Below are 288,358 nucleotides of genomic sequence, written 5' to 3'. Positions count from 1 at the left end.
ACCCCTCGCTTTCTTTTTAATGAAGAAAACATTTTTAAAAATGATAAAATCAAGAGTTTTTTGACTCCATACAAATTCTAATATTAATGAAGTTTTACCATTTTAAATGAATAGGTTTTCTAGTAAAAAAGTTGGTTTTTATCTTTTATTACTTTAATTGGTTTTTATATTTTATCACTTTAATTTTATTTATTCATGCCAGCGAAAAATTTTAACTTATTATTTATGAATTTATTATTTAATCAAACAAGTTTGGTGGTTTACAATAAACAGTAAGGAAACTATTTTCATTTACCTATTTGCTGATTAACTTTACTCAAAATTAAATAAAAACAGGGTTCCCACGGTCCTTGAAAGTCCTTGAATTTTTTTTGATAAATTTAGGTCCTTGAAAGTGCTTGAAAAACGTCTTAGGTCCTTGAAAAACTTGATAGGTCCTTGAATTTGTCCTATACTGCCGGCGGCCCTTTTTATAAAACACCCGTGGATCTTTCTTGTTCTTTCTGTTTTGTTCCCAAGCTCCCTCACGTGGTTTTTAACGCCACCGTTTCTAACCGGGCCTAGCGGCTTGGTGTCTGCCAAGCGCGCGGAGCACAGCCGACAATCAATGCGTTCGGGGCGAGACTCCACTTCATCTTCTGTCGCATATGCTTAGATCTTCTTTTTTCTTATCGAAACTGGAATACTCTCGAATTTCGTAACAATATGTACCTTGTAGTTTTCAATAAATTTGCCATTTTACCATTATTATTGTAAAGCGTATTCGCAAAGGCACGGCTTCGTATTTGTGTTATGTAGTTTAGACTAGTTATGCCTGGGAAGTGCTATTTTAATCCCCAATGGATGGATAATCAAGCTTATAAAGAATGGATTTTATTGATGCCCGAAAAGAAGTTCAGAGCCAAGTGCCGATTATGCAGGAAGGAGATCGATATCGCGAAAATGGAAGAATCTGCTCTGAAATCACACATCAAAGAAAGGTAAAACAAAAAAAGTAGTCTCATGCCCTGAGTTCTCTTTTTCCAAAGACATCAACATCTAATTCATCTGGTGCAAATACTTCTTCAACATCGTCTGCCCCATGTGAAACAGAAACTTTAGTGGCCGAGGTAACATTGTCTTCTTATCTGGTCAAAAGGAATGTGCTTGATGCTGAAATTCTTTGGAGTCTGAAGTGCATCACTAGTAATTATTCATGCAACTCCTGTGAAGGGATTAGTAAATTGTTCTCCAAAATGTTTGCTGATAGCTGTATAGCGAGACAATTTTTTTGTAGTGCCACAAAGTGAGCCTATTTGGGTTCCTTTGGATTGGCACTATACTTCAAAGGGATTCTTATAAATGAGCTGAAGAATGTTGATTGCTACACTGTACTCTTTGATGAGACGTTAAGTCAGTCTCTACAATCTAAGCAGATGCACATTATGGTAAGGAATTGATAATAAAGTTTGCACTAAGTATCTTACCTCCCAATTTATGGGTCATGGAACTGCAGAAAATATTTTGTCCTCTTTTTACGAATGCATGGATGATGGTTAAAAGCTCTCTAAAATACTTTAATTATCCATGGATGGACCCTATGTCAATTGGAAATTCTATTAGAAGCTTCAGTGTGAATTAAAAGAGAAATATTCCCACTAAGTCATATTCATTGGCAGTTGTGGATTACACATAACGAATAATGCTTTAACACATGGTGAAAGTGGGATATGTTCCTTCTAATTTTTATTTTCAGAAAGAATTGTTGCTGCATAACATTTAGAGAAGGTTGTGTAAATTATGGATGAATAATTTCAGAAACGATGTTTAATAGAGGAGAGGAGGGGGTTATGGAATAATCATGGAATATGGAATACCTAAGATTTAGCTCTGTCTTTCATGCAGCCTTCACATGGAAATACACAGGATTAAAGGATTTCACCATTAACACCTCATTACCATTAGTTATAGATTGTGCTGAAAATGATTTTGTGAATTAATATGTAAAACCAGTAGGGTTGTTTTTAAAAAAATATAAATTTTAGTCTATAATACATATACTCTCTTCTCTCTATATAGGCAAAGCATTTAGGTATTATATTTGAAATTAATTATTGCCACAACAAGCATTGTTGCTTCTAGTAAAATAGAAGAGAATAGTTTTTAAAATTGGTCTTAGATTAAGGTCCTTGAAAATTTTGTTGAGGTCCTTGAAAAGTCCTGGAAAGTCCTTGAATTTCAATCTCATCATAGAGTGGGAACCCTGAAAAATAAATTAAACTAATAAAATAATTAACTTATAATAAGTTAGGCAAATATACAAAATTAATATTTGCCTTGTAATTTATTAAGTTTCAGCCGACAATAATTATGCTGGAAATGCTATAAGTTTTAAAATCACGTAACACGTGGTATTTGATATCAGTTCAAAATCATAAGGTGGCGCTTTGCTGTCCTCTGACGGAATTCCCGATTATGCCAGAGACTATCTATGAATATATGCTTCCAGAAACCTGAAATAAAGACATTATATACTGGATGCTTGAACTAATCACCCTTAGTATAGGGCTTTTCAGTACCCCTGTAGAAGCAAAATAATTCAACAAGTTGGGAGATGCAAAGTAATCTTAATTCGGAGATAGTTTAATATTTAGAGAATAAAGAAATGAATCATCAAACTTCGTCGAATTTCTTGCCAAAAGTGAAAAATAAAGACAACAAAACCAGTTTGATTGTCTTATAAAAGTAGGAAATATTCATAAAAATCAGGTTTCAACTACTCGCCCTTTTTATTTTGGCAATCAAACAGGTTTGGATTCTATTAACCTCGCTTTCCTTTTTAAAGTGATTCGCTGGGATAGTTTTTTGTTTCTTTCTTTACTAAAATATTAATTGACGAACACTAATTTGTTAATTTTTTTGCTTCAATTTTGACTAAAATTTCAAAAATATATACTGAAAGTGGTAATTACGGAACACCTTTCAAAATTAACTAGCTAACAAACAATTACGCATACAGATTATTTCATAACGATCGCCCTTTATATACATTTTTTTATCATTCTTATTTAAGCAAAATGGTACATAACCAGGGGTCTGTCCAGGCCGAATTTACTACCGTTTAGCGGTACCTTCACAAATTCAACTTTAGGAAAAACGGTAGTTTCACAAATTCAATTTTAGGAAAAAAGTACTTTTTCTTAAAATTTTACTTTCGTATCCCTTAAGAAACGATAAGTCCATATTTTTGTGTTGATTTTTTAACATAATTTTTAATTTTTCACAAATGATAATCTAAATTTTCACAAAATAGCTACCTCTCAGAAAACCCTAGACAGACCCCTGATAACATTAACATAACTAATATTTCAGAGAAGAGAAAAAATATCTATCAAACTGAAGATGGTACTTACTGAAAAATCAAAACATGTTTGAATGCCGTAAAGAAACGAAAGAGTAGTTTAAATGTCATTTAGAAACTCGTAATTTAATCAGCTACTGGTTTTGATGTTTTTCATCCCATCTTCCTTATTCGACAGTTTTTGATCGTATGTTTCCTTTCCTCCTCGCTTAAATAATAATGTGAGTGCACTAATATGCATTACTTCATTTTTGACAAAAATTTTGAAATCAATATTAAAGGTGGTGATTATGGAAAACTTTTTCGCAACAATCTTCCAAACTTTACAACTCTTTTGTAAAAAATGCTTTACAACGTTACTGTTTTAAAAAAATAATAATTAATTAATATATATAAATAATTAGTTTTGCTGAAAATAAGTTGTACACGTCAAGATGAAATTTTCAGACAGCAATATTGTACTTTAAGTAGAAAAACATGCTTACAGTTTTTCCAGTAAAACTTGGAGATATACAATGATTATATATATATATATATACACGCAGGGTGGTCCCGAATTCATGGTCGAAATTTTAAAGTTAGATGTTAGATACCGGACTTGCGATGAGGCTGAAACAGGAGAAATAAAAAAAAGAGAAATTTAGTTATCGGTTGGTTGTGTTACCGGTAGAGGGCAGTAGATGTCTAGCCACCGGTCTGAATTGTCAGACAATTTGTAGAATATTAAATTAAAATCGCTGACACCCCTTACATTTTCAGCGAGTACAAGCTTAGAATTCGGCAGATAATTCTCTCCGCCTGAGCTTTTCAGTGGGTGGTACAGCAATGGGCGCTGCAGCCGTACTTTATACTTCATGTACTATTATCAGATGAAGCGACGCTTACACGCGAAGGTGTGACTTTAATGCGCGCAATTCCCATGTGTAGAGTAACCGAGAATCCACATCCAACGCGACCACATGCGTATTAACAAAGATTCTATATGAATGTGTGGGCTGGTTTTGTTAACGACTTTTTGATTGGCCCATACTTACTACCGACGTGACTTAATGGCGAATGTTATCTTATTTTTCTAGAACATGTGTTGCCAGAACTACTGCAGGATGTTCCGATCGAGATTCGTCACCGCATGTGGTTTCAGCATGATGATGCCTCCAGCCCACTTCAGTTTCTCGAATATCCGAAAGGGCTGCATGTGTGCGTGAAATAACTGGCATCTTTGAACGTTCGCACCAATCGCTCCAGCGACGCAGTCAAGCAGGCATCGCTACTGGTGAACGCAATTTTGACATGTTATTGTAAACATTACTCTTGTCAACAACGCTTTCAATAAAAAAAAAACTTCGCTCCTTTCGTCTCGTACTTTTTGTGTTTGCGCCTGACTGCCTCACTTGCGTTCATAGAATAAATGATTGTTACAATGTCCTGCACCTACCCTTAAAATTTGTTCCAAGAATTTGGAACCACCCTGTATAAATATTAAGGATTTTATCTATAAAAATACCTTAAAATACTTAATTTCAAAAAAATTAAAAATTATAATCTTCAATTATTCAATAATATTATTCTAATAACTTCAGCTCAAAAATCTACAGATAATAGATTAATTTTGAAAAACGCACAGAATAATTTTTTTTTGGAGAATATTTTATCCTTCCGAGTACCAATCCACCTCCTGCATAAAATATAAAATTTGCTCTTTACTATATTAGTTGGAAAATGGTGAATTTTTCGAGTAGCCTTTCAAATTATTGATGCAATGAATAAGTTAAATACAAAAGTAAATGCTTTATGTTTTAACTAATATTAAAAGATTTGATAAATATTTAAAGCATATGATCTCAGTAAAATTTTCAGCTAATTAATAAAAAACAATTCTAGAATGTTCATTTCATTGCAACAAAAAATAAAAAATATGCACAAAAAAAAAATTTTAAAACGTAATTTTTTTTATTTACTCTTAGAAGGTTCACGTATGATTATTTATGCATAAGGATTAATTTAGGATTATTATTTACAATTAATTGGTGCTAGTATACGCATATCTTGCTAACGAAGCCAATTCCAGGCTCACAACTTTTTATTATTCAAAAATATTAAATATATCCTCCTATAAGGTTAAAAAATTTATTCCGAATGCTATTTACGGAATAAAAACACTAAAATGCATGTAACTGTTAACATAATTACAAGCTGAGAAGTAAGACAACATAAAAAGATTTAAATACAGGGTATCTGCGCACCTGGAAAGTCATGAGAAATCATAGAAAGTCATGAATTTCGGTATTGAACAAAATTTGTCACGAAATGTCATGATTTTAACTATTTTTTTTAAAAAAAAATCGTAGAAAGTCGCCAAAATATCTAATTTTTATAATGGAATTTAGTCCCTCACCATTTCCTGGTGTTCCGAATATCTGAATTTGGAACAAAATCCCGACTTAGTAATATTTTATTAAAATATAAAATGTTTTATCATGCTCTTTTAAAAATATGGTGTTCTTTCAAAAAATGAAAGAAAAGCATTTCTAGAGTGAATTATCTTTTAAACTTCTGTGATTTCAGAATTTTTGTTATACTTTTTTATTTTATCAATTTCAAATTCTTGCTGAAGCAAGCCAGTCATTGGCGAATTTTTTTTATTCCAAAATGAGAACAGAAAAATCAGGAGTATTTCTTTCCTTTCCGATCAACAGAAATCTTTAGAATATAATTCTGCAGAAAAAAGGAAAAAAATTATTTGTATTTTTCCCCAGCTATTTTATTGCTTAAGCTCTTTCAATTCTGTTTTTGCTAAAATTTAAAATCTAGAAATATGAAGATGCAGAGTATAACAGCTTTGGTTATGCCTATCATTTCAATTAATGTTATTATAATGCTATTTTAAATTTATTGTTGTGTTTTTGCTGGTGAAATCTTAACGTAACTTCGTGAAGTCATGAAAAATTCTTGGAATTAGTCCTGGAAAGTCATGAATTTAAAAATCTGAAATGTAGCAGATACCCTGTAAATAAACATTGTAGAAAAAGGACTGTACAGCCTAATTTTAATAATACGTTTATAATTACTTCATTTATATCAATTGTCAAAAAAATGAAAGAAACGAAATATTTTAAATACAGGCTCCTTTTTCTTCATTCATTTTATTATTAATCATAAATTAAGATCAAAGCACAATCATACATTGCACAATGCATTCATACGAAAAATTTCATAACCGAATTAGGTAAATATTTTACGACCACGTTAAGCAAAACTTTTTACATAATTAGATTTAATAATCACAGATATTAAAACAAAAGCAAACATTAAATTTGCATACAACCAAAAGAATACAAACAATACATTTGAATACTAACTATAGCTGTTCACATCCTTGAATTTTATTCTGTTAAAAATAGAACAAGCTTGGAATTCGATATCTAATTCTTGCAGTTAGGAAAATAATTTTTTAAAATCTTTTTATTTTTTATCTGAAGGTTCATATACTTTGTTTATAGTTGGTTATGTGAATTAAGTACTAATGCAAGTAATTGAAAATGAAAGAACATTTCTAACGAAGTATTATTTTAGTAAAATGTGCAGAATATATTATTTGTAAACTATTATATTAAAAAAACGCAAAAATTATTTACTTTCGTTTAGATCGATCATTTTTTTAGACCATCCTGTTCATGCAAGAATTATATATTTTCTAAAATTTTTGGTGACTTCTTCAGTCTCTAAATTTAATTGTAAAACCACCTAATAAAATTTTGTTTTTCACATCAAGCGAAAATATCTTTGTTATTAGAGGATCCTATTGCACGGTGATTTCATATCACATTTCCCGATAGTTTTACGTCATCAGATTAACAAAACAAGTTTTAACAATTCATTTAATGAAGCAAAATTCTGTTTAGAATCATTTGGCATGATGTTCTAGGTCAACTTATTGCTAGTCAAAATTTAACACCATCGAGAGATACTTATCCCTTTAAGGAGATTTATAAAAAAAAAAACTTTTTTTTTTCGCAGCATCTGTATTAAAGCTTTACCAGTATTGATGCCCTATATATTCCTACATTTAATAACTATCGAAATTGCATTAATTACCATATTTCCTGTCGTGTCTTTAATTAAGGGGGTGTACCGAGGGTGTGCGGTATTTGTCCTCGTTAAACTGTTCTACCGTCGGGGTACCGAATCGGAGGTGCCATATCCTCTACAGAGGATCAAAATTGTGATGGCACGCCTTCGGATCATCCTCAGGGATGTTTCCCAGACCGTCGCCAATAGCTCGCTGTGCAGCTCTAGTGCGACGTAAATGAACAACATAAAATATATAGCTTATTTTTTTAAAATTTCATTTAGTTCTTACGACCAAAATTTGTTATTTTAGTGCTCTGCTTATTTTTTTTCATTTAAATTTGTACAGATTACCGAAATTAAGCTTCGTTGGAGTCGATCATAGTATGGTGATTTTTCACCGTTCCCCTAAAAGAACAAGTACCTTTTCATAGGACATACTTTTCTTTTATTTCAATTAGAACCTATTATCAAGTGCGCCATGGCATCGTTGGCGTCAATAATTGTATGGCAATTCTTTATGCTTTTCCTATATAAATTAGTACCATTTCTCCAATAATTTTGCTTTTCAACACATTTTACATTTCAATTACTGTTGGTTTTAAATTATATTTAGTCTCATAGATTCATGTTTTAAAATCATAGCTATAAATAAAATAAACATGAAATAAATTTAAAACTTGTTGTATATTACTCAAGATTTAAGAAAAACTTACCTTTTTTTGAAACTATCATTTCATACTCTCGCTTGTAAAATTTACCCTTTTTTGGAAAAAAAGTAGGCTAAAAATTATTTTGACCGTTACTTTTTTTCTAGTTGGTTAGTCAAATATAAGTTAAATTATTTTTGGAGCTAAAACTTGTTTCGGCCCGTAAAACTTTTTGGAGAATTTACTAACGGAATTTTGGTCGAGCTATCATGGACTTACGATTTTGTACAAATGAGCTTACGTTTGGGGACGAAATTCAAATTTTCCTCGTCAAAAGTAAGCGGGAAAAAAACTCATTTTTTATAGGTTAAGAAACAAAAGTTTTTGTTTGGCTGTCGATACCTTACGTTTGGCCTACAATTCAAACTAGTGGTTACTTAGTCAAAAATTAGCTGAAACTTGTTTTGGCCATATCTTTCTTTAGGAATAATTTCTAACGAAACTTTAAATTTGGTAAAAATGTGCTAGCAATTTTATTACAGTGGGTTAACCTTTGAAGTTAAAATTTAAACTTGCTACTAGATAATAAAGTTGCTGGGCTGATGATTTACTGTAATCAACTAAAGTTTTGACTTGATAATAAAACTTTTAATTTCTAGGAAACGAATTAGTTAAAACACAATTCAGCCAGTTTTTTGGTTGTCGGACTAAAAAAGATTTTTGTTAAGCTTAAGATTTTCTTTCACGGGTACACTTTTCATACTTCAAGATAGTTTCATAGTACATAGTTTGCCCGAAACTTGTTATGATCAGAGCTGTTTTTGACATCTGGGCTATCTAAATATTTTGTCCAGCTAACGTGGACATAAAATTTCCTTTAATGATCTGTCATTTGGAAAAAAAATTTTCTTATTTTGCCTAATATTTGCAGGAAAACTTAGGCTAACGATTTTCCATAATGGTCTATAGTTAAGAAGCACAATTCAAAATTGTAGTTTTCATGTCAGAAATAGGTTGTTTTGGTGGTTTTGATCGCGAAAATTTTTTGAGGCTATCATTGACTTTTCACAAAAAAAATTTTATAGGCTAATAATACAGTAAAAAAAATTTTTTATTTCCTTTTAATGTACAGTGACATTTTTTTCAATAGATTTTTTTAAATTTTATATAAAAATAATGAAACTTTCGGTATTTTTTTCCATATTATTAAAAAAAATAGCAACAGCTTTTTTTTCAAAGATTTTTAAAGCTATTTAATTTAGGAAGTATTGCTTGTATATGATTTTTATTTACATTCTTGCTAGGATATGTTGCACAGTTAATATTTAAATGGTTGATTTTTCAACTAAATTTTGCAAGATTATTAAGATTCTTAATTTTCAGTCATCATAGTGATTATCATTAACTAAAATTTATATCCATCTTGAAAAATTTATGTCTGACACTGAAGTAAAGAATTTCAAATTAATTATGTATCATATTTTACAAGTTAAGAACTGCATAGAATTTCTTATTCAAGTGTCAGCTTCAAAATTCAGTCATATTTACATTTAAATTGTAAACAAATTCACAGAGTTCAGACAATCATCAGTCAATTAAATGAGTGATCGTTTTTTTCTTTTGTGCGATTTACATCAGACACCCACAATTGAATTCATTTATTTTGACATATTATAATCAGTTTTTATAAAATAAACTGTTTTTCGATTGGTTATGATGTAATAATATTTAATATAAAAATTTGATGATTATAACTTATGTTTTATAAGATAATTTTTCCAAGGAATTCATGTTAATTTTTTATGTATGACACCATGAAATTGCTTATTTGTAAGAAGAAAAACAATTAAATAATCTAGACAAAGAAAACCATTGGATTAGATAAGAATTTTTTAAATATTTTAACTTCTAATAAGAAAAAAATTTTAAAGAATTTTATCTAGTGTTTTTCTATAGAATATGCAACAAGAAATTTGACAATTTTGCCTTTGCAAATACTGAATATCTCTTAAAATAATAGGGCTAATTCAAAGTAAACAACATTATTTAAAAAAATTTCTTAAGATATTGGTTTAAATATATATCAATGAATTTTATAAAGAGCACTGTTTGGATAAAATAAAGTATAAAATGGCTCTATATTGAAATGTAAATAAATATAAAAATTTACTGATGTGTAATCACCTGGAGTCATTTTCTTTTGCTTAATGAAAATATATTAAACAGTACTTATCCAAGGTTTTTTTGGGTCACTCAGTATTTTTTTTTCTATTTGGTACTTCATGGTTGAAAAAGGCATAAATTCTATAAATTGAAAGTCAGTCCAACAGAGTTGGATATGTGGTTTGAAATTGATGTATGGTATTTTAGTGTGGAAAGGCGACGGTATACAAATATGACTTGTTAAAAGTACGGAATTTGTTTCTTCAATTGTTCTATCTTGCAATCATTAAAAGTTTTAAATATTTTTTTCATTGATTTTTTTATTGTTTTAAATTCTGAAGTTTTAGTTTTCAGATTGCTGTTCAGATGCTTAAAACTAATTCTAAAGGTTGACTCTACAAAATCTGTTGCTATAAATTCAATTTATATTAATAAATAAATTTCAAATTTTAAAGCAAAAAAGTATGGGATAAATTTATTCATAGGAAGAGTCATAAAAAATTGAATTTACACGTGGTTAACAAGCTAAAGTTATTTTAGTTTCCAAATAAACACGTGAGAGAGATTTAACATTGTGTAGTCTCAAGTAGTGTAAGTCTCATGTTTGTGGTTATCGTATGACTCAGTTGTCTCAGATCGTGATATTCTGAAGTCTTGGATATTCTAAATACTTGGAAGTCTAAAGGCTGTGGTAGTCTCAGACATTCTCTCTTGGTATTCTCAGGTTGTGTTCTCTGCTCGAATCAGTCTCAGTTTGTGTTAGTCTCAAGTTACGGTAGTTTCAGGTCGTCTGTGAGTCTCAAGTCATGAAAGTTTTAAGTGGCGGTAGTCGCAATGCATAGTAGTCTCAAAGCGTGGAAGTCTCTAGTCTTGTTACTCTCACATTTACCAATTTTTCAAAAAAAAATTATCAAAAGAGTGAGAAACTTTTTTGTCCCATTAAATATAGTCTATTTTACTCTTTGACAAATACTTTTTTTTTTAAAATTAAATGTTATTTTCCTATTTTTCATAAAATTCTCAATATGGATTTTACAATTCTTAATAAAATTTTAATTTAAGTCAAACATTTAATACTTTGTTTCTTAACTAGTTGAAAATATTGATGAATAAGTAAGAAAATATGAAAGACTTGCTTGCAAAATTGATCTTGATAGAAAGCTGAGAATTGAGGAATAAAAAATGGCTTCCTAGAACGAATTACCAACATATAAATGGTTACATTGGTGTTAAACTTCAAATAATCGTGTGTTGGCAACTAGTAATAATAAACGTAAAGTCATATTACAGGGACAGGCAAGTTCAAATGGGATATTTTGTTCCGTTTCCATGCTTTATGGAAATATTATTAGTTCAACTTAAAAGTCCGATCGGTACATAAAGGGTTATACAGTGTCAAAAATTTATAAATATAATTTTTCGAATGATTTGAACTGATATATTCATTGAAATCTTATTACTTTTGAGTTTCATCCTTCAGATTCTTGCCTTTATGATGAGGATGGCGTATAATTGGCAGGTATTTTGCGATGCCCCATAGTTCTGGTAATAATATGATTCGCTGATTCTTTTCTGATAAATGAGGAGAGTATAAGCAATGCTAACTTACGACATTGTAATAGGCTACGGAAGAAAAAAATCATACTTGAAGTATCTATGTCATAAATTGCAATTTCTAAGTAGAATTTAAGTAAAACTGGTTTTGGTGGAATAATTGACAAGTTGACTAGCGAAAACAAATTATGGGCCTGATGATTTCTTACAATGAGATTAAAATGCAAACTTTCTAATCATAAAGAAAACTAAGCATTGCTTTTTCCGCAACTCTTTTTTAGGTAAAGTAGCATATACTTGGGCTAACAATTTCATACAAAGGGCAAACGTCCGGTCTCAAAATTCAACTTGTTTCTAGTTCAGACATGAGATATAACTTGAGATAATTACATGACATATGTGTATAAAAGCGTAAATAATGTTTTGGTAGAATTTTTTTTTTATACTGTATTACTCAATGTTTAAAAATTTATTTTTTCTGTAACTTGGGATTGGTCCTGTAGAAGTCTTAAGTGTCCACGTTGAGAATCTTAATTGCTAAAGATTAGTAACAAGATTCAAACTGTTTTCTTAGTCATCAAGTCGTCAAATTTTTTGTTTTCTTTTTTAGTGGCTTCCCTTACAATACTTCTGGGCGAACTATTTGCAATAATTCGCTAACGCTTTGCTTTTTGGTTTCTTGGTTTTCTTCTCCATGTAACGCAAATGTGGGTTAGTTCCATCAAAAAATCCTTTACAGACACCAGTTTGCCCCAATGCTTGACTGGATATTGGAGCTGACATTGACTACGGATTCAACATTCTACACCAGCTATAAAATAAAATGAGCTAATGTTTAAATGTGAAATATTAACTTATGTTTTATTGGTCAAAAGTTATCTTAAACTTATTTTGACAAAAACCATTTTGGCACATATCTCGGATTAACCTTTGACGATAAAATACAAATTTCTTGTTTTGGGGTTCATCTTGAACATTTTATTAGCATTTTTAATTTATAGTACAATAATTTATTAACAAATTTAAAATAAGTTCATATTATTTTAAAAGTTAAAAAAAAGTAGAAGTACTGTTCCCTTTTATATATTATACGGCTTAACCGAATATTCGATTTGTACTTTGGATACCGAAAACTATCCCAACAATTTTTTTTATCCTTCTTAGAAAAATATATATATATTTGATTCTTTCCATTGCATGATTTCCATTATTTAAATGTTGAAATATGAAATGCAAGATTAAAATTGTCTGTAAAAAATTGAAAATTTCATCTAAAAGTAAAAATATGTTTAAACTCCATAACATTGGCATACATTACAAATAAGAAAAATACACTTCATATATTAAATATTTGTTTATTAAAGGAATAGATTTATAGACCTGTTAATAAAGTGTCATATTTTCAACCACAAGGTTGATAAATTTATTAAGAGTTACCAGTATTTATATGTTTATAATTTTATAAAGAAGAGATTTGGTACAGTATAGTAGTAATAAGTTACACTTTTTTTCTTTTTAATGTTATATTTTTACATCAAACTATTCCTGTTAATTGCTTCGAAAGATTCTTTCAACATGTTACCCGAAGTTCCATTAAATGACAACAAACGTCGAATATATCTTTTCACCTACACAAAAAATCCGCAAGCGTTACATAGAGAGAAAAACCACGAAAATCTTACATGATTAGCGCAACGGTAAAGGGATTTTAATCCATGACCCATTTACAGTGATGATTTTTTTATTTCAACTTTGCTCAAACCGGGAGTCAAACCCATATAGAACTGTCATCGAACTCGGGACACCTCATTTGGAAGAAAATTCTTTTTCCAATTTTGGATTTACAACTTCCAATGTTCAAGTACGTAGCCTTATAATTTTGTGCCCCAACCAGAAGACAAGGGAACAAGTATTGGGAGAAATTTGCCTTCATCGCGAACTTTTTTTGATAGAGCTAACCCGCATTTGCGTTAAATGAAGAGGAAAACCGCGAAAGCCTCCCACGGTTATCCTGTTGGCAAGGGGACTCTGATCCTTAATCCGTCTGTCACTGAGGATATTTTACCCCAGCACTCTGGTCTATGGTATCTGGGTGCTGAATTCGAATCGACTTTCCATCGCCGGGATTCGAACCCGGTTTACCTCATTGGAAGGCGAGGGCTCTATCCCCTGAACTATCCCGTCATTATAACTACGTCTTACATATTGCCTATAAATATACCAATTGTGCAATTTCATTTAAATTTTTTTACTAGTAACTTATTAAAATACACCTAGAATAACTGGAACTGTGAATGACAATTAAGTAATTTCGTGGATAATTGTTCCTTGCAATAAGGCTATAAATTTTAAACAAAAAATTGCACAAGAGTTGGTTCTTCAAAAAAGATAAAGGCGTTCACATTCAGAAATAAATCTTAATCAGTTTCGAAAAGGAAAAAAATATCATATTCAAAAAGATTTACAAAAACTGAAGTATTTGGGACATTCTCGTTTTTTATATACAGTCAAACCCAGCTATAGTGAACACGGTTTATAGTGAACTCCCGGATATAGTGAACTAAATGTTCGGTCCCGTGCCTTGCTATACACGGATAATGTTATTTTTTGTGGATATAGTGAACCAAAAAAGTGAGGAAGTTGGATATAATGAACTTTCTTCTGTCTTCGACTGATTTTTAAAAACATTGTTTTTTAATAATTTTGAAATTTCTACTTCAAATTAAATACATATACCGATTTTCAAAACCATCTATAGAGGGGAATGTAGCGATAAGCATTTTTTCTTGTTTGCTTCCTTTATCTCACTTTCCCATCCCTAAACAAACCAAGCAGATGTTTCCAGCTCTGGCAGATGATGCCCCTTTAAGGTGTCAGGGGGATCAATATGCATTTTCTGTCAGAGGGAATGAGTAATTATTCATTATTGGTCAAAGGGTTGGACACTAATATGTGTTGATAAGGCCCCTCATTTCAACTCCTTTTTGCTGTCAGTTCAATTAAAAAAATCCTGCAAACAAGTGTCTCAAATTTAAATATGACTAACAGTAAACGTAAAACGTTCTCCATTGATGATAAAATGGGCATAATCAGAAAATTTTAAAATAGATGCAATAAAGCTGATATTTGCATGGAATATAAACTATCCAAATCTGCGGTTTGTAACATATGGAAAAACAGGCAATTAATAATTTCTGCTCATGAAATAAATTTAGATGGCGGAAGGAAGTTGAGAAAAGCAGATCACAAGGATGTTGAACAAGCATTACTGAAGCATTATACCAATCGAAGAAGCCGCAATCTTCCAGTATCTGGACAAATGTCGATGAATTTGCTAAGCGATTTTATGAGACTACTTTTATGTGCTCGAATGGCAGGTTAAACAGGTTTAAAAAGCGGAATAACAGAAATTCAGGAAAAATTATCTGAGGGTTGGGAAGTGTTTCCATATCTGATGTTGAAGATTGCTCATCAGCTAAAGGTTACTAATTTTTTTTTTGTACGCAAGACGAAGAGTAATGAAAAATAACACAATTTTTGCTACTGCATAATATTTTCCAGTCATTTATTTGAATTATGTGTAATAAAAGGGAGGAGTTTGGGAACCATTAGTTAAATTGTCTACGTAACGGATATAGTGAACTTCCGGTTATAGTGAACCGTAACTTCGGTCCCTTGAAGGTTCACTATAGAGGGGTTTGACTATTTTCTTTTTAGGCCATATTGAGAAAATAAACAAATTTTAGTTTGAACTTTAATAAAGTGAATAAAAATTGCGATTTCTAACTCTTTTCAAGATATTATGGTTCAAGAAAATATTAAGCTACTTTTGATACTAATAAGGTGACCACAATTTAGTATTTTCAATGGGATGCCAAAGTCATAAACTCATCAAATAAGATAAAATGTATTAATTTTAAACTTTTTTAAATGATATCAAAATATTTACTTCAGGAACTAAAGCAACTAACCGAAGCAACTAAAATTTTATCATGGAGAATAATATTTAAAAGAAAATTTTAATATAATATAAGCTTGTTGAATCTAATATTTTTTAACTTTAAAAATTTTTACTAGGTATTTTGCATTGTTAGTGAAATCCATCTATTGAGATTCAACTCTCTTCATTTAAGAATGAACTGAAATTTATTAAGAATTTCTAATTTTATAAGATTTTAAAAATTCAGAATAAAATGCGTGTCATCTTCACAAATTTTTTTAATGAATTATCTTTAGCGGAAAAAAAGAGAAAATATTTTGATTTATATGGAGTCGCACAAATAAAGTTTTTTTTTCCTTCAATTTTCGACACCCCCTCTCGCGTTATCATAAAAAACGAGCAAATCTTATCCTATGATTACGTAAAAAAGAAACAACACACCACCTTTCTCTAATTTTGACTTTTCCTGAAGTAATTTAATTTTAGCTTAAATAAACAATTTAACTTTGCTAAAAATAAAATCAGTAGGTATTTTAATTGATTTTATAAAAGTTTGAGAAGAATATTCTTTAGTGATATTTGCTGATTTTTCTGAAACGGTTATAAATTGTAACATAAAAGCAATTTTTGTCCAACTTTTTCCTTATTCATACTTTTGTTTTAAATATGAAATTATTTCAATTGTAATTTTCCCCCAATCATTGTTTTTATTTTTATTTTAAAAAAACTTTAAAATGATGTGATTTAAATGCTGTACGTGGGTGTTGCTCGTATCCTGCATATTACTTGTCAGAAAAAATAAGTAAATCACAAATCTACAGCCCTCTTATGTCCTTACGTAAAGTTTGAAAGGTCCCTATAGTGTTGCATAAATATTTATATAATTTTAACCAATATGTCGTGCTTTTTCAGGTTTTGAACACTATATGGTATACAAATCCAACTAAGAGACGACGTCTTAGCTTTTTAAAGGTAAGTCATACAAAATAAGAATTTAATAATCTTCGTCTTCATATTATCCAGCATTTATATAAGTTTTCAAAGAAATAAAAAGAATACGCAATATAAATAAAGATATATATTAATACTAAACATAATTTCGTATACTAAATAGAAATTGCATTCAGGACTTGCAACATATTTGACTAGAAGTCGGCATATATTTGTCAAAATTTAAACCAAAAAAAAAAGCTGTAGTAAAACGTCCAGAAAATGTTTGAAGCTTTCTAATCATGTTAAAGCCTTTTTTTAAAAAAAAAAATAGGGAATTTCATTATGGAAAAAAAATTTACGATATAAGTAAATTAAAATAATTTTTGAGATGAAAGCATTTAAAATCGTGACGTAGACTTACGATAAAAAAGGTTTCACATTTTAAATCAATGATAAGTAACAATGTTTAACTGTGACGTCCTGATAGAGAATAGTGTTTTCTAGTTGTGATAATAAAACCATTTCAAGATTGATCCCCTGTAGTATTAAATAATTTGAAGTTATATTGCAATGTGTAGAAAAAAAATGATGCATTATCCGATTAAGATAAAGCATTTTCTAAATAAATCGCAGTGTTGCGAAGAATTAAATTTACTGAACTCTGTGTAAACCTTGCCCATTCTAACATAGTGCTAAAATGCCACAAAAAATAAAATAAAATATCGTTAAATGAACTAAATGTTTCTGTTTTTCTTATAAATAGGTAAATAAAATTCTTTTTGTCGTATCTTCGAATATGGTTAAATTTTGAGTGAAAAATGATTTAATTAATGAATTTTAAATGCAAATGTCTTACTGAAGCGTCCAATTAATAAATGATGCGGAATCAAAATGAAAAGTGAAGCATCAAATAAAATAAAACGTAAAATAAAAATTGCGTACAGTAAATGCATAGAGCTTTAAGTAAAGCAAAATATTTAATGAAGTAAAAAGAGTAAAAAGGAAAGCTTAATATGAAGTGAAACTTAATATATTAAGTAGAAATTTTAGCTGAGAATAAAGAGTAATAAAATGTGATGCGTCAGGAAAAGTTAAAGCGTAATATATGAAGTATAAGGTAAAGTGTTACATAAAGAATGAGATATAAAGTGAAGCAAAAAATAAATTTAAAAAAAAATCAAGCGTAAATAAATTATAGCGTGAAATATGAAAGTAAAACTTAAAGTAAAAAGGGGATGCTAAAAATCTGAAAGAATAAGAAGTGAAGTATAGAAAAAAAAGTATAGTGTAAAGTAGTATGTAAAATATAAAGAAACTCGCAAAACAAATAAAGTGTAAACTCAAGTAAAGCGTGTAATAAATAGTATAAGTGTAAAATAAAGCGTTAAATATAAAATAAAATAAAGAATAATATAAAGCAGAAGATATAAAAGAACTGTAACGTGTAAAGAATAAAATAAATCTTGAGGTGCAAATCGTAAAGTAGAAAGTATTATATTTTTAAAATAAATAAAAAGTAAAGTGTAAAGTAAAGAAGAAACTAAAATATAAAATAGTAAAAGGTACAGCTTAGCTTAAAACAAAGTATAAAGTAGAAACGTCAAGTAAACAAAGCATCAAGTAAAATATGAAGTAAAATAAAATGTGATGTATAAATTAAATCATAAAATGTAAAGTAAAGAAAACAGCTAATAAAGTAATAAAATTAACAGTGGAAAGCATAATATAAAAATTGTGTATGCTAAAAGTAAGCGTAGAGTTAAAGAAAAATAAATTGCGAGTTGAGAACATAGTACAGTAAACCATAGAATGTAAATTTTAGTGTAAATTAAAGTATAATGTAAGACTAAATTTTGACTGGTCTAGTCTAGTTTTGACTAAAAGTGATGTAAGACCAAGATTAAACTAAGTTTTAAATAACGTGTAAAATATAAAGTTGAAAGTAAAGAGTAAAATATAAAGAGAAAAGTAAAGTAAAATAAAGTGGAAGATTAAATAAACGTGAAGTATAATTTTCAAACTTTTTTCTTCAAACTTCTTTTTTAAACTTGAAGTTATTTCAATAGATATTTCTTAAGAAAAATTTAAAAAATGTGATTTAAATGTCTTACGTAGGCGTGATTCATATACCGCCATCCACTTGTCTGATAAAATTAGTAAATCACAAAACCCCATCCCCCTTATGTCCTTAAAGATTCCTATAATGTTGCATACGTATTTCTGTCATAATAATCAATATTTGATATTTTTCAGTCATTGAAAACTTCACGAAATAAATACAAATTCAACCAAGATTCCTCATCTTATCTTTTTGAAGGTAAGCAATATAAAGCAAGAGCTTAATAATTTTCGCGTTCATTTTAGCACACATTTATATAAATTTTAAAGAAAACAAAAGAAATCCGCAATATGAATAATGTAGCAAACATAATTCTGTATGGATTGTAAAAAAAATCGCATTTAAGTATGAAAGCAATGCGCAAAATACAATAAAATTTAAAATTGAACGTAACCTTTTTAAGCAGGGGAAAAATAAATGCTCGAAGAAAGGCGAAAAAATAACGCGAGAGAAAAATAAAATATAAAGTAGATTGTGTTAATTAAGTAAAAAAACAAATTTAGCGTGTAGAATTAATACGTAAAAAAGTTAACGTGAAAAATAAACGCTTAAGAAGAGAAGCGTAAATATAGGGTATAATGAAAAAAAAATTGTAAAATGTACGGTAAAGGATAGCGAAATAAATAAAAGCAATGCGTAAAATTAATAATAAGAAAAGGAAAAAAAAGTAATGCATAAAGAAAAAACAAAAATAAGTTAATTTAGTAAAAGAGTAAACGTAGAAAAGAGTAAATTAGGCGCATAGAAGTAAGCCATATATAAGAAAAAGAACGCTTTAAGTATAAAAGCAATGCGCAAAATACTTTAAAATTTGAACGTAACTTTTTTCAGCTGGGAAAAAATAACGCAAAAGAAAAATAAAATATCAAGTTGATAGTGTTCATTAAGTTTAAAAAAAAAAAATTAGCGTGTAAAATTAATACATAAAAAAGTTAACGTGAAAAATAAACGCTTAAGAAGAGAAGCATAAATATAGGGTATAAAGAAAAAAAAAATTTAAAATGTGCGGTAAACGATAGCGAAATAAATAAAAGCAATGCGTAAAATTAATGATAAGGAAAAGAAACAAAAGTAATGCATAAAAAAAAAACGTGAAATAAGTTAATTTAGTAATAAAGTAAACGTAGAAAACAGTACATTATGCGCATAGAAGTAAGCCATGTATAAGAAAAAGAACGCTTTAAGTATAAAAGCAATGCGCAAAATACAATAAAATTTAAAATTGAACGTAACTTTTTTCAGCAGGGGAAAAATAAATGCTCGAAGAAAGGCGAAAAAATAACGCGAGGGAAAAATAAAATATAAAGTAGATTGTGTTAATTAAGTAAAAAAAAATTTAGCGTGTAAAATTAATACATAAAAAAGTTAACGTGAAAAATAAACGCTTAAGAAGAGAAGCGCAAATATAGGGTATAAAGAAAAAAAAATTGCAAAATGTGCGGTAAACGATAGCGAAATAAATAAATGCAATGCGTAAAATTAATGATAAGGAAAAGAAACAAAAGTAATGCATAAAGAAAAAAACGTAAAATAAGTTAATTTAGTAATAAAGTAAACGTAGAAAAAAGTAAATTAGGCGCATAGAAGTAAGCCATGTATAAGAAAAAGAACGCTTTTAGTATAAAAGCAATGCGCAAAAATACAATAAAATTTAAAATTGAACGTAACTTTTTTAAGCAGGGGGAAAATAGCGCAAAAGAAAAATAAAATATAAAGTTGATAGTGTTAATTAAGTTTAAAAAAAAACAAAAACAAATTTAGCGTGTAAAATTAATACATAAAAAAGTTAACGTGAAAAATAAACGCCTAAGAAGAGAAGCGTAAATATAGGGTATAAGGAAAAAAAAAATTATAAAATGTGCGGTAAGCGATAGCGAAATAAATAAAAGCAATGCGTAAAAATAATAATAAGAAAAAGAAACAAAAGTAATGCATTAAGAAAAAAACAAAATAAGTTAATTTAGTAAAAAAGTAAACGCTTAGATTAAAGATTCCTATAATGTTGCATACGTGTTTCTGTCATAATAATCAATGTTTGATATTTTTCAGCCATTGAAAATTTCACAAAATAAATACAAATTCAACCAAGATTCGTCATCTTAGCTTTTTGAAGGTAAGCAATATAAAGCAAGAGCTTAATAATTTTCGCGTTCATTTTAGCACACTATAAATTTTAAAGAAAACAAAAGAAATCCGCAATATGAATATAGTAGCAAACATAATTCTGTATGGATTGTAAAAAAATCGCATTTAAGTATGAAAGCAATGCGCAAAATACAATAAAATTTAAAATTGAAAGTAAAATTTTTAAGCAGGGGAAAAATAAATGCTCGAAGAAGGCGAAAAAATAACGCGAGAGAAAAATAAAATATAAAGTAGATTGTGTTAATTAAGTAAAAAAACAAATTTAGCGCATTGAATTAATACATAAAAAAGTTAACGTGAAAAATAAACGCTTAAGAAGAGAAGCGCAAATATAGGGTATAAAGAAAAAAAAATTGCAAAATGTGCGGTAAACGATAGCGAAATAAATAAATGCAATGCGTAAAATTAATGATAAGGAAAAGAAACAAAAGTAATGCATAAAGAAAAAAACGTAAAATAAGTTAATTTAGTAATAAAGTAAACGTAGAAAAAAGTAATTAGGCGCATAGATGTAAGTCATGTATAAGAAAAGGAACGATTTAAGTATAAAAGCAATGCGCAAAATATAATAAAATTTAAAATTTGAATGTAACATTTTTCAGCAGGGAAAAAATAACGGAAAAGAAAAATTAAATATAAAGTTGATAGTGTTAATTAAGTTTTAATAAAACAAAAACAAATTTAGTGTGTAAAATTAATACATAAAAAAGTTAATGTTAAAAATAAACGCTTAAGAAGAGAAGCGCAAATATAGGGTATAATGAAAAAAAAATTGTAAAATGTACGGTAAAGGATAGCGAAATAAATAAAAGCAATGCGTAAAATTAATAATAAGAAAAAGAAACAAAAGTAATGCTTAAAGAAAAAAACAAAATAAGTTAATTTAGTACAAAAGTAAACGTAGAAAAGAGTAAATTAGGCGTATAGAAGTAAGCCATGTATAAGAAAAAGAACGCTTTAAGTATAAAAGCAATGCGCAAAATACAATAAAATTTAAAATTTGAACGTAACTTTTTTCAGCAGGGAAAAAATAACGCAAAAGAAAAATAAAATATAAAGTTGATAGTGTTAATTAAGTTTAAAAAAAACAAATACAAATTTAGCGTGTAAAATGAATACATAAAAAAGTTAACGTGAAAAATAAACACTTAAGAAGAGAAGCGTAAATATAGGGTATAAAGAAAAAAATATTGTAAAACGTGCGGTAAAAGATAGCGAAATAAATAAAAGCAATGTGTAAAATTAATGATAAGGAAAAGAAAAAGTAATGCATAAAGAAAAAAACGTAAAATAAGTTAATTTAGTAATAAAGTAAACGTAGAAAACAGTAAATTAGGCGCATAGAAGTAAGCCATGTATAAGAAAAAGAACGCTTTAAGTGTAAAAGCAATGCGCAAAATACAATAAAATTTAAAATTGAACGCAACTTTTTTAAACAGGGGAAAAATAAATGCTCGAAGAAGGCGAAAAAATAACGCGAGAGAAAAATAAAGTAGATTGTGTTAATTATGTAAAAAAACATATTTAGCGCGTAGAATTAATACATAAAAAAGTTAACTTGAAATATAAACGCTTAAGAAGAGGAGAAGCGTAAATATAGGGCAAAAAGAAAAAAAATTGTAAAATGTACCGTAAAGGATAGCGAAATAAATAAAAGCAATGCGTAAAATTAATAATAAGAAAAAGAAACAAAAGTAATGCATAAAGAAAAAAACAAAATAAGTAATTTAGTAAAAAAATAAACGTAGAAAAGAGTAAATTAGGCGCATAGAAGTAAGCCATGTATAAGAAAAAGAACGCTTTATGTATAAAAGCAATGCGCAAAATACAATAAGATTTAAAATTTGAACGTAACTTTTTTCAGCAGGGAAAAAATAGCGCAAAAGAAAAATAAAATATAAAGTTGATAGTGTTAATTAAGTTTAAAAAAAACAAACAAATTTAGCGAGTAAAATTAATACATAAAAAAGTTAACGTGAAAAATAAACGCCTAAGAAGAGAAGCGTAAATATAGGGTATAAGGAAAAAAAAAATTGCAAAATGTGCGGTAAAGGATAGCGAAATGAATAAAAGCAATGCGTAAAATTAATAATAAGAAAAAGAAACAAAAGTAATGCATAGAGAAAAAAACAAAATAAGTTAATTTAGTAAAAAAGTAAACGTAGAAAAGAGTAAATTACGCGCATAGAAGTAAGCCATGTATAAGAAAAAGAACGCTTTATGTATAAAAGCAATGCGCAAAATACAATAAAATTTAAAATTTGAACGTAACTTTTTTCAGCAGGGAAAAAATAGCGCAAAAGAAAAATAAAATATAAAGTTGATAGTGTTAATTAAGTTTAAAAAAAAACAAAAACAAATTTTGCGCGTAAAATTAATACATAAAAAAGTTAACGTGAAAAATAAACGCCTAAGAAGAGAAGCGTAAATATAGGGTATAAGGAAAAAAAAAATTATAAAATGTGCGGTAAGCGATAGCGAAATAAATAAAAGCAATGCGTAAAATTGATAATAAGAAAAAGAAACAAAAGTAATGCATTAAGAAAAAAACAAAATAAGTTAATATAGTGAAAAAGTAAACGCTTAGATTAAAGATTCCTATAATGTTGCATACGTGTTTCTGTCATAATAATCAATGTTTGATATTTTTCAGCCATTGAAAACTTCACGAAATAAATACAAATTCAACCAAGATTCGTCATCTTAGCTTTTTGAAGGTAAGCAATATAAAGCAAGAGCTTAATAATTTTCGCGTTCATTTTAGCACACTATAAATTTTAAAGAAAACAAAAGAAATCCGCAATATGAATAAAGTAGCAAACATAATTCTGTATGGATTGTAAAAAAATCGCATTTAAGTATGAAAGCAATGCGCAAAATACAATAAAATTTAAAATTGAAAGTAAAATTTTTAAGCAGGGGAAAAAAAATGCTCGAAGAAGGCGAAAAAATAACGCGAGAGAAAAATAAAATATAAAGTAGATTGTGTTAATTAAGTAAAAAAACAAATTTAGCGCATTGAATTAATACATAAAAAAGTTAACGTGAAAAATAAACGCTTAAGAAGAGAAGCGCAAATATAGGGTATAAAGAAAAAAAAAATTGCAAAATGTGCGGTAAACGATAGCGAAATAAATAAATGCAATGCGTAAAATTAATGATAAGGAAAAGAAACAAAAGTAATGCATAAAGAAAAAAGCGTAAAATAAGTTAATTTAGTAATAAAGTAAACGTAGAAAAAAGTAAATTAGGCGCATAGATGTAAGTCATGTATAAGAAAAGGAACGATTTAAGTATAAAAGCAATGCGCAAAATATAATAAAATTTAAAATTTGAATGTAACATTTTTCAGCAGGGAAAAAATAACGCAAAAGAAAAATAAAATATAAAGTTGATAGTGTTAATTAAGTTTAAAAAAAACAAACAAATTTAGAGAGTAAAATTAATACATAAAAAAGTTAACGTGAAAAATAAACGCCTAAGAAGAGAAGCGTAAATATAGGGTATAATGAAAAAAAAATTGTAAAATGTACGGTAAAGGATAGCGAAATAAATAAAAGCAATGCGTAAAATTAATAATAAGAAAAAGAAACAAAAGTAATGCTTAAAGAAAAAAACAAAATAAGTTAGTTTAGTAAAAAAGTAAACGTAGAAAAGAGTAAATTAGGCGTATAGAAGTAAGCCATGTATAAGAAAAAGAACGCTTTAAGTATAAAAGCAATGCGCAAAATACAATAAAATTTAAAATTTGAACGTAACTTTTTTCAGCAGGGAAAAAATAACGCAAAAGAAAAATAAAATATAAAGTTGATAGTGTTAATTAAGTTTAAAAAAAACAAAAACAAATTTAGCGTGTAAAATGAATACATAAAAAAGTTAACGTGAAAAATAAACGCTTAACAATAGAAGCGTAAATATAGGGTATAAAGAAAAAAAAATTGTAAAATGTGCGTTAAAAGATAGCGAAATAAATAAAAGCAATGCGTAAAATTAATAATAAGGAAAAGAAACAAAAGTAATGCATAAAGAAAAAAACGTAAAATAAGTTAATTTAGTAATAAAGTAAACGTAGAAAAAAGTAAATTAGGCGCATAGAAGTAAGCCATGTATAAGAAAAAGAACGCTTTAAGTGTAAAAGCAATGCGCAAAATTTAATAAAATTTAAAATTGAACATAACTTTTTTAAGCAGGGGAAAAATAAATGCTCGAAGAAGGCGAAAAAATAAATCGAGAGAAAAAGAAAATATAAAGTAGATTGTGTTAATTAAGTAAAAAAACAAATTTAGCGCGTAGAAAAATAAACGCTTAAGAAGAGAAGCGTAAATATAGGGTATAAGGGAAAAAAAATTATAAAATGTGCGGTAAGCGATAGCGAAATAAATAAAAGCAATGCGTACAATTAATAATAAAAAAGAGAAACAAAAGTAATGCATTAAGAAAAAAACAAAATAAGTTAATTTAGTAAAAAAGTAAACGCTTAGATTAAAGATTCCTATAATGTTGCATACGTGTTTCTGTCATAATAATCAATATTTGATATTTTTCAGCCATTGAAAACTTCACGAAATAAATACAAATTTAACCAAGATTCGTCATCTTAGCTTTTTGAAGGTAAGCAATATAAAGCAAGAGCATAATAATTTTCGCGTTCATTTTAGCACACTATAAATTTTAAAGAAAACGAAAGAAATCCGCAATATGAATAAAGTAGCAAACATAATTCTGTATGGATTGTAAAAAAATCGCATTTAAGTATGAAAGCAATGCGCAAAATACAATAAAATTTAAAATTGAACGTAACTTTTTTAAGCAGGGGAAAAATAAATGCTCGAAGAAAGGCGAAAAAATAACGCGAGAGAAAAATAAAATATAAAGTAGATTGTGTTAATTAAGTAAAAAAAACAAATTTAGCGCGTAGAATTGATACATAAAAAATTTAACGTGAAAAATAAACGCTTAAGTAGAGGAGAAGCGTAAATATAGGGCAAAAAGAAAAAAAAAATTGTAAAACGTACGGTAAAGGATAGCGAAATAAATAAAAGCAATGCGTAAAATTAATAAAAAGAAATAGAAACAAAAGTAATGCATAAAGAAAAAAAACGTAAAATTAGTTTATTTAGTAAAAAAGTAAACGTAGAAAAGAGTAAATTAGGCGCATAGAAGTAAGCCATGTATAAGAAAAAGAACGCTTTAAGTATAAAAGCAATGCGCAAAATACAATATAATTTAAAATTTGAACGTAACTTTTTTCAGCAGGGAAAAAATAACGCAAAAGAAAAATAAAATATAAAGTTGATAGTGTTAATTAAGTTTAAAAAAAAAATTTAGCGTGTAAAATTAATACATAAAAAAGTTAACGTGAAAAATAAACGCTTAAGATGAGAAGCATAAATATAGGGTATAAAGAAAAAAAAATTTTAAAATGTGTGGTAAACGATAGCGAAATAAATAAAAGCAATGCGTAAAATTAATGATAAGGAAAAAAAACAAAAGTAATGCATAAAGAAAAAAACGTAAAATAAGTTAATTTAGTAATAAAGTAAACGTAGAAAAAAGTAAATTAGGCGCATAGAAGTAAGGCATGTATAAGAAAAAGAACGCTTCAAGTATAAAAGCAATGCGCAAAATACAATAAAATTTAAAATTGAACGTAAATTTTATAAGCAGGGGAAAAATAAATGCTCGAAGAAGGCGAAAAAATAACGCGAGAGAAAAATAAAATATAAAGTAGATTGTGTTAATTAAGTAAAAAAAACAAATTTAGCGCGTAGAATTAATACATAAATAAGTTAACGTGAAAAATAAACGCTTATGAAGAGGAGAAGCGTAAATATAGGGCAAAAAGAAAAATTTTTTTAAAATGTACGGTAAAGGATAGCGAAATAAATAAAAGCAATGCGTAAAATTAATAATAAGAGAAAGAAACAAAAGTAATGCATAAAGAAAAAAACGTAAAATAAGTTAATTTAGTAAAAAAGTAAACGTAGAAAAGAGTAAATTAGGTGCATAGAAGTAAGCCATGTATAAGAAAAAGAACGCTTTATGTATAAAAGCAATGCGCAAAATACAATAAAATTTAATATTTGAACATAACTTTTTTCAGCAGGGAAAAAATAACGGAAAATAAAAATGAAATATAAAGTTGATAGTGTTAATTAAGTTTAAAAAACAAAAAATTTAGCGTGTAAAATGAATACATAAAAAAGTTAACGTGAAAAATAAACGCTTAAGAAGAGGAGAAGCGTAAATATAGGGGAAAAAAATGTAAAATGTACGGTAAAGGATAGCGAAATAAATAAAAGCAATGCGTAAAATTAATAATAAGAAAAAGAAACAAAAGTAATGCATGAAGAAAAAAACGTAAAATAAGTTAATTTAGTAAAAAAGTAAACGTAGAAAAGAGTAAATTAGGCGCATCGAAGTAAGCCATGTATAAGAACAAGAACGCTTTAAGTATAAAAGCAATGCGCAAAATACAATAAAATTTAAAATTGAACGTAACTTTTTTCAGCAGGGGAAAAAATAACGCAAAAGAAAAATAAAATATAAAGTAGATAATGTGTGTTAATTAAATAATATATATATATATATCTGGTAAAAATAGTGCATAAAAAAGTACAAGTATAAAATAAACGCTTGCGAAGAAATAGAAGCGTAAAATATACGGTAAAGGATATCATAAATTTTACACATTGCTTTTATTTATTTCGCTAAGAGAAAGGAAACAAAAGTAATGAATAACGTAAAATATAATAACGAGTTAATTTTGTAATAAATTGAACTTAGAAACGAGTAAATGTGGCGCATAAGAGCAACGCAGGTATAAAAGTTGTGCGTAAAAGAAAAACGCTAAGTATAAAAGCAGGGCGCAAAATATAATAAAGTGTAAAATTAAACGTAACTTTTAATGCGCAAGAAAAATATGCTTGAAGAATGGTGAAAAAATAGCGCAAAAGAAAAATAATATATAAAGTAGATAGTGTTAATTAAGTAAAAAAAAAACCAAATATATCTGTTAAAAATAGTGCTTAAAAAAGTATACGTGAAAATAGAGGCTTAAGAAGAGGAGAAGCGTTAAATGTTCGGAAAAGTACAGCGAAATAAATAAAGGCAATGCGTAAAATTAAAGATAAGAAAAGGAAACAGAAGTAATGCATAAAGGAAAACAGACGTAAAATATAATAACGAGTTAATTTAGTTACAAAATAAACGTAGAAACGATTTAATAAATAATGTACATAATAATGTTACATAAATTAAACTAGTAAAAATAATATATAGAAAAGTAAACGTAAAAAAGTTAAGCTTAAGAAGAGAAGTGTAAATATAGCGCAGAAAGATAAAAATCGAGTAAAATATATAGTAAAGGATAGAGCAAATAATTAAAAGCAGCACGTATTGAGAAAAGAGAACAATAGTAATGCATAAAGAAAGAAAAAAGCTTAAAATATATTAACGCTTAAATTTAAAAGTAACTTAGAGGAAAAGTAAACGTGTAAATTTACGAATTTAAAAAAAAAAATTAAGTCGTATTAAATGATAACGCGTAAAAGTATTGTGTAAAAGTCGGAGACACGTAAGGAAAGCAAAAGCGTAACTATTAACTATGAAGTAGAGTAACGTTTAAAATATTAATTAAAAGTAATGTGCAAAATAAGGAATCTTGTTAAAGTTACAAATATCAAAAAAAAAATAATAATAATAACGCATTATAAAATTTAAAGTAACTCTTAAGGTAAGTAAGGCGTACGGAAAAGTAATACATAAAAGTCAATAGCACATGAATGTAAGTATTGTGCGTTATAGTAATGTGTAAGGAAATCATACTCTAAAAGTAACACAGTAGAGAAATTAAATAGTTCTTAAAAAAAAGTAAACGCGAAAAATAAAAAGCTTAAAAGACAAGGTTTACAAAGTACCGCTAAATGAAAAGTAACACGTAAAATATAGAGCAAAAGAAAGCTTTAAGTATGGAAAAAAAAGCAATTCATAAAAGTGAAAATAAACGCGTAAAAGTAATGTGTAATAAAAATAAACGCTTAAATAAAATTCATAAAATAAGTAAAAGTAACGCATAAGAAATATAAACCAAAAAGAAAAAAACAAAGGGAAAACGTTTAAGAGCAACGCAGAAAGAAAATAGGGTAAACTAACCAGTGAAGGAACACTTAAGCTTCGCTTGCGTTTTAAAAAATCATATTAATTTCAAAATTCGTAATTTTAGTTAAATGACAGTGTCAACATATTTGTTACTAATTGCAAATTATGTAAAAAAATTGTAGAGAGCTTACATTATTGTTTTGGAGGTTCAAATAACAAGTAGTAAGAAGACCAAGTGAAGGAACAGCTCTTACCAGTGAATGAACACCCAGTAAAGGAACACTTAATTTTGGTTATTTTTTAATGCTCGTTATGAATTTATAAGCCATACAAATATTTAAAAACAAGCCTATTCTTGAAATTATAACAAATAAATACTTGGAAAATGTTAACTTTTTTTTGTAATCATGAATTGTAAATTAAAGTGTCAACATATTAACACATACTGTTCAATCACTGGGAAATCTATGCCCAGTAAAGGAACATGCCTGTTCCCTTACTGGTTAGAAGTTGTTTTTCGTATTTTTAACATACTTTTGATGCGGAACATCACTTAAGCTACAAGAAAATTAAAGTTTATCTTTTATTTTCATTAACTTAGAAAAAAAACCAGTAAAGGAACACTCGTTCCTTCACTGGTTTTTCATTGTTTGGTGATCCAGTGAATAAACATCCCCTTATCTCAGTACTTTATTATGCTATGATGCTTAAAAAAAATAAAACGTAACTTCAATAACTATATCTTGAATTCTCTTTTTCACAGTGAGAAAAATAAAACTATTACATGCAATTAATTCCACTTCAAACATATGAGTACAAACACTCACCTTATAATTTTTTCAAAGAAACAAGGTGTTGCAGAGATAATAATAAATTCAAAAATTTTTCCAGGGAAGTCTATTTGACCAGGTAATCCAAAACATTGCTAGATGACTTCCTATTGTTTGGCAGTAAGCTATTGTTACCAATCAATCTAAAGAAAAACTTTCAAATTCTTATTTTTAATCAATATATATGAAATGTTCCTTCACTGGTTGATTTACCCTAACTCGTAAAATTTAATTACTCGTAAAAGTAACAGAAAAAAAGTAAATGTAAAGCATAAAAAATAAATGCAAAAATGCGTATGTCACGGCAAGACCGAAATCGGTGATTGTTGACTTGACAATCACAGATATGCTTTGGTGAATGTCCAAAATATTTATTACATTCGATTTTATATGAATATATTCGTGGATATAATTACATTTCTTCGATATTTTAACCCTACACTGATGTTTTTTTAAGGTTAAGTGCCACTGCCCGGTATACATTTGCCCAGTATACCCTACACCAGGGGTCGCCAAACTTTTTTGATTATCGACCCCTGTATAATTTTTCGAAATCTCCATCGACCCCCGCAGAAGTAATTTTCTGTTAATTAAAATAAAACTCTATTAGATACTGTGTTTGTACATTTATTTTATGATTTTAAACATTTATTAAAGTAATAGTACATTATGTAACAATAGTTTTATGAAAAATATATTAATATTGAAATTTAAATACCTTATTATTAAATAATAAGTAATTATGCATAAGTAGATATAATAAGTAAAGTAACTAAAGATTTACTGCTTCTTGATCAATAAGATGGGTGGGCTTGGTGTTTTTTTGCAAGGTTCGCTATATTGGGTTCAAAATTGGGCAATTTTAATTTTCGTCAAAATTGGTCAATTTTGTAATTTTCGTAAAAAAATACAAAGTGTGCTATAGTTTTGTCGCGGGCTGTACTAATCCATTTCCTTAATGCTTACCTTCTTTTTTGTGCATTGATAATTAAAATTGATATCTAAACCAAACGAATGGTTTTATCGAAACAATAACTAATTATCCAAAACTAAAAAAGTCTTAATAATGACACTGCAAATACTCAACACATTTTGCAAAGATAGTTGAAACTACGTATGATATTTGCATTTGTAACGTCAATGCTCGTCACACATGACATTTGGACAAGCGCACATATGCATATGACTTATAAACTGCGCTGAGTTCGTGCCACTGCGCGGTGGTACATACATACTTGTTTCACCCCAATATATATATACGTTTATTAATTTATGTTTTATAAAGAAACTGATATTGAGTCAATTATAAAAAAAATTCACAAATTTTACACACTTAATTAGGTATGTGTGATTTGCGTATTGAGAACTGTTTCTTTTTTCGACCCACAATTGACCCTTCCGATTCGGATCGACTCCCATTCGCCCCCCTGTCTCAGATCGACCCCTGCTTTCGTTAAATAGACCCTTGGGGGTCTATATAGACCACTTTGGCGACCTCTGCCCTACACTGATGTTTTTTTTAAGGTCAAGTGCCATTGCCCGGTATATATTTGCCCGATACTCCAAACACTGATGTTTCTTCTAATCTATCGTCAGTAAGTATTAAAATATAGAATAAATATAAATATATCAAATAAATATAATAATATTAACGAATAAATTAATATAAAATTGGATATAACAAATATTTCGGACATTCGACATTCACCGGGGAATGTCGACATTCTCCAGATTTCGGTGTTTCACCGTAACATATATAATAGAGTATTAGAGAAGTAAAAGCTTAACAAAAGGAGCTATAAAAATGTTTAAGAGTAACACATAAGAAAAGTAATGTGACAAATTGAAGCATTTAAAGCGTCAAGGTAATGCACAAATAAAAGTAACACGTAAACTAAAATGCACATAAAGGGAATTACACGTAATATATATAATTATGTAACACAAAAAGGAAAGGCAAAGTATAACAGCGCGTAAAAGTAAAAGCAAAACTATGGGTCGCGTAAAAGTTAACGCGTATAATGCGTAAAAGTACGTATTAGAAAAGTAAAAGTAACGCATAAAGAATAGTACAAAATGTAAAGTAAAAAGTATATAAAAATATAAAGAAAAGTAACACGTAAAAATTTTAGATGTTTAAAGATGTTAGATGTAAAATGTTTAAAAACATGAAAATGCAACACATAAAGAAAAAATATATCGAATTTGGTGAATAATTAGTCAAACAAAAATTGTTAGTTCTTTGAACAAGCGTAATAATGCTCTTAGTAACAATCACTACATTCAGTCATTCAAAAAAATAATAATCAACTACGAATTTATATCTCTTTAATAAGAATTGTTTTAGTTTAAAAAAAAAACATTTCAAACTGATAGTTTAACAGTAAAATTTTTGCAATAATGATTTGATCTACATTTACATAATTGATATAATTTAAAAAATGGTTTTTAAATAGATCATTAACAAATTGATGATGCAGTTAAGAAGAAGAAAAAAATTTGCAATCATTATGAATTGTAAGAGCATGTTATAAAGAGGTAAAATAATGTACTTTTTATTACAGGATTTTAAAAGATATCGATTTGTAGAAGTGATTGTTAAAATTAATAGGTAGCAGAACTATTTGGAAGATTATGGTATGTTATGATTCAGCTTATATCATCCTCGTCGTGTTCGTTACAGTTTCCATCGTACTTTAAATGCGTTATTCCTATTTATGCAAGAACAATTTAAAATCTTCAAGAAACTGAAAGGATTTCCTCGTGTTATGATGGCGAACAATTCAAGTCACTGGACAGATTTGAGTAAGTTTCGTTGAAAGAAGACTATTTCCAATGCAGCAAACGAGAACTGTAAAGGCAGCCAGCTTTTTAAAATGTTTATTTATATTTTATTATACTTTATTTATATTTCATTATACTTTATTTATACTTATGTTTTTTTGATATTATAATTTTATTGTTATTATTTATACTTTATATTTGTTCTTGTGATTTTAATTAAAATGTATTACGTGTGTGTTTCTTACTTTACCCCTAAAACATGAAATAAGATATTGAAAACAACAATATCTTTAAACTTCGTTTTTTGAAATAAATGTCATGTCTTAATTTAACATTATCTTAATTTTATCGAAGTAATAGTTTAATTGCTAAAAAAAATCATCAGTAATAGTTAAAAGCAAAAAAAAATCACTTTTTTTTTCATTTATATGAACATATTAGTGAGATAGAATTAAATTGAAAAATACTTTCTCATTTTGTAGCTATATAAACCAGTAATCATTAGGGATGTAATGAATATTCGGCATAGCCGAATAATGAAGTATATGCTATTATTAATTATTTAGATTTGTGAAAGCCTTAGTGTTGGCATCAAGATATTTAAAATATTACAAAAAATACATCACGTTGTTAATTTGTTTTTAAAATATAGAAAGTTTAAAAAAGAAAATTTGTTAATTATTTCATTTTTAATTTAAAATTTGAAAATTATTTAATTACAAAATTGAAACTTTTTAAAAAGTTCTTAATTTTCTGAGTTTTAATAATCTTTCGGACAAAAAAGGAAGTTAAAAATACATTTAACAGTAGTAAGTAATGAGTTCTTATCTTAAATAAAATAGCATATAAATTACAAATATAACTAAAATATGCTTTTATTAATTAATTTAGATTTATAAAAGCCATATTGCCTTGTTATTGGCATCAAGATTATTACAAAAAATAAATCAAGTTGTTAAAAATTTTTTAAATATGCAAAGATTAAAAAGCAATTTTGTTAATATTTATTTCAATTTAAAATCAAAAGAGAAATTTTTAAAAAGTAAGTATTCGGCCCCATCACTCACTATTCGTTACATCACTAGTAATCATGCTTAGTTAGATAAGGGAGATATTATATCAGAATATAAAATGTCCAATTGTAGTATAAAAAGAGACTTGCACTCTAAACAGTCAATTAGTTTGGTAAATACTAAAAATCCAGCAAATACTTATAGAAACTATGTAATAAATATTTTTAAATTATTGTTTTTGTAAACGGGTAAATTGTAGTAGTAAACGCGAAGTTATTAGACATACAAAAAAAAGTTAAATGCTTAAAAACAGCGCATAAAGATAAGGATTAATTTAATAATGTCAGTAAAACCTTTACCTAGCTAAAAAAATTGCAACGCACAAATAAATACATAGTACAAAAAATTATTAAGCAATATACTATTCTTACAATATTTATATTTAATAAAAGGTTATGCAGGCTTAAATAATGTTTTAATAAAACTAAGAAAGCTGCTTTTACAATGTTTAAAAAAAAATATTAATTTTTAATGGGAATCCATTCTTTAGTCATCACGGCAGGTATTGAAACAAACTCCGCTGTATGGTATACGTCCAAGAAAATGATATTTTACTTGAGTTAGAGGAATTGCATAAATATTTATACCAGTGATTCTTAACCTTTTTTTTTTGTGGCGACACACAAAGAAAATGATAAGTTTAAAAGTTCTTTACTTACCTATAATACACAGTGTAAAATAGTTTATGATAATAATATGTACTACAAAAAACAACGATTATTAAGGGATTAATTACAAATTAATAATAAGAATACTATTAATGAGAAATTTGAGCTTGATGATTTTCAATAATTTAGTTTGTATTTGGTCGTAAAAATAACAATCTCGTATCGTCTTCTACATTTAACAGTGTCGATCCTTTTTCTCTTCTATGTTCGTTATTACTGAAAATCCGTATTCACACAAATAAAATTTAGAAAATTGTAATGATATTTTTAAAGCTGTTTTGGCTATCATTGGATAATCGCATCTAATGTTAATCCACATTGAATTAGTTGATTCTTCTGAATATTTTAAAATTAAATCTCGATTGTTAGAGAGCGAAATTAGTTTTTCCTCTTTATTCAAATACAGAAGTATACGTTATCACAAATGACTTACGAACCCAATCAAATTTTTTTTGTATCTAAATTTGGAAAATAATGAATTATCAGTTACAATATTCATATATATCTAAATACTTTTTTTTTTAATGTAAACTTTACTCGTAATAAACAAAAAGCATTACTATTTTTACTACATATATTTCTAAAATTTGACGGCACAGTAGTAATTAAAATCAACCTGAAGGAAAATCTTAAATACCGCATATACCTAAATATGTTTAAAAATTAAAATAACAAAACTTTTACATTTAAAAATAATTCCTTGCAAATGAATTACAGAAAGGAGCAGGAAATGATACTCTTATTAACGTCATCATACACATGCGGCAGAAGCAGAAAAATTGACTTAATTAGTTTAAATAACATCAAGTCCCCTAATTAAAATAAATGAAATACTTAGTAAAGGTTCACCAAATAAATACGTATTACTTCTTAATCTTTTGGTATTGAAGAAAAATACACCAAAATTTTAGAAATGCTCAGCTTTTTTCAATTATTCTTTTTTTTTTCAGTCAAAAAAAGCTGCAAAAAATAATAATTTTACTGCAATTAGTTTTACCTTTACACTGAAAAATTCAAGATACCGTCAATATAACCTATTTAATAGCTCGAACTAATCTAAAATTGAGACTAATTATTCATTTTATCAAACAATAATAGTGTTTAACTTCAAAACAATCGCAATTCTTCAGCTGACAATTTTCACTATACTGAATTACGCTACACAAAACAGCAATTTTCATCTTAATCATAAAACAACATTACATGAAAAAAAAATTACCTAAACATTTTTCTGTAAATGTGTAAAATTTCATATAAAAGTTTTTGAGTTATGACAGAGTAAGTCGCGCTTTATAAAAATTTTCTGAGACGATTGCGACGGCGGTAATAGTGTTATTTAATATAAACTAAACTTATTTTGCATGGGCAACGCAAATGCCTTACAAACACTTCAACATCCGAATTCAAAACTTAATTGAACTTATCTTTTAAGCCGCATAAAGCTTGTAGGTATAACGGGAAAAGTAGACTAGGTTAGAAAAAAAAAATCCATCTTAGTTCTAGAAGCTATCAGCTCTATGTTATATTAATCTATGAGCACTTAAGCGTGAGAGGTTCACTTAGACGAATTCCTGTTGCGATTATGAGCAGAAGCATTTCATCAACTATTATTAAAATAAAGTATTAAAACTGTTGTATTGAACAATAATCGAGCAAACGAAAGCAATATAAAATTCACAGCAAAAACATAGTTTCGGAGTTTGGCGAGTGAGACTTTCTATTTATCCGGTAAACTGAAAAAGCCTTATTTCGCTTACATTTTGGAACAATTATTTTATAGAAGCTGTATCTCCTGATTTCCGAGAAATTTTTTCTTTACTGTATTAACAAAATATTTAATATCATTACTTAATTTAACAAAGTTCAATTTTAAAGATTTTGTCCAACGTTTCATTAAAGTTAACGAAATAAATATTTCCTTTAAAAAAAATTTAGTGTTAGCACAGATAATGTTGCTTGCAGTCGCTTAATTCTTGCTTTTATTTCGCTATTGCTACCCAGAATTGTAATCAGAGGAAATATGATATTGTTGAGATTCTTGCATTTACGAACAAATATCTTCTTTCTTTCTTTTTTTTTTTTTTTTTGCTGCTTTGTAGGAAATTCGTCAGCACTACCGCGGTATGCTTGGAACGCTAGAACGATCGGCGCTGGAGCTTTTAACTATAATTAATAATATATTGGAAAGTAAAAGTTGAGGCATTAGTATTAAGCAATATCAATGGTAAGACAGTCCAGAAGCGGCGAGCAAGGGTCCTCCCGATTTAGTTTAGCGAAAACTATTAGCAGTAGAATTACATGTCTTTCGTCGATAAATTGACAATGAACACAGGGTGCGTAGCATTTTTAAAAGGTTCTCATTTTCGTTTTTTAAAAGTCATTAAAGGTGCTTTTTTCATTGGATGTTATTAAAAAGTGCTTAATTTTCCCTTTTTCAAAATGAGATTTTTCCTTCACCATGTTGATTTTCGCTGCAAATTATGCAAAAAGACACAGTTCGCATAATTCTATTTAACGTTTTCACAATTCATTCAACCCCAAACTATTTCGGCGTATTGTCAGTCCGTAGCGTATGAAAACTCCATTCGTTTTACATGATTCAAAACTTCATGATTTTTGACAATCGTCGAAAACAATACCAAATGTTTTTCTTTCTTTCTTCTTTTTTACACGACGGTTAAAACAAGATTAAACCACCAATTGTCAAAAACTTTCCAACCCTGCCCAATTATGATATTTTTTAGAAACTGCTTAAAAATATCTTTAGAGTGCGTAAAAGGTTCTTATTTCTTGTTGAATAATTTGGTTACGCACCCTGGAACAATTCGTATTTCTTTAAATTTCTAAATATTTTTTGAGCAATCCAATTGTGAAGTTGGGTTTTTTACGAACGAATATTAATTTCCTGATATTTTGCTATAATACAGGCAATCCATCCCAGATCGCGAAACATCTGAAATCAATTTCTTATGAAGTGATAGCAATCATTTTTTAAAAAATGCAATTAATTTATTATTACTGCCGCATGTTCCTAATGGACAAGATTTTATGATTACGCTGATCCACAAAAACTTGGTGGAAAAATTTATGCTTTTAATTTTAAAAAAATAGACAGTGAAACCTGTTTTTGTGCGGTCCTTTTTTATGCGGTATGTGAATCATAGCGGCGTTAGCACCAGCTTAATGTTTCCTATTAATGTGTATATACATGTTGTGGACGATCTCTGATTACGTGGCCTCCTTGACAACGATGTATTTGGAATTCGCGATGCTCTGTATATTTACTTTCATTAGTTCATTTATTTTCGTCCACTCTATTTTCTCATCTGTTTAAAATTTATTCTGCGCTAAACAAGTTGAAGTAAATCAGTAAAAAATCGCCTGCTGTGTTAAAATACTTATTATTTTAAAATTAAACCGTTATTTTTATTTTGTAAATTCTCGTCTGCGCGTATCACAAATACTATAGACGCTTCGTATTCAGAGTTTTATACACTATTCATGTGATTAAAGATTCTTTTTATAGTGAGATTAAAGGTAAATAAATTAATTACTTTTGTTTCTATTTATATGTAGTTATACTGTAATTATAATTTCATATCGCGTTCTTTTTTAAAACTACACTCTCGGACTAACTGGCGAAAAAGTATATTTTTGTCGTTTAATTTTATAATTTTCCTTCGTCAAGATTTTTTTTTCAAACTTCTAGAATTTAATTCATATCGGAAAATACTTGTCTATTTAAAATATCTTACAACTTTCGAATAGATAGCTAACCACTTTTTTCATAAATAAAACATAAGTAATTTTCCCTTTGTCTGAGATAGTAAAACAATTATTTAAAAGCGTTGGTGTTTTAACTTTCAGCAGAAAGCTGCCAAGCGTTTCGCTTTAGCCAAATCATAATTTATATAAAATAGTATGAAAATATTAAAACTGCTGTCATCTTGCGACTTGACCACTGGAATGGCTGTCATAAACTTTTAATGTATTAGACTAGTATATATTTATTCTCAAAAGTATTTACATTCTTAAAATGAATGTATTTTACAGCATAAAGTCTAAAAGCAAAGTAGAGCTCGATAATTCTAATATATATATTGCAATTATTTTAGTTGTGATACTCAAATTAAAAATTAGGAGAAGCTGATAATTTAAAATTTCTTCTAAACATATAACTCTTTACCTTTCTTTAAAAAATATAGAGTGATATTGCTTTAAGACAGTTTTAGCAGAATTTCTTTAATTATACATAGTATTAAAAAAAAACTTACAATTCAACTTATGTCGATAACATAATGTTAATAATTAAATGAATTGTAACATTTGATATTTAAAAAAATATATATATTTTAACTTACCAAAAAAAGAGACTAGGTGGCTCGAAGAGAATTTTTTAGTGTAGCGATTAAATAACTCGTTGAACAAACTCTGATAACTAAACTATATCTTGTGACAAAAAATATGTTTATCTTGGTAGACACATTTTAAGCCCAAAGTTGCTCTTCTGCGTGGTTTTTTATTTTTGTATCCGTCGTTAAACAGCCGACCCATTTTTGGATGTCCGATGTTCAATTCCGTAGCCTTGTAATTTTGAACACATTCCAGAAGACAAGGGAACTCCTTTATCAAGTATTTGAAGAAATTCGCCTTCGTGGAAGACTTTTTGATGAAACTAGCCCGCATTGTGTCAATGGTTAGCCTGATGGCAAATTATTAGCCCACAATGCGGCACAATATTTAAGTATGATTGTATATATTTCTGAGCGTGTATAATAACGTAAAAATGGTGAAAGTGTTGTTATATTTGAAAACTTCATCACATGATATCGCGTGATCCGGCAAGGAACGTATTTTACGGTAATTTATCTTATGCTTACATTAAATCTTAATATATTTCTAATTGGTTATGCGACATATCCAACAAAAATTACGACTACCTAATAAAAAATACAGGATTCGTTCTGAAAATTTCCCTTCGACTTCCGTTCCGATTCCTTCGATTTCCCTCCGTTTTTCGGTAGAAATATCATTCGCTAAAATAAAAATTTTTTTGCCGAATTTACGATTTGGCGAATACTTAAGACAGCCCTTAATAATTATATACTGAAGTAAATTAGATGTATGAATTTGCTTTAACCTGTTATTTATTGTAGAAGTCCATATGGAAACCTTCATTTACGTCCTTTCATAAGACTATGAAGAAAGCAGTCTTTTTTTTTTTTAATTATTTATAAATTTTTTCTTATTGTGTAGAGTTGATTTACATTTGAAATAATGTAGACTAATAACTAGATCGCAACTTTAAATTGCACAAATATCAAAATAGAAGATTTTTTTGAATGGACATTTTCTACAGAGGCGCTATCAAGGCACCTTTAATATCGCATGAAATGTTTTCATTAAAATATTGAGCCCATTTAAGAAACTATTCCTCTAACATCTGACAAGTTTTTTTAATGAATTAAAATTTCAATATCTGGAATTATTTTGTTTTAGATTTCAAAACCAATTGCACTCTATAAAGTTGATTTCAAAGTTTTAAGAAGTAAATTTAAAATTAATTCGTTAAACCTATAAGGATTGTTAGTTCGTGGTTCCAAAATAGAAATAAAAACTAACTATTATGACAGTACCGTTGAACTAAAATGAAAATGATGTTGAACAAACGTAGTAATGCATCATTTACGACCTTTAACCAGACATAAAAAATGTTTAAATTCGCTTTTAATGCCAGAATTTTCTTATAACTTTTGTTGTGACCTTTAAATGCTGAACAGAGCTCCATAACAACCCATGAACTGAATGAAAACAATTTAAAGTAACTCCTTCAATTATGCTAAACATCCTGATGGTCATTGTCTCTATAAAGTTTTTGCTTTTCTTTCCAGCAGTTATATCAACCCCTCTATGGTATTTACCAATTCACTAATCACCTCTTCTTAATATTTTTCTCTGTTATCATTAGAATTTTAATTAAAGTTAGTAATCATTTGTAGAAAATTAATCTATTTTAGTATAAAACACATTACAAAATCATGTTTCAAAAACTCCACAAATTCTTGCATAGAAATTACGTGTATGTTTACATACAAATATGAGTATGCTTTCACCGTTCTTTAGTATAGTATATTATAATACACCTGACCGAGTTAGAAAATTATAGGTTAATGCTAAGGGTAGATTTGGATACAGTACACAAGCAACATATTCTTCATTTTATCGCTTTCAGTAATATACGGGTGATTTTCACGAAACATGACAATTCGGACCGAAAAATTTCTTCAAATTTAAAGTCTTCAAAATAATCCAATTTTTTTTGTATACTTCTTTAGCTACACTTATTAATACCTTATAGACAGCAGTGTAGTTTATTAACATTTGCTCGAGAAAAAAAATAAAATAGAAATTCACCAAATCTTGAATGCCAGGAAAATTACATATTACCTTAGAAGTTTAAAAAACAGTCATTTTAAGTTAATAGTATGCAACTCAACTTAAGCCTTTATGTTAGATGGACCATAAATTGCTAAAATTAATTCTTTTCATCCACTGTAGAAAGAAACAAAAAAATTTTTGTTGCTGATATGTACAGAATAAAATTGGGTCTAATAATCAATCATTAAATAAATAAATAACTTTGATAAATAAATAACATCCAAGCATATTACAAATCAATCATACATAAACTTGGTATTAGGTTTCCCTCTTTACAGAATTAGCAGTTAAAAAGAATTTCTGGTAACACTTCAATGTCCTGGCATTCATAAGCCAGGATAATGACAAATTCGCCATTTTATAGCATATAACTTTACTTTAATTTAATATTTTGGCCGAGGACGTTTATATTCTGCAGAAAACAGCAGTATTTCTTAAAATAACTCGGATAAATCTATGTAGTTTTTGTTATTAATGATTTCAAGAAGCCAGGAAAATGACTATAAAAACCTACTCACCTTGAAAAATTTTTTGAAATAGATTTTGAGCCAGAAAATTGGTTCTTTATTCATGCAACAAGACATGTTCAGATAGGAGGGTATCTAATCAATCCATTAACATAAGATATTGATTCCTAGCGCTATCTAATTTGTTTATAAGTCACTATATAAAAGTAGACGGGAAATTGACAGATTTTCATGGGACAAACAAATTATTGACAAAAAAAAATTATTTTAAACGAAGTTTTAGTAAACAATACCCTCTGCGTATAATCTAGAAATGCTTACATAGGATAAGATAAAAAAAAATTAGATTTTGAAAAATGTATGAAGTATGTGTATGAACGAAGCTTGTTATTATTGGAAATATTGCTTGGGACATTCCAGGAAAATGACATTTTTATATTCAATTAAATTTTTTAAGTATACAAAACAGTCAATGCTAGTGCAAAGTCATTTTAAAATGCTAACAGCAATGGTATCTATTAATTTTTTTTTTAACAAAAATTTCCTTTAGTAGTATAGTATTAGATCGTGGAGCAAGGGACAGTGAATATCATGTTTCGTGAGTATCACCCATATGTACCTAGAAAAAGAGGAAAATTTAAGTAAAGGAATATTTTATTTACGATACGTGATTGTAAAAGAATTTATTTTAAATATTTTTACTAAATTTAATTTTTAAGTATTGATCATGTGCGGGGATCGTGCCCAGATATATTTGTCTATAATTACTAGAGGGGCCTCCCTGGCCGAGCGGTATCGCCGGTCCAAACGCTCTGTTAAGCGTGGAGGTAGCGGGTTCGAATCCTGCCGTAACCCTGGATGTATTCTTTGTGATGTCTTTCTCTGAATTGTTCTATCTGTATTTTCTTCTTGACAATGACTTATAAGCCTATACTGAGCACACAAGTCAGCAAATGTATGTAATTTCAATAAAATATAGATAAATAATTACTAGAGCCCGGATTTTGATGACCTAAAAAGTCTCAACTAATGCCCTTAAAAAGTGCAAAAAATGTCCTTAAAAAGGGCAAAAAATGCCCTTAAAAATCCAAAAAATGCCTTAAATAAAGTAAAAATATTGAATTTAAAAAATGTTTTGCTCTTTAAAATTATTATGAGTCATTTAAAAAATATAAAGCAGTGCAATACTTGTTCTACGTTCATTAAAGTTTGAAAAATTTGTTTTATATCCTAAAATAACAAAAAAAAGGAAAATATATTGACACCAAAATATTTTTATTTTGCATAGAAACTTTAATGGATATAACAACTTCCATCTCATAATATTACTAAATATCAGAATTACATTGGATTATTAAATGTTTTTTGATAATTTGAAATGTAAACGAGCGTCTCTTGTCTGAAAGTAAATTTTCAGTCCTGCAGAAGCTTCTTTCAACGTCTACTGATGTTTTAAGTGCGTACTTGAAAAAGACGGTCTCACTTACTGACAATTTTTCGTCAATTTGAAAAGATTTTGCTTCACCTGTTAATATTCTATAGATTTTCTTCATTGTTTGGAAGCCAGTGTAATAATGAATATTGATGAAAAATTGGAAAAACTTTAAGAAATGCATTAAAATGCAAAATACGCCCCAAAATTTAAAGAAAAATGCCCTATAAATCTAAAAAAATGCTCTAAAAGACAAAAATTGCAAATGTCATCAAAATCCGGGCCTTAATAATTACTTCCTTTAAAATAGTAGTATAGTATGTAATAATACAACACCTAACCGAGTTTGAAAATTATAGCTTAATAATAATTAGCGATATGGGCCTTATATATATACAGTATATGAGCAATAATTTCTCTATTTTAACACCATTATATGCACTTAAAAAATGTGAACTTGCATATTGTGCACTTTTTGGTCCCCCTAATTTGATTATAATTATTTCCTTTAGCACTGTAATATAGTATGTTATAATATAATACCTGGCTGAGTTTTAAAATTATAGGTTATTTTTAAGTGCATGAAATAAAATTACAGTCTTCATTCATTCAAAAGAAGAAAAAGATTACTACTTTAACGTGGCAAGTAATTTATAAATACCTCACTTAAAAAAATAAAAAAAACGCACTTAGAGTTTATAATCATTTAAACACTGTTACATTTCTCATTGAAAACTCAATTGAACTAATTGAAAAAAATTTATTAAATTTGATAAAAAGAATAAAATGGATTTAACAATAAATGTTTAGAAGAAAATGGTGCTGGTGTCTCTTATTGTTTCAAACACTTTTGATCAGATATAAGAAGTTATTTTTAATATTATTTGGACCACCAAAAAATAAGTAAAAAAATAGTGTTTAAATTTTTTCATCTCTAATTAGTGAATTTATACTGTAATATTGATATTTTTCGAACCTGATTTTTTTAAATAAAAAAAAAAATTAAAGCTAGTAAACATACTAAAAATTGTCTCGAATTCGCTTCCACTTTTAAAATGTTTTTCATGCATTTTCAGAATTAGGTCTTTAAGCAATACGTTTTCTTAATAAGTGTTGAAAGATTTTGATAGTAAGGCAAACAAACCATTCAATATAATTTTTTTTTTTAAAAATTTGAATTTTTAAAAATATGCATGTATAAATAGTTTGTTTTAATACTCAATATATTATCTGTTTTGCACTTAACTGAATAAATAACAAAAGGACAATTGTTTTGTAATTGTTTTTTATTAATCTCATACTTTAATTTTTTTTTCTTTCTCTGCATTTCATGAATTGCTGTAAAGGTTTCAAATCTTTATATTAAGTTTAAATTTTAAGATTAAATTAATTATAAAATTAAAAAATTTCTTCTCTGTTAAGATAGTTGGTTTCTTTAACACATTTTATAATTTTTTTAAAATAAACAAAGCATATTCCTATTTATAAAAGTATTTTCTTAAAATATCTTTTAAAACATATTTTATATTTTTTAAAAACCTCTTTTTTTTAGAATAGTATCATTCACCCACATTTAATAAATACTTTTATAACTAATGAAAAAAATAAGGTCCAAAATCGTCAGATAATTTGATTTTAGGAAAGCAAAAAAATCTGGGAATTGTCAGGGAATGATATAAATTTCTGCCAAAGCATAGAAAAATCTTTCCAAAACCCTGGAAAATAATCAGTTCTAAACAGTATGGTATAATAAGTAGCCAATGAGGTTCAAAGTAAATACGATAAACATCTATTTTTATAGTTCCATGTGAAAAATGTGCTACAACATGGTACAATTTTCTTAAATTAATTTAAATTAGAATATTACTTCAAACTTCTTAATAAGAATAATCTTATTTTCATTATAATAAACTTTTTTCTTAAAATAAAGCTTTTTGTATTTATTAATATTGATTCTTAATGAGAAATAAGATCTATAATGAGACTACTTTACTAATCCTATTTTCCCGTTTTTGTGCAAAATCTATTATTTATCTTTTTCTTAATTTATTATTTTGAGTTTCTATTTTTATATCATTGTTTATTCTAAAATATACCTGTTATGCCTTCACCTGTAGTGCCTGAAAGTGTATACATGACATATTTTCTATAAAAACTTTCATTGTTTAATGAATATATATATATATATATATATATATATATATATATATATGGGTCTGGTTCATTTCACCGACAGACGTAAAAATAGTCATTTGAAAAAAAGAATTCTTACATGACACTTTCCTTACTTTGTCAACAATATACCAACTTCGAAATTTAAACCTAAATGATAATTTGTAAAATTAACTAATCTCACTGCTCGAACAATATTCCAGCACCAACGTATGATGGCGCACAGCCGGCAACAAGAACAAACATTAATTAACAAGTAAAAAGAGACCAAATCGGGACTACCAAATAAGCGAGTTCTTCCTAAATCTAGCAACCATGTCACCTTTTTTTTTTTAAACAATACATCTATTAATAACTAAAACAAATTTTCACTTCAAACTCACCAGAATTACTTAATATTATAATATCTTATGAAATTCTGCAGATTTGAGCTCAAAAACTGTATAGTTAGGTTGTTTAAATAAAAACAAGTATCTGTTTGATCTGTACAATTATCTGTATCGCAGAATAAGCAGTGGTAAGCAGCTGTATACTTTTTAACCGGATGTAGAGCACGTCAAGAGCTCAAGATGTTTACATTTGTATTGAAAACACCATCCATTCTTCTTTATTAACTCAGCCTTTTGTTGGTCACGACCTACTTTAGAATATTTTACCATTCTGTTCCTCCAATTGTTTACTTTTAGTGTTTTGAAATCCCCAATAATGCCCACCTTAGTTTGGGACTGTCTCTGAATCCATTCTCCATTTGGTAGATTGTCCAATGAATTTGATGCCATTTACTTTAATGTGGTTTACAATATTAGCTTCTTTGTACAATCAGTGTTGTAACGTACCATTATGGTCACTGATATTCCTTTAATAATGGCCATTGATATTCTGATATTGATCCAAAATCCTTTTCAAAACTTTCAGTGCCAGCTAGTTAATTTTTATGAGATTTAGATATTGCAGAGGTCTCTGATCAATGTGTGGACAAAGGTCAAGCGATGATTTTCGTTTTAATAATTTTGATAAGAATGTTGAAAATGTCATGGTCTATCGCCATAGCAAGTGTTAGGAAATCAAAATGTCCAAAATAAAGAACAAAAGCACAGAAACAAAATCAACAATTAAATTTATTACTCATAAAATTTTTCAACACAATGATCAAACTTTCATTCAATCCATTAAATCTATTAAAAGATAAACATTCCACATATCAAATTAGTAAATGAATTGTGGCAGTGATTCAATGAAGAAAATAATACAAATTCAATTAGAAATGAACTACACTGTCTTTAACAAGACACATACAATGTGAATAAATTAATACTTTAAACAGTGTTCCTTGAATCATGATTTAACCATCTAATTTAGAAAGCAAAAAAATATTGATTTAAATCAAATATTTTTTAGATAAATAATATTTTTAAACTGCAATTGAAAAAAAATAGTTAAAAAATTTTTTATTGGTTTTTATTGTTTTAAAACATGCTGCTGAGTTAGATTCAATTAGCAAAATTTCATAAGAAAAAAAAAAAACATGGGAAATTTATTTTTTGATTTTTAATATGTTAATGATACATTTCTATTACATTTTAATGAATCAATTTTTAAAGTAGCAATATAGTTTGAGATGTTTTTTAACGATATATTTTTAGTTAAATTTCAATTACGATTATAGAAGTTTACTGATTAAAAACTAAGATTTTTGAAGCATCTTTGAAAAATTTGTGATTTAAATAAAAAAAAATTAAATAAGTTGTTCAAATCGAAAAAAAAGGACATTAAAGAAAGAGAAATTAAAATATACCCTTTAAAACAAATTTGTATTGTACATAAACATAAATAGGAATTCAGTGTCTTTCATAAAAACTTCTATGAAAAAACCCTCATATGGCAGATTAACACAAATGCTTAAGTGTGGTCCATAATGGACTGTTTCTATTAAAGGGTGACGTTTTTCTATACTGTGATCTTAAAAATATTGTAATAAACCGATATTGAGTCCAAGACAATTTGATTGAAACAAAAGTTATTATTTAAACCTTCATAAGGTCTTTGCAAACCCACCAACTTTATTAATATATTAAATGTGGATGGGAAGCTATATTCCCACTTCGGCCATCTGCTGATAACTTCAGAAAATGAAGGTCTATATTTACATAAATGTGGGTAATAGTAAGGATTAGCCAGAGGTTAGGAAAAAGAGACCAATAAAGGCGAAGTAGTTTTAAAAATGTATCAACTTTTTAACTGAATTATATTGTCCATGAAATTAAATTAACAAAATATAGTACAGAACCCGTTATCCGGAAATCAGAAAACCAAAAAACCGGAACGAAATTCGATACATTTTCCCGCAATTTTAAAAAAGAAAAAAATTTTCCTCTTAAGATTTTAGGATTTTTCTTTCTTTTTTGAAAGATTTTTTACCTTACCATCATTTTGGAAATAATTATTAGTGTATTACTTCATAATTTTTTCTTCTTTTTAAGATTATTTCCAAATATTTAATTTTTTTTAGTTGGGTTTAACAATAAAAAAACGGCTTTTTGTAGCGATTCAGAAAACCGGAAATATCAGTTATCCGGAATAGCGATGGTCCCGCTCGTTCCGGATAATCGGTTCCCTACTGTACTATTTTTTGGTACTGGTGCTTTTTTAACCGAAGAAAACATCGTGTGCTGCTTTATAAAAATGATAAAATGGAGCTTTTCAAGGTGTAATAAATATACGATTGATCCTTAAGAGAACGCCATACCTTTGAAGGAAATTCTCTTTCTCCTTCATTATTAATTTAAAAGAAAGAAAAAGTGAGTTCAGACAAACCTAGAGTAGGTCATGAAGTTTCAATTGTTGGAAAAAATACTTAAAAATATTAAAATGCAAACAAATTATTAGAAGAGAACTTCTCTATTGTGTAATCCTAAGTTATCATCTCATCATTTATTTTCATTTGTATATTTTAAAATTTTATTTTCAGTATTTGAAACTCCATGGCTTACTCCAGGTTAGTCTGAACTCACTTTTTCTGTACTTTATATTTCAAATTAGTAATGAAGGAGAAAGAGAATTTGCGAGGAAAACTTTTTTCGCAGTATGCAGGGCATCTGCTACATTTTAGATTTTCAAATTCATGACTTTTCATGATTTTCCATGACTAATTCCAAGAATTTTTTTGTGACTTAACGAAGTTGCTATTTTCTCCAATAAAAACGCAACAATAAATTAAAAAAAGCATTATAATAACATTATTCGAAATAGGCATAACCAAAACTATTATACTCTTCATCTTCATATTTAGAGATTTTAAACTTAAAAAACAGAGTAAGGAAAGAGTTGAAACAATGAAATAGCTGAAAAAAATACAAAAGCAAAAAAAAAAAAAATTTTCTGCAGAATTATATTCTAAAGATACTTTTCTTGTTCATCAGAAAAGAAAGAAATACTCCCGATTTCTGCTCAGTCCGGAATAAAAAAAAATTCGCCAATAACTGGTTTGCTTCAACTAGAATTTTAAATTTATAAAATTAAAAAAATAAAATAATAATAAAAACTCTTAAGTCGCAGAAGAGAGTTTAAGGGATAATTTGCTCTAGAAATGATATTTTTTCTTTCATTTTTTGAAAGAACACCATAATTTTTAAAGAACATGATAAAATCATTTTATATTCAAATAAAATATGACTGAGTGGTGATTTTGTTAGAAATTCAGATATTTGGAACAGGATGAAATTAGGGGGAGGGAGATTCCATTTTAAAAATTAGATTTTTCGGAGATCTAAATCCATGACTTTCCATGATTATTTTTAAAAAATAGTAAAAATTATGACATTTCATGACAAATGTTGTTCAATACCAAAATTCATGACTTTCCATGATTTTTCATGACTTTCCAGGCGCGCGGATACCCTGAGCATGGCATCCTTTAAAGTTTGTCTCTCATTGCTAATAAGGCATCCTGTGTGTTTGTAAAGTGAAATATTGTCTCATAAATTCAAGGAACACGGCTAAAGAAATTCAGTTAATGAATTAAAATAAGTGATTTTTTAAAGATACAAAAAAATACGCATTTCTTTAGTGAATGTACAAACGCAGGTTGAAAATCTTGCTAGCATTAATTCCTGAAAAAGAAAACAGTTCATTACTTAACTATAAGCAATTCAATACATCATTTTAAATCAAATACTTTAAAATAGAAAATGAAAAGAAGTTCAAAAAAAGTTAGAGTCAAAAGAATAAATGACCATGATTACTCCTTTAAAAGGTTAAAGCCTTTCATTCTGGCTCAATTGCGCGAATAGACATAAGCTTTATATCACATGTCAAAATCTCAGTTTTTTATTTTATATTTCATAACAGTCATTGAACAGCCGACCCAATTTTCGGGTTTACGACTACTAACGTTCAACTACGTAGCCTTGTCATTTTGAACCCAATCCAGAAGACAAGGTAACTCCTGGATCGAGTATTGGGAGAAATTTGCCTTCGTAGAGAACTTTTTTGATGGAACTAACCCGCATTTGCTTTAAATGGTAAGGAAGATCACAAGAACCTCCCATGGTCCGTCTGCAACTGAGGATATTTCACATCAGTACTGTGGTCGGTGCAAGCCAGATGCAGAATTCGTATCAACTGGGATTCAAACCCGGTTCACTTCATTAGAAGGTGAATGATCTATTTTCGAGCCATAGTGGCTCAAATTCACAGTTTAAGAAGCACATGTAACATAAGAAAACGTACATTCTCTTAATAAACACTGCTTTAAAAATAAAAAAGATTTGAAACTTCAAGCCATCAGTTAGAACATTTTTAAATTTTATGGAATGGAAAATAGCGTAACAGCTTTTTGATTAAAACAGATCACATTTTACTAAAATAAGAAAACTGGTGCAAGTTATACCAGTTTCTAGAGATTTAAAGAATCCTGCCTTAAGATACAGGTACAATATGCAATGATGAGTCTTTTGGTGGTTAAGTTATAGTTTTTTATTGTTATTTTTGCCACATCTCTGGAATCTATCAAAATCTGGCTCAAATCAAAATCTGCACACAATTATGAAACTCCTTCAAAGTTGATATAATAAAAAATTAATTTTTTAAAACACTACATTCCTATTATGTACTTAAACAATGAAAAGAATTTCTATACCGTGATAGCAGAGAAGTTGTACTAATCTTAAATTATTAATCTTATCTTCTTATTTGTAATTTTTACTTTTCATTCGCATTCTTACTTTACTTGAGGAGAAAAATGAATCCTTAGTTCTGACAAGGTCAGAAAGAGCTCAAGGAAAAAATTAACAATTCAATAATAATCAGTACTTTTTTTTTAGTGCGTGTTTCAACTTCTACAATCATTGACGCCTCTCTAAAAATATTTCAAGACTGATTTTATTGATACTTTTTTTTTTACCAATTAACGCAATCTAGAGTTGTTTACCAGAATTTTCGGAAATCTACAGCTCACTGCCTCCAAAAAAACAAATAATGCTATAATTAATGAACTAGTTTAATATAGCTGAAATATCTTCCTTAAATATCCCATAGATTGCACATTGAGTGGTCACAATTTTTTAAAAGGTAAAAATAAGAAACAAAATTCTCTGTAGTTTCCCACTTTCTAAAGAGAAACTCAAAATTCCCTGTATTCTCCCTATGATATTAGGTTATTTTTAAAACCCCTGTATTTACCAGGTTTACCCGTTTTCCCTGTGGAGGGGCAACACTGACAATACATATTTCACAACATTTAATTAAATCTTAACAAAGAAAGAAAAAAAACGTTAAATGAACTTTACTTAACATAACCTTACTGTAAAATGAAATTTATGCATACCTTTTAATGACAGTAGCTGCATTTTGGATGACACCTGACACCATTTACCATACATTTGCAACCTCCACTCGTATCTCCTTTTCCCTATTTATTATAATAAAAATGCTTTACACAGATACAGGAATACAGAATAAAAATAATAACAGAATACTTTACAGAAATAAATTCTACCCACAAATAAAAGATTTGTAGGTAGCAGAATTAACAAAACAAATCTAAAGCACTATCTTCATATCCCATTGCTTGATATCTTAAGGCAGTCTGACAAAGATAATTACCGTAAAAATTCAGCTTAATCTAACATACAAGCATCAAAACTTGAAAATATAAGGTCCTTAAAGTTCTTGGAGGTGTTCTCTCAAATTAGCTTTTTAATTTTTATTAGAAACAAGTTTGGATAAGTTTTTTTTAAAAAAGAAAGAGTCTCGACAATCAGTTTGATTACTTTTTAAAAATAAAACTTGAGATGAAAAATAAATCAGCAGGTGCTTTGTTGTATTTTTGCTAGCGTAATTAATAGTGTTGTGGTGACCCATAACTATTTTTCCTTTTCTTTATGCGTCAATCACAATTTTCACGAAGTGAAACTTTTAATTTGAAACTGAAACCCAAAATTGGGAACAGAAACTAAAATCTACTGTCTATCAAAATTCTAATCCAATAATATAATTTCTCAAATTAAATCTAGCCAATCATTGCACATTAAAGGTATGGCTAATTCATTTCTCTGGTGAGATCCGAACCGAACACAGCATCTTTCTCTGCTAAAACTCATTGCAAACGGACGTTCAGTCCTATCTCTCTATAATTTTATTATTTTACCGTAGCGTATGTGTTTGTGATGTGGTTAATAAAATCTTAATGTTTAACCTGTAAACCTTCTGATACTTTAAGTGTATCTACACACAACAATACCATAGTGTGTTACACTCACCAGCAGGGGTGCCACTCTATAAAAATTTCGAGACTGAACTTATTTTTTGACCAAATAATACTGTCTAGCATTGTTTACCAAACTTTTAGAAATTCATAGCTCACTGACACCAAAATTTATCTTTCCTTGATAATAATAATAGTCTACATATTAAACTAATCATTTGATTATTTTTTCAAATTTTTTTCTCTTTATTTTATGTTTTTTTAGCAAACAAAACGAAAATAAGAGCTAACCTTGTATATTTTTTTTAAAACTATTACTGAACAACCTGAAACCATTCATATCTCTATTTTTCACTTCACCATTACTTATTTTCTGTTCTAGCACAATAATTTCTTTCTTTTTTAAAAAAATATTCTTGATTTAAATTTGGCCAGCATGACAATAGGTTATTGTGGGGTAAGCAAACTCAAGCAGATTTAAATTCAGCAATAGTACAAATTCAATTACACAAGTAGATGAAGTTCAATCAATCCCATTTGTCAAGACTTTAAGAATAAGATTTAGTGAAGCTGACAAAAAGAACATAAATAAAAGTAATGACATCACTACCATATCATATGTTTTCATTAGGATATGACATAATAATTTTTATTTTAATCAAAAAAAATTTACATTTTTAATGAACAAAAAAGAAAATTTGATTTTATTGGTAAAATTTATTAGTCCACTGATTTTCTCACGACTGAAGAGTGGCACCCATGCTCACCAGTCAGTGTAGAAAGTAATAATAAAAAAGAAAAATCTATTTTACACAATGACTACACCGTTTAGTATGCATTTGCAACTCCATTTACACAATTGAATATCAAATATATCATGATTTACATTTCCTACATCAAATACAATTAGCAAATATATAATTTTGGGCAAAGATTGCAAGTTTCTTCCATAGGGGTAAAGAACTGAGAAAAAAGAAAACATAGGAAAAAAACACCTTCTAGAGGAAATAGCAAATTTAATATGATTTACATTTTTCTACTGCAAATAAAATTGGCAACTATAGAAGGCAAAGAGGGCAAGTTTCTTCCATAGGGGTAAAGAAAACATTGAGATAAAAAACTGTCCTAGAAGAAATAAGTTTCTTCCAACCCATGCGTAAAAATTAGAAGAAACTTTTTCCTTAAAAAAAAACATTAAATTTTCTTATTGATTAACTATATAATTTTTCAACTTTATTATAAATAAATGAAAACTAAAAAGTATAAATTACAAAAAATAAATTAGAAAAGTATAATTTATTATGCGTAAAAATTAGAAGAAACTTTTTCCTTAAAAAAAACATTAAAATTTCTTATCGATTAACTATTTAATTTTTCAACTTGATTATAAATAAATGAAAACTAAAAAGTATAAATTAGAAATAAATTTCATGAATTTCCTTAGTTAAAATAAGTAGTATTTTAAGAAAAAGAGTACAGCGAAAAATAATTTTATAATTACATAACTTTTAAAATATTAATTTAAATTTTATCAATACAATTTAAAATAACACTTCATTTACTTAACATAAACACTGCTAAAAATCACACACTCGATTCCTAATTAGAAACAGCCTATCAATTTTTTAAATCGAATGCTGTTAAATATGAATACTGCCATGCAAGCAGAAAAACAATATAAGCGCTTCGTAATTGAAGTGGCTTGGCAACTACTATTACTATTAACACAAAAATTAAATTATATGAAACTAATGAAACAAAATTTATTTTAGAAAAAAAATTGCAATAAGAAGTTCACCATACAAAATGCCAAATACATAAATTATCTTAATTTTGAATTTCTTGTTGCTTATGTTTATTTTTTAATCTCATGACATAATACACATACCAACTACTAAATAAAATGATATATAGATTATAAAATTATACATAAATCTAACATAAATAACATGAAAATTAATACCTTAAAAAAATAACTTTGCAGAAGAATATTAAATTAAATTTGCTTAAATTTTAATTAGTTTTATGGTACTCATTTCAAAATAATTGTATTGGTTATTTTTAGCTTCTACAAGCTTCTTATTTCTCAGTTTCTATCAGTATTTCGGAAGAAATAGGTCGTACATCTCTGTTTTAAGGAAACATAATTTAGAAATAAATTTATAAATAATTTCGAGAAAATCTGCTTCTAGTGAAGAGGAAGGGTAAAATGCAGAAGTCATTTTATTGAGAAAATTCTTCACAGTTGAGAATGATATTTCAAATATAAAATATGCTGAAAGTAAAAACGGTATACAGACAACAATAAATCAATTCAGAACTCATGAGATGCTGAAAAAAAGAATATTCTAAAAAATATGAATTAAGAATGATGGAAAGAACGGAAAAGAGAACTCCATTTCAAAATTTAAAAAAATGTTGAGATTCATATAGAATCTAGCAGTATTTTTCGATCACAAGGTGGCAAGCAAAGGAAGTTAAAAAAAAGAAAAAGGACTTTTGATTTTTAAAACAAAAAAAAATGGCAAAATAGTTTCTAGCAAATAAAAATAGTAAAGTTATTTTTTTTAAAGAAAATGAAACTTATGAAAACTTAGTATACAAATTTTTCTTAAATTGTGGCAGAGGAAATATTTAACTATTTAGTTTAAAACTTTACATTGATTAAAAATATATATAAAAAAAATTTTTTTTTGCTAAAGTGGTTCCAAAGACGCGACCATACGTAAAAATGTAAAAATAACATAAATAAATAAAAATAACTAAATTTTTAGAGAATCTGCACTAATTATTCAAACTACAAAAAATATAAATCCTCAAATCATAACAATTTCAATCATTAGATAAAAGGTTATTTTGGTCATTACATTTTTTCATTGTGCACATAAGTAATGAGAGAAAAGACTGTTTAATTACACAAGCTAAGTTTAATTACACAAGTTAAGACAAGCTTTAAATGAACTTTTGCATCATCAATAAATATCAAAATTTTTAGGATGAATTATAAAAATAAATATACTGACCCCCGGACCCCAGCGAGGACCTTTAGTCACCCAGCAAACTTCAGTGTGACACATTGAGCATTTCAACCAATCACAGCCCCATTTCTTCATGAGAATAACTTGACACTGAGGACATTCCATCGCTTCTCCACTTTGCACCATATTCTAATTTAAATAGAAAAATCATTAAATTATCATTTCAATAAACTTGAATTTAGGTACAAAAACCCTTTAGAAAGTTGGGTTAATGCAATTTGAAAACTAAATTTATCAATTTTGCAAAATTTGTTTTAAAATTTAAAAAAAAAAAAAAAAATATTCCACTCAGCTTGGAATTAGATTTAGAAGTTAGTGTATTTTTAATATTGTCTAATAATTTACCAATGAGGCTAACTTAAAAAACCTCATTAATATCAGAGTTACAAACTTTGCATAATATTTTGAATATAGAATTAAAATGTTGCAAAAATAACAGCAAAATTACAATAAAAAAATTAGCCAAAAAGTTTCTGATTTAATTTTAAAAAACTTACAAATTTTACAATATAATATAAAATTAAATAAAGTTTTCGTGGTTCTCCTCTCTATGTAACACAAATCCTCAGTGGTAGACGGATCATAGGTTAAAGTCCCTTAGCCATCAGGCTAACCGTGGGAGGTTTTCGCGGTTGTCCACCCTATGTAATGCAAATCCTCATTGGTGGACGGATCATCGGTTAGAGTCTCCTTGCTGTCAGGCTAACCGTGGAAGGTTTTCCTCTCCATGTAATGCAAATGCGGGTTAGTTCAATCAAAAAGTCCTCCACGAAGGAAACATGGGTGCAAGTTGGAAAAAAGGTCAAGACTGAAAATTTTTTGACTGAAATACCTAACATACACAATACCCCCTCGACATATGCAAACTATCAAAGAAAGCTTTACCATAATACATCAAGTTTAAATACTGTACAAAAAATATTTATTCATCTGTCTTTTGATAAAATAACAACAGGACATAAGAAAGTAGACCAATAACGTAGACTCAAAAAATATTTTTAAGGACAGAATAAAAAAATTTCCGATTTACGTCTTCGAGTCAGTCTTGTTTCCGTCTTACTTCCGTCCGCGGACATTTTCGAAAGACGGAAGACTTGTACCCATGGAAGGCAAATGCCTCCCAATACTTGATCCAGTTATTCCCTTGTCTTCTGAATTGGATTAAAAATTACAAGGCTACAGCATTGAACATTAGTAGTCGTAAACCCAAAAATTAGGTTGGCCGTTCAACAATTGCTATAAAATAAAAAAATAATAAAATAAAAATCATAAATTTTCAGTGTTAAAATACCTGTAAATATTCTTTAGTTTTCTTTGCTTCCTCATTAGTATCACAGCTAAAAGCAACAAAGTCCTGATATTGCTTACAGTTTCTACCTTCATGTATGGCAGCACATGTCAGACAATTTGTCTTTTTGCAAACAGGACAAACAAATGTGTTGACATTGTCTTCAAAAAGGCACCAACCAGGGCAGTCAGGTGTTTTGCAGTGAAAACTATCAAGGGCTTGACTTTCAGCCAGAGCCATACTTCTCTGAAGGTGTTTCTCATATATTTCTGGTGTGACCAACTAAAAAATAGTACAATATAAACTATGTAAAATAATCGACAACTGAACAAAAATTTTACAAAAAAATAGTTGGATAAAAAATTTGGGCTAACACCAAACTCTTTACCTTTAATGAAAATTTCACAAGATCTCAACGTTTCTGTATAAAGATTTTGAAAAAGCTTTAGAACGGCATCTATTTCAACTGTTTAAATTTAGACTAAATGTAGAGCCACAGAGAAGTTCATACTTTAAAACGTAAACTTGAGAATTTTTTTATGTAAAAAAAAAATCTATTAAGTATAAGCAGGGGTCTGTCCAGACATTTTGTGAAGGGTCCGTTTTTCGTGAAATTGTGGAAAAATTACTCACATTCTTTCAACCACGGTCCGCTTTTATGAATTTGTGCAAATAGGGTCCGGTTATTGCAAAACACTTTTTCAATGAGTTTTTAAATTGTAAATAAATACAAGATTATGCTCAACACTGTAAAATTATAATTAAAAAAATTACATTTTCAAAAATAAACAGCAATCGCTGCTTCTAAATTAGAAATGCAACATACAAATACTTGGTATTTAGCCTATACTGCTGAACGCAGAAAATTAATTTCGGATGAATAATGGAAGAATCGTCTGCCGAAGACAAAACTTAGTTCGTTTACATCCATCTTTTTTGCTTTCTGCCCTGGGAAGGGTTTAGTCCAAAATCAGGAAATACGGAATTTCTCGGAGCACAATCATCATCATCTCTGTTAATCTAACTATTTCATGAAATTCCACAGTAATGCTCATTAAATAATAAATTTAAGAGAGTGATAAATAACATTTTACTGACACATTTAATTTCTCGTTCCTGAAGATGACTTTCACAGGAGTACTCATCATTTCGAAAGGGACATTTTATTTGAGCTGTATCTGAATACTGTATTGAACCAGCAAGGCATTCTCTATAAAAGATAGAAAAACAAATTTGTTTCACAATTGTATTTTCTTATAAAAATTAGCAACACATATTTGCAAAATCTAAAAGAATAATATTAGCAAATAATGACTTTTTAATTATTATTACTTATTGTAGATCAATTTTTACAAATCTTCCAATAAAAAGCTGATAACCAATAAATACAGACGAATAACCAACCAACAAGTTTTATTAATGCTCATAATAAATAAGCACAGCATTCCTAAATTCATGAAAATGTAAATAATGTTTTTAACTGGCTTTCCTTTTCATAGAAAGAATTATTTCCTAAAAAGGTTGAATTTTTTAACCATGTATATAATTGGTTTCTAAATTTAGAACAATCAAATTTTAATTAAAATAAAAGATGTTGGATCAAAAGTTCTTCAAATCAATTTTTAATTGTATTCATAAGAAAATGGGATATTCTGGACAGGGTGCGCAGCCAAACATTTTAACAAAAAATAAGCACCTTTTAAGTACTTCTTAAGCACTCAAAAAATATTTTTAAGCACTATATACACTAACAAAACGCAAAATAATTTTCAATGACTTTACATGATCATGATAAAACAATTCATTTCTGACAAAGAACTCTTTTCTTGATTATATTAGCTACCATAAAATGAGCGAGAAATTTTTCGATTCCATTTCAAATGAAGCCTGAAATTGAGAATATCTTGCAAAATGCAGCAGAGTTGCACATAAGAGTGCAATAATTACAATGAGCCCTGAGCCATCATGGCTCTTTACACAAATATAGTCAAATAAAAGATAAATATAATGGCAAATCTTTAAAAAAATTTTAAGCTGTGATATTAATTTTCTTAAATTTGTTTTAGGCTCAGAGCCTGTTAGAATTATTAAATTACAGAAAACTTAAATGAATTGCAAAATTAACCCTACATTTAAACACAAAAATAAAACTTCCTAGAATATTAAGCTTGTTCACACATCGCATTGTAAGCAAAATCTAAAAGGAGGAATACACCGGAAGTTCTCCAAATTTATTCCAGTTTTAAGAGGCTTGTTATAGTTTACATTCAGTCAAACGGAGGAATACACTGGAAGTTCTCTTAATTTATTCCAGTTTTAAGAAGCTTGTTATAGTTTACATTCAGTCAAACGGAGGAATACACCGGAAATTCTCTAAATTTATTTCAGTTTTAAGAAGTTTGTTATAGTTTATATTCAGTCAAAAGGAAGAATACACCGGAAATTCTCTAAATTTATTCCAGTTTTAAGAAGCTTGTTATTGTTTGCATTCAGTCAACCATCCATAGTCAGTAAGTCTAGCAGTCTAAATTATTTTTGTTAAAAAAGAAAACTCAGAGCCAGTCTCAAGTTGTTTAAAGCAATGATTTTTTATTTATAGTTATACCAAAAAATTTTCTACGGCTGCCTGAATTTTCTCCGAACTTTGTACATGCGATCGGATAGATTCTGCACCCCTGTTAAAAACTACTGACATGAATCACATTAATTTGCTATTAATGTTAAAAATGAGAGTTGTCATACTTGCAAAAGCTATGCAAACAGTCTTGAAGAATAACGCCTTCACCATTTGCCACATTCATCATACAGATTGGGCATTCAAAGGACTCCACATTCGAAACCAGGTCGACATCATCTAATGCAACGAGTGTGCGGTAGTCATTCTTTTTCTCAAAATCTGCTTCCCAAGCTTTGTGAAATTCAGATTTCTAAAAATGATTACAATTAAATACTTTAAAAAAACTGTAAAAACTTTTAGTCATGTTATTTCATTTGTCTTCCTTTTTTAACAAAAAGAAAAAGGTGCTTCATTATTAGGATTCATTTTGCAAGAAACAATATAGTTTATCATGAAACTGCTGCCTTTTAAAATATCTGTTTTGAGATTTTACAAACCGGAATATCTACACTTACGAGAAAAAAGTTTGATTTTACAAATACACTAAAAGGTAAATTGATTGCTACATTTATATTTCATTTTTACTCGATCTACATTTTAACTAAACCTGAGCTACTTTTTTTTATAATTTGCAGAAGGATTTTAAAATATTAGCATACTGTTTCAGCAATTCCGTTTATGTGCATCAAATACGCAAAAATTTTTTGTGAGAATGTAAAAAAAATAATAAGTTCAGATTCGTCCTCTGGGATGTTAAATTCTCGATCACGAAAAAAGGCTTCAACAGTTAAGTAGGCTCAATTAAACTTAAAAATATAGACAATAAAAAAATAATTCTGCTACTAAAAAAATATGAACAATAAGAAAATATTAATGCAAGAAACAGAATACGTAAGGATGAATTTAAAATAATAGAATGCTGCAATTGAAGAACATTAAGTCAAGTGTGCTAAGTGCAAAGTTTGAAAACAGTTTTAAAAAAAAGTCTCGTAAATTTAAATATCCTGGGTCCTGTAGTTCCCATAGCAGAATCGATGTAATTTTATACTCTCAATTTTTTTTTTTGTGTGAAGTTTGTCAGCAGCATATTTGTTTAAACAAAATAGTTTGTTAGTAATATAATAATCCAAACCTGACCGAGAATAAGCCAATTTCTGTCACAATTGTAGGTTTCGCGCTATAGGCACCGAATAAAACTAATGAAGAGAAGTCTTAAAAGTATGTTTAATAAACTTCTCTACTAATCAATAAATTATAATCACTTGACTTATGCTAAATGTCTCATATCCCAAGCTACAAACTTTTTTCTTTAAAATAACACAAAATCAGAAGATATCTTTCTTAAATTTCTTTCTTTAAGTTGACTGTTACAACTTTATATATGTGAAAAATATAAATCTAAAAATTCTTAAAGTATTATTCTTTTACATTCAATACAATGAAAACATGGTGAAAAATATATACATCTCACCTTATTTTGACTCAAAGTTTTCAGCTGATTTGCTTCTTCTTCTTTACGAGAATCCTTTAGATAAAAATGCTCAATATCACCTAAAAGATTATGACATTCATCAAACAAGTTGAATCTTTATACAGGATAAAAATCAACACTTTATATCATTAATAATAAAATGTGGCTGTAAATTTTGTTTAAGTCTTAAAAAAGGTAAAACACTGAATTACAGCTCATTTAATAGATTAATCTAAAAATTATCAGACCTAACATAGAATTTAGGAATTTTAAAACATTAAAATCATGAAATATATCTAACAATTCAACTTAAAAAAAAAAAAGAATAACTGATTCTTTTTATACAGTCCCTTGAAAAATTATTAAACACACTATAAGATTCTGTCACATCTTTTCTTTAGTTTTGACCTCAATTCGTCCATTGACCAAATTTTCTTCTTTACGCAGCTAATGCTAGCTTCTGAAACCTTCAATTTTTGTGATATTTCGCAGTTTGTAAATATTTTAGCATTTGTAAATATTTTAGCGTTTGTAAATATTTCAGCTTTTTCACATGGTGAAAGTTCCCATTTTTTGCCCTTGCTGAAAATGCTCTAATTGATTATTTAAACACTGCACAAAAAATAAACAAATAACTACAAAGTATAAAACTGAGAAACAAATAAACATGGAGCATAAAATCACAGAAGCACGTCCGCAACTGATGCACACGACTGAAACCTGTTTGCACTTGTTTACGTTTGTATATCAATTGTTTAACATAGTAATGCAATACATTAAAAATAAATACAAATAGGAAACAAATAAAAAATCTCTTGAATGAAAACCCATTGCGTGCGTGTTTAAATATATAAGTATTGAAAATAAACTCGTGCAAAATATGTAATTATTAAAAAACTACAGTGAGTCTGATAATTTGTCCAGCAACTGTATATTTATTGATACATGGTTACCATTATGTTGGAAAAGCAGTAAAATAAATAATACATTTTACCCTTCTTTTTCTCAGCTTGTAACCCATTTTCAATTTCCTTAGGTATTTTTCATGTGGGTTCCATCATTTCTAAATTTCTATCTCCCTTTTATTCACTTAATTTAATAAAGAAAAGAACTCAATGAAATTTTTAAACATAATATTTTTTACCTGAAAGACCTTCCACTAATTGCATTAATTCTTAAAACTTTAAAAGTAGGAAATGAGAGATTTTAAATATTTTAAATGCGGCGAAAAATCTTATGTTATTCAGATTTGTCCTAGTAAAAAAGCTTTCAATCATCTTTTAATGATTTGATTTAAAAACAATTCAAATAACAAATTCAATTATCTTGGATTTGTTAAACATTACAAGTGTAGAAATCATATAATAATTTACTTCTGAGAAAACTTTTGTATATTTAATTATACATGATTACCATAATGTTAGAAAAGCAGTAAAATAAAACAAATATATATTTTACCTTTCTTTTTGTCATCTAATAACCCATTCTCAACTTCCTTAGGTGTTTTCATATGAAGCTTGGTATTGATTCTACCAGCAGAATTTTGTTTGTAACGTGAAGGCAAAGATTCCTTGGACATAACATATAAAAGAACAGAGCAACCTGGTTTTGTGACACCATAACTAGCAAGAGAAGCATCATCCTGCACAGCAAATGATTCACCAAAAATCCAGCACTGTTGCAGTCTAGGAAAACTGTATTCTGATTCAACCTGAAATAAAAATCATTACAAAAAATAATTTTAAAAAAATCGATTTTGATTGGTCTAGGTAACATTGAATGTTTAATGAATGATATTTTTAGGTGGGCAAATACAGAAAACGAATTAACCACTCTAAGGGAAAAAGTTATGCACAGATTGTCAGATCACAGAGTATGTCTAAATATGCTTAAAAAAAGCTAAAGTTTAAGTTTTTTTCCAGGCAAATTTTTAATACATATTTTTAGTTTTGAAGGTATTGAAATTGATCGACACAAAACTAAAGCTATTGAAAACTCCAACTCGTGTCGTTGAAATACAAAGATTTATTGGTTCATTAGAAGTTGGTTTAGAAGTTCATTTCTCATAATTAAACTATTTCAGAACTTTTGCATAGACTTCCTTAGAAAAATGTTACTCTGGAATGGTCATCTGATCAAGAAAATGCCTTCTTACATTTGAAAGAAACATTGCAAAAGACGTTAAACATTATGATGTAAATAAACCAGTTGCTGCCAATGTAAGTTCTAACTCTACTGAAGTTGAACCTTTTCAGGAGGGCCGACCAGTTGCTTATTCCATGAAAGCACTCAACAGAGGTACCCGCAAAATCGAAAAAGAAGCTCTGGCTATGTTACACGTGTGTAAAAAAATTTAATGACTATATTTACCACTAGCTAGTAGCTATAGAGACGGATCACAAACGGTTAGAAGCAATTGCTAAGAAGCCTTTACTTTTGGCTTTAATTTGTTTACAGCCTTTATTATTTGATGTGCTAAGGTATTCTTTACAAATGATTTAAAAATGTGGCTCATAGATATCAATACCTAATGCTTTTATAGTTTATCTAAAGTAAGAATTCCCCAAGCCATTCATCTGAATCCATGGTGGTGACTATGGTAACGCGGTATAACTATTTCAAATAGGGGTGTGGAGTCACTGTTTAAGACAGGTTTTGGCGCAGGTCGGTGAGAAACCACGCCGCCCCCTTCACATTCTTACGCTGTGAAAACACATTAAAAATGAATTTTCCATCCATCTGATAGATTGAACTGGTGACTCTTTTGCATGTCTTTTATTATGAACTTGAAACTTTTACATACTTCTTATTGAATTAATTTTTTATTCATGTTTTTATTTTAGAATTTACTTTTTTCGAAAAAGGGAGACATCATGAGACATCTGGAGCATTTTTATTCCTCATTTTGTTTCGGCGACACCAGTCAATAAACGCCCAGTTTGTGAATTGAAGTTCAGTTCAATAAAGATGTTTGCGTTTTAACATACTTAGTTTTTAATTAGTGTTACAGGTATCATTATTGCTAACAAATAATATTACAATAATACCCCTATTAAAGAGAGAGAAAAAAATTATATGATTACTTGTTTTTTCAATTTTCGTAAAGACATTGATGGTGTCACCAATAAAGGCAAAGGACCACGATGAGAAGACTTATTTTCAATATGAAGACCAACCCTAAATTTTAAATAAAAATAAATTTAAAAAAATTATTAATAATAATAATAATATACATATATATATATATATATATATATATATATATATATATATATATATATATATATATATATATATATATATATATATATATATATATATATATATATATATATTTACAGACACACACACAGTTAAGGGGAAAAATAAATTGTTTTTTGTACTGTTTCTAGTGTTAGCTAACAATAATTTTCTATAGAAAAACAACACTCGCTGAAATTTAATTATTAAGGGTATATATTAAAATAAAATTGAATTTTTAGCTAGAACTTTAAATGTAGAGTAGATTGATCGAAAAAAAAATATTTTGTGCATTGTTGCAAGAAATAGGATGAAATATGTAAGACCAGGAAGTAATGCAAATATTTTATTGTAATTGTAGAACATGAGTTAAAAATTATTGAGGTTATATTAATTAGAGAAAAATACATTGTATTAAAAAAAATTTCTTAATAATTATTTCTAAAAATTTAACATTTAAGACAAAAAATTACATGATTAAATTAAAAACTTTTTAAAAAAAAGAAAAAAAAAAAAGAATGTCACAAACTAAGAATATAAGCTTCACTGCAAAGCAAAAAGAAAAATAATAATAATTTGTGATTTCTAAGGCATTTCTGAAAAAAAAAATGATTTTAAAATTCTTATTTATTATCTTTTTTCCTTAATCTAGAATTTTTTTTTTTTTAAAGATTGACTGAAAAACTGCTGAGTAATAAAAACAAAACATCATAAGCGACAAAAAGTTCAAAATTTACATTTTCATACAGTAAAATACGCATTGCAAAAAAAAAAATTTCAAAAATAACATTTTAAAATTTTTTGAAATTCTATCTTAGCATTTACAGAATAAAGAGGAAAAAATAATCGCTCTGTTTAAAAATTCCATCATAAAACATTTAAATTGTTTTTTCAATTACATGGCAAATAGCATGACTGTGATATTTAGCATAATTTATCCAGTAATAAACAAATAATAAGATTTCCAACACCCTCTGTCAGTTTTGAATGACTGCATAATTTTTTAACTGGCGATCAGGAAATCAAGTAATTTTATGTCAAATAGATAAAAATTCTAAAGACATTGTACATGATAAGAAGATTTCACAACAATAACAACACAATACAGTAATGCAGCACAATTTCAAATACTCACATGATTGGTCTATCTAATTGTTGGGAGGATTTTAGAGAATCTGTAGTATCTCCTGAAATAGAGAATTGTTTGAATAGAATTTTAAACAATCCTACTCAAATTTAGGAAACTAAAAGTTTATTGAATATAAAAATGGAAATTTTTATCATACATTTGTTTCTTTTTAAAAAAATAACTAAAAAAAACATTTATTAAAAACATGTGCATTAAAAATTTTAAAGTTTACTAAAAACTATACTTTAACATTTATTAAAAAAAAATAGTTTCAAAAAAGGGAATAAAAATGGGTCATAAAGGAAAAAATTTCACAATTTATAACTTGTTTTTATTTTTTTCCAAACATGTTAGAAACAACAAAGTTAGATTTATTCTATGAACAAGTTATAATTTTTCCCCCTCAGAAGTTGAGTCATTACGATACAATATGACTAAAACCTGTAACCAAAAATTAAATTTAAGAAAGCAGTTTTAGATTTAGCTGGCTTCAAATTTGTGGGTTAGATGATAATAAATGAACTTTAGCTAACATTTAAAGGTCAGATTCATCACCTTTTTAAAACAAGCTCACCTGGTTTTAAATTAGGCTCATCAGCTATTTTTAGCCCTGATTTAAAATGACTAATAAAGGCCAAAATTTGCAAAGATATAAGAAAAATTATTTGACACCTGTTTTCTGATCATGGCATTTAAACTCTAAATTGCTTATTGCACTTAATGAAGTATTATATCATTTTTATATATGTGTTCAATTTGAAGGTTGTAAAAGAATATATTACATAAGCACTTAACGAAAGGAAGGGATTTGTGACTTATTTATTTTTGCTGACAAGGGTGAGGAAGAGTATCACAGGGTGCGCAACCAAATTTTTCAACAAAAAAATAAGCACTTTTCAAGCACTCAAAAATATTTTTAAGCACTTTGAAAAATATCATAATTAGACAGGGTTGGCAAGTTTTTGACAATTGATGGTTTTAACCGGTTTTATTTACAGTGACGAAGACGATGGCGGGTCACAAATGATAAAATTAACAAGAGAAAGGAAATTTTCTATCGCCAATAGAGGTAAAAAATTGACAATGTTTAGTTGGTCCCCGTAATCAGCAAAAATTCGAGAGATTTTTCGATTCTATTACAGAGGGCGGAAAATGAAGTCTGAAATTGAGAATCTCTTGCAAAATGCCGCAGGGTTGCACACAAGAGTCAAAAATCCTTACCACTGAATACAGCTCAGTATACGCAAGTGCGGACTCGCAAGTATTTCATCAAACATGTAAAACAAATGGTGTTTTCATACACTGCAGACCGACAGTACGCCGAAATAGATTGGGCTTGAATTAATAGTGAAAACGTTGAATAGGACAGCGTCTTTTTGCATAATTTGTGGCGAAAATCAACATGGTAAAGAAAAATATGACTTAAGCACTTTTTAAAAACACTTATGGAAAAAAAGCAGCTTTAAGGGCTTTTGAAAAACGAAAATAAGCACCTTTAAGTACTTTTAAAAAAACGCTACGCACCTTGGTATCAGCAATGCTTACATAAAATAATAAAATTCACTTATGTACGTAAGAGAAAAAGAAAATTATGTATGAAAAAATTTAGAATTTTGAATAAAAGGTTGAATTTAGAGAAAGGAGAATTGTTTTTTTTTTTTCAAAGAGTTTCAGAAGGCAAGATTATAAGAATAAGAATATAATGATAAAAATAACCAACAAACCTTCACTTATGTCATTTGTCCCACCAGACAACAAAGATGTTAAGGCCACAGCAGATGCTTGAGAAGACTTTTTCTTTTCTAGTTTAGCAGGAAGTTTCTTCCCCAGACTTTTCCCATGCGAATTTTCTTCCACTTTGAAGTTCTTTTTTGAGGCTTTGTTCTGATTTAAATCCAAAGAGCCATTCTCCATTGATGCTTTACTTCTTCCTTTAGAACTCTTAGAGATTATACCACTAGAACCAGGCTCTGGCAATTCGTTTAATGATTCCTCCTCAATGGGAAGTAATATCTGATTAGCCGAATAAGAGAAGTTGTTAATTTTATTATTATTATTCTGATATTCCCACTTTGTTGGAACTGACTGTGATGTTTTGGAAGTGGAGTTTTTATAATCGGAAATATTCTGATCTGTAATTCCAAAATTTGCGGTATGACCATTGGATATCGGTTTGACGTAACTTGTACTTCCTTTATCAGCAAGCATGTTGAAAGCCTGAATAAATTCCTTCACAGAGTTTTTTTCTGGAGACTTAAGCTGTAATTCTTCGAATATTGTTCTTTTCGATCCGTCATTCACTTCATCGAAAGAGCTGTCGGAAGAATTAAACTTGGATTCTTGCTGAGCTTTGACAGCATATGCTTTTGGGGCAACTATCTCGGGCTCCTCTTCAGACAGATCTGACGATGAAGATTCTTCTATGGTATAATGTACAGTACTCGACGTCGGTAGTTCTTCAACCGTGACAACGTTCGTTTGCGTCTTCTGTATGGATATTTTTACACAAACATCATCTTCAGTGCCTGCGTATTTTATGAAACTAGAGCTTCGTTGCACTGAACCTTTCTTAGCTCTTGTTTTGTTGTATCTTACGATCTCATCGCTCTCGTCGGCTGAGGATAAACTACTCGAAACCTGCCCTGAATGCTCACTGTCCGAGTCTGTTGCAGATTTTTGATTATAGTTACGAGGTACGAATCTTTTCTTATTCATTTTGGAGGCAGTATTTGCGGGATATTTCGGTACTTTTTCATTCTTCTGTTTGTTTTTCGGCCTATGGTCTTTTTGGGTTCGCTTCAGGTTGTCCTGAGACACTTTAGCATGTTCAATCAGACTCAGAACTGAGCCAATTCCAGAAAGAATCGAAGAACTTTCACCGAGTGGTGGTGAAGGTGCCTTTCTCTTTTTGTGCTTCCTCTTGATATGAACAGACTGAGTTATGACACCAGCAGATTTGGAGGGCTTCGTAGTGATTCCGTTTCTATTTTCCGAAATAACCTCATTTCTAAGATAATTATTTTTTAATGAATGAAAATTTTTTTCTGGAATAGGAGGTAGTGGGGCTGGTCTCTTTTTCCTACTTTTGCGAAACTGAGTTGAACTACCATTCCCGACATTGGATTTCTTAATTTGGTTGGAAGATTTCGCAACATTTATGGAGGCGTATTCTGCAAAGGAAGATAATCTTTCACCGGTAATCGATTGGGAGTCTCGGCTACCTCGAGCGAAATAAAAACTAGCAACAGATTTCTTGTCTTCAAAAACTACCTTCTTCTTTGGCCTCCTTCGATTCGTACCCATTACCAAACACGAGACCCATTCTTTCAAGTCATAAATTACTCTGAGGCTGTTAAAAAACGAGTCTTTTCGCCTAATTTGAAATCTTTCTGGAGAGTTTTCAGCATATCTAATGGGAATATTTCGATCGTCAGCAAATTCTTCCCTTCTACGAACCACAGGACCAGTTGTATTGGCCTTAGAAGCTTGCACCATGTTAGAAGGACTGCCTGATCTATTTGAAGAAATAACAGCAGGAAGATTGGAGTTGTACATTTCATAAGAGTGATGATCATCATAACGTATGGAAGGTCTTGAAGTAATTCTATCATAGACAGGAACATGGCCACGTGTACAACCACTACAAACAAATTCATACTGGGCACAGTTGGAACACTGAATAAGAAAATTAAGCACATCAGAACCAATAAACAATAATATTCATGTTAAATAACAGGGTTGCTACTCAAATCTGGAAGAAAAAAATTCCGTGTTTTCCCCGTACATATTATACACAATATATTAAGAGGAAAAACACAATCGCTGTGCTCTTATATGAGCTCCTGTATGAGCTAACTATACTAGTTATAATTGCTTATTAAACTTAAGGAAAAAAGGAACAGAACATACTTGAAACGAATAATGCTATAGTAAATGAAATAGTTTAATATAGCTGAAATATCATTCTTAAATATCCCATATATTGCACTTTGAGTGGTTACCATTTTTTAAAGGACGAAAATAAGAAACAAAATTCCCTCTTATTTTAGGTGCTTTTTAAATTCCCTGTATTTTCCAGGTTTTCCCTATCTTTCCCTGTCGAGTGGCAATCCTGAATAAATCATAATTTATTATAACTGACTAGAACATTCTTTCGATCATGAGTTCCCAACTTTTTTGGTTATGGAACCCTAAATGATTCAGCTTCTTTTAGGGGAATCCTAGTATTATAAAGAGAGAAAAAAAAGCTTCTTACAGTGGTGAATATCAGCTGTGAATATATTAACCAAAAAATTATTATTATGAAAATATTTAGATATATTTTTATCTAATCCTAAGAGGGACCACCTATTTTTAATCCAATTCTAGATGGTCCCGAGCATTCTATTATAAGGAGTAAATTCTTGTTCCACAAATGCAACCATCCATTCCAATGCAGTGACAAAAATTTTGTTTCTAGAATTTCACACAATTTTTACGCATTTTTCCACTAAAAATGATTCTCAAGGAAATGATCTACCCTATTACTTTAAATATTACAGCTCACCAAACATTCTCTATGAATGAACAAAGATTGACCACCTATCTAATCCTACATGGTCCTATGCATAATCCATATTGATAGATGCTGAAATGATGAGTATCTTTCATTAATAAGATTTAGTGTAGATTGTATCCTCGTGTGGAGTCCAGAGTCTTATTTATAACCTTTGGGAAAAAAATTTCAAAGGTTCAATAAATACATCAATCGCCTGTTTTTTTCTCGTGTAAAAACTGTATTCGCACTTTCTGTGAAGGTGGTTTATTTTGGAATTGAAATTCACATTCTTCTTGCTTTTGTCTAGCCTTAGACTTAGCAGTTCTCTGTACAGATGTTATTTAGCAGAAATGGCTTTCTACAACAAATCAATGTAATGTCATGTGCAGACATGTGACCCAATCAGAATGAAAAATAACTGAAATTGCACATTTTAGTATATTAATGCATTATTACACAAAAAGGTACTGAAAGCACTACTTAAAAAATATTGAAAAATCACATGTCTACGTCATATGCCTTAACAGATATTAAAAATTTTGAAGGAAACGTATGAAGGAATAACGTTTTTGTCAATATAAGAGCAATATTTATGGAATTTTAAGTAAATATTTGCTCTACATTTAAGTAAATATTTGCTTGTGTACTCATGATATAACTGCTGCAGTATAGCATGCACTTTCGTTGGAACAACAGAGTTCATTATATTGAGCGTCCACTATATTATTAGCAAAAATACAACAAAAAGTAGATTTTCAGGGAATTCATAATACTTTACATGCAGTACAATTTACTAAATTAAGTTAAATAACAATAATAAAAGTAAATAATGCATTATGTTAAAGTAAAAAAGAAAACCATGCATTCTTTGAACAACGAATTTAAAATTGGTTATTTTTAGAGCCAAAACATTATGATCAATAACAGCTTCCTCCAAAACATGTATCGCTTACTTGTTGTATCAAATGTCCAAGCAGTGGCCATGAGTTGCAATGGTGTTTGATCCTCCTTTGTATGATTGTCCCAAATGTGAAAGGTCAAACGGTCATTTTAATTGGAAATATGCCTTCACAACTCCTCTAACACGATCTTGTAAAATGAGGAATTGTTCTGCATGAAGATTCTATTTCTACTAGGGAAAACAGACACCATGTGTGGGTGCAAATTGTCTACAATTATGTTCAGAGAGCCCGCAGCTATCAGGGTCTATTTTACAACAACTATGGCCCCATAGCTGCCCACCCCCAAAGCAATTTAGAGAGTTAAAAAAAATATATGGAGTTTAAAAAATTTGAGAAATCAAGAGCACGTATGAGTATTAAAATATAGGGCACGTTAAAAAGTGATTACTGAAATCGCGATTCATATTTTCATGTCGTATTACATTCAAATTTATTTCATTTAATTGTAGTCAAATAAAAAAAAAAAGAGGAGGCAAATATATCACATTAATTAAATAGTTCTGATACAAATCAGAATTTGAAACAAAATTGTTACTCATAAAACTATAGGTTAAAATAAAACTGAGAAAAAACACAATTTCGTACACCAAACAATCTTTTTTTTTTTAAATGTTTGCCATTTCAGAATTCAATTTTATATTATCAATTTTATACTTTTATGTTTGCCTCAGTGGTTCATTTATTCTAGCTGAAGTTACAAAGGAATTTTTTTTTTGGAATTGTGGAAATTGTTTTTATCAAACAAATCTGAGTAAAAAAAAGTTGTTGTCGTGCGTGAATGAGAACTTGGGAAGAAAAAGTGGGGGTGCAGATATAGGGCAGAAAAAATTTCTCGTTAACGAGATTTTGCGTAAGTAACACAATTTAAATTTCAAAACAGCTTAGCTCCGAGAAATATTTATCGGAATATAAATTATTCATTTGTGAAAAACCGGGAATAAATACAGGGTATCTGCTACATTCTAGATTTTCAAATTCATGACTTTTCATGACTAATTCCATGTACTTTTCATAACTTAACGAAGTTACTATTTTCTCCGACAAAAGCAGAATGATAAATTTAAAAAGTATTATAATAATATTAATTAAAATGATAGGTATAACCAAAATTGCTATACTCTACAACTTCATATTTATTGATTTTAAATTAAAAAAAAAAAAAACAGAGTAAAGAAAGAGTTGAAGCAATATAATAGCTGAGTAAATAATTTTTTTTTCTTTTCTGCAGAATTATATTCTAAATATACTTTTCTTGCTCATCAGAAAGGAAAGAAATACTCCTGATTTTTCTGTTCTCATTTCGGAATAAAAAAATTCGCCAATGACTGGCTTGCCTTTAGCTAAAATTTTAAATTAATAAAATAAAAACAAGAAATAATAACAAAAACAGAAGTTTAAAAGATAATTCGCTCTAGAAATGATGTTTTTTCTTTCATTTTTTGAAAGAACACCATAATTTTTAAAGAACATGATAAAAACATTTTATATTTTAATCAAATATGACTGTAAGTGGGGATTTTGTTACTAATTCAGATATTTGGAACACCATGAAATTGGGGGAGGGGATTAGATTTTTCGACGACCTAAATCCATGACTTTTCATGATTTTTTTTAAAAAAATAGTTAAAATCATGACATTTTAAGACAAATTTTGTTCAATACCAAAATTAATGACTTTCCATGATTTTTCATGACTTTCCAGGTGCGCGGATAATCTGTAAATAATTCACAAAATTCCACAAACTAGAAGAAGAATCACATGACTGCAGTACATAGCATTAATTTAAAGTTGCCTCTTTTTTTGTTAGAAAGAACAATAAAATTTATACTTTCTATAAATAGGTAAGTACTAATTTCTAATGCATCAGCTCGTATAATTATAATTTTCTTAGGATGCGTTCAAAATTTTGCATCACTTTCAGACAATATTTATTCTTTTCCATAATACGTAATTAATATGACTTATGTAACAAAATAATCATAAAATTTTAATTTTCCTCCATTTCTCTTAATTACAAAATATGCACCATTGATAATAGAAGCCAAGTTTTGTGATTGATTAAGTCAAAATACGGATGTTGACCACAAAACCTCTGAGGCCTTTTTTGTTGATGTGTAAGAAAAATATACAATATAGATTATCATACTATAACTTTTTTTAAAAAATAACTTTAATCATAAGTTATAGATATATTAAAAAAGAACTAAAAAAACAGTTTAAGTAAAAAATGTACACATGAAAGCTAAAAGTAAACATGTTATTAGCATTATGCAAACAAAACAAGAAGGCAGTTAGTTTGAGTTAGTAAACATACCTGCAAACTCTATTATTCATGCAAAATCCTGAAATGAAACAAAATATTTTAAAATTTCTACAGGTAACGTCTTAGGAATAATATTTAAATTTATTTAATGAATCAAATTTTTTCAAAAAAATATCTACTATATTGACTGTTACTTTCAAGTAACATGTTTTAATATAACATAGATGATTTTAGAAAATAATACATTTTTTATACATATATAACACCAATGTTAATATTTATGTAAGATTTAAATAATAGATTCTTAATTTAAACTATAACAAACTGCTAATTCAGATAGTAATAGACTTTAAATTTTCAAATATCTTTGTGTGTTTATCATCATCCTGAGATATGTGTAACATATATAAAAAAAAGGCTTAATCTTAATTTTAAAAAAAATTTCGACGGCATTTACAGTATTCTTAATGCAGCTGAAACTGGATACAATTTCCTTCTGCTGTTCAAATAGGCGTAGTGCATAAATAAAGAACCACAATAACTTTTGATAGAATAAACAGATTTTCACATACAGTGATGCAAATTTGAATTGTTTGAGGAGTAGACCTTAAATATGTTGATTATTGCAGATGATAATGATCATATGTAAATTATTGCAACATAAATATGTTAATTAGACAAAAATAATTTCTTCTCTTGAATGAATGCACTTTTTTTTTACAGATTCAGATTTTTCACACAACTATGATATAAAAAATATGGTCCCGATTAGTACAATCATAAAAACAATCAATAATTCAAGTAAATTTTACTCTTTACGTACTTTGCTAAAACTTTGGAACTGTCGGAAGGAATAAAAAAAAATTTAATCTAAAACTTGTTAATAAAAAAACACAGATGTAAGTTTTTTTCTTTTTTTTATTGTAAGTTGTACAAATTCTTACATCATTTTATATCATAATGTGTAAAATGTTTTTTCTTTAATTTTTATTTATCAGAAATTATTTAACCATTTTTGCTCTACTTTTATATTCTGCCATTGAAATAACAAATTTAAGATGAAGTAAAAACTAGAACACCTTAAAATTTTTAAACACTTTTTAAAAATGCTACACACCATGTTTTATAAATTTTAACTATGATTAGAGCAATTTGTTCTGAAGATAGAATAAAATATGCTAAAAAAAATAACATTAAGGGTCCAAACTTTAAATCAGGAGGCTAACTGAACTATTGGAACCATACATCTTCCGGATTGCAGCTGCTACCAATATTTAGAGCATTTTAGTGACTACTAAAAGTTAAATACTAAAATATTTTAACTATCGGTACAATAAGTATGCAGTTGCAAACACATAATATTAAAATATGAAATACAATTTAAAAATATTAATATTAGATAGCCCAATTTAAATGAGGTGCTTACATTTTCTGGTTTAAAATGGCCATGGGTGGCATCTCTGCGCTTTCTGTGAGTGTGCAGCCGGTTAAGGAAGGAATTCCTGCCTGCAAGAATAGAAAATATCTTTTTAATAGTTATCAATGTGATCTAATTTGTTTATAAATAGTACAACAAAAAAATTGTTACATGAGATTAAGAAATATACATCTTTCAAAAATTGTTCTTTCTAATTAGTTATTGAAAAAAATAGAAATAGAGAATTAATATATAATATACTATAAACCACTTTCAGTTTTAATTCTTTCCAGTTAAAACAATTCTCCTGGGTCAAATCAGGGAAATTATCTATCATTGCCTACAATCTATGAATGCCAACTTCAAAGAAGCGCACCCCCCCCCACACACACACACTTTAGCATACAGTGACTTGCCTTATACAACCCGTATCTAGCCAAAACCTCCTGGAAAAGAGAAGGCCTCAGCATGGATCAATTTAGTAGTCTGACTCAATAAACACAAACTACGCAGTTGGAGTTATTAAGAAATATGTTACTACGTTTCGACTACTGAGATGCGCAGTAAGAGAAAATACGAAAGATGTCCTTACGTTTGGACTACTAAAGGATCAAATTTCTTGCTTATGGTAACCTGTGCTGAGGCCTTCTCTTTTCTAGGAGGTGTTGGTTTAGGCCTTATAAAAGTTGAAGAAAAAAATGAGTTGCAGAATAAATTACTGGGACATATATTATTGGCAGCCAGATATGAACCTGCTTTCTCCCAGAATAGCACTTTGTCTACACATAATTGTGCCAGATGTTAGGCTCAGGTTAGTTGCTGCAACAGGGTACCCACTTAATTTAAGAAAGAAAAAAAATTCCCTGACTTTTCCAGGTATATCAGGTAAATTTCAATGAAAATCTATATAATATTTATCTATTTTTCCTCAGAAAACTGATTTTTTTTTTATTTGTAATGTCAAATATTATATACTATGAACAAAAACATATAATAGAATGAAAATGGAAATGTTTCACTAAAAAGTAGAATTTTATAAAATAATTATAATAGATGTTAGAACTATTTAACTCAAATCTCAATAACTGATTATTGTTACTGACAGCTTTAAGACTGGTTATTTTCCAGGTATGATATAAGAATTTTACATTTATTTATTTATTTTAATAAAAAAATTACAACTTTGCCTGCTTTTTAGAGTTAAAATAAAATTGACTGACAATTCCAGATTTTTCCTGTTCTTCCAAACCTATAGGAGTCTTGTGGAATTATAAACCTTAAGTTATTATATATAGTAATATTTTGCAGATGTAGAATTCATGGACTAAAAAATTATAATAAAACTAGCATTTTATCCATAAAATTTCACCAACATTGAAAGAGAATTGTAAAAAAGAAAAAAGGTGTTTGCACAATATTTGCAAATAAAACTTTACTCTAAATACAAATATTTTATATTTGAGGTTGAAATACAATTAGTTAAATAATAATTTTACTTAAACCAATTCTTAAGCTCATAAATTAAACAAGGTTATCAGCTGTGTGAACTATACAAGTTATCAGCTGTGTGAACTATACAAGCAATAAGAAATGACTTCTACATCTATTTTAGATTTTAAAACATTTTATTTTATAAACGTTGTTGAACAGCCAACCAAAATTTTGGTTTTTCGACTACCAATGTTCAACTCCACAGGCTTGTAATTTTGAACCCAATCAATAAAAACTGACTTATCAATACTTTCTAGTTCTTAACTCAAACATCCAATCGACAACATTCTAGAAACGATTATGAATAATAGAATCTTAGTGATACACTCAATAATGGTCAGCCCGGGGAAAAAACACAATAATATTTTTTAAATCCTTTATTCTGTAAACACAAATTACGGTCGAAATCATAAGAGTGAAACCCTGCAATTTGACATATTGTCAAATTCCCAGACCTTTCCTGATTCCTTTAGGCTAAAATAACATTTTTCTTGACTTTTTTTTTTCTTTTCAAATCTCATTTTCCCTGATAATTCATGGTTTTCTCAATATACCTGGTGGGTATGAACCCTGGAAAACTTAAACAGAGACATTTATTATGACTCATTCATTATAATAAAACCAATCGCTTTATGAAATAAATCTTTGAAATAAATTTATAATAATATATGAAATTTGATTGACACATTGAAAATATTCAAAATGCTAAGAAATATCAGTATTTAAACGATTCAACTTAGTTTTCTAGTAATATCAGATAATTCAGATTCGTACTAGATACAAAAAATATTCCTTTACTATCAAAAGATACATATTAACAGACATTCTATAAAATCATTTAAAGCATAAAATTAATAAGAAATTTGCAAATATATGCATAAAAAACTATGGTCTTCCAGCCAATTGTTGGGTAAGGTGGTTTTGAGACATTGGTTGAGAGTTAAAGCTAAGATAAATTTTAGGGTCTAATACCAGTTTTTTGGTACGTACGACATATACGGGGCATGTAGCCAAATATTTCAACAATAAACAAGCACCTTTTAAGTACTTTTTAAGCACTCAAAAAATATTTTAAAGCACTATATACATTAACAAAATGCAAAATAATTTGAAAGACTTTACATGATCATGATAAAATAACTAGTTTCTGACAAAGAACTCTTTTCTTGATTATATCAGCCACCATAAAAATATCGAGAGATATTTTTCGTTTGATATCAGAGGCTGGAAAATGAAGCCTGGAATTGAAAATATCTTTCAAAATGTAGCAGAGTTGCACATGAGAGTGTAAGAATCTCACCGAACTCAGCTCAGTAGACGCATGTGCGGACCTGCAAATATTTTCTTAAACATGTCAAATGATTGGCGCTTTCATACTCCACAGACCGACGGTACACTGAAATGCACTGTGTTTGAATAAATTATGAAAATGCTGAATAGAACAATGTGAAAACCACACTTTTGCATAATACATGGCGAAAATCAACACGGCAAAGAAAAAAAAATTTATTCTCAAAAAAGGGAAAATGAAGCACTTTTTAAAAACACCCATTAAAATATGCACCCTCAAAAGCTTTTAAAAAACAAATATAGAAAATAAGCACCTTTAATCATTTTTTAAAACCTCTACACAATATTGTATATATAATTTGTAGTCAGTGGGTTTGGCCTCAACTTTTACAAAATTAACGGACCATGCAACTATAAAAGTTGGGAAATATCAAACGTACCAGATAAATTATTGGAAGATTGGTTATCATCCACTTTAAGAAGATCTGATACCGGTAAGAAGAGTGAATGCCCTGGTCTAGATACAAAGAAGGAACGACCATCAAAATCTCCATTTCCACCAGTGGGTAAGGTTTTATCCTGAAAATAAACTTTTATCTTGAAACCCGTAATATACTGATTTAATAATTTAACTACTTAATACGTAAAAAAAATTCATTCAAAAGTACAACTGTTATTTTCTTTTCATGAATTATATTTGCTACATACAATGCACTTACAACAAAATAATTCTACTCATTGATTTTCTAATGAAATAATAAGCATAAATTATAAGATAATAAGCAATTAAAATAATAAGCATAAGAATGCATTATTGTAAAATCAAGGGCTAATTTCACAGGAAATGGAATAGATTTTTTAAAAACTACAAAGCACTTACAAATTCAATTCCAGCTGTCCATGCAGTGGAAATAGTTGGGATGCGTCCAATCCATCGTACAATGCCACTAGCCGCATGGTGTTCAGTAAGCCACAGAATTCGATTGCCCAAAGACAAATTCGGAGCAATAGGTTCATCTTGCAGACAATTGTTTGCACAATGCACATCTAAAATGCAAGCATAGAATCAACTTTTTATCCATAAAAATATATATTTTTGTGAGTAGAACTAATTATTGTTTGTCTAAAGTAAGAACTCCCCTAGCCATTTGTCTGAACCTGTAGCGGTGACCATGGTAACGAGGTATAAATATTTCAAGTAGGGGTGTGGGGTCACTGTTTAGGACAAATCTTGGCTCGAGTTTGAGAAAGAAAGGAAATCTTTTCATTTGGTTTAATGAATTAGTCCTAGAGTAAAGAGAAGCCTTGCTGAAATGCACTATTGTTTTCATGGCAGCAGATGGCCTCAGACTTTGTGGTGAGGGGGGTTCTTACCATAGACAAACTATAGAGATGCCACAGCAGTTTTAGACAAAAAAGACTGAACTCTGCATGGTAATAAAACTCCACAAACAGGTTTTAAATATTACAAATGAAACAAAAACAAAAATTAGAATTTTTAAAAAAAATTTTAAATTAAATTAAATATTTCAAGCTCTTATTTTTAAAGCAGAAATATTTTCTAAACAATACCAATGTTAAAGGCAATAAAATAACTACCAGAATAATGTACAGACGAATAACATGAAGGACTAGATTGGCAAGAATGAGGGTTCCTGAGGTAGCATTTACAAGACATCTATAAAAGAAAAATAATAAATTTCATTAACTGGAAAATAAGTTTTTAAAGTGGTACCATAGCGGAACTTATCCATTTTGTTTGCACAGATAAATTTAGCTGCTTCATTTATTCATTTTTTTATATATTTCATTTATTCAAACAAAAAAATAATAATAATAAAAATAAAAAAAATTTACTCAGGGTTCATACAGAGATCAGAAGAAGAAATCCAAGGAGTATCTAAGGAGTTCAAAATTTTAAGGACTTACCAAAAATTTAAAAACTTTGTGTAAAAGATAGTCTTTTTCAAAAATTAAAAAGCAGTTACTATAAGGAATTTTCAAAAATGTATATTTTAAATTTAATTTCTATCCCTTTTGAAATAAATTTTGACTTAATCAAACTTCGTCAAGAAAAATAAAATTAAATTATCACTTTGACACATAAATACATTTTCCAATTTCAAATATTGTAATAAATCTTGTCAAAGTACAGATGTTAAGGATTGACATAAAACCTACCAATCTTATATTTTTAAATTTGAATACATAAGAAAATCTAAGGCATTTTATAAAAAAAAAAAAAAAAAAATTATTAATTAAGTTTGTAACATGTAAAATTATTTGCTGTTATTTTTCTTCTTCTAACTCTTGCAATTCAATTTTTATTCTTTTAAAAGTTTTCTTAAACAGCTAGATTTTGACAACTAAATCATATCCAGTGGTGCAAGTGGCTAAACATGGCTTTGGAGCAACAAAAAAGCAATTTTGGAGCAGCGAAACAAAGATTTGGAGCATATGTAATAAAAAGAATTAAAACAAGAATTTAATAACAAGAATTTTCAATTTTGTTCATTAATAACATGTCTTATTTTTTTCATTTTTATGAAGGTCCCTGCATCAAAAAATTAAGTTTCTATTTGGTATCTTCCAATGCTGTTAAATATTCTGCTATCCTCGACTTTTCCTCAGATAAGAGGATCTGTTCGCTTTCTATAATTGACATGTCTTTATTATTTAACCCATCTTTAATATTTTTTCAGCTGTGGCTAAGAGATTCTGAGAAGCCTTCAATTTTTTTTTTTTGCAAATGAATTCCAGCAGCTTTCAATCTGCTTTCCTCAATTTCAGTGTTTTCACATTCTTTTCACTTTCTTTTTTCTCAACCTCTAATTGAGCAGAATAATTTTTAAATGCTGCCCAAGCCACTTTAATCATATCTTTGTCAACTGTAAAGTTATTTAAACCCCCTATTTTGTTGATATGTGACACAACTTGTCTCAAACCATTAATACTATGTGAATTTAAACTTGCCCTATTGTCAAGTAGCTTTTTGTTCACACTAAAACTTCTTTCAACATCGGCATTCCCATGTGGTATGCACAAAAGAGATTTAAAAAGCTTCGCTAAAAGAGGATATTCGATAAATTTCTCAAACTTTCTTTTTTTAGAAAATAGTTTTTCCAAAACATATCAATTGGTGCATATTCATTTCAGTCAGAAGAATAACCTTCTGGTTTTCTATGTAACCTCGTCCATTCATCTAGTAACAAAGATGCCTTAATAGAAGTGTCTTCCATTCTCATTACAGGATGCAACACTTTAAGATGGAACAGTAACCTATTTTCAAGAGGGAATGCTTTTAATAACTTTTTTGCACATGCCATAGACCTGGCACCTAAATACATAGATTTTTTTTCTGAAGAAGATAAGGATGTCATCCCATTTGTGGTATCTAGTCCAATATCTATTAAATTTGAATTTTGCCAATTATCTGCGTTTTCTACATCCAATGATTTTAAGTCCTTTCCTGACAAACTTAGAAAAGCAGAACTCTTTAAAAAACGCTCTAACAATGCCTTAAATAGAGACACCATTTCATCATACAGCAAGTGAATCAATGGTGTTTCAGTTTGGAAAAGACCTAAAAATTAATTTAATATAGCCAAATTATTCTTTTTTTTTAAAAAAAAAAGAAAAAAAAAAAAAAAAAAAAAAAAGAGCTCTTGGCAAAAGCAATTTAAATAAATTCAATATTGCATGGCTCATACTATTTTTTAAATTAATAATTACTTTATTTAATTCTGTAAAAGGAAATTCAAGACTCTAATTAATTTAACTATTATTTAAGGTCATCGAGTGTATTTTTCTTTAAAATTTTAATAAATGTTATTGGTAATAGATACTAGGGTATTGGTAATAGACACACTATATTCAACAAAACATTAACAAGATTAATATTGATCATACTGAATTCATAAAAATATGTAAAGAATTTAGCAAATAAAGAAAACTTTAATAAATTTTTATTAAAATTGTTTACCTAGTACAGTATTTCATTAATGTAATGATTAAAAAAAATTTAATAATTTTTAAATGCAAATTCAATGAGTATTGAAGCTAAAAAAATGTGTCAGAAGTGAATTATTATATTGTCCCTACACTCATAATATTTGACAAATCTGTGATAATTAAAATTTCTTATATCAATTGTTTTAAATCAAAGATCATTTTTAAATCATTAAGAGATGAAGTAAAGTATTTGACAAATCTGAAAAACATAAGATTTTTTGCTGCATTTAAAATATTGAAAGCCCTTCTCTTCATGCTTGCCTCTAAATATTATTAAGTTTTTTCCTTGAACAAATTAAGAGCACCGAAAATTTTAAAAGTAATAATACAATAATAAAATGCAATAAGTAAAAAACAGAAAAATAATATTTAAAAAAAAATCAATTGAGTAAAATCAATGTTTAGTTTAAATACAATATGCAATTAGTGGATGGTCCCTCAGATAAAAAAATTATGTTTAAGCAACTCAATTAATTTTTCTCTTTATTAAATTACATGAATAAAAGGAAAATGGAAATTTTGAGGTTATGAAGCTTTGTGATTCTTGACTGCTCTGAGGATCAACATGAAAATATGTACTTAGTGAATGGTCCCTCAAATTAATTCAAAGATCATGGTACTAATCTGTAAATAGAATAGCACAAGAAGGCCATTAGCTTGCCATTGACAAAGTTGATAGCACTTCAATAACTATAAATTAACAAGAGAAAAAATTTTTTCTCTTGCTATTAAAATTTGGCAATGTTTAGTTGGTCCTCGAAAATTCGAGAGAAGTTTGGGTTCCATTTCAGAGAGTGGAAAATGAAGCTTGAAATTGAGAATATCTTGCAAAATAAAGCAGAGTTGCACATGAAAGTGCAAAAATCCTTCCCACTGAATCCGAGCAACCCACATGGCAGTAGCTTGGTTGCCGCAAAATTGTGACTTCACAAAACCCAGGGAAATATATCCTTTTTGGAGCAATTTAAGCCAACTACTTCAATTTGGAGCATGTAGGAGCAGGTTTCCACAATTGGCGCAGTTCGGCGCAGCACTTGCACCACTGCATATAATTTAGTTTCCCAGCTTGGACAGCAGATTCATCAGCGGACTAAGTAAGTTCATCTATGCAAAGCAATAACCTAAGGAGTTAAGGAGGAGGAGGACTAATTTGGAAATCTAAGTAGTTCCAAGTACTCCTTGGAGACTTTTTTATTTCCAAGGAGTTTTTAAGGAGTATAAGGAGTCTGTACGCACCCTGTTTACTGTTTTATTATTGATGACTTTATTACCGGCAACAGCAAAATAGATAAGTACCAATAAATTTTTTTTTTAAAAAACCATCGAGATTTGACCGGACTAATACTAAAATTCATAATTTATCGAAAAAAAACAACTAAACTTTTTCATTGGAACAAATTTCATAATTCCATAGAGAGTTATTAAACATCTATTTAAATCCAAATTTGAGTAGTTAGTTTTTTTAAAACCCATTATTTAAATAAGAAAAAAAATTGGTAACATTTAATTAAAAATGCGACAAAGTTATTTGTAATTATATTGCTATTTATAATATCATAATGTTTTAAAAAATAAAAGTTTAAAAAAAGTAAAAAACAAGCATGAACCTTTTCGTGACTCGAATCCTGTTAAATTTTGAATCTGGAATGAAAATTTGGAAATTGAACAACTATATCACCTAAAAGTAAAATGACAGATTCAGAAGCCCTAGATATTGTCAAGGAAAATTAAATTCGGAAAAAAAGTCAGTGAATTGTCAGTGGAAAAAATGTTTTATTTCTAAACCGGAAATTGTCATCGTCAAAGAATTCCACTCAATTAAATTGTGGCAATTCATTTTTTTTGTTTTCAATATAGTAATTTTCTTATGGTAAAATGTGTTACTCTTTTTCATTGTAATTTGGTTTCAATAAAATATTGATAAATGACACTTTTTAGCCAATCCAGGAAACCGGGAAATTCAGGCCTCTAGGTTAGAGATGGTCCCAGGCATCCTGAATAATTGGTTTGCTACTGTATTTCCATATATTTTGATTTCTATTATTTTAAGACACATATCCTCGATTATTCAAGAATTGTGTAAAATCAAATTAACATTTTCTTATATAAAATTTATTTCCCAAAAATGTTTTGAAAAAGATATCGTACTAAAAAAAAGCTAAAATTTTAATTCAAAAAGAAATTTTGTCCATAGGCAATATAAGGCTCTGATAATTTTCTGCACTCCTGCTTATATGTACATGAATATTTCCAATAAATCTTGACTCTAATATATTCCCTGATTAGCGGAACTAATTATAACTTCAAAAAATATAAATGTTTGTTTAAATGAATTGAATGATTTGTTCAATCAATCACTTCAAGGGTTTAATTAAATTTCTATTAATATTTAGTACCGTTGTAAGAATAAGCCCGAATAAATTTCCTAGTTATGTTATTTTATTATGTTAAAATAGTTTTAGTACGTCTACATCCTAGTTCATGCCAGAATAAGAATATTATATTAAAAATATTACGGTTTTAAAGCTATGTGAAAATCCGTAGCAGTAATCGTTACAAAAGCAATTGAAAAACTACAGATTTACGTTGGAATCTTAGTGATTCGAGAGCGTTTACAAGTGGTGACTCGATTCAAAATTTCCAATAGTTTCAAATAAGAAAAAAAATAATAATAATAATTTTTTTCAGTATGTTCAGGTGATTCGTAGATTGTGCACCCCTATAGCAGAAGACATTTACATAAAAATGGAAACACTGTATAGACCTATTATATTTTCTGAGGTACAATTTTGCAAAACTGAAGAACTAATCAAGCTAAAGTGGAAAACGCATACATTTAAAAAATATCACCAGTCACCAACAACTAACACCAAACCCAAAGATGAGCATAGTTTGTTTTCTATTTTGGGATTTGGGAATGAGGAACGAATGAGCGAATGCAAAGCAACGAGTATGATAAAACGTATTAGTTTCAGCATGTAGCTTTGTGCGGCGTATGTGTAGTTAGCGCTACCTGTGAGAAATCATAGTTACTATTCAATCTCCTTAGTTCAATGATAGGTTTTAACAACTTTTAATTATCTATGATAACTTTTCCATATGCTTTTGGTTTTGTGTTGTCTGTTGATAACGTAGGTTTTTCTGCAGGGGTGTGATTGTTTTGCATAGATTAAATCGAATTTTAGAATTTAAAATTCCTCAATTAAAAGAAAATTCATGTTGAATTTTGTTTAGCAATAGGTAAGATCTATTAGTTTTCAAGATTGTCAATCTCTAGTCTTATTGATAACGAATCTATTTTCTCATTGTATAAAAATATACTTTTCTTTAAGTGGGGTATTTATGTCATATAAAGAAATGTTTATGTTTTGTATTTTGAAATAAATTTAATGTGTTTTTTCTGCTTGTTCAAGATTAATAATATGAGGGATTCTCTTAGAATTTTATTCCTTTTGTTTATGAAACATGTAAAAGTGGTTAAATTAATATTTACTTTACCGAAGTTACAATTTACTACTTTAATTATTTATTTCTATTTTAACCTGTTACTGATACGTGATGATTTTCTCTGCTCCCTCATTTTTACCATCAATATGATTTTTCAAAAGTGTATATTATTCGGTTTTTATTATTAACGTAAACAAGTAACTTCGGTTGTATTTTTTTCCTTGCTGTAGTATTGATATGTTGTCATTGTTTTTATCTTTGATTAGTAAATATAGTTCTCAACAGATTATCAGCAACACAAATTCTCTTGATTTCAAATATATATATATATATATATATATATATATATATATATATATATATATATATATATATATATATATATATTTGTAGTTATGACCATTAAGCATCTGTTGTTGAAGAATTTTCTTATTAATGTAAAATCAATGATATTATTCATTAACAACTACGATGATATATATGAAGAATTCTATAAAAAAATTGTTAATTTGTAGAGAAACACTGAGAATTCAGTAAGAAAATTGTTAATATGTATGTCACTTCCAGGTAGTTAATTGCTTACTTATAATTTTGTAATAATTGCTTGTTAAGTGACAGTCACTCCGTCTAAATATTTGACATCTATTTTGCATCAATATAATTTCAAATTTTTAGTTATTAAACAGTGGACATGCATAATTTTTATTTAAGTTAAGAAATTTGTGTTCTTGGATTAAGTGAAACATCTTTCTGGATTTTCCAATTTCCCGTTACAAAGTGTGCAAAAATGATGATTTTTTTTTTAGTGATAGATAGATAGAAAACAAAATTAACTTTCATTTAGTATGGAAACTTTGGACACAAGTTTCTCATGCACGCTAATAGCAGTTCAAATCTTTTGTGTTGCCTACCACTTTTCATAGCAGTAGGTAACAATGTTTACAACTAATTGTTCATTTACATGCTTATTTAAATATGTATTTGTGAAGGTATTTTCTACAAGCTGTGCAATCAATAATTTTAAATTTTTGATTCAGACTTTTCTGTAAGATCTCCAACGTATATTACTCTATTTACTATTGCTTTCATTACTTACATTAGGTACTATTTAGTGGATTATATTCCACTAAAATTTTCTCCAAATCTTCAGAAAATAGTAATATTATCAATATTCATCTCAATTTTATATATATATATATATATATATATATATATATATATATATATATATATATATATATATATATATATATATATGCACTAAAATGTTGAAATATAATTACATTTTGTATTTTAATATTACAGTTGATGAAATAAGCTTTATTAAATATATTTGTGCAAAATGTTGAAATTGTATGAAACCATGTATAAAAAAGATTGGTACAAATAAAGCACGTCAAAAAGTGATAAATTAAATAACTCGTGGGTCGCAATATCATAATAAATGTATCGAGATTTGAAAAACCACATAAAAATTGACTTATTGCAAAAAAAAGATCAAAAATATTACTTGGATTTATGATAAAATCGACAAAAATAAAGCAATCAAAAAGTGTTTACTGAAGTTTGAAATTCGCATATCGAAATATCGTATTAAGGTATTGGGATTTTTAAAATCATGCAGAATATCAAAGTAATTACCATTGGGAAAAAATTATCGAGAAACAACATAAATTTATGATAGAATCTATGCAAATTGCCCATCAAAAAGTGTATTAAAGTCAAATATTATCAGAAAGTGTAGAAGTGTGACTTAAATGTGTATTTCATAATTTTCCTTATTTTTTCACTTTTTAAAATTTCTTTCTCTGTGTTCAGAAGGATCGCGGGCCACACATCAATAGTCGTTGGGCCGCAGGTTATGCATCCCTACTTAAGTTTAATTTCTAATAATGAGTGAGATTTATTTCTAAATTGTGTCCTTGTCCATTTTTTTAAAATAAAAAAATTCAGAGCATTATTTTTTTAACCATATTGTGTTTGAAAAACTATAAAATTTAACTGTGCTTCATTATGGGGGCACTCATGACACATAAGAAAATTTTCATCACAAATTATCTTTCTCCTTCATTACTAATTTAAAGTGTAGGAAAAGTGAGTTCAAACAAACCTAGAGTAAGCCATGAATTTTCAAATACTGAAAAGAAAATTTTGAAATATATAAATGAAAATAAATGATGAGATGATAACTTAGGATTATGCAATGGTAGGTTTCTCTTCTAATAATTTGTTTGTATAATATTGTAAAGTGTTTTTTTTTTTTTTTTCAATGATTGAAACTTCACAACTTACTTTTTCTTTCTTTTAAATTATTAAAGTAGGAGAAAGAAAATTTACAATGATGATTTTCTTCCACCGTATGGCATCCTCTCAAAGCAGTTGTCTTTACTTTTGTTTCATCTGATATTAATAGCGAATGACATAAATATTTTGTAATGACTTTACATTTTGAATCTTTGCATAAGTTCAAGATTATTAAAATCAGACTTTTATTTTGCAAAATTTTGAATATATATAATACTCTTTTACTATATAGCCAAAATTATTACAGTCTTCAAATATTGCTGTTATTTTTTATCTTAAAAAATTGGAAATATAGTATTTTTTGAAGGGTGTCGATTCGAGATTTGATACAGGCACTGTTTCCCCTGGATACGTCTTTGTAGGAGAGTAGTAGATATGAGCTAGTTCAAAAACATTTATGTAATTTTAAATTTATAATAAGTTATAATTTAATTAATTGTCACACTATTCATTTGTGTAACATTTTTGTTCACATACTATTTATAAATATTTATCTTAAATAATTTTCACAAGATAAAAAACTTCTAGTCTTCATTTAACTTACAGGCCCTAATTTTTAACTGGGCTAAGTCAATGACTTTTTTTCCTATTCCAATTAGTGTCAACTTTTACAGTGACTTCATAGTTTTCAACTGCATGTACAATGCTCAAAAAAAAGAGGGGGTATCACCCTGAATAACTTTGGTTCTAATGATTGGATTTTTACGTACTAAGTGTCAATCTTAGTGATTTGAGAGGGTGACCTCAAATATGCTAAATTATTGGTGTAGACTATATTTTAAGTTACAAAATCAGACACAAAACCATACATTCTCTGAATAAACATACCTATTTTTCAACGGATTCTGATTTTTGACCCTCAAAATGTAGGGGATAGCCCCAATCTGAGAAATATGGTCCCCATAGCTTGGTTAGGAGTGCGATCCAAAGTTTGGACCCCACAATGTTAGTTTTATTTTTTGCATATTTCACCATGTCTCTTGAACTTTTTAAGGGAATTAAAAAAAAAAGATTTGCACACAATTATATAATTCGTTTATCCAAAGATAAATCAACGCGAAAAATAAACTTTAGTAAATATTTATTATTTTATTTAATAATAGTCGAAAAAAATTTTAATTGTAAGGCATACACTAACTAACAACAGAAAGGCTCCTGTGTGTTTACAGACAGTGTGTCCCCTGATGAAGTGCTGCTCTGTAAACACACAACTTTATTTAAATTATATTTAAATTATTTTTGAGTAAATTTATATTATTACTAGTTTATATGATTTGAATTTGGTTTTAGCTGCCTTGTGCGCTGTTCCAATTTGAATTTGAATTAATGTAGTTATGGTTATTTTTATTTTTCTACCTCCTGTTTAATTAATTTCACTTAGGAATTTGAATTTACGTTTGAATACAATTTTGTACATCATTTTAAAATGTGTAATAATATGTGACAAAATATAAGCAAAATCAATTGCATAGTTTCTAAGAAATCGAAATTTAAATATAGGACTTTTTTTGTATTGTATATGTGTCTTATGACGTGAAAATCATCTGATCATAAGATCAAAAATTATACAAGTTGACATTTTTTTTGCACTGTATATATCAAGGAAATGACAAAGTTTTTATTCTTGCTTATTAAATAAGCATATTGCATGGTTATTTTTGTTGTCGAAACCTAACAATGTTAAATTATTAATCAGAGCCTGTTGGTCTGGAACGACTAAAATTTACTTAAGACTATTATAAAATGATTATTAGTAGCCTGATAAAAAAAAATCTTTCATTGTAATAACATAAACAGCCTTTTATCCCTTCAGTTTGTCGATAAAATTAGTACCAAGCATGCTTGGGAACTAAATAATGGGGTTTCCGTGTTCGGTTGACCCCCCAACCGGAATATCGGCTCCTGCGCCCGAGAGCCGAAAGTCAGGAAAACTGAGATGTGCACAATAGGCCATGTGCTTCTATGGGTTGTCGTGTCACTGAGTTTAGTCTAAACTCTTTTATATTAAAAAAGTCTTCATGGTTAGTTTTATTGTCTAAACTGTACAGTGTTATATTGATCAGGGCCTGTTAGTCTGGAACCACTAAAATTTAATTAGGACTATTATGAAATTATTGTTCGTGGCCCCGTGTACCAGCAATTCACGCAAAGGAATGATAAGCTGTTTTTTTTATTTTTATCATCAATTTCATGTCACTGCCTATGTTTTTCTTTCCCACACAATAGCCTGTTTCCTCATCTTTATAAACATTACACACTTTCTTTTTGCAATTTTTTATTTAAATTTACTCAGTTAACTTTAATTTTATAAATAAAAAAAATAGGAGGGATAAAATTTATTACAGACCTGTTAAAATACATGAAAAACTAGTTATATTTTTGATTTACTGGTCATAATTTTTCTCAATTTCTACCCCTGTTTATAGTTATTAATTTAAAACATTTCAACTTGTATGGAGTTTGCTAATGTTTCTTAGTTTTTTTTCTTCTTCTTTTCTTTTAGTGTGTTGGGAGTTATCAATTTGGATTATTCTTAGCGAATGATGAAATGTTATGGCTTCTCAATTGACTCCTCCTCAAAGTCCTCCTGAGCCCTCTTCATTTTGGCAGGTAATTGTACTACTCTCATTTTTGCAAAACTTCTCTTTCACTTATTATCAATCCTTAAGATGGTCTGTTTTCTTAATTTACATTTAGGAAAATGTTAAAACTAAAATTCAAACAAATGCAATTATTGCTTCTCTGAAATTTTTCATTATCCTCTTAGTTGATCAGACATCCCAATGTGGGCCAATACCTTCCTCTGAAGTTTTCTCTATAACGACCTCCGACAACTGAAATTTTTACTCAAATATATAAACCACCTCGATTGCTTAAACTTTAAACTGTCACGATCTAAAACATATAGAATTAAATTTTATAACGGTGAAAAAGTTTTGTATGCCCCATTTATGGGAAAATCTTAATTCTTAATCATTGTAAAATCATTATGTATTTACTTTCTTCAACTTCAATATAATCACCATAGCAGCGCATGCAATGACGATGCATGCATACTGTTTACTGTTACTCTTGAACATAATTAAAAAGTGTGTGGATGCCATCAAATCCAAAGACCCATTTTTGCCAATGGGTAATAAAAAAATAATAGACATGGACACAAATAATATAGTTAAATGTGAGTTAGGTGTTTAGATTTGATAAACTACCAATATATTGAGACACAGTGCATGCACTGATTCTAGTTCTCCTAAAATAGCTAGATATTATTAATCTGCTTTTTTTTTAAAAAAAATCGAAAGTAGGCTTTATTCAAAACTATCTTGTAAATTTTGAGTTAATACATTTCTAATTTTAGAAATATTTCAATTTTTCTTCCCAGTCAACCCAAGGGAAATATCACTGTGATTGCCTTTAAAAAAGAAAGGAAAGTTTCCCTATTGAACATTTGTACTCTGTCTGGCCAAAAGTATTTGGTCACACGGTTGTTAGGGTGGCGGAAGCATAATGTTATGGGGGTGTTTCTTGTGGTTTGACCTGTGTCCGCTAGTTCTTGTGACTGGAAATACAAACTCTGAGATGTATGTGGACATTCTGAACAATGCTGCACTCTCAACTCTATGGCAATATTTCGGGAAAGACCCATTTCTCTTCCAGCAGGATAACTGCTCTATTCACATATCGAGGGTTGCACGGGCATGGTTTGGCGAAATGGGTGTTCAAGAACTGTACTGCCTTTCTCAGAGTCCCGATCTAATTCCCATAGAACACCTTTGGGACGAATTCGAGCCTGGATTGCGTAGCCAGCCAAATCGACTGCAAGCACTCACTTCAGCTGTGATGGAAGTCAATTCCTATCAAAAACTGGTGAAAAGTCTTCCCAGATGTGTGCAGGCTGTCATCGATGCAGGAGACCTACATCCTCTTAATAAGTGCCTCTGGACGCTCTTAGTCCATACCACTGTGTGTCCAGATAATTTTGACCAGATAGTGTATTATTCATATGTCACCGGCTCATGAAATGCAATTGTCTAGTCACCACTGGCGTCCAATAAATTTTGCCTGGCTACTATATTTTTAGCTTTACAGTTAAAACTTAATATTCTTATTGCATTTTAATAATAGGCGGGGGGGGGGGAGTCTGGGAATTGGGTACTTGCACTCCAAGAAGAAGAAGACAACCATTACCCATGCATGTGACCTATGACGTCAGCACCAGCTAATCTTTATCAGCAATATGGAGTATTAAAGTTGAGCTAAGTCTCTCTACATAACTTAAAATATTAATTAACGTTGAGTTAATTAAATAGAGAGCCGTATAGCAAATCAAATTTGTTGAAATATATTTCTTTCTAGTCTACTTCTTTTACTTAACTTTAATTTATTATTTGTTCATGTATTTAATTGTAACTGTTATATATTTTTGTTTTGTGTACCTGGCAACTTCGATGCATAATAAGTTTGTTTGTGTTCTACATGGCTTCGTGCCGGTCTTTGTGTTATTATATAGTGGTAGAATTCAAATATTTGTGAAAGATTATAGGCTGCGTTACTTAAGAGAATTGGTACTTGACAGGCTTGGCTTCCTCGAAGTAGAATAAAAAGAACAGTTGCTAGTGTAAACAAAAGCCACGTTTCAATAACCAATCAGGATCGAGATACCCACACTTGCAGGTATCCCATTGGGCTCGAATAATTTTTTTCCCACGCTCACTCACTTGTTTTCAACACTTATCAGAGAAACAGTCTTATTTTTACCCTACCTTTATATAGCCACGAATTCCCTAAACTTCTGACCACACATTTTGTAATAATACAGTGTTAAAAAAAATAGGAATTTTCAAAATCATGTAGAAATCTGTAGCCATAATGACAGAATAGCAAGCATTAACATCATTTGCACATTAGCCCAGGATGAGCCAAAACATTTCTCTAAGCAGTTATCTTTGTCCCCAAAACTTGTAAGAGTTTAATACCCATATGGTTTTAAAATCCGAATTAATGGAGTCCAGCCATCGAGATTTTTAGACGCCATCAACCAATTAGCCCTTGTTATGTCTTGTATCTAAACGGTAAATGTTTCCTGTAAATCTCATTCTGCTTAACTTTGTAAATGTTATTACATCAATGAAGTTTTCACAGAAACTTCGCCTATCTCTGTCTGTTGCTTTGATTCCGCCAAAAATAATTAGCACAATTTAAATCTTTCACACACAGTTGAAAAAATACTTTGAATTAAGAAAAACATATCTGAGTACGATTCATCGTGGGGACAGTTCTTCTCGGCGACAATTCATTGCGAGTCCATTTCTCCGTCGCCACAATTTTTCGGAGGCACATTTTTCCATCGCCATATTTTGTGGCAGTTACATTTCTCCGTAGCCTCGATTTGTGACAGGCACATTTTCTCCATCGTCGGATTTTGTGGCAGGCACATATCTCCGACGCCACAATTTGTGGCAGTCATATAACTCCATCGCCACAATTTGTGACTGGCACATTTCTCCTTCTCCACAATTTTTCGGATCCACATTTTCATATTGCCAGATTTTGTGGCAGGAACATTTCTCCGCCACGATTTGTAGCAAGCACATTCCTCCGTCGACACGATTTGTGGCAAAATCATTTCTCTATCGCCACAATTTGTCGGAGGCACATTTCTCCGTCACCACGATTTGTAGCAGGCACATTCCTGCGTCGACTCGATTTGTGGCAAAATCATTTCTCTATCGCCTCAATTTGTTGGAGGCACATTTCTCCATCGCCACAATTAGCAGCATGAACATTTCTCTATCGCCACAATTTGTCGGAGACACATTTCTCCTTCGTCACAATTTGTCGGAGACACATTTCTCCGTCGCCACGATTTGTGGCAAAATCATTTCTCTATCGCCACAATTTGTCGGAGGCACATTTCCCCATCGCCACAATTTGTTAGAGACACATTTCTCCTTCGTCACAATTTGTCGGAGACACATTTCTCCGTCGCCGCAATTTGTGGCAAGCACATTTCTCCGTCGCCAAAATTAGTAGCATGAACATTTCTCTATCGCCACAATTTGTCGGAGTCACATTTCTCCTTCGTCACAATTTATCGGAGACACATTTCTCCGTCGCCACGATTTGTGGCAAAATCATTTCTCTATCGCCACAATTTGTCGGTGGCACATTTCCCCATCGCCACAATTAGTAGCATGAACATTTCTCTATCGCCACAATTTGTCGGAGACCCATTTCGCCGTCACCAAGATTTGTGGCAAGCACATTTCTCCGTCGCCGCAATTTGTGGCAGGCGCATTTCTCCATCGCGACAATTTTCCCGGGCACAATTCTTTGCTGACGCTAGCAGTCACGAGAACGATCTCTTGCCGTTTTGATGAAATACATCTATTTTCGAAGACAAAACTCATGCGTTGTCTACAAAAGCCTACCAAATATTTCATTTATGGCTGTTAGGATCTAAGACCAGTAAAGATTTTAAACAAAATGAAAAACAGTATATTCTTAATCTAAAGATCGGATTTTTATGGATCTATGGTTTTTAAGAGGATTGATGATTTTTAAGAGGCAAGCGCTAAATAAATTATGAAATCACATAAAAACAAACAATAAGAGCTCGTTACAACAAGGACGGCGTATTACTATAAACTTTCTTAATCATTGTCTGAACTTAAAAGATACAAAAATTAATAATCTGGTTATAAGAGCTTAAAAAATACATTTTCCTGAAGTTTAAGCGGGCAATATTCTAGGAAAAAAAGATTTGAATGGAAGACTTTTTTATTTATTTCTGGTATCAATACATAAAAACGTTTCCATCTTGCAAATTTTACACATTATTTTAAAAAAGCAATGACTGCTCAATCACCAGATCTTCTTCCCAACCCCGTGACAGAATCGTGACGTCACGGCAACATTAGCGTAGAACGATATCGAGTTCTTGCACAAAGATTTTTCCTTGTTATCATTGATGTCAAAAGGAACTGCTCTTTATTTTAATTTCTTCTTACAAAACCTTTGTTGTTCAAACATTTCTGTTCTAGAAATGCTGTCTTTTATTAAGTACAGAGCTGCTTAACCCTTTAATGGGCCCTTTATTTCTAGTAAAGGTAAATTAAAGTATTTTTGGAATTGAAATTGTTTTAAGAACAGTAATTGATATAAAAAAAAAACTCATTTAGTTTATAAAAATGCCATTTTTTTGGTGGTAAATATATTTAACATGACCTATTAGGAACTTACTGACTTTTATTTTTCTTTATTTATAAAATAAATTCCTTAAATGCTACAAACTTCAAAAGAAATTATGTATTTTATAACTTTTATACGTTTTTTAAAAGTGACAAATGGTTACCAATTTTATTCAAACTCACTTCAAGAAAGCTGAAGTTATTGAAAAATGGAAACCTAAATTAAAAGTGGTAAAACGTGGTGGTAAGTATACTTACCACTGCCTTCAGAAGGGTTAAGTCAATCTACAATCTGTAAACTAAAGCAGTATACTCGATGTGAGTATTTAAAATCAAAATAGTTGTCCATTATTTAAAAAAAAAAGGAAAGGCTCGTTAAAACGGACTTTCACAATACTTTCCCTACAGAAACATATCTGTTTTATTTATTTATTTATTTTTTTAAGATGGATTAATATTTTTGATTCATTATGAGGAGTATCTATAAAAATGCGTACTAGAAAAGCACTCAAGCTTCTTACTGTTTATTTTACGTGAGACATTGTTTCCGATGTATTTTTTTTTACACTAAATTGAATGAAACCAATCTTGAAATCATCTCACGAATAGTTTAAACGATATAAGGGTTTTTCTTTGAAAGAAATTCAAATTACGCAGCTGACATTGGTATCGAATCGAATGTGGCATTGTTTCCCAAGTATTTTTTTCTCGTTGAAAATTAGACTATACACAACTCAATAAAACGAATAGTTCTAAATTTAAACGAGTTTTTGTGTTTAAAAATGTATTCATTTTGAAATGCACTTATGTACAGATTCTACATTGTTCTGTAGGAGGTGAACATGTAATTAGATGTATTTTTTTATGCAGAATTGGTCAAATAAATAGTTAAGAAGTTATAAGGATTTTGTGTACCAAAAGTAAAATCTTGTACTTGCATCTCATCAATATACTCATCTCATGTTGCTATACAGACAAGTGAAGTATTGTTTCCTAAGTATTTTTCCTCACTTAATCGAATGAAAACTAACGCAAATCAGAAGGATTACTGTTTCAGAAGTTGTACTTTTTCTATGCTACTTATCCTATCAACTTGAATTTTACCTCATTCAATTCTCTTGTGCCATAAAACCTCTATATTCAATCAATCAATCAACCTCATTCAATTCAGCGTAAAAAATTACATCGAAAAAATGTACCTTTTATGCTCAGTTAGGAGGACATTAAAAAGTGTACGTAATCTCATCACAAAGTGTACGTAAGTACATGTCAATTGGAAATTTTTTTTATACTAAGCGCTTTTAAACTATTCATTCTATTGACTTATTTTATATACTCTCGTTCGATTCAACGTAAAAAAATATGCTTCACTTTGTAGATAATAAAAGCAAATGCATAAATAGATACACATATAAATTTATATTTTTTTATATATAAAACACATATAACTTCTAAACTATTAATCTAATCACCTTGTAATTAGTTTCCTCTAATTCAGCGTAAAAAAATACATGGGAAACAAAAGTGCTGACGTGAAATATCCTCAGTGGTAGACGGATCACGGGTTACAGTTCCCTTGCCGTCAGGCTAACCGTGGGAGGTTTTCGTGGTCTTCCTCTCCATGTAACGCAAATATCTCCCAATACTCAATCCTGGAGTTCCCTTGTCTTCTGGATTGGGTTCAAAATTACAAGGCTACGGAGTTGAACATTAGTAGTATTGTTCAACTCCCAAAAATTGTATCGGCTCTGTTCAATGACAGTTATAAGATAAAAATGAGAGACGAGCCGCGATGGCTCAAGCGATAGAGCGCTCGCCTTCCAACGAGGTGAACCTGGTTCGAATCCCAGCAATGGCTGGTCAATACGAATTCCGCATCCGGCTTGCACGACCACAGTGCTAACATGAAATATCCTCAGTGGTAGGCGGATAATAAGTTAGAGTCCCCTCTCCTGTCAGGGTAACCGTGGGAGGCTTTCGTAGTTTTCCTCTCCATGTAACGCAAATGCTGGTTAGTTTCATCAAAAAGTTCTCCCAGTTCTTGATCCAGGAGTTAACTTGTCTTCTGGATTGGGTTCAAAATTACAAGGCTGCCGAGTAGTCGTAAACCCAAAATTTTGTCTGCTGTTCAACGACGGTTATAAAAAAAAATGAGAGATTCGTACAAAAGCAAGCAGGAAAGTTTTCAGGTATCATTTATGACTTATCAAAACTTTCTGTAAATAGAAGCTTTGTAACATTTCATAGCAAAATTAATGAGTTTAGATTTGTTCAAAAATTAATAAATATTTCTTTGAGAGTTCTTATTCAAACTCTGAACTTTAAATATAGCAAATTTATTTTGCACTGCCACAAAAGTGTGCAATTGGCAATCGAAATGAGCTGCAGGTGGCGTAGAGCATAACTCTACCTACGGCAATACTTCGCATGCTTTCCCCAATATACATCTGAGCAAATGTCACGTGTCTCTCTATGAAACTGGATTGCTGATCCAATTCTATACATCTCTAATTGCATTAAATTAGAGATAAAGAACCTTTGTAACTAATATTAATTTCGTGCAGATGAAACCGAACCAAATTAACCAAAGAAATCGATATCTTCATGTGAAAAAATTGTTTCGGACCGTGTTATTTTCCGACCAATAAGAATGCACGATAAAGGGAAAACGATTTTATGGCAAAACGCTTTTATATTATATAGATAAATATTACCGAATTTTTAGAATTTCAAAGTACTTAAAAAGTAACTTAAGATTTTAAATTTTTTTTAAAGAATTTTGTTTCATATTTAACAATTTTTCTTTCGAAAAATCCTTTTCGTTTTTTTTTTTTTTTTTAATCGATTTACCCATTACACGCTACGTTACAGATTGAGATCGGAAAGAACGATTTTATTTCCACTTGACTTGAATCGGTTTCAAACGAAAGGAATTCTGATTAATTTTTCTATAAACTTTTTTAAGTTTCTCTTTTCCTACAGTCATAGATGAACGCTGTGTTTTAGTAAGTTGTTATAAAGGTTTTCTCAAGTTTCAATTTTTATTTAACAAGAAATTCGACTTAGATGTGATATTTGATTGTGTGATTGACAAAAATTTCATATTGACATTGTAGAATAACCTTGATGGTAGTCGAAGAAATTAAAAATATGGAGAATACATGGGGGAAAAAATAAAGGTTTTTTAAAAGAGGAGAAAAAATTATTAAAGAGTGTTTTTAAAAATAATTACAAATTTACAAAAAAATTTTAAAAATTAAAAAAAAGAAAATTTAAAATTAAAATACGAAAGAGATATAATCTCGTCATCAACTCACACGATTATATCCGAAAAAAATAGTGCTTTCTAATATCGTATTAATATAGCCAAAGCAAAATGTATCAATACAATAGTGTGTAGAGCACCAAAAAAATTTATACAAAAATAGGACTTATTAAGCACAAATATAAAATAAAGAAAATGAGAAATAAAACAAGCAAGAACTAGAAAATAAAAAAAATCTAGAATGTGCAAAATAAAAAATGTAATACATAAAGGGATTACCGAATTCTAAAATATTTCTACTTGTAAACATTTTTCAAAACTGATTTAATATGTTTTAGTAACAAGTTTGCCAGATTAAGAAAAATATAAAAATAGAAGCGTAAATAGAGGATGAAGGGATCAACTTATGGCACGTTATTACTGGAGCGCGTTTGATTTGTTTGTCTATTAAATCTGCTGTAAAATTAATAATGTTATTTATATGTTAACCTGTGGTTTTTGTAATATGAAATATGTTGGACAAACTAGTAGCTCTCTAAATATTAGAATTAATCATCGTTCAAATATAAACAGCATTAATAAACGTGCCATAAGTTGATTCCTTCATCCTCTATTATTCTTCTATTTTTTGTAATTTGGCAAACTTGTTACGAAAACTTTTTAAATCATTTTTGAAATGCCCGTAAATGTTTTGAATACCTGTAAACGTAATTACACTTGAAATCGCTACTCGCTTTATGTACTACATTTTGATTTTTATTCTGCGTTTTTGTTTTATTTTACATTGTTGCTTAATTAGTTCTATTTTCGTTTTCTCACACTATTGTATTGATATATTTTGCTTTGGCTATATTAATGCAATATTAGAAAGCACTATTTTTTTTTCGGATATAATCGTGTGTGCTGATGGCGAGAATATATCTTTTCCTCATTTTATTTTCCATTTTTTTTTTTTAATTTTAAAAACATTTTTTTATTTTTCTTTAAAAAATCTTTACATCTTTTTCCGTTTATTCTCTGTATTTTTAACTTATTTTATGAGTTCTACGTACTTGTAGATTATGCGCTGTAAATGAAACTTAACCTTTCTTAACTTTCTTGGTTAATCTCTCTCTTTCATCTTTTTTGTCTTTATAATGTTATTGTGTATATATATATATATATATATATATATATAGGAATATCTTCTGACTTTTTTGTGAAAGATCCCCGGAAATATTTCTCATATTTTTGTGAAAATAGGGTCCTGTGCCGCATAAATAAATTTCTACAATAAATGTTTTGTTTTAACACGTTGAATACCACGCTAATTTTACATAGCTTGTCCGTCTGGTCAAAATGATTTTCTCAGTATGTATTGCATTAATTTCTTCAAACTGTTTTAGTAATGATAATAATATTTAAAAAAATTAAAAGCGTTAAAAATATACTCGAAATATGTGTTCCTAATAATCTTGGCTTTGCCGATCACCGGTGACCCCCCACGGCATTCTATGTGTTAAATAAATTTAGAATGATTCACACACGCATAATAAATAAATAAAAAGTTTAAATGGTAAAGAAAAATTATAAATTCATAAGTTTAACTCGTAACAAAAAAAAAAAGTTTTGAAAGCGATGACCATTGCAATAATATGGATCCTTTTAGTTAAGTATGAAGTGAGACATTCTCAGTTCTTTCACCTCCCTATATCTTATGACTCTTCTGTTCTTTATTAATAAGCAATGGAAGTCCACCCGACCTCAATTCCTTGAGGTTGACTGCCATTCACGCCACAAGACTGGGTTTTTTTTTTTTTTTTCTTCCAAGAATGGGTCACTCAGATCATGAATTGGTTGGTTGATGTTTGTCTATTGTCATCTGAAATCTCAACGAAGAGAACCAGAGTGTGACTGCTAATAATTTGTAGAAAAATAGCAGTTTTTCTTTCTTTTTAATTTTTTTAAACGATTATAAAAATGTTGACATTTATAATGGAAGGTATTTTCTTTTCAACCATGTCTCAAATTACGGAAAACATTACAAAGTTTTAAAATATCAACATGAAATAAAAGTTATTTTCAGAATATTATAAAATATTCAGAATAATTCCGTATTTATAAAGGGGGGGAGTAAAATGCACGCGAGATTCATTTTCCACGAAACAAAAAATGGTGATCAGATGGCGAAAAGGCAGACAATTTTTTAATCGTCGTTTTTTATGTTTAGTCCAGGAACCAAGGGGTCAGAGGGGACTTTAGGCCCTCCCTTTTTCTAAAAGGAGGTGACAACACCCCTTTTAAAATTACAATTTTTCACTCAATACTCGTGTAATTTAATTTTACAATTTTGAAAAAAATTAATAACAGATAATTTTTTTGTGTCTGAATTTTAAAAAGGGGTATAAATGTAGTTTGTATACTTTAACTAAGAAAAAACCTAGTTAATAATTAATCTTTTCATAAACATAAGTTAAATCCTTGGGAATAGAATTAATTTACTAGATTTTTACTTCTACTAAACTTTTTAAACTATCGATTGAAACTACATGATAAACTACTCGATTTTTTTTTTTTTTTAATTTGACTTTGTTTGGATTTCAAAATAAAATATTGTGATTTAAAACCTTATCAGCGTACAGAATTATCTAGAAAAAATATATCATTACAAATAATATGTAGACATCATCGTGGTAGAATATTTCATTAAAAAAACAACATTGATGTAATTTTAAATTTCAGGAAAGATAAATTGTAGCGCTAAAAAAAAAAGAGAGATAACCTTGTTTACTTTTTATATTAAGAATGCATTTGAACAAAAGTAATCATATTAGAAATGTCTGGAAAAAATTTTTTAATTGTCAGGATAATTTATGCATTGCGGTTCTAAATTAAAAAATAACATTAAGCATTTTTTCTAATGTACAGATATTTTGACTGGTACTTGTTTTTTTCACCATCATCGCCATTTTTTTTTCCTTCGCGCGTTCTTAGTTGTAACCATTTTGTGACACAAATCATTAAAGACGACTGTTTTATTCGTCATTCATAAGAAGGCGGCCAGATTTTAACAATGGAAAAGAAACATTTCCCTTGAATTATCATTCCATCGATATTTGGCTTCAACTCGCCATTCTGGCGCACACGTATAAAATGTTTCTATGGCAGTCTATATTGAACTGTTTGGAGTTAATAAGAGGGCAGGTGTAGGAAATGCTTAATTATAGGGTATAGGGAAGGAACGCCGAGGGTTAATAGTGCTGTACCCGCATTCGATTCCTTTGTCATTAATGAACTGTATACATTCTAACTATCTTTTTCTTTTATCCACGTCCCTGTGGCAGAATCATGGCGACATTGACGCAGAACGTTACAGAAAGACTTTTCTTTTGGGAAGAAAAAATTTTGGTTTTCTTTTCTGCAGAAATTTACACGTAAAATTTGAATCGCGCGTTGAAACAATCACTTTTTGTCGCGTTCAATTTACTCCTATGGTATCGTAAATCCATGCAGTGTTTCGATTGGCAGTTATTGATCTTCACGCGGTTTTTAATCATCCCGATATATTTCAGACGATATGGGTAATTCGAATCGTGCATTCGCATATTTACTTTTTAATACAATAATTTTATCGTTTTATTTATTTTTATCTTTTGGGGGGGGAGGCAATTATTACTTTTGATTTCTATATTGTTTTTTCTTCTTTAAATTCGATATTATTTATTACAACAATCAAATCTTGAGAAGAAACGCGCATCTGAGTTACCCCCTTTTGAAAAGTCCGATTCGCATGATTTCGTCATCTGTCTGGTTTTCGGTAATTACCGCAACGGATTTCATGACTTTTAATTTATTTAATTATTTATTTATTTTTTGATGATTTACAAAATGCGATAAAGGAAATAATTAATGATTTTTTCTCCACCAACGACATGCGAGAGTATCACCGATAAAAAAAATATTACATATTCAATTATTTTTCTTTTTGTAAACACAGCGTTTTTGTTACTTTAAATTCGTAGTAACATACATCTATGTTATTGACAGCTTCTTGCAGAAAGATATTAGTGCTAGAGAGTTTGGTCGCAGAAAGTCCCGAAAAAATTCTGCATATGGGTGAAATAAATCTTCGCACGCTTAAAATACTTCTGTATTACGCTGCATTTTATTATGCTCGCGGGTCCGATAAATTCAGTTTTCATCCTTATTGATTAATTAAAACATGCAATTTATTGCAAATCCCGATACATCCCCCCCCCCTCGCTTTCATTTATATGTTACGTCTGCAGCTTTAGATTTATTAAAGAATAAATCCCTCTTTATTTCCTTCCTTTTTTTTTTATTTCAAATATTTATGTGCAGTGTAATATTTCTTAAAAGCAATTTTTTTAAAAACAAATCTAACATTTGGTCCCTAAAGACCCTTTTAAAAAATTGCATCAAATGCATGTGCTGGTGCCAATGTTCTATTTTCGTTCTTTCGTCAAACATAAAAGGAATTTCTTCCACATTTTCTAGTTTAGAAGAATTGGTGTTAATTTTTTGATTTCATGCTAAGCTGGTTTTCAGTGCAATTTTGGTATTGGTTTCAATACAAAGGACAAAATCGTGCAAAAGTTTGTTGAAACTTTCTTTTAGAACATGAAACTGGCAAAATTTTGCATAATCAAATCATAGTAGTATTATCAAATGCTACCCAAGTCAAAATTCTTGATGGTCCCATCAAAACATTTTGATGGTTTATGCTGGTTTCAGTGCGATTCATGATGGTCCAACATCATTTGATGGTCACCATCATCTAACATTTTCCATTATGCGTTCATTGTTTTTGATATGCCAACAATCTTCCATCATTCCATGACGTAAAGTGCTACTTTAATACTATGATGGTTAACCATCAAGAGAAGTTTGATTCTCATGGACCAACAATCAATGATGGTTCCAACTATGCATTTTCATAATGGTATAATAATTCTTTTTGGTTCTCAGGAATATACAATAAAAAAATAACTATATAACTTGCCCCACAAAAATATGCCTGCAAATACATTATTTTAAACTACTTCAAAATGATAAACCAATTGTTTGAAGCAAAAGAAAATCTTATCAAACTTAAAAGGTATGTGTAATTCCTGATGATAGTTCAATTGGCAAGAAAAAAGATAAATCATTGCCATTAACAGACATGAAATACTACTTATAGCTGAATAATGAATTATCCAAAATATAGAAAAAAGATTTTTAAAAAATAATCTTGTTTGATTCATCAGAAGTTTTATGTGGCAGGATGCACATACCCTTTAATAGACAGTTAAAAAATACAAGGGAGTAATTTTTGCGATCTTCGATGTTTGGGAAAAGACAATTTTAAGTTAGCTTTAAGCTAGTCTAAAATCATTGCAAGACTTTACCATTAACAGCGAACATGTACTGTCCTTTAAACACGTAGAGAATTTTGAAATTTGCCGAAATTAGAAAGCTAGATGATTGTTCTACCGACCAGCATTGGTCAGAAATTATTCTCTTATAAAAATACAACTAATGCAGTTAAGTTTTGCTGTTGTTGCTCATATAGTGAAGGTCATGTTAGCCTTGTCACATAGCAGTGCTGCAGTTGAATGAGGACTTTGCCCCTAATATAGTTAGTCTACAGTAAAATCCCCCCCTTGGCATTCATCTGGACCCGTGGCGGTGACTATAGTAACGAGGTATAACTATTTCAAGTAGGGGTATGGGGTCACTGTTTAGGGCGCAAGTAAAGGGAATCTTTTTCTTTGATCTATGTTAGCCCTAGAGTGAAGAGAAGCTACCCTCCCTGAAATGCACTATTCTTGTTTCCATAGCAGCAGACAGCCTCAAACTAAGTGGCGGGGGGAGTTCTTATCATAGATAAACTATACAAATGTATTAATTTTAATAGTATTTAATTTTCACCAAAGCTACAGAAATTTCTTGGAAGCGAACCGATGAAATGAGAAAAGCGGGTGAAGATGAAAAAATAAAATCAGAAGTGAATCAGCTGCAAAATTAAAGGAACTTGCTCTAATTTTAAATAAGATTAAACGAATTTGTCAACTAATCAACTGGAAACTAATAAAGCAAGTTCATTACCCATTTCAAAATATAAAAAAATGTTGTGGTTACTAAGTGTATAATCATTTAAAGTCAAATTTGAAAATTGTCCCCTGTTTAGTAATATAACTTAATTTTCATATCCCTTTTTATGTTTATTTTAGTGAAAGTTTGAATCACTTAAATACAAAAGCATGTTTTTTTTTTTTTTTTTTTTTTTTTTTTTGGTATTAAGTTTCCGCAGATCTTGATTAGTACCAAATAAAACAGATTTCACTGCGTATAATTGTAATTCAATTTTTATTTTACTACCCCTGGAGAAAATCATCTTCGAAGAAACTAAAAGTTGGCAGGTATACTAGACGTACTATAATATTCAATGTAAAATCTTAATTATCAGGTGATACTATACAATACAGCTTTATTGTTTTTACGCGGTTTGCACTTGTTTTCGTTAGTGTATTAATGAGTAACATTGTAATGCGATACGTTAGAAATAAATACAAATAGGAAGTATATAGAAAATGTGAATGAAAACCCATTGCATGTATGTTTAAATATAAAAGTATTTCATATAAACTCTGTGCAAAAATTGTCATTATTGAAAATCTACAGTGCGTCTAATAATTTGGTCTAATTGTTATATTATACTAATACAATACCCGATATGATAAATATTCTATACTTATATAATATATCGTCTAATTTATCCTATCGTCCAATTTATGTTATATATAGTCTAATTTAACAAATTGATACACGAACGTGAACAAGTGCAAACCAGTTTCAGTCGCGTAATAACAATAAAGCTGTATAGTATCACGTGATAATTAAGATTTTACATAGAATCTTATAGTGCGTTTCATAAATTGTCCAGGAATTGTAGATATGTTTCTTGTGGCTTTTAAAAAATTGGTCTCTTTTTTTTTTCTTCTTTTTCTTTTTAAAATGGCTTAATTTTTTTCTAAAAAATAATCTTAAAAATATTTTTAAAATTAAAGTGAGACAGGACTTGTTGATGTAATTAGAAACAGAAAAATTGACTTCTCAGTTGAAGTAGGTCGTTTGAAAGGGTTGAGAAAAGACAAATTTCACGCCTTGACGATTTTAGCGATTGAAAGGAACCATAATTCCAATTTTCGAAAGTAGGTTTCCGAATACTTTTCAAATGCTTTCACCGGAAGTTGATGTCTTGAAGGGAAAAAAATAGATATTAGGAAGAAAAAAAAAATTTTTTTTTACTTTCATTTATTTAAGGTTATTATATTTTTAAAATTTTTTTTCTCTTGGTAGTATCGATCTTATTCAAGTGCTACTTTTTATTTTTTTAATTTTTCTGACTTATATAATACTTAACGTAGGATTCTGAATCTTTTAGAGGACTTTAACATAATCAGAGACATTCCAACACTTTTATTTTATATCCGTCGTTTAACAGCTGACCCAATTTTGGGTTTACGACTGCTAATGTTCAACTCCGTAGCCTTGTAATTTTGAACCAATCCAGAAGACAAGGAAACTCCTAGATCAGTACCCCTAGAGGTTTTGATTTATTTTGGGATCATGGGGGACTTTGCGACTCAACAGATTTAACGTGCATCAGTCACCATTTACTACACGGGGGTCTTCCGCCAGCCTGAGATCGAACTCACGAACTCTTGGACATGGGCCCAGTGCTCAACCAACCAGGCTATCTCGACCCAAACTCTTTTATGAAATGATTCAAAGAACTTGTATAATTTTATTTTCATTAGTGCTAAAACTTGAAGGGGAAATACCTTGATATTTTTTGCACATGGTTCAAGCCATAAAAATCAAGTTAATGACTTGAAATAACTTTTAGTTGGTAGTCAAATATGCTCGTTTTAAAATCATAGTAGCTTTTAAAAAAATTTACAAATAAAAATTATTTTTAATAGTTGAAAAGAAAAACTTTATTTTTTTAATTAACAAAAAAAAAAATTTTAGCCCCCTAAAAATACAAAATATTAGTGTATTTTTACTAATTTTTACTGTAATTTTACTGTAATTTTTACTAATTTTTACTAATTTTTACTGTAAAATTTACTGTATTTTTACTATACAAAATATTAGTGTAATACTAGTGCCTGTATGAATTTGGGCAGTATACTATACTCAAACCAATTACCAAGTTTTATCTCAATAAATTTATTTGAAGTTGAGTAATCTCGCTCGTTAGGTTAAAAGAAAAATTTAATTAGGAAAAAAACAGATCTAAAGACAAAACTTTGAATAAATAACTTTAAACAAAAATGTGAGTTTACGAACGATTCCAAATAAGAAAATGGGTGTGTTATTTTCTGATTGCAGTGAGTTTTGCCGTACTTTTTGAAAGTTTTTTTTAGTACTGTGAAGCCTCCAAGAAAGACCACCTCTATTTACGACCACTTTTGGGAAGCACAGAATTTTTTCCATAGAGTTTATTATGTTGAAGAAAACTTTAGGAGAGACCATTTTACTGTGGTCGCTCCCGAGAGGTTTCACTGTAATATCTTATACTTGATGTTAAATTGATCAGAACAACACAAGTCATAGCATATAGTAATATTTTTCAAAAAATCGAATATTTTGTGCGTAATTATGGACGCATTCTTTTTTTTTTAAACATCTAGGCATATATATTATATGTATATATATTATGTAAATACATACACCGAAGAGCCATTACATTATGACCACCCTCCATCTATAACAATGGTCTCTCCCAGGAACAATGTTTTCATGGGGCACTTTAGGACCCATAATCCTCATAGAACAATCCCGGACGTCTGCAAGCTACTTGAACATAGTTGCAGACCAGGTTCACCCATTCATGGCAACAGTTTTTCCTGCGGGGGATGGTGTTTACCAACAGGATAATGCACCATATCATAAGGGTCGAATCGTCGAGGAACATTCCAGTGACTTTCAAGTCATGTCTTGGTGCCCAAATTCACCTGACCTTAATCCAATAGAGCATTTGTGGTCCTACTTGGAAAACCAAATTCGTGCTGCCACGCTACCCCCTCGCAATGTCAGGGAATCGCAGGACCAGGTGGTAAACGCTTGGTCCCAGATACCTCAGACTACCTATCAGCACCTTGTGGAATCAATGCCACGGTGGGTTCTAGCAGTTTTGAGGGCTAAAGGTGGTCCTACATGTTATTAAGAGGGTGGTCATAACGTAACGACTCTTCGGTGTATAAAACTTTAAACAGCAACATTCCCTTATATAGCAGATTCAATAAAACTTTCGTTGTCAGAATTTTAGTTTTTAGTACTAGACGACTCGTTTAGTACTAAATATACAATACTGAAAAAGACTTTTTAAATTTTGAGGAAGCGTTTAACAATAGGTGTTATGGTTTATATTTTGAATAGATTACATTTTTAAAGCGACTGATTTTTTTAAAATTATTGTTCTATTCCTTTGCGTGTCAATTGTAATTTCACTATAACCTTCTCATTTGAATGAGTTAATACCGTAAGTAAATCTCGCAGTGCCCTTAACAACATCCCCTCAAACTCTTGAGGGCTGTTACGTAACTCACGCTCAAAATAATAAATAAATAACACGATGACCTGCAGAGGTTGAACAAAATAATAGAAATGCTTCTGTACAACACTTTTTTTTATCGTATTTCACAAGAAAAACTTAAAGAATAATTTAGAAATGTTTAGATCATGCGATTTCTCATACTCATCAATGAAGTTAGAAGCTTCTAGAGGTTTGAGGGACCGACAACAAATTACGAACGAAAAATAGTGTTTTTGAACACCCTGTGCCAAAAAATATAGCAATAAATTTCTTATTCGTAACAATTATCTTGGTTATTATATACAATAATTGCACAAAATTTCTTAAGCTTTGCTTAAATATTTATGGAGATATGGGCATTTTTATTAAAACTAATTTTTTTGTCTTATGTGTTTTCGTTATAACTTTAAAAATATTTAATAAAATTTTTTTTAAAAAATCGGAGTAGTTTAAAATTAATTACAAAATTATTACTTTAAAATTTGAGAGAAATTTACCTAAAACTGCGCAATGTATGAGTAATTATAGTAGTTATTTTAAATTGCGCGTGCCTGGTGAAAAATTAAAAAAAAAAAAAAAAACTTTTTTTTTTGTAGTGAATCGTATTTTTGGCAACTAATTTTAAAAGTTTTAAGCAATTTTCTAAGTAGTTTTCATACTTTTTAAAAAAAGCTCAAATTGATAAGAGGCTTTCACAACTTTTATTTTGTACTAGTAAAGAAGATTTATTAAAAATAACACGAAATTGTTGGGGGATCATCCCCCACAAAAGTTTATCTTTTTTTTCCGCATGTTTCTTTTTTTTATGCAATCCTGTTTCGGTGTATGAACATTTATTATCAAGTATTATCATTCGATATTTAATTTTGTCTTATGATACAAAATAATATTTATAGAAAAAGCCCTTATCATTTTGAGTTCCTTTTAAAAAGTACAAAAACTACTTAGAAAATTGCTTAAAACTTTTTAAATTGTTAAGATATTCGAATCGGACTCTTTTCATTAGTTGCCAAATACGTTTCACTACAAAATTATGAGGAAAAATTTTTCATTTTTTCCCACGCGAGCGCAGTATAAAATAACTACTACTTGAATTACTCATGCATTGCACAAATTTTTTTCAAATTTGAAAAAAAAAATTTATTGATTTTAAATTACACAAGAAATTTTGTTTAATTTTATTGAATATTTTTAAATTTACAGCAAATAAAAAAAAATACACGACAAAAAAATAGTTTTTTTTTTTTATATATAAAAAGTCCATATCTTCATAAATATTTTAGCTAGGCTTACTTAATTTTGTGCAGTTATTGCATTTAGTAACCAAAATAATTTTTAAAAATTACAAATTTATTGTTACATCTTTTGGTTAAGGGTGCTTAAAAACACTATTTTTCGTTTGTAATTTAATAAAAAGAATGTTTTTGAACACCCTATACTAAGAAATATAGCGATAAGCTTGTAGTTTATATGAAATACGTTTCTTATTCTATGCAATTGCAGCTCAAAGTTTTTGTGAACCTAGCTTAAATATTCATGAAGCTAATGTACATTTTTATATAAAAAAAAAACTAATGTTTTTTTACTTACGTTTTCTTACTAGTGAACTGCTATAATATTCCATAAAATTAAACAAAATTTTTAGAGTAATTTTTAGTTTATACTATAAATATCCTTTTAAAATTTGAAAAAAATTGGGTAAAAATTGCACAAGATATGAGTATTTAAAGTAATCCTTTCCTACTTCTGCGCATTTACAAAACTTTTTCATAATTTTGTTTAGAATCGTTTCTCGTTACTTATGACAAATGTCCGATTTGAAAATGTAAAGAGTTTCTAACATAGTTTCTAAGTAGCTCTTGTACTTTTTTTTATAGTGAAAGCTCTGAATGATAAGGTGTTTTTCACAAATACCATTTTGTAATAAAAAACAAAATTTGAAAACAAATGGTAATACCCCAAAATGATGGTCCTGACAACAAAATGCGATGGTATTGGGAAATAATGATATAATAGGGTACAGTTCTATATAATGTCATATATGCAACAATAATTGTTATTAAACTTTGTTTTATCTTACAAAATGGTATTTGTGGAAAACCTTTTATCATTTTAAAGCTTTTCAAAAGAGTACAAAAACTACTTAGAAATATTCTAGAAACTTTTTTCGTTTCAAGATATTTAAAACGGACTTTTGTCATAAGTTTTTTTTGTGGACAGATTTGAATTTTAGGTTTTTAATAAAAGGAAGAGATCAATAATTTTAATCTCTTAATGTCTATAATTTTTGCCTCTTAATTCTAAAGTTTAACTGTAAAATTTTAATGTTCAAAATCTAAAAAATTTAAAATTGCTCTAATTAGTTTGATAACGAAATTTATAATAAATGATATTTTTTAAATTTAATTTCATGTTTCCAGATTTAATATTTTTTATCTTTTAGCTGATTAGTGGTGTTGCCCATGACTTAGATTTGATGCTACAGGATTTGTTCCCTGATGCAATACCGTCACCACTAAGGGAGGAATATGGATTTACAGACGACATCATCTTGGACCACGAATCCTTTGCCAAGTGCGTACTTTATATCATTTGTCCTCACTATTAATCTTGAAATTTATGGTTTTCATTTCTGCATATTGAAAGCATACCTGCCAAGTCTGCTGTTTTTTAACGAAGACTCCTATATTTACAACTATCTCCTGTTAACCTGTATATTTTCAAATTTGTCCGTATTTGTTGAAGAAAATTGGCGATAAAATGTCCACTAATGGAAAAAATACTTCTCTTATTCCTCAACAGATGATCCTATTGCCAGTACTGCAGTATATTGAGTGTGTATAGTTTAAGTAATTATAAATAAAGGTTTGTAAAAAATCGTCTTTAGATTAAGATTTATATACTTCGCTAAATGTAAGTGCTTATATTATTTACGATTTTGAATTTCTCTTTTTAACTTACATGTTTATGCATAATGTATCAAAACTTTACTTTTAGCCCTAAAAATGTAGCAACTTTTTTGTATGTTTAAATTAACATGTTATTTATTTTTCGCTATCTAAAAAATCAGGTTACCACAATGAAACAATCAACTTATTAGTTCTTAAAACCAATCATCACTCGCTATTTAAAAACTATAATGTGAAGGACCAACTGATTTAAAAATACTGTTACAGCTAAGGAAAATAACATGTCATTAAATTTATTTTTCAATTTCTAAAAAATCTAGTCAAAACAATCAACAAATTAAATGATAGAATAAGAGAAGTAAACTTTTAAACTTGACTATACAGAAGTGTTAATGTGCACATTACCTAGCTAAAATGTTGAAAACTCTTGATTCCGCATTTTGAAGAAAATCAGTTTATCTGTTTATTAGCTAGGGTAATGTGCCAGCGTTTGATTTTTGACATCAAGCAAGGGTGCCATCCTCTCTGCAGAGGTTGAAAAATTGCAATGGTGTGTCTTCGGATCATCTTCAGGGATGTTTACCAGACTGTTGCCAATGGCCCATTGTGCAGCTGTAGTGCGACGTAAATAAAGTACCTACTTACCTATCAGAAAATATATTAACAATAATTTATCTGTTTCCAGCCGTGCCTCTGTATTGGAGCAGTTCATGCGAAGAGCTGGATCAGATGTCCAAATCCTTGGGTCTGAGAACGTCAGCGGCGAGTATAGAAGCAGCAAGTCCCTGTTCGCAGAGACCCCAACATCTGACAGCTGTGACGGTAAAACAACACCCACTAGTGCTTCTTCTTCTTCACCTCCGCCTCCTGCTCCACCTCCTTGCTCTGTGCAGTATCCTGCTGAATATTCTGCGCACCTCATGGGCATGCAGGCTTCTGAGTCTTTGGAGGCTCAGGTACCTTTTGCTTCTCTCTAACTGCTTCTAATACTTCCATCCTTACTAATATTTATACTTTGACTAACTTTCAATTCACTGTCATTCAACACCTTAATAACTTTCGATCTAATGTTCAGACTTTCACATACTAAAATGCTGATTCAAAAATGCTCCTACATGGTACTTGACTTTGACTAACTTTCAATTCACTCTCATTTAACAGCTTAATAACTTTCGATCTAATATTCAGACTTTCACGTACTAAAATGCTGATTTAAAAATGCTCCTACAAACATGGAAGATTTAACTTCTTCCATGTTGACCCAAATTTCATGTTAAATTCCAGACATACAATTCTCCTAGGTTAACATGGAAGATTTGACTTCCATGTTAAATTGCAGGCGCACAATTCTCCTAGGTTAACATAGAAGAAGATTTGACTTCTTCCATGTTAACCTAAGAGAATTGTGTGTCTGGAATTTCGTTATTTATTTAGCAACTAATTAATATTTTATGAATACTTTTTTTTCTTTTTATTTATTGAAATGTTCTCTATTACCTAATTTTAAAGTTGTTAGTATTTTAAAACTTGAACATTTAAGAATTTTGACCTACATCTTCGAAATTTAAAATTTGGTAACTAGGTTTGACAGAAAATATTTCAATGAAGTTTAGGGCTCGTGGGCTAACACAGAGGAAATCCCTTTCCTTGTATGAAGAGTTCAAAGGTTTAATCCTAAATAGGATAATTTTTTTCTGAAAATGATATAAGTTATTCAGACATGATAACATAATTTCTGAAATCAAATACTTCTACAGAAAAGTTTCAAAAAGTTATGCCCTCTCCGGATTTCGAAGTGATCTGATCTAATTTCTTAACTTTGAATACAGTCAGTTAAAATTGTCACTAAAGTTATCAAATGATGTGCATTACAATGCAATTATAATTGATTCAAAGATTATTTATGTAAAATTCTTTTTGTGCTCTGTATATTTGCTTATTAAAAACTATTTTGGCAAAATTATGATCTAATCACTTTCTCACTATTTATAACTGTTGTTACTAATTAAAATTTTATTCTTCCTTTTTTATTGGCTATAGCAATAATAAATGTTTTTAAAGAAATTTAATGGAGAAAAAAAAATTAAGGAAATTTTTTTCTTTTATGATTTGAAATGTCATTTTTTAGCCTATAATATATAGTTTTATAATTGTATCATTCAGTTGCAAAATTGGCTATCTTCTCAAACTTTGGAAATGCGTTTTTGTTTTTTAAAGGTTTTAATCAAACGTTTCCATCACCTGCAATTCGATCAAATCGTCATTTTATATACATTTGAAAATCAAATTTTACAGCAAAGCGGGGCAAATCATTCATAGGGGAAGCTGCAAAGTTGACAATCTCTATGCACACTAAATGTCACTTTTGATTAAGAATCTACTTATCACTTTGTGTTTAGCATTGTTGTGTCTTTACCTGTGACTATACAGGTTAAGCTTCATGTTGAGTTTTGTTTATTTTATTTCACTTATTTTTTTTATTTATTAATTTTTATTTATTTATTTTTGTTTGTTTATTTTTATTTATTTATGATTTTTGTGCAAAAATGTGGGGAAGCTCCTAATAAATCAAAAAAGGAAAGTAATCCTATGTCATTAAAAAGAATTAAAGCCAAAGTAGGGCTGTAATGAATATTCAGCCACTATTCAGTATTCTACCCTTTCCTTGAATATTCGTTTGGTCGAAAGTATTGCTAAATATTCGCTAAACAGGGGTCTGTCCAGGCCAAATTTACTACCATTTAGCGGTACTTTCACAAATTCAACTTTAGGAAAAACAGTACTTTTGCAAAATACTTTTCCTTAAAATTTCATTTTTGTATCCCGTAAGAAACGATAAATCCATATTTTTGTCATATTTTTGTGATGATTTTTTAAGAAAATTTTTAATTTTCACAAATTATGTCTAAATTTTCACAAAATAGGTACCTCTCAGAAAAACCTAGACAGACCCTTGCTAAAGTATTCCGTAAAAAGATATTTTTCAACAAATTTTTTTTTTAATTTGAATAGATTTAATAAAGAATAGTCTAAAATCGTATTTTTTACTACAACATTTTTAGAAATAGTTATTCACACATATTTGGTAAGCTCTAAATATTGTGCATGACTTGCAAATTTATATTGACGAAGACAAATGGATAAGCAAAATTTGAAGAATTAAAACTAGATTGCATTATACTGAACCATGAGTAAAAAAACCAAAAGTTTTTTTTTAACACTTAATCACATTAACTTGATAAAAACATGGTATCTGTGCACCTGGAAAGTCATGAACTTCGGTTTTGAACGAAATTTGTCATGGAATGTCATGATTTTTACTATTTTTTAAAAAAAAATCATGGAAAGTCATGGATTCAGGTTGCCGAAAAATCTAATTTTTAAAATGGAATCCACCCCCCCCCCCTCAATTTCATAGTGTTCTTAATATTCCTAACAGAATCACTGCTGACAATCATATTTTATTAGAATATAAAATGTCTTTGTCATGTTCATTAAAAATTATGTTCTTTAAAAAAATGAAAGAAAAAACATTTCTAGAGCGAACTATCTTTTAAACTTCAGTGATTTAAGAATTTTTATCATTTATTTATTTTTTTTATCAATTTAAATTTCAAGCCGAAGCAAGCCACTCATTGGCGATTTTTTTATATTTCGAAATGAGAACAGACAAATAAGGAGTATTTCTTTACTTTCTGATGAACAAGAAAAGTATCTTCAGAATATAATTCTGCAGAAAAAACGAAGAAAAAAAATTTGCTTTTGTATTTTTATTTCAGCTATTTTATTGCTTCAACTCTTTCTTTACTCTGTTTTTTAAATTTATCATCTTTAAATATGAAGATGCAGAGTATAGCAGTTTTGGTTGTACCTATCATTCAATGAATGTTATTATAATGCTTTTTTAAATTTATTGTTACGTTTTTGTCGGAGAAAATAGTAACTTCTTTAAGTCATGAAAAATTCTTGGAATAAGTCATAGAAAATCATGAAAGTTATGAATTTGAAAATCTAAAATGTAGCAGATACCCTGTACGAAGTTTAAAATTTGTGATCTATTTATTCTATTGCACTACATTTAGTTGAACTTTTTATTTGTCTGATATACATTAATATTTTTATTTTTAATGAAGTCTGCTATGGTGAGTAGTTCATCAGTCAGTTCAGTCCAAGAAACATCGGATGGTGAAAGCAGTCATACAAGTAGCAGTTTTGCACCTTGTGACATTGGTCTTCTGGAACGCTTAATACGCACACACCCTATATGGTTTTTGCCTGGAATTGGCCGAGCTGGAGCTGTACATTTGTTGCAAGGAAAAGAAGTGGGGGTAATCATCAAACTTATCATTTTTTCTAAAAAATGCTCATATGCAAAAAATTTTATAAAAATTGTAAAGAAAGCTTTGCCAGCAGTTTAAGTTCTAGTTGTTATTTTGTCTAAGTATTATAAAAAATTAGATATTTAAGTAATTGCATAATGTTTAAAATGCACATGGAAGGAAAAATTGATTAAAACAAATTAATATTTTCTTTTTTAAAAAGTTATGGTTTGTTTAATAAAACTGGGCTCCACATATTCCTAAGTAATGCAAAATAAAACATTAATTTGTAATAACTGTACTGTTAAGTCTCATTGTTTTTCATTTGTTATTTTTAAGTTACGAGAGCCGATTTAAAGTATTTAAGTATGCTTTCTAATCAATTTTTCTGCTTAATTTTAATAATCAGGGGTGATTGTGCTCCAGAAAAATCTGGATTTTTCGCTAACCGTGATCCGAAAATTTCCGGAAGTCCGAAGCTCAGAAATTCCAAGAAATCATCTATCACCTTTATTTATAAAAATTCTTGTATATTTTATTTAAAAATATTAGAACTAGAATTCATGCTTGGCATCTCTTTCATTTGTAAATATTTTTTCTGGTAGAATAATAAATGAGATTAGTGATAAAAGTAAACTTTTACATAATTATTCATTTAAGTTTTGCAGCATTTAATTTATTTAGAATTTCGTGTTTTGAAAATATCAATGATTTAAATTTATAAAGACATTAATTTTTTTAAATCTGTCATTTATGATTTTACTCAAGAAATTTTCAGGAATTTTGAGTTGGGCTCACCATCACCCCTAGTAATATAAAAGTTGAGGTATTTGCGTAATGCTTAAAATTCGCTTGGTAGGAAAAATTGATTAAAACAGTTTAATATTTTCCTTTCCAAAAAGTTATGGTTTGTTTAATAAAACAAAGCTCCACGTATACCTAAGCAATACAAAGTGAAACATTAATTTGTAATAGCTCTTAAGTTTCATTGTTTTTTATTTGTTATTTTTAAGTTACAAGAGCATAATTAGTTTCGAATTAAAGTATTTAAGTATACTTTCTAATCATACTTTCTACTTAATTTTAATAATGCATTTTACTCATATAATTTGCTTGAATGTTGACGACTAAAATGTCAGGATTGTGATTATATGTAAGCTATCATTAATAAATCTTTCTTATTTTACTACAGTAATGATTCACCCATTTTTGATTTAAAAAGTATTGAAAGTGTCAGTTAATTGGGTTTTTTTTAAAATTGTAGTTAGATTAATTTGTGCATAAAATATAATGTTTGTCTTTTTATACAAATGCTAATGATGACTTGTGTTGTTAGAACTTCATTGTGCGTCAGTCAAGCAAGCCCAATACAATGGCCCTGTCTGTTCGGCTGCCTGAAAACAAAGGACCTTATGTGGAGCACTACTTAATTGAAACTGTGGGTGATGCTCAGTTGCGATTGGAAGGCTCCGACAACAATTTTCATGCCATCCCTATGTTGGTAGCTCATTATTGTCAGTGCTGGTGAGTTATCATTGCAGAATTTAATTTTGATGCTACGTATCTTGTTTTACATGTTGCATAGCGTTTTTAGAAGGTGCTTATTTTTTTCCCATTTCTTAGAAGCCCTTAAAGGTGCTTTTTTTCATTGGGTGTTTTTTAAAAGTGCTTAATTTTTACCTTTACGAAAATCAGATTATTTTCTTTACCCTGTCGATTTTCGACACATATTATGCAAAAGCGTGCTTTTCACATTGTTCTATTCAACGTTTTCACAGTTCATTCAACCTCAATCTATTTTGGTGTCCTGTCAGTCCATAACGTATGAAAGCGTCGATTATTTTACATGTTTGTTGAAATACTTGCGAGTCCACATGTGCTTCTACTGAGCTGGGTTCAGTTAGATTCTTGCACTCTCATGTACAACTCTGCTGCATTTTGCAAGATATTCTCAATTTCGGGCTTCGTTTTCCACCCTCTGATATTGAACCGAAAAAATCTATTGAGTATTTTATAATGGCTGATACAATCAAGAAAAGAGTTCTTTGTCAGAAACTAGTTATTTTATCATGATCAGGTAAAGTCTTTGAAAATTATTTTACATTTGGTTAATGTATATTGTGCAAAAAAAATTTTTTGAGTGCTTAAAAAGTACTTAAAAGGTGCTTACTTTTTGTTTAAAGATTTGACTACGCATCCTGTTTTAGTAATAGACATCCGAGGAGCAATTACTCCATTAGAGATTTGAAGACTTAAAAAATAATGTATCTTCAAAACAAAAAGAATCTAGCAGTTTTGACAATTATAGTTAAATTGTCTTCATGTCCTGTACACTTACTTTGGAAAAAAAATTTAAAAATTAAATGAAAATTTTGGAGATGAAATTAAATTTTTTTAAATGTAAATTAATGTTTACAGTTGGTTACTTCCATAACAGCCAGTTTTTAATTTAAAAAAAATTTAAACTATCAGGAACACTTCTTATTGAAAGTAATAATTTGAGGAAGTGTGCATGACACAAAAACTTGTTTTCACAAAAAATATGTTGCATTTTAACAACCAATCAGGATCAAGATACCCTTACTATGTCACTTGCAGGTATCCTATTAGAAAATTTTTTGTAGATTTTTCACAAAAAGTCTAGGATGGTAGCCTGTTTCTTTTCTGCAAGGACAAAGAAATTTATACTGTTTTCATAGCTCCTCATTAATCAGGGTTACCCCTAAAATAACAAGGAAAATGCAGGGAATTTTGAGTTTTTTCTTCACAAACTGGGAATTTTGTTTCATCAAGCTATTTCATTTACGATAGCATTATTTTCATGTGTACAGCTGTTCCTTTTTTTTCCTTAAGTTTTTCCAGCAATTAAAACTAGTATAGTTACCCAATATAGGTCACACAAGAGCACAGTAATTGTGATTCCTCTTAATATATTGTGTATAATATGTTCTGGGAAAACAGGGGAAAAGATTTTTTTCTTGATTTAAGTGACAACCCTGTTCATCCACATTAACAAGAGTTCTCATTTCAGTGATGAATTACCCGTGCAACTAGCATTGCCATACTCTCTTGCTCATGCTGCCTCCTCAAGACAAGAATTGTCATCACTGGCTCTCTTAGGACAAGGTAATGTCAATATCTACAATGATAACAAAATTAGTACAAAGGAATTAATTAGTAATTCTTTGCTCATAAAAGTGAATAATATTTTTATAGGATAATGCTTAAATATATAATTTTTTATTAGGCACTCTCTTATTCTACTCAATCATCTTATAATAAATATATATGCGACAAATGACTATACTATGTCTTAGCATTGTATTTTCTAGTCTCATTATCTTATGAATTGCTGAGTTTTAAAAAATTAAATAAAAAGGCTTGACTGTATCTCACTGAGTTACTTGAAATATTTCTTTTTAGTATTATTGTAAGTTGTAATTTATTAATTTTTTTAAATTGTTCATATGACAAAATCTAATACAAATAATGAACTAAGTCCTTTATAACTTTGAACATTCATACAGTTTTTTTTAGAAATTCAATATATTTTTGAGTTAGGGAGTTCTTAGACAAATTCTATTGATGTTTTTAAAAGTAATATTTATGTTTTATTCTGTTATTTTTTTCTTTTTCAGATTTCTGGTTATCCAGCTTAGTTCAGAGTCCAAATGCTCCTTCCTCTACATTACCAGTTACGGATATTTCTGAAAACATAACACATTCCACATTCAAGCCAGGCCCCAGTGTTCCAAAATTACAAAATGGCTCATCTTCCCTATCAACTTTGCAGTCCAATGGCAAAGAGCAGCTATCCGACGACACCTCACAAAGCAGCAGAAGCTCTCCTCCTCCTGTTAGACCAAAATATTTAGGACACGCTGCACCACCGCCACCCCCACCTCGTTCTTTCTTGCCTTCCAAAGCCTTGACCCAAACCAATCCCTTGACCTCTGAGATACCAGGCAGCTCTGAAAGTTCACCTGATCTTTCTTCCCAGAGCAGCAATTTTAAAGACTTCCCAGAGGAACAATGTTCAGAAAAGTCATTCACTTCTGATCTCAAAGGAAGTAAAAAAATCCCTCAAGTTGCTCATTATAAACAGTCAAACATAGTTGACTTACCACCTGCTTACTATAAAAGCAGCCTTGCAGATAAAATGAGCGATTATGAAGACATATGGGGCAATACCATGAGAAAAGAGAGAGAAAAATTATCTAAATCTTTCGTAAAGAGCCTTAATGAGGAGAACTTAATGGGACAAATCGTTGAACTGCCGAGTGATAAGATAATTGCAAGCTTCCGGTGCACTTTTACGCAAGGTACTCAAACGGAACCCGCTTCCGAGCACCATTCTCTTAAGGCTGATTCGAATTGTGATTCGGAAAGCTCATCGTTGAAGAGTTGTAACAAAATATCTAGTCCATTTTATTCTGAGCCTGTCGATTCACTCCCTACCCATTTGGAAAATATCAACCGCTCAAATTCTGTTAATTCTGAACAGAAATTGCCCGACAGACTTTTTAATCATCGTTTCTCTGATCCAAATCTTCATTGGCCTCAAAACTCTCAGTGCCGCAAGATAGACGCCACTCATGTCGAGGACCGTCTTACTAGTCTTTCCTCCAGTGTAGATAATATTAAAGCTCTTGGGCCATCTCCAATCCATAAAAAGCAGCAAGGGGATGCCCATTGGGTTAAAGACTTGACTCACGCTGCAGTAAAAAAAGATTGTCAAACTCAGGTATCAAGTAGGGATTTATGCAATTTGAAAACAGAGCACAAGAAGCTTTCCTCTCCTGAAAAATCCAAAAGTGCTTGGCCATTAGATTCCTCTTGGGAATGGATGGCTCATGACGACAGCAGCAGTGAGGAAGAGATTGTACCGGGTACTCTGGGATCCCGGTTCCCTCTGCACGTAAAGTACCCCAAGTCAGACTGTATTTTAGGAGACACAACAACCGTTGAGGACATCATAGCTTTACAATCTCCAGATTTATCCCTTACTGGAATTGTCCCTCAGAATAATGTCATCCGCGCATCTGAATACGATAATTTAGATAATCCTCCCTCTCCTGAGAAGGAGGTTTCAAGCTTGCAGGTGGAGCGAGAAATTGTTGATGATGCTGCGACAGAGTTTTGTGAACCTTGGGACAGTCTCCGTTGGGAGAGGCTCTTACGCTTAATTATACCTGAAACTGATATCTTGGCTGATGACGACACGATTCAGCGAGAGAAAATAGAAAATCAAAGAAACTACATGTTGGAGCATAATCAGAAAACTGATATTGTTAGTAGCTTAAATTTTTATCTTGTATCAATCTATATTATATAATACACTAATGCATATTCTGTCAATGGTTAGTAGCACACCAAAGTCAAGCATCACTGGCTGCGGTCAGTAAGTGGGTGGGTGACCACTTTGATCAGCCTATATAGGGACCGGGGGTGCGTGTTAACAGTCCCCATTAAACTTCTATCATAAAATGCTAGACTTTGCATGCAGGTTGTCGGGCTACCAAAGCAGAGTAGCCATCTCCTCTGCAGAGAATTAAAATTGTGATGGTATGTCTTCAGATTATTCTCATGGGTGTTTCATAATAGCCCATTGTGCAGCTCTAATACAAGGTAAATAAAGTACCTGCCTGCCATATTCTGACACAAGTCTAATAAAAAAAAATTTTATCATAATGGCTACTTAGACCTAAAAGCAACTTAAATATAAGTTAAGAAGAATGTAGATGATGAAAGCGAGCTGTTCAAATAAACCATATTATGTATTTTTGCTTCAATTTTGCCTATTAATTTATACAGTTTATATAATAATTTAAAGCTATATTTCACTTTGTACTAGCTATATTGCTTAATAATAGTTAAGCCTCATTAAAATATTTTAGGACTGTTTGCACAAAAAAAAATTTCGAATTTTTATGTGCCAGGAAGCTGGAAATACGATTTGCATGAAGAAAATTTTCGCCTCTAGTTGCTGTTTGGAAATAAGTATTTATATTTAAATACAATGCATTAAAAAATTTAATGAAAGAGTCAAGATTCTTTTTCCTGTTTTAAGATTTTTATCTGTTATATCAAAACTTCCCCGTTACTATATTTTAGTGTGATAAACTTTCGTTGGTAGCTATTAAATTTTTAAATGAAATTCTGGTATAAATTTCCGTAATAGTTTTCAAAAAAATTATAACTTTTATTTTGAGGCTTATTTAGTCGTGATTTGTTACCATGTAATTGTTAAGCATCACATGTTACTTATGGATGGTGTTTACTACACTAGGGAGCTCTTGACTTCCTATACTTCTGGGTTGCTGTTTTTAGTGTGTTTTGAAGACATTTCGTTCATAATGTGATCATTGTATTTTGAGACTCTCTTAAGTTGTATTCCTTGTATGCGTGTATTTATTACCCGATTTATTATTTGTGCTTAAAAGAATTGCCATTTGAAAAAGAAATCATTATAAATCACTTGTTAACAATATACCAACTTTGAAATTTAAACGTAAATGATAATTTGTAAAATGAACTTAATACATATAACACTAAGGTATGATGGAGCAGGGCATGCTCCAAGAACAAAAAGTAACGAACAAGTAAAAAAAGGTCAAATCAGAGCGGGTTCTTTCTAAATCCAGAAACCATGTTGCCTTTTTTAATAATAAATCTCTAAATAACCGAAACAAATTTTCACTTCAAATTCGCCAGAATTATTTAATATCTTATGAAATACAGCAGATTTGAACTCTGAAGTTATATAGTTTATTTCTTTTATTAAAAACAAAATTATCAGTTTGAAAATATTGCCTCACAAAATAAATTGTAATAAGCAGCTGCATACTTTCTAGTGAGAACTTGAGATGGTCAATAGCTCCAGATTGTTGTCGTATACATTTATATTGAAAACACCATCCATAGTAATTTTTTGTCACTTATTTTGAAACGACAAATTGGTGTACAAAAATTTTTTTCAATTATAATAATCGCAAATATTCAGAAATGTTCATTGTTCGAAAATTTCTCTAAATGTGTACTTTTGGTTATTATTAAATGTGTTTTACGGCCTTTTGGTATTTACATTTAAGAATGAGGATTCTTTTCACAGAAATCTGACATCTCTCAAAATGAAGATACAGAAAGTAACTCTACCGTTAGTGCGTACAGTGACTTAACTAGTGATGGCAATGATGATACTTCTGCATCAGAGTGCCGAGCCATTAGGTATAAAAGCTTTGAAGAGAGATTGGATCCATTGCTTGGTAGCCATCTTTAATTTAAATCCTTTTAATTGAAATTTTTTCTACATTTATGCAGTATATATAATAATTTAAAGCTATATTTCACTTTGTACTAGCTATATTGCTTAATAATAATTTTCCATCATTAGAATATTTTAAGGCTGTTGGTCCTAAAAATTGTGCCTAGCACAATAAAAAATTAGAATTTTTTTAAAAAATTAGAAAAATTAAAGAAATTAGAAGAAGAAAAAAATTTTCAACTGTATTTCCAAAAATTGTCTACTATTGTGTATTTTAAGTTATCCAACAACGTAAAAATCGAAGATTTAAACTTTTGTACTGTCTATATTTAAAAAAAAAAACTTGTGAAAATGAGTAAACCATGCAAAAACTACAAAAAAATAATAGAAAAATTTTTTTACTTGACGAAATTAGCAAAAATAAGGTAAGTAAAAGTGATTATTAAAATGTTCTATTCAAAACTCGCGAGTCATGATATTGAATTGAAAATAGTGGCATTTTCAAAACCGCATGAACGAGCTTGGCAAGAACTGCTAAAATCAATTAATCTTTGACTTGCGATGAAATCAACACAAATCAAGCGCAATTTTAAAATGCACAATTCGATGTCAGATTTCAACAGTTTATACAAGTTTTGATACTTTTCGACAGGTTTTTAACCTAACTAACATTAGACAGACAATTAAACTTTTATGGATATTTGGAAAACATGCGGCCAGTTGTAAATTATAAAGTTTTCACAATTATGCAGTTCAAGTCATGTTCTATGAAAACTTAACCTGTAGATATATTGTTACAAAATATTCGAGAATTTAATCTGTTGTAATAATTAAAGTGGATTAATAGAATTTAAAGTTTCAACCTTACTTTACCTATATTGTTGTAACTTTCTTCAAATATTATGTTTTGTTTTGTAAAATTGCCTTTTCTCTTTTACAGCAGCTCAAAGAGTTGCTGCTTTGCGAAACAGAAGTGCTTCCAAAATTGGTGAAAATATTAGACATTATATATTTAGGTATGGTTTCCAACATAGCCATTTGTGTAGCCAAAAAAAATTTTTTTTTTATGTTTGATATACTCAACCTCGTTACAGGCTGGCAGATGAACGGGACAACACTTTTGCAAAGTCAATTGAACACTTCATTCAGTGTACTAAAGAAAGCACTGAAACCAAACCTGGAGTTGTTATGAGAAATGTAAGTGACGACTTTTTGCAGACTGAATAAATTTGAATGCATACTTTAAGTGTTAAAAAATACTTATTATTTACTATACTAAAGCCCCCCTCTGACCCCCCCCCCCGGCTGTGCGATCCCTGCTTCTCATGTCATCGCCCAGCAGCGATTCAACTGCTTATTATTAATTATTCACTTTTAGATATTGTTTCTGTCTCCAGCCTTGGCTAGGAAGCTTCATGGTCAGCGTCTAATCATGACACTGCCATTGCTAGAGAGCGTATTTTTTTAAATCTATCATACTATTGTAATGATTCAAATATGGTATGTTCCAGATTCGACAGTTCATGAGTGGCATTAAAAACTATCTTCTAAAGCATGGTGAAGGAAGGTTTGAAAATCTTTTACAAGAAGAAAGAGGCAAAGTATGTGATTTTTTTCTTCTCAAAAAAATGTTCTATTTGAAGACCATTACTAAATATGTGTTTTGTGGGTGAAATCATTTACATAATGCATAGCATTTTTAAAAAGTGCTTAAAGGCAGGGCTAAAGAGAATAAAAGGGCTGGTTCACTCCTTTGAGGAAACTCTCGCCACGCCATTCCTCCGATTTTCTCTAGTGACGTCACTTTGGCGCAAAGCTCGCACTTTTACTTCAAGAACAGAGCGTTCGGCCTTACTAGCACTAACTAATATTGGAGCATTTCTTTTTGTGACATTTGTTATTTTCTATAATGACTTTCCTCAGTTTTTGCCGTGAATTTACAAAATTTTAAAACTATTAACGAAATTCCAGTTTGCGCGATTACAACTTGCAAAAATTCTGATAGAAAAACAAAAGGAGAAAATATAATTTTCCACGTGTTCCCTAAAGTAAATGAACAACTATGTAAAGAATGGATTCCGAAATGACACAGTTAATATAAAACATCAATACGTTTTTTCTATCGTTAAGAACTTTAATAAAAATTAGTTCTCCAAATAGAAACCGCCTCGTTACTTCAAAAAGAAAGACATGAAAAAAATTAAAAAATGGATAAAGTCAAAGAAAATTGAAAGTAAGTAAAAAGTATAAATAAAATATATAGTGTACAGTTGAAATTCTCCTAATTTCATAACTTATTTTTTTAATGTAGTTATTCTAAATATTTATGATTCATTTAAAAATTATATTCTCTTGAATTTAAATATCTATAAATTATATCTTAAATTTAAATATCTATAAACAATTGTAAAATTTCTAATGTCATTATGAACCTAAATAATTATTTTGATTCAGTAATTAACGTTTAAGATTGATGTTTCCTAATGATTAAGTATGAACAAATTGCTATTAACGGTATATTTTAAAATTGGGGATTCTAAATTTAACTCAACTTATTGTTATAAAAGAATATGTAGATAAAAAAGTGTCGATATATGCTTTCATTTTTCTTAATAATTACAGTTAAAACTGAACTTTTTAAAATAAAGTATTTATAGTGTCATTTTCGCCAACTAGTAAAATATTTTAATGAGTTTAAAATGGTATTTTTTTAATATAATGGCCAAGAAAGTTTTTTTAAGCTGTGTTTATGAATGGAAATAATGTGTTAATTACGTAAAGTTTGAAAGCTAATAACCAGAAAAAGTCTAACTTATTTTTACAAAGAGAAAGATGCTAAGTTATCATAATATCTTTGCGTGCGATCTTCCGCGGTCTGTGGACACAGTGACGTCATGAGGAGGGAAATCGTAGCTTCAGCTCTAAGAGGGGAGTGAACTAGCCCTTCTATTCTCTTTAGCCCTGGCTTAAAGGTGCTTATTATCGATTTTCGTTACTTACGTTAAAGGTACTTCTTTCATTGTGTGTTTTTAAAAAGTGCTTAATTTTCTCTTTTCAAAAATGAGTTTTTTTTCCTTTACCATGTCCATGTCATTTTCACAATTCATTTCGGCACACCATCCGTACATGACATATGAAATCGCCAATCATTTTACATGTTTAATGAAATACTTACAAATTGGTATGTGCGTATACGGAGCTGGGTTGGGTGAGATTATTGCATTTCCATGTGCAACTCTGCTGCATTTTGCAAGATATTCTCAATTTCAGACTTCATTTTCCACCCTGTGATATCGAACCGAAAATTCTCTTGATCATTTTATGATGGCTTATGCAATCTAAAAAAGAATTCTTTATCAGAAACTAGTTAGTTTATCCTGGTCATGTGAAGTCTTTGAAAATTATTTTGCATTTTGTTAATGTATATAGCGCTTAAAAATATTTTTGGGTGTTTAAAAAGTACTTAAAAGGTGCTTATTTTTTGTATTGGCAACGCACCCTGTTCTAGTACCATCTTCCCTAATCATATTACCATAATTCAATTACCATTCTTCCATAATCAGTTAAATTACATGATAAAAAAATTTCATGGCCTCAAAAGTATACTTTAAGAAATGACAAAGTCAACATGTTTCCAGCTCCCAAAAATAGATGTCTATTCGCAAGATTTGCTTAATGTGAATGTAAGGAAATAAGAATGATTTGAAATAAAAAATTAAATGCCAGTGAAAAATGGAAAACTAAAGGTTGTAAACAAAACATGAAAAACCACACAAGCGGAGAGAGAGATTAAACGTGAAAACCAGAAGAAGAAAAACCACAGTTGCGGTAAGGCAAATCATGGTAAAATGCATTTCCATCCGTTATGGAGAGGTGATGAGGAACTAATGTCGTTAACTAGAGAATCAGCATTAAATTCAGTAAAACAAGATTTCAGAGCATCAAGATGAGCTGATGTGGCGTTATTGTTATAGAGACGATCTTTTATCTATATATATATATATACACGTATAAAGAAAAGATGCCAAATTTATATGTCTTTATTAGATTTTTTTTTAAGAAAAAAAAGTTGATTATGTGAATTTCATGAAAAATTATATCACTGAGAATGTGTAATGTTTACAATAATGCCAAAATATGCTGTTTAAAAAAATAATAATAAAACAAGAAATTTTAAAATGAAACTAACCAAAACAGATTTCGTCCACTCTGTATCAATTGTTTGTCTTGGAAGTCAGTGATAATTTTTTTATATTGTCCAGAGTCAAATTTTAGTGATCCGAGACCACCATTAATTTCAATTCCTGAAAGATGACCATTTTCTGTACAATTGGTATGGAATATCTCAGTATCCTCTATTTTCATTTAAATATTGTAGTAACATCAATAATTTTTTTTTTAATTTAAAAGCATGGTAGAAGATGTTTAACATGTTTGTTTCAATGCATCAAATTTGCTATATCTGAAGTAGCTTTATTTTTAAAAAGTGAATTACATCCATAGTAGATTTAGCAACAGCCAATCTAACTTTAGGGGCTTTTCAAATATTTTGTAATTATATTTTTGGTTTTATTTAACTCTTTCTCCTTAATTGTAAGAAAAAATAAGCATATTTCTCTCTCCTTCCATAGGTTTTCATAAAATTTTTCCTTTCCACCTTTTAAGGCATTTACCACAAATAATTTGATTTTAAAAATTTTTATGCTTGAATTAAACATTAATACAATTTACATTTCAATTTCTTTAAAATTCTGTTTTATTTTCTAAATTATATTTTGCAGGGAATATAGCTTTGATAAAGCATATCTTAAAAGATAAGTATCTTATTTTTTATCAAACTTTTTTCTAAAATGAAATTGTTTTTGCATTTAACATGTACTAAGTGACTACAGTAGTATCTTGCTACGTAAATGTGCCCAGGGCTGGCCTCACTCTTGTCAGCACCACCTTTTAATAATGAATAGCCCCTGAAAATAACTCAGAAAAAAAGATATTTAATATAAGATTGATAAGGTTATGATTATTTTTTAAATAAATCTACATTGTTTTCTTATATTTGTATTGTTTCTTTTCTTTTATAGTTAAGATCTGATGAGTTTTTAGACATTGATGCAGTCATTGAAGATTCTCTTCATAAATTAGTCATTAAACCATTAAAAGGGTTCATTTATCAACTGTTTGTGAATGAATACACCAGGTAAATTATACATGTTTTAATGATGTTCTGCTTTAGACTTCCTGCACCAAAACTATGTAGCTTTGAGAATTGTAACATGTGGCTACAAAATTAAAACAATGAACAAGATCTAATTTTTTTTAAAAAAATCTTTTTCTTTAACAACATCTGCCAATCTACCTAAATGTATAATTTTTTAGTGTTAAATAACAAACATATTTTAGCTGTGTACCCCAGCCCCTTATCTACGTTAAGCTCTCTTCTCATCACTAATGTTTTTTTGACAAAAGATTCTGGAAATATACTTTAGATGGTGGGCAGTTATTAAGGAATACCTGGCATTTATTCTTGTGCGAAATTTTTTATTAAAGTTAATGTTTTATCAAAAACAATTAGCAGATTTGTTGAAACAGCAAACAAGGTCTAAAGGTGCAGCTGGAAAGCAAATTAAGAACTAACTTTTCCAACATTAAAACCTTGTTTTTTTTTCTAACTTGTTGCTTAACAATTTCTGAAAATCTACCTAAATGTACAATGTACATTAATAACAAACATATTTTAGCTGTGCACCCCAGCCCCTTATCAACACTAAGCTCTTCTCACTGATATTTTTTTTGCAAAGGATTTTGGAAACATACTTTAAATGGTCAGCAGTTATTACAGCATTATTCTAGTTATTACAGCATTATTCTTGAAAAAAAATTTCACTTAAGTTAACATAAGAAATTTTTTCAATCCCATGCTACTACTTTTCTGTTTTGCTTCCTTTTGCACCTTTCAATAGTTTTAAGTTAAATGTGTAGTAGGATATAAACTTAATGTCTGTAGAAGAAAATAAGTTTCGTGGTTTTAATGAGTTAAAGTTCTTTATGCAATCAAGTTAGTAAATATTCTTTTTTTCTTTTAGGAATGGGTCTTTAAAGCTCCTTTCGGACAATATAAAATTTGCTCGAACAAAATCTCCTGAAGAACTAGGTGTTAGGGTAAAGTATAATTTTTCTATTTCCTAGATTCTTAGGTCTGTATTGGTTCCTTTTAAATTCCCAAGAACTATTTTTAAGCCCTTTATAAGGACTTTTTCATCCTCCTCATTTGAGTATGAACCTTAAAAAAGAAATTGGTTAGTAATAATGAGATTAAAAGTACTTTTTATTTCCTTCACTCACTTTTCAATAGAGTACAAAAATATTAGAAAAAGCTTAAGTTTAAAGAGTTTTGAGTAAAGCTAAAACTGATTATTTTTAAGAAGTATTGAAAATAAATTGTGTGGCTTAATGCAAGAACAAGTGAAGTCAATAGTTAAGAATATTAAAAATAAAATTTTGAAAATTTGCAATGAATGCATTCTAGCTTATAACATTATGTTATTTTTATTAGCACCATTTCCGGCTATTACTTTAAAATTTAATTTGGTTACATGTTTGATGATGATGTTTACATGTTTGATGAAATATTTGAGACTCCACATGTTCTACAAAGATGAGTTCGGTGAGATTCTTGTTCTCTCATGTGCAACTCTGCTGCATTCTGCAAGATATTCTCAATTTCCACCCTCTAAAAACGACGCGAAAAATCTTATCATGAACATGTAAAGTCTGAAAATTATTTTGTTAATGTATATAGTGCTTCAAATTTTTTTAGTTCATAAAAAGGTACTTATTTTTTGTTGAAAGATTTGGCTATGCCCCCTGTTTATTTCTTTTATCTGATTTTAAAATTTACAGACTCTAATCAACACAACCATTCTCATATTGTAGAATTTTTATTTAATGAAGTGAAGGATTGTCCACAAAAATTACTTTTGTACTAAAATGTTAAATTGCATATTCACTGCGTTTTTATTTTGAGATTGTTGAAACCGTACTTTAAAATTATTTGATTTGATTAAGAGAATCTTGAACTCAATCACTATTTCGTAATTATATATTAGTATGAAGAAGTATTAGCTAATTGATAGTAGTTATTGTTTTTGTAATCTGACTGTACTATATAAAATTTTCAATGCATTGACTTGAAGTTGTTAAGAGTTGTTCAATATTGATAAAATAATGCTAGAAGCTGTTAATACTTTCTGTTCTAAATAAAGTAATTCTGAAATTACAATTATCATGTATTCCTTTTGTGGTGAAATTCGCCTTTATTATACTTAAGTAGAGGAAAGTAAAAAGAAAAATTTGTTTTCAATTTGCCTTCTTTAAAAGTAGTCTACATGTATACTGTTCTAAAAATTGTTCTGATTTATTTTATTTCATACTTGTAATGTGGCTTAATCTGTCTTTGAAATTATGGTTTTTGAAACATTTTTTTCAGCCTGAATTTAAATTGCCAGAGGGAGCCTCTCTAGAAGTTGTCAACCACTTCTTTAGTCGTCTGCAACAAGCATATTCTCCACTCAAAAAACTTGAGAATCTGTTGGCAGCCATTTCCACTATTTACAACTCTGTAAGTTGTTTGTTTTTAATTTACTGGCTAATACTATGTTGTATGTCGTCTTTTAGTTAAATAAGTAGAGCTTTGAGCCTTGGTGGCTCAGGGGATAGAACATTGAGGTGAACCGGGTTTGAATCCCAGCGTTTGCTGGTGGATATGAATTCCGCACGCGGCTCGCACCTACCACATTGCTGACGTAAAATATCCCCAGTGGTAGACTGATCATCAGTGATATTTTTGGGTTTACGGCTACAAATGGGTAACACTGTAGCCTTGTAATTTTGAACCCAATCCAGAAGACAAGGGAACTCCTGGATCAAATAGCACACATTTGCGTTGCATGGAGAGGAAAACCTCCCACAGTTTGCCTGACAGCAAGGTGACTCTAACCCATGATCCATTCATTGAGGATATTTTATTACGTCACCACTGTGGTCGGGGCAAGTTGGATGCGGAATTTGTATTGACCAGCTATCGCTGGGATTCAGACCCGGTTTGCCTCATTGGAAGGCAAATGTTCTATCTCTTGAGCCATCAGAGCTTAGTTTGTCCATTGCCTTTATGCTTTGGCTGGTAAAATGAAATTACCTTCATGCCTCGAGTGACCGTGACAGGAGAAAATATCTTTGGACGTGTATCGTCCATTCCACCAAGGGACACCACCACTGCTACGATGAGGCAGCATAATAGGACTTGCAGAGAGCTTTGATCTATTGTACTCTTAAGGCAATATGAAAGTTATTTAATGACAGTTGTATTAGTTATTGAAATTTTAGAAATAGCATTATTTATATTCCTTGTTTACTAATAAAATTCTTTTGTTTTGATTGGAACACCTTTTTTAATTTAACTTGCTTTTTTTTCCATTTGTTATTAATTTCTCTTGTATTTTAGGTACAACAAAGCAAATTGTCACAAGGAAAAGAAGATGCATCCCTAGGCGCTGGAGGTATAGCAGTAAATCCAATTTATTTTGTTGGTACTCTTTTAAATACACCTAAAGTCAATGGTTAGCTTTTTAGAAAGTATGAACTCTATTTTTTTTTTTTTAATGGAAATAATTTTTCATAATATAATGTGCTGATTAGTACAACTTATCGAATTCTTTATATTTTCTTTATTTTTTTTCAAATAGCTTTCGTTTTTAATGGTTCAAAGTGTGGACTTTAAATATGCTAAATAATAATTCAGATATACTTGGAATTATTCATTCCCTTTGATTCACTAAAAAAAGTCATTAACTTAAAAAAATTTCCATTTGTTTAAATGGTTTATGAACTATGGTAAAAGACCCAAACTTTAAACCACTCCTCTGACTTAACGCCTGGGACTGTGTCTCCCAGGTCGTGACTACCCTCCATATTTTGATGATCAAAAACCCATATCTGTTGGGAAAATACACTATGAGACCAAAAGTATTCTGACACTCTTTTGTTATGGTGGCGGAAGCATAATGGTATGGGGATTTTTCTCGTGGTTTGGCTTGTGTACGTTAATTCCTGTGGTTGGAAACGAAACTCAGATGTATGTGGACAATTCTGCACTCTTAACTGAATGGCCGAATTCGGGGAAGGCCCATTTCTTTTCCAACAAGATAACTGCTCCATTCACTCATCGAGGCTTGCACAGGCGTGGTTTAGCGGAATGGGTGTGCAAAAACTGGACTGGTCTTCTCAGAGCCCCGATCCCATAGAACACCTTTGGAACATACTTAGAGCGCATATTTCGTTGCCAGCCAAATCGACCCTCCTCACTGCAAGCACCCACTTCATTTTTATGTCTGATTCTGTAATTTATTTTATGGATAGCACTAAATAATTAGCATATTTAAAGTCAACCTTTTGAATTTTTAAGATAAATTATAGGATTTTTCCTGTACTAAAAACTAGATTGAAAGTTATTCAGGGTGAATTTTTTTTATCTCTGTCCAGTATTAAATTGCTTTTGTTAAATCAGATTTCTTTTGTTACAAAAATGGGCTTATCCAATTGAGTCTAAAATTTGGTAGATCAGAATTATGGTTGTAATGGATGCATTTTATTGTGTGCAATATTTTTATAACTGGTAGTTTCTGAAAAAAAATGTATTCATATGTTCCTTTTTTACTCTAGATTTTCTTCCAATATTTATCTGTGTGATTGTCCGATGTGGTCTCATAGCTGCCGAAATTGAAGCAGATTATATGTGGGGCTTACTTCATCCTTCTCTGATGGCAAGGGAAGGAGGGTAATAGCATATTATACCAAATTATAATTTTTACTACCCATTATTTTTTACTTAATCTTTTGAAATTTGAAGACAAACTGTTATTATTTCAACGTAGAAATAAATAAGGGTTTTTCTCCAAATTAAAATCCAGTTTTCATCTCTCTTTTTTTTTCTTTTTTTTTTGTTATATTATGTTGACTAATTTAATTTCATTAAAATATTTTATTGTATATTATACAAAAAGAAATTTGCATCTATATTATAGAAAAGGAACACTTTTGTCATTACAATTTTTTGCCTAGCAGCCTCTTTTAGAAAATAAATTATAAGTATCTCCTCTTCCATACAAATGCTTTTGGTCAAGCGTGTGGGAAGTGAATGATCAGTGATGGCACTTTTGCACTCAATTGCGGGTCCAGACATACTTTGTTTATAATGCTGTGTCAGTTGTTATAATGTGTGTAATATGTATGAAATCTGTATTAATATGTAAGAAAATCTTTTTTTATCATGAAATGACCATTTTTAACCAATATACCCAGTTATTTGAGTTGGGTGTAATCCTTAATATTGATGATTTGAGTTTTTATAGTATTTTTTTTATAAACCTTGATTTATTAGCCTTGTAAATGTCGCCCGAAATTTTGGAAGCTCTGGATTTTTGAAAATTCTGAATTTTAGATATCTTTATTAAATTAGCAATGTCAAAATTATGTTTAAAAAAAATTTTATTAAATTCCATCATAAATCCACATGGTTTTTGACCTTGTTTTTTAACAGTTTGTATACGTATTTTCATGTGGCTCTTATAATCTCAATTCTTGATACAATATTGTGATACCCAAACTTTGAATAATTTTTTATTCACTCAATTAGCTATGTTTAGAGCATAAATTCATGTAATCTTATTCATTGATTCGACAATTAGCACAACATATTGTTCTTAAAATCCAAATAATTTTACTAGAATATCCTTGTAACGACGCTTTTTGCATTGATTATTCGAGTAATCACTTTTTGATGCACTTATCAATGATTTATCCAACAGTTGTAGCTATGAATTTCCTCATAATTTTCAGAATATTGATATTTTTATTATAATACGCAAATTTCGAACTGCATGTTTGAGTAATAACTTTTTATTGTGATAATTTATTCACATCATAATTCATTGTAGTCTTAACGATTGTTTTAGCAGTGATTGCCGCATTTTTTTTAAAAAAAAAATCTGGATGTTTTTATTAGTGCAATAACGATATTACTCATGTAATTACAATCATTTTTGACACGCTCCATTTAATTGCAAATTTGCCTAAATATTGTTACACATTTCCTCATGGTTTTTACACTAGATATTTTTCAATGTGATATTATAGCTTGCGAATTTCTGCATCTTGTCTCTAATGTAAAATCTAATTATTTTTATTATTTTTTTCATTATTTTATAATTTATGAACAATAACCATTGTTTTTCATTTAACAATAACTGTATGCCATTTTGTATGTCAGAAAAGCTCCTTCAAAAAAAGTGAGATTTTAGTTTTTTTCAATTTTTTTTTGTATATTTTTAATTAACAAATATTTTTTAATAAAGCTAGATTTTTCTTTAGATTTAAATCTTGCATCATTTATAAAAACACTATAAATAATGCTAGTTAGAGTTTGGCATGAGAAAAACTTTAACCTGATATTTATGAACAATAACTATAATTTTTGGTTTAACAATAACTGTATACCATTTTGTGTGTCACAAAAGCTCCTTCAAAAAAAAATGTGGAGATTATAGTTCTTTTTTTCAATTTTTTCCACATTTTTCAAATAATAAATATTTTTTATTACAACTAGATTTTTCTTTAGATTTTAATCTTCTGTCATTTAAAAAATCACTATAAATGGTACTAATTAGAGTTTGAGATGAGAAAAACTTAACCTAGTATTTATGAACAATAATTACTGTAACCATAATTTAATAACTATAATTTTTAATTTAATAATAACTGTATTCCATTTTATATGCAATAAAGGCACCCTCGAAAAGAAAAGAGAAGAGATTTTAGTAGTTTTCTCTAATTGTCTTTGATGAAAATGTATCAGATATTGCTTGCTCAAACATTAATGTGCCTTTTAACTGTTCTGAGTTTCCAAATTATTTACTTGCATTTTAAGTGATTTTCATTCTGCTTGTTTTGATATCTTAAAATTATATTTAAGCTACTTTGCTTTTCAGTTATTACTTAACAACCCTGAGTAGTGCTGTTCATGTGTTGAAAAGTCTTCAAGCATGCAGTCCTGAAAGTCCTGTCAGAAATTTCGATGATATGAATGATCCCAGCTGTAGTAATCGAGCTTATAGTGTGGATATTGGCAGCCCCCCTGGATCTCAAACCACTTGCAAAACAGTACGTTATTTTTTTTATATCCCCTGATTGCATATCACCTATCAAGGTTACCACTCCACGGGGGAAACCTGAAAAATACAGGGAATTTAAAAATCACCTAAAATAACAGGGAATTTTGTTTCTTATTTTTGTCTTTTAAAAAATGGTAGCCAAAGTGCTATCTATGGGATATTTTAGGATGATATTTCAGCAATACTAAACTATTTCATTTGTTATAGCATTATATGTTCAACTGTTCCTTTTTTTCTTCTCTGTTTTTTCAGCAATTATAACTAGTATAGTTATCCCAATACAACTCATTAAAAGATCACAGTGATTGCGTTCTTCCGCTTTATATATTGTGTAGAATATATACAGAAAAAACACAGGGAATTTTTTTTTCTAGATTTGGGTGGCCACCCTGCCTATGCTGTGAAAGTGGCAATACTCAGTTTTACAGATCGTAATGCCCCTGTAGCAGAGTTTTCTGCGACTCTCCAGGACTTAATATCTTTCTGCAAGATACTTTTAATAATAACAAATATACATGTTACTAATTTACCGTAACAAAAGCATCAATTTCCAAAAAAAGAAAAAATTTTAAATTATAAATAAATAAAAAATAACATTTTTTTGGATGAAATAAAATAATTTTTTTACTCGAATATGTCATATTCTTTCTTTATTCTAATATTATGGGCAATATTTTCGCATTTTGTAAATCATCGTCACGTTAAAAAGAATAATAATAAAATTGTGGAATTCTTAGCAATAACTACAGGAGGAAAAAAGATCGACGGCGAAGTCATGTGAATCGGACTCTTCAAAAAGGGATAGAATATATATATAGATAGATACGCATGTCTCTCTCTCTCTCTCTCTCTCTCTCTCTCTATATATATATATATATATATATATAAATTATTTATATATATATTATATTTATATATTATGTTTATATATATATATTATTATTATTATAAACATTTTCTCTATCCAGCAGTTTAGCATGAAAGGAAGAGACATCTTATGAAGCTTACTGAAATAATGCATGTTTTTGTATCAATTAATTCACTCATTCTTTTTTTTCCCTCAGCCTTCTCCTGAACCTAGACTTGCATGCATTGCTGATCTTCAGGGCTTCTTGAAAATTATGATACCCGATGAATTAACGGGCAGTATTATATCAAAGACCCTTCCAATTAAGCCTAACATGACAACTAAAGAAGTTGGTAAGTGGTTTTTCTCCTTTTTATCTTATAAATATCATTATGAATTCAGGAAACTTTAAAATAATTCTTTTCATATTCGTTTCTAATGTTATAAAAGTGAAACCCACTTTTTTTCTGTTATAAAGAAGGCTAAACTGATTTATTTAACACTAGATTGTCCAAGGAAGTTATTTTGACTGCTTTTAATTTCAATTAGAAAAAAATGACATTTATAATGACACAATTTCTTAGAATTTTGTGACTTTTTGTACAACATACATTTTTTTTATTGTTAATATTTACTAATAACTTGTTATATAACTGTAAATAATGTAAAAAATTTTAAAAATTTATTTTAAACAAATTTATTTACGCATTCACAATCCAGTCATTTTGACTGGTTTTGGGCAATGTAGGTACAGTGGAACCCCGATTTTACGTTGTCCGCTTCTTGCGTCATTTTCTGCTGATCCGTGAAAATTGCCTGTACCGATAATGTTAAAAAATCCCGGATTTTTCGTTACCCCTTTTATGAAAATCCCGCTTGATGCATTTTTCTACCAACAGATCAAATTAATTTTTTTATTCTACAACTTTCTCACAAACTTTTTACTAGTTTTTTGAACAAGAAAAACTTGCTTCTCAGCTGTATGGAGCAATTCTTGCATTCTTTCTGTTCCATTTGTCAATAGGGGGGTGGGTAACAAGCATAAAAACTACAAAGCATAAAAACACAAAAACAATTTTTACTTGCAAATGTAAATCAAGAAGCAAATTTGCAAAAAAAATGCTAGTATTGAACGAGTTGTAGATGAAATTGTAGCTAAAAGCAAAGAGGAAGTGAAGATTACTAATCTTTTCCATTAATTTAACTGGTAGGTGTCATTTTTTAAAAATATGCATAGATTTGTCTTAATCCCGATTTTACGTTATTCCTCTTCGAGCGTTTTTTATCGCTAGTCCGACCGAAAACGTAAAATCGGGGTTTCACTGTATATACTAATTTTCCTTCTTTTTAGTGTTAAAAGAAATAAAAATTGTGATATTAATGTACTCAAAATAAGCATTGACAATTGAAAAAACAATTTTCCTGTTTGATGTATGTGCTGTTGTCATAATTGATAAATGTCTTAGTGAACTTCTTTTTTTTTTTGCAGCTAAATTAATTGCTCACAAGTTTAATATAACTAATCCTCAAGATTACTGCCTTTTCAAGCTTGTCAATGGAGAAGGTAATATTATCTCTCATGAATTTTCTTTTAATTTTGCTTTATACTTGTGTAATGTATACATTTTTTTCACTATGTATTAGCGTAAGTTCTGTAAAACCTTGATGTTTAAAGTAATTCGAACCAAACATATTTTTGATGATTGCAATCTGTGGACAAAAGAGGGTTTATGTGTCTTTCATTACATCCACACAATGCTTTTTTAAATATCACAACCAAACTTTCAAAATAGCATGAAAAGATTGCTACGTATAACATACTTGAAAATTTCCTTCCGATCAATCAAATTTGGCTTTAATACAGAACGGTAAACATGCCGTAAAATTTTCTGCCATGTGCAGCCGCTCACCTACTTATATTTTGTCCAAATTCTTTTACAAGAGTTTCTCGTGATTCCCAAAATTTTATGCAGTTTGGCACAAAACTTTTCTCTATGCACCGAAATTTTATTGAATGCAAACCTGGTGAATAAGATGGCCATAAATTCCGCATAAAGTAAATCCTGCTTTGATGATTTAATTTTTTTTTTATTGGAGATAGTAAATTAAGTTTATATCAAAAATTTTATTTAGTTCTTTTTCCAATTATTGCTGGAATATTTCTATTATTTAATTTTTTAAAGTGCGTATTTAAATCTGATTTTAAACTCTATTTTTTTATTTAGTTTTTGCAGGAAACCAATTGAGTAACCTTTTATATATTTATTTACATAATTCTTCGTTGGGTTTTTGTTCTAACCATTTTATTAATTGTGCATTTATTTTCAGAAATCTGTTAAATATGATATAAAGTGTAAATTTAATGCTCGAACCTGGTCAAAAATAAAATTTTACGAGATGAATATAAAAATTATTGGCTCCAAAACGCTTTTTTTTTCTTTTGCTCCTAAAAATATTTAGGTTGTTATTCTATACCTAAACATGGTAAACAAAAATCTTACACAGCATTTAAAATGAAATTAATTAATAATAAAAAGGATACTTTGTAGGAAACGGAACTTATTTGTTAAAAATTATAAGAATATTAAATATAATATGACAGTCAAGTTTTACTTAAAAATGTATGCTTAAGAAAAAATCAAAGTATATATTTAATGTTGAAAGTAATCTGTAAGGTGTTTAATTCTATAAAATAAAAATTCAATAACCGGGATGCTCGGGACCATCGCTATCCCGGATGTCTGAATTTCCCGGTTTTCTGGATTGACCAAAAAGTGTCGTTAATCGATGTTTTATCGAACCCGAATTACAAGGAAAAAGTGTAATGCATAAAGTAAGAGAAAAAAGAAAGGTACTCCTAACTTTAAAAAAAAGAAGAAGAAATGGTAGAAAAATAACGTTTAAAAGAATAAAAAAATTTGCAAGTTTAGAAAAGAAAAAGAAGTTTAAAAAATAGAAAATTCTCGTATTTATTTTTTAAAAATAATTACAATTCCTAAATTAATTAATGTAAGCAAAACCAATGGTAAAATAACGCAATATATTTCATGCCTAATTATACGGGGGAAACGATAAAATAAAAGGAAAACTAATTAACTAAATAAAAACACTTGAAAATTATCGAACCGAAACGATAGTTAAAAAAGGCACTAGCATAAATATTAAAACCCGGAACAAGGCAAAATCAACGGAATTTTAATAAAAAACCTAATGATAAAATTTATGAATAAAAAGAATTAATTTATTAAGTGCGAAATTTATCGTGAAAAGAAAAAAATATCAAACGTAGTGGAATCAGAAAAACAAAACTGCAATCTGCTTCATAAAATAATCCTATGTTTAAATTAATAAACAATTCTCCTTCTATTTTATTTTTTTGTTTCACATCAATAAAAACTTGCAAATGATACCGCACTTCCAAAGAATGAAAATTAATCAGAAGAAAAAGATTTTATTTTTATTAATCGATGTCAAATAGATAAATATATTTTTCTCTTTCATCTTCTGTTCACTGATATGCATGCAATGCATTTTCCCCACCCCCTCGTAAATCAAACAGAAAACGAAATCAGCATGCCACATCCTTGAGCTTGATTGACGGCCTAAAGGAGAAAATAAAACATTCCTCTCTTCCCTGCCTCCAAGGTCACGGAGGAAATGACGTTTCTCTGGGTAAACGGGGGGGGGGGATTCTCTCCTTCCTTACATTTTCCTCTATTCAACTTCAAGGATGAGTTCAATTTCCGCTTTTTTTCATAATCGTTTTAATTTAAAATGGCGGGAAAGCCGATCAAAATTTTTCCCGGTTATCTGGATACCGGATAAATGGTTCTCTACTGTACTAAAAAATTTTAACAGTAGTAAACAGAAAAAAGTGTCTTAAATTATTACACTATGTGTTGATAAAAATTAACTATTGTGCTGCTTTGAGGAGAACTCCTCCAGACTAAAATTCTGGTGCTGTCTGCTGCTATAGTAACAAGCGAGAGAAAATTTCAAATGGGGGTGGAATGAAGGTGTTGATTTGTTTACTCACACTGACCTATGTTAAGATCAAGACAAAACTATTCACCCCACACCCTATTCAATGTGACTTTTCCTTGTAACCATGGTACCCGCCATGACATGAGACTGATGTTTGGAGGAGTTCTCTTGAAAGCCGCAGTATACATTTACTTACATAAAAGTGATAATCATTGAGTTATCAAGTCAAATTATTAATGAACAAACTAAAATAAATATTATTAAATAAAATACAGTAGGGAAAAATCCGGAACGATCGGGACCATCGCTATTCCGGATAACTGATTTTTCCGGTTTTCAGAATCGCTACAAAAAGCCGTTTTTTTTTGTTGTTAAATCCAACTAAAAAAAATTTTTTTGGAAATAATCTTAAAAAGTAGAAAAAACGGTGACGTAATACACTAATGATTATTTCCAAAGTGATGGTAAGGTAAACATCTTTCAAAAAAGAAAGAAAAATCCTAAAATCTCATGAGGAAAAAAAAATGTTTTTTTTTTAAATGGCCGGAAAATTTATCGAATTTCGTTACGGTTTTTTGGTTTTCCGGTTTTCTGATTTCCGGATAACGGGTTCTGTACTGTTATACCTTTTTTTTAGATTTAATAAAAAGAAATAACTTTAAAAAAATTGTACAACTTTAAAAAATTATTCAGGGGTCATGTGACCCCTCATTCCTGATGCTACGCTTATACTTGAATACATTCAGCTCCTATTACCTAGAGATAAATTCGAATGAAAAAGTAGGTGTCTGATTTTCAGAGAAGTAGTGATGTAGATTGGAAGCATACCATCTTCCGAAATAAGTTTATAAAAAATATATATATTTTATTTAAAATCTTTTAGACAGAAATTTATTGAGTTTGGAACTAATGAGTAAAATATTATTATTCCAGAAACAATGCTGTCAGATAGCGAATGTCCTCAGGTGATAAAGGCAGAACTAGTGGCTAATGGATCCAATTGTTTATTCACATACAAGCGCTGTGATGCTAAATTTATATGGCCTATTATGGAAAAATCCTCTTAGTTCATCTTTAATACAGTCATTCTGTAATTTTACTTATTCCTTCTAAAATCTTTTATATCTTCGTTTACATGTTACCAAACAGTGTTTGGCCTACAGCAATACTACTCTAATAATACAAGTACAATACTACTCTAATAAAAACAAGTTGAGGTTAATATTTTAGTAGGTTTTTGAAAAGTTTTAAATCTGAATATAAAAGTGTAAATTGTTCTAAAATAATTATCTTTTACGTCTTTGTTTGCATGTTACCAAACAGTGCTTCCAGTGTTTGGCCTACTGCAATAGAAAGAGAAGAAAAAAGAGAGTGACAAATAGTTTATAGAAATGATAATCCTTTGGATAAAATTTCATTTTTCTAAAATTTAACATACTCTATAAAAGATTACCTTTTTTATTTTTCAGCAGAAATCTAAAAGAAGTTGAGGTTAATATTTTAGTAGGTTTTTGAAAATATTTAATATGAATATAAAAGTGTAAATTACATTTTTTCTGTAAATTGTATTAAATATAAAAATAAGACTTTTGATGTTTAGAGAGGGAAGAAGCTTACAATAAATTTTATCTTAGGGTACATAAAATCTCTCTTTTTTTCTTTTTTTTTTAAAAAAAAAACTTTGATGGCAATTTTGGCTGATTATACAGTGTTGTGTGAACTGTTTGGGAACCCATAAATATTTTATTTCTGTAAAATCTTTCTATTATTTAAGAGTTACCCTTAGTATAATTTTAATATTGATAACTTTAAGGACTTTTTAGGTGCGCACATTTTTAAAGTTAACCAACAAATTTATTGGTTATTAAAGATAAAATTCGTCAATTTTCGAAAAAAAATAAAGGAATTCCACGCTCGAGACAATGTGTGTCAAATGTCACAGTAACAAGTGGTTTTAATGAAGAAGGATTTGTGATAAAATTTATTTTGTTGTATTGAAATTTGATTTGTGTGAAGTCTTTATATATATATATATATGAATCTACATTTTATAAAGGTAATTTCCTTAATGGAATCTCAAATATTGTAATTCTTTTAGTATTTTTGTTATTTTCTATAAAACAATGATTTTTCTATTGTGGTTTGTCATTCTCTTTGCCACATACTTCTGAAGGAAGGATTCATAATCTCAGAGGTTGGAAATAAAAAAAAAACTTTTATGCACTCTAAAAATATAACATCTGAAGATAATAAAATGCATTTTCAAAACTTCCACAGTAATATTTATGATAATAGCAGGAGTCTGTTTAGAAGAAATTTGGGTCCGTTAACGAACCCTTCACAAAATATTTTAACTTAAAAACGGATCCTTCACAAAATATTTTAACTTAAAAATGGACCCTCCACAACATAATTTATCTTTTAATCGGACCCTTCACAAATTTGTTTATCTTCATTATTGTTTTGTTAATCGAATAAACCCTTCCCAGGAGGAAAGGGAAGAAAAACAGATGTAAACGAAGTGTAATTATGTAAACGTTTGTCTTCGGCAGACACTTCTTCCATTATTAGTCTGAAATTAATATTCTGCGTTCAGCAGTATAGGCTGAATACCAAATATTTGTATGTTTCATCTCTAATTTAGCAGCAGCAATTGCTGTTTATTTTTTAAAATTTTATTTTTTTTAATTATAATTTTGCAGTGTTGAGCATTATCTTGTATCTATTTACAGTTTCAAAACTCCTTGAACAAGTTTTTTGCAATAACAGGACCCTATTTGTACAAATTCATAAAAGAAAGACCCTGGTTGAAAAAATGTGACTTAACATTTATTTTATATTCACAAATTACAAGTAATTTTTTCACAATTTTACAAAAACAGACCTTTCACAAAATGTCTGGACAGATCCCTGAATAGCTACATGTTCAACGGACTTGTGTATGCAGGAAAAAAATTTCCAGTTCTCTTTAGAAAATCTGTTCTTATGATTTTATACTTTATAACAAAAATTAATATTTCCAACCTGAATCCATCTCAATGCTGTATAATTTTGTTCTCACTTGTTAAAACAATTGTGTTGTTAAAACAGTAACAGTACTAAAATACTATTTAAAAGAAACACCACGCAAGTTTCAAGATTTTTAAATGTTAAAAATTATCTCATACCTAGGATTTTGATAGTACTAGTAGACTAGAAAAGAAAATCTCTTTTAAATTTGATTTTTATGAAGAAAAACCTGTACGAGTACATTTCATTAGTCATATAAATTCTATGAAGGAAATCAGATTATATGTTTTGTAATTATAACCATACTATTGAACCGAAATATTGACACTGTTATTTTACTTTTTCAATGAAATAAGAAATGTTCAGTTTACAGAATGCAGATTTTGCTGTCACTATATTTTACAGTTTGTAAAATATCTAAGACAGCCTATATTACTAGTCTTTAGATTTTGTAAAACCCTCTTCATTGTGTTTGTAGTATTTGTGCTAAATTGTACTTAATTGTATACTGTTTTTGTAAGGATATTGTTTTATTTATTTATCTTCAATTTAGTACGACCTTTTTCGATCACATGAGTTATTATTGAAGAACTTTTTACGTATTTTAAAACTTCTTTTTATTTACAAAACACACAGTTTGTGTAGAAACCTTTCTGGGAACTTATTAATAAAGCATTTATTAATAAGAAGCATAATTCACGTAAATAACTCATTCTTATAAACAAGTCTACTATGTTTATACCTAAACATAAGTTAAAAGTTTTTTTTTTATTTTTTATGCGTAGTTATTGAAATATTTCAGTCCATTTGTTACAAATCTTTAAAAAAAATCTGGAATGTTTACAAAGGAAGCTATATGCAAGGTATTGTTCAATTCCTACTCTTAATATATATTTTTAGAATCCTTGTCAAATGTACATATAATGACAAAACAAAAATTCTGTAGAACAACTTGTAGAAAGTTTTATCAGTTTTTTTTTTTTTCAGCTCCTCAAACAAACAGAGATTTTTATGTAGATTTTAGTATTTTTGTTTTCTTGCTTCAATATTAAACTTACCCTAAATGTATATTCTTTTTTGATAAAAATTCTGAAACTATGTATTAAGGGTGATCATTACATAATACCCTGCATATACTGTCGGTCACAAAAGTTAGGCATTGCATTCCATTTTCATTCTCAACAGAATATGTTAAAAGTTTCAGCAGATTGTAAAATGAGCTATATGTTTAATTTCTAATCTTAAATCTGATAAACACCTTTACAAGCTTGTTGGCAATGTGTAAATATTGCTCTGTTTTGCCATAAAACTAATCTTATTTACAGTTCAATCCTATAAACATATTTGAAATTGTTTCTACAGTAGAAAATCTATATAATGTGATTCCCCGTAAACAGCATTAACCCTTTTATGAGGAGAATTCCGACGAATTTTAACCCCTGGTGCCATCCTTAAATCCACGCACGCCTTGATTCATTCAATATGTGCAGGGTTGCCACAGGCGACTAAAATACAACTATTTTTGGCATGAGGCGACTATGGCAACTTTATTTTCTCTGAAAAGGCTAAAAAAAAGCAACTATTTTTAGGAAAAGGAGACTTTTCTGTACTCCTAGCGATGTTTTTTTTTTTTAAGCATAAATTGGGTGGAAAATCTGCATCCCACAAGATAGTTTCTGAACACACTGAACTTCTTTTTTTCTTAAAAAATAGAAAATTTTGAATTGCAAATTTGTGTCTTCACTTTTTAATTCGTTCAATCTGCGCAGACTCCGTTGTAAGTCTCTTTCATTTCTCGATTGCCTTTTCAATGATTATTGCTGCAAAATTCCCCATGATATAAAAATAAAACTATTTTTTATACGATATTATGATATGCGAATTTCGAATTTGAGTAATCACTTTTCATATATATAAATAAATAAACATTTACGTTTATATAAAAGCTATCATATTTGCCACCAACTTGACTGAATAGATCATGGTATATGACAATTAAGTCATTAACAAAATTTTAGTCATATATTTGATGAATTTTTGTTCTTATTTAAGCAACTATTTTCCTAGTTTTTGGCTACTATTTTCGTGTTTTAGGCTGCTAAAAGCAACTATTTTGTACATTTTTTTCTGTGGCAATCCTGTATGTGGAAAATTGAATGGGTGGTGCATTGTGTCTCATTTGAATTTTTTCCTGTATTTCCTTAGCTGTGTTGGGCATCAAAATGGCCTGAGTATTTTCACTTGGGACATTTTCAAATACTGCTAACTATTGATTCTTAATTCAGGAAATCAATAAGGAGAAACCCTTTGATCTTGATCTCTCTATTGTAAAAGCATGAATAGGCTAACAACTGCTTGGTTATCATCGCTTCCCTTAAGAAGATGCTTTCCCTCGTAAGAAAGTTTGCGTCGCAAATTCTCTTTTTCCTTCGATACGAATTTGAAGTGTAGAAAAAGTGGGTTCAGACAAACCTAGAGTAAGCCACGAAACTTCAAATACTGAAAAGAAAATTTTAAAAGATACAAATGAAAATAAATTATGAGTAGATAACTTAGGATGACACAACGGTGAAGTTCTCTTCTAATAATTTGTTTGCATCTTAATATTTTGAAGTATTTTTTTTTTAGCTGCTGAAACGTCATGACTTATTCTATGTGTGCCTGAACTTACTTATTCTTTCACTCTAGGTATGCCTGAACTTACTTTTTCTTTCTTTTAAATTAGTAATGAAGGAGAAAAAGAATTTGCTACAAAAATTTTCTTCCGTGGTATGCCGTCCTCTTAACAAATGATGCCCCCTATTTAATAATAACATGAAAAAGAAATTTTTATTTAATTACACCAGCAATTATCCTAAAAATACATATTTCTGGTTTTAAGACCCATTTTTCTTTGTTTTTTGACTGGACCTATTATACGCAGACTTTACATATTTTACTTTCCAAAAAATTTATATTTTAGTTTTCTGATGATATTTTGTTAGATTAATGTTTCATAATACTCTGTTTTATAAAACAAGAACAATGCTCATTTTTTTCATTTATGCACAAATTTAGTTTATATTGAGGGTTTAAACAGGTAAATTTTGTAATGGTTACTCATATATTTTTTGTTTGTAAACATATACAAAGAAAATTCTTAACTCTACATTGAATATGTTACATTTCCTATTAACAAATATCTAGTTTCTAAATATATTGAACCTGTATGACTCTTGTTGGCTAGCTTATGTGCTTCATTTTCTCTGTCATGTGTATGTGTCATTTTCAAAACTATACAATATGCTCTGTGCCTTTAATGTGTGCAAATTGAATGTGGGTCAGTTATTGCCATTTTTTTATTGCTAAATTATTTTAAATGATAGCACAATAAATAAAGCACAAACATTAAGAATTTTTTTTTTTTTACTTTTTTAAAATTATTCTCATGTTAACTAATGTTTGTATAATTGTTTTACTGTGTCCCCGCCCCCTTTCAGTGTATAGAACATTCCAGCCAGGTGAATGTAAAATAACTATTAAAATTAGTGCTTCCATAACTTTTTAAGACAAGCATTAGGGAATATTTTATATTATATATATTTTAGCATTCCATTGCTAAAATTATACTACTACTAACTATATTTTTTAATAATTGCTTTAGTTCAGGTCTTATGATGGTTATATTACTTATTTACTCTTAAATATAAAGAGTCTATGCAAGGTGTTACAAAACTGATGATCGTAACTATAATGAGTGATAGCCAAAATAAACAACTTTCACCTTGCTGTAAGGTGTCTAAAAGCAATGGACAAGAGGTTGCCTGCTTGCTTGATAAAAATTGATATAATGTTAAATGCAAGTAATAAATTTAAAGAATTTTTCCTATTGAAAACTTTACAACAAATACTATACATTCATGATGACTCAGGGGATAGAGCCCTTGCTGCCCAATGATGTAACTCAGGTTCGAATGTCGGGGATTGATACGAATTAGTACTGACCTCAGTGCTGATGTAAAATATCCTCAGCTATGGACATGGGTTGGAACTCCCTTGTTGGGGGAAGTTTTTATAGTTTTCCTCTCTGTTTTTCATCAGACGTAGGCTAGTTTGACCCAATGCTTGATTTAGGAATTTCCTTGTCTTCTGGGTTGTGTTCAAAATTGCAAGACTGTTAAAATATAGCTATTTGCGATCGCAACTCTCGAATACGCCATCTGGGGAGAAAATCGGTTACCGGGTACCTTTGAGGAGATTTCTTCTCCTCCTCTTTTTCTGTTGTATGTACTATGATATTTTTCCTTTTCTTAATATTTTTCGTATTTAATTGTTAAAAATATTTTTAAAAAATTCCGCCACGCTTTCTTTTAGAATTATGTTTCATGTATTTTTTCAGTTCCATTTAGTTTCCTAACTTAAAATACTTTAATCTGTTTGAAAATCAAGGCAGAAACTAATGTACTTCCTTCTCCTATGACTCTCCACACGCTACTGCTGAAAGAATGCGAAGTGTTGCCATAGGTAGAGAGTTCTTCTCTATGCCACCTGTAGCCGATTGCTGTTTTCAGCTCGATGCGTAAATATAAATCTGCAACGAATTGTTGTTGATTGAAGTTCTGCAACAGAGAACATTCCGTCTACTCCTGAGCAAGCACCCTCTTGTGGCTCGCCTTTTATTTCCTGACCCTACATTATATGTTGAAAGTTGTATTATCTCCAACAATTGGGTACAATTCGTTTTGCAGTTTGAATGATTATTAAAGTTATAATAGAAGTATGGTAAAAATAAAAATTTAGTGATGAAAATTTTTAAGAGGGAAATCAATTGTTGAATCTTCCTGAATTAATGAAAAATTATTTTTAATTAGGGAATGCAACTCTTAAATGCTCCACCCCTTCCAGTCAAGAGAAAAAATTTTAAAAAATTGATTCGCTATAACAAAAAATTTTTTAATTACTTTTAAATTTAATTTTAATGAACATGGAGGAAACGTCGAAATCAGTAATTCAAAAATAGAGAAATGTTAATTCTAGATAGTTAGAAGCTAAAAATATTAAATTTTTTAAAAAAATTATGTTTTAAGATTTATTTAAGGCTCAAAATTACAAGTAATCGCTGTTCACTAATATATAAAATAAAAATTAGTTGATTTCTGTAGAAACACAGAGAAAGTTGAACAGTCTGACGTTATTAATGCTTTTTTTTTAAAAAAATACACATGTATTTTTAAATTATTATCTAATTTACTGTACTGTTAGACTAAAACATATTATTCTATTACATTAAACTTTTATCGCTAGCCGGAAAACAAAATTTCTGCTAAATGAAGTTTGGTGTTACTATAAAAGGGAAGACCTTCTCTCCGTGCAGCTGCAAGACTGTGGACATCTTCTAGTCAAGTATTTGAGTTGGCATTTGATAATGTTAGAAGACAAGAAAAAGACATTATCTGAATTTAGATAATTTTACATGTAGAAAAGAAAACTTCAGCAATAAGTAAAGGATACATTATTTTATTTAAATTGTTGAATTTTACGTTAAAATCTGTAAGATAAGAATTTTTAATAATGTATACTAATTACTACTATAAATTGCGTATTTTATTTATGTACGTTCTTTTAATGCGTAATTATATTCTATGATTTTGTTTCTATTGTTCTTATAAATCATTTTATCATTTACTCTTAATAAGTATCAAAATTTTTAAAAAAAAAAGAATTTTTTTATAGTTATGGTTACAAGTTAAGCAACAACGAATAATACTTACTGACCCATATTTGTGTATATTTTATTAAATCTTATGTGAATTGTCAAAACAGATGCTATGCTAACCTTTTGTGTGTAATATTTTACACATTTGTGTAAATAATCCTATGCCTGATGTTATTTATATTTTGATATTTGTACAGAACTTTATGTATGCAAAAATAAAAGGAATTGTGTGTTTGTGAGTAAAAGTTTCAATTCATAAATTTTTTTCAAAAATCATTTTTTTAATAGAGTTTGGGAGAGTTTTTTCAGCTGTGGTTAAAGTTATGGAAAAAAATATGTTCCTTCTATGCAACATGGAAGAAACTTCATCAAAAACTAATGTATCAGTATAGTATGTAATAATATATTTCCAGACCTAGTTTAAAAATGATTGGTTAATATTAAGGGAATATATGGAGTCTTATATTTATATATCTATGTATATATATAATGTATGAGTTACAATTTCTCCATTTAAACGCTATTATACTATCATACTTACTTACATATTGTGCAACATTGTAGGCCCAATAATTTGTCTATAAATATTATTTTAAGTAAAGGAATAGTAAATAAATAAGGTTAATTAAATAAATAACAAATATTATTCTGCGTCTTCATATCACTTAACCCTTTGACTCATCACGAGCTTTTTGAGTAATCCCTGCGGTTTACCATAAAAACCACATTGTGCCACATTAAGGGCTCCTAATTTTTCTATAAATATTTCCTTTGATATTGTTATAGTATGCTAAAATATAAAAACAGACTGTTTAAAAGTTATATGTGAATACAAAGGGAAAAATCTTGACAAATTAATAATTATGTAATGAGACAACAAAAGTATTCTTTTTCCAATAGTTGACGCAGTACAGCTCTTACTAATTAAGTACCATCAGTTATTTCTAATGTGTAGTTTTTAAACAAAGATACGATTTATAAATTTTTAGTACATTTAAGTAAAAAACAAACATTTTTTCACTAAGTGGACTAAAAAATAAAATATTGTCCATTAAGAATATGCTGCAACAATTACATTTTTAAAAAAACTGCTCAGTATCGCTCGCCAACCTCCAGAACTTCTTACAAGGTGCCACTCCCTCTGCAGAGGATCAAAATTGTTATTTCATGTCTGCGGATCATCCTCAGGGATGTTTCCCAGACCGTCGCCACTCCAGTGCGACGTAAATAAAAACTACTCTTACGATGTTGTTAATTGTGATGGCATGTCTTCGGATCATCCTCCGGGATGTTTCCCAGACCGTCGCCAATAGCCCATTGTGCAGCTCGAGTGTGTGCAGTGTGTGTGCGACGTAAATTAACAACAACAACTCACGATGTTGTTGTTCATTTACGTCGTACTGGAGCTGCACAATGGGATATTGGCGACGGTCTGGGAAACATCCCTGAGGATGATCCGCAGACATGAAATAACAATTTTGATCCTCTGCAGAGGGGGTAGCACCCCCGCTTCGGTAGCTCGACGGCCTGCATGCGAAGTCGAGCACTTTACTGTAGAACAGTTAAACGAGGACCAATACAGCACACCCTCGGTGCCCAGGCAGAAAGATCCAAGTGGTCACCAACCCGCACACTGACAGCAGCCAGTGATGCTTGACTTCGGTGATCTGCAAGGAACCGTGTCTTAATGATCAGTCCACTGCGGGACCTTAAGATGTTAATTTCAGACTGCTTTGCGATCTGGGACGTATATGTCTATAAATTGCACAAAATGTTTAAGTGAATTGATAATTGTTCGAAAACAAACGTAACTTTACAGTTCAAAATGTGAGAAATTGAAAAGTGTTATTTATCATCAATTCATCGGCATGAGAAATATAATTCTACTGTTAATAATTTTCACTAAATGAGAAGGGGAATTCGCTCTCTAACCCTTTCAGACCCGCTTTAATCGTATTTTACCTCTGTTTTCTGTTGTTGTTCTAGTTCATTTACGTCGCACTAGAGCTGCACAATGGGCTATTGGCGACGGTCTGGGAAACATCCCTGAGGATGATCCGAAGACATGCCATCACAATTTTGATCCTCTGTAGAGGGGATGGCACCCCCGCTTCGGTAGCCCGACGACCTGCGCGCGAAGTAGAGCACTTTACGGTAGCACAATTTAACGAGGACCAATACCGCACACCCTTGGTCCTAACGCAGACTGATCCAAGTGGTCACCCACCCGCACACTGATGGCAGCTCCATAGTGTCACAAAATATGATTTATTTTTGAAACATTGAGGGAGATATTTACTAGCTACGAATTAATTTTTGATTTTAGTGAAAGGTATTTACTTCGTATATCATGTGATACCTTTTTTTGTAGTGACCTCTATCATAAATTTTAATCGGTGAAAGCTGTTGTTGTTAATTTACGTCGCACTAGAGCTGCACAATGGGCTATTGGCGACGGTCTGGGAAACATCCCGGAGGATGATCCGAAGACAGGCCATCACAATTTTGATCCTCTGCGGAGGGGATAGCACCCCCGCTTCGGTAGCCCGACGACCTGCGCGCGAAGTCGAGCACTTTACGGTAGAACAGTTTAACGAGGACCAATACCGCACACCCTCGGTCCCTACGCAGACTGATCCAAGTGGTCACCCACCCTTACAATGACAGCAGCCAGTGATGCTTGACTTCCAACCTTAATTTTGTTTTACAAAAATGGCAATAGCGGCTAATATTGTTTTGTAAACAAAGGCATGAGTAGTTGTGATTAGGATGCGATTATCTTTCTTTACTTATGAGGAGATAAAATTTCTCTCTTTTTTTTCCATCTCCATATATAAGTGTAGTTTATCTGGAAAACTGCCACTTCTTTTCGTAATTTACTAACGTTCTTAGTAAGTGGATATTAACTATGGCCGACAGCATGTTTTCACATTATCAATCCCCGCTTTCTAACCGCTATGCGAGTGATGAAATGTCTAGAAATTTTAGTGATATTAAAAAATTTACGACCTGGAGAAAGCTTTGGATTTACCTTGCTAAGGCCGAAAAGGTAAATTTATCCTTTACAATGTTAAATTATACAAAATTATTTAATATTTTAATTATTTAACATTCATGTATGTCATATTCCTTATTATCACTCTAATATTATTTGTAATTTGTGTCAATAAAGCATGCATATTTTTAGAATTATTCTATTTAAAAATAATAGCATGTTTTGGAGTAAAAAATTTGTTTTCTTCATATTTTCTCGTGTTTTCATAATTATTATTATTATTATTATTTTTTTTTTTTGCGGAAACACTTTACAGTAAATGCTGATTTTCTTTTCTACCTCCAAAAGGTTGAGGTAATAAAAAGCAAACAATTACAAAACAATAAAATGGCTCTTATCATAGTGGCATTGAAACACTTGTAGAGAAAATGATATGTCCATAATTTTTTTTTTTTTGGACCTTTATATTAGCAAAAAAAAAAAAATCCTCTTAACAGTAAGGAGTAATGGGTCAAGTGTAAAAAACAAAGTTTTTAATGATCGAAAAGTATTACCTCCTTAAAATTGTTCATTGACAATACCTCACTTTTGAATTTTTTCCTAATTTTTATGTAGCATATTCTTTTCTTGCAAAAGCCTTAAATCTTGAAAATTTCCAAAAAACAATAAATTTTTTTTTAAAAATTTATAAATCAAATGTATCAAGTCATATAAATAAAATTACCACTTAGAGGTTGTGTATTGAATATTACTGGGAAATTTTTTCAGTGATATTTTTACTTTTTGCATTTGTTGTGAAAAATTTGAAACTTTTTTTAAAAATACTAAGTTTTTGAAAAATGACCGAATTTTATAAAAATTTTCAGAAAAAAAATCTTGCAAACATTGTATGTTCCCTGAAATATTACTCATGGATTGTTTTGAAATTTTTCGGTTTCATTTTCCTCTTTCTTCAGTGTCAGACACTGGGAATTTTTTTTAGCTTATTTTTCATATTAATAATATTGAGAGGCTTATAAAATTGCAACCAAAAGTGAACAGGAGAGAAAAACACTAACAAAGAGTTCATCATAACTTCAGAGAAATAGCAATGATCACTGGCTTACATTGAAGCATATACTTTTATATTAAAAGAAGCTGAATCCATTAAATTAGTCGTTGGATCTAAGTTGAACCGGTGTGGCTCAGGGGATAGAGCGCTCGCCTCAGAAAGTGGTGAACTTGTTTCCATCCCAAACATGGCTGGTCGACTCGAATTCTGAAGCTGGCTCCCACCGATCACTCTGACGTAAAATATCCTCACTGATAGACGTTTCATGTGTTAGAGTCCATTTGCTGTAAGGCTAACAATGGCAGGTTTTCATGGTTTTCCTTTCCATGCAACACAAATGTGGGTTGGTCCTCCACGAAGGCAAGTTCTCAATGCCTGATCCAGGAGTTCCTTTGCCTTCTAGACTGGGTTCCAAAATTACAAGGCTACAGAGTTGAACATTAGTAGTCATAAACTCAAAATAGGGTGGTCTGTTCATGGATGGTTATAAAATTAAATATGAGTATGCTTCTCTAAAGAATCTATTTCCCTTGTTTTGCCAGTGAAAAGCTCATTTTTCAATTATCCTGAAGCTCCCATTTCCATATAAAAATAAACAAAAGATTTAAAAAATATAACTGAGAATAGATTATAGTTTGGTTAGTGATACAGGTGGATGTTTGTATTAATGTCTAATAATAATTTCATTCTGATGTTCTTGCTTCGAGTTTTTCATGTTATATTAAAAATTTATTGTGCACAAGGCAACAATAAAAAATAAGAGCAAAATCTTTAAATAACCTTTGATCTAATTATTGTATTTTCTCATACTAGAACTTCGTGCAAAAGATAAAATTTTAAATTAAGAAAGCAGACATTTCTTTGTAACTTCAAAATAAGGGAGGTAGCATCAATCTTGAAAATGAGGTCTCTATAGTCAAGAAAACAATTTAAATGTTTTTAACATTAAATTTAAACATTAACATTAAAAGCTAAGTTAAATAAGTTGGCATAAAATTAGTGTTCCTTACAATTCAAAAATTTTTGACCATAAGTAAATTAAATGATGAAAAATAACAAACTAAAAAAAATAATTTTTTTACATGGATAATCTATTGTTAAGTGACTTACGTAATTATCTTGAAATGTTTTTTGATTTTCTTCATTTGTTCTGAAGGCAAAATATGCAAAAATTCCTGTTTTAAACCATATTAAGACCATATTTTACAAATTGCTGTTATTCTCCATAATTTGAGGATCAGTGACAGTAACGCTTTTTTTCTAATATTGTGTTTTGTTAAATTCATTATTTTAACACGGTGTGATTAATATGTTATGTTACATAAAATAATGTTTTAAAAAGCTTTGTTTATATTAAGAGCCTTGGTCTAAAAATCACAGATGAACAAATTGCTGAAATGGAAGCCCATGTAGACAAGATAGATTTTCAAGCTGCAGCCAAGGAAGAAATGCTGACTAGGCATGATGTTATGGCTCATGTGCACGTGTTTGCTGCACAATGCCCTAAAGCTGCACCAATTATTCATTTGGGAGCAACATCTTGCTATGTTGGAGATAATACAGTAAGAGCTCATATATTGCTTTGAGGCATGTTTTTGACTTGAGACATTTTTATACGGTTTCAACAATAGATCTGTCCACCAAGTCAAGAACCTGCTTGCCAAAAATGTCAACGCATCTAGCATTTGTTAAATTAATGATATTTGCTATTGAATTAAAACTAGATAACAACAAGCCTTTTACTGTGTTATATTATATTGTTAATTACTTAACTGTTCAAGCATTTTTCTAGACAACTATTTCAGTATGAACTACTTAATTATTTTACAATTAACTAGTTAATTATTTTATTACTAATAACTACAAGTTATTAGCTATTTACTATGCACAATTTAGTATAATGGATCCTTTATTTTTATGTTTATAGCCTTGAAACATGTTTCGTTTTAAAAACTTTTAGTTTTTACCAGGGTTGGCAAGGTTTAGGACAGAATGGATTAATCCACGGTTTAAACCCTGGTTTAAACCGTCCTGTCCAAAACCCCTTTGTCTTAAACTGTCCAAAGCCCTTTTACTCAAATTATGTCACAATTTTATCTGAACAATATATAAGAGGTAAAATAAACATAGAACTAATAACATATTAGTAATTAAATCTACTACAGAATATTCGTTTTTAAAAGTATAATGTTTTAATAATATTGTTTGACTCTTCAATTTAAACATTAAACAAAGGAAGATTAATCAGTAATCAAGTTCAATTGGTCCTCTCATTCAATAGTACATAGCTGAAGTTGGACTTTGCCATACAGGTTAAGCTATTAGGGACTAAGTGCTTGGTTAGTCATAAATAGGTTTATTTACCTATAGTACTATTCAAGAATACTGTTATTTCATTCATGTTGAATTCTTATAGCATAGTGGTGATACATCACCAGTGTCAGTAACTGAAACCGATGTTATGCCCTTCAAAACTGTTAATACATTTTTCAGTTATTTTGTATTTTCAATTTAAACAAATATATTTATATTTGAAAACAATTTTTTTTAAAAATAGATGTCTTTTTTATCATCCTGTGATGCAGAAATTATAACATTTTTTTAAAAAAATATTGTGAAAAATAAAAGGTTAATTTTTAAGCAAATTTAGTATTTTTTTTAAAAAAAATCATTATTTTTTAATATTGCATTATTTATCCTTATGCAAAAATATTATTTATCAGTATTAGAAGCATATTCATATTTAAAGGATTAGGTATTCACTTTTGTTGTTCAATGAATTATGGAGGTTCAAAAATTATAAACCTTTTCCTATTATATTATATTATTTTCTTTTGATAAGTTAAAGTAAATTGTATAAAAAATATCAAATATTTATTGATACATGTAATTATTATGTGTACAATGGTTACACCTATAGAATTTTTACCTTTTACCAAAGTTCAAGGTTTTAGACAGTTTTACCCAGTTTAGGACAGTTTTACCCAGTTTAAGACAGTAAAACCCACGTTTCCTGTCCAAAACCAGTTAAGGACGTCCAAAACCCCAACCCTGGTTTTTATGTTTGTGTATAATTTTATTTATTAATTATAATTAAGTTGTTTACTATAATAAATAATTAAGATATTTACTAAAATATGGAAAAAATATGATTCTAATAAAAAAAAATTTTTTTTTGCTTATTGTGATTGCAACTTATTTAAAAATTATGTAAAGAAATAATCGAACTTAATTTTAAAATTATATCAAATACCATTAAAATGTTATAATAGGTTATATAGGTTTCAAAATTCCATGTGAAAAAGCAAATAATATGAAGATAGTGATTATGTAAAAAAACTAAAGTAAATGTAAAAACCTTGAAATTTTTTGTAGTTTATTGAATTTCATTAGTTTAAATTTAAATTATTCTTACGAAGAAATTAATGGAAGACAGACAATGTTGAATAAAGCCACAAAAAGGAATCATTTTAATTGTGTTTTTATCTAAAATAAAACATACCTTTAATTATTTTTGTTTGTTTGTATATACTTTTAATACTCATGTCTAAACCATTTGCTCTTTTTTTTCCTTCTATTTTTTCAGTTTTTCTAATATCCTTTAAGAAATAAATTTCTTCTAAAAGAAATCTCTACCCTGAATAAAATAGTTGATAAAAAAATGACTAGAATCAACAGCAACAACAAAAAAAAAAAAAAACTAATTTTATCTAAGATAAGACACATTTTTAGTAATTCAGGTGAAAAGTATGTTTTCAAATGTTTCTATGAAAAAACTGTCTTTAATTTACTAAGATTTTGTAAACTGAGAAGAAAAGTTTTATTGACCGTAGAATGAACATACATAGCGCATTTTGAACTATACAAAAAGTTTTACTCTGAGTTGATTTTTAACTTAGGGGCCATATGAATAGGTAAAATTACATCCTATAAAAAGAAAAAAAATTCTAAAACAGTTTATGTATCATAAATATGTTTTGAAAATAAATATTGCTCAAATAGTATTTATATTTATGCATAAGTTTATAACTTATTACTTATTTCTTGAAAGTTTAATGATTTTAAAAAAATTATTGAAATATTTATAAATAATTTTTAGTGATTATTGAAGGTAAGGACCAGAATATTATATATCTGTTGCTTGATTGATACGTATATAGTTCAAATATTTAAAAAAATTTGAAAACATGTATATAACCTTTGGCTTTTTTTTTCCCTTCCAAAATAGATATCATCAAGGCAAAGCTCAAATATTTAAAAAAAAAAAAAAAAAAAAAAAAAAAAAAACTTATGTAAAGATTCTTTAAAGTAAGAATGAGTAAGTCAAGAAAGAGGTTAAATCCATAATGTTATCTTTCTTTTTGCATATCTAGAACTAATTTTAAATTAAGTTTTTATTTTTATTTTTTACTGAATTGAAATTATTTAAATTATGTAAAAGAAATAATTTCAAATACCATCATCTATGATAAATTATAAATCCAATTAAACAGTTTTAAAAAAGTAATATTTTTTAGTAAAAAAATTTAAAAATAGTCATATTTTTAAATTATTTTTCAAGAACAATTCAATCATATTATTTCACAATTTGGTCTTCAAAATTGTTTACTAATTAAACTTGCCAAATGTGACATGATGACACATTTTTTTTTTTTTTACTTTTAATTTAAAACAATTCCTATCATTAATTCAATTAAACCTTTTTCTCTCATTAATCAAATTAATTAAAATAATAAATTATTGAAGTTATGAATGATAGTATTTGAGCTAATTACTATTCATTCATAATTGTTTTTAAAAGACTTTATTATTTACCATTTAAAAAATATATTTATTTATTTTAGATTTTTTTTGAATATGTTAGTAGTTTTTTTTTTTTGTCTCTCTCTCTCTCTCTCTCTCTCTCTCTATATATATATATATACCTATATATATATATATATATATATATATATATATATATATATATATACGTGTGAGTGTATGTTTGTTATTGCACATGCTATAAATTTTTTTGTGATTAAAATATATTCTAATTCTATGTTTTATCCTTAGGATTTAATACTAATTAGAGATGCCCTTAACATTTTACTGCCAAAGGTATGTAAACTTCTTTTTCTTTTATTGCTTTTGAGTCTTTGTTTTTTAATAAAGGTATTTCTTTTTTCAATTTTGTTTGATTTTTGTTTTGTGCATGCTATGATAATTGTAGAATTTTATGTGCAAATTTTGGGTGGAGAATATTTGTTATTTAAAAGTTTTTTTTTTATATAGATTTTTTTAGAAATATAAGAATGATTTAGGAATATTTAGAGCCATAACTAAGAATATAAAAACAACTTTTAAAGCCACAATAGTACATTTATCAAAACCTTGACTTGTAACCATCAGCAGGAATGTTATTGATGGAGCACTATTAGACATCAAACACAATTCGATTTTAAATTTTCTTATCAAAATAATTGAAAATTAAGTTATTACTTTTTTATGATACATAGTCTATTTTATTGGGATTCTGATTCCTGTGATAAATAAATAGCTAATTATGTGAATTAAAACTTCAATGACATTTTGTTCAGTTCATAGTCATTTTGATTCACTTTTTTTTTAAAAAATTTTATAAATTATTTTTATGAAATATATTTTCTCGTAAAACAATAGCATATTATTCATTAAAATAAACTTATTATAAATTAAAAACTAAAATGATTGATAAAATAAGACTTTGATTTTATCTTTATGGATTACCACTATTCAGTTTTAGATATAGTATAACCACTTGCATTCGACTGGCAATTAAAATGTTAACTCCTGCCCGAATTTCTATAAAAAATATCTAAGGGTAGAATAAAAACTAATCTTCTACTGTGATACTTTTTCTCTGAATGATGAGAATCGCGACAGTAAAGAATAAGTGAGACATAAAAAATTCTTTTATTAAAATATAAAAGACTTAAAGAAAGAGACATTTTATTTAAAATAAAATGTATTTATTTAAAAGATAGCCAGGAGAAAAAGACATCAAATGTTTCTTGAGGTTTTTTCGTATTACTGCTCTAGCCTAAGAAGTTATCAAAAATTTACACCAACCTGTATTTTTTCCTCAAAGAACACTTCAGACCATAGAACACCATCTACATATTTCATCCTCTATCACATTCATAGTCATACCTGCCAAGTCTCATGTTTTCTAATGAAGACTCCTGTATTTTACCACTATCTCCTGATTACTCGTATATTCTCAAATTTCCCGTATTTGTTGAAAAAATAAAAAAAAGAATTTTGCCGATAGAATATCCATTAGTGGCAAAAATACTTCTCTTATTCCTCAACTGATGGTGCTATTGCCAGTACAGGAGTATATTGAGTGTTTATAGTTTAAGTAATTTTAAATAATGATTTTAAAAAATCCTCTTTAGATTAGGATTTATATACATATTTTTTACTTTGCTAAATGTAAGTGCTTATATTATTTCTAATTTTGACTTACATGATTATGCATGATGTATCAAAACTTTACGTAGCCCGAAAAATAATGTTAATAAAATCTCCGTTCTTTTATTTCTCCAGAGTTGACAGGTATGCATAGTTTTTTTACTCCTCCCCAACTATAAAATAGCTCTTGATTTGAATTCGCATTTTATAAAATAGTTCAATTTATACTGAATTTGTATTAAGATTTGAAGTTTTCTGCAGGAAAAAAATTAATCTTTAAAAATTTTTAAGATTTGCCTTCGGCTAAGACTTTAGAAATTTAGCTAATAACTTCTCTGATAATCACCATATCAAAATCCTTTATAATCTTTGAACTACTGTTTCTTTTTTTAGCTTGCTCGCTGCATTGATAGACTCTCTAAGTTTGCTGAGAACTATAAGAACATGCCTACATTAGGATTTACTCATATGCAGTAAGTTTAGACAAAATTTATTCATTTGTATATTAAAAAGTGTTTTTACTTTCTATAAATTTATTTAATTAGTGTAAAAATTCAGAATTTCTCATTTTTCATTTCTTACATAATATGTAAATAATTATTCTTTTTTAATAATAGAAAAATGTGTAAAATACATAGCTCTATTTGATAACCATGTACTTATAAGCGTTTCATATTATATAGATTAAATTGAACTATTCATTATGTAGATTAAATTGAACTTCTCAGGTTTGAACTATTCATTAATCTTTTGAATTGAACTAATAAAAATATAAAATTCAACTCTTGTCTATATTTAGTTCACTGCATTTTTTAAATAGATTTGGTGACATTATTACATATTTTCAAGCATAATTGAAAACTTTTTTGTATTGCTATTTGTTTTAACATTTTTATTTCATATTGATTATAGACCTGCACAACTTACGACTGTTGGAAAAAGGGCTTCCCTTTGGATTTCTGATCTTGTGGCAGATCTTATTAACATTCAGAGAGTTCGTGATGATCTTCGATTCAGAGGTGTAAAAGGCACTACAGGAACTCAAGCCAGCTTTCTTGCAGTGTTTGAAGGTAATCATGAAAAAGTAAGGCATTATTTTTACTAATTACTTTTTAGTTCTAAGCATTTAACAGTGGGGTGCTGATTATCTAGACATTTAATTTAAGAAAAATTTTATAACTGTCGTTGAACAGTAACCCAATTTTGGGTTTACGGCTACCAATGTTCATCTCCGTAACCTTGTAATTTTGAACCCAATCCAGAAGACAAGGAAACTCCTGGATAATATATTAGGAGATATTTGCCTTTGTGGATGACTTTTTGATGGAACTAAACCACATTTGCGTTACATGGAGAGGAACACTACGAAAACCTACGGTTAGCCTATCGGCAAGGGCACTATAACCCACGATCCGTCTACCACTGAGGATATTTGAGATCAGCACTGTGGTTGGTGCGAGCTGCGTGTGGAATTCAAATCTATCAGTCGGTGCCAGGATTCGAACCCAGTTGATCTCATTGGCGAGCGCTCTATCCTCTGAGCTCCACGGCTCATTATCCAGACATTGTGGAAGTGCTTTACTTTTTCTGCTGACAACATTAAATTTTTAAACATTCATATACTAAGTGCAGTAATAATATTTGCCTTAAAATTCTATCTCTGTGGATAAGAATTTTGTTTGTTAAAATATAACTATAAATATTTTAATCTTTAGTTTTACTACTGTTGTATTGAACCTATGAAAAATATGGTAGCACTTTTATGTATAAACTAATAAAATATCATTCTTAATTTTATTTGCACAATTTGAAATTCAATCACATTAACTAATGGACAATTTCTAATCTCTACTTGAAGTATGAAAATAATTTTAATACCGTTCGATATCTTTGTAATTTTAATATTGAGAGATAAAGATTTGGTGTCTGAAATATTGGTTTAGTAATTTTTTTTTTAAATATCATTCATTCATGGTGACTATACCTTAAAAAATATTAACCATAAATTCATAAATAATAAATTAATGGAATAAAATTATTTTTTAATAGTAATTAAATTATTATTAACTGTAAATTTCACACAGTTTATTATTCATTAAGACTGTAATTATTTTCCGTACTTATATATAATTTAGGCTAATTTCATCATTTACCTTTTTAAGGTTAAAGAACTCGATAAGTTAGTGACAGAAATGGCTGGTTTTAAAAGGTATTGTAAATGTTTTTATTACTTTATGTGTGCACACTGTTATAATTTTTACAACACTTATTTTATTTCTCTATGTTGTAGGGCCTATACTGTGACTGGACAAACATACAGCAGAAAGATTGATTGCTTTGTAGTCTTTAGTTTAGCTAGCTTAGCAGCAACTGTTAGTAAGGTAATAAAAATATTTCCCTGTTGGCAATAGTTAACAAACGTATTATCTAATAAAACATAAATCTAGTAGAACTTTATGTTAGTTGAACAAAATTAATTATATCATATGTTACATTTTTTTAAATAAAAGGGGGGATGACTGTACTTTATTTTTTATTTAATCAAAGAATGAAACTAATTTACAAATTCAGAAACAGATAAAATAAGTAAGTAACATTTGAAATAAAAAAAAAACAAAATAGAAGAGTGCTTAAAGCAGCTAAATCCAAATTTGTTTCATTTTAATTTATAAAGTCAGAAAAACAATTCTAGCAGAAAGCAGAAATTATAAAAATTTAAGATATGTGTTTTACCAGAACAGCACTTCATCAGGGGACACATTGCGTGCTAACACGCGGGAACCTTTCTGTTGTCAGTGGTGAAACCAAAAACTGGCTGTTTCCCAAGGCCTCATAATGGAATGTAAATGCAAAGAAAAATAAATGACAAACAATAACAGTTATAATTTCCTGAAAGCATTTCCTATAATTTATAATTTCCTTCTGAGGATTTAAAATGCATATAACTACTGACCTAATATTTCATTTTCATAGTTTAGCTACTAAAAGAAAAAAGCTGTGCAGTAATTTATTTTGAATTTATTTTCATTTTATTGCAGATTTGTTTAGACATTCGATTATTGGCAAGTCGAAAGGAGATTGAAGAACCCTTTGAAAAGACGCAAATAGGCTCAAGTGCTATGGCATACAAACGGAATCCTATGCGCTGTGAGCGTGTGTGTTCCTTAGCCAGGCTTCCAATGGGGGATCTTTTCATTGCCCTCATGACAGCACAAAATCAAATGATGGAACGGACTTTGGATGACAGTGCTAATAGGTATTTTCTTTTCTTTTTTTAAATCACATTTTGCCCTGATTTTTAGAAATTTGTTTAGATATTCCTGATTTCTATGTATGTTCAGGACATGTCATTTTCTAAAATTACAAACGTACTGCTGCCGACGCTACTGGATTTTGCCAGTTCCTCCTGCAGGGTGCGTAGCACTTTTAAAAAGTGCTTATTTTCAATTTTCGTTTTTTACAAACCCTTAAAGGTGCTTTTTTCATAGGGTGTTTTTAAAATGTGCTTTATTTTTCCTTTTCCAAAATGAGATTTTTTCTTTACCATATTTATTTTCGCCACCAATTATGCAAAATAGCATTGTTCTATACAACGTTTTCAAAATAAATTCAACTCCAATCTATTTCGGCGTTCCGTCGGTCCGTAGCTTATAAAAACTCCATTCGTTTTACATATTTGATGAAATACTTGCAGATCTGCATGTGTATATGCTGAGCTGGATTCAGTGGGAAGGATTTTTGCCTTCTCATGGGCAACTCTGCTACATTTTGCAAGAGATTCATAATTTCAGGATTCAATTAGTTTAGAAATGATAATTTAAAAATACTTCATGTTTATAGTAGGTAATATTTATCCTTACCCCAAAATTTTGCATTTTTGACAATTGCCAAGAACTATGTCAAAAGTTTTTTTTTTTGACATGACAGATAAAGTCACTAATTGTCAAAAATTTGTCAACTCTGCCTAATCATATTTTTTTAAAGTGCTTTAAAATATTTTTTGAGTGTTTGAAAAGTACCTAAATGGTGCTTATTTTTTGTTGAAAAATTTGGCTACGCGCCCTGTCCCGGTCTACTGGTTTAATAAAAATTCTCCTTGTTTTTGTATATTTTAGAAAATTCCCTAATACTGAGTATGTTTTGTTTAAAAATTGCAATTGAAATAGAATCCTTGTGCAGATTAGTGCTTGTTTGAATATTTAAATAAGTGTCACTAATACATAATAAAGCGAATCTCTTTTATAAAATTCAATTAACTGTCTTTGATGAATTAAATGCCTATTACTATTCAAATTTAAGACTAAACATAATACATAACATTTCAAGTTGTTTTAATGTTAATCATAACTGGAAAATATTGCAGTTCTTTTATTTTAAAGTCTATAAAAATCCCTAAAATTCCCTATGTGTAAAATATTTTGTACAAAATGCTGTACTATATCAATTATTGATAAAAGGGAAATTTTTTTTAAAAAAGTATGTTTTTTAATGAAAAAGTATTTTTTGAATAAATTCTAGAAATTAAAAGTATTTCATTTTCTGCAAATATACTAATTTTTTTGATTTAAAAATTTAGTTCTAGAACACTAACGTTTATATAAAAATTATGGTATTTTCTACCAACTTGTCTAAGTGGATCAAGGTATATGACAATTAAGTTATATAATAAAACTTTAGTCTTATTATTAAAAAAAATTTTGTTCTTATTTAGTCAACTATTTTCATAGTTTTTGGCAACTATTTTTGTGCTTTAGGCTACTAAAAGCAACTATTTTGTTCATTTTTTTTCTGTGGCAACCCTCATTTCATCATCTGATGCACTTTTTTTATGCCATTCTGAAGAAAATTTGTTGATATACTTACATTAAATTTTGTTATTTAGGCGTATCACATTACCAGAGAGCTTTTTAGCAGCAGATGTGTTTTTAAATACCCTTCAAAATGTGTTTGATGGCCTTGTTGTCTACCCTAAAGTTATTGAGAGACATATCAGAGAAGAACTACCTTTTATGGCTACGGAGAACATTCTTATGGCCATGGTGAAAGCTGGGAAAGACAGACAAGTTAGTATGTTTTAATTTTAAAAACTGGTGGTTTTGTAAATGTGTACAGTAGGTCTAGGCGATACATCGGAAAATATTGATGCTATGTAATCATTGCCGATCCAATGTTTGGATTACCAATTTTTCGGCGCATCAGATATTGCGATTTACCAAGATACATGAGATTATGAGCATTATTTCTGATAGTACAACGATGGTTTCAAATGCGTACGATGAGGTCTTCTCCCGACCATGAAATAGATGACCTCAAATGCGCTCGACAAGGTCGTTTCCCGACCATTTAAGGTAGGGGTGACTGGGAGGTTAAGTTCATTTCAGCGGCATCTGTTGCTAAGTTTTCTATCTTTCTCAATTCATCAGCAAAGTTTTTATTTTTTAATTTTGTTTTTATAACCATCGTTGAACAACCGATACCAATTTTTGGGTTTACGACTAGTAATGTTCAACTTCATAGCCTTGTAATTTTGAACCCAATTCAGAAGACAAGGGAACTCCTGGATCAAGTATTGGGAGAAATTTGCCTTCATTAAGAACTTTTTGATGGAATTAACCCACCTTTGTGTTATATGGAGTGGAAGACATCCCACGATTAACTTGGCGGCAAAGGGACTCTAACCAACACCTCCTAGAATAAGGAAGGCCTCAGCACGGATCAATTTAGTAGTCCGATGTGACGAAGTTAACTGTGCAGTTGATGAAAAATAAGAAAGATGTCATTACGTTCGGGGCACTAAGCTGCGCAGTGGTTAAAAATGCGAAATATGTCATTACGTTTGGACTACTAAGGGATACTTATGGTAACCCGTGCAGAGGCCTACTCTTTTCTAGGAGGTGTTGCTCTAACCCATGATCCGTCTACCACTGAGGAATGAGGATATTTCGCGTCAGCACTGCAGGGGTAGAAGTCCTCCTATATTTCCTATTTTTCCTATATTTTTATAAAAAGCTAAGAAAGCCTCCTATTTTTCCTTTATTTCCTATATTTTTCAAAATTGGCCTATATTTTTTTCCCTCTAATATTTTTTTTTTACTATAGAAGACAATTTTCTAGATTTTTCTTTCCTCAGATAGTCATGATCATTTTGAAATTCACTTGTCCTCAATACTGCTTAATGACAATGGGTAAGTGAACACATAAATAGTGTTCTCCCCCCCCCCCCCTCCCTATCTCTTGTAGTTGTTTAACAAAAGTTTCAAGGTACAATGACTAAGTTAGTGTGTGGACTCCTATTGTTAGGGCCTGGGTAGATTTGTGGAACAACACCCCTTTTGTCAATAAAGGGTGAAATAACAGAGAACCAGTAGTAGCATGAATGGAATGTATCATAGAGTATTATTTATCAATATCACTAAAAAAGTCAGAGGGGGGTTTTGTGGAAATTGCAGTTGTCTGTCAAACTCTTTCTTTCCTTATCTGCTGTATCTCTCCTCAATATCCATGGGTCACTCATTCTATTCAAAGATGAAGACACCTCAAGGTCAGTTTTTTTTCTATTCACCAGTTTTATTTTCTTCTATGGAAGTAACAGGAATTGTCCTAACTAATTTTGTCTCCTCCTCTTTTTGGGGGAGTTTTTCTGTCAACTTCCATTGGTTCATTCAGAGGAGTGAATATAACTTGTTACCTGATTGGACCTTCATCACCCATTTTAAGTTACCCTTTGGAAGTAGTGAGTGTTGTCATTGACTACACAGAAAATTAGTTTTAGTGCTTTCTAAGCTTATACTACTTTGTATGACTTTTTTTTCTGAGTAGATGGCAAACTAAATTATTATGTTAATATTTTGCTTCAAAATGTTAACTTTCAATTAGATTATTTAAGTTTTTATTTTATTATCTTTGATTAATTTATTTTTATATTTATTGCATTTAATCCATTTAATTTATAAGTACAATTAAAAGATGCCAAATCATTTGACACGATTTCGTGATGATTGGCTTGATTTAGAGGATAAAAATAATGGTAAAGTTAAAGACTGGTGCCAAAAAGGTAAAGATGTATATTCTGCCTACTGTACTGTTTGTCTGGCTACTGTAAACATCAGCAATAGTGGCAAAATTCAGCTTTTGCAGCATTCAGGCACTAAAAAACATAAAAAGACTTTTAATGAGAAAAAGGATATTTCTCAAAAGCGTCTCGTAATTGCTGCTGGCAATAGTGTTTGTTTGGAGCCAGGATCCAGCTCTACTGAATCAAAAAAAGTATGGACTCTTACTTCTGAAGACAAAATATTGCGATCTGAAATTATATGGACAATCCATGTTGCCCTGAACAATTATTCCTTTTTATCGCAGGATGCTATAAAAGAAGTATTTTCATCTGTCTTCCCAGACTCAAATTTGTGCACTGGGATGACCTTATGTTCCACCAAAGTGTCTTATTCTATATCACATGGACTTGGTCCTTACTTTTTGAAGCAAATCACCAACGAATTTAATAGAGTAAAACCTTATTACTCATTAATGTTTGATGAGACCCTTAATGAGCAAAATTTGAAACAACTTGATGTGCACATTCGATATTGGTGCTCTTGTGATGGTGGTATATCCGAGAGATACTTGGGTTCAGAACTGTTGGGGCATGCAACTGCTCTCAACATTTTTAATGCAATAAAATCAATTCTAAATTCTTGTGAAATAGATTTAAAGCATATAGTGATGCTTGGGTCTGATGGGCCGAATGTTAATAAATGTGTTTTTCAACTATTCGACAAAGAAGTTACGGAAAGTTAGGAAGTATGGATTAATAAATGTGGGTACATGTAATTTACATGTTATTCATAATGCCTTTGGAAAAGGTTTAGCTATTGAAGAATTTGGGAATATTATTGATTTTTTGGAAAACATTTATTCATGGTTTTCCAAATTTCCTTCCAGGAAAGTGGATCTCCAAAAAGAAATTGATCATTTTGGTTGTGAATATTCTAAAGTGTTGAGATATGTGAGCAACAGATGGCTTTCTGTTGTTACTGTCTGCAAAAGAGTCCTGCATCTTTTGCCTCCTTTAAAGGAGTATTTTATAGAAGATCTACCTAAACAGAAAAGTAGTTTGATAAAGCTTTATAGATTTCCAAGCATTAAAAAAGTTTTAGAAGATCCTTTATTATCAGCTTATTTGCATTTCCTTATCAGTGTTGGATCAATTTTTGATAATATTTTAAAGCTATTACAAGAAAAAAACTCATTGATTGACACTTTATACAATGAGTTATGTGATTTGATAATAAAAATCATGCAACGCTTTATTAAAGAAGAAGTTTTGAAAGACAAAGGTGGCGACAAATTACTTGAGGTAGATTTGAACAAAGATGCCTTGCCCCTAAAAAAGATCGATGTGGGCAATAATGTTCGTAGGGTACTTAACTTGGTAAAAAGTGAAGAAAAGGAGTTATTTCTATTTAATGCTAAGAAATTTTATGTTATAATAATTGAATACCTCCTCCAGAAATTGCCTTTGAAAAATAAACTGTTACAATCCTTACAAATTGTGCACCCTATTGTGAAGAAAGAACCTGTAGTGAATATTTTGCCTACAATCAGAAGATTGTGTAACATGCTACCCCACATCGTACCACAGAACTGTGTTGATAAACTGACTGACGAGTGGCATTTGTATGCAAATGAAGATGTTCCCGAGGAAACTGAAAACATTCCCATTGACAAGTACTGGAACAATGTGTTTGTTCTTAAAGATGGTAATGGTAATTTAAAATATCCCTTTTTAACTAAACTTGTGAAGTCAGTCCTCTCTGTTTCTCATGGGCAAGCCACTGTGGAACGTGGCTTTTCCATTAGCAAACGAATTATGACAAATGAAAGGTCAAGAATGAATTTAAACACGCTAGTAGGCTTAAGACTTATAAAAGATTCAGTTAGAAAAAATGCTTCTTGTGTGGAAATAACAAAAGAGAAAGTTTAGAGCCTAGGCCCAGTACTTCTGTAAAAAAATCAACTGAGGAGAAATTGAAAGGTTTTAAGGAAAATGTTTATTCAGCTCAGGCTATGATTGAAGAAGGAAACCAGAGGCTAAAACAAGGACTCAAACGGAAATCTATGGCTGATATTGAGGCTGGACAAGCACTTATTGATGCTGGCAACAAAAAGTTAAAGACTTTGCAGAATGATAAATGAATATAAAAACAATGCTGCATAATTTTTGAAATAATTTAATGTAATAAAGAGGAGTAAATAAAATGTTAATTATTGAAAAAGTCATTAGTTTGATAAAGTCAATTTTTTTATGTGATTTTTAATTTTTAAAGCAATAATGAGGTATGTATGATTTTATTGTCACCATTCAGCTGCGGAAAATTGTTTATATAATTTTTTTAGTGTTAAATAATTAAGTTTTAAAGTTATTCATATATGATCCATACTTTTCAATTTAATTTAGATCTTTTTTGCCCTATTTTTTATTCCAGAAAATCCTATATTTTTTTTCTAGAAAATCCTATATTTTTTTCAAAACAATCCTATTTTTTTCTCATTGGTCACTTCTACCCCTGGCACTGTGATCTGTGCAAGCTGCATGCGGATTCGTATCGACCAGCCATCGCTGGATTCGAATCCGGTTTACTTCATTGAAAGGTGAACGCTCTATCCCCTGAGCCATCGCGGCTCTATTTCTCTGTTTATGAAGATTTTTATAAATGATCTGAATATGCATTTTGATTTTTATATTCGTAATTACGTATTTAATGACCTAGGCAGCAGCGAACTAACTTTCTTGCATAATTTCTGTCTTACTTAATTTATTCAATTTTTTATTTTAGACGTATGTTGTAATTTTAAGTTTAATTTATTGATTACTAGATGAATTTATAGCATTTTTTGTTAGGTAACTGAGGATTCACAAGAATATACTTGCCTCAATTTATCAATCAAAAAGTGCAAGAATATGAAATTACACAATACCAAATGCAAAATATTAGTATGTAGTAACTCCACCCAGTGTTAGTGTGTAGTAACTCCTCCCCTTCTTTATGGTGCATTCAAGCTAACTTTTAGGGTTAGAGCCTTCAATAATCAACAAATGTTTCTAGAAGGCTCTTACATCACATGAAAACATGTCAAGTTAACCGTGGGAGGTTTTCGTAGTCTTCCTTTCCATGTAACTCAAATTCGGGTTAGTTCCATAAAAAAGTCTTCCAGGAAGACAAATTTCTCCCTACACTTGACCTTGTCTTCTGGAATGAGTTCAAAATGAAAAGACTACAAGGGTGAACATTAATAGTCATAAACCCAAAAATTGTGTCGACTGTTCAACGACGGTTATTTCAATTTTAATTACATTTTAATTTTGATAAATGTATTAATTTGTTGATATTTTCAAGATTTGCCATGAAGAGATAAGAGTCCTTTCTCAGCAAGCAGCCGAAGTTGTTAAAATGGAAGGAGGTGATAATGATTTAGTTCAGCGGATCCGATCAAGCGAATTCTTTGCTCCAGTCAGAAGTCAATTAGATGATCTCTTGGACCCAAAAACTTTTGTTGGTAGAGCTCCTGAACAGGTATGATAATGATTTAGCTTTTATTATTGCATGTAATTTGTATATCTGGGTTGCCACTCCACAGGGAAAGCCTGAAAAATACAGGGAATTTAAATATCACCTAAAATAACAGAGAAAATGCAGGAAATTTTGAGTTTTTCTTTAGAAACTGGGAAAATACAGGGGATTTTGTCTGTTATTTTCGTCTTTTTTAAATGGTGACCACACTAAGTGCAATCTATGGAATATTTAAGGATGATATTTCAGTTATATTCAGGGTATCCGCACACCTGAAAAGTCATGAATTTTGGTATTCAACAAAATTTTTCATGAAATGTCATCATTTCAACTATTTTTTTTTAAAAAATCATGGAATGTCATGGATTTTGGTCGCTGAAAAATTTTCTTTTTAAAATGGAATTGCCCACTCCAATTTTTTGTTCTTCCGAATATCTGAATTCGTAACAAAATCCCCACTCACAGTCATATTTTATTACAATATAAAATGTTTTTATCATGTTCTTTAAAAATTATGATGTTCTTTCAAAAAGTAAAGAAAAATCTTTCTAGAGCAAATTATGTTTTAAACTTCTGTGATTTCAGAATTATTATAATTATTTTTTTATTTTATCAATTTAAAATTCTAGCTGAAGCAAGCCAGTCATTGGCGAATTTTTTTAAATTCAGAAATGAGAACAGAAAAATCAGGAGCATTTCTTTTCTTTCGGATGAACAAAAAAAGTATCTTTCGAATATAATTCTGCAGAAAAAAATAAATAATTATTTGCCTTTGTAATTTTTTCAAGCTATTTTATTGCTTCAACTCTTTCTTTACTCTATTTTTTAAATTTAAAATCTATAAACATGAAGATGCAGAGTATAGCAGTTTTTTTTTATACCTATCATTTCAATTAATGTCATTATAATGCTTTTTTAAATTTATTTTTGTGTTTTTGTTAAGGAAAATAGTAACTTCGTTAAGTCATTAAAAACTCTTGGAATTAGTCATGGGAAGTCATGAATTTGAAAATCTAAAATGTAGCACATACCCTGTATATTAAACTAGTTAATTTACTATAGCATTATTTGTTTTAAGTATGTTCAGCTGTTCCTTTTTTCCTTAAGTTTTTTCAGCAATTATAGCTAGTGTAGTTATCCCAGTACAGCTCATACAAGAATCCAGTGATTGTGTTTTTTCTCTTAATATATTGTGTATAGTATGTACAGGAAATTTTTTTTCCCGGTTTGAGTGGCAATTCTGTATATGTTTTATGTAGTTCTTGTGTGTATTATTTTAAACTTAAGTGCATCGTGTTTTTCTTGAAGGTTTATAGAAAGAAATGCACATTTCTTGCATTAAGACAAATAATGAATGTAGGGTGCATGACTTTTTTAGTTTTAATTAACTTTTAACACCACCAAACACTGTTCTCATGTCAAATGATACACTAAAACTGATCTGAACTAGTTTGATGTTCTAAAAATAAAATTATTTTCTTTTTATTTGCTCTTTTTGGAACCATAGTTTTTAAAATTTTTATTTTATTTAATTTTTTAAATTTTAAAATTGCATATTTTTTAGGTAACGAGACTCAAGAACATAATACTGTAATAAGTGCAAGTCATTTTTTTATGAAGTTAATGTTAAATTTTTCTGTTGTATGAAAATATAGCCTTTAAGAGAAAACAATTGCTGGAAGTCATTTTGGGATAAAATTACAAAGCATAAAGTTTTAGCATTTGTCCCTACTTATTTTTGTATTAAAAACTCTATTTTTTTTAAAATTTAATTTATTTGTCATTCTCTTGATTTTTAACTAGGTCCCTTTATTGTAATTTGACTTTCATTGTAATTCAAATAATAGCAACTTTTAAACAAAAGAATTGTGATTATAAAAAAGTTTCTGAAAAATTGCATGAGATGATGTTGGTTTTTTAAGATTATTAACCTCGTGTTCAATGCTGTTATTTTTAGATTTTAGCAGTATAAAGATTTATTTTTAATTTTTAGTGCTTAATTTTTAAAACTACACTAATGTAGTAACCATATTTGCAAACTCAACTATGAACTTAGAAGAACTCAATTTGCTAATTTATAGTTCCGCAAGAAAATTTCTTAATTTTTATTATTTATTTTGTATACTTGATTAATTAAACAGCAAATTTTTAAAGTGATTTTAAAAAAAAATTTGTTACAAGTTTATAAGTTGTTGTTTTTTTTTCGTCATGTATATATATTAAATTCCAACACAAGATTAAAACTACGAAAAAAAATTATTTTTTGTTATGTATGTATAAATAATGTTTTTAAGATGCAATATTACTTTAATGAAAATTTTAATTCATTTTTTTAATCTAATGGCTTTTATTTATTTTTTCTTCAAAATTTAGTAATTTATGTAAATAAATCTTTTGCTTTCAATTCTTTATAATGTTTAAAAATATTTAAACTCAAAAGCTTGATTTTGAGGTATATTAATATGTAGGTTTATTAAAATTTTGTATTAACATAAACCGATATTATGTAAGAATGATCATGAATTTTTATTAGTATTAATGGATGTGTCTTTCAATTTTTTAAGATTTTACTTTTTTCCCCTTCAATATTGTTCTTGTGCCCCCCCCCCCACCGCCCTTGCAATTGATGCTGTAATGTAACAAGCATAGTTTAACAAAACTGAACTCAGAGCAGATATTATTTTAAAAAAATTTTCGAAGTATAGTTGATCTATATATCTTGATCAAGTTAAGCATGATCTATAATGGGTGTTTTTCTTCTGATTTCTTTAAAAAAGTAATAGTTTTTTTTTTAATTCCCTATTTAAGAATTTGTATATTAAGTTTTGAAATAAATTTTTAGCACTCGCATCATATTTTCTGTTAGTTGTGGCTGTGTGGTATTTTGTAGCTGTGTGCATTGTTTTTTGGAATTGTTAACATTCTCCCAGTTTCAAATTTTTCAAAATTTTACATTTCTAGTGATGTTTTAAAAATAGCAATGTTATACCTTTTTTTTTTACATTTCTTGAAGTCCCTTATCACTGCTAATAATTTATTTTGTTTTAAATCTGAAAGTTAAATTAAAAATTATTCTATAATTATTTGTTTCTGCGATTGTTATTAAATTGTCACATGAATTTAATTAAATTCCGTTCAGCAACCGATCTGTAAAAAAAAATTTTTTATAGACCTGTTTTTTTTATTTATTTTTTTTTTTTTTAAAAAACTATTTTGTGGTTGTAGTATAATAAAATGTTCATAAATGTATTTCTTTTTTTTTTAAATAGGTTAGTGAGTTCCTTGAAGAAGAAGTTTATCCTCTTCTAGAGCCTTATAAAAATGTTTTAGATGTGAAAGCTGTACTTAAAGTATAAATTATTATCAAATTAGAGCTATGTTATCAAATATATAATTTTTCTACAAATTTATCTGAGCATTTAATTCTAATAAAACGATCAATATTGAAAGTTTTATAAATTAATTTTCTTTTATTGTTCATTTAACATTTGGTCAAAAAAGTAATTGTGACCTGATGAAATACATCATTAATCATTTTTAATCCATTCCAGTGTAATTTCTTAATGGTTTCAATGGAGGAAATTTTCTATTTAAGAAAAAAGATTAAAAAAACATTAATTGCTTACACTTATTACGATTTTCATACATTATTTATTTGTGAAAGAAACCTATTTCAAATTGCATTTATTTTAAAAATATGTCATTTATTTGTTAAAAGGTTTGGATATTATTACAAATTTTGCTGCCTTGGCGACACCAAAGCGATTTCTTGTTTGATTATGTGCAAAACAAAATGTTAAAAACATTCTTTACAACCCTGCAGTTGAACATACAATTACAAGAATATTTTTGTCTGCATTTTTTGATAGGTTAAATTATAAATGTCAAGAACACTCTTTACTATCTAGGAGTTGAACATAGAGCTATAGTCTATACCATGAACATCATGAACATTTTTTGATAGATTAACATATAAACTTTTTATTCAAAAAATAGTTATTGTCTATCTGACCAAAAAAAAATCTCGCCTACTACCAATACAATACAATAATCTATAACTGCCAATACAGTAATCTATTCCAATTCACTAGTATATAAGACATGTTTACTCGATTCTATCTTAAGGTACCTTTAGATAAATTAAGTTTGACATTTTAGATAACTCCTCTTCCCCACATTGTTGACATTCGGACTTGACCTGAACACGCCTATCTTGACAGTAATGTTCACTTCGATTTAAACATGCCTACTTCAATGGATGGTACACATTGAACAGTTGACTTGGTATTTGTGACCGCAACATTGTTCTCCTCGCTCTGTTGCTACTCAGTCTTGATCACACACCACTGGAGCTCATACACACTCGACTGGTAATAGCAACACAGGCGCAACCACGTACACGATCGTGAACTTCATACAGCTCTCACAACCAGCACTTAAAATCCGGTGAACTTAATTCAGCTCTCCCAGTCTTTCATAAAATGACAATGAATCAGCTAGTGATATCCATTCGTCGAATTCAGTCCCACATTAAATTCTGGTGGGGGAGTTATGTAGTGTAACTACCACTACAATAATCTATTCCAATGCTCTATTTTATAAGACGCGTTAACTCAATTCTATCGTGAGGTACCTTTAGATAGATGAAGGTTGACATTGTTGATAAGTCCTCTTTCCCACAAGTCTATTTGCTACTGCAGAAACGAGAAAAAGCAAATTTCAGAGCTGTTTTTTTTATATTTTTTTTTAACCTTTTACACGAAATTTCGTTGAAATATTCAATACAGACAGTACAACCTTAAAATTTAGTAAATAAAGTCAACTGGGCGTAATTTAAGGAAACAAAAAAAAAATCTTTGGTTACTCTAAATCTGTGTTTCCCAAACTTATGACTATTGTGTACCCCTTCTAAATTTTTCGTAATGCTGTGTACCACTAATAAAAAAATGAATGTATTTTTTTAAAAATATGTTTATTTTTATTTTTTGGTATAAAATTTTGTTAATAAGTTTATTTACATCAGTGAGAAGGATGATATTGTTTTTGCTGTGATAACAGTTCATCATAATTTGGTTCTCTTGTGGTCAATTTTAGTCTGAGATGCGATTCCACATACAATAATTTCTTTCTTTTTCGAATTAATGTCCACGAAAGCTGAAAAAGCGACTTCACATAAATATGAAGTAGGAAAAGGCAAAATATATTTCAGAACTTTTTCTGTTTAAACTGGATACATATTTTGCATTTGCAGCCAGAATGATATTAAAAAACACTCCTCCTGTTTATTTTTGAAGAAGGATAAAAATTATATTTTATAAAAATAATCAAAATAGGTAGGATTTATTACAAACTTTTACTATAAAAAAATTGCACAAAAGTTGAAAATCACAACTGACTGTTGACACTACTAATTATTAACTGTTAACTCTGCAAAAAATAGCCAATAGAAAAATACGTAATCGTAAATTTTCCTGGCTAGCTTTGTTTTTAAATAAAATTCTCTGAAATTTTCGTTTGTTGCAAGATATTTCGCATAAGAACACGTACCCCCCGCTAAACTGTTCCCGTACCCCTGGGGGTACGCGTACCACACTTTGGGAAACACTGCTCTAAATAAAGGGAAATTATATTTATATAATATTTGAGATTTATTATTTTTCAATATCACTTAGTTGAACAGAGCATCTATTAAAATATGAATTTTTTTGTTTTGTTTATTTTTTTAGTACACTGCATTCATATTTTGGGTTTAATGTACAAATTACTCAACAAAAAAAATGACACAGAAAATTTTAAAATGACTTTGTACTAATGTCTGTTATACTAGGTATAATAAGATCTGGATTAAGTGACATTATTATGACCAAACCTACTATAGGTAATTGAAAAACTGTAAAATACCTTCATAACACAAATTTTGAAACCTGAAGAAATTCTGCACTTTACAAAATTTTGTGTCATACTCTTAAAACTTACTCACTAAACAAGGCAGCAATATTAGTCTCGAATCAATCATAAAATGATTTAAAATACTTTTTAGACATAATATATAAAAACACAAAAATGTACACTTAAGTTTTTATTATTTACAGAAAACTGGAATTTTTAGAGCATTAGAACTAATAAAAAATTTACCAATTTCCATTTAATTTGTTCTTATGAAGTCGAATTTTAAAGAACAGAACACTAATTTTACAATTCCTAAAACAAGAGCCGTAATGGCTCAGGGGATAGAGCGCTCGTCTTCCAATGAGGTGAATCCCAGCGATGGCCGGTCGATATGAATTCTGCATTCAGCCTGCACTGACCACAGTGCTGATGTAAAATATCTTCAGTGGTAGATGCATTACTTGTCAGAGTGCCCTTGCCGTCTGGCTAACCATGGGAGGTTTTTGTGGTCTTCCTCTCCATGTGAAGCAAATGCTTGTTAGTTCCATCAAGAAGTCTTCCACACAGGCAAATTTCTCCCAATACTTGATCCAGAAAATGTCTTGTCTTTTTGATTGAGTTCATGTTCAAAATTCTACGGAGTTGAACATTAGTAGCCGTAAACCCAAAATTTGGTTGGCTGTTTAAAGACGGTTATACAGTTAAGCAGTTGATAATTCTTAAACTAATAATTTAATTTTAGTTGCCTTTTAATTGCCTTCATAATTTCAAGTTTATTAGTCTTAAATATGGTGTGCAGCAAACACAACTGTAAAGCTAAATAAAGTTAAAATAAATTTGCAAAAAACAAAGCAATTAAAATTTTAATAACTTTCAAACAAATTGGAATTTATAAAAAAAAAATTATTTGTTAAGTTCAGAAACAATAACCTTTCAGCATGCCAAAATTTTAATTCTATAGGTGCATTTCTGCGACCTGTAGAGAGACTTGTGTGTTACTTTTTTTTCCCTACAAGTTTAACAGTTAATAATCCTCTAGCTAAGTATCAAATTCTAATTTTTATTTAATTGTTTTCCAGTACTTTTTTTATACACACATTCGTAATTTTTTAAGTCTTAGTTTTTTCGCAACGAACAAAAATGTAGCATTTAGTTGTACACTCAATACGATTACGATTTTTAATGGAGGGTGAAAAAATATTTAACTATTTTACTCAGATATTTTATTGTTTATGATTGATTGTTATGTTTTAACTGTCAGTTAATATTATTCATGGGTCAGATCTTAAGATAAGATAGGAAAAACTGTGAATTCTCTGCTATGAATTGTTTTTGCAGTTAATTCATGAAAACTTGAACATCGACTTTTTAATTATTAAATTAAAAACTAACAGCATATATTTTTAGGCTGTGTTTAGAAAAATACGGTGAACCTGATGCATTGTAAGATATACTCGGCTTAAAAGACACAATACCATTTATATCTACAATTTTTATATCTTATACCATAGTTTTTTAGGTACAGTACAGAACCCGTTATTCGGAAATCAGAAACCGGAAAACCAAAAAACCGGAACGAAATTCGATAAATTTTCCTGCCATTTAAAAAAAAAAATTTTTTTTTCCTCATAAGATTTTAGGATTTTTCGTTCTTTTTTTAAAGATGTTTACCATCATTTTGGAAATAATCATTAGTGTATTACCTCATCGTTTTTTCTTCTTTTTAAGATTATTTCCAATTTTTTTTTTCAGTTGGGTTTAGCAATAAAAAAAACGGCTTTTTGTAGCGATTCAGAAAACCGGAAAAATCAGTTATCCGGAATATCGATGGTCCCGATCGTTCCGGATAATCGGTTCCCTACTGTATATTAATTAAACACTTTACTGGTATGCGTACTATTGTTAATTAATAATACGATATCTTAATGCCTTTAGGATTCGATATAATAGTAAAATCTTTAATCAGGAATGAATGGGTGATACTTTCTCTTGCAAAACTTGCTTTCACAGAAATGACGTCAAAGCGGCGTAAAACGTTTTTTAAGTTGTCTTCTGTGCAGATTGGATTTTTTAATTTCTTTTAAATTATCGGATTTTTTCACAAATTATTTTATTTCAATGAAACCTATCAAATAAAAGTAAATTTTAAAATATTGTAGGGGATTTACCCAAGATGCATGTTTTCCAGCTTTTTTCACAGGAAGCCAGCTTTTTTTTTATACGTTGTCCCCCATCTGAAACAATATAATCTCCAGACTGGCGTGTTTTTTTTTTTTTTTTTTTTTGCTTACTTAAACTTTTAATGATTTTGTGTTGTGAGTCAATGATTATTCAATTGATATTTCTAGAAATAAAAGCCTATTATTAAAAAGAAATCCATGATAATTTTTTTAGAAGTAATTAATTTTTAGTTTTTAATCAGGTGTTTTTTTCACACCATAACTCTGATAAAACAAATTAATAATATTTAATATTATTTAAAAACAATGTTATAACTTAAGTACTTAATATTTCTAACTAAAATTATTAGAATAATAATACAATTATTTCAATCTAAGAAAAATCCTCATTTTTATTCAGTCCAGTAAAGACAAAGCCACTATTTATCAGCTAGATATCAAATAGGAGATAATTTATATTACTTGAATCATTAGACTATTTAATAATTAAAAAATCAGACTAATTAATGATTCTAAATTACTCTTGGCGAAACAAGTCTTTCTTCATTATTTCTGTACACTAATTGTATGTTTAATAAGTTTCAAAAGTATTTGCATTTAAATAAACATAAAGTAATTTAAGTGTAATTTAACAATTTATAATGTAGTAAATTGTTTTGCATGCACCTCCGAATAGAAAGATATAATTTAAAAGTTTCGCATCATTTTAATCCATATTTAGTCTTTCTATTTATTTTTAGTCTGTTTTGAACTAATATGATAAAAATTATTTCATTTTATAATTCAGCCGACCCAATTTTTTTGGTATTCCATGGCATGAAGCCACGTAGAACATAGACAAACAAACTATACATCGAAGTTGTCAGGGACACGAAACAAAAATATATCACGGTAACAATAAAATGTATGTACAAATAATAAATCTAAGTTAAGTAAAAGACGTAGACGAGAAAGAATTATATTTCAACAAATACGATCTGCAATACGTAGCTGTATTTAATCAACTTAACTTCACGGACGTGACGAATTAACGTTAATTAACATTCTGACTTATGTGGAGAAACTTGTGTTAACTTTAACACGCCATTTTGCTTATAAACGATCAGCTGGAGCTGACGTCATAGTTCACATGTGTGGTAGTTTTAGAAGTGCAAGTACCGAATATGATACCTGCAAGTGACGTGGTGTGGGTATCTCGATCCTGATTGGCTATTGAAACTTGGCATTTGTTTACGTTAGCAACCGTTTTTTTCCATTCTATTTCGAGTAAGCCGTGGCCGTAAAGTATCAATTCTCTTTAGTGACACATTCTATATTCTTTCTCAAAGATTTAAGTTCTTTCAATATTTATACTAACACAATAACAGGCACGAAGCCATGTGGAACATAAACTAATTATTCATCAAAGTTGCCAGGTACACAAAACAAAAACATGTCACGGTTACAATAAAATACATAAACAAATAATAAATCCAAGTTAAGTAAAAGAAGTAGACGAGGAAGAATTATATTTCAACTAATTCGATGTGCGATAACTCATCGTTAATTAACATTCGAACTTATGTAGAAAAACTTAGCTCAACTTTAATACGCCATTTTGCTGATGAAAATTAGCTGGCGCTGACGTCATAGGACACATGCCCGGGTATGGGAGGTCTTCTTGAAGTGCAAGTACCTAATTGTACATTTTCTTGACGAAATGTTATTTTTGTTGAAAATATAGCCTTTTAGAAAGAAAAAAAAATCAATAAGGGATTCGAAGCAATTGTGGAAGTTGACGAGCAGATCCTCCTAGTCCTAATAAAAAATTTATTTAATCGTCGTCTTGTAAATTGTAATAATCGATTCCGATATTTTTTTTTTTACGTAAAAAAAAAACGCTAGGAAGAAAAATATGTGGTATTCTAAGAATCGATGTAGAATTCTTTAAGGTGTAACGAAACTTCCTCTAACCATAGTTTAAATTATCACTATTTTGATGCTATAATTTTATAAAAATTAAGCAAAAAACTGTATTTTAAGCTGCAACAATCGCTTAAATGTTTTTTTTTTCTTCGTACTCTAAGAATTTTTAAAAGAATTAAAAACAGTTGCATTTGAAGAAAGAATTTAAAAAAAATCGCTTTTAACAACAATTCTAATAAAAGAAATCACAACATGGTTCATAAATTCAATTCAAATATTTCGTTTTTTTTTTTTATGTCCACAAGTCGACAAGCAAATGAGAACAAGTTCAAACAGGAATTTTCCTGCTGATTATGTTTTTAGATAGCAATGCATCTTTAGAAATATGTTTTTTTTTTTTTTTTTTTTTTGTAATTTCCCCTTTCGGATTTTGGTTTAAAAAAAGTTTTTTTTATTTCTTTTAATTTCATGAGAATCGCACATAAACTTCTTAAAAGTTTAAAACCAGATCTGGATTGTTGGCCATCTAACTAGAAGAAAAAAAAGAGAGAGAAAAAATTTTATCTTAAAAATGTCATAGTTTAAGTGTCCTATCTTCCAAAACCTGTTCGATATGAGAAAAATAATTGCCTCGTATAATATCTTCAGGCGTCAGTCGTCGAGCACCGCTGCTCTTTTCCTTTCTGTGAAATCATCTGTAATAGCCCGCATCCATTAGATAACTTGAGATTTTCTTTTTTTTAAAAGAAAAACCCTCAAATGTAACTCCAAAGAATGAATGGTCAGCATTTTCTTTTTAAAGTAATAGAAAAAATTTTGAATCATTTTATATTGACGCATGAAAAAGTCTTTAGAATGTGCCATCTGATTATTAAAAGGCTTCTGTCGCTTAAGAACATATTTTATGTTGAATATCAGTTTTTCATACGGGTAAAAACAAAAACAAAAAATGTCTATGAATGGTTGATTAATCAACATTATCAAAATTGTACACTAAACAGAAAAACATATGGCGTTAAAAAGGATGCAACTAAAGTGATTCCTATATAAAAAGATATGTATCTATAATTCCAACATACAGAGCTATATAGCTATAATAGTTCCAATATAAAAAATAAAAAATTTTTTTTAGCTATAATAGTTCCAACATGAAAGTATCTACCTAAAACAAGCGCAATCGAGTTGCGTAATGCCCAGGGACCGATAAAGACTAATTCAGTCCCACCAAATTTTCCGGGCCCCTTACAAAATATTTTGAAATAAAATTATTTAAGAGAAGTCCTACACAAAAAGACAATGTTAAATGAAAATAAAAATAGTTTAGTGACCACAAACAATTGAAATCAGTGATTTTTGCTATAAAAGTCACTGATTAGCATGGGTGAAAGCCCTTATATAGCAAGACGGAAAAGAGAAAAACCTGGTGCGTAAAACATTTCATTCCAGCATTTTTTTCGAAAAAAATGAAATATCTGTAACTATCAAGATTTCTTTTATAATTCTGGCATATATATAAAACTGTCTCTTTTCCAAGATAAAGTAGATATTGTCGAAAAATTTAAAAAAAGAATAAGTAAACTCCTCCCCAAAACTAGCTATAACTGAAATGGTTTTACTACCAGCTTATCCTCTTTTCCGTCTCGCTTTCACCCCTGCTGATTAGCTGAATTATCGTAAGCTGTAATTATTTTTTATTGTAAGCTGTAATTATTTTTTTTATTGTAAGCTGTAATTATTTTTTATTTAAAATTAAACCAACACAAAGCTAGCCCACCTTTCATTAGATTTAACGATAAGTTCAGCATGTATGCTAAGATTTGAAGAAAATTTGAAACAAAAAAAAAATGCATTTTTGAGAAAAAATGTTTTTAAAAAAATCAGTAATATTGAGAACTCTTTGCTAATTTTTGAGGCCCCCAGAAATTGTGGGCCCTAGGCCCATGCCTATTGGGCCTAGGCGATAATCAGGCCCTGGTAATGCCCGTCCATAATATCAATTTTTAGTATCCTTGTTTAGAGAAGTTAAAAGAAAAAGATGCACATTAGGGCGTAAAATTGTATTTAAAAAAAAACTAAGAATACGCCATTGTCTTATGTTTTTTTTTTAAAATAAATGTATTTTATGATATAAAGAATGCATTTTGCTTCATTTTCTACAAATGGTCTACAAATGATTATAATGCAAACACCTACAATTTGGATGAAAATGGCTACCGACACATTTTTTTCTATGTTCGAATTAAGTTTTAAGGTGCTCAACTCCCACTTACTGTTCAATTTGGGAATTACTGTTCAATTAAATTAATATGAGCAAGCTTTGTGATAAGTCATAATGTCACTAAAAATGCTTTACCCCAACCAACTGTATTCAGTATTTAAAATAAGCTGAAGAAAGTAATAATTGAAAGAGTTTTGAATTACTAAGCACTAGAGTACAGCAACTTTAAAACTGGTTATGGCTTATGTGCAGTGAAAGTTGTTTTAATAACTGCTAAGTTTGACAAAATACTTCTCCAACTTCATACCATTTGACTTTTTTTCGTGATTTGCTACACGTTTATGTTTTTTCAATTTAATTATTTTAATTTGCTACCATGGATTTGAAAATTGTTTTATTATTTAAGGATTGTAGTTAAACTACTCGATCGATTTTCATATCGCTTTGGAATTTTAGAGAATTGGCCAATAAAAGTCTAACATTTATATATATATATATATTTTATGTTTAAATCCTAAATAAAGTCGATTTTTGCTTCTTTTTTTGTTCAGATTGCCGCCACTTAGTGAAAACATGACATTTTTCTGATTTTTTTTTGTTCTAACCATAACTTACACTCATACATTATCGTTCGTTTGGTCTATTTCAAATTATACAGTGTGGGGTTGGGACAGCCTGGTTGACAGGGTACTGGGCCCATGTCCAAGGGGTCGTGGGTTCGATCCCCGTCGGCCGAACACTCGGAGTAAATGATGACTGATGCACGTTAAACCTGTTGAGCCGCTAAGTACTCTATGTTCCCATAACAAATCAATACCTCTGAGGGTACTGAACCAGGAGTTGTCATCTGGATTGGTTCAAAATTACAAGGCTACGGAGTTGAACATTAATTGTTGTAAGCCCAAAATTGGGTCGGCTGTTCAACGACGGATATAAAATGAAATAAAATTATACAGTATGAGCCGCGATGCCTCAGGTGATAGAGCGTTCGCCTTCCAATGAGGTGAACCGGGTTCGAATCCGCATCCGGCTTGCAGCGACCACAGTGCTGGCGAGAAATATCCTTTGTGGCAGACGGATCATGGTTTAGAGTCCCTTTGCCGTCAGACTAACCGTGGGAGGTTCTCGCGGTCTTCCTGTCCATGTAACGAAAATGCGGGTTAGTTCCATCAAAAAGTCTTCCACGAAGGCAAAATTTGTCCCAATCCAGCAGTTTCCTTTGTCTTCTGGATTGGGTTCGAAATTACAAGGCTACGGAGTTGAGCATTAGAAGCCGTAAATCCAAAAATTGGGACGGCTGGTCAACGACGGTTATAAAATAAAATAAAATTACACAGTATAGAGATTCGTCCATCAGTGATCGACGTGCATTGACCATCTTCGCCAATAGGCTAAACAATCCCTTAAATATAAAATTAATAAATGAAATATATTTAAAAAACAACCCTGCTTTTTTCCTTCTGGGTCGATATTTTCATAAATTCTTGTATCATTTGGGAAATTGAAATCAATTATTCTCAAACAAAAAGAATAATAATAAAAAAAAACTTGGAGAAATTTTTTGTTTTGTTTCCATGCTCGTTTTGGCGACTCAGTGTAAATTTTCGATAACAACTGCTCAGGTAAAGTATTCGTTGATAACTTATCGCTGAAAGTTTTTCCCTAACTAGATTTTTTTTGTTCGAATTATTATGTCGTCATTCTCGCTCAGACCTAGATAACTTCTACCTCACATTTCATTCTTATCATGAATATTCAATAACCAAGGATTCGAAAACCTGATTACATAAAAAGTATCGATTTTTTAGTTAAAAAGAACTTTCTTATATGCAATTTATAAAATACAAAAATTATTCTGAAAATGGCGCAAAAAGTTAATATTAAAACAAAAAAATAATTTTGTGAAAATGAAAAGCATTTGTGGTCTAATTTTTTAATATTAAAAAATTTACTGCAATGCAGCATTATCTGGGCTCTTAAAAATTTGTAACAGCTGAGAAAAAGACAATAATTTTGATAATTTTCATCTAGGTGGGAAAATGTCGCTAGTAAATGTGGGAAAATATTCTATATATTCTAAATGTTCACAAAACAGGTGATCCACGGAACTCAAAGGTCCAGATGGAAAAATTACTGGGATTTTAAAAGTTAGGATTTTTTTTTTTTTTTTTTAAACGAAAAATGATTTCTTAAACGTATAATTTTATTTTTTCTCATGAAATATTTCAAGTAAATTGCCAGTTGAAAATAGAAAAATTTAGCGTATTTATATATTTTTTTCTAATAATAATGAATTGAATGGATTATGAAAGAGATTTGCACTTTTAAAAAAACAGCATTTATATTTATGCCATTGTGCGTTTTAATTCGAAATACTACTTATTAAATTCAACAATGAAGGAAAAAGTTTCCTTGACAACTATACTCAATGTTATATTCTTTTTCATTTCAGCGAAACTATAGATGAACTTACTATTCATTTAATATTTTTTTCCATTTTATATGTATCCATATTGTTCCCCCATGATCTGCAAAAGTTCATGACAATGTGTATTTTTTCTAATAAAATATTTTATGTTGCATAAAGCTATTACTTTTTTTTAAAATTTTTACAAAAAAGAAGAAAATAAAATGCAAGTAGTATTTTTGTTAAGGCAACTTATTAATGTTTATTTACTACATTTAAATCAGACTTACTCCAAAACACACTGTTTGAATTATTAGGTCAAGAATAATTTTTTTCGACAATAATTATCGGCGAAGCGTCATGAAAGCTTCTCTTTCGTAAACAAAGATGACGTACTTGACCTATCTGAATGAAAAGATAATTACAATATCTAAACTCAGATAACTTTTTTCTTTCTTTTTAAAATTGTCGCTTATTTTATAAGAAACTTGTTTTATTAATTTATATTGAAATAAATTGGCCTCAATTTTATATTTTATCGATTTCATATATTATTACAACTGGCGTTGAAGAATTTTGAAATTGAATTTGGGTTTAAGACAAACAATGGTCAAATCCAGTAATTTTGTACCAAAGTTAGAAGACAAGGAAACTCGTGGATCAAGAATAAGGATCCTTTTTTTTATAACCGTCGTTGAGCAGTCAACCCAATTTTTTGAGCTAACAACTAACCTTGTAATTTTGAACCCAAACCTGAAGACAAGGGAACTCTTGGATCAAGTATTGGGAGAATTTACCTTCGTGGTAGTCTTTCTGATGGAACTAACCCACATTTGTGTTACATGGGGAGAAAAACCACAAAAACCTTCCATGGTTAGCCAGTGGATCTAAAAAAATAATCTTTTTTGCTGTATTTTTATCACTCATTCGAATCACGTGACTTATCCAATTCATTCTTATGCGTTTAATAATATCGGGTTGTTTATACCGGGCTCTTGTACAGTTCAAAGTTAAATCTCCTTCTCCAGTAATTGTTTTCATTTACACCACCAAGTATATACTCCGCAAAATCTTTCTCTCAAATATTGCGTTGCAATTTTCCTTCAGTTTTGTCATTCTCCAAGCTTCAGATGCATATGTCAAGACTGGTCTGACAAGAGTTTTGTAAATTAAGAACTTATATCAACCCTTATTGAGCCAATATTCATGAATCTTGGCTCAATAATAGTTCAAACGGCCGTTATTTTTCCGATTCAACAGATATTTTATATCCATTATTCAGTCAATATAGGCTCTATATTAGCCAATGTAGGCCCTATTCTAGGACCAATATTTAAAAATCTAGACATCCCAATATTGGTCCCTCGATGCGCAAGTTCTTATTGAGCCAAAGTGGGGCTACGGTAAAATTGTTGCTAGGCTATATAACAATATATGTGTGTGTGTGCGTGCATTTAAGCTATCCGATGGTCGAATTTATAAAACCAAGCAAAATAATCTTTAAAAATAATAAATTTTATGTAATGTGTCATGACGTTTTGGATGGTAACAACACAAAATAAATTTTGTATCAACCTAAACTACAAAATTTTAAATGCTAAAATCTAAATTTTGAGAAGTGGGTTAAGAAGGTTGAAAGATCGTAAGTACGTGAAAATCCGATGAATAGATTAAAAGTTATTCAGGGTATTTCGTTTATTTTTTTTGTTGCATGTCATGTTGTCATTTTAGACTGTTTTGCACATGTCCGTTACAACTTTGCAACTCCTATTTTTGCAGTAGTTAATGAAACATTAAATTAAAACGTTTACAGAATCGAAAAATAAATTCTCGTGAAGATTGCACAGATTAAGATACTATAAACGCCATTTCATCGTCAATTTTCCTCGCTCTTTTCTTTCTTTCTTTTTTGATAAGATATGATTGGTAAAAGCTTCTAAATTTTTGGAAGATTGAGAAATATTTTGGAATGTTAATGAAGTACGATTTCCATCAGCCGTTCGTGTTAAGATTAATAACCATTTTTTATTCACAGTAAAAAATGTCAAATAAATAATTTTGTCTTCAACTTTTTTCTTCATAATTATCAATTTCATAAAGATAAAACGAACATGTACAACAAAATTGATAAAGAGAAAAACCCATAGCACGTCTAATAAGCCCTACTTTTGAATATTATTATTCCATTGAAAGAATAAATAACAACTGTAATTTAAAATCTAAGAAACATCAAATAATTTAAAAAAAAAAAAGAAAAGAAACAATAAACAGAGAAAAAAAAATCTTTATTAAAAAAAAAAGGAAAAATAAATAATAAACCACTGTAGCGAATCAGGCAAGCACGTTAATAAAATGTAGATTTAACCCAGAAAGTATACATTTAATATACATTTCATATACCAGAAAGTGTGCTTACATTTTCATATACGCTTTCTCTGACTGGTCTGGATAGTACGTTTTATTATTCTAAAAGGAGACCATTATTAAAGTATACTACTAATATACCAAATTTCAACACAAAGTGCATTTTCCAAGTAGTGCTCTTTTTTAGCATGCAAAAATCAGATCAAATGCTATAAGTTTTTTTTCCATTTTTTTTGTACACTGTACACAAAAATAACTGTTGCAAACGTTTTTTTTTTTTGTAATATTTTTCAACAACACACTAATTAGTATACTTACATCCAAGACAAAAAAGTGTAAATGGTTAAAAAGAAAAATTCTATAAAAACATTTATTTATAAGTTAACACTCTTTTTTTTTTTTTTTTTTTTTTTTTTATCTTCACATATACTAGCAAGGACATATTTGTAGAAGATCAGACTTGTTCACTTTGATTTTCGTCTCTCGCATCTTTTCGTTCCGTTGGTACTTTAATGAGAGTCCCTTCCAAATCAGGTCCTACAATGATCGCACAAGCTAATCTCGATCTGAAAATAAATTTTAAAATTAAAGCGCATCTCTAAAAGGATTGAGTCATGAATAACTGCTACGGTGAAGTTGGTAGGTAATTACTCAGGTATTTTTTAAAATATTGAAAGGTTAATACAAATTAAGGCAGGATTACTTCCCTATTGCACAATCTTGCCATAATTGTATTGGTGCTTGGATATTTTGAAAATACTCTATTAGCAATTGAAACTTCATGGTTGAGAAAACCATCTTAAGATAAACCATGTGGATTTATCTTAATTACCAATGAAGGTGAAACAGAATTTACCATGAAAAGTTCAGGGTGCCAAATTATTCAACAAATATTCGTAGCCAAATTATGCAACAAAAAATAAGCACCTTTCAAGCACTCTAATAATATTTTTAAGCATTTTAAAAGAATATCATAATTAGGTAGGGTTGGAAAGTTTTTGACAATTGACGGTTTTACCTGGTTTTAACAGCCATGACAAAAAAAAAAAAAATCTTTTGTCATTGTTTTTTACAATTGTCAAAATTTTTGAATCATGTAAATCGAGTGGTGTTTTCATAAGCTACGGTCTGACGATGCGCCGAAATAGATTAGGGTTGAATAAATTGAGAAAACGTTGAATAGAACAATGTGAACAGCGTCTTCCTGCATAATTCGTAGTGGAAATCAACATGGCAAAGGAAAAAATCTCAATTTGGAAAAGGGAAAATTAAGCACTTTTTAAAAACTCCCAATGAAAAAAGCACCTTTAGGGTCTTTTAACACTAGATTGCCTAAGGAAGTCATTTTGACTGCTTTTCAATTTCAATTTGAAAAACAATTATGTTTATAATGACACAGCTTCTTAGAATTTTATGACTTTTTGTACAACATATAGAAGCGTTTATTAATCATTGTAGTTACCTCCCCCTCCGTAATTTCCGGTAAAAATATATGTATTACACCTATATTGCCTAAAAGCAGTCATTTTGACTACTTGGGAAAGCCGGAATAGCCTGGTTTATAGGGCACTGGGCACAAGTCCAAGGGGGTCGTGGGTTCGATCTTCGCCGGCCGAAGACTCCCCGTGTCGTAAATGGTGACTGATTTTTGCCCACGCGCCTCGTTCCGCTTGAACGCGCTACAACGTAATAACCGTGAGCTGCACACGTGTCGACTTAGGATAGGCCTGCTTTATGCAGTGATAGTCGTTCTGACACGTTGTTCAGTTGATTTCTTTTGCGCCCTAAATTCATGAAAGAAATGTCGAATAGAAGAGAGTTATTGGAAAAGCTAAAGAACATAGGTGAAGAGTGTTCCGATATCGAATCAGATACAACAAATTGGGAACTATCATCTGAAGATGAATCGGATTATATTCTAAGTGAGACATCTGATGTTGAAGATAGCGATGAAGAGGCGATCACTAACGATGAAAATGAAAGTGTCATCAATGTGTCCAGGAAAAGGTGTAGAGTGCTAAGTAGTTCAGACTCTGATGAAGAAACTGATAACACCTTTCAAGAGACCGAAACAGCTGCCGATGGTACTGTGTGGTTAAAATTTGACGAAGGTGGAATTCCTGGAAGGTTACCATCTACTTGTGTTTTCAAGGGTGTCAAAGGTCCAACAGGCTACGCAAAAAGGAACATTATGGCAGATAATCTTGTCAGTGCATTCTCGTTGATAATAGATAACTATATTATCGAACATATAAAAAATTGCACTGAAGAAGAAGGCCGCCGAATTTTGGGGAACGATTGGACAACAACATTACCGGAAATCCGTGCATTTATTGGGATTTTATATGCTCGTGGAGCCTACGAGGCAAAAAATTTAAAACTGAGTTATTTATGGTCAGCAAAGTGGGGTCCCGAATTTTTTAGAAGAACTATGACCAGAAATAAGTTCAAGCAAATCCTACGATTTATTCGTTTTGACAAAAAAACTGAAAGAAGTAAACGTCTCCAAACAAATAAATTTGCCTTGGTTTCGGAAATATGGGACAAATTCATTGAAAATAGTCAATCTTGCTATCAACCAGGGCAAAATATAACAGTTGACGAGCAATTATTTCCGACAAAAGCCAGGTGCAAGTTTATACAGTATATGCCTAATAAACCCAATAAATTTGGCATCAAATTCTGGCTTGCATCAGATGTTAGTAGCAAGTACGTTTTGAATGGTTTTCCTTACTTGGGGAAAGATGAACAACGACCATCGTCAATGCTTCTCAGTGAACACGTTGTTCTGAAACTTGTCGAGCCATACACAAGCTGCGGAAGGAATATCACGACCGATAACTTTTTCACTAGCATGTCACTCGCGACGAAATTATTGGCCAAAAAAACAACACTAGTTGGAACTATTAGAGGAAATAAAAGAGAACTACCCAAAGCAGCCAAACAAACGAAGGATAGCATGCCTCGTTTTTCGACTCTCCTATATAAATCACAAAATTGTGTCCTTACAATATATAAAAGCAAACCGAATAAGAGAGTAGCTGTTCTAAGTTCCAGGCATAAATTTGTGAAAATTGACAAAAGTAATAAAAAAATGTTACCGGACTCTATTCAATTTTATAACAAAACAAAATTTGGAGTTGATATGACGGATCAAATGGCCAGAAAATATACAGTAAAATCCAGTTCTCGTAGATGGCCCCTTTAAATATTTTTCAATATTTTAGATTTAGCTGCTATAAATGCTTGGATCCTTTACAAGGAAGTGACAGGAATACAAATGCAACGAAAACAGTTCTTGTTTCAATTAGCAGAACAGCTTTCCACCGATTACAGAGCTACAAGACAGAAAAATTCATCAGAACATGGAGACCCACAAAGATCAACTGCAACATCATCAAATACAACATATTCGAACAAACGCAAAATTTGTCAAGTACGACTTTGCCACAAAAACAAAACAAATAATATGTGTGAAAAATGTCAAAAGTATGTTTGCGGAAGATGTACACATAAGAAGATTTCCACTTGCATTTGCTTAAAATGTTCAAATAATGAATAAATTATTTTTTTCCGAGTGAAGTAAGTTTTTTTTTTGTTAATAACTTGCTGTATGACTGTAAGTAATATTAAAAATTAATTTTAAGCAAATTTCTTTAATTATTCTTTCACAATGCAGTCATTTTGACTGCTTTCGGGCAATATAACTAAGTTTCCGTCTTTCTAGTGTTAAAAAACGAAAATCGAAAATAAGCACCTTTAAGCACTTTTTATAAACGCTACGCACCCTGTTTCTTAGTTTCTTTTTAAGAACGTTTCTCGTCCTCTTAAAAGAATAAAATCAAGAGGAAATTGCGTGGGAGTAAGTCGCACTAGAGCTGCACAATGGGCTATTGGCAAAGGTCTGGGAAACATCCCTCAGGATGATCCGAAAACATCGCAATTTTGATCTACTGTAGAGGGGATGGCTCCCCTTCTTTGGTAGCCCTGCGACCTGCGCGAAGTCTAGCATTTCACGGTAGAACAGTTTAACGAGGACTGATACCACGCAATGAAGTTGGAATCAGTAAAAACATTGCTTGAAGAAATGGTCAGTTGGAGAGCCAGGAACAGGCTGACTGTTACAAGTGAACAAAAATAACAATGTCATTGATGCCTCGACTGAAACTAAGTTGTCCAAATCAGGGATTTATTAGACTAAAAACGTAGGGGGAGGAACAATGTTAGATTATGAAATTTAAAAAAAAAAAAAAAAAAAAACTAGGCTATTTTTTATCACTTCTGTCTCCTTAAAAACATTTTAAGGCTAGTACAAACCATTCGTTATTGATAAACAAATCAAATTCTATTCAATTAATGCTAGAACATGAATTGCTGTGGATCTTACAAGGGAAACTAGGGAAGTGTGACTCGCCAATTTTGAAATAAACTAGTGGGATGTATGCCTTATGAGGAATAATTTTAGGGGGCAACATTCGTTTCGGCCCATAGAAGGTCCTGTGAGAGATAAAAAAATAATTCAACATATGGAAAAATCGGTATTTTATTACTTCAATGCAGACTATTATTGTAATTATCTCATACTCCAATTAATTTTGTGGTACTTTCACGTACCATATAATGCATATTTATTGTCAAAATTGATTTCGAAAATTTTATATATATGTAGTTTTTCAGAAAAACCTGTTATGTTAATTTTAAAAAAAATTTGACATCAAATTTTTTTAAAATTTTTTTTCAAGAAATTTTCTTAATTAATTGAAGTATGTAATTGCAAATCAATTAATTAATCAATAATTAATTATCAATTAATAATTAATTTGCTAATTAATTAATTAACCAATTAATTACAAATTAATTGGAGTATGAGACAACTACAATAACTAATAATCTGCATTGAAGTAATAAAATACCGATTTTTTTTATATATTGATTTATTTTTTATCTCTCACATGACCTTGTATGGACCGAAACGAATGTTTCCCCCTAAAATTATTCCTCATAAGGCATACATCCCACTAGTTTATTTCAAAATTGGCGAGTCACACTTCCCTAGTTTCCCTTGTTAGATATTTAGGACATTTCAAAATAAATAATTTTAGTTAGAAACAAATGTTTTACAAAAATAAAAATGTACTGTTTAACCCCTTCCTTCTCGCTCCTGTAAAAATGACGGGTTGGAGTGTTCAGTAGTAATGCGCCAATAAGAATAAAACTAATTCATTTCTTTTGCCCGGAAAACATTGTATTTCTCATTTTACACACCAGATAGCAGTACCATGATATTTTTAAGGTAATTGTAAATAGTTAGTTTATTTTAAACTAGATACCAGAACTAATCAAATACGCGTATTTGGCAAAATAAGCACTTTTATGACAGTTTTCTTGAAAAATTAACCGATCGTTAAGGGGTTAACATAAAAATAAATAGTGTTAAAACAACAAAATGAGTTAAATTTCTTCTTGGGTTAATTTTTGCTTCTAAGTATCTACTTCCGTCCCCTAATCATCAAATAACGAAAAAAATATGTTGTTTTTTTAAAAATTTATTTATAGAACGCTAACTTGAAATTTAAATAAAATAAAAAAAAATCCTGCGTTTAATGTTATGAATAAATTTAGTTATCACAATTGTTGAAAAATAAGTGCTATAACCATTTTAAAATAAACATCTGGTATATGCGATCGCAACGCTCGAATACGCCATCTGGGGATAAGACTGGTTCCATGCCTTTGGCTCTTCCCCTTTCCCTCTCCTCCTCTTTTCAGTTGTATAGGAATGAACTACAATATTTTTCCTCTTCTTAATATTTTTCGCGTATTTAATTACTAAAAATATTTTTTTAAATTTCCGTGACGCTTCACTTTAGAACTATGTTTAATTTAGTTTTCAGTTCCTTATAGCTTCCTAACTTGAAAGGTTGTTATCTATATGAAAATCAAGACAGAAACTAACGTACCTCCTTCTTTTATGACTCTCCACACGCTAATGGTGAAATCATGTAAAGTGTTGCCGTAGATAGAGAGTTCTGTTCTACGTCACCTGTAGCCTATTTCGATCGCTAACACAATATTCTTTTATATCCCAAAACTGTTAACCCACGTGTCATTTGAGCTATACGTAAACCATATAACCGTACTTCTTAAATTTGAACGGAAACAGGTGTATTATGGTTCGGCGTTTCTTAAGAGTGTACTCAAGAAGACAATAATTTAGAAATATTAGAGCGATTTTGCAAAGCATTGGGGTTTTCCAGAATCGCAATTTCAGCTTTCAGAATCGCAATTCAGTAGTATCGTTAATGAGTTAGGGTCAAAACAAATGCTACGCAAAATCTTTATATTGTGAACTTACAGGTTGTGAATTTCAGGAGCTAGGTCCAAAATATCCATTTCATCTTCAGTGATTTCGTTTTTCAGCTTCTTAAAAGTCTTCTCCTCAAGAATCACGTGACAGGTTGAGCATGCAAGAGTAGCTCCACAAACTCCTGAAAGATAAAGCATTTATAAAGAAACCTTGAAAAAATGATGAAGACTTTACTCAATATCTAATCACGTTGATGAGTCTCTTCAACGGAGTGAACTTTGGAGTGCTTGAACTTTATGATCAACGTGAAATAAAAAAATAAAAGCAATCGCAACTTTCCGAATTTTATTGTAAAGAAGAAAAAAAAGTTTCCGAGAATCAAATTGAAATTCGGGGCACACTGCATAACTTCTGATTTAAATGAGAAGATTACTGTGGGCTAAGACCCTTTCGTACTGGTTAGAGTTCTTACGAGTGATTTCAAATTTTGTGAGTTCATGAAAATAGGGTCTAATTCTAATGAAAATGGTTCTTACGAATGGTTAAATTATGCGCAAATTTAACCACAACAATAAAACTTCCTAGAATATTAAGCCTGTTCACACATCACCTCGCAAGCATAACATAAGCGGAAGAATACACCGGAAGTTTCCTAAATTTCTTCTGGTTTTAGGAAGTACATTCAGTCGACCACCCACTGCTTTGTTTGTGAAAAGTGAAATGCGATGGCAACATTCCAACTCGACCAATTAAATTGGTTTCATCTCGTAAACAGGTAGATGCGATTCTCCAGCTATCCTTGGCATGTTTACTCACTATGTGACAGATTCAGATCTCTTTTTTATTATAACTAGATTTAAGGTATAGATCTACGTTGTTTATTTAATTCGGTTAGCAGATTTTTAACCTTCATGTTAAACATATTTGTTTGAAAGGCATCTATTAATTTTTCGATGGCGAACAAAATTAGATTGAGTGTTTTTATTTTTAATAGATTTTCCCCTATAGGTACAATAAGTCTGAAGTCATATTATAATTAGAAGGATGCGTCTGATATTTCACAAAATAATAACTTAAAGAAAAAGTTAGGTACATACCATAATCTTCTCCAGCTTCTTCGGTTTCGGCGATTGCATCCCTCAAAGTGATACCAGGTTCAACTTTCATCGGAATGCGCTGTCCTCCATGGAGTTCCACTGTAAATGTGACCCTAAAAATAAATTTCCATTTATAAAACAAATGAGATAGGTACTTTATTTACGTCCCACTAGAGCTGCACAATGGGCTATTGAGAAACATCCTTGAGGATGATCCGAAGGCATGCTATAGTAATTTTGATCCTATGCAGAGGGGATGGCTCCCCTGAGCCACTTTACGGAAGAACAGCTTAACGAGGACCAATACCGTGCACACTTGGTCCCTACGCAGGTTGATCAAAGTGGTCACCCACCCGCTTACTGACTGCATCCATTGATGCTTGACTTAGAAGTTCTACTGGGAACCGTGTCTTTACGTTCAGTCCACTGCGGCAGTATAACAAATGAAGTTCACTTGAAGTATATCATTTACTGAGGGGTCGTTCAAATATTATGTAAGTACCTAATAGGGTATGTGAATGCTTATTTTTGCTGACAAAGGCGGATGAAGTGTGCTTTCAATGCTTTCGCAAGACATTAAAATTGTGGTGGTTGGTTAAAGTTCAGGAGACTAATATTATTAGAATTTATATTATATTTTATAAACATAGAAAATACTGTAGTATGAAGAAGGTTAATCAGCATAGAGCGTCATACTATAAAGACAGCTTAGATTTTACTTTATTATAATCGCCGTTGAATAGCCACCCCAATCTTTGGGTTCACGACTAGCAATGTTCAACTCTGTAGCTTCGCAATTTTTAACTCAATCCAGAAGACAAGGGAACTCCTGGATCAAGTATTAGAAGAAATTTGCCTCCCTGGAGGTTACATGGAGAGGAAAACCACGAAAACCTTCCATGGTTAGCCTGACGACAAGGGAACTCAAACCCATGATCCGTCTACCATTGAGGATATTTTACGCCCGCACTGTTGTCGGTGCAAGCCGGATGCGAATTCGTATCAACTAGCTATCTCTGGGATTCAAACCAGGGTCACTTCATTGGAAGGCAAACGCTCTATCTATGAGCAATCACGACTCGACAGCTTAGATTGTTCTGGCGAATGAAAAGTGAGAGTCCAAGTTCTTGATCTAACTGTCGCGGTTACGGTTAAATTGAGCCGCCGCACACCTCTCCGCCTGTATCAGGGAACTGATACGTATCGATCAGGGAAAGTAACACGACAGCCAGATAGAGTTCGTTGTTCGGGTTTCTTTAAATTGTCCGGAGACTCCTTTGGTAGATTCTGTTCTGTTGAGGCAGGACATTGGGATCTCGTTTGGTTAGGATGAAAATATTTCAAACGCTTGGTGGATAACGTCAACAGGTAAGGTCTGTTCCTTATCGCATATGAGAGTAGAATGTTTTGAATGACTTTGAATGGTCCGTCATAAGGAGATTGCAAAGGTTCCCTAACTGAGTCCCCTACGCTGACAAATACGTAAGAACAAGTTTTAAGTTCAGAACGTATGAAAATTCGACGATTATCATGGTGTGATGTAGGTTAAGGTCACAAGACCTGGAATATACGTCGTAATTTACTGACAAATTCTAGTGGAGGATGACCATTCTGAGTTGGAATGAAGAAATCACCTGGTAAGCGTAAACTTTCACCATAGACTATTGCAGTTAGGGTTGCATTAATGCTCTCTTTAACCGTGGAAGGCAAACCGAGGGAAACCACTGGTAGAACTTCTGCCCAGTCTGTTGCCGCATGGCACTTTAAAGCGACTTTGAGAGGCCGATGAAAATTTTCTATCAAGCCATTGCTTTGTGGGTGGAAGCTTGTCATTCTGCAAAGTTCAATTCCAAGTAATTTCGCCAGGCTGTGGAACAATGATTCGAAATTAATTCCTTTATCAGTCATGATGTAGGTTGGGAGAAACTTCTGGTTGACGTGTAGAACGGTCTATACATGCGAGGCAATATTGAAATTGCGGAAACAGCCCGATGAGGATGAGACCCAAATGTACATGATCGAATCTTTTTCGAAGGAATGGGTATTGATCAACCCGACTACCAGTATATTTATTAATTTCCGATCGTTCCAAGACATTCTCGAGTCCACTTCACACAGTCTTTGTTGATGAAAGGTAAAACAAATTTCGAACAGATTAGTTTAGATATAACTCGAGGGCCAGGATGTGACAATTTGTGGAAAGTATTGAAAATAGTACGACAATGAGATTGTGGAAGTACGTTTTTGCATCTGATTTAGTAACTTAAAATATCGTCTGCACTAATCAATTAGCATATTTCAGGTCACCCCCTCGGACTATTGCGATTGAGTCTTAAAACGTGAAGATCCGATTATTAGATTAAAAATTATTTAGGGTGGTCTTTTTTTTTTAATTTTCAGCATTGTACATTGGTTGTAAAGTAAGCAGAAAAAATTCGAAATTGAGATTTTAATATTTTTGGCAACATTGCATAAATAGCTACATATTGCAAAAAATAAATTTCGGAAGTAATTTCTTAAGTGTTTTATGAAATTTTGTTTCACCTTAACTCCTACTAAATTTTTTATTTGCTGACAGCTAATGTCGCAACTCCAAATAACAATTGCTACAATAACGATCTATTCGAGTTGACCTTTATGGGCAGAAATGGACTTGATGATTTTTGTATTGCAAGTAACTGACCGATGTAAAAGAATAGCCTGGTGACCCTTGTACTTAAGTTTTTGTTTTTTCATTCGTCGTTTTATTTACGTGGCATCTTGCGCCAACTAAGCACATGCGAGCAGTCCTTCCGATGAAGTTAACAGGATTCGAATGCCAACGATGGCTGGTCGATAAGAATCCGTATTGCACCGGCTACAGTGCTGACGTGAATATCCTCAGTGGTAGACGAATCATGAGTTAGAGTACTTTTGACGTCAGGTTTAACCGTGGGAGGTTCTCGTGGTCTTCCTCACCATGTAACGCAAATATGAGTTAATTCCATCAAAAAGTTCTCTACGGAGGCAAATTTCTCCCAAGAGTACCTTTGTCTTCCGGATTGGGTTCAAAATTACAAGGCTACGGAGTTGAACATTTGTAACTGTAAACCCAAAATCGGGTCGGCTGTTCAACGACGGTTATAAAATAAAATGATTAACCTTTCGACAGCACCATTGAGGTAAATTTATGACAAACATACAGTATTTCTATATCTTCAAACAATCCTCTAGACATAACTGAACCAGCCACTACAGAAGAATGAACAAACTTATTCTCAAAATCTCTCTCTAGAGACGAACAAACTCCCAAACAATAAGCTTCAAAAATTACCAATCAGTATAATTGAACAAATTAAAATTCCGGTGTCAAAATTAAATATTCCCCTCAGCAATGGAAACACGAACAGGTCATACCTTTTCCCAAGCAAAGGTAAAAAGCACTTAAATCCAGAAAGTTACAGGGCTTACTAACTGCCTTCTCTAACACATGCGAAAATATCATCGATTTGCAGGTCTTTCCTAAACTTTTTCCCAGATTCGGTCTTCGCTTACCCAACACTAAGCAACTAGTTATAAAACATTACTCAAGTTTTTTACGACAAAGAAACTAGGTGCTAGATGTGGACAAATCTTTTGACTCCATTTACAAGCTAATTTTATAACTCTTATTGAACAGCAGACCCATTTTTGGGGGTTTACGACTACTAACTCCGTAGCCGTGAAATTTTGAACCCAATCCAGAAGACAAGGGAACTCCTGAAACACGTATTGTGAGAAATTTGCCTTTGTGGAGGACTTATTAATGGTACTAACATGTGTTTACGTTACACGGAGAGGAAAACCACAAAAACCTCCCACGGTTAGTCTGGTGGCAAGGAAACTCTAACCCATGATTCACCTACTACTGAGGATATTTTACGTCAGCACTGCGGTTGGTGCAAGGCGGATGAAGAATTTGTATCGACCAGCCATCACTGGGATTCGGACCTGGTTCATCTTATGGGAAGGCGAACGCTCTACCCTCTGAGCCACCACAGCTCTTTTAGATTTATTGCATTGAACACACCGAATAATTAACAGAGAAACATCCTTTTGCTTTACTGTTATCTATTTATAGTCATTGCAAAGATCCCTGGAATGTTGAGTTGTTAAAAACGAACTAAAACTTACAAGCTAATTCTATATTTTATCTTATAGCCGAACAGCCGACTCATTTTTTGGATTTAGGACTACTAATGTTCAACTACGCAGCCTTGTAATTTAGAGCACAATCCAGAAGACAAGGGAACTCCTGGATCAAGTATTGGGAGAAAGTTGCCTCCGTGGAGGTCTTTTTCATGGAACAAACTTGTATTTGCGTTACACGGAGAGGAAAACCCACATAACAGACTGTGTTGCTCAGGATTTGAAAAAACCTGGGGATTTTTGAAAAAACCCAACCCGCCTGGGTTTTATTGAAAAAACCCGGGGAAAATTGGGTTTTTTCATTTAGTGCTCATAAATTTTACTGTGAAAATATTTTTATTTATTAAATAGAGTTGTATAAGTAAACACTAAAATTTCATGACTTTTACCTGTAATAAAATTAAACTGGAAAAAATATTTAATGGTCTTCCATGTTTTTATAATACTATTAATAGAAAGTGAAATTAAAATTATGTATAATTATAAAGAGTATCAGTTACTTGTCCCTGTTTTCAAATATTTATGCATGTTTAGATACATTTTAACTTTATAGTTTCAAAAGACAAATTAATCTGAAAATTATAAAAAATCATACATAAAAAGTTATAGCTTATTTTTTTTTAAATCAGAAAATAAAACTTTAAATTTGTTTATTGTTGTTTACTGTATCACTTAATAGAAATTTTTTTGTTGGCTTTCAATATTTTTAAACATGATTAAAAGAAACAAAATAAATTGCATTCAAATGAAATCTCAAAAATAATATTTAAAAAATCTTAAAAGTAATATTTTAATTTTTAACTGTTTTTTAATTCTGATAAACTTTCTCCAAATAGTTAAAAATTGTCAGCAGATGTTAAAAGTTAACTTAAAAAAAAGGTCAATTTTTTCCTTTATTATTATTATCATACAACAGATTCAAAGTGTCTACATTTCTCTCTTAGATGGTGATACACTTTCACGAGTTTTGTAGCTTTATCTATTCCTAATAAAGTATTTCGAAGTTTACTCTGCACCAAACCGAAAGTTCAAAAGTGTCTTTCGATAGAGACAGAGGATGCTGGTGCTGAGTGCAAAGAAAATAGAATTGACAGAAATTTTGTGGAAGCTAGGAATTTTTTTTCTTTCTTTTTTTTCTGTCATAATTGTTGAATAAAACTGTTGAATAACAGTGTCAAGCATCATTGATTTTGGAAAGTATTTAGGATCGGAAATTTTGAATGCCAAAACACGTGGCAGAAATTTTGGATGATGCTTAGAAAGACAGATTTCTGCTAATTGGTCCTGTTCATCATTTAAAAATTGTCCCCTTGTTTCGTGATCCAGGATGCATATGCTAATAAATGATGTGGCTGGACAGCCTGATTGAATCTCTTTACAAAATGTTTATGGGGTTCTAATTCATCACACGATAGTAAGTTAATTCATAATTCAACAGCTTCTGAAATTGAAATGTTTTCTGATTGAAGCTTTTTTAAAGCTTAAGAAACTATTGATATCTCTTTTTCCCAAATGATAGTTTATTGGTAAAGCTCAACATTATTTAATATTTTTCACATATTATTATTAGATTCATTTTGATGTTCAAGAACAATCTCTTAATATTTATGGAAATTATTGGTAAAAGTTTTTACGTGCTCACAATATGAATTCCACCTAGTATCATTTGGTCATCAAGCAGTTTTTTTTCATTTGCCCATTCATGTGCTTGATGCACGTTTCTAAAATATTTGTTAACTTCAACGATGTGTCCAATGATAGTATAAAGAGATACTTCTTTTTAAACCAAATTAAAAAAAAAAAACAATTTGTGAAAAAAAAAAAAAAAAAAAAAAAAACACCAAGAGGGTTTTTTCAAAGTGGGCCCACTTGGGGAACCCTGGTTATATGTATTTTATATTAAGTTTAAATAACGCATTGTCACTAATACATATTTGAATCTTCTTTATTGTTAAGTACATTAAGTTTCATAATTTTTCAAATTAGGAATTATAAAATATAAATGCAGTAACAGGGGTCTGTCCAGGCCGAATTTACTACCGTTTAGCGGTACCTTCACAAATTCAACTTTAGGAAAAACGGTAGTTTCACAATTTCAATTTTAGGAAAAACGGTAGTTTCACAAAATACTTTTTCTTAAAATTTCATTTTTATATCCCTTAAGAAACAATAAATCCATATTTTTGTGTTGATTTTTTAATATAATTTTTAATTTTTCACAAATTACGTCTAAATCAGGGTTGGGTTTTTGACGTCAAAAAGTGGTTTTTGACATGACAAGGGTATAATACTGGTTTAAACCGTCAAAAACCCGTCAAAAATGTCAAAAACTAAAGTTTGCCAAAAAAATATATTAACTTCAAAACTACCAACAGTTGCCATGCATTATATTGAAATTTAATTATACTATAGGTAATCAGCAGGTTTTAAAATATTTTTTAATTAAAATTAAGGTAAAATAACAGATTTAAAATCTCAGAAATTTATATTCAAATGCATGTGCAAAAAAATTTTGCACAAAATTTTTTTAAATATATATATTTTGAAAAAAAAATTTTTTTTTTGATACTTAAGAAAATTAAAAGTTTATTACTATGCATTTTTGACATATAAGGAACATATAACTAATATTTATAAGGAACTTACAAGTTATGTTGTATAAATACAAACTTGATACAAGTGTATGAGAAATTTTTTTAATGTTATACCGAATATCCTTATTATCCAGTATGTTAACTTGAATTTAAAAGTAGTTATATTTGTGAATAATGATAAATATAATTCATTTTGTTTATTATATTTATTTATAATTATTACACTTATCATTTTAAAACAATTTTTACCTTTTAATTTTTTTCCCCCACTTGTATTAAGAATACAAATAATGCATATCTTGAAAGCAAGAAGTAATTATTCAACAGCTGAATATTTAGATATTCAACAAAACTATATCATATTCAGCAAAATGAATAGGCTGAATATACTGTAAATCGACACTAACTACTCTGTGTATTTAACAGAAAGCACTTAAATTTGTATCGTCTTATATTAAAAAGATTATTAAGAAGATTTAAAAGAATATTAAAAAGATTTTTCTTTAAAAGATGTCTAATGTGCAAAACTGCTAATGTTTATCTTTAAAAATGTCTAATTTTTAGTATAATCTATACTATACACTAAATTTGGTTATAAATAAATTTCTTAATAATATCACTGCAGATTTTCAATAACACATGAAAATGAATACATAATATTACAAAAGATGTGAGCTTTCAAAAGTACAAGATTTTGGTTACTATTCAAAATATAAGTGTTTCTTCAAAATTTTAAATTTATTTTTTCTAGAACATATTTAGAAGCACTATCCTTTATAAAAGATGTATAAATTTTATGTATTAATTAAATTTCACATATGAATATAGGTTTTTGACATTTTCGACATTTTTGACAGTGAGGTTTTTGACGTGACGGTTTAAACCATGGTTTAAACTGTCAAAAACTGTCACATGTCAAAAACCTGCCAACCCTGGTCTAAATTTTCACAAAATAGGTACCTGTCAGAAAAACCTAGACAGACCCCTGAGTAATATAAAAGGAACAAGTTTATTAATCTTTCTGTTTTCACACACATTTATTTACTATATTTATTAAACATATGGATATTACCTATTATAAAATTATAATTTGTACATATTTATAATCAGTAAAAACTAAAATTTCATCTGACTTGAGTTAAATCAAAAACTGAAATAAATATTTAATGGTCTTTACATGTTTCTATAATAAGATTAATAGAAAGTGAAATTAAAACTATGTATAATTATAAAGAGTATCAGTCACTTGTCCCATTTGTTTTCAAATAATTAACCCTAGGAAATGATTTCATTTTTACATAAATAATTTTAAAAAGTTCTGTTATAAAAAGTTTTAGCTTTTTTTTCTTTTTTTTTTTAAAGCCAGAAAATAAAACTGTTTAAATTTGTTAATGTATCACTTGGTAAAAAAAGAAAAAAATTGTTTCTTTTCATTTTTTTTAAACATATGAATTAATAATAATAACCTGTTTATTAATATATAAAGCATGCAACTATATTTGAAAAATTTATCTTTTCAGAGTATATTATTGAAATTTTTATTTGATTTAATATCATTAAAATATTACTTTTTGAAAAAACCCACTTGAAGTTTTCAATAGTACCTACTATAAAATTATATGAAGTTTCGAGTTTCTTTTACTTTACTAATATTAAAAACTTAATCATATAAATCATGCAACTCTATTTGACAAATTTATGCTGCACAATAAATTATATAAAAGTAAATGCAAAACAATAAGTTTTAGTAAAAAAAAAAATTTTTTTTTTGAAAAAACCCACTTATCGTTCCAAGTGGGTTTTCTCAAGGTGGGTTCATCCAATAAAACCCGGGTGGGTTTTTTCAAAGTGGGCCCACTTGGCGAACCCTGATGTTGCCACTGCCCGAACATTAGTTGCAGCCAATACAAAACGCCATAGGTATACTAGGGTGACCCGGGGTAATTCACGATCACTCTGTTTCTGGGGTAAATAATGATCACCTAAGTTATATTTAAAAAAAATAATTTTTTTTTAAATTTGAGACATGGACAAGAAAGCTTGCACACTTTACTAAAGTATAACTACATTTACTTAATAATAGCTTTTTGTTTTATCTAACAAAAGAAGTATCTTTTAAACTGCTTTCTGTATTTTCAATTTCAAAGATGGGTTTTAAAATGTGCACGTATCTGCAAAGATCCCCTCCTCCTCTTAATAATAAATATTTTGAGTTATTTTATATTTCTTTGATATAAAAATAGTGTAAGCTTTTGTTTAATTGTTTTACATCTACTGTAAACATTATAATTGATTATAGAAAACTGTATCAAATGTTGCCCCCTACAGATGGGGTAATTATTGATCACTGGGGTAATTCCTGATCATTGTCATTTCTTCTTATAAATAGTATATAAAATAGCTAATAAATAGCTAATTGTCTTTTCTTAAATAACAGTTCATATTTATTAAGTGGAACAACTATAAAATATATTTTAACTGTCATCACAAAATTTGTTTTTAACGGTATACAAGACTGTATTCTGATTTGCACCATTTCTGGTTTGTCATACCTTGCTTCTATCTTAATTTTATGTGTGTATATTGTTAGAATAATTTTTAAGTTTATAAATTAGCTTAGTATAAATATGGTGAGAAATTATTAGCCTAAAAAGAATACTAAGCTTCTAGAAAACAAAATTAGTGAATTTCTTTTAATGATTGAAAATGAAAATTTCAATGTGAGAGTTGCTGCCAGAGCTGTTGAGTTGACATACCTTACTTTACTTTACACTTTCACTTAATGAAGTTAAAAAATCCAGCAAAAGTAACCCATGTGGGAACTCCCTTATATTTCAGTAGAACATGAGAATGAGTTGGCTGATTGCCTAAAATGTATGGCAGGATGCAAAGATTTTAGGAAAATTTAAAGTGTTAATCTTTCTTCTTGCTTTTAAATAAATAGTTTTATTAGCTGCTTAAACATATCTTTTTGGTTTATTTGTTTGATTTTGATGTCTTATTTTTTAATTACCATTATATAATAATTTTTAAACAGCCCCTTTACAATAAAAACTGGTGATCAGTAATTACCCCAGAAGTGATCAGGAATTACCCCAGAAATGATCAAGACCAGGGGTAATTCCTGATCACTAAAAATTTAAAATCATCTAAATTCTAATTAAATTTTCAAACAATAGAAGGACGCATAGGACTCATCTCATATAGCCTCAAACTTCCAGTAACTATTAAAATTCTATCTTGAATAGTTTTTTCACAAAATAGATGTTTGCATTTTTTTAACAGGAATTACCCCAGGTCACCCTACAACTAAACCTTAAAACTGTCTACCTCTCACTTGCTGATCAAAGAGGTCATAGATATAAAGTCTAAAGCCCCTATATTTGTCCCTGAGGTCAACAAATAGCTTGCGCCATTAGCATGTGGAGAGTCATAGAAGACGGAAGTGCATTAGTTTCTGTCTTGATTTTCAAATAGATTAAAAACTTTTAAGTTAGAAAACTATATGGAACTGAAAACTACATTAAACATAGTTCTAAAAGAAAATGTCATGGAAATTTAAAAAAATATTTTTAACTAGTAAATACGAAACATACTAAGAAATTAGAAAATATCATAGTACATTTCTATACAACTGAGAAGAGGAGGAGAGGGTCAAGACGTGGAGCTGGTTCTCTCTTCAGATGGTGTATTCGAGCCTCGCGATCACAAAAACAGGTGTGGATGAAGTCCATACATTTGAGGAGTACGAAAGGAAAAAAAAAGAGCATGTACAAATTGAACTTTTAAAATACATTGGTGATTCGATGTCAATCTAGTTTTATGCAAAAAAGCTTTCTGAAAGGTTTCTTTTGCTGAAGAGTTTAAATAGCAATAGTGCCAAATGGTAATTCTCGGATATGGTCTGAGAGGTCAAGAGTGGCACTTGAGTAAGAGGTCAAAAAAAAAAATTACATTTTGGATCTCTCACAAATTTTTAAAAAAATAATCATCATTAATCATTATGCGAAATTCATTATTAATTGTTTTTTAACACAGCAGATACTTAGAGTTTAATTTTTAAAGTCTTTTTTTAAATAAACTTTTAAGTAATATATTCTGAAAAGTAAATATGTGAATGAAAAGTACAAGTAAAAATGTACAGAACTTCAATTCTGTAAGTACAAAATAGCATTATCTAGAAAATACCTTAGACTTAAACATTTTTCAGGAAGAGGTCCCCAAGTTTAAAATTTAGACTTAAAGAACACGCTAGACACATCCGTTATCAAGAATATAAGAGATCATCAATTGCTGCACATTGTTAGAATCTTGGGCACAAATTAAATTTTGACAATACAAAAATTATTTCATATCACATATGAATGCTAACTCCCTGAACAACACTACCTTTTCATAGAAAGTGGAAAAGCATTTTATCCTGACTTGCACCTCTCAGCCATTGTGGTTTTCTTTGTTTTTTATAATCTATATCTCTTTCTTGGCTACTGTGGTTTATCTAGATTTATTTCTTCCTTTTATTTATCCATTTATCAAGGACAACTTTATATTTTATGTTTCAAATCACCTTTGTTTTATTCTCAGTCACAAATTTGAGCGCATGAAATATGTTGACTTTTTTTCCTCCTATTTATATATTTTTGAAGGGAATAAAATTTTTAATCAAGTAATATGTTACTCCTCCTGCACTTTCACAGGACTATTTACAGTGAACTATCACTTATGTGATGACCTGAGAGACGAACAGAAAAAAGAACACAAGTGAAAAACTTACGTATTTAAAATTCTAAAAAGCAACACAAATTGCTATTTTAACACAAATATTCTGATGATTTAAAGATTAAATGTTAGTATTACGTTAATAACTAACAATAGTAACATACTAAAGAACAATTTATTTTCAATCCACAATTGATGTTCATTTTTGCTTTTGCTGATGAATTTGTACAAGTTTTTTTTCTTCTTAATTTTCATAAAAATAAGATAGTGGAGTTTGAGTTGCTGAATAAAACAGCAAATAGTCTTCTAACGCTTTTGTATATTTTTGTGCAATTTTTTCATCATCTTCGTCATTATCATCATTCATTCCATCATCAGTCTTTCACTAGCGACGTTTGCAATTCGTTATCACTAAAATCAACATTCCCATTTTTTTCAGTTTTGTTGATTTGATCACCACATTAATTTTAATCAGAAAATAGAAATCCTGCTTTTTTGAAGCAATTTCTTATGCTAGAATCTCCAATACTTCTCCATGCAGCGCATGCCATATTCATACAGGAAGAATTGAAAATGACATTGTCTGCCGTTGACCAGCTTGTTTCTAGCTTAAGAAAGATATTAATGAATCAAAATTTTCCTGTTGTGAAATTTTAAGCAACGGATTATACTTTAAAAAAAATCAAAGGCTGTAGCTTACTTATGCAGTGTGAATGAAAGAAACTACTTTAGACTGAGCAAAATTTGGCAGATCTCCTGGATGGGCTAGTTTTTAGAAAAGCAAGGTTTCTTTGACTTTCTACCATTGGTGATGAAACGGATATTTTTCTCAAAACAACAAAGGTGAAATACTTGCAAGAGAAAGAAAAACAAACTACCGTCCTGCATCCATCAACTTATACTTTTATTATCTTCAACAAAGAGATTTTTTGTTTTGTTTTATTTTTAATTCGAGAACTTTTCCTTAAAAGTTGATTTTTTCCTATTTTGCGAAGAAAAACTTTTTTAGCCATTATATGAAAGTTTTTGGCTTATAATCGAAATATTTATTTTTAAAGCGACACACAAACGATAATTATTATTTTCCTTTAAAATGAGCAGGGACCTGTAAAAATCTTCGTATAAATGAATAAGGCACATAAAAGAGGTGGTGCATAAGTGAGAGGTCACGGTCTTTAATAACATCTTAATACCTACACTTTTAAAAATGTTTTTAGACACAAAAATGAAAAGAAAAAAAAATTTGAAGGTAAGGTAAGCATTTTTCTTTACATTACATGATACTATAGACAGTAACATATATGGGTTAAATGTCCTTTAAATTAATATGATTAATCAAATTATAAATTAATGAACCTCTGAATTTCCCAAATTGAGGGTTGGCTTTATACAATAGAAGCAATCAGATTCCTTCTATGTAAACCTACAGGAAATAAAAGAATAAAATTTCCTAATTTAATCAAATAATGAATAAATATTTGAGGTACCTTTTGATAGATGAAGGTTGGCATGATCGATAAACTCCGCCCCCCACAGCAGCAAGCAAATTATCAAATGTTACAAATATTTCAAAAACATTTTCAAATTTCTATGTTTTAAAATACTTACAATACTTCAAATTTTGTAACATAGTCGAAAAGATTTGATTTTGGTTCAATGACATGGATAGTACATGAACTGTTACCTCTCTTTCCGAACTTCCACATCAAAAGGACTATTAGCAGTTTCATGAAATTTTTTAAAAAACAGAATTTTGAAAAACTGCTACACATTAGGATATGCACAAAAAAAAAACTTCAGTAGGGGATGCAGAAAAATGTTAGTACAGTATCCATATTTCTATTCATAGAATCTATTAGGTATTCATATTTCTATTAGGCTTCGCGTGCAGATTGTCGGGCTACCAAAGCGGGGTGCCATCCTCTCTGCAGAGGATCAAAATTGTGATGGCATGTCTTCGGCTCATCCTCAGGGATGTTTCCCAGACTGTCGCCAATAGCACATTGTGTAGCTCTATTGTGACGCAAATGAACAAGAAGATATTCATAGTAGTAAATTAGGTACCTATTACAGCAGCACTTATAACCACAATATCAGCAACGCCTATTACCACAGTTAATAAAGCATCACTATCACTGACGCCAGGAATAATTTGATGCTTTTTTTTATGGAACTTTATCATTAAGTAACAAATCATACTGGAAAATATGCCAAATAAATTCGTAACAAATAAATAAAACGAATAATATGGAGATTTCCGGAAAATTAATGTTTCAAACATATCAAGAATAATTGTTACAAAACCATAGGTACATACAACTAAAAGAGAGTTAATATAACAATAGTAAAACTAAAGTTTTTAATATCTCATTATTTAAATTTGTAATTAAATAAAATTAACAGACATTATCTATTAAGAAAGTAAAAACAGGTAGTAAAAAAAACTAGCATACTATAAACTTACTTATTTTTTGATAAAGTGCTGGTACTCAAAAGACGAGTCACTTGTTTCAAATTAGTTGAACTGCAATAAACGGGTCTGAAAATACTTCTTTTAATGGCATTAAAAGCAGATGGGATTTTAGTAAGATTCATTGTTAAAAAACAGAAATAAACACTTCACTACATTAACATTCATAAGAAAAATTAACAACCATTCGCGACGACAACAAGTGATAAACAAATATAATTTCGAAACCAACCTTTTTCGTCCCCATAACGTTATTTACCTCAGCTACAGTTAATTTAAACAACCGGCAAATTCAAAAAACTGAGGAACGTGAAAGCCGAGAGATTAATATCAAAAGTTGCAATGCGAGAAATAGCAAAATCCTGCCCTGTTGATTATTAATAATTTATTACGTATTTTATTAGCATCACGTTTTAAAAAAAAAAACTTAAATAAATATTTTGTTTCTATGCAGTTAAATTTAGAGAATATTTGTAGATTTATTTTTGGCAACCATTTGTACTTTACCCACAATCGATTTGGATTGTTTATGAAAATTCAGGTGACCTTCCAATCACTCTTTTAATTTCTATAACGAATTGTAACTCGTTCTTGTAAAAGAATGGCTTTATTATTAAAAGGTATAAAAGCTCCTATTAACTTGCGTCAGGTATGTTGCGTAACCTACCGCTACAAGACAACCGAAAAAAAATTACCCCACTACATTGACCATGCAACTGGATTAGAACGTAAAGAGTTGCTTGCAAGAGCTGCCGGTAATGATGACCCCTTTGGAATGAAAGTCTTAAAAAGGGGTGCCGGTACCAAGGATAATCCTAATTTGGTTCCTTCTTTTGAAAGCAAGAGAATTGTCGGCTGCATTTGTGATGAAGATTCGACTGCTATCAACTGGCTATGGGTACACAAGGATGACCCTAAAAGATGTGCTTGCGGTCATTGGTTTAAATTAGTTGATGCTAAACCACTGTAAAAAAATTAATTTCAATCTGTGTATCTAGTGCATTGTTGCAGTTCTGCTATGTATAAGTTTCAAACGATTATTAAATATAATTTATACTTTATTGTTAAATGTTATTTTGTTCAAATATATTTTTTAAAACAAAACATTGTGAAAATTTCCATTGCAATTAAACTCTTATGATTTAAAGTTACTTCTATTTATTTTATTTACATTTGTTTGAACTTATTCTATGCCACATTGTAGTGATACTTAAAATAATGATCTAATTATAAAGAGCGTGATCCATATTCTGATCTGTCAAGCCAACTACAATTAAATAAATTTTAAACTTAGATTAATTTTTTTTAAGAATAGATTTTAAAAACTACAACATGTAGATGTTTGCCTGGGGGGTGGTTACGACTTATACCTTCAGATTTTTTGTCCCTTTCTGTGATGTTTTTTTTAGTTTCTCGAGGGCCGCTGCCCGGAAGTTGCCAAGACTTGGTGATTATTCTGCCACATATCAGGATACAAAATCTCCCCAAGAGATATATTAATAATATACTGTAATGCTAAGTTAGAGAAGATTTGCATATGGATGCATGTTCAGTTACCATAGAGCATTTTAATCAAAGTCAGTTATTGCGTGATCCTTACCTTGTAAATACAAAGTGTGAATTCACAAATAACATAGCATTAAATTAACGAAAACTGTTATTACAATACTAAATTAATTTACGGGTTAGAGTTAATAAATTTCAATGGCCACCGACATTCTTTTGTTTTTTGCAAGAGAAATATTTTTAATAGCAGTAATAATAATGAAAACACAGACAGCTATAATTTATTCCCGGTAATGATGGCATTGGTTGTAGATAATATCTGACAGAGTGAATTTTTTATTTGTTGGACTTTGTAAGGTCGTTGTTAAAGCAGTGTGCTAACATCAACTTACTCAAGAAATCACCTTCTGAGGTGCTAAAAAAGACCTACAAAAACTATACCACAAAAAAACCTAGCTGGGAATGAGTATCGTAAGCGTTTTCCTGAAGGTTGCATAATGTTGAAAATCAACCTCTGACTGTGCAAGTCTCCTTTTCCACTGCAGATGAAAGTGTTAGAGAAATCCTGCTTGCAAATAAACAAGTAATCATTGATGTTATTGCCTCTGAACTTGGAATTTCACATTGGAGTGTTAATAACATTCTTTATGATGTTTTGTAGATGTTTGCACATGGTTCTTTCATGCTATTGTATGTATGAAAAGAAGGGAGAGGGAATGTTTGCAGAATTTGATTTACATGTCTGATGAAGATTATAGCTTCTTTGTGAAAATAGTGATAGGTGATGAGACACGGTGCTTTCTTTACGGGTTGCCACCCCAATATTAAAATAACTGGGTAAATGCAGGGAATTATGAGTTTTTCTTTACGAACTGGGGAAATGCAGGGAAAAACTAGTTCATTTACTATAGCATTATTTGTTTAAAGTATGTTCAGCTGTTTCTTTTTTTTTTTTTTGTAAGTTTTTCTAGCAACTAGTATATTTACACCAATACAGCTCATAAAAGAGCACAGTAATTGTGTTTTTAACCTCTTAATATATTGTGTATAATATGAACAGGGAAAATGCAGGGATTTTTTTCTTCAAATTCCTTGTGGTTTCTTTGAGTGGCAACCCTGGGAAAGCAAAAGTATCATTAAGTAACGAGAAATTGAGTTTGGGCAAAAGCAGAGAGAAAGTGATGCTGGATGTGTTATTTGAATATGGAAACGTCATTGGCTACAAATTTATTCCTGAAGGCCAAACTGTCAACAAAGATCTTTACATGGAGATTCAATCAGACGGAAAAGACTTGAAAATGAATAACAAACGATTGGTTTCTTTTCTTCCAAAGCTCAATTTTTTTTAGTTACAATAATTTTAGGAAGTAAAGTTTGTATGTTGTAAAAATGTTATGATAATAATTTTGTAATTAGCAACGAAAAAAAAACATTCGATTTTACACAATTTTTGAATAAACTAGCACATAAGTTGTTAAAAATAAAAAGCATATGATATTTTTTTCTTTGTAGACAGCAAAATTATTATCAAAGCATTTTAACAACATACAAGCACTTTACTTTCTAAAATTATTTTGACTAAAAAAAAAGTTTTTGTAACTGAAAAAAAGTGCTATAACTTTGGGAGAAATAAAAAAAAAAAATCATTTGATTTTATACAATTTTTGAATAAACTAGCACATAAGTTGTTAAAAATAAAAAGCATATGATATTTTTTTCTTTGTTGACAGCAAAATTATTATCAAAGCATTTTAACAACATACAAGCACTTTACTTTCTAAAATTATTTTGACTGAAAAAAAAAGTTTTTGTAACTGAAAAAAAGTGCTATAACTTTGGGAGAAATGAAAAAAAAAAAAATCATTTGATTTTACAAAATTTTTTAATAAACTAGCACATAAGTTGAAAAATAAAAAGCATATATTTTTTTCTTTGTTGACAGCAAAATTATTATCAAAGCATTTTAACAACATACAAGCACTTTATTTTCTAAAATTATTTTGACTAAAAAAAAAGTTTTTGTAACTGAAAAAAAGTGCTATAACTTTGGGAGAAATAAAAAAAAACCCTATTTATTTGCGAATAAGTACCTCATTAGAGACAGTGAAATACCTTTCATATTCTTCTGGCCTATCACCAGATTTTTGCCTGTTTCTACGGCTGAAAATGAAAGGTCACCTTTTAGGGATTCAAATAAGGTGATTGAAAACAGGGCAAAGCAACTGACCGATCTCTAAAAAAAAATTTACAGGAGTATTTTAAACAGTTATACCAACACTAGAAGAAGTGAGAAAGTACTTTGAATGCAGTAAAATCATTGTTCAATTTTTTAATGATTTGTAATTGACCTATTCCGAGAACTTTTTGACCTACGTATTTTGATCGTAGTTGTTCTGATAGTTTCCTGGTAAAAACAAAATGTTTTTAGCTAATCATCCTGATTTTTGTGTGTTCAGAGTATGACATTTTTTTAAGAGAACAAATAAAAATTTAAAATAAAAATCGATTTGGAATTATGATCCAAATTTTTATGTTGTTAATTTACGTCGCACTAGAGCTGCACAATGGGCTATTGGCGACGGTTTGGGAAACATCCCGGAGGATGATCCGAAGACATGCCATCACAATTTTAATCCTCTGCGGAAGGGATGGCACCCCCGCTTTGGTAGCCCGACTACCTGCGCCCGAAGTCAAGCACTTTACGGTAGCACAGTTTAATGAGGACCAATACCGCACACCCTCGGTCCCTACGCAGGCTGATCCAAGTGGTCACCCACCCGCACACTGACCGTAGCCAGTGATGCTTGACTTCAGTGATCTGCTGGGAACCCTGTCTTAACGATCAGTCCACTGGGGGACTATCCAAATTTTTACTTTAATTAAATGCTTTTAGAAATCACAAAATACTATAATAATTTCAAGTTAAAGTCTGTCTACTTAAATAATATACACATGATTCAAGCCTTACCCACAGGATTCATTGTTTCAACCTTTTTAAGAATTTTTATTATATTAAAAGGAATATCAATTAGCAATTTTACATTGTCATGCAGAAGCAGTGGAATATAAATCATTAATTTCTCTTCATGTCAATTCTAACCTATAATACAGTAATCATATCAAATTTTTATATGATGAATTCACCAATAAAATTACCTTCGAACAAAATTTTGAGTAACATATTGTGTTTCATTTTCAGATATCTGAAACCCTATTATTTGATTTTAGGAAATTTTGAACTTGTGTGCAAATTTTAACTATATATTGGCATAGTTTTTTTTATTTTATTGTTTAATGCAACAACATTATAAAAATTTCTGATAAATTGATTTAAAACTGTGAAGAGTTGTTTAATATTAATAAAATTATATTTAAAACAGTTATAACTCTGTTTTCAACTAAGTAATTCTAAAATTAAAAATAGTTAATTTCAGTGTTCCCCCTAAGGGTTTTTTGAAGAAAAGTTCGCCCAACCTGCCTTTTGATCCCTATAAATGCGCCTTTGTCTTTTTTTGTAAAAATAAGCCACCATCCCTGAAAAATACTGCCTTTTTATTCAAAGTCCATTAAAAAATGGACTGTTTAAATAATAGTTGATTATTTGCGTTTATAGGTTTAATTTTGATTACTATTTCAAATATTTGTTTTGTTAGGATTATTCTCAACTTGTTAAATTCTTATAAGTATCTCCTTTTTTCATGGAGGGATATTAATAAATTTGTAATGATTTTAATTTTTAAAATTATTTCTTAAATAAAAACATTGTTTTTAAATGAATACATTTAAAAAAAAAGCAATTTTAAATGTTCATTTTCGTATAATTTTGAAGTTGTTTATCAATTAATTTTTTTTTTTTTTAGTTTACTTCTTTTGAAAAAAATTCTGAACAGAGATTGTCTATATTGCCTTTAATTATTTTTATAAACTATACATTTTTCTCTTATTCTGATAATGAGTGATAATTATTTTTTGAAATATACTTACACATAACACAGTATAGGAGAATAATTTAAAAATTGTTGAGGATCAAATTTAGGTATTACATAATATTACACATTTTGATAAACTTTTATGGTGTTAAATGAGTGCCCTTTTCTGAGAGGCAGCACCCTGCCCTTATTTATTCCTAGGAAGACCTCTGATATTTTACTATTCTTTTGCGATAAAATTTGCTTTTAAAAGATGTAAGCAAATATACTTTTTTAAATTTTATTAGAGCAAGTTATACTGAAATTCTGACAGCGCAAAATTGGGAGAGGCAATACCTCCAAAATTTTTTCAAGGATTCCTAATTTAGATCAATCGGAAGAATCGAAATAAGAGGAATTTACAATACCACCTTTAGCATTCACGAATGTCTAATGCACTTGGAGGTACATCCCAAATGTTTTGGGTTTAGTTTTAAAATCGTTGTGCTAACACCCACGTAAAACTTAAAAAGAATACAATATCTAGATTTAAGATTAGTCCTGAAAGGGCCATAACTGTTCCAATGACAGCAGAGAGAAAAAGCAATTCCAAATCCTGTATTGCATGGTTCAGCTCATGATCAGGTATACTGTCACTAAATGTTGTGGATTAGGACTAGGATAGCCTGGTTGGCAGGGCACTGAGCTTATGTCCAAGAGGTTGTGGGTTCGAAATCCACCGGCCAGAGATATAATATTAATAATGTAATATTAGTAAATGGTGACTGATGCACGTTAAATATGTCGAGTTGCAAAGTTCTCCTCGTTCTTATAACGAATCATACTTCTGGGGGATATTGATCCAGGAGTTTCCTCATTTTCTGGATTGGTTCAAAATTACAAGGATACCGAGTTGAACATTAGTAGTCGTAAACCCAAAATTGAGTAGGCTGTTCAACGACAGTTATAAAAAAAAAGGTTGTGGGTACTTAAATTATTTGTGATTAATGTGAGAAATTACACGAGCATTTATTTTTTCTTTAGTATGGGCAAAACAAACACATAGTAGCCATTCAAAAAGATATTTAACAATAACCTCTTAATTTATATTAAGTTTCTCGAATTTACTATACTTTTTTATGCATACCATTTAAAATAAGCAGGTTCACTGATAGTTTGTATTTTGTTAAATTTTAAGAAATTTGTTATACTATTTCCACATGCTGCCCAAATTTAGAATAATGCTATTTAGAAAAAAATATCTTTTAAATTTCTGTTTTATATTGCATAGCAAGATTACATGAAACAGAGTATTATAAGGCTGAAGTTGCAAAGAAAGCTTTCTACTCATGTGTTATTTAAAGCATTTTTGGAGGAATAATACAATAACTTTAGACACCAGAGCTCTGGAATGTCTGTTTTTACTAAGAGGCTAGATGTAGCAAAGTTATCTACCAAATATACTAAACATAAGTAGTCTTCTTTAAAATCAAAACGAGCAGCGTTCTCCCCAAAGGATTTTCTTTCTGATACAAAACTTGTTACACAATACAACTTTTTGAACCATCTTCCAGTGATGTAAATATTTACATTAAAAACTAAACGGTTTAATGATTATTTCATAACAGTAGTATTGAGCACATGACATGTATAAATACTGATTATACACACAAAATGTCTAAATTTAGACCGAGAGTTTTCCAAAAATTATAACTGAAAAACAGAATTTTTTTGCTAATTCATACAGCAGGTCATATATTTTCCCTCTCAGAATTTTTGTTTTACACCCAAAATTTCCTGACTTATCTATTTAACCGCTCTCTTAATTTCAATTTGACGGGTTGTTCGTATTTGAATACACGAGTGCTTAGGAAAGTAGGTTTGTTTATTCGTTTGGTTTATGGCTGATGTGAAATGTTATAATATGATATTATCAAAAGATTACAAAATTTTCAAGTATTTTACTTTAATTTATATGCTATTCTGCATCGTCATCTACTGAAAAAATTTGAACAAAACTAAATAATTTTGAGAAAAAAAATTTAAGCCCTGTCACATGATTAGTAACAAGAATTATTATTATTTTTTTAACTATAACCTTTTGCTGTTATAAATATTTGAAAACCGTCAGTCTAATTTGGAAATCCTCTATTTCCTAAATTATTAATATATATTTTGCTATAAATATTTTAACTCTTTGCACATAAAGTTAAGTTCAAAAATACGACATACATCCCTTGATTAACATTTTATTATATTTATTTATGATATATACATTTATAATATTTACCAAACAATGTTTATAAAAAGAAAGATTATGCAGTCAATTGTACAATTCAATAAGAAACCAATTGGAACGTAACTCGCTCACACTAATTGGAATCAGTTCCAATTATCTTGGACACATGTATCTTTTTGTTGGAAACAGCCACAACATAAGAGAAGTCCTCATAATTTACTATAAAGAACAAAACAATACATTATATGATCATGCATTTCTAATCATAAAACAGAAAAACAATTTTTAATAACAGGGATAATAGAAATATTTAATACAATGGTTGCTCAAATAAAAATGAGAAAGGTTCAATAGATTCCTTGACATGAAAGCATTTAAAGTGAATGTAAAGTCAAGCTAATCAGGGCTCCTAGTTGTTCCTAGGAGCCCTGACGTGAAATGTTATCATTGTTTGAGAATTGTAGAGGAACATTTTTGAATTCCTGATTTTAAAAAAATTATGGCTTTATTTGTCTTGATTTTTTTTCCTGATACTTTTGATACTCAGAACTAACAATTTCAACAAACACTTGATTAAAAAAGAATTATCGAATTTGTTTTAAAAATTACTTTCACTAGAAAAGAAATAAGAAAAACTACAAAACAAAAAAAGATTATTTTGTAATAATATTTTATCAGAGTGTATCAAGTATCTAGTTATGAAGTAATATTTGTGTTATTCGGTAGGTTATCACATAGCAATAAGCAACTCTTTGATAAAAAAGTATCTTTCATTTAAGAACATCGATTCTATTTTTATTTACTTTACTTTTTATCTCAAAATTAAGTAATCAATCCGTTCCTGTGGAAGTTAGGAAGCGTTATACAAAAGGAGCCGTCATTCGCATTTTATGAAAATCCCTTTAAAATAGAATAGAAAATGCAAACAACTTTGGTACAGAACATTGTTGGTTCAATCAATATTGTTAAATTAAAAGCAAATGATATTCTGTTTGAAATAAATGAAAACAAAAATAATTTTATCTTCCTAATTAAGGACTTAATCAATCAAGAGTTTTTTTTTAAACAAACAATAGGGTTGAGTTGATTTTATAAATGACAGTCTGTACAAATTTTATGAGGATTTAACTACTCCAAGTAGCAATCAGCTAAGCATACATACCTGATAATTTCTTGAAACCATCTGCTTTATCAGATAAGGAAAGAACTGTTTTATCAGCTCCTTTAACCATCTGGTGGAAAATGCTTGCAACATTTTCATTGTTTTCTAAATCTCCAGATGACTAAAAAAATAGCACAGGGTTACTTGCATGTCTGTATCATTTAACAATAAAAATTATAAATTTTTTTTTTATTATCACTAGTAGGCAAAAGTAAATATTCAATCGAGTATAACCCCCCCCCCCCAGCACAATAAATGAATCTCCATTTATAATGGTTAGAACTTTTGAAAGAAAAAAAAATACTTATACAGGATATAAAAAAAAAATAAAAAAATAGTAGATGCTCTTTAGGAATTTTTCAAATAAATATGCAAAAACTCGTTTACAGAAATGTGGCAAATTAAACCCTGGTTTGATTTTTTAAAAGAAAAGTATAATAATTACAACAAAAACAGCCCATTAAACAAATTTTAAGATTAATTTTTTTTTAGGGTTAAGGCAGTGTTTCCTAAAGTGTGGTACGCGTACCCCCAGGGGTATGGGAACAGTTTAGCAAGGGCACACGTTTACGAATTATCTTGCAACAAACGAAAATTTCAAACCTTTTTTATTTAAAAACAAAAGCTAGCTATTCAAATGTACGATTATGTATTTTTCTTTTGGCTATTTTTTGCAGAGTTAACAGTTAATAATTAGTGGTGTCAACAGCCAGTAGTGATTTTTAACTTTTGTGCAATTTTTCTGTAGTAAAGGTTTGTAATAAATTCTACTTATTTTCATAAAATATAATTTTTATCCTGTTATCACAGCAAAAACAATATCATCCTTCTCACTGATGCAAATAAACTTATTATCACAACTTTGTACCAAGAAAGAAAAATAAACATAGTTTTAAAAAAATACATTAATTTTTTTATCAGTGGTACACAGCGTTATGAAAAGTTTAGAAAGGGTACACAAAAGTCATAAGTTTGGGAAACATTGGGTTAAGGGATTAGGCCACTCTAACCAGACCTAATTATGCTTGGAAAATTTTCTCAGCAAAACAATAAAATAAACTGAAATTCAGAAAAAGATTCTTCATTATACAACTCATTTTAAAATGAATTTTTCAAAATTAAAACAGATGCTGCAAACCTTTTCTTTGATGAATCTTTTTCTCTTTTTTCAGGAGGGGGGGGGGGCATATTGCAATAACAGCAAAAACTGTATTTTTAAGATTAAGATATTTCAACTGACATATTTGAATTATTGTCAGATAACTGCATTTAAAAGTAAAATTTGAAATTTCTAAAATAAATCGTTTGGAAACTAAAATTACGATAAAAACTATTTACTTATATACGTAAAAAATGTAATTTAAAATTTAAAACATGAAATCAATAGGGTGACCGGGGGTAATTCCTGATCAAAAAACGCAAACATCTATTTTGTGAAAAAACTATTCGAAATAGAATTTTATTTACTGGAAGTTTGAGGCTATATGAGATGAGTCCAATGCCACCTTCTTTTGTTTGAAAATCTAATTAGAATTTAAAAGATTTTAAATATTTAGTGATCAGGAATTACCCCTGGTCTTGATCATTTCTGGGGTAATTCCTGATCACTTCTGGGGTAATTATTGATCACCAGTTTTTGTTGTAAAGGGGCTGCTTAAAAATAATTATATAATGGTAATTAAGAAATAAAACATCAAGATCAAACAAATAAACCAAAAAGATATGTTTAAGCTGCTAATAAAATGATTTATTTAAAAAGCAAGAAGAACGATTAACACCTTAAAATTTCAAAAATCTTTGTATTGTGCCATACATTTTAGGCAATCAGCCAACTCATTCTCATGTTCTTCTGAAATATAAGAGAGTTCCCACATGGATTATTTTTGCTGGATTTTTTAACTTCATTTAGGGAAAGTGTAAAGTTAAGTAAGGTATGTCAACAGCTCTGGCAGCAGCTCTCACACTGAAATTTTCATTTTCAATCATGAAAAGAAATTCACTAATTTTGTTTTCTAGAAGCTTAGTATCCATTTTAGGCTCATAATTTCTCACCATATTTATACTAGGCTAATTTATTAACTTAAAAATTATTCTAACGATGTACACACATAAAATTAAGATAGAAGCAAGGTAAGACAAACCAGAAGTGGTGCAAATCAGAATACAGTCTTGTATACAGTTAAAAACAAATTTTGTGATGACAGTTAAAATATATTTTATAGTTGTTCCACTTAGTAAATGTGAACTGTTATTTAGGAAAAGACAATTAGGTATTTATAAGCTGTTTTATATACTATTTATAAGAAGAAATGACAATGATCAGGAATTACCCCAGTGATCAATAATTAACCCTTCTGTAGGGGGCAACATTTGATATAGTTTCCTATAATCAATTATAATGTTTACAGTAGATGTGAAACAATTAAACAAAAGCTCTCACTATTTTTATATCAAAGAAAAAGAAAGTGACTCAAAATATTTTTTACTAAGAGAAGGAGGGGGATCTTTGCAGAAATGTGCACATTTTGAAACCCATCTTTGAAATGGAAAATACAGAAAGCAGTTTAAAAGATACTTATTTTGTTAGATTAAACAAAAAATTAATCTTAAGTAAATGTAGTTATACTTTAGTAAAGTGTACAAGCATTCTTGTCCATGTCTTAAATTCAGGGTTCGTGATTTTTTTGATTTTTTTAGAAAAAATCAAAAAAGTCAGATTTTTTTGATTTAAATCGGATTTTTTTGATTTAAATCAGATTTTTTTTATTTTTATTCAAATACACCGTTAGAACTTTGATTTATGACAAAAAAACTTTATAAATGTTTAATTAAAATCAAATTAATATTAAAATTATATTATAAGAATATTTTAGAAGCTCTAACTACCTAAAACAATTTTTCATTATAGTACATAGCTTTGAATGCATAGCAACTATTCTGAAACAAATGCATGATTGAAATTTAAAGACTAGATGAAATAGAGAATTTAAGGAATACTTTAACTATAAAACAAAGTTTCAATTACCAAATCATAATTTTTTTTTCTCTCTCTTGATTTTTAAAATGACTAAATAAATGTAACAGATTGTGTTTATAAATGTAGTCATTCATCAAAAAATAAATAAATATTTAATCTATATATTTTTATATTAAAATATTCGTTTTTAATCCTATATCAAAACAGATAAGTTAAGCTAAAAAAATTTTTAAAAAAATCTATGTACTCATTGAAATTTTTTTTTCACAAAATTTCTTTTAAGAAAATCTGATAATGTCAAAGATACTGTAAACATATCACGAGAAAAAAATACTTAAATGTTTACTTTAACCTGTACTTGCAATCTCAAGAGTCAAGAGTTTTAAAGATGTAATTTTGATTGTGTTAGAATTTAACACATACCATGAAAGAAAGTAGTTTCGTTAACTAAAATTAATTAATGCAGCAATTTATTTAAAATAAATTTTAAAACTAAGAAAAGAAATAATAAAAGTATCAATAATTTGAAACACTGTTTTTTAACTTTTTAAATCAATATATACATAAAAAAAATTTGTTGATTTAAATCAATGATTTTTTTAAAAAAATCATTTGATTTAAATCATGATTTAAATCGTGATTAAAATCAAGCTGATTTAAATCAACAAACCCTGCTTAAATTTGAAAAAAAAATTCTTTTTACATAAAACTTAGGTGATCATTATTTACCCCAGATACAGAGTGATCGTGAATTACCCCGGGTCACCCTAAATTCCAAATTTTAGTATCTTCTCTGTTCAAAAATCTTTTGTGTACATCAAAAAATAAATCAACAAAAAAAAATTCTTCTAAATTTCGAGAGTGACTACATCCCTTAAAAATTCCCTTTAACCATTACAGGTGACTTTTGAGTTTGGAAAAGTATAATTTGAAATATTAGGGTACTTAAAACAATTTCCATAAAATTTCCCATTAACTACAAGGTTGAGATGTTATCAATTCCAGCCAACTCTTTATTTTTGGTTGATTACACCATTACTTGGATTAGAAAAATAATCAATTAAACTTGAAAGAAACATTGATTGGTTTCAGATTGTTTGGGAAATATGGATTTCCAGTTTATAATGCTGACCACTTTTCCGTCATGTTGTTAGGCTCAAAATACTGTTACCTGACACGCTTATGTCATATTAAAATTACGATCAATCAATTTCATACCCTTGCGTGCGATTACAAATGATTTTTTCATTTGGAGCAAAGTTGGTCTGATATTCCTAAAACCATGGGAAAAACAGGTATTGGTCTTAACCTCATGTATCAGTATATTTCATGTTAAATACACAAGTCATAAGCATTTAAGACTTAAAATAATATAATTCTCAAATTGATGCAATGAAGAAACAAATTTATGACATTTATGTAAGCAATATTCACTGTTTAATAATGATAAAGAAATACATATATAAAATAAAAACTTTTATATACTTATTTCAATTATTTAGAAAATTATTAAAACTTTTTAGCAGAGGTATGGTAGCAAAAAACACATCAAAACCAAAATTGTATCAAAATCAATTATTATTTAATTTATGATAAGTGGGGTATCATTACAAACACATTAATGTTCACAAAAGGAAGAGAAAAAAATCTTATGTAAACCTTTGGATACCATAACAAAAATTAAATGCCGAAAAGCAAATATAAATTAAAAATTACAGAACATATGACAAACTTTCATAGAACCTTTCTAATTTTGACCATTCATTTTTATTTTCATCATTATTTTTTGTAACATTTTTCTCAACATTCAAAACATTAACAAAAAATAGTTAATTTTCTGTTAGCCAAGTGTAACTAAAGTTGGCAATTTTTTTTATTTTTTAAATGTCCATTCTGTTTTTTGTTCTAAAAGAATTGAACTCATTTTTGAATGGTTTAATAAGAAATAGTTGAACTCATTTATCAAAGAACCCAAAAATATTTTCATTCACGAAACATTGAATGTTACAATCTTTTAATGAGTAAAAAATTCTGTTTAGATTCAGAAAATATTTTTGATAACATTGTAAGAGAAAAGACAAATGTGATTGATCAACGTTATTACTAAATCAAAAATTTTGCTATAATAGAAGAACACTTACTGAAATAATACCTCCTTCTTCATTCATTACAATGGATCCAACTCTTTGATGCATTTTATCTGTTGCAGATGCCATACTAAAAATGCAAATTCAGAAGTGACTATTTTATAAAAGAAAAGTAAAATAATACAGTCGATTCCCAAAATAATAAAAATGGAATATAGTGAACAATAAGTTGGACTGAACTGTTTTAACAGTCCTATCCAAACTCCCATTTAACTAATGCAGGGCTGTCACTCTAATTTGTAACAAAAAATTCCCTGCATTTTCCCTGTACATGTTATACACAATATCAACTCAGTAGCGTGACAGCCCATAGAGGGTCAAGGCCTACTGTGCCATCTCAGTTTTCTTGAGCTTGGGGTGCAGGAGCAGATGCTCTTGTCAGGTGGTCAGTCGAACATGGAACACCCAGTGTTTAATTCCCAAGCATGCTTAGTACTCATTTTCGACCCACTGAAGCGATGAAAGGCTGAGTCAACCTTACCCGGACCAAGGATCTGTGGCACGGGAGCGTGAAGCGCTATCACTCAGCCACCGGGCGTTGTTATACACAATATATTAAGCGAAAACACAAATACTGCTCCCTTGTGTCAGCTATATTGAGCTAACTACACTTTTAATTACTGGAAAAACTTAGAGTAAAAAAGGAACAGCTGAACATACTTAAATAATGCTAAATGAAATAGTTTAGTATGGCTGAATTATCTTCCTTAAATATCCTATAGATTGCACTTTAAGTGTACACTATTTTTAAAAGGACAAAAATAAAAAACAAATTCACTGTATTTTCCCAGTTTGTAAAGAAAAACTCAAAATTCCTTGCCTTTCTACCTGTTAATTTTGGTGATTTTTAAATTCCCTAAATTTTTAGGCTTTCCCAGTAGAGTGGCAACCCTGTAATGTTATTTTATACACTTATAGTGAACAGAAGAGAAATTGGGAGTCCGTTCAATAGTGGACATAAATTTCCTTTCCAAAGATCTTTTTTTATTCTTTTAACTTATTGCTTTTAAGAGTTCGGACTACAAATAGCAGCAGTCCTTTTCATTATGTTAAATCTCACTCTATTTTATACCTATCTCTTTTAAATAGGAGAAAAGGTAGTTAAAAAGCACATTGACAGTATAAAGTTATTATAAATACATTATATTGTAATTGATAAACAAGTGCATGATTACTAATATTGTTTTTAACAAGAAAGTTGCATACTTAGTAGTTACAATCAATTTAATTCATATGAAATAAAAGGAAAAAAAAAGTGTTTAGATATATCAATATAACACTTAATTTTTGGGTTCGAATCCGGGACAAGGCATAGATGTTCTTTTATTCTCTGTACTTTCTGTCTTAACTGTGGGAGTCCACCCAATTTTGTGCGTAAATGCCTAAATTGATGAAATGTTAACACAGGTGGGCATTGGAAATAAAATATAACACTTAATAATAAAAAAATCTTAATACTTGTTCATATTAATTTTATAAAATGATAGTTGATCATAATACTACATTTTGTAACCATGATTTTAATATTGAATTGCTAAATGTTGCCCCCGAAAAAGGGATCTAGAAGCAAATTAGGGAACTCATCAGGGGAGTATTTGTTAATATTAAAGAGAACAAATAGCAATATTATAAAACAATTATGTAAAAAAGAAACATAAATATTACTTAATATGGATATTCGCTGTTAATTTAACAAAAGAAATTTTTTCTCTCTCATTAATTAGAGGATACAAGGCAATGAAAAGATTTTGTGAACACAAAACGAAAACAGCTCATGAATGCATGACACAAAAACTATTTGCCAGAAGTTACGGTAAAATGAAAAGCTAGCTTGTAGCTTAGATAATAAAGTATAACTATGCATTGAGCATTTTTCTATAAATGCATTTGGAGTACAACTAAACTCAAGCTTTCTCCTCTATGGTCTGTATCCATTAAATTAGTTTCGGATCGATAAAATGTGTTGAGTGCATACAAATTATTTTCATTTATAATATGTCGGGAGGTATCCTAAACAAAAACATAGAAGTGAATTAAAATAATATATATTCTTTCTTGCATTACTATAAAACAGCTTAATGATATTTTTTATTTTACCAATCATTTTGAAGTATGAGTTTGACGATGAGAAATCACACAGACAACTTTCAAAATAGTGGTATGCTCTTTGTTTAATAATACAATTACAATTTTATTATTTGAAAATATATATTATTCTATGATTGCATGTATAGCTTCCAACTTTCCTCTATTCCTTTTTAAATAATTTTTATGGATTATATGTTTATTTCAATCTTTATTTCATTAATCGTCAATATCCTATTGAAACTTCTTGTAAATCAGATCCTTTTTTTTTAAATTATAATTTTTAAAGTAGAAGATTGTTTTCGATTGAAAATTGCTGAGAATTTGTATAAATATAAAGTTATGTTCAACAATTTTGAAAAAATTGATGTAATAAAAGAATTGTTCTAAACTCTGACAAAAATCTATCAACTTTAATGAATAATTATTTTGATGTTGATGCAAATACCTAATCATCTGAAATGCGAAAAGGGAAATAAATTATGTTTAATATCATATCTATCTATATTCTGTTATTTTTATATATTCAATAGCTATTTTATTTGTGAACTTTGTTAAGAATAAGAGAGGTATAAGAAGTTAGTTTATGGAGCCAGATTGTTCTGGTAGTATTTTTCTATTGGTGTGTTACAACCATCTTGTTGCATAATTTATATATAATTTATGATATTCCTTTTCTTTTAACAAAATTTTTGCAATTGTAAATAATAATCTTGAAATATATTTTATAAGTGATTGATCTTAAGTAACAACTAATCTAGGAATACATTAAATTCATAACTTTAAAATTGTTCAGATCTTTTTACTTTTAAAATTAACAATTATAATAATAAGAAAAATTAAAAGTATCAAGGAAATCTATATTAAAAAGTTTTAACATCAGTCCTGTTTGCTCTTCTCTGAATTAGAAAAGTTGTATGGCAATTAGTACATGAAAGATTTCCATATCAGTACTTGCTGCCAAAAAAGAGCCAAATTTTAGAGCAACAAAGCAGTAGCGCTAGAACATCTAAGAAAAAATTAAAAACATCACAAAGGGCTTGCTCCGAGCCAACCACAACAACATTTCCCCCCCCCCCTCACACATGGGTCTTTTTGGCAACGAACGTGCTGATCAGTTGGCAAAAGAAGGTACTTCCCTCCCAGCCTCTCCAAACATGGCCCTCACTTACTCTGAATTATTTTCTATCCGCAAATCTAAAGTTGGTAAAGCTTGGCTTGTTCCACCGGATCACAATTGGTATCCCCGCAAGCGTCCTGGAGGAGCACTTGACCTTCAGGGTACACGTGCCAACCAAACCGCTACCTGTAGATTTGTCAGTGGGCATACTAAGGGCCTCACTTTCAGTGGACAAATTAAAATTTTTCCAATTTGTAAAAAGTGCAAAACCAGCAAGGCTAGTCCTCACCATCTACTTGATTGCCTGGATTTCACCATGGAAGAGGTTCTTGATAGACCTCTCCTTTTCCTCGATTTTTTGAAGACTCCAGGCCTCATGGATCTGGTATAGCTCCACTATCCCAGCTGGGATTGGAAACAACATATTTTTTTACATTTTTACTCAAATTTCAAAAACCCTTTGGTATCTTAGCAAAAGTTGTTTTTTTTTTTTTTAAATAACGTCAGGCACTGAACTTTCGTTCTTTGCCTTAGAAGATGCCGGAAGTGTTGCTCATTTATCGTTACCCAGTGGGCACCTGTGAACCAAAGTCATGGAGGTGAGCAACATTGCCCACGCCACACTGCCACAAATACCCGTTCATAGGGTGGGCCACATTCATACATTCACACATCAGAAGACAACACAGAGAGAGAGAAACATCCATGCCCAGAGCGGGATTCGAATCCCCAGCCATTGGTTTCGCAGTCAGGCACGCTAACCACTCGGCCACCTGGCCGGCATCTTAGCAAAAGTAGCTACTAAAATTATTAAAAGAAAGCTGGAGATTATTTAAAAGCTAGGGTTAAAGCACGAAAGGTAAAGAGATGTTAGACTCTCTATTGAGGTGAGAGTTAGTAGTAATTTTGAATATACTTATTATGATGAGTGGTAAGAAAATGATGAAAAAACTTAAAATGAGCTGTCTAAGCCCGTTCTTATCTTAAATTTTTTTTAATGCTTTATTGAAGGAAGCTAAAACCAAGTTGATAGTTTCAAAGTTATACATGGGTTTAAGTTTAAGTGGACCATTCGCAATCACAACGCTCGTATACGCCATATAGGGAGAAAACAGGTTCCATGTCTTGACTCTCCCCCCCTTCCCTCTTCTCAGTTGTATAGGAATGTACTGTGATATTTTCCCCTTGATGTTTTTCATATTTACCTGTCAAAAATATTTTTTTTAATTTCCACGACGTAAATTTCTACTAAGACTAGGGAACTCCTCGATCGAGTACTGCATGAAATCGGCCGCTGTGGGGGACTTTTTGATGGAACTAACCTGCATTTGCTTTACATGCTGTAGAAAACCACGATAACCTCCCACAGTTAACTTAACATCAAGGGGAGTCTTACCCATGATCATTCTACCACTTAGAATATTTTACGTCAACACTGGTCGGTGCAAGCCGGATGCGGAATTTGAATCGACTAGCCATCACTGGAATTCGAATCTGATTCACCTCATTGTAAGGCAAACGCTCTATCCCCTGAGTCATCATGGCTCGAGCACTAGAGATTGATGAAAAAAGCTAAAATATGCTTGAAGAAACAAATTTCTGCTGCATAAATGCGGGAACAAAGAGGGAGGATGGAAGAGGAAGGGAGCAGTAAGCTAGAGGCATTGGAAAAGAGAATTCCCATGTGTTTGGTTTAGAATGCAGCTGCCAACTCCACTCATGTTTTAGTTTTTTAATAAAATATTAAGAAGTGTATTTATTATCAAGCTTAATTTTTTAGTCAGTTTTTGTCTGTTTTTCATATCTGTAAAGGTGAGACATTGCAATCAAAGGTTTGACCACATTCCAACTAGCTATGACACTCTACTAAAGCTCTGTGTCATTGTAGACTCCTCTGACCCGCATTGAGCAGAGAAAGAGTCATAAAATTTTATCAATCTGGAAAAATTAGAAAATGTTATTCGAAATGTTAAGAATGTTAGAAATGTTAAGAGTAATGAAATAATAATTAATAAGAGTTTGAGGTATCTAAAAGTGTAATTTATTTTTAACAGTAGTACATTTTTCTAAAAGTGGTAATTTTTTTTTTTTTTTAAATTTACTTATTATCAAATCTAATTTCAGATATAACTGTTTTGTAACATATTTTCTTCTTGAACTGAGTAAATAATAAATAACTAATAAATAATAATAATAAAATTTATTCCACTGATTACAATAATCCGAGAAAATCAATGAAACTAGTATAGAAAAGTCGAAATGGCTGTTTTTTACCTCCTTCAATGTTTGTGGATACTGGGTGATTCTCACAAACATAGTTTCGCATGACTTTATCACCAAATAGAAGTTAATATCATTAAAAATTTCGATTATTTTGTGCTTCAATGCTTTATGCTAATAGTGGCTTAAATTGCAACTATATGTGGTGGGCTTACAATCCAGAAATATTACACTATTTGATCTGCCAGCTCTTGGATGTGCGGATCATGGCATATTAAAATTTTTTTAGGGGGGTGAATGAAACAAAATCGGAAATTTTGAGTTCTGCGATTAAGTTTTTGACGCGTCAGATCAAGTTTTTGCTATCGCTTTTATTGGTATTTATTACTACAGATTTCCTAAGTCTTAAAACTCTTGATATTTTTAATACAACAAAATTATGACGCCATCTAGTGAGAGAACCGGTTCCATGTCTTGACCATCTCCCCTTCCCTCTCTTCCTCTTCTCAGTTATATAGGAATGCATTACAATATTTTCCTTTTTCCTAATATGTTTTGCATTTAATAGTCGCAAATATTTTTTGAAATTTCCACAATGCTTTCTTTTAGAACTATGTCCAATGTAGTTTTCAGTTCCATATAGTTTCCTGACTAAAAAGCTTTTAATATATTTGAAAATCGAGACAGAAGATGACGAACTTCTGCTATGGCTCTCCACACGCACAGGCTAAAGGTGAAAGCATGCAAGGTTTTGCCATAAGTTGAGAGTTCTGATTTATTCCACCTATTGCCCATTTCTATCGCCAATTACTTCCTAATGGGTAGCAATATTTTTTTTTTAATCATAAAATTTAATTAATAAAATTTTTTTAATAATCTTTTTTTGTTTGTTTCTAAACAAGGCCTCTGTTTGAGAACTAAAGTACAGTCAGATAACTTTTAAAATCACGTCCTTAATCTACACGTTTAAACACCCATTGGTCCAATGTATAATTTTTCAAAATTCAAATTTAAAATAGTGATAATGATTAATAAAGCAAATAAGGCCTTTTCTTGTTCAATTTTTTAATATGTTTTTTATATACGAGGGGTGTTTTTTTAAGTCAGGGCTGTTTGAAAATAAAAACCTAGCGAAAGTAAATTTTCAAAAAGCAAATTTATTTTCAGATTCCACATACGTTTATATTTTTTTCAACATAGTTGCCGAGTTTGTTTAAGACTTTATCATACTTTACAACTAGATTCAGAATACCCTCTTCATAAAAACTTGCCGCCTGCTCCGATAACCAAGAGGTCATGACCGTTTTTACGTCTTTTTCATCCTTGTTGGGGTTGTCACTAAAATTATGTTTGAACTATCGGAAAGAGAAAGATCACTTAGCGCTAGGTCTGGGCTGTAGGGAGGGGTGGTCCAAAACTTCCCAGCCAAAAGACTCCAATAAGAGTGCTTCGCTGCGAAGGGAATCATTGTGAGTAGCAAAATCCCCTATCAGCACAGTGCTGCCAGATTTGGCTGCAAGTTGCTGACTGGGCTACTTTTAAAAGTTCCCGCTACTGAAAATCGAATTTGGGCTACCGGCTACTTTCATGGCCACTCATTATTTTTTAAACGCTACGAATATTAAAGATGTGGTACTATTTTTTCCTTACAGAAACACTTTTTGTAAAAAAAAATTCCTTTCCCTTTATAAAATGATTTTGAAAATTCTTTATCTCTTTTAAAAAGGACATTCCCCCCCCCCGAAAACGCATCAGCTTTAGTTTTGGATTCTTGACTTGTTTTGCTGCTCGGGGTCTAAAATCTATGCTTCAAATCATAGACTCGTGAAATCGCAAAGATATGTATGGAAAAATGCAGGGCGAGTATGATGGGAAAAAAAGCTTTAACTCCATTCATTATTAATCGTTTATTTTCTGGAAAAATCGCGTGACCTTTAATCTGAGTAAAAACGAAATATTGAATTTGACGAAATTTTTAACGCAATGCATTGAAATTTAATTTTTTTTTTTTTAATTTAGTAGAAAAGAAATATATAGAGATGCCAACTGCTCCGGACACGCCAAATTAATTAAAAAAACGTAACTACAAAGTAAATGTTGCAAAAATTTGACTATTTTTGCTTTCTTTTTAGGAGGTATAGCATGACATGGTCTGGCCTGTTTAGTCTAGCTGGGCTCCTGAGGCCAATAATGACCCTTTTCCCATTCATCCTGTAATGAGAACTTAAACAAAAAAATAGACAGATTACATGAAATGTAACTATTAAATGGCGCATGTTAAAGTATTCTTCTGCAGCACAACAGCCTCTTTCAGGCCTTGGCTGCCTCAATCACGCGTAGCTTGCAACGCCTTCTATCCATGGCGACTTTTTTCCAGTTGTTAATCTTTATTACTTTGAGCTCTTTAGTAGTGTCATCGAGCCATCTAGTTGGAGGTCTTCCTCTGGCCCGAGATCCAGAAGGATTTTTAAAGGTGGTGATTCGTACTGCATTGTTTTCTGGACCTCTCCAGATATGGCCAAGCAATCTTAATCTATTGCTTCGGATGACCTGCACTATCTTTGGCTGACCGTAGAGTCTATATAATTCAAAGTAGTATCTGATTCGCCAACAGCCTCTTTCCTGTACTGGGCCAAAAATATTTCTAAGGATTTTCCTTTCATAAACACCAAGAGTACGCTGAGTGTCTGCGTTTAGTGTCCACATGTTTCACTTGCATAGAGCAATACAGGAATACAGGAAGAGTCTTATAAATTTTAATTTTGGTTTTTCGACTGATTAGGCTTGATCTTAATTGCTTTCTTAGTCCAAAGAAACACTTGTTTGCCATTTTAATTCGGTTGTCTTCTTCTGTTTTTATGCTGTTTTGGTCATTGATCATTGTTCCAAAGTATTTGAATTCATAAACCTTTTCAAAGGTGTAACCATTTATGAATATAGGATCATAATTTACAGTTCTGACTGGAGATTCCATAAATTTAGTTTTATCTTCGTTGATGGTAAGTCCCATATTTGTGGCAAAAGTTTCAAGAGCCAGAAAGGCCTCTCTCACTGCTCTCTCTGAAGTTAAAGTATAGCATGACATAAGTGCTATAATTATACAAGCCTACGAATTATTCAGCTATAGTGGTGAAAAATCTACTAAATTGAACTTATTAAACCAAGAATTACGATTGGTAAACTACCACTTTAAAATATATATTTACTGTCCGTATGTATATATATATATATATATATATATATATATATATATATATATATATATATATATATATATATATATATATATATATATATATATATATATATATATATATATATATATATATATATATACATACGGACAGTAAATATATATTTTATATAGTAAATATACAGTAAATATATATAAACGTAGTTTTATTGGGCTACAAAATGTTCGAATGTCCGCTACTTTTGGAGCTTCCATTCGCTACTTTTAATCTTTAATTCTGGCATTGTATCAGCATGAGAATCGGTAACTTCGTAAACTTCACACGTCTCTGCCGGTGGATGTAATAATGTATGCAGCAGACAAGTTTTTTGCCGACTAAAAATGCGTCACTGATCTTATCTGAATAAAAGAATAAAACTTCCTAGAATTTTAAGCCTGTTTACACATTGCCTCACTAGCATAACAGAAGCGGAGGGATACACCGGAAGTTTTCTAAATTTCTTCCGGTTTTAGGAAGTCTGTTATTTTTTGTGTTCGCCCAACCATCCAAAAACTATCTTTCAACAGCCCATGGGTAATGTAAGCCTGTTATGATTCGAACCTCCTATCGCCGTTCTCAAAATATATAAATGCAAAAAGTAGTACAAAATAGATCCAAAAAGACCATGCACCCTTTTACATCACTGTCTACCTAGAATCTTTTCTGAAATGTGCTCATCTTTGAATCAATAAGCAATCTTTTGAATGCAATTTCTATAAGTGGAGATGAGCATTATGTATGTGTTGACCTTGTCCATTTTGCATCGCGTGACGCCGCATTATAATGCGAAGTCGTTATTACAAAGTAGAGATTTCTGACGCTGTGTCCGCCTCTTGTGCATTCGTGCGCATCGCTGATGCCCTGTGCTGATTAAAACAAAAATGCAGCATCTTTTCTTTGTTTATATCGTCTTGTTTTGATGGTTTAATATTCTTAGCGCCCTCATTTTTTTTTTACATTTTGACGAAGACAATAGGTTTTAACTAATTTAGCAATACGAATATAACAACTATCACTGGTAGTTTGTTAGAAACGACCGAAATATTGATTGACAAAACCATAAATTTCTTTTCTAAAGAACGTTTCTTTGAGCATCAGTATACAGTCCCTGGCCGTATTATTAAACGCACTATAAGATTCTATATAAAATTATAATTATTAGGTTATACTATAGTATTGTTTTTACTCTGATGAAACCGGTTTGCATTTGTTTAAGCTCGTGTATCAATTGGTTAACATTGTAATGCAATACGTTAAAAATAAATACAAATAGTAAGTGTATTAAATAATCTCCTGAATAAAAACCTATTACATGTATGTTTAAATATAAAAGTATTGTACATACACTCGTACAAATCATGTCATTATTAAAAAATTACAGTGCCTCTCATAATTTGATTTAATTATTATAATATACTATTATAATACTTGGTATAATAAATATTCTACATTTATGTAATACAGTAGTGAACCGATTATCCGGAACAATCGGGACCATCGCAATTCCGGATAACTGATTTTTCCGGTTTTCTGAATCGCTACAAAAGGCCGTTTTTTTATTGTTAAACCCAACTAAAAAAAATTTTTTTTTTTTGGAAAAAATCTTAAAAAGAAGAAAAAACGATAGAGTAATACACTAATGATTATATCCAAAATGATGGTAAGGTAAACATCTTTCAAAAAAGAACGAAAAAACCTTAAAATCTTATGAGGAAAAAAATTTTTTTCTTTAAAATGGCGGGAAAATTTATCGAATTTTGCTCCGGTTTTTGGGTTTTCCGGATAACGGGCTCTGTACTGTATATCGTCTAATTTATCCTACTGTCAAATTTATATTATATATCCGCTAATATAACCAATTGATACACTAACGTAAACAAGTGCAAACCACGTAAAGACACTAAAACTGTATAGTATGTACTGATAATTAAGATTTTACATAGAATCTTATAGTGCGTCGAATAATTTGACAAGGGACTGTATAATCCTTGCGTGTTTTAGATGCTATTTGGCAAAAAACTAAATAAGTGTCGAAAATTTGGCAATTTTTTGTTTTTCAGAAACCGTCGCTTACTTATATCATTCTGCAATGATTTTTTTCCCCACCATAACTAAAAAAAAAAATGATTTCCAGGTTCTTGGGAATTAGTTGAAAGCTCGGAGTTTTTTCGATCTTATTTGACTGGGCTAAAAGGAGAAAGTAATTTCATTTAATTTCCAGACTTGAAACAAAAAACGTAAAGCGCATCGCTTTCGTTATAAATCACCATCACCCTTGTAAATTCCTTTCGACGCAGAATTTTTACTAAGCATATTTTTCATTATTTTGTATTAATTTATTTCTAAATAAGTCAGGAATATTATATTTAGCATTTTAACAATTTATGGGTTTGAAATATTGTATGAGACACCGGTGTCTTTTCTGCGTTAAAGGTAAAATATATATTTTTGTTTCTAATTGGAATGTGAGAAAAAAGTATTTATATAAAAGTGACGTACATTTATGTATAAATCCCTGACCAAATTATTAGACGCACAAAATCTTAATCATCAGGTAATACTATACAGCTTTAATGTAATTACGTGGCTGAAACAGATTTGCACTTGTTTACGTTCGTATATCAATTGGTTAAATTAGACTCTATAAATTCGACGACTGGATAAATTAGACGATATATTATATAAATATAGAATATTTATTACATCAGGTATTGTATTATATTATAATAATTAGACCAAATTATTAGACGCACTGTAGTGTTTTAATAATGACATGTTTTACACGAGCTTATATGCAATACTTTTTATTTAAACAAGCATGCAATGGGTTTTATTCCGGGTATTTTTCACGTACTTCCTATTTGTATTTGTTCTTAACGTATTGCATTACAATGCTAACCAATTGATACACGAACGTAAACAGGTGCGAATCTGTTTCAGCCACGTAATTACATTAAAGCTGTATAGTATCACTTGATGATTAAGATTTCGCATGGAATCTTATAGTGCGTCTAATAATTTGGCAAGGGACTGTAAGTGTCCCCAAAGGATTAACGAAAGTGATGCTCCTACATTTTTCAATTTAAATCTGTGAAATCGAACATTTTCGCCTGTTTGAAAATCGTTTTTTTTTTAAATATTTATTTTATTTTATTTTAAAATGAGTAAATATATATTTATTTTAGTTAGCTGAAAGATATTTAGTTTTCCTAGCAATACAATATTGACATACTCTTTAACCTTGGAACAACATTTTAATAAAAAAGATAGGAAGAATATAAAAAAAGTTTGCTATCTTCCAAATAAATAACTGTCTCTCTTGTCCATTTCTTCATTTGTATGCGTCGACATGTTCCCCATTCAAGAAAATGTTTTTATGTAGTGATAAAGGGGTGTTGTTGAGGTGGGGTGGGGGGGTAGATCAGTGATGCGTGACGGTCTGTGTTCGCACGGGAAAGGACAGTCGGCGCAATTAAAAGAGGAAACAATGAAAGCTGATCAGTTGTGGTCATGACTTTGGAGCGAGTGGGCGACCAGCTGAAGTGCGATGTCATGCTCAATTTCATGTTCTCCGATTTTATTTTAGCCGAAGCCATCCCTGGACCCCTTCTGCACTGTGAGTACACCCCTTTTTCTCTCTTGAAAATCGTCTTCTTTTTTTTCCCGTCCTGTTCCTAGCGAAACAGGATATTCAGTTTCAGTCGTCAGATTTCTCAATTAAAATAATTTATTTTATTATAATTTATACTTAATATATAATAATATATAACTTTATATTCTATATTAATATATATAATAATGTATATTAACATGCGGGGTCCGACTTAACCTAATTGGGGCCCGGGGCAAAAAATTCTTTGCGAGCCCCCCTTTGCTTCACCACTTCTGTAATGAAAAATTGAACTTTATGGGGGTATTTAAATTTTTCACCTCATTATACATATATAATAAGAAAATTGACTAGAATCTAAAATAGCTATAAAGCCCCCCCCCCCTCCAATGGTCAGACGAAATATCGATCTGTCCATTTAATTAATTATCTGTCCATTTAGATAATTAATTTTTAATTAATCTATGTCCATTTTGCCGAATGCAATTTTCTGATTGTTAACTTAGACATCTAGCAGCGAAAAATTCATGTCCTAGCTGACATTAGGGCGGAATTTAGCTACCTTTTCACAATTACGCTGGTTCACTTAAGCGAATCAAAAGCCTGTATTTTTTTGTAAACATATCGTATTTTGCGATATACAGGCTTTTGATTGGCCAAATTTGTCCATTTTAATTGCAAAAATTTAGCTAAATTCCGTCATAGAAAGCCATGGATTTTCGAAATATAGATTTTTTTGTGTTCATAAGATAGATTAATGAAGAAGCTAACATAAAACTGACGGATTTACTGATATTTTGTTTTAAAAAAAATTCATTATAGAAGGAAACCTAAACTTAACTTTCAATTTGGTTCGGGGCCCTCTTCTGATGTGGGGCCCGGGGCAATTGCCCCGTATGCCCCTGCCTTTGTCAGGCTCTGTTAAGATGTAGCTATATTATTCTATACTTAATTTTTTCTATAATTAAAACTTCGTTGACTTTAAACAGAGTTGCCACTCCACAGGGAAAACTTGGAAGATGCAGGGAATTTTAAAATCACCTAAAATAACAGGGATAATGCAGGGAATTTTGATTTTTTCATTAGATACTGGGAAAATACAGGGAATTTTTTGTTCCTTATTTTTGTCTTTGAAAAAATGATAACCACTCAGTGCAATCTATGGGGGGATATTTCAGTGCTTTTCTTCTTAATATATTTTATTTTAAAACCGTAATTTTGAACCCAATCCTCAAGACAAGGGAACTCTTGGATCAAGTATAGGGAGAAATTTTGCCTTCGTGGAGGACTTTTTGATGGAACTGACCCGAATTTGCGTTACATTTAAAGGAAGACCAAGAGAACCTCCCATGGTTAGCCTGACGGAAAAGGGACTCTAAGCCATGATCCGTCTACCACTGACGATATTTCACGTCAGCATTATGGTCGGTGCAAGCCGGGTGCGGATTCATATCGACCAGCTGTCGCTGGATTCGAACCCGGTTCACCTCATTGGAAGACGAACGCTCTATCCCCTGAGCCATCGCGGCTCCTTCCTTATATATTGTATATAAAATGTACAATGAATTTTCTCCATATTTGAGTGGCAGCCGGTTAAATAAATAATCTGGATTGAAACCGAAAACTGGTCCCCGTGTATTGGAGACTCCGGTCTCAACTACTTCAGCTTAAATCATTCAAAAAAAAAAAAAAAGTTTTTTTTTTTAAGAAAATAAAAAAAATTCAACGTTAAACAACCGATCTATATTGGATTTACGGGTCATCGTTCAAATCCACACCATTGCTTTCTTGAACCAGACAAACACTTGGATCAAGCATTGGGATAAACTGAGGAAGATAAACTGAGTGGAAAAAAAAACCGCATTTGCGTTACACGGAGAGGAAAACCTGGAAAACCGACTACGGTTAGCCCGACGGCAAGGGGACTGAAACTCATGATCCATCTACCATTGTGGATATTTTACATCAAAACTACGAGCCGGGAGCTGTACATGAATTGACCAGCCACCGCCTTGTATTGAACCTGTATCCCTATGCCCTACTTCTTCCTGTGCATTCAATAATTTAGTGCGTTTGTCGTGAATTTTTTTAGAAACTAACATATTACTGAGATGAGTGTGCTCCGGAAAAAATCCGGATTTTCGGATTTTTCGCAAACAGGGACTAGGAAGTTTCCGGATATCCAAGGTGCAAAAATTTCAAGAAATCATAGTCACATTTCTGTATAAAAATTCTTGTATATTTTTTTTAAAAAAAATATTAGAACTACAATTTATACTTGGCATCGCCTTCATTAATTAATATTTTTTCTGGTAGAATAATAAACGTGATTAGAGATAAAAGTAAACTTATAATTATTCATTTAAATTATGCTGCATAGAACTTATGTAGAATTTCATGTTTTGAAAATATCAATGATTTAAATTTATAAAGACATTAATTTTTTGAAATGCGTCGTTAATGATTTTTCCGGATTTTTGAGTTGGACTCACAATCACCCCTGATATTATGAAGGATTATAATTTTATGTCTATTATATTTTCCTCTGGAATGACTCAATTTTTGTCTAAATTAGCCCAAAAATTAACGGTCCACCTAGAATCTTCTCGCAGCATTGAAATTTATTTAAATCAAATCGTAATGTTTATGAATTAAAGATTTCATAGGATGTATACGTTAATTACAATTTTTTTCATTTTACAGCGAGTATAATAACATGCGTAAAAATCTAGATTAAAATAACTAAGCATCCAATGAGAGAGACAGATGCGAGCCCGAATTGTCGAAGTTATCTAAATTAAAGTGCAAAAATAGTTCACGATATTTTGTTTTATTTTATAACCATCGTTGAACAGCCGACCCAATTTTTTTGGGTTTACGACTACCAATGTTCAACTACCAATGTTGCCTTGTAATTTTGAACTCGATCCAGAAGACAAGGAAACTCCTGGATCAAGTATTGAAAAAAATTTGCCTTCGTGGAGGACTTTTTGATGGAACTAACCCGAATTTGCGTTACATGGAGGGGAAAACCTCCCGCGCTTAGTCTGACGGCAAGGGCAACCCATGATCCGTCTACCACTGAAGATATTTTACGTCAGCACCGTGGTCGGCGCAAGCCGGGTGCGGAATTCGAATTGACCAGCCATCGCTAGGTAAAAACCTAGGGTATTAAAGCGAGATATTATTTTTTGCTGCGATAATAATTTTTTTTTTTTTTTGAAGATTTTCAAAAGTAGAAAAGTTCCAAAAAGTTCCATTAGCATAAATTATTTAATTGTTGCAATTTTTTTCTCTCTACCACTAGAAAAAAACTTCTTAGAAAAATGATGGCAGTCAAATATGACTTGTCTAATATGATATCAACAAACAAGCATATGACTAATCTATATCAAATTTACTAATTGCATAGATTTTGTTATGACCAAAATTAAATAATTTTGTATAAAAAATAAACAGATCTTATAACAGTTTAATTTATTTACCGTTCGTAAAATGAACAATGAGTTATTCAATTCAGCAAACGCATATTGAATTAAAGTTTTTTTAAATACCTTTTTCTGCCAAATTTGAAAAAGTAAGGTAAAAAGCTGTTATTTTTGTGGAATTAAGTATTGATATAGGATGTAATTAATTTGCTTTCGTAAATTATTCTGTTGCTACTATTTTCACATTATGTTAATTTTTAAACGAATTGTTTTAATGATTTTATGATTTATTATTCTTGTAATTTATAAAACTATTAATGAACCATTTTATAAATGAATAAAAAAATTATTTGCAGATAAGATGAAGACTTAGGTAATTTTTTTATTATCACATAAACCGAGTAACAAATAATGTGGTGATCGACAAATATCGCCGTATACCGAATAAAAATAGGATATTCTAGGTATTAAACCCCTTTATAGAATTAATCCTAATTTTTTAAACTTTTTTTTTTAATATTTGACTTCTTTGGGTCCGAAAGATGTGTAAAAAAATTATGGTCGGAACTACCAAAATATGGAAAATTTTACCCTGAATCTGGCTTTATGGCTACACCAAAACCTGGGTGATTTTCACCGAAACTCTTTGGTAGTGATTTTAGTAATGTTAAGAATGAAAAATGGTTTTATAATATGTGATAATGTTTGCTAAAAAAGTTAAAATTAGGTAATTTTATCGTGATACCTTAGATCAAATGAATGGTTTAAATACCGTATATTTTGGTTTTCATTACCAGAACTATAATGTTTTTTTCCTTAAAAAAAATGTCATTATTGTACAGTACAGTACAGTTAATTTTACCGTGTAAAATTTTTTAAATTTAATTACTGCGAAATTGTAAAAAAAAAGAGAAGTTTTTATTTTATTTTTACAGTCATAAAAATTCAAAACAGCAGAATATTATTTTTTACTGCGATAAGTTTTTTTAAAAATTTAAAAAAAACGGTATTTTATCAGTATTAACTATTTAATTACTTCAAAACTAATTCGATATTTAAACAAAGTGTGACGAGTTTCAGACATAAGATAGCGTACTTGCGAAATAATAATAATAAATAAATAAAAATGTATATATAAATATATATTATTAAAAAAGAAATCTTCCTGAGACGTAGAATTATAATCATCAATGACATTCTGATATCAGAATGTTTAATTCATGTCTTTATATCAAATAAATTTCTCTAGAAAAGGGCAAAATCTCACATCGTTCTATCTGGTAGTTTATGAATTATGGAAAATATAAGAATTGTGGAATAAATACGTGAAATGATATATATATATATATATATATATATATATATATATATATATATATATATATATATATATATATATATATATATATATATATATATATATATATATATATATATATATATATATATATATATCTTCGCTATTTAAAAAAGTTAAATAAAGGTGTACTGACAAATCTTATTTGCTTTTTCTATTAAAAAGAGAGAGAGAGAGAGAGAGAATGGAATTTCGTCGTAAGTGCCGACTGGCCAGGCGAAATTTGCGGAATGGCCAGGCAAACTTTCGCAAATCGTGAAATATTTGGGAGGTCACAGCGACCCCTGGGTGCAAAAAAAAAAAAAAAAGAAAGAAAGAAAAAAGCTCGGTCAAAGTTATTGAAATTTATATAGCTTTAATTATAAAGTATTTTATAATATCGTTTTCTTTTTTCCCCAATGCCAAGCAAAATCCATGGATTACATGTAATCGATGATGTATCATGGATAACAGTGTATGGAGTCTAGGGCCTTCTTCACTAAACCTCTCAAAAGTTATAGTTTCGATGGGATTGATATAAATTTAAGGTTTGCTGCCCATTGCTGAAAAAAAAAAATTTAAAATAAGTGTTTACGAGCCGCGATGTTCGCCTTCCAATAAGGTGATCCGGGTTCGAAGTCCAGCGATGGCTGGTCGATACGAATCCCCATCCAGCTTTCACCTACCACAGTGTTGACGTGAAATATTCTCAGTGGTAGACGGATCATGGGTTAGAGTCCCTTTGCCGGCAGGCTAACCGCGGGAGGTTCTCGTGGTCTTCCTGTACATGTAATGCAAATGCGGGTGAGTTCTATAAAAAAAGTCCTCCACGAAGTCAAATTTCTCCCAATACTTGATTCAGGAGTTCCCTTGTCTTCTGGATTGGGTTCAAAATTGCAAGACTGCGCAGCTGAACATTCGTAGTCGTAAACCCAAAAATTGGGTCGGCTGTTCAACGACGGTTATTAGATAAAATAAGTGTTTACGCCTCCGTGTCGTTACTAAAAGCGACAATTTTGAAACCAATTGAATTTATTTATTAGTAAAAGTCTACTCCTATTATTATTTTTCTTATTAATTTATTTATGATTAATAAAGTTATACTAAAAAATTTTTTATCCGGGTTTTTTTTCCGCCCCCTGTTGACTCTTAGCCCTTAAAATTTGGGGTTAGCCTATTTACAATCTGTAAAAATTTTAGTCTCAATAGTTAGATCAGAAAAGCGGTAGAATGTTTCTGAATATTAATTTCACTTTTTACGCATTGTGCTCGTAGCTCTTCAACGATTCACAACTTTCTTGCTCATAAATTCGTTTATCTGATGTAGTTCCACGTAAAAAATTATTTCTAATAAATATATATTTTAATTTGTTTATTTTATTTAATATTGGTCAAAATATTTTTCGAATTGTAAGGCGTATAAAATTTTAAAATTATTTTAAATTATGACATTTTAAGTTGCAAAATGTAACCGTATTCAATTAATTAATTTTAGATTTATAAAACTTAAAAGAAAAGTCTTATTTTTTAATTTTTTTTCTCGAGAACAATTAACCCGATTTGATCAAATTTTGTAATTTGTCACTTGAAGTTTCATAGTTTTATTTTTAAATGCTGTAAATACTTGTTTATATTATAATTCATAATAATTAACTTATAATTTTTTCGATAATTTTTGTATAAAATAAAAATAATAATTATGAAACTACATGATTTTTATCTTTGGTATACTAGTATGTTTTACCTGATCAAAAACTTCATTCGCTTCAAAAATACAAAAAAAGGATATAACAGTTGACACGTTTTAAGCCCTTCAAAAATTAGCACCCATTTTCAAGACTTGACAGACTTGCATGTTTGTGTGCAAAAAATTTTCGATCTGTTTAAAAAGCTGTTTAAATAGGGTGAAAAGTTTAAAATATCATTTAGAGGCTATGATTTTCGATTGAAACTATTAGAAAGAGCTGTATTTTCCAGATTACGGTTAGGCTATCTGTTGGGGGGAGGGGAACGACGTTTTTGCGTCTGATTTCGTAACTTTATAAATACAGGGTACGTAGCGTTTTTAAAAAGTGCTTATTTTTGTTTTGCGTTTTTTAAAAGCCCTTAAATGTGCTTTTTTTTTATTTGGGGTTTGTAAACAGTACTTAATTTTCTATCTTTACAAAAGAGATATTTTCTCAGGCGTGTCGATTGTCGTTCTAAATTACAAAAAAATGTATGGTTTTCTGAATTTTCTCTGCAATATTTATCAGAAACTAGTTAATTCATCATTGTTATGTAAAGTTTTTGAAAATGTTTTTGAATTTTATTCGTCTTATGTTTATTAATTAAAAACTTTAAACGGTAGAAAAAAATAATTTTTATTACCGCACAGATCCTAATTATGATTTTTATTTATTTATTTATATTTTTTTTTTGGTAAGTGATTAAAAATATTTTTTGAATGCTTAAAAAGTATTTAAAGGGTACTTATTTTTTGTTGAAAAATCTGACTGCGCACCCTGAAATAGCATGCTTGAACAGGGTGCGTAGCGTTTTTAAAAAGTGCTTAAAGGTGCTTATTTTCAATTTTTAAAAGCCCTTAAAGCTGTTTTTTTCACTGGGTGTTTTTAAAAAGTGCTTAATTTTCCTTCTTTCAAAATAAGATTTTTCCTTTACTATGTTGATTTTCACTTCAAATTATGCAAAAAGACACAGTTCACATGATTCTATTCAACGTTTTTACAATTAATTCTACCCCAATCTATTTCGGCGTATTGTCAGTCCGTAGCGCATGGAAACGCCATTCATTTTAAAATTTCGTGATTTTTGACAATTGTCAAAAACAATGCCAAAAGGTTCTTTGACATGACGGTTAAAACAAGATAAAACTATCAATTGTCAAAAACTTTCCAACCTTGCCTATTTACAATTTTTTAAAGTGCTTAAAAATATTTTTGAGTGCTTGAAAAGTGCTTAAAAGGTGCTTGTTTTTTGTTGAGTAATTTGGCTACGCACCCAGTTGAAGTCAACCCTTTGTACAATTTAGATTGGCACTCAGTACGCGAAAGTTCAATCATTAGAAGAAAAATTATTCAGGGAGATATCTTTTTTTTCCTTCCCCCGTCTCACTGAACATTATTTCAATGGAATTCAATGTAATTTCTTTTCAGCAAAGAGTCTCTCTTGTATAGCGTGAAAGGGCTCATTAATCTGCTTCGAAAATGATGATGGGCTGGCAAATTCCGGATGTCCACATTTTCATTGTGAAATCCCCCCCACACACCCTAACGAACTTCCGCTCATTTTCTTTCTTTCGTTTCTTTATCCCCAAGAGGTCAACTTTTGTAATCGCGCTTTCTTCCATCCTTATTATCAGTATGCAATACGTGCTATGAAGAAGTGACTAATTTATGTGAATTAGTTTGTTGTATTAAATACACATGACATGCTTCCGAGTTTTTTTTTTCTTCTTTAAAAAAAAGAAAGATCTATCTATCTATCTATCTATCTATCTATCTATCTATCTATCTATCTATCTATCTATCTATCTATCTATCTATATATATATATATATATATATATATATATATATATATCGCAACATAAATAAGTACGAAAAGGACAAAAAGAAGAAAAAAAAACAAGAAAATTAAGAAAAACAAAGCCCTTCTTTTTGCTGATATAATAATGCAAGCTGATGAAAAGATTCTATCTTTTATTTTTAGGAATTTTTTTAAATAATTTTACGGATTTTTTTTCCAGTTTTTTATTTTTATTATTTTTATTTTTCCCTTTTTTCATTGTTCTGTAATTTTTTCCATGTTTTCATATATGTTTCCTTGTGTTTTCAATGTTTTCATGTTTATATATTATCTACTTTTTTTCCGGCTATTTTTTTAAAAATAATTTTAATATTTTTAAAAATATTTTATTTTAATAAATTTTCTTCTTCTTTTTACATTAATCTTTATAATTTTCCATGTTTTCTCTATATTTTAACTTATTTTATGAGTTCTATATATTTGCAACTTATTATGCGCAGTTATTAATTTTCTTCGTTTTTAATTTAACGCCTGGAAGAAATCGGTTCAAAACGAGCAAATCATGTTTGTTTGTTTTTTAAATAATACTAGTTCATTTTCTAAAATTATTAAAATTGCATAGTTAAATACCAACCTTATTAATTATACCTCTCACTATTGTATTCATATATTATTCTTTGGCTGTGTTGTTTATACAATGTAAGAATGCACTTCTTTTTGCTGATATAATTGTCTGAGCTGATGAAGTGATTAGTATATCTTTTCTTTATTTTGTTTTCTGGCTTCTTAATATTTTTTTTATAATAAATACTTTTAGAAATATTTTATTTTAATGAGTTTTCTTCTCTTATTATTAATCTTTATTATTTTCCTTGTTTTCTCTATATTTTATTTATGACCTCTATATATTTGCAGCTTATCCGCTTTTCTTTATTTTATTCGTTTTTTTTTCTCTTTTCTTTTTGTCTTTATTGTGCCATATATACATACACGGGGGGCTTGGAAAAATAATGGAAGCACTTCGTTACTAACACATTTTTTGATATTTTTCCAAAAATATTTAGAAAATCAGTTAATAAATTTAGAAGTGCGATTTCTCATACATATCAATTATATCTCATACAATGATTTCCCATAAAGCTTTTTTAGCTTTAGGGGCCAACAATAAATTACAAACTTAAAAAAATGTTTTTTAACACCCTATGTCATAAAATTGATCTAACGCATAAAATGTAATAATATATTTGTAACTTATTTATATTATTTTGGTTATTATATTCAATAATTGCCAAAATTTTGTAAACCTAACTTAAATATTTATGGAGGACATTTTTATAAAAAAAAACTAATTTTTTTGTCTTACGTTTTTTTTTTTTGAGAAATATAATATTGAGAATAACTTTGAAAATATTCAATAAAATTAAACAAAACACTTAGATAAATTTAGGATTTATTATAAAATTATTGCTTTAAAATTTGAAAAAAATTCGTTAAAAAATGTGTAAGATAAGAGCAATTAAAGTGGTTCTTTTATACCGCTCACGCTCCGAAAACTTTTTGAAAAACATTTTCTTAATTTTGTAGTGAATCGTATTTGGGAACTAATAATTAAAGTGTGATTCCAATATCTAAAAAAATTATAAAACTTCTAGCATTTTTCAAAGTAATTTTTTTTCTCTCTTAATGAAAGCTTAAGATGATAAGGAGTTTTCCCACAAATTTCATTTTGTTCTATTAAACAAGTTTTATTAAAAATGTCACCGGCATTGTTGAGGATCATCCTCCATAAAAGTAACTTTTTTTCGCATGTTTCATTTCCTAATATCATCAAACTTTGTTGTCAGGAGAATTATTAGAAGGATATTATCATTAGTTAATAAATCTTGTTTTGGTGTACAAAATGAAATTTGAGAAAAAACCCTTATTATTTTGAGCTTTCTTATATAAAGAATTAAAAAACTACTTTGAAAACTGCTTGAAACTTGTAACAAATTAAAAATATGAATGCCAAGATTTATGTCTAGTAACATGTAATCTGTATTTCTCTCTCTTTCTTTCGATTGACATCTACTCAATCGTGAATTTATAAAATAAACATCTATTGGCAAAAAAAAAAAAAAAAAAAAATATATATATATAATTTTTCTATAAGTATAAATAAATTGTCAATATTTTAAACAGAAAATTTGGAAAGAGGCACTAAAAAGCATTTAAATTTACAATAACACTCAAACAAATACAAATTAAAAAGAAAAAAGAACTCGTTAAAATTATGATACAAAATGGTCACAAAGAGCTTATACGCTTCGCGAACTTATACCTTTATACAATCTTTGATGGCCTATCAGCAGTATCAGCTCGTCAAATTTAAACTCTGTAGTTGCATTTAAGCTGGCAGTTGATCATTAATAACTCTCTTGAACTAATTGTCAAATCTGTTTTTTTTTTTTTTTAATTCCGTTGTACACCGTTTACTTTTTTCTACACACCATCGTAATTTCAAGCTTCTAAGCCTTTTAAATTTTGAGCGGCAGAACAAAATGTAACGTTAAGAGAAAAAATTAGAAGAATTCTTTTCAAAATAACTTTCGAACAAATTTATATTTTTAATTTTTTTTTAAAACTGAGAAGTACCTGTGTGAAGTTTATAAATCAAATGTGTCTCTTTAAGCGAACATGCTAAATTTAAACTCTATAGTTGCATTTCTGCGGTCTGTATTGTATTTTTCCAATTGGTCTCTAGAAGAACAAATTTTTTATTCCATCGTAATCTCTGTACATTTTTCTACACACCTTAGTAATTTCAAATTTATAAAATAAAAGAATTGTAGTTTTTGCGCAGCAAAACAAAATGTAACGGTAAATTAAACACCCGAAACAGCAGCTCCAGTCCCTGCGATTTTTTACCTTAAATTGCAGGACATTAATACTGGATCTAATTTTTTCCACTCAGAAAAATAATTTCGAGGACATTTTTTTATTTGCTTTCTATTAAATTTTTTAAGGACTTAATTTTTTTTAAGGGTAAAAGAAAAAAAAAAAGATTTATTGATAAGTTTGTTACAAATTTTCCGGATCCCATCCCCTATTACGCCACCGGGCCGGAAACGAATTAGCTTACGTCATTTCCATCACAGAACACAAAATGCTTCCCCCAAGACCTATATTCCCCCTTCTCACCAAAAAGACTATTCCGTTTCGGACGCCCTCTTGCGGCGAAACGTCATTCTGATTATTTTATTGATGAGGTAAGACGTGTTGCGTAGGTGTGTTGTTGTTGTTGAAACGTAGGTGTTGTTCAATGATGTCTGTTTAGTTTCGAATTTAATGTTTACCTGAAAGATAGTTGGATAGTATTTCTTACTATTACTTGTCAGCCCTCTTTCCTTTTCCACTTAAAAAGTTCAATGATTTGAGTGTTGTGCTGTCCAGTAAAAATGGGTGTCCAATCCGCATCAGGTATTTTGATGGAAATAAGAAAGATTTTTTCCCCGTTTCTTTGTTTTGCTGCTTTTATTATAAATAAAACTGTTTAATTTATATGATTTTTAGAAATGTAGCTTTTTTCCTTCTAAGAAAAAGTATAAAACAAAATCTTTCCATTGCAGATTTGACCCCGGAGGAACAACAATTATTATCGGATATACGACGTAGAAAAGAGGAATTACTACGCGAGATCCAAGTATGTTTTTATATATAATTTTTTTTCTACTTTTCATTGAATATTTCATGTTACTTTTCTTACAATCACAAATAAGTAAGGAATGCCCGCAAGCTTGAAGATTTTATGACCTAATTTAACAACACTGTTCGTTCTCTAAACTGAATGCCTATTACTCATCTGAAGCCTGCAATAAACTAGGATTCCGACCACAAACCTATGAATAAATAATATCATAATGAATTACTAACGAAATAAGTATGTTGTATTTGAGTTTGTAATTAATTAATTGAATTATTGATTTAATGACAGAAATATATTATTACATGTAATTCATTAAATGAGAAATATTTGTTATTTTTCTTTTCATTATTCAAAAGACTGATTTTATATCGTTATGTAACAGGGAATTTGAAAATCACCTGAAATAACAGGAAATTTTGAGTTTTTCTTTAAAAACTGGGAAAATACAGGGAATTTTGTCTTTTATTTTAATCTTTTAAAAAATGGTAACCATTCAAAGTGCTATGTATGGAATATTTAAGAATGATACTTCTGCTTTATTAAACTAGTTCATTTACTATAACATTATTTGTTTTAAGTATATGCTAAGATGTTCCTCTTTTCTTTAAGTTTTTTCAGCAATTATAACTAGCATAGTTATAATTGCTGAATACAGCTCATTCAATATCACAGTGATTGTGTTTTTCCTCTTAACCCTGTGGCAGAATTTTTTCGGACTCTCTGTGACATACCTTTCTAATACTTTCTAATCTTTCTTACTTCTTAATCTTTCTGCGAGATATTTAACAATATAAAATATACAAACTTTAAAATAACTATAGTTGAAGCTTCAAAAAAAATTAAATAAATAAATAAAATAATTTTTCAAAAAAAAAATGTTTTTAATTGAATATGGTTTTTTTTTTAAATTCTAATATTATGGGCGATATTCTCTCATTTTGTCGAAACATAACACACTAATTATTTCCTTTTTCGCATTTTATAATTCATCATCACATTAAAAAAATAAAATCTTAAAATCTGTAGCAGTAGCTGCCAATAAAAAAGATAGAAGACGAAATCACGCGAATCGAACTTTTCAAAAAGTGGTTACTAAATGCGTGTTTTCATTTTGAGATTTAGTTGTTGTGATAAATAATATCGGATTTTAAAAGCTATGTGGAAATCAGTTGTAACAACTGTATGAAAATTAAAACGAAAATTTCCACAGAAAAGAAAACCAAATTTTTTACTTCATTATTCACCAATGAGAATAGAGAAATCACAATCATTTTTTTATTACCACTCCGATGTGCGAGAAAGGCATCTTTTGAATATAATTATGAAGAAAAGATAAAATATTTCGAAAATTTCTGCAGAAAGGAAAAGCAAAAATTTTTATTTCCCGAAGGAAAAATCCTTCTGCAAAAACTCAGTAACGTTCTGCGACAATGTCACCGTGTCACCTCTTAATATATTGTGCATAATATGGACAGAGAAAACAAGGGAAATTTTTTTTACCAATTTGAGTGGCAGCCTTACGAATAATACTTAAAGTAGACGAACTGCACCATATAATTTTATGTCCCAGTGGCTGTTGGCGTGAAAAAATTTGGAAACGCAAGATCTCCCGGATTCAGCTTTTATTATGTAAAGTCTATGGATGGCCTATCCTTTATTAAAATAATTTTGTTGTTTAAGAATATCGTTATCATTAAAAATAAATAAAGAAAGAAACATTACTTTTTCAGTCAACAAGAATGTTATAACTTTTTAACAGTATTAAATTTTGTAATATTGCCTTTGAAACTCAAGTCACTTTCTGTCTCTGAGAAGGAAGGAATATGACTGTCTTCATTAAGTTCATCTATTATCATTAAGTTCACCTAGAAAAATCATGTAATTGTAATTTTTATTACTGCTCTTCCTAGTTGGTCTTCTTCCTCCTCAAATACATGTATCTATTTTAACCTCTTTTTCAGAAGTATTTATTTTTCTCTCATTACCTTTTTGATGAACTGTTTTAGCTGATTGTTTATTTTTATTTACAAATTTTTAATTCATTGTGAAAGCTACATTTTGTTAATTCATGCTTTCTAAATCAATTAGTCTTGGCGACTTCCGGGCAGCATTAATTCCCGCTAGAAACTAAAAAAAACACAAACATTTATATTTTATCTTTTTAAAAATTTTCAAGTGTAAAATCTAGTTGGAACCTTGGTGATTGTAGTTCGGTTGATAATCTTCTCTTAAAATTTCTTTTTGAAAGACAAAACTGTCTCCTATGCATTTTGATTCGCAAGATATTCTACGATAACCTCCTTTTACGTTTATAATCCTTGTCAACATTGAAGTGAAAAAATCTTCACACAAGAAATGGCTAATTAGTATTTAAGTAGCTACGATTATTCACTATATTGAAACATAGTAAATTACAATTAAAAAAGTTTGATCAAAAGTATTAAAACCTATTTGATTGATATAAGTAATATAAAAAGGTTAAAAAGAGATTGTATACTTCAAATTTCATCAGTAAAGCAAACTGGTTTTTATGGCTTACATACCACCTTACTCACCAGTTGTATAGCAGATTTTGACATAAGTTTAAATTTTCTATGTTTAAATGTTCTGATATGTGTTTCTTTTTTCATTATTTTTGACAAGTATTCAAATATACATACACTGTGTGGTTGTTTCGGAACACCCTGTATAATTTTGCATAATTGCTCATTAATATGTAATCTTATTCTTTAAGCAATTGAAGGATGAAATTACTGAAGTCACTGCTGAAATGGAGAGGCTGGAAGCACAAGATGAATGGTAAGTATTTTATTTTTTAATTTAATTTTACATTTTATTTTTTAATGTCAAAAGTATATCTTTTCACAAGTATATCTTTTCATTTTTTAGCAAAAGCAATACTAAAGCAAAACAGCTTTCAACGGGTAAAAAGAAATTCAATATGGACCCGAAAAAAGTATGTTGACCTTTTTTTGTTTAGTTTATTCTTTATCAGGGTTGGAGTTTTTGTCTTCAAAAAAGGGTTTTTGCCAGGACAGTGGCAAAAACTGGGAAAAACCGGCAAAAACCAAATTATCTAAATTGCTGATTAAATATTATTACAAAATACTTGAAACAAATTTACATCAATCATAAGGAATAATAATTTTGATACATTACATGAAAAAATTATTTAACATATTAATTATTAATATAAGGGTAATAGGTTTTAAAAGATTGAAAGTTTTTGATCTCTTTTCATTTTAGAATCCTAAAATAAATGTTTTTTTACAAATAAATAAATATTATTATTTGTACAATATTATTATTTATTATAAAAAATTATTATTTGTACAATAATTAACTACACATGTTGATAGATATTTTATGCTTTAAATTATAGTTATATTAATTTAAAATAAGTTCATTTCAATGGAAATAAGAGAATAATCACAAATTTTTCAATCAATAATGTTTTAAACTACTAAAATGATATATTATTACATTATCATTTAATTATGGAATAATAATTTTGTTAATTTTTTTGTAATTATTTATATTCATAGTATATATTTCAATTTTAGGAATAATTTTGTATCAAAAATGTGTTTTTGTCCTCTCATCTTGGAAAATATAAGTTTTTGCCAATTTGCTTGGCAAAAACCTGTTTTTGCCAGGACAGTTTTTACCGGTATTTACCATGGTTTTTTCCACCTGCGGCAAAATCTTGCCAGCCCTGTTCTTTATGTTATTGTGTTGCAATTCCCTCATTAATGTATTTTCTTTAGGGAATCGAATACTTGATCGAGCATGGTCTACTGAAAGACACAGCTGAAGATGTTGCGCAGTTTCTGTACAAAGGAGAAGGTTTAAATAAGACTGCTATAGGAGATTATCTTGGTGAAAGGTATTATATTAATAAAATTAACTTAAGCTTCATTCAATTTTATTCTTTTATCATTTAAAAGCTCAATTGTATGTAGTCCTTTCAACTTTTCTTGAGTTTATTTTGTTTGAAATTTATGCCGCATAAAATTTGACAAAGGAAATTTATATTGTCCTGTGAGCAATGGACAACTAGATCTAATGTTATTTTTTAGCATGCCACTTTTTCAAGAATTGAAAACTTAAAACAATTTAAAAAATGCTGCTGTTATTAATCTTGTGAAGCACTTCTCAGAATATGGTAAACTTACAAGGTTCATTTCTATGGGAAAAACTATGAGAAAAATAATATGGTATGCTGTGTTTTTTTAAAATTTTTTTTCAGTTATTTGCTTTAGTCAGTATTAGAATCACAGAGTAGCATATTTCATCTTAGTTTTAATAATTTTTCCATTCTTTGTATTATAATTATTCATTTTACTAACTTATAGATACAGATTAACAAGGTAAATTAATAGATACATAAGGTAATTTGATAGATTCAGGTTAATAAACTCGTGAGACAACTTCTACGGATTAGTTATCTTTTTGTTACTGGACCTTACCTGTAAAAATTGAAAATTTACCCTGTGGACCAGCTATTAAATTTTTTTAAAATTTTTACCCTTATATTAGTGACTTATTCGAAGTTAAATCTACCAAGGTCTACAAGGTTTTCGAAGTTAAATTTACAAGGATTCTTCGAAATTATTCAGTAGGGATTCTAAAGGTGATTTTAGTTAATTTTGAATATCTGAAATTAACTATGTTTAAGTTTTCTTATCTAAATGCATTGTGTAATTTTAATTAATTTTTATTCATATTTGTTGAATGTGTTTGTGCAAGTATTTTTGTTTAAATAATTTTCTAATTTTTTATTGTAGGAATGACTTTAATATTAAAGTTTTAGATGCATTTGTAGAACTGCATGATTTCACAGATCTTATACTTGTACAGGCTCTAAGGTTAGTATTTGACTTAGTGTTTATAGTGATACTTTTAAATCTGAAATTTAACTTTTTCAATTATTGTGTAATAACTAGTACATTACACCTTTTGTTAAAATTAATAGGGAAAATTATTAGAAATTATTGAATAATGATATCATAACAGTTGAGATGTTTAACTATCTTCTTAACCTTATGTTCATTTGCGTTTGTTAAGATTGCTTAACTTTTTTACCCCTTTATTTTTATCTTAAATACTTTATATACTTGCCCATCATTAAACTTATGACTAATAAATAAATTAAAGCATTGTTTAAAAGATGTTTTTTTTTTTTTTGTCAGTGTGTCTATAAAATTTTGAATTGATTGATGCAGAATATTGACTCTCAATTTGGTTTCTAAAAGAGCTGTATGTTAAAAATGTATACTTTTTGAAAAGTGCTAGTGATAATAGAAATATTCTTAAATGTGTTACAGTACACATGCTTAGTTTTATCAGACAATGAACTTGATTTAATTTTGTAATCATCCTTTTTTTAAAAAAAAAACATAGTGGTTGGTGTTCAATCAAATTTACCATTTTTAGAATTTAATATAAATTCCTATCTGTTATGCAGGTGGGATTGTACTAAGGGGGCACCCCAGAAATCCGGGTTTTCCGCATCATCTTCCTAGTCCTAAAAATTTGGAGCAGGGCATATGATTTTTCTGGGAATATATGTTATTTACACTGACAGTCAGGTGGCTATTTTGGCTTATAGTTGGATATTGGATTTTTTAACAAAGTTATTTAATTTGAATTGTTGACACCCTGCTCTTGTTGCTTTTACTTACATTTTTATTCTCTTTAAAAAGTATTAAATAATATAACTTAAAAAAGCTGTAATGATTTTCAGACAATTTTTGTGGAGTTTCCGTCTTCCGGGAGAGGCCCAAAAAATAGATCGCATGATGGAGAAATTCGCACAACGATATTGTCAATTGAATCCTGGTGTTTTTAGTAATACAGGTATGTCTTAAGAGCCCTTCAAATACACTCTGTCCTGTCTTGTGTAGCAATTTTTTTTATAATAAAATGCCTACCTTTTATTCATGATGGCTTTAAATTCAGTTTTTTCCTTATATATTAACTGAAAATGAATTTTCGTACCTGCGAATCAATAAAGGTATTAGAGATGTGAAATAAATCATTCCTTGTAATGAGAATGGTAATATTTAATGATCTTAATCAAAGAAAATATATTTAAATAATTGTATAACATTTTGAATGAAAAAATGGGGGAAATTACCTTTTTTTTTTACAAAGAAAAATACAGATCTAAGCAAACATAATAACAGCATTAGAGTTAAGTGTATACAGTCTTTGAAAAAAGTCTCATGGTTTGAGGGAGATTGCAGTTCTTACTTCCGTGTTTAAAAGAAATCAGGGATAATTTATTCTAACAAATTTTAGCTAATTGAAGCTGAATGTTCTTCACGTGGTTATTCGTTATACTTTGTTCTTGATTTGTTGTCATGACAAATTATCGTTATCTTGTGTTTATTTGTAATAATTAATATCTATCTTTTTGCTTTTACTGTAACTATATTTAATGTGAAGGTAAATGGCGTTTCTTGTTTGAAAACCTAGAATATTTTATTGTAATTCCTTATCATATGACTGTTTTTTTAATATTCCTTGAAAACTTTCTGATTCAAAAATATAAGTTTCTAGTGCGCATAATGAAAAATCATTTCATTATGTGCCAAATCCGAATCATTGAATTTTTGGCTAATTGCAATCCGGAAGTTTCCGGAAATCAGAGGTTTGGAGGTTTCAAGAAATCATCGATCGTATTTATGTCTAAGAATTCTTGTATGTTTTATTTTAGTAATATTAAAACTAGAATTTATAATTTGCATCTCTTTCATTTGTAAATATTTTTTCTTTTAGGATAATAAGTGTGATAAGACTTAAAAGTAAACTTATACATAATTATTAATTTAAATTATGCGGCATATAATTTATTTAGAATTTTATTTTTTTAAATATCAATGATTTAAATTTATGAAGACATTAATTTTTTGAAATGCGTCGTTAATGATTTTACTCGAGAAATTTTCAGGACTTTTTAAGTTCGGCTCACAATCACCCCTGCATTAGTGTAATGAAATTTTAATGTTTTATTGCACTTAAGCATTTAAATTTTTTAAAATTCCCTATTTCATGGTGTATAGCGTTTTTAAAAAGTGCATGAAGGTGCTTATTTTCGACTTTCGTTTTTTAAAAGCCCCTAAAGTAAAGTGACCACATTTTTATTGAGACAAAGCGGGACAAATGGGATGAAATGAGAATTACATAGTCAAACTTTCAACACGCACAATATATGTATAAAAATACGAATAAATGTTTGCAATAATATTTTCAACATCAATTGGAAGTAAGAAATTGTATAGGTATAGAAGGTGCGCTGCACAACCTACTCCAACAGTGGCGTACGCAAGGGAGGGGTTTAGGGGTTTGGACACCCCCCTTGAGCTCAGACAAAATGGCAAAAATAAACATTTTAGTAGAAATTATGCGAGCTATTATTTTTTAAGACTATATATTTTTATCTGCCTTATGCCTACTTTTTTATCTCACGGTATTTCTCAGAATACTGAAAAAAACAATCACTATAATAGGGTTGTACTTTTGAAACCACTGTTATGGACTGGTTCCTTTCTGTTCTGCCAGTCGCGATAGTTTTCGAGACTGGCTGTCATTCGCGAGGTCTTTACGCGATGATTCTGGAATCTTAGACGTTCTGTCGTCTTTGAGACAATTCGAGAATTTTGGAGATGTGGTGAAAAATTATATAAAAGGGGGAACGGAGTACAATGTAAGTTTTTCTGTTGTACAGAAAACGTTTGAGAAAACGTTTCTAGCATAACGAAATCTGATGAATGTGAAAGTGGCCCTCAAAGTGTTACTTCCCACCCATATGACATTGGACTTTTTTCAGAAGATATTACATGCGAGAAGATATTACATTATGTTCTTAAACTTAAAAAATCAAATCAAAATTTAACTAAACAATGCTGTCTAAATAAAAAGACAAAATTGTCTAGATGTCTAAATTAGGGAAATAATAGTGCTTTATTACATACTCGAATTTCTTTTAGTAGCTTCAGAAAATTATGAACACCCCCTTGAAAAAATCCTGCGTACGCCACTGTACTCCAATATTTTTTTGCTTCAAATGTTCGTTAAGTTTCGTAAAAACGTTATTGATGCCTCTTCTAGCTTTTCCACAAAAATTTACGTTAGTGTTATCCGCACAATAGGCAATAATTTTATTAAATACACAAGTGGGCGACCTTTGTGCTAAAATACAAACTAAGGTAAACAACGTTAAAGAGCACAAAAATATTATTAAAGGCAGTATAATATATTTATTTAATATATTTTTTAATAATATTTTTGTGCTCTTTAACGTTGTTTACCTTAGTTTGTAATAATTTTATTGTTCAAATTATTCTTTTTTAAAATAGTACTTATTAAATCAAAAATTATTTGAGAAGTTTTATCAGGCAATGAAACAAAATCTAATATTCTAATTTTAATTCCTGTTTCTGGATCACAAAATCTAACACCTGTGGGGAAATAATTTTAAATCTTTGTGGTTGGAAGCATCAGAATATATGGATATAAATGCGCATTTTTCAAATTCTTTCTGCAATTGGGAAAACGAATATGGTGAGAAAACATTACACATAATTGCCTCGGTTTTTGTCCTTGCACATGCATATTTTTTGTCGTATAATATTTCGATCACTTGCGACGTACAATCCATTGATCCGAAACTTAGTGGTTTATGGTGAGGAAAGTAAATAGCCCTTCCGCTAATGCTAGCTGTTTTTTCGTGTCGCCAAAGCTAGCACTACGAAAAAACTGTTCCATTTTAGACGAGGAAGCGGCATTATTAAAAAATCTTTTGTGCCTCTTTGTCGCTAGATGTTTAGTAATATCGTTTCTTCCACCATGTGAGACCGAAAATTCAGCATTGCATTTACCACACCGTACCATATATATTTTGGTACTTTTAATAAATGGAAATTCTCTGCTTAGCTCTTCATTAAATTTGCATCCTCTTTTTTAACTCATCTTTTATTTTGTGGGTAAATACTAGAAATAAATAAAAAATTTACTACGAAGGCTAAAAAAGAGTATTAAATTTCACCTTATTGACCGTTACTTTGGCGACTATCGCTCAACCTTTGTCAATCAAATAATGAGTCAAACCGAACGTCAAATTGAAAACAACAAACCGCACTGTCTAACGGCAGTCCGCACTTATCTGAATTAAGCCGAGACGTAAAGACAATGATCGCACACCACCGATTAAATCTAGCTCGGTACATTGCCTAATTTAGTTTACTCTGCACGTATTTTATGTGTTTTTTTTGTATTTTTTATTTCTTTATATTCACTATAATATTTAATAAATAATAGGATTATATTTCTACAGTACATTTAAAATAAGAAATGCTGATATTTTCTAAAAAGCGGGACATTTTTGAAAATTGGCGGGACTGTCCCGCCAAAATCGGGACGTGTGGTCACTTTACCCTAAAGGTGCTTTTTTCATGGGGTGTTTTTAAAAAGTGCTTAATTTTCCCTTTTCCAAAATGATATTTTTCCTTTGCCATGGTGATTTTCGCCACAAATTATGCAAAAAGACACTTTTTGCATTGTTCTATTCAACGTTTTCACAATTCATTCAACCCTAAACTATTTTGGCATATTGTCAGTCTGTATCGTATGAAAACTTCATTCATTTTATACGATTCAAAATTTCATGATTTTTGACAACTGTCAAAAACAATGCCAAAAGGTTTTTATTTTTTTGATTTGACGGTTAAAACAAGATAAAACCGTTAATTGTCAAAAACTTAACAACCCTGCCTAATTATATTTTTTTAAAGAGCTTAAAAATAATTTTTTAGTGCTAGAAAAGTGCTTAAAAGGTGCTTATTTGGGGGGGGGCTACAGAACATATTTGTAGAACAGTTTATATGCGGATTATTTTTTAATCTTTTTTTTTAAATTTTTATTATTTTGCAAAATTTACTTAATGGATTTTTGTGTGTTATTAGTTGCAGGTTGTCCACTAGACTGATTTCAAAACTAAAAATCTCAGAAACAAAAAATTTAAAGTGTGTATTTTATTGAACAACGAAAAGAATTATCACAAATTAAATTACAGTCCTCTGTATTTATATTTTTTCTAGAACATCTGTTCGCAGTTTTTGCTGCTTAATTCCAAAATAGCTTTCATAATAGATCCCTTTGTTTCTGATACTTTTAATTTTGATTCCGTCTGTCTTCTGCTGTATGAATAAATGATTATAACTTAATTATTATTCTTGTGCCTCATTTTATTTCAAAGTATGCTAAAAAAATATTTATGTTTTAGATACGTGTTATGTCTTGTCTTTTGCCATTATAATGCTGAATACTTCTTTACACAATCCTAGTGTAAAAGAAAAGCCTACTGTAGACACTTTCATTACAATGAATAGGGGAATAAATAATGGTGGAGATCTTCCCAGAGAACTTCTGGAGGTAATTAATTTTATGAATGCTGTGAATATATTAACAAAACTTTTACCACTATTTATATAATTTTATAATTTAAGTTTTTTTCTGATTTGATGTTACTTTTGTACTGGAAATTATGTACTGCCTTTTTTATATCAACACTCTCATGTTACCACAGTGGCCTAGTCATAAAGACACGGTTCCCAGTAGAACACTGAGGTCAAGCATCACTGGCTGTGGTCAGTAAGCGGGTAGGTGACCACTTAAATCAGCCTGCTTAGAGATTGAGGGTCTGTAAAGTCCTCGTTAAAACTGATCTACCTTAAAGGTTCTACTGTTCAACTTACCGTGCAGGCCATCCCTTCTGCAGTGGATCAAGACTGCGCTGTCATGTCCAGTGTTTTCATCATAGAAAAAAAATGGGTGTTCTGAAAGGGATTCCGTGGTTCGATTGTGTTCTGTTGTTCAAAAAGGTTCTGAATACTGGTAAATAGGGAAGCAAGATAATGGAGCAAATGTTGAAAATAATGAAAGATCCAGGAAGAAAAGTGAAACAGATTTTATTCTAAATAGCGTAATTCAAAGCTTCTTCCAAAATGCGAGAAATTCGCGAATTTTGAAATTTATTTATAGAATGCGCGAATTTCTCGCAGTAATAATTTTTTAATGCGAGAAAAGAAAAAATACACGAGATTCTCGCGCTGTAGTGAAAACACTGCATGTCTCTGAATCATCCTCGGGGATGTCACCAATAGCTTGTTGTGTAGCTCTAGTATGACTTAAATAAAATTCCTACCTATCCACCCATTGTTCTCATGGTTTTGTTCTTTTATGAGGACGTTATACCGATAGAGAAACTAAACTTTTCATGGCTAATTCTGTTTCACCTTCATTGGTAATTAAGATAAATCCACAAGATTTACCTGGACTCATTTTATAATTACCAATTGAGGTGTAACAGAATTTGCCATTACGCACTCCTCATTATAGTGTCCCTTTAAGGAGATTTAACATGAAATGTTTATAGTAAAACATTCCGTACAAAGTGGTCTGTTCTTTTTTTAGGAATATTTAATTAACTAGGAGGCTTCGCCCCCTGCTCGCTTACGCTCGCCAACCCCCGGAACTGCTTTCACAGTTCATTTCGTATTGCTTCGCAATCCGATGCTCGCTCATTGGATACGTTCTTAACGTCTAGCTTTTGTATACTTTTTTGAACACTGAAGTTCCGAAAACTTTTCTCTGTAGAAAATTCTACCTGTGCATTTCAATATTAATTTGAAATTGAAAACAGTTTGCATATTTTTCTTAATCACACTATTCTAAATTTCAGTTGTTGAGAAAAGTAGCTTTTGTAAGTTTTGTTTTAAAGTCTTTCCCACCAAAGGGCTAAAACCATGTGTTGTAAAACAATATGAAATAGTACTGAACACCGGATGTAAAGCATCGGCTTCGATGAAGATAATTTTGTGAGAATGTTTTTGATAATTTGGTAAGAATTCACCCGATTAGACATATGATACTCACTACGTGCTCTTGCGCACTGAAGCCTATCAATTAAAACATATTAGCGTTTTATATAATATAGAATAGCCATATGATGCTCACTACGTGCTCTTGCGCGCCGAATCCTATCAATTAAAAATGAAAACTGTTGCCAGCGCGAGAAAAGAAATATCATCGGTTTTATTGATACATACGTACGTACTAGCGTTTTATATAATCTAGATGTATTTTTATTATATCTCTTAACCTCTTAAATTGTGTACAAAATCATGAATTTTGAATAAATTATTTTTTTTTTTGATAGATTAGGAATTATTTTTGAAAAATAAAATTTATAATTTTTACTAATGTTAATGAAATATGTCACTTTATTCTAAAAAACTTGAGTCGATGATAGTCATTTTATAGACTGTATTGTTTCGACAATTATTCGATTTTCATTTTTTGGCAATTTTTATTTAATATCGCCTCTTTTATTTATTTTGAATTACTGTCATCATTCAGTATAAAAATTTATCTAATTCAATATGATTAAACTTTATTCTGTCTGTCAGAAACTATTGGCATTAAATCTGATAAATATTTTTAACACCTCTTTTGATGACATATTATTGAGCATTTCTTTGTAAACACTAGGGTCTTTATGACAGTATAAAGCAAGAACCTTTCAAAATTCCTGAAGATGACGGCAATGATCTCATGCACACGTTCTTCAACCCAGATAGGGAAGGATGGTTATGGAAACAAGGTGAACTTCTTGTTTTAGTTTTTCTGCAGGTTGCATGACTAGTCATTGCAGTTTTCTTTTTTTGATAGTTAGACTCACTTTATGCACTATATTGATTAGAGCTAATAGCTTTTTTTTTAATTGATATTTTGGTGAAAACATTTCTTTTATAGTTTTAGAATTAATTTTGGTCTTTTAAATTATGACCTAAGTGACCTTATGACTCCAGTTTTTTTTGTTTTTTGTTTGTTTCTGTATTCCTAGTTTATTTACGCAATAAAATTGGTAAATTTAAATTCAACTTTTACTATTTAAATGTGCAATGAAAGAATTTCTGTTTCACTTTAATTGCTAAATTTTTTCAGGTATTTTTGATCAAAATTGTTTTAAACTTAAAATTTGCTGAATTAAATTAAAATTATGTTCAATTTCCTCAATGGCATACTGACTGCTCCAAACCAAAATCCACTTCAGTGCTAAAGTTAAAAAAATAAAATTAATTTCTGTAAAATTTGTAATATAAATTGTTAATATTATTTATTTTAATTTTCTATTTTTGAAAAAAAAATTCTTAGCATGATTCCTGATAAATTAATTTCTAATGTTTTATTAAAGAAGAAAAATCTTAGCTGCATTCTGGCAAAACGTGAAATGGTTGTTATTAATTGAAATTTTAAAATTAAATTTAGGAGACCACAAATTTTAGTTACAATGTTAAAAATTTAGTAGATTATTCCACTGAATAATTAAATGTGCCTTATTTATAGCATACTATTTTAAAATATTTTTTTAAAATAATGACTTTATTGTAGCTTTTGTTAAGATGCTTGTTTTTAGTCCTAAATGTTATTAAGACTGAGTTAAAATTACATAATTTTATTTGTATAATATTTTTTGATGTATAATATTGTACAAATGAAATCATGTAATAATAAAAAAAAATTTCTGTCTAATATTTACTTATGTGTATTTTTTATAACTTAAGAAACAGGGGCCTTATTTGTTTAATGATTGGCAACAGCTATTTTGTTAACAATCACAAATCGTTAAAGGCTTAATTATTAATACATACCCATTGTAATTTTGACAGTTAGAATAAAAATTTTTTAGTAGTTCTAAAAATTTTTTAATGATTTTTCTTTGTGTTATACTTATTAGCAGACAGTTTCAGGTACAGGGAGTATAATATTTTAGGACCTTAACTAAGAAAAAATAGTATCATAAAGAAATTTAATGAAGGGAAATCGAAAGTATAGCTGAACACTGGATGAACGTGTGGAAAGAAAGCATGAACACTGGTATAATAACAAAACACAAGAATACTATTCCAGTTACTCAACTTTTCACTCTGCCATATTTTACAATTTTGTAAAATTGTCTAAATCATATTCTGATAACAATATAAATATTTAATTTTTTAATTAACAAAATACACTTGCGTAAAAATTATTGTCATTCTGTTACCATTCACATATTTACATTTTTATTAGTACATAATTGGAATTCTTTAATAGTAACACTTGTATACCAGTGAAGACTGTGTTTTTTTTAATGGAGCAGAAACTTTTTAGCAAAATTTTTGTTGTTGTTGTCATGTCTGTTATCTTAAATAGTTGTATAAAAATATTTTTTTGTTCAGTCTGCAAGATAATTTACTTCAGTGCGATTTTATTCTAAATCAATGTAATATTGATTAATGTTTTTATCAAACTATTTAGATAAAATAATTTTTTCCTTATAAATGTCATGCTGTGTTACTATATTTAGTAACTGACATAACTTAAGTGGTAACTGTTATGACTTATTACAAGATTAAAATTTTGGAGATTTTCTCTTAAAAGAACAAAATTTAATCAGAATTTTTGCCATGAATTATGCAAAAAAGGGTTTCTCACATTGTTCTATTCAAAGTTTTCACAATTCATTCGACCACAATCCATTATGGCATACCGTCGGGCCATAGTGTATGAATTTACATGTTTATAATATGTGCAGGTCTGCATGTTGGTATATTGAGCTGGACTTTATGGGAAGTATTCTGTCACTTTGATTCGCAACTCTCTGCATTTTGAAAGATATTCCTAATATCAAGCTTCATTTTCCACCATCTGAAATCGAAGAAAAACTCTCTTTAATTTTTGCTGATCAAAGAGACTGATTCCATTGTTAGTAAAGCACCATCATCGCACTCTTTTATTTATAGATCAGTGCCATAGAGGCTCTAAAGAGTGAAACCTTCATTTTTTTACGACTTTCTTTAGTGTCTTACAAGGTTTTCAAGTAAAAAAAATATTATTTTTTTAGTTTAAACATAATAGATATTCCTTTTATTAATTTGTGAAAAAAAATTTCTTCGTCACGCTATCTTCTTTTTTTTTTGTACGATTTTGTTGTTTATGCCTTTGCTAATTAATGTACTTGACATTTCTATCCTAAGTGTCCACATGCTTTTCTGCCATAAAATATATGTTAATTAAATTTGATGATTGCATTTACTAGATTTAAATTACACAATAATTTTGTTCGTAAATTTAAAATGTAAATGTATTGATCTTTAAGGAATGTTTTTTTTAATGCCACAGGAAGCTCGAAAATCAGTAAGTCAATTCTGGAAGATATTCTACCCCTCTTTTTAATTTTACCTCCACATTGCTTTTTTTTTTTAATTTGTAATTTTTTTTTTCTTTTTTTTTTAAGCATACACAATGAATGGCCGCAGCATGAGTTTTATATCCTAAGTGGGCTGTTTCTAAACATTTTAATTTTTTTTGTTGAAATTTCTGTTGCTTTTGAATTGTTTTATGTGCCAAAATTTCCCAACAATTCAAACATTTAATAAAAATTTACATTATATGACTTTTCATGACTATCAATGATTTTTTATATTTTGAAAATTCTAAAACTTAAAAAATTTTTATACTTTATTATGGCACTATTGTTAATGCTATTATTACTTAGTGCCGGTATAAGATTTCCGATTTCTCATTTATTTTTTCATTCTAATTAATTTTAAATCACTATCAGTAGTTAAAAATATGCAGCTTAGAAATATTGGGGTTGTTTTGGAAAGCTTGTGCGGAGAGAAATTAAAATGCAGCATATTTCAATCTTAATATACATTTTTATAAATTGTATTGCTATTTTTTATGCATCATTTAGGAAACATAAAATTTATACACCTCTGCAAGCTCTCATAAGTATATGATATGAGAGCTGTTTTTATTTGAGCCTAGACAAGTTCAAATTTTGGCACATCATTATTGATTAGCATTTGTGTGAAAGCTAAATATTTCAAATGTCTTGTTGAATGCTTTAATAACTATTATTTGTATTAAATGTGCTTTCATTTCACTTCTAAGTTGATATAAAAGTTCTGGATATATTTAGTATTTATTGCATTTTAACATATTTAAATGTAATTTGTTTTCATGATTAATATGGTTGTCCAGTTTTCATTCTTGTTTTTTGCTCATTCTTTTATTCTTGGTGTTTTCTTTTGTGGTTAAAATAAAATAGAATTAGTGGTTAAAGAATTTTTAAATTATTTTTTTTTAAATTCTTAATTGTTTTTTTTAATACAGCTAAATTGATGTTTTTCTTTTTAGGTTATCAAAGTGATACTAATGTTTAAAAATAGTGAAATATCTTGAGATCAAATCAAAAAAATGAACTTTAGCATTTTTATAAACTTTTTAATGATACTTTTTGAAATTAGTTTATGGATAAATTTAATGAAATGTAATACTTGAGGAAAATCGTTGAAAACTATTAAAGAGACCAGAAAGTAACGTCATTTCGGTGCATTTGACATTTGTTATCAAGATTTTATTTTTAATCAATAATGTATTCACCCTGGTAAGCAGCAACCTTTCAATGCCGGATCAGAAATTAATCAAAATTGGACGAAAAAAATGAATTGGTTTCTAAGACTAATGAATATATAATGTGCCGAAAATACATTACTTTCCGATTCCCCTAATGGTTACAAAGTCAACTTTTTTTTAATGATTTTGTCTGTGTTGATATTAAAGGAAGTTGATCTTCTGATAAATCATTGGTTTCAAGTTTCTTTTTGATTACACATGAGATTAGATTTCATAATCAGGGGTCTGTTTATAAGAACAGACCCTTCCCAAAATAATTAATCTTTTAATCGGACCCTTCACAATTTGTTTATCTTCATTATTGTTTTGTCAATCCAATAAACCCTTCTCGGGGAAGGGGGAAAACAAAGATGGTACAAAATGAACCCCAAGTTTTCCTAAGTTTAAATTCTAAGAAAATATTTCTACTTTTACAAACATCGTATGCACGTTCTTATTGATATTAAATGATGATTTTTTTTGTGAATAAATAATTGATGGATTTATATTTGTTCATAAAATTAATTAATAGAATATTATGTAAATAATAATTAATTTTTGACAACTTTTTAAATAAAATATTATAAATTTAAGAATTAAGAAGACGTAACACATTAAAAGTGATACATAACTAAGTTGTGTTATTTAAAATATGTCAATTGAAATTATTGAAAATGTGAGTGATTTTGTTTCCATTATTCGTTTGAAATTAATATTCTGTGTTGAGCAGTATAGGCTAAATACCAAATATTTGTATGTTACAACTCTAATTTAGTAGCAGCAATTGTTGAGCAGAATCTTGTATCTATTTACAATTGACAAACTACTTGAAAAGGTTTTTAGCAATTTTTGGAATAACAGGACCCTATTTGCAGAAATTCACAAAAGCAGGACCCTGGATGAAAGAATGTGACTTAACGCACAATTTTACAGAAACAGGACTTTTCACAAAATGTCTGGTCAGACCCCTGATAATTATTTTTGATCCAGTCAAATTTAACAAGCTTTACCAATTTTTAATAAAAAAAATCCTCGTTATTTCTCTTCATTATGCTGTTTATCATGTTTTTCCTTTTTTTCTGAGCTAAATAACTATTTTCAGTTATACATCTTGTTACTAAAGTATTTATTTATATGCAATATTAATAGTTTTTTTGTTCCGTTTCAAATACGTAAATTTTTGTTAGAAGCATGTGTCTTCCCGTTAATCCACTTCATTATACAATTTATCATATTTTCCCCTTTTTCTGAGCTAAATGACTATTTTCAGTTTTACATCTTGACTCTAAAGAATGAATTTTTATTTATTTGCAATAAAAATAACTAAATAGTTTTGTTTTTTTCTTTTTCTTAAAAAAAAAAAATTACTTATATTTTTCATTTGAAGCATGTTTCTTAAATTCTACTTTTAGATTTTCTGTAGATTTTAGCAAATCTGAAATCTTATATCTTTTTTTTTAGGTGGTCGTTATAAAAGTTGGAAGCGAAGGTGGTTCATTCTCAACGATAACTGTTTATATTACTTTGAATATACTACAGTAAGAATTACTTTCTTTGCATTTGTTTTTCAAATTTTTACTGACACACTTAAATTTTTATTCTAAAATTTCCTTTGCATTTTTAATTACTATAAATATATTGTATTTATAGTTTATTTGAGCATAAACGGATAATTTGAACTAATCTTGGCACAAAATACTTCTCTTGTTGACATTATTTTTAGAAAACTATTTTTTTTTTCTTTTTGTTTTGCTTACTTTTCTGCGGAACAAACCTGTTTTTTTTTAAGTTTTGTTGAGAAATACATTCATAAAAAATTACCAATTAGTAAAAATGTCAATTAATAAATTCATCTGAAAGTAAAATATTGATCGTGGCATAATGGATGAATATAGCTGAATCAATAAGTATCTCTATTTCCACAATATAAAGCTTTATATGTCACAAATATATTACAGGAAAAGAGTGGGAAAAAAAGTTTTTGTATTCAGGGTGTATGGTGAATTCAATTTTTAGATCAAACGGTTATAATGTAATTATTTCTTAGTGTAATAAAAATATTAATTTCTCTTAAAATTAATGAGATTAAATTATTGCTGGTTTCACATTGGAAAAATTAATTTTATATTTTACTGTATTTAAATTATAATTACTTTTTACTTTTAAATATAACCATTGATTTATACTTGAACACGTTTTTGCCTGATTGAGTTTATTTTGATAAATCTTGCTTTTTTTTTTGTTGATAAAAATTAAAGAAATGTCAAAATATTTAAATTTTGAACAACTTGATTAGTACCTCTGCATTTTAAAATTTGAATATTTTAGTTTCAGTGCTTTATTTAATTACTATTTTTGTAAATTGCAGATAAGTGAAAATAAGTTGTTTTTTTTTTGTTGTCCTTTTTAAATTTTTTTCCAAAGGTTAAATTTATTAGAAAATTATTTTTTTGAATTCTTTCAAAGCAATGCTCACATTGGATCACCCAGAAAAAATTACTTATTCAAAGTCATTTTAATATTAAAATAATTTTTCAAAAAAAAGTTATAAGGATTTAATGTTAAATAATAGACAAAACTTTTTCATGGGATGCTTTAAGTATCTACTGAGCTGGGTTCAGTGAGATTCTAGCACTGTCATGTGCAACTCAGCTGCATTTTACAAGATATTCTTAATTCTAGGCTTCGTTTTCCACTTTCTGATATTGAACCGAAAGATCTCTGTCTTTTCACGGTGACTAATATAGTTAAGAAAAGAGTTCTTAGTCCGAAACGGAAACTCGCTATAACACAATAATCTTTTTAACACTAAACATCTGTAAACAATGCTTGCTTGGTTATACGAAATTGTTGTGTCTAAATTTTCTTCAGTTTTCCTTTTACCCAAATTTTTTGAAATGCTGACCATAGTTAAAATAAGGTTTTTGTTAATAAAAAAAATACAAAATTAGAGAAAGACAAAAATAAAGGTCACTCAAAAAATAAGTAGAGATATGAATAGCTTCATGAAAAAATTAGTGATTTATTATTCAGTGATTGGTGTAGAAAGATGTATAGACTTAGCTGTTATTTTTATCTTAAATTTATTTTTTATCTTATTTGTAAAAAAAAAAAAACAAAAAAATCAGAAAATTTTTTAGAAAAATAATCAAATCCTTGATTTAATATATGTGCCATTATCGTAGTAAGGTACATTTACGAGTCAATAGTGTATAAATTTCTGAAATTTCTAGTAAAAAGCCTTAATAGTGTTAGTTGGCAAAAAAATGTTTCACTCTGAAAATCATTTTAGAATGGCTGTTATGGTTGTTTCTAATAAAATCAAAAATGCATTTTTTTGCAAAAAAAAAAAAAAAAAAAAAAAAAAAACTTTGATCACATGTAGTCTGAAAATATTTTATATTTTGATAAATTTTATGTAAATATGTATGAAAAGTTCTCCAACTTTCAACAATATGAAGGAAAACATTTTTATCAGTGTGCATTTTAATTTCTAAGAAAATGTGTATTTGTTCTCTAGGATAAGGAACCTAGGGGGATTATTCCATTGGAGAATGTTCAGGTTAGAGAAGTAGCAGACAGGAACAAACCGAACTGCTTTGAACTGTTCTCTGTGGGAAGTGATCTAATCAAAGCCTGCAAAACAGACTCAGAGGGGAAAGTAGTGGAGGGAAAGCATACCGTCTATAGAATGTCTGCTGCCACACCAGAAGAGAAAGATGATTGGATCAAGTGTATTAGGTAAGATCAGTTCAAATCTTTATTTAATTTTTTCTTTTAAGAAATATGCAAAGTTTTATAATAACATGGTGTGAAGCGTTTTCTAAAAGCACTTAAAGGTGCTTTTTTCATTTGGTGTTTTAAGAAAGTGCCTAATTTTTCCTTTTTGAAAATTAGATTCTTTTCTTTACCATGTTGATTTTTGCCTCGCACTATGCAAAAGCGTGCTTTTCACATTGTTCTATTCAACGTTTTTACAATTCATTTAACCACAGTCCATTTCGGCCTACTGTTGGTCCATAGCGTATGAAAGCGTCATTCATTTTATATGTTTGATGAAATACTTGGTAGTCCGCATGTGCGTCTATTGAGCTGGTGTTGGTGAGATTTTAGCTCTCTCAAGTACAACTCTGCTGCATTTTACAAGATATTCTCAATTTCAGGCCTCTGAAATCAAACCAAAAATCTTTCGATCTTTTTATAGTGACAAATACAATCAAGAAAAGAGTTATTTGTCGGAAACTAGTTGTTTTATCATAATCATGTAAAGTCTTAGAAAACTATTTTGCATTTTGTTAATGTATATAGTTCTTAAAAATATTTTTTGAATGCCTTAAAAGTACTTAAAGGGTGCTTATTTTTTGTTGAAAGGTTTGGTTACGCACCCTGAATAAGAAATTATTTAATTCTTTATTGATTTTTATAGTTTTAAAATTAGTTTTCATATTATTACATATGTGAATTTTAATTGGTAATATAACATTATTACGTAATGTATAAAATAAATTAAGTCACTTTCGAAATTTTGTACGGTGAGACCTTGGTTAAACAGTCACTCTTTAGCGATGAAATTATCTATAGTTATGGAAAGAGTACATTAATAACTAAGTTTAATGCTGTAAATTGTTTTTAGAATAATTGCAATCCTATAGAAATAGTTAAATAATTTACAATATCTATTCTCAATGATATTTATTTGAAATTTAAAAAATTACTTTTTCAATTCAAAAAATAACGTTTTATATATATGTATACATAATTCTAGATGTAGCCACTGAGAAATGAGTATGTTTTTCCTATTTACATAGACATTCAAGTTAGTGATACCGAATAGGCACTTTTAGTTTGGTTGTTAGGTTTACACCCCTATCACCTTTTTTAAATTAAATTTTTATACTCAAAAACTAATAAAAGGGGATATATTTGCTACTTCTTAAATTAGTAAAGAAAAATCTTACAGGAAATTTGCAAAAGTTTTCAGCTATACTTAAGCTTAATAGGTAATTTAGAAATTCAAACAAACCATCATTAAATCAGGAAAAATCAAAATCTGTGTGTATATTTTAATTTTTCCTGATTTAATGTTTGTTTGGATTTCTAAATTAAAATAAAGCAAATTTGGTTTTAGCTGCTTTAGGCACTTATCCATTTTGATTTAATGTTTTAATAGTTTATTTACTTCTTTGTCTCTTTTTTGCTTTTGTAAATTGAATTAATTTTCTGATTAGCTTGATAGGTAATGTAACTCTTTTCTAGTTCCAAGTACAATTATGCTTGCCTATCAATAGAATAAATAGGCTGTTCTGACGCATATTTTCACTACATCGTGGGAAATATTATTGTATAATGCATATTAATAGGTTAATAAAATTATAAAAATCAACGGTAATCTTTCGCACCATTTTGTTTTCATGTTTTTCAATAAAATGTGAATTTATTTTATTTTGTGTAGAATTTTGTTGTTAAAAATCTAGAGTTATTAGTTAGCCTAGTGTTAGCCCTTTTTTTAAATTTATTTTTCTGGCTTCATTTTACTAAATGTAATTGAAATTGAGCCTTTTATTCTATTAATATTTTAGCCTGTTCTTTTCTAATATTTACAATTTATAAATGCCATGCTTTTCCTAAATTTTGTATTAAACCATATCAAATTAATATGTATAGTTAAAATAATGAACATGAATTATGTATCAATTAAATTGTGTAAATTTTTTTATATTCCAGGCAAAGCATTAGTCATAATCCATTCTATGATATGTTGGCTGCACGAAAAAGAAAAGCCCAACATGTAAAATAAATTATCTTTTATATTTGTACATTTTGTGGAGTTGCCAAGATTGTAAGCATGCATGTACAATTGTGCTTTGCAATTTTAAGTGATATATTTGTTCAAAGTCCTCCAAAGAAGTAGCGAATGAAAAATATTGGACTTTGTCATATTATGTATATTTGTCTATTTGTACTATAAATGATTAAATTGTGTAAAAAAAAGTAGTTGTCTTTTATTTATTCAAATAAATGTATATATTTTTAATTTGTGTTAATTTTGAGTACAATTATTAGCAAATTATTATTTTCCTCCATCTGAGAATGAGAAGCCTTATAAATTTTAAGTCATTTTGATGTACCCTATATTTTGTATATCGGCTTTCTAGTCTAATGTGACTTTGTGTGTGTTGAATGTTTAAAATATAATCATGTTAATGGGTGGCATACCAAGTGAGAATGTAAATATAACAATTAAGAAAATTTATTTTATAAGAATTGGAATATGAAGGGGGGGGGGGCTAAATATTTTGTTATTTACATTTGATCTGCCTGCCAGGTGACCGAGCAATCAGCATTCCAGACTGTGAAGCCAGTGGTTGCAGGTTTGAAACCCACTCTGGACATGGATGTTTTCCTCTCTGTGTGTTGTTCTTGTTTGTGTGAATGTAGCCCACCCTATGAATGGGTATCTGTGGCAGTGTGATGTTGTTAATGTTATGAGATTACAGCTACCCCCTATATTTTGGGGGTCAGAATCCTTCAGGAAAAATGTATGTTAATTCAGAGATAATACGTTTTGGGGCATGATTTCGTAACTTAAAATAACGCCTGTACTTATTAATAAGCATATTCGCGGTCACCTCCCTCGAGCTATGAATATTAAGTCCTAGAACTTGAATCTGATCATAAGATCAAAAGTTATTCAGGGTGGTCCGTTTTCTTTCTTTCTTTTTTTTGGCACACCGTACGTGACCGGTATTTCATTTAATTGAGTAATTGAGCCAAATTTAAAAGTAAATATTTCAAAATTTCATTTATATGAGTTTTATTTAGTTACACACATTTTTATTTATATCACTTTTTTAACTGAGCTGGATTTAAATGTTATAAGCATGAAATGTTTTTGTTTTCTTTTTATGAAAATATTTTTTATTCCTATTATTAAGACAAAAGTGCTTTTATTCTGCTTCTCAAATTTAAAAAAAAAGAAGAAAAAAAACATATCTGGTAGCGAGTAAGAGAATTCATTTTTTTAATAAAGAAGATTTAGATTATCTTTTGGTACTGCTCTAACATTTATTTACTTTTCTTTAAACTCCATTTAGCGTACACTTTCAATAAATCAAAGCAGAAACAGTGGTCTGAAGTTGCTATACTACTGTAGTCGCTTTGTAAGTGTAGTACTTTACTTAGTACTTTTTAAAAAAAAAAAAAACTAGTGTAGTAAATAGTGCGATACGAAAAAACATTTTGTAGCGATTCCTGGCAACTATTTTCAATGTTAATTTAGAAAAGAAACACTGCTCTAACGGAACTAATTTTTCCAATTCGATGGGTACTAATCTTCGAGGGAGCCATCATGGATGTAATTAATCACTCAAAAATTTTATTTCAAAGAAAGGGAACATATTTTCGATGCACCTAATTTCTTAGTGGAAAACAAAAGAACATTTAACAAAATTGCAAGTATTTGATAATTTCGCATTTCTTTAATAAAATATTCAGTGTTGAGAAATGCGTAGAAAGTTGAAGGTTAAATGAAAAATTTGAAATTTTTTTTTTTTTTGGATTAACAAACTAGCTCACGTAAACACGAATAAATATTTAATTATTCCCTTATATTTAATGTAAGCCAATTTTTTTTATTCACAACCATTGAAGTGTGTAAACTACATTTGTAACTAAGTAGTTACAGTAAACTAAAAAAATTATGTAATAATTTCCTACCACTTAGCAGGAAAGGGGTTAAAGATTTATGTTTACTTTTCTCGAAGTGTGTTAGAGATAGATTTCTAGAAAAAATAGGTTTGGTTTGGAAAGGCGCTTTTATTTTTCGAGGGTAAAAATTTAAAAAAAAAAAAAGGTATTTTACCTTTCCGTGAAATCAAAAGGAAATTACTGAAAGAGAAATTTAGTACAGCCTGAAATAATGTGGAAAAAACACATTCAGGAGGGATAGAGAATTATTCTTTTAGGTAAATGTTAATTGTCTTACATTTTGCAAACATTTATAATGATATTGATGAATTAATGATTTTTCATATGTGTCTATGGCGGTTTTTGCAAAATATGAGTTACCCCTTTTAAAATTGTTTTTGAGGGTGGAAGAAATAGTTTTAATAATGCACAGTGGACCAGCATCCAAGGTTTCGTAGCCAAAATTAGTATTTCGATAAAATTTGTATTTAGGGGTTTTTATGTGCGGGTAAATTGAATTCATAGTTGAAATTTTGAAATACACTAAAAATACCCAAAAAAACAAATGGAAATATAATAATTTTCGCAATTTTATATTAAAAATGAAAAGCAAATTATATTTCCGAAGTAATATTACAAAATAATTAGAAATAATTACAAAATAACGCAAAAACATGAAAAAAAAACATAATTTTTGTTTTTCGGTATATTTAGTTCACCTTAGCAATATGAGCAAAATGGGGCAGGTTTTTTCGAAAGAAGAAGACAACAAAAAAAAAAGTTTAGCTATTTACCTCGTGTAACTTTTTGGAACTAATTTTCATAAGTCATTCAAACATTGTAAAATGTCAAATGATAAGATATAAACTGTAAGTTTGTCAGGAGTATTAACTAATCCAACAAATTGAAAAATTGTACTATAATTTCAGATTAATTACTCTGATAAAAATATAACAGTAAGGTGAAATTCCTATATATATTTCTGAAATAAAAGTTACATTTAAAATAATTTTTGTTAACATATTTTTCATTAAATTATACTCTCGTCCGTCCAAAAAGTAAATTGTAATGTTTGGAATGATTATGAATACTTAATTTGGGATATATTAAAACTGTCTACACATATTTTAGTTGAAAATTAATTTTTTACTTTTGGTCAAAGATCATAGTCTTCTGGCCCACAGTGTAATGTATCAACTTTTCAAAAGAATTATATTTTCAATGTAATTAAAGTAACGAAACTCTATTTTTCGATACTGCTGTTTCTTTAACAGAAGATAACATCTTGTGCTTTTTAATAAATATGAACAATAGATTTGGAAGAAAAATGCAAAACGAAAAGGGCGTTTATTTTATAAAAATGGTAAAATTCAACTTTTCAAGGTATAACAAAAATACGATTGGTCCTTAAAAGGACGCCATACCTCCGAAGAAAATATTCGTCACTAATTCTCTTTCTCCTTCATTATTAATTTAAAAGAAAGGAAAAGTAAGTTCAGGCAAACCTAGAGTAAGTCATAAAATTTCAAAATATTAAAATGCAAATAAATTACTAGAAGAGAACTTCTCCGTTGCGCAATCCTAAGTTGTTATTTCTTAATTTATTTTCATTTGTATGTTTTAAAATTTTCTTTTCAGTATTTGAAACTTCGTGGCTTACTCTAGGTTTGTCTGAACTCATTTTAAATTAGAAATGAAGGAAAAAAGAGAATTTGCTACAAAAATTTTCTTCCGCGGTATGGCGTCCTCTTAACTTTAAAAGACACAGAAGTGTTTGAATGAGTGCGAAAAGTGTCGAAGTACAAGTTGATCAATACAATTTTTTCAGAGTTTAACAAGCAAGAAGACAGAAGTCAATAGATGTGAAGGAAAGGCAACTTTACAGTGTGCTGAAGGGTAAAGTTCGTCACAAAAGTTGAGATCCATATTTACTAGATTCATCCACTGGTCAGTGGTTTCAAAAAATTAATTAATTCTTCAATCCCTAAATAAGTTTTCAGTTAAGAAGCAAGCTATTTTATGTACGCACATGCATCTACGTACTTCATTGCTTAAGCCGTTTGCTACTAGTTCTTTTCATCTTGTTAACTCAGGCATGTTGCAAGACCTTAAATTATTTTAAAAATAATATCCCCAGAGATTTTCGGCCGGTCGCTTAGATATTTATTTGTCTGTGCTGTATATAATTTAATATTTCATTAAAGTGCCACGAAATCAAATTGCACGCACTTAAATATTTGATATTCTTACAAAAATATCTTTTTCCAGCAATAGTATTTTAAAACGAATGGAAACTTTTACAAGAATTTAAACATGGCCATTAGTCAATTTTACCTTATAGATATATATGCGTTTGAATTATAAATATGTTGTTTTGGACAAACTTCTTTTAAGTCTAATTAATTATAATAACGAAAAACTTGTGCCTACACAAGGAAAAATATTTTCTGAAACTACGGAAATTCCGTAGCAGTTGGAAGGATGTGATATTGGAAGATTGTATATACTTCTTCCAACATTTTAAATGGACTTAAATCTAATCTAATCGTCCTAACTCGTGCGTTCATTAATGTGAAAAGTTGGAAACCTTATTGAGTTTGTGTTGAGGATAATTACCATAGGATCAAGTGGAAAGATGGGAAAAATTGCAAGCTTTCGACTTTAGACAGAAGAATATTGGAAAAAAATCTAGCACTACGAATAAATAACTACTAATACGGGGAACGAAGCCAGAAAAACTATTTACATGGAAAACATTAAATTCAGATTTAGTAGTATTAAGATTCAGTGCGTAAAAAGCAAAGGCAGTTATTTCGCCTGATCCAGGTACGTGCGCTGCCAACCAAAATTTCGTTCTTTCTCCAAATGTGTTATTAAATATAATCAACATAAATGATATAAATAAATGAATTCTATCTTATTAAGCAGTACAGACCAGCAATAAAAGTCCCACAATGGACTGATCGTAAAGACGCGGTTCCCAGTAGAACACCGAAGTCAAACATCACTGGCTGCTGTCAGTAAGAGGGTGGGTGACCACTTTGATCAGCCTGCGTAGGGACCGAGGGTGCGTGGTATCGGTCCTCGTTCTACCGTAAAGTGCTCGACTTTGCGTGCAGATGCTCAGGCTATCAAAGCAAAGGAGCCATTCCCTCTGCAGTGGATCAATGTTGCGAAGGTATGCTTTCGGATCATCCTTAGGAATGTTTCCCAGACCGTCGCCAATAGCCCATTGTGCAGCTCTAGTGTGACGTAAATAAAGTACCTACCTACCTACCAACCAGCAAAAAATAAATAAATTCGCCCCAATCCTAACATTGGTTGGGAAGAGAGTTGGTGCATTCCCATTTCAAGAAGATCCACTGCTATTGTGCACATAAATAATGCATTTTCCCTAATGCAAAGGGCCCTTTGCATTAAGGAGAAGGTTCATTGTGGTTAGGTTAAGGCTCGATTTACATTATGTCTGTTGAAGATAGCCTCGTTCCACAAGCGGGTTTAGATAGAATTCACAGCCTTAGACGCGTATATTAAGAAACTACATGCAAGAGGAATTAATCACGCATGCATAAAGCCACAGCTCACTGGCGCGGATAAAAAGAGAACTATGATAAGGTCACAATAAGGTTAGGTGCGACAAGGCAAATTTAAAGAACCAAATATAGTGAAGGTAATTAAAATCTTTCAGGTAAGAGAAATATGACAATGAGAATCCAATTAAAGAAAATAACTTTTTTCGAACGAAAGGGATGCAGAACACATAGTAGATGGTGGGGAAAAAGTTATTGTTGTCTGAAAGATCGATAGAATATGTTGATATTAAAACAACCGTGGCCGCCAATCTTCTGTCATGATGGTAAAAAAAAGACGTTAAAGCAGTGGTTAACATAAGATGTTCACGTGCGGTGTCCCGTAGCTCACAAGTAGCGCGGTTCTGGGCCATAGAAATTATTTTCTTTATAAAAACATACCTTTTAATTCTCTTGAATGGTATATTTAACTAATTACTGACATATGTAGAAATTATATGTGTCAGGGGTAGAATTAAAGAAACAAAGGGCAAGCAACTAAAAATATTTCTAACACATATACATTTTCACTTATCCGTTTCCATATATATTATAAAACGTTAGCAAAGGAAATTTAAATGGAAAAGTAATGCGTAATGCTCACAATTCTGTTGAAATGTTCTTTTTTTAGCGATACCTGAAAATAAAACAGCATAACATACTCCCTAAATCGTTTGGTGGCTCATGGGATTACCAGAAGTAATTTTAAGGTGGTTTGATTTACATTTTAATCGTCTTGGACTAACGGACAGCTGTTGATTTTCGGCCCTGTTATATTCATTCTATCAATATGGTTGACTGAATATAAACAGTAACAAACTAAAACCAGAAGAAATTTAGAAAACTTCCGATGAATCCCTCCGCTTATGTCATACTTACGAGGCGATGTGTAAACAGTCTGAATATTCCAGAAAGTTTTATAGTTGCGATTTTTGTTCAAATTAACGTGAAATTTTACCATTCAAAAGTTTTCTGTAAATTATAAATTCTAAGAGGTCGTGAGCCTAAAATAAATTTAACAAAATTAATATCGCAGTATAAATAAAGTGTAAGGTTATAGTCATGTTTTGAGTGTTATCCCTTATTTGGCTATATTTGTGTAAAATAGCACCGTTTGTTATTCTTTGGGCAGCATCATAACCAAGCTTGCGGAATCTTCTGAATTCATTTTTTGTTTGTTTCATTCAGTCCCGCAGTGGACTGATCGTTAAGACACGGTTCCCATCAGATCACCGAAGTCAAGCATCACTGGCTGCTGTCAGTGTGCTGGTGGGTGACACTTTGATCAGCATGCGTAGGGACCTAGGGTGTGCGGTATTGTCTTCTCGTTAAACTGTTCTACCATAAAATGCTCGACTTCACACGCAGGTCATAGGGCTACTGAAGCGGGGGTACCATCCCCTCTGCAAAGGATCAAAATTATGATGGTATGTCTTCGGATCATCCTCAGGGATGTTTCTGAGACTATAGCCCATTTTGCAGTTCTAGTGCGACGTTAATGAACTACAACAACAACACGTTTGTTTCGTTGAAAATTAAAGTGAATGAACGCGTTATATTAGAAACACTACAAGTACAATAATATTGGATAGTGCGTTTTTTTTTCAAGCATTTTAGGCGTAAAAATCAGTCGGAAGTAGTTACTCGGAAGTTTTACGGTGAATTTTAACCAACCAACAGCGTCCTATGAGCTTAGTTTTACATGGTCAACCATCCCTAATAGGTGTCTATTTGTTATTGCATTTTTTACTGTTATAGTTTTTAGGCCTCAAAGTTACAAAATTGCTGATCCACACAATTAAAAAAGTCGGAAACCATTGCGTTAGGGAAAAAAATACCCTTCAACCGGAGGCATGTTAAGGCCATTCGCACTGCATGCTTTTTGCGCACATCTGATAGTCATTGAGGAAGAATTCGATTGGTGAAAGTATGACCGTCCACGGAAGCTCACCGATCAGGTTCTTCGTCGGATGCGTAAATCACACGCAGTTGAGAAATTGTGTGAATAGACTCAATCCCGCTGTTCCACTTTCGCAGTGATAAGTTCAAGAACCTGTTCCAGCTGTCATATGTTCACCTTTCCTGAACTATCAACGACGGCCTCTGTCAGAAGACCGTTAATGACATTTGCAGTGGAAGGAAGCAGCCTCTCCACCCTGTACACGGACAGGTATCCCATCATCCTCTCCACCCTCAACCTCTGCACAAAGTCCAGGAGCTGCATCCGGTTCTGAGTGTTCACAGAGTCACATTCCACCATGACTATGTACATGAATAAGTCTGTCTCGTTGCTGGGCGCCACCCTCCTGTAAAAAGAAATCCTCGACAGGCCGAATTCATCAGAGAGGTTCATGTAAACAAGTCGAGCTCCGGTCCAGTCTTTCCAGCTTTCTTCCAGTACCTCACTGAAGTAGCTGTCCAGGCTCTTGAAGCCCATGAAAATGCAGGCTTTGCGTGGCACCTCTTCCGGAGGATCGTCTTTTTTGGCAGCGACGGGACTCGAAAATTTGACCTCCGCGTACAATCCTGGTGAGAAATACAACATATATTTGCCTCATTTGGATGAACAAATGAATAATCGAACTATAAATGAATCAAAACTAATTCGGAACATTTCTCAAATCAAACATTAAATACTTATCACCGTGCGCCAAAAAATTTAAAGACTGGTGTTTAATAAAGAGCAAAGATCTATTAACAGATAACTATAGGCGATCGCAACATTCGAATACGCCATCTGGGGGGAAGACTGGTTCCATGCCATTGGCCCTTCCCTGTTTTCAGTTTTATAGGAATGTACTACGATATTTTTCCTTTTCTTAATATTTTCCGTTTTTAATTAATAAAATTATTTTTTTTAAATTTCCTTTTAGAACTATGTTTAATGTAGTTTTCAGTTCCATATAGTTTCCTAACTTAGAAGATTTTAATCTAGTATATGAAAATCAAGACAGAAACTGAAGAACTTCCTTCTCCTATGACTCTCCACACGCTAATGGTGAAATCGTGCGAAGTGTTGCCATCATCAGAGAGTTCTGCTCTACTCCACCTGTAGCCCATTTCGATTGCCAATATATCATTATATTGTAAAGCATGGTTTCAGTATGAATGAATAGAGAATTTGAGAAATTATTAAATTTGGAACTAAATTTTAATCACGTTTAAGTATTTTAGACGCGTATAACAACACTGACTATTCTAAATCATCATTATGAAACATGTATCATTATAAATCAAATGTGTGGGCGACCATCGGCTGAGTGATCTTCTTCATTACGCAAGAAAAACTCTTTTGCTATTAAGATACGCGTCGTTCACTTCTAAAAAACACCCTTCATTTTCCTTCCCGAAGGCTTACAATTAAACATGTATTGTTATTAAGGGCGTCGAAAACTGATATTGCACTTCATTTTATCTTTTTTTATTGCTGTTTCAAAATTTATTTTGTACATTTGCTTAGAGTTATTATGATTTGACTTTTGCTGCATTCTTTTGTAGGTGTCAAATAGATATTTTAAGAAATTGAAAGTCTGAAGGAAAAAAAAGAAAGGGGAAATTGGCACATTTTAAGGGCTTTAAAAACACTTTTAAGTCGCCTTTTAGAATTTGAAGAACCCATAAGAGCTTTAAAACTTTTTTCCCCGCAAAATCAGAATTAAAATGGAAAAAAAAAATTTGTTCAGTAGTTGCATAAAGGAATAAAGGACCAAATAAAAAAAAAAAATTACCGGCAGAGCAAGTAATAACATTTTTTTTCTTCCAAAAATGAAAATTTTAAACCATTTGATTTATTTTGAGACATTTCTAAAAATATAGTAAACACTACAGAGTTAATTTCTAAAATGAAGGGGAAGAAAAATTCTGACCTCCCCAAGTAGGTAAAGTATTGTAAAAGTTACCGTTCAAGTGTGAAATTCGTTATTTCATAGTATTAACTAAGCATTTAATGAAATAACTGGCCAAGTCAGTTAAAGTATTTTCAAATTCTACGATTTAGCTAGGTATTTAATAGAATAACGATTATTTGATTGCTAAAGTATGAAATACGGCCCCCTTTAAAATCCTTTGAACCGGTTCTAGCTGCATTTAGTCAATTTTGAACCTTTTATAACTGCTTTGGAGTGACGTGTGTGTTCGCTTCATTCCGTTGCTTTTCGACGTAGTTATTAATATGAGCAACTGTTAAATAATATCATAAATTATCCGCTTTTCCTTATTATTTATCAACTAATTATCCGCAATAGGGATAAAATGTACTTTTCGATAGATTTTATCTATTTAGGATCAATTAATTTATAAAATATCCTTGAAATTGCTTATTTTTCAATTTAACGGTCTATCATTAGTTATTTCATAGAATAACTGGGTAAAGTACGAAATTTTTCATCTGTTATATACTTCTGTCTAACTGATTTGTCTAGTTATTTCAAGAAACACCTAGTTATTTTGTGAAATATCTGAATTATACACTATAACTGTAACATATATATTGTTTTCAACAAATAAAATTTAGGGTTTGAGTTTTTGAATCAGTATGCATCAAAAAATTAATGCTTATTCACAGGCATAAAATTTATTCATTACGAAATAAAACTAAAATAATAATTGTATTCATAATGAGGTAATTATGCTAGTTACAGTACTATTAAATACTATTGCTGTATACATTTTTTAAAAAAGGAAATAAACATCTCATATCTAAATTCAGTGGGGCCGGGATAGCGGGTTGGCAGGGAGCTGGACTCTCGTTCATGAGAAGGGGAGTTCAAATCCAGCTGGCCGAAGACACCCCGTGTAGTAAACGGTGACTGGTACACGTGAAATCTCTCGGGTTACAAAGTCCCCCATGTCCATACAGCAAATTATACCTCTGGTGGTACTGAATTGGAGATTCATTGTTCTCTGGTTCAGGTCAAAATTATGATCTGTGGAGGTATGAATGGGTTAGCCCTATAAGCGGGTGTGATGTATGAGTGTGGCAGAAGTTGGCGATAGATGGCGCCACTGGAAAACAAGAACAATCGCACCCCTTTCCTTAATGGCCTTCGACAACAACATCTAAATTCAGTCCCCGTGAAAGTTTGAACCAGGGTAAAACATTAGAAGGGAGAAAAGGAGCGTTTTAGGGATGAAAACAGCTTTTCCGTGTGATAAATAACCCGAAAGGTTGCACATGGGGTGGATTTTCGACGAGAAACGTGGTGATCGGTTGCGATTAATAAAACATTTTTTAATCATCATTTTTTACCCAAGTCAAATTTCTTGATGGTCCCATTAAAACATTTTAATGGCTTATAGTGGTCTCAGTCCGATTCATGATGGTCCGACATCATTTGATAGTAACCATCATCCAACATTTTCCATTACGTGTTCATGGTTTTTGATATGCCAACAAACATCCATCATTCCATGATGGAAAATGCTACTTTAATACTATGATGGTTAACCATCAAGAGAAGTTTTACTCTCGATGACCAACAATCCATAATGATCTGTGTTGGTTCCAACTATGTATACATTTCCATGATGGTTTAATGGGAATTCCTGTTGGTTCTCAGGATATACCATTAAAACAATCTGTTTCTTTTTACGTGGGACCATCATAAACCAGTCCGAATTCCTACATTGGGATGATGGTTGTTCTTGATCGCTCCAACATTTGATTTCTAAGATACTATGATGGAAATTCGTGATGGTTCAACATGAACAAACCATCAAAACAAGTTGATATTCTTATGTTGGACCATCATAAATCAGTTTGAATTCTCACATCGAGGTGATGGTTACTTATGTTGGTTACCATCAAATCGAATTATTGACGGTTACCATCAAGACTATGTTGGTCCATCAATGGAAAACTATCAAAAATTTTGACTTGGGCATATTTAGTCGCCTTGCGGCGGCTGTTAGTTTTGCCCTATACAAAGAAAGATTAAAAAACAAAAAATAAATTTACCCTGTTGTAGATGATACTCCTGGCCGAGAGCTGAAGGATCTTGAAGCGACATTGGAGGTTTATTTTCATTCGGGCAAATTTTGGCATAATGAATAAGGGGGTACAAAACTGAAAACATAAATTATAATGAAGAATGTATTGACAAGAAATAAAACCAGAACCAATATAAATTCGAAGCCTTACTACATGGAATCAATGAAATATCTCCGCATGGAATGATATCATCGCATGGAATGATGTTTACCATTTTACTTTAATATGGTCCCGCAGTGCACTGATCGTAAAGACACGGTTCCCAATAGAATACCGAAGTCAAGCATCACTGGCTACAGTCAGGAAGCGGGTGGGTGGCCACTTTGATCAGTCTACGCAGGGACCGAGGGAAAGCGATATCGGTTTTCGTTAAACTGTTCTACCGTGAAATACTCGACTTTGCGCTCAGGTTACCCGGTTACCAGAGCAAGGGAGCCATCTCCTTAGTAGAGGATCAAAATTGTGATGTTCAACTGTGAAATTGTTCAACTGTGTAGTCAACCCAGAAGACAGGGGAACTCTTAGATCGTGACAAACCAACACCTCCTGCAAGAGAGAAAACCGCACGGGTTAAAACAACGAGAAATCTGATCCTTTAGTAGCCCGAGCGTAGAGACACCTTTCTTATCTGTCCCTCACTGCACAGTTTATGTTCGTTACTTCGGACTGCGGAAGCCTTCTCTCTTCTAGGAGGTATAGTTTGTCTACGGTAAGAACTCCCGCCGCCCCAACGTCTGAGGTAGTCTGCTGTTATGGAAACAAGAATAGCGCTTTTCACGGAGGGCAGCTTCTCTTCACTCTATGGCTAACACAATAGACCGAAGAATATGATTCGACCCGAGACAAAATCTGTCCTAAACAATAACCCCACACCCCTACTTGAAATAGTTATACCTCGTTGCAATAGTCACCACCACGGGTCCAGACGAATGGATAGGGGAGTTCTTACTATAAACAAAAAATATTTGTCCAAGTAGCCTTTATAGAGGACATTTTTATGGAATTAAGCCTCGCTTCCGTTACATGAGAAGAAAAAACATGAAATTCTCCCACGGTTTGCCAGTCAACTAGAAGATTCTGACCCGTTATCTTGACACCACTGAGTAAATTTTACGTCTACATTGCGGAAGAATTTATAACGACACCGGGATTCGAGCCAGGTTACCTAGTTGGGAGGCGACCGCTCTGTTTCCTGAGTAGCCGCAGCACCGGCGTGTAAGTCATATTAGCGTCCTTTTTTTCTGGAGAATTCATATCTGGAAGGAAAAAAAATTGGGATTCTTATTAAAAGCTTTAAAGTTTTCCTCCCCTCAACCCCTTAAAGGAGTGAGTTTGGTATCACTGAATGCATCGATTGAAAATATTTCACCAGTATACTTTGAGATTTTCAGTCCTGCAGTGGACTGATCGTTAAGACACGGTTCCCAGCAGATCACCGAAGTCAAGCATCACTGGCTGCGGTCAGTGTGCGGGTGGGTGACCACTTGGATCAGTCTGCGTAGGGATCAAGGGTGTGCGGTATTGATCCTCGTTAAACTGTTCTACCGTAAAGTGCTTGACTTCGCGTGCAGGTCGTCGGGCTACCGAAGCTGGGTGCCATCCCCTCTGCCGAGGATCAAAATTGTGATGGCATGTCTTCGGATCATCCTCAGGGATGTTTCCAGACCGTCGCCAATAGCTCATTGTGCAGTTCTAGTGTGACTTAAAAGAACAAATCAATCAACCAATTGAGATTTTCAGTGAGATGCATATTTTTCGAGATATTTCACAGTTCCCATACTTTTCAGACATGAGAATTCTTATAACACAAGAATAACTATACGGCTATAATAATTATTTTAATTTAGCATACTTATCGGACCATGCATAATATCGCTTGGAATAATTATCGTTCAGCTTAATATTCGCGATATTACCATTATGGTACGTTATGTTATTGACAATGATCAAGATATTATCGCAGTCGGTAATTAAAGTTATCAATAATGATCATAGCACTATCGTTTTCGATATTCATTGTTGTTGTTAATGATCACGATATTATCCTATTAGATACACCTCTGATGTGTATTATCGGTGATTTGTGTATACCAGAAATGTGCCTATAACCGATAAGTACTAACGATCCTGTGCCACATATAATCTGGAATAGTTTTATCTGTGTCACATATTATCTGGAATAATTTTACTATCCGATCACAAGGCAAAAATTTTAGCACTTTTCTCTCCGGGAAGCCTGGTTTTAACGAGAAATTTAACTAACTTCTTTTGTATGATACAGAAATAAAATATAAAATTGGTATGCTCTATACTCCAAAGAAAGTAAAATATGCTTTCATTAGAAAGCCGTTTTTTAAGAGCACTCGGTTGTAACGAGCACCTATTGAGATCCCTTCGCGCTGCTTATAAGCGACTGTGTATCATTTTATACATTACTAAGAAACACTCGGTTGTAACGAGCACCTTTTGAGATCCCATAGCGTTCCTTATAAGCGACTGTATATCATTTTATACATTACTAAGAAACACTCGGTTGTAACGAGCACCTATTGAGATCCCATAGCGTTCCTTATAAGCGACTGTATATCATTTTATACATTACTAAGAAACACTCGGTTGTAACGAGCACCTTTTGAGATCCCATAGCGTTCCTTATAAGCGACTGTATATCATTTTATACATTACTAAGAAACACTCGGTTGTAACGAGCACCTTTTGAGATCCCATAGCGTTCCTTATAAGCGACTGTATATAATTTTATACATTACTAAGAAACACTCGGTTGTAACGAGCACCTATTGAGATCCCATAGCGTTCCTTATAAGCGACTGTATATCATTTTATACATTACTAAGAAACACTCGGTTGTAACGAGCACCTATTGAGATCCCATAGCGTTCCTTATAAGCGACTGTATATCATTTTATACATTACTAAGAAACACTCGGTTGTAACGAGCACCTTTTGAGATCCCATAGCGTTCCTTATAAGCGACTGTATATCATTTTATACATTACTAAGAAACACTCGGTTGTAACGAGCACCTTTTGAGATCCCATAGCGTTTCTTATAAGCGACTGTATATAATTTTATACATTACTAAGAAACACTCGGTTGTAACGAGCACCTTTTGAGATCCCATAGCGTTCCTTATAAGCGACTGTATATAATTTTATACATTACTAAGAAACACTCGGTTGTAACGAGCACCTATTGAGATCCCTTAGCGCTCCTTATAAGCGACTGTATATCATTTTATATATTACTAAGAAACACTCGGTTGTAACGAGCACCTTTTGAGATCCCATAGCGTTCCTTATAAGCGACTGTATATCATTTTATACATTACTAAGAAACACTCGGTTGTAACGAGCACCTATTGAGATCCCATAGCGTTCCTTATAAGCGACTGTATATCATTTTATACATTACTAAGAAACACTCGGTTGTAACGAGCACCTTTTGAGATCCCATAGCGTTCCTTATAAGCGACTGTATATCATTTTATACATTACTAAGAAACACTCGGTTGTAACGAGCACCTTTTGAGATCCCATAGCGTTCCTTATAAGCGACTGTATATAATTTTATACATTACTAAGAAACACTCGGTTGTAACGAGCACCTTTTGAGATCCCATAGCGTTCCTTATAAGCGACTGTATATAATTTTATACATTACTAAGAAACACTCGGTTGTAACGAGCACCTATTGAGATCCCTTAGCGCTCCTTATAAGCGACTGTATATCATTTTATATATTACTAAGAAACACTCGGTTGTAACGAGCACCCATTGAGGTGCTCGTCCAATCCATTTTTTTAAACAAAAAATCCAATAATGTGGAAGGGAGCAGGTTTATTTTATTGATAAACTGTGTAAAAATTTACAATTTCGAACGATGGTGGGCAACGTTAAAATAAATAATGAAAAATAAAGTAAGAGTGACCTCCTTTTTCCATAGTGTCCAGTAGATCTCCTTCTTCGAACCATTTGTGCCTCTGAAGAGCTTTTATGAGGGATCTCTTATGGTGATGCCGAGTAGATGGGGTGATGAAAGAAAATATGACGTTTCTTCCTCCTTCACTCATAGCTTACTGTTATATGAAAAAATAATAATAAATAAATAAAAAAAATTAGGCAGTGTAATCACTGTGTTGAAATTTCTTTCCACTACCCTACAATAATGGAAGAGACAATTCCAGCTTTGGACATTTTTTTTTAAATTTTACAAGAGGACTATTTCATAATTTAATAAGGGTTAGCGCTTTCGGAGGTTTGAGGGATTGACAGTAAATTACGGAAGAAAACAAGTATTTTAGAAAATCAAGCAATAAACTAGTTTAAGTAGCGTCACTCTTTTCCTTGCGACCTTCTTACCTCTTTCGATATTAATTGGCTGTCGTCGGTCACATGGTTAAAGAGTCGCCATTTTGTTGACTAGTTTGAACACTGACGCAGTAGCACTCGATATGTTATATGAATTGCAGTCACCAAGATGGAGGCGTGTCGCTACTTATTCTATCCAGGGCTTCAGTATCAATTACTTTGGTTAATATTTGCAATAACTGCATAGAATTTCGTAAATCTAGCTTTAATATTTCTGGTGATATAGACATTTTTATAAGAAATTCATTTTTTTGCTAATACAGTAAAACTTGTGTAAGTAGACCAGTTGTGGTGCATTGCTTTAGTGGTCAACTTAGACAAGTGGGCAACTTATAGAGGGGGTGGGTCATTGTTCTCTTTTTCGATTCCTATATCATGTTGCTCTACATTTAAGAAATTTTAAAAAACTGGAAGAGGAACTTTTCAACTAACACACCTGTTTTCAATGAATGAATGAAAGAAATGGTCAAAAGCTGACCCCCTACAGTTTCCCCAGATGGTCAACTCACAAAAGGGTTTAGATTAGCTTTTTACACTGTTTCACCAAACAAGTGAAATTTTAACAAATACTGCAAAAGACAGAACATTTTTTGAATTTTTTTTCCTGGTCAACTTAGAATAGAATTTTATAATACTCCTAGACAAAATTGACTTATTTCAGTGGTCAACATACAAGATAGACAGGTGGTCAAGTTAGCTTCTTTATATAGAAAAAATTCCGTTCTTGATAATTGAGGTCAACTTATGCAGATATCCAATTTACAAGGGTGGTCAACTTAGCAGGTTTCACAGTGCATTAAAACTTTCAATAAAATTTTGCGATATTTTTGGGGGAAATTTAAAATTATTCACAAATTAAAATTTTAAAACAATTCATTAAGAACTGCGCAAGATGTGAATTTTTTAAGAAGCTCTTTTTTACTCCGCATGTGCAAAAAAAAAAAGAAAAAAAAAAAAAATAAATAAATAAAACACATAAATAATTTTTTTTCTCCGAAATTTTGTAGTGAATCTTATTTGGCAACTAATAAAAAAAAATGAAATTTGAATATCTTGCAAATTTAAAAAGTTTCAAGCTATTTTCTATGTACTTTTTGAAAAAAGCGAAAAACGATTAGGGTTTTTTCACAAATTATATTTTGTATAATTAAACAAGATTGATTAGATTGACCCTGGTAATGCGGGGGGGGGGGATCTTCCCCCATAAATGTGTGTTTTCGTTCACAGATTTTCTTTCCTTATACAGCACATTTGCGTGTACGGATGATTATTATTTATTAAATTTTATCTCATAATACAATTTGTGTAAAACCCCTTATCAATTAAAGCTTTCTTTTAAAAAGTACAAAAACTACTTAGAAAATTGCTTGAAACTTTTTTAATTTCTTAGGATATTCAAATCAGACATTTTTCTTTAATTGTCATATACGATACACTTTCTTTTTTATCTTTCCTAAATTTTCACGGGTATGCGCAGTGTAAAAAAAAACTAGCTTAAATATTCTTATCGAGCAACAGCTTTAAAAAAGATTTTTTTTTTAAATTTTAAAATAATAATTTTTTCAATAATTTTAAATTACTCCAACAATATTGTTAAATTTTACTGAATATTTTTAAACTTATAGTAATAAAGCATAAGACGAAAAAATTAGTTTTTTTATAAAAATGTCTATATCTACATAAATATTTAAACTATATTTACGAACTTTCATGCACTTATTGAAAATGACAACCAAAGTAATTGATACAAGTTACAAGCTTATTGCTCGATTTTTTGGCATAGGGTGTTTAAAAATACTTGCTTCATATCGTAATTTATTATCGATCCCTCAAATCTCTGAAAGTTTTACATTTTATTGCTCAGTAAGAAAACTTGCATGAACTAAATACCTGAAAAAATACAAAATAATCTAAGTATATCTTGAGAAATTTATGAAAAAGTTTGAAAATTTATGAAAAGTTAAAAATTGAAAGTGCCTCTTCCATTATTTTAGGGTAGTGTGAAGCAGAAGGTAACGTAAATTATCCAACACGGCAGAGGGATCATCATATCATATATATGTCATATGTATCATTTATACGTGTCATAGTATTTATGCCATATACATATGTCAGCATATCATCGACAGATTATTTACCACCTCAAATTTTTTAAAAACAACAATCAACGGAGAAAAAAATTGCCAGCAGAAAAAAAAAAATCAAGAACAAGTAAAAACCAACAATAAAACGAAAAATTAAAACATTTGCTTTTTTCTCCAAATTTTCCGGGAAAAAAAGACGCTGAATAACATTTTCTATTTTTCTGGTTATTGTTTTATCTACCTGCAAAAATACCTATGATGGTATGGTAATGAATTTCATTTGAAAAAACTTAAAACGTACACCAAACAGATCACCATAAATTAAAGTTCTGTTAATTTATTTCATTTAACCCTTTTGAAGGCCGTGGTAAGTATAATTACCACCACGTTTTACCACTTTTAATTTAGGTCTCCATTTTTCAATAACTTCAGCTTTCTTGAAGTGAGTTTGAATAAAATTGGTAACCATTTGTCACTTTTAAAAAACGTATAAAAGAAAATACATAATTCCTTTTGAAGTTTGTAGCATTTAAGGAATTTATTTTATAAATAAAGAAAAATAAAAGTCAGTAAGTTCCTAATAGGCCATGTTAAATATATTTACCACCAAAAAAATGGCATTTTTATAAACTAAATGAGTTTTTTTTTCTTAATATCAATTACAGTTCGTAAAACAATTTCAATTCCAAAAATACTTTAATTTACCTTTACTAGAAATAAAGGGCCCATTAAAGGGTTAACGAAAACGATTTTATTTTAATGTTATCCATTTGCAAGTTAAATTTTTCTTACTTTATTGGACTTAGTAACAAATTTTTTTTCCCCTTTCGAGCGAAAGTTAAAGCATGATTGTTTAAAATTCAAATTAAATTATAAACAATATAATGCTTCTGAAATAATCTTCGACACACACCAAGGGGGTGGGGCAAAACTGAGTAAGTAGTACCCGAACCCTAACCCGAACCCGAGAAGTACCCGAACCCAGAGATTTTCGAAACGTAACAGAATAGGGCAATTATTAAACTAAATTCTTTCTGCTTTTTAAAGTATCAATTTTCTTAAACGTATAATAAGATGGACAAAAAACAATTTTTGAAACTGTATTGACCAATGAATAAGGCTAGTTAAAAAAACAAACGAACATTAGAGCATTAACTTAGCAAAACAAACTTATCTACACGAAATCCGTGAATAATCAACAACACGCCAAAATGGTCGGTCCTTCTTGACAAGCAAAGAGTATTTCATAGTTTCTGCTAAAAAACAGAAATAATTTCAACACAATTGAGGTATCCAGTTTTTACCGCCCGTTGATTATAAATATCGAATAACTGTAGAAAATTATTATTTTTGTATAGTTATTCGATATTTATAGTCAACGTGCAATTGCTATATTATGTTGTACAAACATACTAAATATGTCCAAATACATTTTGATTCACTTAAATACTTATATGGAACCATATTTTTTAGGTTTTATTTTAAGGTTCAAAAATTCGAATCGTCAAAGGAGGGAAAAAAATTCTGTTTATTCAACGAAAATTTGTTTTCACAACTTAAAATAACGTAAGCACGTAATGGGTGAGGGATAATGCTTACTTACGATATTAAAATCCTCATATTTTCTTAATTTTCCTAATAAAATAATACACATGGAAAAATTTCAAATATGGATTAAAAATTTAATTCGGAGGTAAAAATTTTTAAAATTCAAGAGTTTTTAACAAGAAAAGCAAACACAAAAGATTGCTGAGGAATATTCTTTTGAAAGTTTTATGAAGTTAAATTAAAAGTAAATTTTATTTTGCACAAAGTTACTTCTTTTGTTAGAGTTTATTCGCGAAATGTGATTGCAAAAGTAAAAGCAAAAATCAGGAAAGGTAAGGACTGTAATCATGGGAAATGTTAGTGATTTGTTTAATTTTGCTAATAAAAAAAATGAAAAAACATGCTTAATATTTGAACACCCACTTACGACAAATGTTTCATATTATAGCTGCTTTGGACCGAAATGAGAAATCTATACATCGCTCAAACGATAGTATTATAACTATTTTTGTTCATCATTGGAAAAAAAATGTCACTGTTTTGACAATATTTTTCTATGGAAACATTTTAATTATACGCCAGTCGTCATGTTTATTGAATGTCAACAAATGATGAAATAGCAAGCATTGTAAATGCGAGCTCTTAATTCCATATCCGACAGTGGAAGCGTGATTTATTGCCGAGATTATCCTTGAATTTTATGCACGCCATAGCATCGTTACTATTTGCTTGTTTGTTTAGGCATGTTATGCTTCTTAGTAACTATGTTCTGAATTTATAATAAAAGCGTCTTGTACAAAAAGAAAGAAAAAAGTCCCTCTTGTTTGCACATCTTACAACGTTTTTATCCCCTTTCGTGTCTAAAAGCACTATAGTGGGATCTAGCAATCGAAATTTCGTCTAGCACTAGAAGCACTAAAACATCGACTGAAACTAATGGCAATGCAGGTTTCATCTATTTCCTAATCACTGCAAGAATTTTTATTGGCAAATAAAATTTATCTTAAATTCAACCATTTTTCAACGGGCTTGAGTGCTCAGTTTTCAACCACTCTGTTTAATTGCAATTTTTTTTAAATGATGTAATCAGAATTTTTGTCAATTTTACTAACCAATCGAATTTGAGAACAGCCGCCGGCATGGATTAACAGACATGAAATTAAAAAAAATATATATATTTATACATTATAATAAATAAATAAAAAACAAAATCGAATAAAAAAATCCACTTTCATAAAAATTAAAAATCAGCAAAATTTCTAAGCCAGAATAACACACAGATAAAATTATCTGCGTTAACAGGTTTAATTTTGATTACGATTACAATTCCTTTCAAAAGAATTGCTCTGTGACTATATTTCTCAACAAGTCATATAAGAAATAATTTCATGATTATATTAAATAAAATCTGCATTAAGAAACAAGTTAACCGAATTAACTAAGAGATATTTTAAATATTCATATTAAACAGCCTTTTATTATGAAAATTAGTATTCTATTTGTGTATACAACAAGCGATTTTTAGTTTTGATTATCGTTTTATGATTCGTTAATTCATAAAATGTGATTGTGATATTTTTCGTTTAAAAAAAAAAAAGTCTTACCAATTGCATTTTGTTGCTTTTTAGTTTTCATTTATTTAAAATTGATGCATATCGGGATTAATAAATAGATTGAAATTATAAACTGTTTAAAAATAATTTGATATTTTTTCTTTAAAATTAATTTCTTCCACTTCGGTCTTCTGTTATTAGACAGTTGAAGCTGCATTATCAAATTCATCGTTTTATTATTTTAAATATTTTATGTTTGACAAGATTCTCACACCTTCCTAAACTTGCGACAGAAAATAATATAATTAATGTTTAGAGGAGAACACTTAACCTAAACTGACTAAATAACGATCGCAGTATTAAATGGCGCCCTAGAATATTTGGAAACATTCCAAGTGTTCCGACATTACAAAATGTTTCTTTCAAAAAATGACTTGTATATTGAATCGATCGTTTAAAGAATTTTGGAATTGTTTCAAAAAAATGCTAGAGATAATGTTAGTGGAAGAAATAATATATACTATTTCATCCACTAACAATGAACAATTCTCACTATTCAGCCGCATTATTTTTTTTATATTTGTAGCACATTCAGGAGCTAAATAATACTTTTATCTCTATTTTAGAGTAATATTTTACGTTCGGATCATAGAACTAGTTTGAGTCCCATGCCGTCAGGCTAACAGTGGGAAGTTTTCGTGGTTTTCCTCTCCATGCAAAGCAAATGAGGGTTAGTTCCATCAAAAAGCCCTCCCCGAAGGCAAAATTTCTCCCACTATTGATCCAGGAGTTCCCTTGTCTTCTGGATTGGGTTCTAAATTACAAGGCTACAAAGTTGAACATTGGTAGTCATAAACTCAAAAAACTGGGTCGGCTGTTCAACGACGTTATAAAATAAAATAAAATATATATAGTTGCTATCAAATATGACCATATCGTGAATATTATACAAAGGTATAATTATTGAATACGATAATGTTGTACATCTTATTTAGGTAACAAAAATATTGCTACAAATGTAAAGCTAATACAAATTAGCTTAGCTGGGAGAAAATATCGCCATATAATTTTGACAATGCGACGATATAATTTTGAAAATT

At 29.8% G+C, this 288,358-nt stretch overlaps 8 protein-coding genes across 18 annotated transcripts in view; 4 read left to right on the top strand and 4 right to left on the bottom strand.

Annotated features, from left to right (window-relative positions):
* Nucleotides 1–48,468: 48,468 nt before the first annotated feature.
* LOC107450011 (uncharacterized) lies at nucleotides 48,469–83,267 on the bottom strand. Of its 3 annotated transcripts, XM_087161808.1 has the most exons (17): nucleotides 83,169–83,246; nucleotides 81,942–81,975; nucleotides 77,923–78,001; nucleotides 77,204–77,370; nucleotides 76,764–76,902; nucleotides 73,552–73,631; nucleotides 66,087–68,037; nucleotides 64,369–64,420; nucleotides 63,077–63,170; nucleotides 61,452–61,704; nucleotides 59,994–60,073; nucleotides 58,648–58,832; nucleotides 57,004–57,115; nucleotides 55,909–56,187; nucleotides 54,603–54,746; nucleotides 50,701–50,784; nucleotides 48,469–48,985 (listed from the first exon to the last, which is right to left on the bottom strand). In XM_087161808.1, the coding sequence occupies exons 3-16, from the start codon at nucleotides 77,999–78,001 to the stop codon at nucleotides 50,704–50,706; spliced, it is 3,696 nt and encodes a 1,231-aa protein (XP_087017934.1). In that variant the 5' UTR covers nucleotides 81,942–81,975; nucleotides 83,169–83,246; the 3' UTR covers nucleotides 48,469–48,985; nucleotides 50,701–50,703. The 3 variants fall into 3 exon arrangements, with proteins under 3 accessions (XP_087017934.1, XP_087017933.1, XP_087017935.1); XM_087161807.1 differs by lacking the exon at nucleotides 81,942–81,975 and having other exon boundaries at nucleotides 83,169–83,267; XM_087161809.1 differs by lacking the exons at nucleotides 73,552–73,631; nucleotides 76,764–76,902; nucleotides 77,204–77,370; ... (1 more) ...; nucleotides 81,942–81,975; nucleotides 83,169–83,246 and adding an exon at nucleotides 72,177–72,204.
* Nucleotides 83,268–83,413: 146 nt separating this feature from the next.
* Nucleotides 83,414–140,881, top strand: spri (Src homology 2 domain-containing protein sprint). Of its 3 annotated transcripts, none has more exons than XM_016065697.4 (21): nucleotides 83,414–83,574; nucleotides 88,589–88,695; nucleotides 108,573–108,703; nucleotides 109,724–109,860; nucleotides 113,172–113,366; nucleotides 114,694–114,881; nucleotides 116,389–116,483; nucleotides 116,996–118,647; nucleotides 120,469–120,622; nucleotides 121,562–121,637; nucleotides 121,716–121,818; nucleotides 122,133–122,222; nucleotides 125,703–125,818; nucleotides 126,705–126,780; nucleotides 128,108–128,239; nucleotides 129,122–129,176; nucleotides 130,339–130,453; nucleotides 132,663–132,834; nucleotides 133,910–134,045; nucleotides 135,182–135,256; nucleotides 138,610–140,881. In XM_016065697.4, the coding sequence occupies exons 3-21, from the start codon at nucleotides 108,658–108,660 to the stop codon at nucleotides 138,741–138,743; spliced, it is 3,747 nt and encodes a 1,248-aa protein (XP_015921183.2). In that variant the 5' UTR covers nucleotides 83,414–83,574; nucleotides 88,589–88,695; nucleotides 108,573–108,657; the 3' UTR covers nucleotides 138,744–140,881. The 3 variants fall into 3 exon arrangements, 2 of the variants coding, with proteins under 2 accessions (XP_015921183.2, XP_015921182.4); XM_016065696.4 differs by having other exon boundaries at nucleotides 83,432–83,574; nucleotides 109,724–109,994; XR_015433218.1 differs by lacking the exon at nucleotides 138,610–140,881 and having other exon boundaries at nucleotides 83,432–83,574; nucleotides 109,724–109,994; nucleotides 125,403–125,818.
* An 8,071-nt stretch (nucleotides 140,882–148,952) lies between these two features.
* Nucleotides 148,953–170,891, top strand: Adsl (adenylosuccinate lyase). The gene is made up of 11 exons (XM_043043552.3): nucleotides 148,953–149,429; nucleotides 151,785–151,988; nucleotides 155,482–155,526; nucleotides 157,255–157,334; nucleotides 157,774–157,945; nucleotides 159,024–159,070; nucleotides 159,152–159,242; nucleotides 159,900–160,117; nucleotides 161,744–161,924; nucleotides 167,259–167,435; nucleotides 170,702–170,891. The coding sequence occupies exons 1-11, from the start codon at nucleotides 149,289–149,291 to the stop codon at nucleotides 170,786–170,788; spliced, it is 1,443 nt and encodes a 480-aa protein (XP_042899486.2). The 5' UTR covers nucleotides 148,953–149,288; the 3' UTR covers nucleotides 170,789–170,891.
* Nucleotides 170,892–184,297: 13,406 nt separating this feature from the next.
* Nucleotides 184,298–206,164, bottom strand: LOC107449998 (uncharacterized). The gene is made up of 4 exons (XM_016065700.5): nucleotides 205,744–206,164; nucleotides 191,800–191,912; nucleotides 190,751–190,883; nucleotides 184,298–184,961 (listed from the first exon to the last, which is right to left on the bottom strand). Exons 1-4 carry the CDS (start codon nucleotides 205,872–205,874, stop codon nucleotides 184,850–184,852), a joined length of 489 nt encoding a protein of 162 aa, XP_015921186.1. The 5' UTR covers nucleotides 205,875–206,164; the 3' UTR covers nucleotides 184,298–184,849.
* A 76-nt stretch (nucleotides 206,165–206,240) lies between these two features.
* Nucleotides 206,241–206,810, top strand: LOC107449999 (cytochrome c oxidase subunit 5B, mitochondrial). The gene has a single exon (XM_016065701.5). The coding sequence runs from the start codon at nucleotides 206,351–206,353 to the stop codon at nucleotides 206,717–206,719; it is 369 nt and encodes a 122-aa protein (XP_015921187.1). The 5' UTR covers nucleotides 206,241–206,350; the 3' UTR covers nucleotides 206,720–206,810.
* A 6,586-nt stretch (nucleotides 206,811–213,396) lies between these two features.
* Lamtor4 (Late endosomal/lysosomal adaptor, MAPK and MTOR activator 4) lies at nucleotides 213,397–221,494 on the bottom strand. Its single transcript, XM_016065695.4, has 4 exons — nucleotides 221,354–221,494; nucleotides 219,683–219,758; nucleotides 214,565–214,685; nucleotides 213,397–213,621 (listed from the first exon to the last, which is right to left on the bottom strand). Exons 2-4 carry the CDS (start codon nucleotides 219,755–219,757, stop codon nucleotides 213,536–213,538), a joined length of 282 nt encoding a protein of 93 aa, XP_015921181.1. The 5' UTR covers nucleotide 219,758; nucleotides 221,354–221,494; the 3' UTR covers nucleotides 213,397–213,535.
* An 84-nt stretch (nucleotides 221,495–221,578) lies between these two features.
* step (cytohesin steppke) lies at nucleotides 221,579–266,475 on the top strand. Of its 6 annotated transcripts, none has more exons than XM_087161802.1 (13): nucleotides 221,602–221,846; nucleotides 243,856–243,929; nucleotides 246,667–246,731; nucleotides 246,822–246,888; nucleotides 247,700–247,818; nucleotides 248,720–248,800; nucleotides 249,679–249,791; nucleotides 254,221–254,369; nucleotides 256,488–256,599; nucleotides 259,161–259,175; nucleotides 261,903–261,979; nucleotides 263,962–264,182; nucleotides 266,166–266,475. In XM_087161802.1, exons 1-13 carry the CDS (start codon nucleotides 221,801–221,803, stop codon nucleotides 266,236–266,238), a joined length of 1,212 nt encoding a protein of 403 aa, XP_087017928.1. In that variant the 5' UTR covers nucleotides 221,602–221,800; the 3' UTR covers nucleotides 266,239–266,475. The 6 variants fall into 6 exon arrangements, with proteins under 6 accessions (XP_087017929.1, XP_087017928.1, XP_087017926.1 ...); XM_087161800.1 differs by lacking the exon at nucleotides 221,602–221,846 and adding an exon at nucleotides 231,818–231,962; XM_087161804.1 differs by lacking the exon at nucleotides 221,602–221,846 and adding an exon at nucleotides 243,448–243,706.
* Nucleotides 266,476–269,455: 2,980 nt separating this feature from the next.
* The window catches only part of LOC107449994 (uncharacterized), a 21,040-nt gene continuing 2,137 nt past the window's right edge, over nucleotides 269,456–288,358 (bottom strand). Inside the window, exons 1-4 of one of the 2 annotated variants that reach the window (XM_071182798.2) lie at nucleotides 286,133–286,570; nucleotides 281,634–281,781; nucleotides 277,653–277,760; nucleotides 269,456–274,222 (exon numbers count right to left, since the gene is read on the bottom strand). In XM_071182798.2, the coding sequence (XP_071038899.2) occupies nucleotides 273,762–274,222; nucleotides 277,653–277,760; nucleotides 281,634–281,775 (711 nt within the window). In that variant the 5' untranslated portion in view covers nucleotides 281,776–281,781; nucleotides 286,133–286,570 and the 3' untranslated portion in view covers nucleotides 269,456–273,761. Of the gene's footprint in view, nucleotides 274,223–277,652; nucleotides 277,761–281,633; nucleotides 281,782–286,132; nucleotides 286,571–288,358 lie in introns of those variants that run through there. The other variant, XM_016065694.5, reaches the window with a different exon arrangement.

The sequence above is a fragment of the Parasteatoda tepidariorum genome, chromosome 4 (assembly GCF_982258835.1).
Source record: "Parasteatoda tepidariorum strain Cologne lab strain chromosome 4, Ptep-v5.0, whole genome shotgun sequence".
Lineage (NCBI taxonomy): Eukaryota > Metazoa > Arthropoda > Arachnida > Araneae > Theridiidae > Parasteatoda > Parasteatoda tepidariorum.
This window is presented reverse-complemented; position numbering and strand designations above follow the sequence as displayed.

Coding starts and splice junctions, on each gene's coding strand:
- LOC107450011 (XM_087161807.1), bottom strand. CDS start 78,001: ATGTCTTGTAAATGCTACCTCAGGAACCCTCATTCTTGCCAATCTAGT. Junction 73,632..76,763: donor ATCTTCCAATAATTTATCTG/GTACGTTTGATA, acceptor CTATTCTTGCAG/GCAGGAATTCCTTCCTTAAC. Junction 58,833..59,993: donor AAACTTTGAGTCAAAATAAG/GTGAGATGTATA, acceptor AATCATTTTTAG/AAATCTGAATTTCACAAAGC.
- spri (XM_016065696.4), top strand. CDS start 88,639: ATGGCTTCTCAATTGACTCCTCCTCAAAGTCCTCCTGAGCCCTCTTCA. Junction 108,704..109,723: donor GACCACGAATCCTTTGCCAA/GTGCGTACTTTA, acceptor ATCTGTTTCCAG/CCGTGCCTCTGTATTGGAGC. Junction 122,223..125,702: donor TACAAGAAGAAAGAGGCAAA/GTATGTGATTTT, acceptor TTTCTTTTATAG/TTAAGATCTGATGAGTTTTT.
- Adsl (XM_043043552.3), top strand. CDS start 149,289: ATGGCCGACAGCATGTTTTCACATTATCAATCCCCGCTTTCTAACCGC. Junction 151,989..155,481: donor GCTATGTTGGAGATAATACA/GTAAGAGCTCAT, acceptor TTTTATCCTTAG/GATTTAATACTAATTAGAGA. Junction 161,925..167,258: donor AAGCTGGGAAAGACAGACAA/GTTAGTATGTTT, acceptor GATATTTTCAAG/ATTTGCCATGAAGAGATAAG.
- LOC107449998 (XM_016065700.5), bottom strand. CDS start 205,874: ATGAATCTTACTAAAATCCCATCTGCTTTTAATGCCATTAAAAGAAGT. Junction 191,913..205,743: donor AGCACTTTATCAAAAAATAA/GTAAGTTTATAG, acceptor ATTTATTTTTAG/GGTCACATTTACAGTGGAAC. Junction 190,884..191,799: donor AGAAGCTGGAGAAGATTATG/GTATGTACCTAA, acceptor TTTATCTTTCAG/GAGTTTGTGGAGCTACTCTT.
- LOC107449999 (XM_016065701.5), top strand. CDS start 206,351: ATGGCTTTATTATTAAAAGGTATAAAAGCTCCTATTAACTTGCGTCAG.
- Lamtor4 (XM_016065695.4), bottom strand. CDS start 219,757: ATGGCATCTGCAACAGATAAAATGCATCAAAGAGTTGGATCCATTGTA. Junction 214,686..219,682: donor AAGAAGGAGGTATTATTTCA/GTAAGTGTTCTT, acceptor CTATTTTTTTAG/TCATCTGGAGATTTAGAAAA. Junction 213,622..214,564: donor TGGTTTCAAGAAATTATCAG/GTATGTATGCTT, acceptor TGTTCTTTATAG/TAAATTATGAGGACTTCTCT.
- step (XM_087161800.1), top strand. CDS start 231,857: ATGACTTTGGAGCGAGTGGGCGACCAGCTGAAGTGCGATGTCATGCTC. Junction 231,963..243,855: donor CCCTGGACCCCTTCTGCACT/GTGAGTACACCC, acceptor TTTCCATTGCAG/ATTTGACCCCGGAGGAACAA. Junction 246,889..247,699: donor TCAATATGGACCCGAAAAAA/GTATGTTGACCT, acceptor TATTTTCTTTAG/GGAATCGAATACTTGATCGA.